The sequence below is a fragment of the Schistocerca nitens genome, chromosome 1 (genome assembly GCF_023898315.1).
Source record: "Schistocerca nitens isolate TAMUIC-IGC-003100 chromosome 1, iqSchNite1.1, whole genome shotgun sequence".
NCBI classification, from domain to species: Eukaryota; Metazoa; Arthropoda; class Insecta; order Orthoptera; family Acrididae; genus Schistocerca; species Schistocerca nitens.
This window is the reverse complement of record NC_064614.1, coordinates 721,393,844-721,682,201: the sequence shown is the minus strand read 5'-3', so window position 1 is coordinate 721,682,201 and position 288,358 is coordinate 721,393,844. Positions and strand designations below refer to the sequence as shown.

Genomic DNA, 288,358 nt, shown 5'->3' with positions numbered 1-288,358 from the left:
CCGTAAAGCCTGGTGTCAAGAACACAGTACACGGTCAGTGGAACAGTGGTGCCAAGTATCTTCACGGAGGAGTCCAGGTATAGTCTGAACAGTGATTTTCGCCGGGTTTTCATCTGGCGTGAACCAGGAACCAGATACTAGCCCCTTAATGTCCTTGAAAGGGACCTGTATGGAGGTCATGATTCGATGATGTGGGGTGGGATTATGACTGGTGCACGTACACCCCTGCATGTCTTTGACAGAGGAACCGTAACAGGTCAGGTGTATAGGGACGTCATTTTGTACTAGTATGTCTGCCTTTTCAGGGGTGAAGTGGGTCCCACCTTTCTCCTGGTGGATGATAACGCACGGCCCCACCGAGCTGCCATCGTGACGGAGTACCTTGAAACAGAAGATACCAGGCGAATGGAGTGACCTGCCTGTTCTCCAGACCTAAACCCCATCGAGCACATCTTGGATGCTCTCGGTCGACGTATCGCTGCACGTCTTCAAAACACTACGACACTTCAGGAGCTCCGACAGGCGCTGGTGCTAGGATGAGAGGCTATACCCCAGCAGCTGCTCGACAACCAGATCCAGAGAATGCCAACCCGTTGTTTGGCCTGTGTACGTTTGCATGGTGATCATATCCCATATTGGTGTCGGGGTACATGTGCAGGGAACATTGGCGTTTTGTAGCACATATGATTCGGGACGTATCTGTGTCGTGTGTGTTCCCTATGTGACTAAGCTATTAGCGCCAGTTTTGTGTAGTGCCACGTTGTGTGGCACCACATTCTACAGTTATTCTTAATTTATGAGCATGAGTGTAGATAGTCGTTTTACCCTCGTCCTATTTGCTAGTGGAACAAGAAAGGAAACGACTAGTAGTGGTACAGGGCACCTTTCGCCACACTCCGTACGGTGGCTTGTAGAGTATCCATGTAGAAGCAGATATAGGTGTAGACGAGGTGATATAGCCGGTGGCGAAAAATAAACTCGCACTGAAATAGAATATATACTCATAAACTAAAAGTTTGTGAGAACCCAGTTATTAGCGTGTTGGTCCAGCTCTGCAACGTGATACAGCAGCGATTCTACGGGACATGTAATCGACAAGTCCTTCATTAAGTTTCCGAAGATATGAGGCATCAGACGTTCAGTTACCCATCACACAATCCCAGCAAATTAAAATCGTTTGTGGTACAAACCGACAGCGTCCCACAAATATTCAACTGAGTATAAATCGGGCGAATCTGGTGGTTGGACATCAACGTGAGTTCAGTATCATGCTCTTCAAATCCACGTCTGGCCTTGCGACATGGACAGGTATGCTGATGCAAGATGCTGTTGCGATTAGGAGAAACAAGTATAAAGAGGGTAGATTGTCAACAATAATGTTCTAGACCACAGCGGTCATGGTGCCTTCGCTTACTACCACATCTCCTCCTGAAGTTGGTTCAAATGGCTCTGAGATCATCAGTCTCCTAGAACTTAGAACTAATTAAACCTAAGTAACCTAAGGACATCACACACATCCATGCCCGAGGCAGGATTCGAGCCTGCGACCGTAGCGGTCGCCCGGCTCCAGCCTAGAACCGCACGGCCACTCCGGCCGGCTCCTGCTGAAGTCCAAGCTAATGTTCCCCTTAGAATAACACTTCCTTCTTCACCGTGCATCCGTGCCGCGTTATGTATTACGATCAACTGGTCGCGAAGATGACCGTGTACCCGGACACGACCGTAGTTCTGGTGAAACAAGGAACTTGATTCAAACGACCAAGCCACACCTTCATATTAATCCACGTTCCCATCTCGATGATACCGTGCACACTATAATCTTAACTGATGAAATCGTTGGGAAACCACAGTGGCTACACAGAAGCTACAGAGCCAGTGTCGCGCCTGAACGGTGTGCTGCATCAGCAATGCACTCTGCTATCAGATATGTCACAGTCGCTGACAGTCCTGAGTTACAGAGTCGACTGGCTTACAATCTGTACACGATGAGATGAGCGTGGACTCCCGAAACCTCGTTGCTCACTCGCGATTTCGCCGCGCTTCAACTACTTTTCACCGCTCGCCGTGTCAGAAGGATGCTAAAAGTCGACCAGCTTCGTCGTTTCCGAGATGCCGACTGGTAACTATCCCCTCTTAGTCGAAGTCTGTTCTGTCACTCCATTTGCTTATTTGCGGTCAATATCGTCTCCAGAGCAGAACAATACCCACTTGCATTTTTCCGGTTATGTACGTCTCCTGCTGCGTCACCTCCCAGAAACGTCATCAGACGACATTCAATCTCGAGTTGGTCGGTACACACCAGCGTACACACTGTCTAATGAAAATTATTTGGGTACACCTACGAAAAACAGAACCACTTGATGTCACCAGACGCCATCCCGTCAATATAAAAGGAGCCAAGGGGCCTTGTGATATCACTAAAGAAGCAGCGACAGCAGAATGGGTCCATCAGCCCAGCTCGGTGACATAGAACGTAGACGAGTCATTGGAGGTCACCTGAGTAAAATGTTTGTGTGTTCGAGTACAATCATGCTTAATTACTTGTATGTGCATCTACTGCATTCGTCGCCACTTAATGTCAATACTGAACGTCATTTCCATGCCCGAAAAACACTTCGTATATTTTTAACGAAGATATTAATTTCCATCCACATTCATCCTTTAAAATCATATGCTTTTTTAAAAATCGACTTGTGCCGAAAGCCCGAAACCACGCGATCGCTAAGGTCGTAGGTTCGAATCCTGTCTAGGGCATGGATGTGTGTGATTTCCTTAGGTTAGCTAGCTTTAAGTAGTTTTAAGTTCTAAGGGGACTGATGACCTCAGATGTTAAGTCCCATAGTGCTCAGAGCCATTGAAACCATTTGTACCGACAGCCAATTTACTTCATTTTGTTAATTTTCCCCTGGTAAGTAGAATAAACATGTCAAAAAGCTCATCTTTAATCAACGACATTACTGTGAATATTGCCTGATCTAGAAGTTCCACTTGCTGTTCGTGGAGATACGTGTGTCTGATAGTGTCATGTATCCTGACTATATGATTGTTCCTGTTTATATCAGCATGCAGTCTGTGGCAGAAAACCCGTCATTCTACGTTATCAGCATAGTTCCCCTGGAACTCCTGGAAGCAATTCGCAAACTCTTACGGTTCTTCGTCACCTCTACTTCTGATGAGAACAGCAAAGTTCTGATAAACTCGTAAACATCCCACTTAAAAATTTTGTGACTATAGCTTTATCGCTTGATATTTATTTCACATATAAGTACTGTTCCGTTTTGTACTGTAACGCAGTTTTCAGTCTTAAAACTCTACTTCTAAGCTTTTATGTAGACAAAAAGTTATTATGTCTGCTGCTGTAAAAAAAAAAAAAAAACATTGCCTGTTTCTTCATGTATTAAATACTGTTCATTTTCACATTCATCTGTCTATATTTTAGATGTTACGTAGCCTACTTATATTTTCGGCTACTAGATGGTACGTTTGGTGTAATGTTCACCTGTCCGCAATGGTCACGTGAGCGCGTCAGTCTGTTGCTACCTGTGGCTTGAAATATCTGAGCTGCCCATAGTGGCTTGCTGCCATGTATTCTTTTCTAAAGTTTTTGTGACTAAAGCCTTTCTCACTTGATATTTACCTTTTTCGTGACATGTAAGTACTGTTTCTTTCTTACACTGTTAGTCAGTACTTACACTTCTATAAAATTGTTTCCCATAATCTTTGTACTTATGTTATAGGTCAATTTGAATCTTTAATTTTCTGATGAAGGCACACATAGAAGTGTCGAAACCAGGTCAAAAGACTTAACTTTTGCGACAGAGTGCTGTAATTGCTTTAACCATAATTCGTAAGCAATTGCATGTTTTCCTTATCCTGTGACTTTATATTTCTGTTCTTCCTCCACGCTCCGCGCACATGACGTAACACAGAACAGCGTCAATCCCAGAACGTCAGTTTCAGACTTTAAGGCATTATTGAACGACTCTTTTATCTCTCACGTTAAGAACTTAGCGGATATCTTACCAGTTCCTACTTTTGTGTAGTGAACACATGGATAGCGCTTGACTATCGTTCATATAGGAAATTTGTTGTAAGTTCTTATGGAACCAAACTGCTGAGGTCATCGGTCCCTAAGCCTGCACACTACTTAGTCTAACTTAAACTAACTTATGCTATGGACAACATATAGACTCATGCCCGGGGGAGGACTCGAACCTCCGACGTGGGGAGTCGCATGGACCGTGACAAGGCGCCTCAGACCCCACGGCTACCGCACGTGGCCCGTCGTTCATATTGGAATGAGAAAAGCACGTGGGAATCCTTGTATGTCGTCATCTAATATTAGCAATTAATGAACTCAGAATCTCAGATGTAATTATTCAATATTTTACTCTGTGCAGCGTTCATTACTCTTAATAGAATATCTGAACCTTTTAACCGTGGATGCAGTTCACTTGTCCTGTCTTGTGGTTTTTACTCGTAAATTAACACCCACGGACTACCATTCAAGATTTTTTATCGCACCCATGCCTTACCAATGATCCCACTGTTCTAGTGTCTGTCAGAGGTACACCATAGATTATACAGGTTGATGTTTTCCACCGTGTACAAAATCTAGTCATTAATCGATGGATGGATACGGAACCAAAAAGGTCTAATGAACTTATGTCGGGAATTGCATGGTTTCCGTAACAGAGACCATTTATTCAGTTATACTTAGTTACAGCCGGCCGAAGTGGCCGTGCGGTTAAAGGCGCTGCAGCCTGGAACCGCGAGACCGCTACGGTCGCAGGTTCGAATCCTGCCTCGGGCATGGATGTTTGTGATGTCATTAGGTTAGTTAGGTTTAACTAGTTCTAAGTTCTAGGGGACTAATGACCTCAGCAGTTGAGTCCCATAGTGCTCCGAACCATTTGAACCATTTGAACTTAGTTACAGAGACTGCAGTCTAAAATGCGCTATACTACGCAGCCTTAGTTACAGTATGCATGGTTTCGTCCTAGAGGGTGGCATTGTTGTTCATACGTCATGCTCTAGCGCCCTCTCCTGCCGTAGTAATTGGTACTGTTGTGTCCATTTCACTTCTCTTGCTGACTCGCCTTGTAGTGGGTGAGATACAGCGCTGTACACAATGGTTCCGTATTCGAGTAGAGAGCTTGCCGACAAGGTGTTTAACTACGGAAAGGCAAATGGCAACTGCCAGCGGGCAGCAAGGTTGTATCTGGAGTCCTCCCCACGCTGAAAACATATACAGCGTTCAATGTTTGCAATAGCGTTTCGCAGTTTGTCTGAGACAGGGTCGTTTCAGGAAGCAGGAAATCATTAAGGACGCACCCGAAATATTCAGACTCCAGACTTCAGGAAAATGTGATGAACACTGTGTAAGACGACTGCCGTGTCAGTACAAAGCAGTTGGCCCGCCAGTACAGTGTACGCCAGACGACGGTGTGGAACATTCTCCATGGCAATGGTTAGTACATTTATCACTGGCGTCGTGGGCAGAGCTTACTAGCGACAGGCTTTCCACATCGGGAGCAGGTTTATCATTGATTTCTTCACCAGGTAACCACTATTTCGGAATTTATGTCATCCACCCAATTCACAGATGAGGCCACGTTAAACGGGAGTGGTATCTTCAACATTCATAGCAGTCGTCTGTGGGGTGGTATGTAGAACACCCATGGTGTGGTGACAGCAAATCATCAGCATCAGTGCAACCGGAATGTGTAGGCCGTGGTAACTGGCGACAGTATTTTGGGACAAGTCTTCCTTACACGTCGCCTAACAGGGCGCAACTACTGGCAGTTCATGCGGGTCTCTTTGCCTCCCCTGCTGGAAAAGTGCCAGTGATGATTCCAAGGGTTATGTGACTGCTACATGATGGTGCTTAAGCCCACTTCGCTGTTAATGTCCAGATGGATCTCAATCTTGTCTTTCTTCGGCGATGGATTGGACGAGGGCTCCACTTGCATGGTCTGGTCGTTCAGCAGATCGCAACCCGTGCCGTTCCTTGTTATGGTGTCAAAATACTCGTGTAAGCAGTGCCCATTACAGATGTGCAAACACTGGAACAAAGTATTCATGGTGCTATACTAGAACAAATAAGCCCTCGGTCACGAATATTTGTGACCGAGGGCTTATTTGTTCTAATGTAATTCTGACACGGTCACTGAACCTTAGCAGCTATGTTCTAAGTTTTATTAATGGTGCCTTTGACAGTGTTCGGATGAAGCCTCACCGATGTGAACATGAGAGGCAGAACATGCTACGGCGCGTACAAGCGTGCATTGAGGCACATGGAAACTACTTTGAACGCATACTGCAATTGTGGCCGCATGGTACAGCGTGTTTTAGACTGCAGTCTCTGTAATAATGCACGATTTAATAAATGATCTCTAGCATGGAAACCGTAATTTTCCGAAAATAAGTACATTACACATGTTTTGTTCCGTAACCTCTCACTGACAATCCCTAGAGTTTTTACACGGCGGAAAAAAATCACCCTGCAATACTGCAATAATGTTTTGTTAATAGATAAATTCCTACAGTTCCGAATCAGCCACTGTGTTCAGAATTTTATCCATCACAACTTGGAATGAAATTTTATTTGCTTTATTTTTTGCTGTACCCTCCTTCTCTTCTTCTGATCTATATCTACATCTACATTTATACTCCGCAAGCCACCCAACGGTGTGTGGCGGAGGGCACTTTACGTGCCACTGTCATTACCTCTCTTTCCTGTTCCAGTCGCGTATGGTTCGCGGGAAGAACGACTGTCTGAAAGCCTCCGTGCGCGCTCTAATCTCTCTAATTTTACATTCGTGATCTCCTCGGGAGGTATAAGTAGGGGGAAGCAATATATTCGATACCTCATCCACAAACGCACCCTCTCGAAACCTGGCGAGCAAGCTACACCGCGATGCAGAGCGCCTCTCTTGCAGAGTCTGCCACTTGAGTTTGTTAAACATCTCCGTAACGCTATCACGGTTACCAAATAACCCTGTGACGAGACGCGCCGCTCTTCTTTGGATCTTCTCTACCTCCTCCGTCAACCCGATCTGTTAACCTTAAAACAAGAATATCATAATCATGTCCTACGTGAGTTGGGATAATTTTCAGCAGGCATGCTCCATCTTTACTTTCAAGCACTTTCATCTGTACTGGGCACACTCATGAGACCCTTTGTATGTTTACCTTCAGAGGTGAAATAGTGAGAATGACATAAATAATAACGTCTTACAGAAATGTAAGCAGCAACTTAAGATCCATTATTCTTGAAATAAAATCAGTGTTTCGACGTCTAACGTCCGCGCTCTCAGCTCTAAAAGTTGACAGAGGATAGTAAATTAAGTTCTCCCCAGTTATGCTGTAATTCGTGTGCCGCTGCTAAATGTTCTGACAACCACTTTTCTGTGGGCTCTTCATGATTACCAAGGCAGCACCTCAGCAATCAGTTTCCACCAACGTCCCCATCATTACCACCACATTGATGGTATCTCAGGTTGTTCTCACAACTGAGATTTTTGTCCGGGATGACACCGGAATACGTAAGTTTTTGGCTTCTTACTGGAAGCGTCACAACGTCAAACCTTCCCCGGATGTGCGTCACAAACACATCTCATATCTTTGTTGTAAACGAACGCTTTTTGATATTATCAACAATGAAACAAATTATTATTGCTTATAGTATAAATGTAAATCACTTGTGAACAACCCTACGAATACTACGAACAGAATAAAATAACACAATTTCGTGGCAAGTGATTTCCTCCATTGTCGTGCACTGTGTTCTTCTAAGTCTTCGGCTACGAACCCTCCTGTTTGGAGCAAAGGCACCACTGCCTTCCTAAGGTCGAAATTTTTGGATTTGTGGAATGCCTGGATACCATAACTTGAGGTCCTTTGTAATGTCGACATTAAAGTACTGAGGAGGTGAGGTTATAGCATGTGCGTGCTTTTCGTGGTTAGAGTGTGGTCTATTTATTGCACCTACAGAGGAACAGCTCGGTGACCCTGTCATAAAGTAGATTATTTGTTTGCGGACAACAACAGTCCTGAAATGAAATGAGAAGGAAGGTCACCCTTGGTCGTACTTTTGATGATTTATTAACAGCAAAATCGATTTTCGATCACTTAATGATCATCGTCAGTGCTGGAAGTTATAAATTTTCACAAAGCGATCAGTAATTAAAAAAAAACAAAGACCACAAAAACACCTGAATATAAACCAACTGTTGGTAAGAACATACCTTTAGCGTGCCAATTAAAGCTCGTAGGCACTGGTGACTAGATATTAGCAGTAACAGAAGCTATGAAACGATCACAATAACTGAAGCAGTCTATGGAGTCGCCAATCTATCCTGAAATGGGTTGAGATATCCAGATTCCCAACCTGAACCCAATGGAAAACTTTTGCGATGGGTTAGAAAGTACACTTCGCTCAGAGCTCCAGTGTCTAAGATCACTACCCTCTGTGGTTTCGGCTCTTGAGGAAGAATGGATTACCATTCCTCTCCTCCGACTTTTCAACACAATTCGAGGACAACTGAGGTATGAAATTTGTTGAACTGTGGCATGTAAACCGACCGTACGGAACGAAAAAGCAATGACAGCTGTCGTTCATCATAGAACGTTCAATACATGTGCGTGAATATTTATTTAGTTATTTATCCAGGCGAGAATAGCGCCATTTTACATCTAACCTGGCATTCTACGTATTTCACATCACGTTCATTACGGCAGAAACGTTATATGGCGTCCACAGCTACTGCGGAATTATACAATTTGGAATTACTATCACATAAATAGTAGAAAAAGTAGTGAGTATATTAAAGAAAAATACGCGTTTCATATCCATGAAAACTTGAACAACACGGTCAAATTACGAAAGAGAGATGTAACTGAGAGAAGAAGCAGAAATCGAAGCGACCGAAACGGTGGAACAGAATACGATAGAGCACAATTTATGAAGAGTGTGGGAAAGAATGTTCCATGAGTGGTTGAGAAATGGAACGAGAGGGAAGAGTAACGCGGAGAAAGAGAAAAATCTCATGTATAATTTCACAGAGAGAACTGTCCACACATGTGAAGATAGTGCAGGGTTCACAGTTGGTACTTGCATCCTTGGAAATTTTTGTTAGATGGGCATTCGGGCATGGTCTAAGATATGATTCTGTGACTAAGGCTCCGTGCGAAATGTTACTGACGTCAGAATCCGATGATGCCCCCATCATCAGAAACCGAAATGATAGGCACAGAGGCCGACCGAAGTGGCCGTGCGGTTAAAGGCGTTGCAGTCTGGAACCGCAAGACCGCTACGGTCGCAGGTTCGCATCCTGCCTCGGGCATGGATGTTTGTGATGTCCTTAGGTTAGTTAGGTTTAACTAGTTCTAAGTTCTAGGGGACTAATGACCTCAGCAGTTGAGTCCCATAGTGCTCAGAGACATTTTTTTTTTTTGATAGGCACAGAAAAAAGTCTAAGGCGACGGACAATGGACATATAAGGAAAACTGCAAAAAAGTGGTTACTTTAAGTTCGTCTGGAAAAGATGTTAGGATGTAAAAAGGGAACTGTTCCATCTTGCTATTGAGTGTAACGGGACATAAATCATGTGTTAGTGTGCAGTGTAGCAAGCTTCAGAAACGGTCATCAGCAACACCAAAGAAATTATTGATTGTTACTGTTTTATTGATGGGCGCAGCTAAGTTTCTAAATAACCGCCGAGTTCTTTTTCATTCAGCCGTGTTTACAATGTTTGCGACCCTCACTTAAGGGCACACAGAGTGTGATCGTTTAACACTGCTATTCAGAAGACGGGACACCGTACTCGCCTTCATTGAAACAGGAATCATTGAACCATCACTCCAGCCCGTGATTATTAGCAAGGAACCAACAACAGCACCACTTTTTTTCACTCTCTACTTGGTGTGCACAAACATCTTCTAGACGCTAGGCTCACACGATCTCTTTAGGAGTAACTTTGTCTCTGTCGTTCCAAAAAGCAAAGATGTGACACCGAAAGACAGACCACTCAGCATTGTTAGAAAATACATGTTGTCACAACGTCACCTAAAGCTGGCGAGTTATACTGGCGGTTACATTATTTGCTTTCCTTTTGTGTAGCTCCTTATCTTCTGAGGTTTTCCATTCAGTTCACATTCCATTCACTCGGTTGACATATTGTAAATGTTGCCACCCTCACAAACTTCGGCTTAATTTATTCACCGGCCATATTTGGTAACTGGTTCTGTTATACAGACATTCTTTGATTAATATACTCGCGGTGAGGCATCAGTGACAACTTCATCGCGAAGGAATATTCTCTATTAGGTCTCAGAAGGGGAGAGTGTGGCATACAGGCCACTCGATTAAGTAAGGACGTTACATATTCAAAATAAGGAGACAAGTATTTCAGCTTTTTACTGGACACTCCCGACTGTTTGAAAAAAAAGTTAGTCAAAGTTGATGATGGAAAATCATATTTTCAGCGTTATACGTAGGACTGAAAATAAACGTTTTGAGTAATATGGTGGGATGGAAATGAAGTCCCATGCTTCTTGACAGAGCGTAGGGGAACGATGCGGGAAACCCGCACCGACTTTCTTGGTGAGGTCCTATCGGATGTGGTTTCCCGTTGCCTTCCTCCGACCGTAATGTGGATGAAAGATGATGATGAAGACGACACAACACCCAGTCATCTCGGGGCAGGTAAAAATCCCTGACCCCGCCGGGAATCGCACACGGGACCCCGTGCTCGGGAAGCGAGAATGCTACCGTGAGACCACCAGCTACGGACAGTTATATGACACGGGGTCTAAAATTAACAACTTTCGACTCATTAATGTGTTTTGTGTAGCTTGGGTAATCGACACACGTGTTTAGCAGTGTTAAGTCGGTGGACGAGCTGTCCCGGTAAGATAGCTCAACATTTTCGGTAATAATAAAAATAACTGAAAAAACTGAGTGAAGTATTCAACGACGAGCCTGAAGAGGTATTTTGTGACGTTCGTCCAGATCAGTGACAACTAAAATAAGGAAAAAACTGTCGAAGTGATAAACTATCACACCTCTGTTCGTATTTAATTCTTCATCGTAGCGTTTTCTCATTCCACAAATTTTCCGTGTATTTGATAATATTCTGGAATTGAGATAGACTTCCTTCCTTTTTCGAAGTAAAACATCAAGAAGTGGAATAAATAGTCAGAGACGTATATACAAAGAGACTGCCCTAGTAACTGAACCGCAAATATTTCGGCAATGCAAAGCGGCATTGCTATGCGGTTGTGATAGAATGCATTCGTAGTCAGGGGCTCGTACTGTTCGCCAGTAAACAGATTGAAATAATACTTAGAATTTGTATTTTATTGTACGAACATACGCCATCTCAGATGCAATAGTACCTATTTATATTAAGAGACTAATAGTATGGTAAAGTAGTTTAGTGTCTAGGAATCCTGCTTATTCGGTTGGGTGGACAAACAATCAAACAACACGTATAAATGAGTTTTATTACAATTAATCAAATGCAGTACTTAACTTAGCCAACTACAAAGATGTGTCGCAAGCAAAGGGTGACATACCATATAATCAATCTTTGCTGAGGCTGCTGATTTCAGATAAAAGTCTGTTCTGAACTGCTGCTGTCAAAGTGGCTAACGTTAACATTGCTATCCAGGTCGCTAATCTTGAAGCTGTTGTAGAACTGAGCCGTCACCAGTCGGTGGCGGCCCTTATATTCTCCTCACATAGGGGCCGCTGCAGTCGCGTTGTCGCCCCGGAGGGACGTCCAGTCAGCGTGCGATTGGCTGACATCTTCTCAGAGCTTTCCCTTTTCTGTCCTTTCCGGCTGGTGTGCCGGCGCTCGACTTTACGCCGTAACCGTTAGAATGCGAGTGGTGTTTGTTGTAGAATTATAGTGCTAGTCGTTCACGAGATTTTGTATTTTAAAGTTTCCACAACGAAACTCGTTTTTGCCATTCGGCTTACAGTGTGCTTGTGTGTTCCTTCAATGTACTGCAAGATGCTAGTCAGTTGTGACAGTGCAATCGGTATGTTGTGAGTGAACGATGGGATTTACCGATGCAGAAGAAGCCGACATGGTCGTGATGTGTGGAGAGCATAGGAAGAACGCAGTTCGTTCTTGTGCGATTTATGCGGCAAGATATCCCCATACACGCCAATCATCTTGGCAACAGTTTATCAACCTCTTCATTCAGTTGCGTGAATGTGGGAGTGTAACAATTAGACAACAGAGCAGAAGGAAACTAGTCACGACAGAAGAGGTGGAAATTAATATTCTTACGTGTGTTGCAGCTGATCCGCGTGTTAGATCCCGTGCAATCGCATGAGGAAGTGGCATGAGCCAGGCAAAAGTCCTACGCATTCTCCATCGACACAGGTTCCATATCTATCGTATGGAAACGATTATGAGAATCGTCTTAATTTCTGTACATGGGCATTAAGACAGGGCCCTCTAGATGTGTTAAGTATCTTATGCAGTGATGAAGCCACATTTGTCAATCATAGGCGGGTAAACCACCGAAAAATGCGCTATTAGGGTGTTGTCAACCCCCGTTGGCTTCATCACGTGGAACGCCTGCGTCCATGCAGTATAAACCTGTGGTATGAGACAGCGAATCATCAGCTCACGGTTTTACGTAGGGGGATACCGAACGAGCGTAAATAACGCGGTCTCCTAACAGAGCACCCTCCATGGATACTAGAAAACATTTCTCTGAGCTACAAACATGATGGCTGTCCAGCCTATAGTGCACGAAGTACTACAGCGTGTCCACACAAATTATTTCCAGGTCGTTGGACTACATGCAGAAGGCCTGTACCTTCACCGGCCCCTTCCCCGTATTTGACGCTTCTAGTCTTTTTCTGTGATCAAAACTGAAAGATGCTGTCTGCAAGGACATACCAACAACACTGGATGATATGCAACGACTTATTACCAAAGCCTGCTCAGACATCTCTGCTGAAAAGGTGATGATGATTGTTTAACAAACCAAACCCCTAACTACCGATCCAATCTGTGAAAACCTCACATCAAAAGCACTTTCCATTTCCGCAACATTTACGGTGGAAATTTTAGATGATTCTCCCTGTATAATGTATTGACTATTATTTTCTTCGTGATACACGATACGCTAGATGGAACTTTCGCAGATGATGAACTTTAACCAGCCTGCACACTGAAAATGATACCAATGAAATATACCACTATTCATCAACCTTGGAAGTCTACTTTTCCGACACATGACTTAAAAACGATGTGATTTAATGCAGAGCAGAGCACTACAAGATAGGGTGTAATCCATAAAAATTCACGTGTTGGTCAAAGGCAGCTATTCACCCCTGTCTTTCAGGATATGCTTTTGTATGTTTGATACACATCTAAACTGATCTGTTCTTAGCAAAGTGATCAGACATATTTCCCACCAATAAAGTACCGGAAAACATGTGAACGTGGCGAGATTTCATTCGTTTGATGTGCATGGGTCGAGAAATATCCATGTTTTTCTTGTCTGTGTGACAACCTCACTGATTGCGAGAACGCTGAGCAATAGACTATCACTTAGGGTACTATGTATCACGATAAAAATAACTGTCAGTATATTATAAATACTTAATTCATTATTAATCATCCCCCCCACCCCCGATGTTTTACTTAAAAAAAAAGGGCGTTGAAATTTATTCCGGTTATCAGAATATTATCAGACACACCATATATACAATGAAGAAAATACCATGACCAACAATCGCACACGGAGGAGTGATTTTATAATCTGTTGCCTTGACCTCTCGCCTGAAGACATCGCTCTGCTAAATACGATCCAAGCTACAGCTTGACAACACAAAAAAGTTAATAATTCTAACATTATTGTCTTGGAACCCCATATTATAATCGTAAAATGTTTCTTTCTTGGCGATCTTTCGACGTATAACGTTGACAATACAATTTTCCTTCGTCATCTTTGACACTGATTTTTTTCTAAAATTTGGGAGTGTCTAGAAGACCCGAAACACCAGTCTCTTCGATTTCCATACAGAACGTCCTTGGAAACTTCATGAGAAACAGTGAACCACATGTCATAACCTCCCCTATATCAGTTTACATATAATCTAAAGTAACAATCGACTGATACCTACTAGAGGGCATCATTTGGTCGATGCTGTCGATGATGCGGCGTAGCTGCGGAAATTAAATTTGTCTCAGCATCATTATATAATTTGTCATTGCAGCTATTTTGTGAGGCATGTGTGGGACAAAGTAGTAAATTTCACGGAATATACTCTCTTGGATTTGCATAGCAAACATCTCCATGCTACCCAACTTCCCCCTCGTTTAGTATCTACTACACGAAATGTGCCATCTAAACGATAGCCTGCATGTCGCTCATCATTGGGTTTTGTCTGTCCCTTCTATTAATGTGAGGTGGTAAGTGTTGCAGGGTGACGCGCTATACTAAATAATCGATCGAAAAAGGTGTTTTGTAAGCCACTTGTTTCGCAGATGAATTACATTTCCCTAAAATTCATCCAAAGAATCGGTTTCCATATTTCAATGATTTGCTTTTAGTCATTCCACTTTAGGTAGCTCTGTATGGTTAACTATGGGTATTTTAAAATCCCGAAATCATTTAAGTCACAGCTGAATGGTACTGAAGAAGAATAGTACTGCAGTTTGGATCTAACTGAAGCGAGTCTGAAGGGGTCAGACAGTACACAACAAATCACACTCCATCAACAAAACATCTATAGTAAAACACTTCGAAGAAATTGGAGATGATATGAAGAGAAGCTCCCTAAACTTAACCGCCACTATCTCCCTATTCCACGCAGCATACACAATGAGGTGACGAAAGTCATGGGATAGTGATACGCATATAGAAACATGGTGATAATATAGCGTACATAAGAAATTAAATGTAGTGCATTGGTGGGGATGACATTTGTACTCAGGCGATTCATGTAGAAAGATGTCCGACGTGATTGTAGCAGCACGACGGGAATTAATAGAATTTTAACGCGGAATGATAGTTGGAGCAAGACTCATGGGACAATCCATTTCGGAAATCGTTAAGAAATTCAGTATTCAGAGGTACATAGCGTCAAGAGTGTGCAGAGAATACCAAATTTCAGGCATCACCTCTCACCACGGACAACGCGGTGGCTGACCGCATTCACATAACGAGCGAGAGCAGTGGTTATTCCGTAGAGTTATCAGTTTTGACAGGCAAGTGGTATTGAGTCAAATAACGGCAGATATCAGTGTGGGACGTACGACGAATACATCCGCTAGGACAGTGCGGCGAAATTTTACGTTTGTGGGTTATGGCAGCAGACAATCGACTCGAGTGCCTTTGCTAACAGCACGACATCGCCTGCAGCGCCTCTCCTGGACTCGTGGCCATGTAGGTTGGACCACAGATGACTGAGAAGTCGCGGTATGGTCAGACGAGTCCCGATTTCAGTTGGTAAGGGCTGATCAGTAAATTCCTAGTATGGCGCAACCCCAGACGCAGTATGTCGACAAAGCAGTGTGCAAATCTGTGGTGCTTCCACGATGCTGTGCACTGTATTTACATGGGATGGTGTGGGAGCTCTGGTCCCAGCGAACCGATCATTGACTCTAAATAGTTCTGCTGGCTACTTGGAGATCGTTTGCAGCCATTCAGCGATGGAATTTTTGTGGATGACAATACACCAAGTTATCGGGCAACAATGCACGACTGTTTGAAGAATGTTCTGGGCAATGCGAGCGAATGATTTCCCAGATCGCCTGACATGATTCCCGTCGAATCGAGAGGTCATTTTGTGCACAAAATCCATAATCGGCAACACTTCCGCAGTTATGGACGGCTATAGAGACAGGGTGGCTCAGTATTTTTGAAGGGGCCATCCTACGATTTGTTGAGATGCTGAACTACGCCGGGCAAAAGGTCTGACACCATATTAGGCAGTATCACATGACTTTTCCAGCCTCACTGTACATTTAACTGTCAGAACTAATAATAACACGCCACATTTTAAGATACTGTGATAGAGGTTAGGATTCCAGGTGTGGGTTGTAAGTACATGCCATGAAATTACCCAGTTTAACCCTGTTGTTCTGTTCAGATCTATGCAGTGAGCCTCTTCTAAGAGGCGTCAGGCATATTTTCTCAGGAGTTTTGTCAGATATTTTTAATTTCGTTTTAGAAATGTACAACTGAGTCGGCGCAAATAAATGCTGCTGATACAGTCAATCACGCGACACCCGGAGTCGACAGAAACCGTCGGGTGCTTCCTGTTATAACCAACATGCTCTTCAAAGCGGAAATTTGTATGTCCATTCTATAGAGCGGCCCCTGTTTAGTCTAGTGCGATGTTCGGTTTATCGATATGCATTAACAGGCACAGTAACTAACGGGGAATAAACGGTACTCGAGCTGCGACTGACCTGCACTGCTCCATGTGGGATCATTCAGCACCAGGCACAGCAGCGTTCAAGAACCGGTTATTCTTCGTGTTTTTGTGTCCCTGTTAATGTATATCGAAAACCGAACGTCACACTGGACTAACATGGGAGCTCTCTATCGAAGAGGCATGGAAATTCCTCTTTGAAAATCAATTTATTTATAACAGGAAGCAAATTGACGGTTTCCGTCAACATTGTGTGTTGCATGATATATGATGACCAGTATTTGTTTGGTTTTACTCCAGCAGAAACGAAATTGCAAACATATTTCGAAACACAAGAGAGCATGAGCCTGACAACTCTTAGGAGAGACACCCTGCATGTTCTGAAATGGTCATAAATTTCTGTTCTCATTATTTAAATACCAAGACATGTTTATAAATTTGGGTGACTTTGCAACAAAATGCCCAAGCAGCACGTCTATGAATATGTTTAAAAAACTTCAGCTGGTTTGATATAAACCTCAGTGGTGACATACACGTTTGGATGTTAATGACCCACTGTAAATACCATTACCCTGTTTTTTTAAATTCATGTACACTTCATTGTAATAATGATATTTATTGTTCAAGTTTACTCTGAAAAATCAAAAAAGTCTCTTTGTCCCCAACAGCGTCCTTGTTTCGTGTTTTCTGCAGGAAACTGTTTAGCACTTCTCACTTATCTGAAACTTTATTGATTCTGCTCGCTCCGTATTGTCACACCAAGCCAGTTAGATCGCTGAATGATGTACAGTTGGAAGTATTAGTAAATTTAGCAGATGAGGGAACCATTTCAGAATTTGAAGATGATGTTAGTAATACACCCGAAAGGAAGTGTTCTGATGAAAATGGCTACAGTCCATAGCATGTACAAGTTTGTGTACAGGCTTCTTTAAATGGGAGTACATAAAGGCAAGAACCACAAGCACAGTGAAATGAGTGGCTAATCTGATAAGAAGCAAAATAAAATTTTGGGTTGCAATTCATGGTAGGTACTGTAGAGGTGGTTGATCAGGTAAAATGTTCATATACATGCCAACTACAAACCAATAAATAGCTCATGGTAGTGTTGTAGAATATTCTTTATGCTACTGCTTGTAATACATATTCTTGAGAATTTGGTTAACTATTTGAAATGCAAGATAACTGAACATCAGGAAACTATACTTTGAGGAACTTGGAAAGTCGCTAGCAGTAGAACACATTGCATCGAGTTCACTTTTCTTATGATCAGAAGATTCATTGAGAATGGTTACGGGCATCCAGAACCCTGAAGGTGGGTTAAGTGTGTCAGAATCGGTAACACCAAGAATACCAACTGAAGGTGCACGCTGTAAATTCTGTACAACAAGCAATGACAATAAAACAAACATACTGTATGGAAAATGTAGTGAACATGTTAGTGAAACATATTCCACATATTTGTGACCAAATGGCAATATGTAAGAACAGAAGTTAAAAATGAAATGTTAGTGCTTTCAAAAATAATTGTCTGTTGCGAACTATTGTTTCACATTTATATGTGCAAAATTTACGTGTCTACTTGCGTCAATGCTGTAGCGAAGTAAAAAAAAAATAAAGAAAATGAAAGCAATAAAATTCTGTGCAAGAAAAATGTCTTATTAAAAGCTGCCTGTTGTAGCAAATATACCCTATGTGCTTATTTAAAATAAGAAATTTTCTTAACTGTATTTCTGTGTATCATTTTCAGTATTGTTGTAAGATCTTTTGAAATAAGTTTCTATTATTTTAAATACTATTATTTCAAACAACACACTGGAATATAACAATATTATCAACTAGACGAATAATGTGTGTTTGTAGAAGATTTTCACGGTATTTTAATGTCTTGCGATATTGATGCTAACAGTAGATTTGTATAGTAAAAATGAATAGAGCAATAGTGTTAACGACTATATGTTTCAAAATACAATACATAGACTTGTATACTAGTACACATGTAAGTCTTTCTCAGTTTTCTTATATTTTCTGTTGCACTTTCCTTATTTACAGTATTTGTTTCACGTTGCAGCTGTTATCGCAGAGACAGTTTTTTGACTTTGGCGCATTTATATGTCTTTAGCACTGTAAGCTGAACGTGAAATATTTGATGTTGGTGTACTGGTTGACATTTTTAGCACATTCACCACAGTTTTAGACAGTTAACTTTAACGTTCTTAGATATGTTTTCAACTCATTAATCATAGTTTACCGTGTCAAAATAAGTCCAGCAGCTTGAACGGCTGTATTACACAAGAAAAGGTATTTGCAGGTTGCCTGAGAAATATTACACAAATAAATTATACATACACACACACACACACACACACACACACACACATATATCTGTTTACTAAGATAAGTGTGTCATATTCTTCCACATGTACAAATTTTCACCATACATCATCACTTATATACACTCCTGGAAATGGAAAAAAGAACACATTGACACCGGTGTGTCAGACCCACCATACTTGCTCCGGACACTGCGAGAGGGCTGTACAAGCAATGATCACACGCACGGCACAGCGGACACACCAGGAACCGCGGTGTTGGCCGTCGAATGGCGCTAGCTGCGCAGCATTTGTGCACCGCCGCCGTCAGTGTCAGCCAGTTTGCCGTGGCATACTGGCATACGGAGCTCCATCGCAGTCTTTAACACTGGTAGCATGCCGCGACAGCGTGGACGTGAACCGTATGTGCAGTTGACGGACTTTGAGCGAGGGCGTATAGTGGGCATGCGGGAGGCCGGGTGGACGTACCGCCGAGTCGCTCAACACGTGGGTCTCCACAGTACATCGATGTTGTCGCCAGTGGTCGGCGGAAGGTGCACGTGCCCGTCGACCTGGGACCGGACCGCAGTGACGCACGGATGCACGCCAAGACCGTAGGATCCTACGCAGTGCCGTAGGGGACCGCACCGCCACTTCCCAGCAAATTAGGGACCATGTTGCTCCTGGGGTATCGGCGAGGACCATTCGCAACCGTCTCCATGAAGCTGGGCTACGGTCCCGCACACCGTTAGGCCGTCTTCCGCTCACGCCCCAACATCGTGCAGCCCGCCTCCAGTGGTGTCGCGACAGGCGTGAATGGAGGGACGAATGGAGACGTGTCGTCTTCAGCGATGAGAGTCGCTTCTGCCTTGGTGCCAATGATGGTCGTATGCGTGTTTGGCGCCGTGCAGGTGAGCGCCACAATCAGGACTGCATACGACCGAGGCACACAGGGCCAACACCCGGCATCATGGTGTGGGGAGCGATCTCCTACACTGGCCGTACACCACTGGTGATCGTCGAGGGGACACAGAATAGAGCACGGTACATCCAAACCGTCATCGAACCCATCGTTCTACCATTCCTAGACCGGCAAGGGAACTTGCTGTTCCAACAGGACAATGCACGTCCGCATGTATCCCGTGCCACCCAACGTGCTCTAGAAGGTGTAAGTCAACTACCCTGGCCAGCAAGATCTCCGGATCTGTTCCCCATTGAGCATGTTTGGGACTGGATGAATCGTCGTCTCACGCGGTCTGCACGTCCAGCACGAACGCTGGTCCAACGGAGGCGCCAGGTGGAAATGGCATGGCAAGCCGTTCCACAGGACTACATCCAGCATCTCTACGATCGTCTCCATGGGAGAATAGCAGCCTGCATTGCTGCGAAAGGTGGATATACACTGTACTAGTGCCGACATTGTGCATGCTCTGTTGCCTGTGTCTATGTGCCTGTGGTTCTGTCAGTGTGATCATGTGATGTATCTGATCCCAGGAATGTGTCAATAAAGTTTCCCCTTCCTGGGACAATGAATTCACGGTGTTCTTATTTCAATTTCCAGGAGTGTACATAACCTCTATCTCTCAAGTGAATAGTTTTGATACGAAGGGCTCCAATTCCATTTGAACAACTGACCTGCCCAACATCATGTGGCAACAGATTTATTCTCAGGTGTGATACTATATGCACCTCCTGTCTTCAAAATTATATACTGACTTGCTGCACCATATGCCGACTGGGAGAGGAGCATTGCCAGCATCACCGTGTGGGCATTGTAAGCAGTACTAACCATGACAGCCATTGAGACAAAACACAGCTCATCATTATCCTGCCTTTGAGTGGCACCTGTCACGGTGCCGTATGAGTACATTTTCGAACAAAGGCCTAAAAACTCCTCAATCAGCGTCCCATTCGCCTTCTCATTCATTAGACCGATAACCTTGTTGATTGGCGGCATGATGCCATAAGAATTATTGGCCACATATCCAGATATGTCGAATGTGTCGGTGAGCACCTAATTATTCCATTTGGGCCTCAACCCTTCGTCCAGCAGATGAAGCTGTCTGTACCCATATGAAGTAACTTAGCATCTGTGAAATGAGTTGTCGCAAACTCGTACATATGCAGTGTTGATACGTAAGTGGTGCATATGCAATGTGTATAGATCGAATACAGATATCCAAGCATACACATGTTTCACGAACTCTGCCATCAACTTGGTAATCTCGAAAGCTGCGGACAGTTTATAGAAGATGACCGGCTTAATATTCGACTTGGAGATATAATACCTAACGCCATAAGCCTCTACCAACGGGTGACTGACTACATTCTGCGGTGGTTTCTAATACACTTCATAGTTTTGACGAAAACTACAACAGCTTTAAGTTCATAAAAATCTTTCTTAAACGAACACGTCGCGGAAGTCCTCTTTTTGGCATTTATAACAATGTATTCCTACAAACAGGGACACTGCTGGACGGATATAACAGGGGTGAGTCTGATCACTTTCAGCCCCAACTTGCGACATTGCTGCAGCTTACGATTGTCTATTTTATATCTTGTTTCCCCCTCTAGTATTGTGAACACTTCAGTAACAGGGTTATTCTTATCAAAATCGACGGCAGACCAACACCGACAACGACAGTTCAGGTATACATGCCGACGTCGCAAGCTGAAGATGAAGAGATAGAGCAGGTATATGAGGATATTGAAAGGGTAAAACAATAGCCAAAGGGAGATGAAAATCTAGTAGTCATGGGGGACCGGAATGCAGTTGTAGGGAAGGAGTAGAAGAAAGCTTACAGGGGACTTAACTTCTGAGGTCATCAGTCCCCTAGAACTTAGAACTACTTAAACCTAACTAACCTAAGGAGAGCACACACATCCATGCCCGAGGCAGGATTCGAACCTACGACCGTAGCAGTCGCGAGGTTCCAGACTGTACCGCTTAGAGTCGCTCGGCCACCTCGGCCGGCTTTTACCGGGTTCCTGATATTCACTTTATACTTGTGAAATAGTCGTACGGGAAAATCTGCATTTCAACGCTCTCTCGTAGATGCTGTGTCCCACGCAGTTCAGAAATTGAGGGAGATTTCCTTCCAGTATATTCTTAAATTGTGAGAGATAGATATAATAAGCTTTCAGTTCTTAATTTTTGAGATTACAGATCGAAAATAATTTTAAGTAGGAGAAGTATACCATAGAACTACTGAAGGCCCTAATATAATCTTTATTTGAAATGCGGATGTCGTTAGCCATCGGTGATATAAAAATACAAAAGCTAGAATACGTTGATTATTTTTCATTTCATTGTTGTATGGGTTAATATTTAGGGGCAATTTCTCATGCCAGTAAAAGTCCAAAAGCATGTGATACGAATTATGTATGGTGTGAACTCAAGAACGTTCTGCAGAGGCCTGTTTGAGAAATTGGGTATGCTAACTACTGCTTCCCAGCATACTTTTTGCATAATGAGATTTGAAATTACAATATATGTCGTTTTAGAATCAAAGGCTCTTTTCATCCAATCAATATTACCAATAAGAATAATCTTCGTCAAGACTTCAAGTCACTTACTTTGGTCCACAGAGGCACCCATTTCTGAGGAACACACATTTTTAGTAAATTTCGAGAGCAATAAAAGTTTAACTACTAATGCCATTAAGTTTGTTTGGAGCTTGAAGGATTTATTCCCGATCAGCTCCTTCGACTCCATTAGAGAATTTGTCAATAAAACGTACAGATGTGTTTCATATCAAATAATGCGACCATTACGTGAAATCTGATTTCCACAGTAATTCTAAGGAGTATTACGGTCAAAGTAAACAGCTGTTGTCGAACGATTGTTCTAATCCATGATGTGTGACTACAATAACCCAAGAATTATCGTGTGCACCTCATTGTACTGAATATCTAGTTCGTTATTACCTTTCACGTGACAATACGTTGAAGATTTTTGTGACGAATTTCATTTCAATGGGGACATTTTAACTTGGGATCTGTATAATGTATAATAGCATATCTTCCTTTCTTTGTAAATATTTATTGTGTTTTCTTCTTTTCTGACACGTTCTGCATTCTTGTTGATATCTTCATTAAAGAGCTATTGGAACCAAATACACGTCTAACAAAATCTACTTACTTTACCTTCAGTGTACTATCCAGAAGGAAATCCCATAAAAAAGGAGCGAAACTATGGAAAGCATGCCTACGCCCTTGCCTTTAGGTGAAACTAATTGAAGATTCTTCTAGCTGCTGGACTGGGTCTATTGACTGATGATATTTATGTCGACTGCGCCAGAGCTTGTTATTGAACTGCTACATAAGTTGTTCTGCACACGATCTTCAACTTACAGCCTGAGCATTAATGCAGTTCCAGATGTTACGAGATCTTTCACGCTTGTTTAAATTGTAACGTACCAGTCTTTGTAAGATGTAGTGACCCTTCAGAAGCCAACTCTAAAAGAAAAGTAATTAAGTAAAAACCGTGCAGTTCATAAGCTGAAAAGAAAGAAAACATACCGTAATTAATGCAATGAAAAGACGTACATTGAATTTTGGAGGACACCCACCTCAGCAGGTTGTGGTTAATTGGCAGAAATTACTCTGAAGTTTTGCATGCGGCAATTATCACCATTTGCGTTACACTCCCGTGTAATTGGCTCCCCGCTAACCAATTCAGGGAAGCGGATGTCGTGATGCCCCGTGGGGATGACGTTCGCAGGGGGGCTCTCGCAGTGGAACAACGGGGCCTTAATGACGGCCGCGTGCTGTATACGGTAGGCGACCTGCGCTGTTTGCCTTCGCCACCTGCGCTGCAGGGGAGCGAGCAGGGACGGCCAATAAGGGGCACTCCGTGCACACCTGCCAGCGCCCCTACACGGCCTGTGTCAACACTGTACGCCTCTCGCACTCTCTGCAACAGGCAGGCATTTGCGCCCAGCAGCGTCCAGCACTGGTGTTACAGCCATCCAGCTGCTAGGAGCTGGCGGCGCGCAATTACTCTAGCGAAGTTTTCTAGAAATGCATGTATCAATAACTTTGCAGCACATACAGTAATCCAATAAACAGCGGGAAAGTGAGCAGTATATCTTTCAGCAGGATTAGTAAACAGTAGAGCAGGGCTTAACAACTGGCCGGTTTTGAGCGCGAGTACTCGCGTCTGCTCAGGCATGTGCTCGCGAGCAGGTGCAAGGTCGCGGAGTAGGGAAGGAGGGGAGGGAGGGGAAATGCGCGCGCACGTTTGAATAGGGCCGCAGCATGCCTATTGAATTCGCACCGACTGTGTAACGTTTAAAGTACTACGATCAGCTCTAACAGTCACTTCGCTGGTTAAGAATCATGTCAAGTCGCCGTTGTGTAACCCTAACCATGCTTTCGCAGAGCAACCCCCATTGGGAGGAATTGTATCTGTTTAGAGAAAAATATGGAGTTGCAAAATGTTTAGTATGTCACAAAACGCCAAATTCTTTTAGGAACTTTAATTTGCAGCGACATTATATGTCGTACCACGCGAAAGACTACGGAAGTGGAAAATGTGATGGACCAGATCGTGCACAGGAAGTTATTAAACTTAAAGGAAGCTATCTGAAGAAGATCTGGACGACGAAGAAAAATCAACTGAGGCAGCTCTCAGAGCGAGTTACAAAATTGCTTTGCTTTTAGCAAAATCCAAGCGCCCCTTCACTGATGGCGATTTCATAAAAGAATGTTTGGTAGCTGCAACGGAACCTTTGTGTCCATCTCAAGTTGAACAAGTTTCTGGATGTGCTATTATCTAACATGACCATTATGCGTCGCATACAGGACATGGCAGACGACGTCCAGAGCCAGCTTGCAAATATCTGTAAAGATTTTATGGCGTATTCTCTAGCTCTGGACGAAAGTGTTGATAACACTGGAACAGACAGCTTGCCATATTTATTAGAGGTGTTAATAGAGATCTTCAGGTGAGGGAGGAGCTCCTCGATGTAGTAGCCATGAAGAACACTGCAACTGGAGGTGATATTTTAAGTAGTGTTGAAGAAAGTGTTGAAAATATAGGATTGTCGTGGAATTCTTTAGTTTCAGTGTCTACAGACGGTGCACCAGCGATGACAGGGAAAAATCAGGTTTCGTTGCACTGTTGAAGGAGAAAATGCAAAAACTGACCGTGCCGAATGATATAAGGGGCGTTCACTGTGTGGTCCACCAGGAAAACTTATGTGCAAAGAGTATCACTCTAAAAAATTTGATGAGTGTTGTTGTTCCGTACAACCAATTATATAAGGAAGCATGGGCTACAACACAGACAATTTAAAAGCTTTCTTGAGGATGTAGAAAGCCAGTATGGTAGCCTGCCTTATTACAGCGAGGTCCGCTGGCTTAGTCGTGGCGAATTATTAAATCGATTTTTTTGCCTATTAGATGAGATAAATATGTTCATGGAAATAAATAACATGTGTGTTCCTGAATTGAAAGAGCCCTCATGGAAATGTGATCTCGCGTTTTTAGCAGATTTAACTAGCCATCTGAATGCTAGTGTGAATGTAGTGAAACCATCACTACAAGGTCAAGATCTGCTAATTACTCATTTCATAGATAGAATACGAGCTTTTAAAATGAAATTGACTCTTTGGGTGAGTCAGCTGGAAACAGGACATCCAGCTCATTTTCCTAAATTACCATCCATGCAAGATGTTCACAAAAACTGTGAACGTTATTCACATAGTTTAGTTGCCCTGAAGGAAGAATTTGATCAACGCTTTCAAGATCTGACAGCACTAGACAGTGATTTTGATCTGTTCTCCTCTCCATATTCAGCGAATATTGAAGAGATTCGTCCTGAGCTACAACTATAAATTATTGACCTGCAGTGTGACAGAGAATACAGAGACAAATTTCAGAACAAGAAAAACATTTTGGAATTCTGCAGACACTTCCTTCAGCATAGATTTCCTCGTTTGCACAAACTGGCGGCTACAATAATATCAATGTTCGGTTCCACGTAAGTTTGTGAACAACTGTTCCCTGCAATGAAATGTAACAAGACGCGCCTGAGAAACGCATTTTCTGATCGAAATTTAAACTGCACGCTGCGCCTACAATGCACAAGAACAATTACTCCGAACATAAACGCAATTGTAAAGGGCAAAAAGTACAAGATAACCGAGAATCCCACACTTCAGTGACACCTTTTATTGTGTAACAATTCACAAATTAATACAAATGTAGAGGCATACACTAGGCTAATCAAATTATCTGGCACGTGTACATTCTCCTTTATTTGTTTCATTTGTCGCAGTATAATTCGTGAGTGATATCCCCGCAGGTGGCCGCGGATTTACATTGACTGGCGGCAGCTGTTTTGTGCCTCACATGACTCTCCCCACTCTCCGCTCTGGTCCGGTAGTGGGGGTAGCGTGCTCGCGCTGCTCCGTGTTCGCGCCTTGCTGCTCACAGCTTGCTCCGCGAGCACGTAAGTTGTGAAGCCCTGCAGTAGAGACTAAAGCCGTCCTCACGTGGGAAGTGTTTCTCATCGCGAAACACTCCAGAAATGCTGTCCGTCGTCGTTGCTGCACGCCTTGAAACGATTTACTGTATCTCACTGGAAGTGCTTCTCACCGTGGATTGCGACCACTGTGATATCCAGCGAGTTCCCGCCTGCACCTGGCGCATAAGTCACACAGATTCTATATGAAAACGGATACGGCGAAAATAACTGCCTTAACTCTTTTAGTGATTGTGGAGGAAAGAAAAAATCGTCAAGAAGATTACGGACTCGTCTGTGGTTTGTACAGCGACCTCCTGGCAGACGAACACTACGTTGTACTCTACAAATAAATCAGATTCATACGAACAGAAGTTTCTCGATGAATCAAATGAATCTCTATCTCATTTTTTGATTTAAATTATAATGTATTTTATTCGTTAACTCATATGAATCTCTGTCTCATTTTCGGTTTTAAATTGTTATGTATTTCTTTAGATACATTTCAAAATACAGATTCGTTTCGTAATTTCAGGGCAGCGGATGTGGTGATGCCCCGTGGGGATGAAGTTCGCAGGGGCGGCTCTCGCAGTGGAACAACGGGGCCTTGGAAAATTGTGAATTGTAAATTTGTGGTAAGAACTATGGGACCAAACTGCTGAGGTCATCGGTCCCTAGGCTTACTCACTGCTTAATCTAACTTAAACTAACTTACGCTAAGGACAACACGCACACCCATGTCCGAGGGAGGACTCGAACCTCCGGCGGAAGGCACCGCGCAATCTGTGACATTGCGTCTCAAAACACGCGACCACTCCGCGTGACGTTAAGGGAATAAGTACTGTTTTAACACCTTAATGTAAACCCATTTCAGTATGTTACATGTTTCTTCTGTGCATCTAACAGTCTTCCCACAAACACGCTATTTAACCACCTGATATTTTCTGCACAATCGCAACTGCTCCACTAAGTGAACTATACGAGTCACTGAAAAGACTTTCATGCACCCACGTGTCCAGGTTTCAGTATCTGACCACCTGTCCCTGGGAAAATAAACATTAATACCTTGCTCGTGGCACCCATACTTGGAGGTATTAACAAACCTAAGAACATACTACTCCTAATACCATAATTATTGGTCTACAAATGAAGTAAATACTGATGTTATGTTGTTGAGCATCCTGTCCTCAGTCAGCGTTAAAAGTATATCCTCTTATACCCTTAACACCCTGCATGTTAGCTGCCAATGCTAATACAGGAGATGTTACTGGCCGTACTAAAAGATGATGCAGGAGTTGTCCGGCCAGACTGAGGCTTGAATACGTCTGAAGAAAGTATACGCTAATGGAATCTGAGTGCAGCAGAACACAGCCGATAAAATCTGGTAGAGCCGCTGAGGAAAGATTTAATGATGACAGAAGAGTTGGAAACCATACGCGAAACGGCAATAGCAGACTATCGCTCGGTGGTAGATTCAGAGGAAGATGTATTACCGAAGAAGAGGCAATGGTGTCACTTATTCTGATGTCGTACGCGTCGCATGTGGGCATAATAAACTGGATGAGCCGGATCCAGTAAACAATTAACACTGCGTACCGCAACGTAAGCGACGTGAGGAAAATCGATATTGACCCCTGATGATGTCCAACTCCAGAAACACGACCACAGGTGCTGAGAATTCGAGAAACGGAACCAAGAGACAAACCAGTCGATGCTTTATCTTGTGGGGGGTTGGAAGTGTTGCTGAAGAAGCTGTGCAGTCATTTATAGTTGTGGATTTTGACATAAGCTAAGATATTCTTTTAGATTCTGGAATTCCTGCTAATGCGATATCACAAAAACTGTATAAAACATATGATCTGTGTGAGTGCAGGGAATCGATAACATGTCTGTGATTGTGCCTAGGTTAGACATATGTTTTATGTAAGAAAGTCTAGCATAGACTCGCAATTACGTCTTTATCATCCTTGTCCAGAGGAGGCAACCGCCTTTTGTTTACTTATGCGAAGACCTTACTCTTCCTGAGGCGGTCATGCTTTGGGGCAAGTGCGGACAATGTATAGGCTGAATGTTGGACTTATCACTCACTGTTGCGACCGAGCAGGAGGTTTTACTCGGCGTCGTGTTTCTGGTGCATGTGCTGCATTCCTGGCGTGTCTCTTTGCTTGAGAATCAGAACAAGCCATTAAGAGCTATAATAAAAGAGTACAGTGAGTATAGGTCCTTAATTGGCTTCAATTAGCCTAATAAGAGTCACTTTCAAGTTAAATCCCACTCCCTTCCCTCTCACCATATCAGGCCATTGCAAAAAGCATGACCAGTATATGGCAACGCATGATGGCAGACAGTAGGTGGTGCTGAAGTTAATTATCTCCATCACTTCCTCCCTCCCCACACCCCCTCGATACATCTTTCTAATTGTCAGGCATTTATGCTCGGTACGCCATAGTTTGAACATACGATGATTTATTAATGGTTTATAGTCCCCAGAATGATTGTTTCCCTTCAGACAAATGGTCAGAAATTTAATGCTGGGCCGGCCGGGGTGGCCGAGCGGTTCTAGGCGCTACAGTCTGGAACCGCGTGACCGCTACGATCGCAGGTTCGAATCCTGTCTCGGCCATGGATGTTTGTGATGTCTTTAGGTTAGTTAGGTTTAAGTAGTTCTAAGTTGTAGGGGACTGATGACCTCAGCAGTTAAGTCCAATAGTGCTCAGAGCCATTTTTTGAATTTAATTCTGGGCTTGGCTCATTCTGCTTTTGCTTGGAGAAAGGCCAGGGGCGTGGGAGGCTATGAGCTCAGTCTACACTGTTGGAAAATTTTCTACAAAAAAGTAGAAAAAAAGTAAAATCTTGCTAAATAATAATCACACAATGTGAGCTTGAACAGGGTTCATTTTCTTTATTCTTCACCTCTTGTCCCTACTGCTCCAAGTTTAACCCTTCCAGACCTTAGCTTTTCCGTAGGAAAGACAATTTTTCTTTGTATGCACTTAAGTGATTTTTTAGCTACTTTAGATGCAAGATTTATACAAAAGTATGTATCCATTTTGTAAACATGCTTTGCACACTTGGATTCATTTTACAAACTAAAATATCTAATTACCAAGTATTTTCTATTGTAATAAATGGTAAAATGATCATTCAGTAATTACCATGCAAAATAACTGCAACAGTATTCAGTAATTAATATTCAAAATAACTATAATAGTATTCAATTATACAGTGGAATATATCGAACCTGTTATGATGACGACGAACGAATCGTCGGCAGTGTTGACTGGTGGCCAATGCTAAATAGAAACATATAAATCACAGCAGGTTTGTCAGTAACGTCGATAAGGTGCTGGATGCATGGTCTTGATATGCAACGACTTATATATATATATATATATATATATATATATATATATATATATATATATATATATATATATATATATACCAACTACTTCTAATTATGTTAGTCGTTGCAGATCAAGACCATGCATCCAGCACCTTATCGACGTTACTAACTAACTGGTTGTACAGGATTCTTCTTGGCTGCATACATTATACACAGATAGCTACATACCCTTCCCCATGAACCATGGACCTTGCCGTTGGTGGGGAGGCTTGCGTGCCTCAGCGATACAGATGGCCGTACCGCAGGTGCAACCACAATGGAGGGGTTTCTGTTGAGATGCCAGACAAACGTGTGGTTCCTGAAGAGGGGCAGCAGCCTTTTCAGTAGTTGCAGGGGCAACAGTCTGGATGATTGACTGACCTGGCCTTGCAACATTAACCATAACGGCCTTGCTGTGCTGGTACAGCGAACGGCTGAAAGCAAGGAGAAACTACAGACGTAATTTTTCCCGAGGGCATGCAGCTTTACTGTATGGATAAATGATGATGGCGTCCTCTTGGGTAAAATATTCCGGAGGTAAAATAGTCCCCCATTCGGATATCCGGGCGGGGACTACTCAAGAGGACGTCGTTATCACGAAAAAGAAAACTCGCGTTCTACTTATCGGAGCGTGGAATGTCAGATCCCTTAACCGGGCAGGTAGATTAGAAAATTTGAAAAGGGAAATGGATAGGTTAAGTTAGATATAGTGGAAATTAGTGAAGTTCGGTGGCAGCAGGAACAAGATTTTTGGTCACGTGAATACAGGGTTATAAACACAAAATCAAATAGGTGTAATGCAGGAGTAGGTATAATAATGAATAAAAAAATAGGAGTGCGGGTAAGCTACTACAAGCAGCATAGTGGACGCATTATTGTAGCCAAGATAGACACGAAGCCCACGCCTACTACAGTAGTACAAGTTTATATGCCAACTAGCTCTGCAGATGATGAAGAAATTGAAGAAATGTATGATGAAATAAAAGAAATTATTCAGGTAGTGAAGGGAGACGAAAATTTAATAATCATGGGTGACCGGAATTCGAGAGTAGGAAAAGGGAGAGAAGGAAACATAGTAGGTGATTATGGGTTGGGGCTAAGAAATGAAAGAGGAAGCCGCCTGGTAGAGCTTTGCACAGAGCTTAACTTAATCATAGCTAACAATTGGTTCAAGAATCATGAAAGAAGGTTGTATACATGGAAGAATCCCGGCGATACTAAAAGGCATGAGATAGATTATATAATGGTAGGACAGAGATTTAGGAACCAGGTTTTAAATTGTAAGACATTTCCAGGGGCAGATGTCGACTCAGACCACAATCTATTGGTTATGAACTGTAGATTAAAACTGAAGAAACTGTAAAAAAGCGGGAATTTAAGGAGATGGGACCTGGATAAACTGAAAGAACCAGAGGTTGTAGAGAGTTTCAGGGAGAGCGTAAGGGAACAATTGACAGGAATGGGGGAAAGAAGTACAGTAGAAGAAGAATGGGTACCTCTGAGGGATGAAATAGTGACGGCAGCAGAGGATCAAGTAGATAAATAGACGACGGCTAGTAGAACTCCTTGGGTAACGGAAGAAATACTGAACTTGATTGATGAAAGGAGAATATATAAAAATGCAGTAAATGAAGCAGGCAAAAAGGAATACAGACGTCTCAAAAATGAGGTCGACAGGAAGTGCAAAATGGCTAAGCAGGGTTGGCTAGAGGACAAATGTAAGGATGTAGAGGCTTATCTCACTAGGCGTAAGATAGATACTGCCTACAGGAAAATTAAAGAGACCTTTGGAGAAAAGAGAACAACTTGTATGAATATCAAGAGCTCAGATGGCAACCCAGTTTTAAGCAAAGAAGGGAAAGCAGAGAGGTGGAAGTATTAAATAGAGGGTCTATACAAGAGCGATGTACTTAAGGACAATATTATGGAAATGGAAGAGGATGTAGATGGAGATGAAATTGGAGATACGATACTGCGTGAAGAGTTTGACAGAGCACTGAAAGACCTGAGTCGAAACAAGGCCCCGGGAGTAGACAAAATTCCATTAGAACTACTGATGGCCTTGGGAGAGCCAGTCCTGACAAAACTCTACCATCTGGTGATCAAGATGTATGAGACAGGCGAAATACCCTCAGACTTCAAGAAGAATATAATAATTCCAATCCCAAAGAAAGCAGGTGTTGACAGATGTGAAAATTACCGAACTATCAGTTTAATAAGTCACAGCTGCAAAATACTAACGCGAATTCTTTACAGACGAATGGAAAAACTTTGGATTCCGTAGAAATATTGGAACACGTTAGGCAATACTGACCCTACGACTTATCTTAGAAGCTAGATTAAGGATAGGCAAACCTACGTTTCTAGCATTTGCAGACTAAGAGAAAGCTGTTCACAATTTTGACTGGAATACTCTCTTTCAAATTCTAAAGGTGGCAGGGGTAAAATACAGGGAGCGAAAGGCTATTTACAATTTGTACAGAAACCAGATGGCAGTTATAAGAGTCGAGGGGTATGAAAGGGAAGCAGTGGTTGGGAAGGGAGTGAGACAGGGTTGTAGAGTCTCCCCGATGTTATTCAATCTGTATATTGAGCAAGCAGTAAAGGAAACAAAAGAAAAATTCGGAGTAGGAATTAAAATCCATGGAGAAGAAATAAAAACCTTGAGGTTCGCAGATGACATTGTAATTCAATCAGAGACAGCAAAGGACTTGGAAGAGCAGTTGAACGGAATGGACAGTATCGTGAAAGGAGGATGTAAGATGAACATCAACAAAACCAAAACGAGGATAATGGAATGTAGTCGAATTAAATCTGGTGATGCTGAGGGAATTAGATTGCAGTAAAGGAGTTTTGCTATTTGGGGAGCAAAACAACTGATGATGGTCGAAGTAGAGAGGATATAAAATGTAGACTGGCAATGGCAAGGAAAGCGTTTCTGAAGAAGAGAAATTTGTTAACATCGAGTATAGATTTAAGTGTCCGGAAGTCGTTTCTGAAAGTATTTGTATGGAGTGTCGCCATGTATGGAAGTGAAACATGTACGATAAATAGTTTGGACAAGAAGAGAATAGAAGCTTTTGAAATGTGGTGCTACAGAAGAATGCTGAAGATTAAATGGGTAGATCACATATCTAATGAGGTACTGAATAGAAATGGAGAGAAGAAGAATTTGTGGCACAACTTGACTAGACGAAGGGGTCGGTTGGTAGGCATATTCTGAGGCATCAAGGGATATCACCAATTTAGTATTGGAGGGTAGTGTAGAGGGTAAAAATCGAAGAGGGAGACCAAGAGATGAATACACTAAGCAGATTCAGAAGGATGTGGGTTGCAGTAAGTACTGGGAGATGAAGAAGCTTGCACATGATAGGGTAGCATGGAGAGCTGCATCAAACTAGTCTCAGGACTGAAGACCACAACAACAACAGCTACATACGTTACTAAGCGCCTTGTTAGAGGTTGCTTCTTATCAGCTGAAGGCTATGCTGCTTTACTACTTGAGATCCCGAGCAATAGTGGGCGAGAGCTTGCTACAAACTTGATAAAAGCCGCGGAGCGGCGTTAGCGGCGCTGGTCGCGACTCGCGGGTCCAACGATAATAATACGGACCGCGGTTGAAAACTGCAACCCCTAAGAAGTGTGTTATCGAACGTTGATACCACAGAACCGACCACATATGTGCATTCATGTGGTCAGAGGACGCCACACAGAGTCACATTTGACTTGCTGATATTTTGATTGTAATGCTTGACAGCTGGCAGCACTTGCGCATGATGGAAAAGTTCAACATTCTAAAATGTGTACATCAGGTTTCCATTCGGAAAAAATACCTTTGTTGCAGCTAAGACATAGTAAACTTTAATGTACACAATTTTAGCCAGATGATCTGAAAGGGTTATAATGGCTTTAACAGCGCTCTAGCCACTGAACACATAATCATCACATCACTCTGTTTATCCAGTCGGTAGTGACAGGAAAATGAGGATAGGATCAATGATCATTTTATTAAAAGAGCAGTTGTAGATAGCATGTGCTACCCGTCTCGTGAGATCACCCACACGAGGGGATGTCTCAGTACTCCTTGCACTGCCCTGTTGATAGGTACCATTCAAATACCGGACAGTCCAAAGTGAGGCACGCTGAGACCCTTTCATTACTGTCTGCTTCCCTTAAAATGATGCAGGGGGAGATCATTCATCCAAATTTCCATCGTTATCCAGTTAACACACATGTATTATGTCCCCGAATTACACAGAGGAAAATTCATTTGGCAAGCAACTGAGGAATCGGTCTTAAGAACATTTGCGAGAGGAGAGATGCAAAATCATTGAAAATGGTTAAATCAACCTCATCAGCCATTTCTGGTGGAGGGGACGTAATGCAGACCTGTGGGCTCTTCACAGCTGTGATCCACATATCCAGAATCCGCCAGTGGCCACCTCCTTCCCCATATGAGTGAAGTAGGCATGTGTCACTAGCATCCACTTGAAAATCAGATAGGAAAGTATCTTCACGATTAAGTGGCACTGTGGGAAGTCATTTTTCATACCATAAACTTCAGCAACGCAATTAGGGAGCGGCACTCCCACCAATATTTAATTATTATTAGGGCGTTCCTAGAGCAGCAGTGCCTATTAAGCAACTCCAACCATCATCCAATTACAAGCAGCATGCCTCGTGACAAATTATTGTGCAGAACACCATAACTTCCGAGACTTTATGTGTCCAGACTTGTTGAGGGCGCTTAATCTCTTAAAAAATCATTAAGAGCCTCCATATTTCGACCACTTGCAGACATCAAATTGCAGAAACTGCACACCCTGACTCCCTACCTGTCGAGCATCCCTCAGATTCCTCGAGATTAGAGCCGTTCATCAAGGACCCTCACAAACATACAAGTGTTCACTCCAGTCCTGGACCGTTTACTTTTACCTAAACAATGAAACACACCCACAGCCAGTCGACTGCAGAATATAGTGTCAGGGAAAGTAGGAAGCAACGTTACTTACAATCCATCTTGATTGCAAAATGTTTATTCATAGGACCGGTTTCCGTTCATCTAGAACCGTCTTCAGATCTGATATTTTTGTTAAAGAAATAACCCGTCCAAATACAGCAACTTTCACATGCTGCGTCACAAATTGATTGCAAGATGTGACGCAAGATGTGAAAATTGCTTTATTTGGGCGGGTTACTCCTGTAACCGAAATATCAGATCTGAATATGGTTCTAGAAGAACCGAAACCGGTCCTATGAATAAACATTTTGCAATCAAGACTGATTATAAGTAACGTTGTAAAATCACTGATTGCGGCTATCCGATCAGACATTATGTCTGTTTTTACAAAGTAAGAAGCCTTGTCTGGCTGACGACACTACAGGCAAGCTTCTTGAAGACATTGTATGTACTTGTGCCTGGTTACTGTTGCACAGGGACGGGATCTATTGACTCTCATGTCACAGTACATGACAGTTTTCCTATCGCAGCTATACGGAATTGATACGATGTGCATGTTAATGGAAATTATTTGTGAGAAAATGCCACCCATACTATACCCGAGTACGTAGGATCAGATTCCTGTCCATCAAACAAAGTAATTTTGGTGATTTACTGACGCCATTCTTTACTCGGAGTTCGAGTTGGGCGGGGAGAGGGGGCGCTGTATGACAGCAGTGGTCGATGATTAATTATGTAAGTGTTAATCTGCATAGTGGTGCTTCTACAATGTGTGTCGTCACGAGTTGCGGGTATTTGAATATCCGCACCGCCTCGTCGGTACTTGCTGTGGCGCGGCGGGCGAGAGCGGTGCGAGTGTGGCGCCATCTGCTGGCAGCCGCTCCGTGCCGGCCACCTCGCGACCTCTCTTGTGATCCAGCCGTTCGTCTGCAAAGGCTGAAGAGTCGGGTCGCCCTCCTTCAGCACACCGCACGCCGCACCGGTGCGTTCACCTTTTGGTCGGTGCCAGTGTTACTGCTGCTACCGCTCAACTTAGTTATGTGTCTACAAGTGGTTAAGAAAGACTTCCTGCTGGTATCGAATTCACTGGGCGCTGCTGAAAGACTCAGCCATGTATTTAGCTCATAATTCAGTGTTACATATTTCGTGATTTCAGGTGGTGAATTCTGAAAATCATTTATATCTGTACTAGTTGGGGCGTTCAATTCATGTAGTTATACAGTCAACTGACAACTTTTCAAAGTTGTGTGCCACCATTAGCATCATTGCCATTTATTATGTCAACGTCCGCCCCGATGGATGAGTGGTCAGCGTGACCGATTGCTGTCACGAGCCCGGGTTCGTTTCCCGGCTGTGTCGGGGATTTTCTCCGTTCAGGGACTGGATGTTGTGCTGTCTTCATCATCATTTCATCCCCAACCGGCGCGCAGGTCGCCCAATGTGGCGTCGAAAGTAATAAGGCGTGCACCAAGGCGGCCGGACCTGCGCGCAAGGGTCCTGCCGGCCAATGACGCCAAACGCTAATTTCCATTTCCATTGTGTCAATGGCTATACTAACTATTTCTCTTACGGAAGATCTTGGGATTTTAAAACGTTTGCTGTGTTTAAAATTGTAATACATAAAAGTTGTTCAAAAGAATGTCATTCCGCTTCTACCTAACCCTTCAACTCACTAGCTCTGTTACACTTTGGTAGGAGATTTGGGTGTGGTGAAGTCGGTGTGATATCAGAGAAATACCTGTTAGAGTTGTATATGGGTTGTTTCCAATTTAACTGGTATTACTAGGGTAAGATAATTATTATCCGCAAAGTACTTATAAAATTTTATTGTACTCAAATAGGAAACTTACAAGAACATCATATTTCGACATAGTCTCCTTGCGTTTCAACGCACTTGGTCCATCGTTGTACAAGCTTCCTGATGCCCTCATAAAAGAAGGTTCTCGGTTGAGCTGCGAGCCAGGACTGCACCGCTTCATTCACTGCTACGTCCGAGGCAAATCGATGGCCCATAATGCCCATTTGAGTGGACCAAACAAGTGATGGCCCAGTACTTCAAATTTGAAGTAACCGAGCGGTTCTAGGCGCTACAGTCTGGAACCGCGCGACCACTACGGTCGCAGGTTCGAATCCTTCCTCGGTCATGGATGTTTGTGATGTCCTTAGGTTACTTAGGTTTAAGCAGTTCTACGTTCTACGGGACTGATGACCTCAGAAGTTAAGTCCCATAAGACTCAGAGCCATTTGAACTTCAAATTTGAGTTTCTGGAGCGTTTCAGGAGTGTGGGCAGCAGTATGCGGACGGGCGTTGTCATGCAACAACACAACACATTTTGACAGCAATCCTCGGCATTTGCTTCGAATTGCAGGCTTTAGCCTCGCAGGAAGCATCTTGTAACTGTACTGTCATATCGCTGGTTTAATTGTGGAGTACTTTTGCGGGCAGCCGCGTCTAGGGAGTCGAGCGCAGGACGCGGGACTGTTATGTTGTGTAGTGTGTAGCTCTGAATGTGAGAGGCATTGTTAGCATGGAAGTTGAAGTGTTGCTACAAGTGCTATTACAGTAAAGTGATAAAATAAGTAAATAATTCAGGGGAAAGTGCGTTAGGATATAATTTAAAAATGAGCTGTGCTGCTGATAACGTATTTGTGTATCCTCTCGTTGCGTGTCGTACCGTACAGTATCAGTCATCCGCGCCGTGTTCGTTCTCCCACAATGAACTGATGTGAATCAGGAGAAATTAGTTACCATAAAAGAGTGCAATCAAGTGCCAGTGATTTGTAGCGAGCGTGGGAACGTGCGTTCGGTCATCGCGTTTCCGCATTATCAACAATCAGCCGCCGCGCGGGATTAGCCGAACGATCTGAGGCGCTGCAGTCATGGACTGTGCGGCTGGTCCCGGTGGAGGTTCGAGTCCTCCCTCGGGCAGGGTTGTGTGTGTTTGTCCTTAGGATAATGTAGCTTAAGTAGAGTGCAAGCTTAGGGACTGATGACCTTATCACTTAAGTCCCATAAGATTTCACACACATTTGAACATTTTGAACAATCAGCCGCACCGCGACGGTTAGGCGTACTCTCGTACAAGTGAGAACTGAGAACTGAAAAACTACCTTTACGAACAGTGTGAAAATATCATTACCAGTGTCAAGGAGAACTGGTACCAAATATCTGTGTATGCGTGACGAGCGTAAGAACATTTGTGCGATCATTCGGCTTCCGCATCATCAACAATCACCCGCGTCGTGTTGATTAGGCGTACGCTCGTTCGAATGATATTGTGGACTGTTAATCATCCATTAATAGGGATAACACTTCTGAATTAGAATGTAAACAGTGCAATCTGCGATTTTCCTTTAATCGTCTCAGAATATAGTTATTCATACCTGATGTTGAACAGTGTTGTGTTTTAACGGTGAGTGGCTCCCCTAAACCCGTTGCATAATTCGATAGACAACTTCAGGCAAGCCAGCAGCAGTGTGGAGCAGAACAATACGACCGCCACAGGTACGTGGTGTTGACAGGGCGCACGGTCACAAAACGACAACAGTTTAAAAAGTACCACGCCACCCATTCGTACTCCCTGGCGTGTTACAATCTCACTGTAACGTACACTGTTTATTGTTGTGCCCCTTTCCCCATAATGTTCCAGTACTGTACCTTGTGCATCCCAATAAACCGTAAGCATCATTTTTCCTGGAGACGGTTGGGTCCTGTCTTTTTTTTTTTTTGCATGGCGAATTTGGATGTTACCATTCCATACGCTGCCGTTTATTCTCCGGCTCGTGATGATGGATCCCTGTATCGTCACCAGTAATGAACCTGTCTAAGAAATTGTTCCCTTTGTTATCATAGCGATCGAAATGTTTTTCTGGAGATGTCCAAGCGCGTTTGTTTATGCAACTGTGTGAGTGGTTTTGGGACCCATCTTGCGTATACTTTATGAAACCCAAGTCTGTAGTGGATGATTTCGTAGGCAGAACTGTGACTAACAGTTAATCGTCTGTCCAAGAGAATCATTCACGTCAACGCTCAATGGTTTCTTCATTTGTGGTGGTAAACGATCGTCCGGCTCCTTCATCGTGCGTAACACTTGTGCGACTATTTCGGAATTTTTCAATCAATTCGTAGACACTCCGTTGTGGTAAAACACTGTTTCTGTACTGTACCAAAAGTCTTCGATGAATTTTGGCCCCTAATACGCCTTCCGACAACAAGAAACGGATCACTGAACGTTGCTTTTCTTTGGTGCAAAAAGACAGCGGAGCAGCTATGATCAAAAGCACGTTAACGATAACGAAACTAGCCTAGCAGCTGGAAAATGGCAAAGATATAACAACAAATAAGCAAAGCATGCCTCATCAACTTAAAACGACAGTACTACCAAAATAAACAAAAATGTAGCTAAATTTCGGATAATAATTGACTTACCCTAGTACATGTCGTAGTTTTGTTTCAGTATGACTACCAGTAGTGAGGTGTTCGGGGTGTCGGAACTGCGGAAGGAGTAGTTAGTCTACGAGCTATAAAAGTCGGGGGGGGGGGGGGGGGTTAGCGCGGCATCTGCGTGACGTTTGTCGTCCCGTGACGCCGCTGGACTTGCAGGAAGCATGGGTGTTTCCAGCATTAAACTAGCATTACCGGAATTAGAATGAATAATTTCGTTGTTTGAGGTTAGTGAGCCGTCTCTATCGCAAGTTAACAGAATAAAAGCTAGGGTTACACATTATTTTCGAATGGCGCAGGGTATGGGTGCGCTGTGTGAACAGCCCGACGAATTGCTGGTATATTCAGCGGATGTTAGCTAGTGTAGGGACGTTGTGTCATGATAGTTGTGTCACCCAGTTGTAGAGCGAGTATCTCGTGCGGTCCCCTTCTACAGTAATGTACGATTTGTTTGTCAAGTTACCCAACCCGTTAGACGGGCTATTGTGAGGAGCTGGGGTTCCGACATTGGATTCTACTGAAGAGGCACTGAGAGCATTAAAATTTTTGTTAGGATTGCGGGATAGGGGGGAGGTTTTTGGATTAAGGGCTGAGTCAGTTGGCGATTAGAATAGGCGTTGATAGATTCAGTGCGTCATCAACTCTCATTCACCGCATTTCGTGAGCTAATTTGTAGTAATTATTTCAGCATCCCCGCCCAACATGAGTTTGTCGGGAAAAGCTATCTTGCGGAGCAGTTTTCTGATGAACCATTAGAGAAAAATGTCAAATTGATGAAAGATAGTGCTAGAAGTTTTTCTTTGAGATACAGTGAAGGGAAATACGTGAAAGTATTTTACAGGAATGCCAGCGAATAACCACTCCAGGGATTTGTTTTGCAAGCAGCCACGCAACTTTCGGTAATTAAAAGAGTTAATGTATCGTTTGCAAGCTGTAGCGCATGCTGATCAGGCAGGGGAAGAAGGATTTACCTTGTGGCTAGGAATGCTAAATTGTAAGACTTGGCGGCGATCGGCGTCATCTGCAGTAAAGTGCTTTAGGTGCAAGCAAAGTGGATGTACATTGAGGGATCGTGCAGCACGAAGGAGTTTTAAAGACGGTTGACACTAATTCAAGTTGGGGACGTGAACAAGCGGCTTTTGTAAAAGAATTTTGGTGATCCTGGGGCGCGAGTGCCTTTTGCCTGTATGTCCATGACTACTCTTTGTGCTCTTTATGGTACCGGAAGGCCTTCCACCTCGATCAAGGGTCAGTGGGTGCTAACACATCAGAAGCATTGTAGATTACCCGCAGTATCAGATGGAATTGAGTCCTGTCAGTTAGACATTTCCGAGAAAATGCAAATTTTGCGGACAACTAAGGTTAAGATTCGGGTTGGTGATTTAATGTGGAGGTTTCCACTAAGGGTGGCCCGCAACCCTCGAGCGCCGGCTATCGTATTTTATTTCTAACGATGAATTGGTTCCACAGTGGAGATATTTGTCTTCCAAATATAACGGGCAGCTTGTAACATTATGTGAAGAATGTAGTGACATTCTCACTGGTAGGTTAGTGAAATGAGAGAAGCAAAGTATAAGTCGAGTTGATGACTAACATTCCAATGAGACAGCCACTACACACGTTGTCTCCACGCCGAATGCAAGCGTTATGGGCCAGAACTGGGGTTATGCCAAGTGAAGGAGTTATTAGGCCATCAAAATCCCCATACTCTTCTCCAATGTTCGTGGTGCCCCAGCCGCATTGCAGGATGCATCCAGTTGTTCACTGCCAGATCTTTAGCAAAAAAGTATTCCTACAAACTGTACTCCTTCCTGAATTGCATTCGTGATTCCCATGGTTTCAAATGCCAAGTTCTTTACGACCTTTGACTTAAACCAAACCTTTTACCAAATTCCTGTGTCCGAAGAGTCAAAACAAGTCTCAGCGTTCGCTATTGATGGGCACTTTACGAGTTTAGAGTTCCCTTCGGACCGTCCTTAGGGACAGCAGTCCGGTCGGCTATCCTGGATAGTGTGTTCTTTGCTCTTAAATTTGTTTGTTTCATTATCTTGATGACTCAGTAATTTTTAGTGAGAATTTCTAGGAGAATGTTGGTCATTTTAAAGAAGTGCTCAACCGTGAGCGAAGGGCGGGTTTTACGGTCAACTCATCGACGGTAATATTTGCTAAGCCTGAAATATCCTTCATGGCCATACTGTTTCTCAGCAGGGGGCTAGGATTCATCAGTCGCACTGAGGCGATCCATTCATGTTCCACACCTAAAAAGTCAAAGCGGCGTCTCGTTTTATCAGAATGCTTAGTTATTTCCGAAAATTTGTGTCACATTTTGCCTAACTAGCGGCAACATTAAATGATCTCCGAAAGAAAGGAAGAAATAGCGAGTAGTGTCCTTCCAAACAAGCGTATTCTGAGACCTTAAAGCTGGCTCTAGCTATCACCCCTGTGTTAGCTACAGCTGATTTCAGAAAAGAATTTATTGTCCACAAAGACGGTTTCGGCCCTCCTTCTGCAGGAAGAAAAGTCTGGGACACGCTCTGTAGCTTATGCTTCACATAGTCTACGACTGTTGCTGTTGTTGTGGTCTTCAGTCCAGAAACTGGTTTGATGCAGCTCTCCATGCTTCTCTATCCTGTGCAAGGTTCTTCATCCCCCAGTACCTACTGCAACCTACATCCTTCTGAATCTGTATTCATCTCTTGGTCCCCCTCTGCGATTTTTACCCTCTACACTGCCCTCCAATACTAAATTGGTGATATCCCTTGATGCCCTCAGAATATGCCCTACCAACCGACCCTTCTTCTAGTCAAGTTGTGCCACAAATTCTTCTTCTCTCCATTTCTATTCAGTACCTCCTCATTAGATATGTGATGCACCCATTTAATCTTCAGCATTCTTCTGTAGCACCACATTTCGAAAGCTTCTATTCTCTTCTTGTCCAAACTATTTATCGTCCACGTTTCACTTCCATACATAGCTACACTCAATACAAATACTTTCACAAACGACATCCTGACACTTAAATCTTTACTCGAGGTTAACAAATTTCTCTTCTTCAGAAACGCTTTCCTTCCCATTGCCAGTGTACATTTAATATCCTCTCTGCTTCGACCATCATCAGTTACTTTGCTCCCAAAATTGCAAAACACCTTTACTGCTTTAAGTGTCTCATTTCCTAATCTAATTCCTGCAGCATCACCCGAGTTAAATCGACTACATTCCATTATCCTCGTTTAGCTTGTGTTGATGTTCATCTTATATCCTCCTTCCAAGACACAGTCCATTGCGTTCAACTGCTCTTCCAAGTCCTTTGCTGTCTCTAACAGAATTACAATGTCATCGGCGAACCGTAAAGTTTTTATTTCTTCTCCATTTTAATACCTACTCTGAATTTTTCTTTTGTTTCTTTTCCAGCTTGCTCAATATACAGATTGAATAACATCGGAGATGGGCTACAACCCTGCCTTACTCCCTCCCCAACCACTGCTTCCCTTTCATGTCCCTCGACTCTTATAACTGGCATCTGGTTTCTGAACTAATTGTAAATTGCCTTTCGGTCCCTGTATTTTACCCCTGCCACCTACAGAATTTGAAACAGAGTCTGTCACTGTTACAGGGTAAATGTTCAGTATACTAACTAGAGGCACTAGCAGTTTTGCTCGCCTTTGAAGAGTTTAATTAAATTTGGAACGCGTACCACTGTTGCTAGAATCTGATAATAATGCTCGCAGTAGGGCGTTCGCAAGAGTAGGGTGAATTGCTAGTTAGGCGGTACGTATTTCTGTATTTCAATTTACGGTCAGACATATCCGTGGTTCGGAAAAAGTTGTGGTCAATGGTATGATTGGAATGTTTGAGTACGATTCCAATGATCAAGTGGATGATGAAGAAACTCGATGGGGGGAAGTTACTCCGACTCCGGAGTCGCTGGTTAATCAAAGTTGCGCCATTCTTAGTGGGCTTCTGCTTCTTTTTAAGGACATTTCCGTGCATCAGGATGGAATACCAGGCATAACTAGCATTAAGGAAAGGATAAGAAAAGGAGAAAGCGTCAGTCCGTATTGCTTAAAGCGAAATGTATTTTGTTGCATCGGCCGCGGGAAACGAGGTGAGAAAGTTCGGTTGCTGGGTGACCCGGTTTCCTTAGTCTTTAAGTATTATCATGAATCTCCGGTGGGAGGTCATTTTGGAGTGTTCAAAACGCTCATGAAGATTAGGGAAAACTTTATTTGGAAACGCATGGGTAAACAAATCAAAGAGATGGTGTTAGGTTGTAAAACCTGTGACATCAGTAAACCAACCTCGAAGACGAGACAATGCTTTTTGTCGTCCGATGTTGCCAATGAGTGGAAAAGTTAGTTGTCGATAGCTGTTCATTACATGGGACCTCTCCCACATTCCAGTGAGGGCAACCGGTTTGTCATAATTTGTGTTGATGTGTTCACGCGCTTCTGCCGGTTGTTTCCCACTCCAAACATTATCACCCAGTCTGTAAAGGGTTTGCAGGTTATTTTGGGTACTTTTGGGTCTTGTCGCATACCGGTTTCTCATAACACTACGTTCTTTCAATCTGCCGCATTCCGTAATTTTTGATTCGAAATAGGGATGGCTCATAGTACATATACGCCCAATTTTCCGAATCCTTGCCAGCAGTTGAAGCATTCTTCTGTTGCTTGAGGGGAGGGCGATGGGAGTGAGCACAACGTTCATGGTTGCTAGATTTTATGAGAGTGACATATATCTGCTAAAGACCAATGTATAGCTTTGCACGTGGTTCAGTTTGTAGACTCTTGTCCATGTAACCTTCTTTACTTCGAGTCTGAAATGCCTTTACACATAAGTCCCCATTTAGTACATGGAAGTGATAATTAACGAAGGAGAGGAACAATGACGCTTTCATATAATGCAGCAGATAAATTTCCAGGCAAGATTTTGAATGGAAACAATTTTTAACTATAAATCTTTAGGGAATTACCTGATATGAACTTATGGCATACATAGTACGAATGGTTGATGGATGGCTAATAATACCACGAAAGAGTTGTGTGGTTGGTTGGTTGGTTTGGGGAAGGAGACCAGACAGCGTGGTCATCGGTCTCATCGGATTAGGGAAGGATGGGGAAGGAAGTCGGTCGTGCCCTTTCAGAGGAACCATCCCGGCATTTGCCTGGAGTGATTTAGGGAAATCACGGAAAACCTAAATCAGGATGGCCGGACGTGGGATTGAACCGTCGTCCTCCAGAATGCGAGTCCAGTGTCTAACCACTGCGCCACCTCGCTCGAGTTGTGTGGATAAGTGACTGCATAACCCACCACATTGTGATACGATAGACTGTCCCATATTTTTTTAACTGTCTGAAATGCGGGAGAGGACAGGATGGGGTCGACCATGGAAGTGGCAGGTAATTAAGCCAATTAAGAGCTATAAACTGGGCTCCGTACTAACTGCCAAACCACTTGCACTCACTGGTCTACATTATTATAACACTTTACTCTTTCCCCAAGTGCATCTTTTCAATATTTGTGCGTCACTTCATTTTGAGAATTCCAAAGCATGACTCCACTGCACATTGTGGATGGAAGAGATCTTGGAATGTGAAAATGTTTGGCGAATGGGCTGACCTGCCCATTACTCCGACTTAACCCCATCAAGAACAAGTGGGATGCGTTGTAGAGACGTACTGCAGCATCCGCAGAAGCGCAAACGAGTATGCAGCAGTTTACAACTATGCTGAAGAAGGAATGAAATGCCCTAACACAAGAACTTACCATACTTGTTGCCAGCATGGGAGCACGTTGTAGAGCATTCATTCCCCTCCATGGGGATTAATCACTGCCTTTTGTAATGTCTAGGAGACCATTATGTTATTTCCATGCAATTATTTATTGAATGAAAGTGTCATATTTGTTACTCTCATGGCGTATTTCTTTGTTACATTTTGTGATATGCTGCAGCAGTTCTTTCTAAGTAGTTCCTGGTTTCATTAAGATATTTCAAAAGGTCTCTTTCACCCTAAATATTTGTTCACCAGTTATTAAATCATAAATAAATATTTGTATACATAAGTCGCCTTCTTCTGCCACATACTCATCCCCCTCAAGCAAAGAATAACTCGTAAACACCAAGCCATTTTGAAACAGATTATGAAACGAAGGTCAAGTTAAGTATTTCATGATAGATGTGATGTTGGGTTCTGTTCCTGTATATTTTCCACGATTAATATGTTGGAAAGACTGTCATGCTTCTCATGAGTAACGTATTATTTATATTTGTAGAGCGCATTTAAAAAGAAAGTGATCTGTCTTCAGATCAGTGTATATGTCGCACATTTTCTTATTATGTGTTTAGAAATATGACTTCAAATTTTCTCCATATCTTTTCAGCACAGACTTTACGTCTCCATTCAACATAAATGACACCAGGGAGCACAATAATTACGGCCAATTAACTAATGAATATGCAATATGTCAAGCAAAAACTAAAATGCTGCTAACATGGCTACGTAAGCTTTTCTCAGTGTCAGCAGATGTTAGCAGCAATTTTTCCAGCTTGAACGATTATGTGGAACTGCGTACTCCCATTAAATATTATCTCTCACCACAACTAAACATGCATCTTTCCAAATTTGTAGACAAGCGCTTGCTGAAAATAGTCTGACATACTGAAGCGAAATTAATGTTAGATTAAAACCAATTCATATTATTTACTGGTTTGAGGTGACAATAATAATTGAAAAATACACTCTGTTATCTCTACACTTCAAAGACCAGAATATTCAATTAATTATACCTGACGTTATACTCATACTGGGGCAGCTACAATATCTGTAGACAATCTTCTACGTGTTACTGTAATTAATAGTGTCGTTGACACCAAAGTTTAATAGCGTTGCCAATTGTCTACCCTTGATTCACCTTCTACTGTCTGGCAACAAACATTAGGTACGTTATCAGACATCGGCAAACCGTTTAAATGACTTTTTTTTCAGACGAAGTTTGTGCTGGTATATTTGGAGCCACACTTCTGGTGTCTCCATTGAAACGGGGTCCAAAAGATGTCTTAGTGGCATTACCTTGTAATCTTGATAACACTCTGCTTACAGGGAATGTACAGACAAAAGTATTAAGGGTATTCTTTATTCTGAATCACGTTTTTAGTAGAAGAGAGGATACTCTACACTTGCAGAGCTCGTACTAACGAAATTTTCTTTTTTTTAGTCTTGTTAGTCATAGTTAGTCACCATATACTTAACGTCTACACGTATCAAATATAACAGGTAATACCATATACTTAGTTGCTTTGCCTTATGAAGGAAATTATCTGATATAGCAGTAATTTGTGAAATCTGTGGTGGACTGTGAAAGTATTCCATGAAAAATGTAATTATATGTTTTGCTTGTGCTGTAATATTCAGCTGATTAATTCCTTGCATTCTTTCTGTACGTGAACGATATTAACTGAAATGCTAAAAATGAATGAATAAATTATTCATTCATGGAACGTGTGTACTTAATAAAAGTAATGGGATCTGTCCCTCTAAGAGCAAAAAACAAATATATACTTCAAAAAGCTAGTTGCTTCTAAAAGTAATCGATACATCCTAGACCATATTCGAAATGAGTTTTTATTGATCCACAAAGGTCTCATTCACCCTAAATATTTGTTCACCAGTTATTAAATCATAAATAAATATTTGTATACATACGTCGCCTTCTTCTGCCAAATACTCATCCCCCTCAAGCAAAGAATCACTCGTAAAAACACCAAGCCATCTTGAAACAGATTTAAATAGTAAATGGGATCGTTAAAAAAAGTAGTAAGTGATGCTCAACACCTGGAAACGATGTTACAGCTGAAGACAACTTGCATAAAACTCCGACTACATATCTGCATTGGTAAACTGTGTACGTATCTGCATTGGTAAACTGTGACAGTGACAAATAAAAACGTGGGCGCTTCAGGTAGGGCCATTGGCAAAAAGGGCCTGCAACTTTATCGTTACAAATTTTCTATTATGGAAAATATCGGTTGGTTGTTTCTAAATTAGTCTGTCGACATTTTTAGCTTGTTACAGCTTCTGAAGTTCCAATTTCAGCACCTACATCTACAGCTTCATTGATGCTCTGCATATCACACTTATGTGCCTGATAAACGGTAAACTGAACCATCTGTTAGTATGAACTCAATGAACATATGTCAGTCTATATCAAAAAATAGTAATTTTTGCGATTCTTTGTGCACAATTAATTTTTATTATTGATTTATTTTATTTTAACTACTATGTTTGTAGGTGTAAGCTATAGTCTGCAATAAGAGATTAGTTGCTGAATTTATACAAATCCTATGCATAGATACTCAGGTTCAAAAGACCTCGGGAACCTTAAATTCCTGCTTATCAAAATGTGGAGACGCATGAGAGAAAATACTAATACGAACAAAATTTTCCTGCAAGGAAAAGTGCATTAATGATAAATGAGAAAATCCCGTTGTTGATTCGTATGGCCTAATCAACTCGTACGTTTCGTAATGTATGAAATAATGCGAAAATTCCAACTCAGCTACAAACATACATTCAGAGAAATAAACAGTACACTTGGTACATATGTATTCAACATTTGTGCGAAAAAGAAATAATAATGAGCTCATAAAGTATACACCTTCAAAGGAAATTAAGAAGATTATCATCTTACACAGCAATGACCTATTTGAATTACGAATGATTCAATGAATGTGTTACATGTTTTTATAACGAAAGTCATACAGAATTAAAATATAGAAGGAGATGTCTTTGAAAGAAAGTAAACCTTCATCTGTTAATGTAGTTAGTTATGAGATAAGCATTTTTCCAAACTAAGTAACGTACATCTATGTAACTTAATGTACACAAAACTGTTTATGGAATTTGTTCTTGCAATGTGACATCAGACACATTGTAAGTTTACATACAGTACAGGGCGTAGATTTTGGCAGAAATTGGGATACAATGGGGGACAAGCAGGCGCCACTGGAACACATCACTGAAACAAAATAATTAACAATAGACTTTGTATAAGTGAAAGTAGACCGTCATGTGGAATCTATGTAAGAAGACACCAAAATTCGACATTAATGTACCTATATTCCGATCTGTTCCAGGCGCAATTTGTGCCACGTATAAGAGATATGTAGAACCTTTTACTACATTTTCAATGTTAAGGATTGAGAACATGAATGACTTCATGCAGCGATCGGTAGTCGTTTCTAGAAGAAGAGTGAGCTATACTGATCATTCATTGTCCTCAATAAACAGGTAAATCGAGAGATAAACAGATGGACAAGTACTTGTATTTCAAATACGCGATTAAATCTGATCGTTAAATATTATTGGACATGTAATATCCTCACTACTTTAATTTTACTTTCATTTTTAGAGCTGTCTATAATAATAATAATACATCATTTATCGTCTAGAAAATATATGTCTGCCATTTTCAGTACGTTCTTAACTTTGATAATTCTTTCATAATTTTCTGTTCAATATCATAAAAATATTTTAGAAGTAATTTAGGGTTTCCATGTGACTAATTGTATGTGACCAGGATACAACAAAAGGAATTGTATGTATCTGGATGTGTCTTCCTTCCGTAACTGAAAAGTAATTCATTTGAAAATATCTTAAATAGTTTTATCAGATTGTAGTACATTTGTATTCATACGTTTCCAATAATAAGTTCACAAGATCTGTTCATAAGATTTGTACCTCATACAGTCTCAGAGTCCAAATGTCCTCATCTTGCTTCAAAATACGGATGAACATTTCAGACTATTAAATGTGTCCTTATTTCATATATTGTCTAATGTTGTTAAATCGTTTTAGATGCCTCCACGATATGATCAAGCTTCTCTGTCATGAGGAAACCTGTTACCTAAATCAATTCGTTAAAGGTTCCTCACTGAAAGTATACCAATTGAACTGGTTCAAATGATTGGGCAGACCACGGAACTGGTGACATCGTACATATTCATCTGACGTGATTGATATCGGCAGGTGCATCTCAGACATTATGGTATAAAACTGTTCTAACCTATCCTGCGTAATATACTTCAGACTTTTTTCACCAATGTCACGTCTAGAAGAAGCTATGTAGGTCTTCGCCAGCAGGTAATTTCTATTGCAAACCAGAAATGACAGATCGTTTCCTCTTTGTTCGCCTCCTCCTAATTCATATAAGTAAATGGGTTTCTCGAGGTTAATTACAATCCAATTTAATATGTTTTTGCTGTGAATAAAACAGTTTTGTTCTTATCTGTGTCCTCCAGCATAAAATGACTGCTCTTCTACAAAACACTTTAAACTTTTTAAAAAGTTTTATAACTTTTATTTGTATATAATTCCAACATCTTGTTCGTGTGAGGACCAGGAAAACGTGAGCAGATGCAGAGTATGCTATGTCTTTTTCCCGCTCGGCCTCTTACCTGCTCCGCTGTTCTGCTCTCTCCCATATCCACAGACAGTGGAGTGTGGTGACCCTTCAGATAGCCGAAGCACTGAATATTTTGATTCATTAAAATTTTAAATGACTAGAAACTGAAGTCACAACTGTTAATAAATCAAACTGACATGATACTAGAATAATTACACACAGAAAATATTTATAATACTACAAGCAAACTTTTATAAAGTATTATTAGTTTCTAGCTTTAAACTCATCCTTGACACTTCAGTGTACCACCTTTGCAAGATCCATGGAGTTGAAATTCTATTCTTCCCTCGTGAGACGGAAATTTGGTGGCCACTTCCTAAAAGGAAAGTTTCATCCTTCTGAATTCTAGCCGCAATTGGAATAATTCCTAGCTGAGACAATCTCTCTTTGCCATTAAAATTTCGGGACAATCTTTTCAATCTATTAAGAAATAAAGACGACCTTTCTACTGAGAAGGCCTCACAGGAATGCTGTACTGTATTAATATTAACATAGTAAACTGCTGACAGCTTTTGTTTAGCTCTGAATTAGTGTTCATCAGTTCTGCAGGTACACTCATGGTTTTGTATATAAGCTCTTCATTACTGTACGCTAGTGAGTTACTTTTCAATGAAATGGAGTTGTAGAACTTTGTAGATGCATCTAAGAGGTTTTGGAAGCAGTTTCCTGGGAACTAGTTACTTTATAGTTTTAGTTTAGAATAACTTTGAAATATTAAACCCCCGGTGACTATCAGTGTTAACGAACACTTCACAGTAGCTACATTTATGGTTGATATTCTCGCTGTTCGAAACTTACACTAGTTGAGAGACAGTTTCCTGGAAAACTTGATATGTCGCCACTTAGAGAGGCTGCAGAGCGGTGAGTTTCTTTTAAATTTCTGTTTTCACTACTAAATTCTACTTGCTTTGTTTTGAAAGATGCAACACGTAAGTGACGCTAAATATTTTTTCGAATGTATTCAAGAAAAAAGAAATAGATAGGATAACTTCTAACGTGCCTAAAGCTACTAATTGGTGCAGGAATATCTGAATCAATTTCCTGTGTATGATAGGGAACAGCACCAAACACATCAAAAAGTTAGCTTCTGCTCCTAACTTTGTAGAGTGAGAGCAAGAGATGAATACATGAAGCAGGCTCAAAAGGATGTACATTGCAGTCATTATTCGGGCTAGTACAGGATAAGGTATCATAGAGGAGAATCGAAGCAGTCTTCAGACTGAGAACCACAACAATAAGAACAATAACAACAACAGAACTAGTTGTATACCAAAACAACAGACTCGCTGAATATTGTTTATTATTGTAACATAGGCTCTGCCTTTAACAAAGTTATGGCATAGAGTTAAGTATATGCACATTATACCACATAAGTGGCTACCTAGAAATTTTAAGCATACCTTCACAACTAGCTTGTAATTCTCTTTGAAGTGTCAAAAGCTCATTTTGCATATCAGGAGGAAAAGTTCAGTGAATATATATATATGACCTTCCCATAAAATGTAGATCTCGTCTCCTAAAAGAATCGTTTCCTTAAATCATGTTAAAGAATAAAATGTCAGATAATACTAAACATATGATTGAGTAGCACTATAAACGAATTACGAATAGTCCTATGATCACAAACGTTTCTATATGTGAATTGTACCTATGAGTGGAAACTATGATTCGTTTACAGCATGTGACATGTGCTACATGTACTACCAAGACACATTTGGTGTAGAAATGTAGATTTGATGTGCACATAAATGTTCTTACCATCAAAAAGATCAACAACAAATGGTTGATGAAGAATAAGTGTACATTTTTCGGTTCTATATAGTAGGATGGGGCACTTAACACTTCGCTCTTGGATGATTATCCAGTGGCAAAAATATTTGATATTCCTTTATTTAGTATCACAGGTACAAATTCATCATCTGTTTCGTTTGCTAAACATAATAGTGCACATAATAACCGATGAGTTATAGCGACAAAGATACAAAGTCACAGTCGTTGTTTCCTAGAAAAATATCATTGCTATTAGCAAATATATATATATTATTCTTTTAATTTCTGTTAGATATCTATAATTCAGGCATAAAATTTTCGCAGTTTCATTCTCATACAGCTTGTAGTTCCTTTTGATCGGGAGTATGTTATAAAAGTGATGTTTCCATGATATCAAGGATACACAGATCGATATTCACAATCCCACAGTGGCTATTATCTAACTGGCATGCTGTGGGCAGCATTCGTGTGTCGCAGGCTGCCAAAGAGCCAGGAGAAGTAGTCTGTGGTGGCCACGGGCAGCAGGTTTATCAGGGGTAGGAACCACCCTAGCGTCAGCAACATCCACTGGGCGGCCCGTCCAGGGGCTCCACTACGCTGCATTGCCGCTGGAAGGTCACCTGAGGGAATCAAAGTTTCAAATAGATTACAAAACAGATAATTTCAATATAAATGATGCACATGGAGGTGACACCAAAAGTAAGCATCGTCGAGGAAAAGAAGCGATATTCGGTTGCCTGACATTCGAAGAATATAAGATGAGGGAGACACGAACGGAAAGAAATGTGTCTAGTGTCGCCAACAGAAAGCACTAAAGTGAGGGCATGCATTATGTAATGTTACAAAAGGGTTGTCATAGTAGCTGGACAATGCAACAATAAAATTAATGTGTTTGAAACACAGCACAGGAGTATTACCGTGGTAGATCGATGTCCGCATTGTGGATTTTACAACTTGCTAATTTATGTGGTGAACGGGTCTGCTGATGATAAGAATGTAGCAGCTTCATAGTAAGAGTCCATACCATGAGAGTACATTGTTGTCAGTCGCAGACTAATATTTTCCTTTGATAGTTATTTACATATCCTACCTTCTCCCCCTGCAGATGATCGGGTTTGCCGGCCGCGGTGGTCTCGCGGTTCTAGGCGCGCAGTCCGGAACCGTGCAACTGCTACGGTCGCAGGTTCGAATCCTGCCTCGGGCATGGATGTTTGTGATGTCCTTAGGTTAGTTAGGTTTAAGTAGTTCTAAGTTCTATGGGACTAATGACCACTGCAGTTGAGTCCCATAGTGCTCAGAGCCATTTGAACCATTTGAACCATGATCGGGTTTGCTAGCAGTGGTCACATTCCCGATATTCAGCAGCTAATTTTAATGAAACAGTTTGCATTTAAATGATATGATTATTAAGGTAAAATTGCACATGAAAGTGTTTATGCAATGACGATGGCGGTGTTATGCTTATTCCAAATGATGTAGAGAACGTTGTGATAAGGGCTCCTGGTAATGGTGGGTAAATATTGAGATGTTGGAGGTATTGTGCAGGATGTTTTGTGGAAGCGATTGACTTCTTTGCGGGAAGGAATGTTCAGTGACTCTGACCCAGTGATGTAACCATCAATGCTGATGGTTAAGAAGAAGGTGACCCGAGTATTACAAAGCCAAATTTATTGTAGAATAACACTGACAGTCAATGACGAGAGCCCTTGAATCTTCCTTTCACGATAAATGTATTATATACGCATTTGATAACACTGTTGAGTAGTCAAACGAACCAGCTTGTAGAGATTCATTATAAGGTTTACAGCTGAAAACTGCCAACACATTGTAGACGGCGGGACATGTACCCTGTAGTAACAGGACTAACGTAAGACTGTGTTCACTCTTCACACATTGAAGTGAATAATTGCTGAACTAATGCCAAATGGCTCTCTATCCAGTTTCACAACTGGCACACATGTTTTTTGCGTGCGTATAAACAAATTGGAGACGTACTTCCGTACGAACATTAACAAATGGGAATCTTATTAAAAAAAAACACCCTTGCAGGAGGCATCGGAGGTAGATCATGTTTCCAGTTTGGTACAGTTGTTAAGGTAAAGCAGCTAAGTGGTAGCATAATGCCATGAAGGAAAAGAGCAACGAATTGAAACCACTTTTATCTTCAAAAGGAACAGAACTTGTTGACGAGGGTGAGGAGCCATCAGTCGATATATTATTACTTTCAAGTTAAAGATACGTCGTACGCAGTGTTTTGTGCAATGTAATACGGCAGCCTTATATACATCCTTACCACTATCAGACATGGCAACCATAACTCTAGCCTTAGACCTCATTTCGCTTTGGAACAATGAGAGATGTGTCACTACTCTTTACCCTGCATATGTAGTTTTTCGGATGACTGCATATCTACCAGAACATGAATGATTAAGAGACACAAGGACTACTCATAAGTCATTCAGTGACCCGAGACTAGAGACGGGGTACCAAAACATAGCCAGTGTTTGGTTAATAGGCCCGGAACCTCCTCCCTCCATACTTGCACGTAAGCACACATTATTTTTTGGAAGCGTTATCCCGTTTGCCATGAATGAACATCTGAGTTTCCAACATGACAGAGCTCGAGTTCAGTTTGCGGTTCTTACTCAACACCTGCTGTTTATGTACCCTGACATACGAACAGTAGGGTTTCGTGGCTACGTTGCTGTTCTGAAGTGTCTCATCATGTCTTCTGGCAGGTTTGATTCGGCTCGTCACAAATTCCTGTCATGTGACAACTTCTTGCAACCTACCTCTTCAGTTATCTGCTCGATGTGTTCAAGTCTCTGTCTCCCTCTATAGTTTCTACACTTTACAGCTCCATCTGGTACTATGGAAGTTATTCCGTGATGTCTTAACAAAATGTTACGTCATCCTGTTCCTTCTTCTTGTCAGTGTTTTTATGTATTTCCTTCCTCGCCGATTCTCCACAGAATCTCCTTATTGATTACCTTATCAGTCTACCTAATTTTCAACATTCCTATGTAGTACCACATCTGAAATGCTTTGATTCTCTTATTTTCCGTTTTTCCCAAAGGCCGTTTCAGTACCGTACAATGCTGTGCTCCAAACGTACATCCTCAGAAATTTCTTGCTCCGTCGTTCATGGGTCATTTTGCTGCCTAGGTAGCAGAATTCCTTAACTTCGTCTACTTTGTGATCGCCAATCATGACGTTAAGGTTCTCGCCTTTGTCATTTCTGCTACTTGCCATTATGTTCATGTTACTTCGATTTACTCTCAGTTCATATTCGGTAATCATCAGACTGTTTATTGCATTAAGCAGATCCTGCAGTACTTCCTCCCTTTCTATGAGTACAGCAGAGTCATCGGCGAATCTTATCATTAATATATTTTCACGTTGAGTTTTAATTCCACTCTTTAACCTTTCTTCATTTTCGTCATTGCTTCTTTGTTCTATAGATTGAACAATAGGGGCGAAAAACTACGTTCCTGTCTCATACCCTTTTTAATCTGAGCCCCTCATTCGTGGTCTTCCTCTCTTATTGTTTACTCTTGGTCCTTGTACATGCTGTACATATGCCGTCGTTTCCTATAGTTTACTCTTATTTTTCTCAGAATTTCGAACATCTTGTACCGTTTGATACTGTCGGACGCTTTTTCCTGGTCGGCAAATCCCAAGTATGTGTCTCTTTCTTTGGTCATATTTCAGTTATCAGCGTCAATGTAGGAATCCCCTCTGTGGCTCTTTATTTCCTAGGTTACGTGTAAAGTCTTGTGTACAGAACAGTTGTTGAGGTTGAGGAAGAGACGTTGTCAAGAATTACGGATTCCACGACCATTTTTTAACAACAGCAGGACTGTATGAACGGATACGAACGAGCACTGTGTAACGATGTCATACGTGCAAAGAAGCAAGTACAAAGCACATTTGGAAAGATTAATGACTGTAGCACCTGTTGAAAGCTTTGGAAAGCAACAAAACCGTTGCAAAACTGTGGTTGATAGGCTTCTTATCTTAGAACAACATAAAAATTTCCAAATTTCACATTTTCTCTCATGGCTTTCGATTACGTCGTTTTCTCACTTGGTCTTTCTCTCTGAATAATTTCACAGCCAATTCGGCTAGCCTAGAGCGTTAGAAATCTTTAACGGTTAACATGTTTTCTTACTCCTTGCCAACGATGTAAATGTATTCCATCCCACTACTTCAGACCTCTCGATCTATGATTACAGATATGTGGAGACGTCCTACAAATGATCGAAGTTAAAGGGATCCCTACCCTGTGTTGTTTCAAAACATCTTCCTCTGGCTGGTACATATTACCGTAATGTGTTCATTTCAATTGTGGCCATAGTAGGAGTTACATCCACCACTTACGAGTCCTGATGACCGTACGAAGCCGATCGACAGTGTGCTATATCCTACTAATGGCGTTCTGTGTATGTGGTGTGGCAGCTCATAGGATACACACATCGCCCTCCGATCTTCGCTCTTTTCCAGATTTGTCGAGATTGTACCTCATTTTGACCTCACGAGCCGGTATGCATCCCATTCCAGTGCTCCACCCAAGGAGAAACCAGTGACAGCACCAGAAACTGTACCCCGGAGTTCCACATCGGAGTGAGACTCGCACAGCGCCCAACTGTGGAGATGGACCATCATAACAGCAGAATAAGAATTAATATTACGAAATGCTTTTCTAAGCTCTGGCGTCTAGCGGCAGCAGTATAGGCTGGCGGTGGCTTAACAGTGTTTATAGCACGGCCCGTCCTACGGCTTCAGTCGCCACGGTTGAGAGAATTGCCTGCAGCAGGGGCTTCGGTTGAGATTGTTCCGAAGGCTGATGTGTGGCTTCGGCGCCGCCTCAAAGTTAAGCGGTACTCAACACTGTCTGTTGTTCGGTGCGAGAAAACATAACGCCTCCCACTTACTTCACAAAAACCGATACAGCTCACATAATCAAATCGATTACGCCAGAAACAGATACCTACAGTCTCTCTGATAAGTTTACTTGGATCAATGTACTGTGTCAGTTCTCAAAAGGAGTAACGAAAAAATAAAAGTAGGGAACTCTGAGTAATACCATCAAAAATTTTTAGCACGCTACATTCAGTAATGGCTAAGCAACCGCATGGGTACCGGGGAGGAGTGAATGTAAAACATCTTTCCGCTTCTCCCGATTTTCATTTTATCTTAAATCACTTCTGAGCTGGACGACTCGAGCATACTGGGAGCGGAGCACCACGGGGCAGAGAGATATTACAGGCCCTGTCCTCTCCTTTACATCTTGGGTTATGTTGTCACTGTTGCGTGATTCCATCTTTCCGGTAGAGAATTATAGCAACTGAAGCTCAACTGCAGTGCAAAGTTGAGAACATTTCTGTGTCATTTCCTGTCTCGTGGATCTCTCGTATTGATTTGAATCCTTGGTCTGCTCGCGTCTACCGCTAATTCACACTCAAAATTGAAGCAACCTCATTTTAGGAGTATTGTCATATGGGCGTGTTCTAGTTGTAAACATTCTAAGAATATTGTTGATTAATCAACTATGTAAATAAATTTTTAGATCGTTAGGGCCAAAATCAAAGCACCTGCTTAACTGGCACAAATGGCTCTGGACACTATGCGACTTAACTTCTGAGGTCATCTGTCGCTTAGAACTTAGAAATAATTAAACCTAATTAACCTAAGGACATCACACACATCCATGCCCGAGGCAGGATAAGAACCTGCGGCCGTAGCGGTCGCTCGGTTCCAGACTGTAGCGCCTAGAACCGCACGGCCACTCCGGCCGGGGCACCTGCTCAATTGTTTTAGTCATTTGTATATAGTTTTGTTTAGGAAAGTTGGCTAGCCAAACCTTAAAGGATCTGTGTTCTTACCCTTAATCTGTTCCTCAGCTGGTTAGAAGTAATGAGAGTTCTGATGGGAACTGTATGGACATTTTTACTATGTAAGTAAAGCTTCACTTGAGTGTATTTACCTAGTCATATTCAAATTTCAAGTTTTATGGGCATTGTTCCGTTTAAAGAAATTTATTTGTTATTTGTCCAAGTGATCTGGCCTTGTAAGGCAGTCTCCTGTATTACTGTGATGGTGATTTTACAATGCTTTTGATTTTAATACAATATGTAGCAATTACAACGGATTACTATTTTGATTTTGCTGTGTCACTACCATTACACATGTCAACTTCCTTGGATGATACGGACTATTGCTCAAAAGGTAAAGGAGAACATCTATCTACAACGCACTTAAAACATAACAACTGGTCAGTTTGTATTATTTGATTAACATTTTGATGTATTTGCCACGAATTCAACAAGTTACAAGCTCGAGGTAGTGAGTAACCTCTATATGACCATGAAATGTTTTCGCAGTTGCGAATGTGGGCTACTATTAGCTGTGTAATGGAATGGCCACAACAAATATTTGTGCTCTCCCGGGACTGGATTCCGGATTTCCCGCTGATTGCGAAATGTCGTCGTACCATTTAGCTATCCAGGCACGACTCACGATCAGGTCCAAACTTCCATACGTCGTAAATCATTTGTCTACATCCCGTACTCGTACATCCATTATGTATATTCCGGTACATGGGAGACATTTTACTTTAATGTTGTTGTCATTCCATTACATAGGTGATGGTAGCACATATTCGCAACTGCGAAAACATTCCATGTGTTTCATGACGGCTGTAGTGACCACAGTACCTATTCCTTTGGATATGATCGCATGTCCGAAGGAACTTCATATCGTAATTCGGAATAGCACAGGCACTGAAACATGGCGTCTTTATGATCATTGCTGCATAGCTACTACTGTCCGTGTTCTCAAAACCAGAGAGTGTATCCATCACGCAGAAACGCTTTTCATGAATACTCTTCAGATAATAAAAGCGCGTTTAAATAAATTTCTAAAAAGTGCTGGTACGTATAGTTTCCACCGAAGATAATTATAGTATACAGAAATATCAAGTGTTTGGCGTTAATTGGACCGTATACGCCTTGATCAGCAGTAACTTTTTTTCTTTCTGAGTTATCAGTCGTCTGAAAAACAATATTATGATAATGATAGACTGCTACTAACCGTACAGAGTAGAAGATTACGAAGCACGCGAGCTTTCGGCCAAAAGGCCCTCTTGTAACGTGGGGGATCTCAACCAAAGGCTTCGTCGCCTCTGTGACAGCCTTGGCTACAGAATTCTGGACCTGTGTTATCGATGGGAATTTGTAGGACTCCCCTTGATAGGTCAGGGGTGCTGTACACAAAAGAAGCAGCTACTCGGGTAGCAAGAAATTTGTGGGGTGCAATAGGTGGTTTTTTAGGCTACGTGGTAGTTTGAGGTACTATCATGGACACTCGACAGTCGATACTGATATAAGGAAAACTGAGAGCGTTCAGAGTAAAGACAATTTGATCAGTAAACTGTCGAAGTACTCCTAGTAACGTTCCCGTTTTTACTGCCCTCAGGAATGTTCTGAACCTCGTACTATTCTTGGGATCTGAGGTATTTACTGACTCTTGGAATGTTCAATGGACAGACAGGTTAGACGCCGTAGGACGCGGAGCGTCCATTGCAGCCGAGAAAAATATTTTCTCTACTGAGGTTGAAATTAAGTGTGATAGAGAAGTTATCGGGTCTCACATAACAGTTCTAGATGAAACCAAGTTAATTTATGGGTTTTTGCCGACAGACTGACTTCACTGTGACAGTTTTGTAGTCATTCGAAGAAAGTCTATGGTCAGCTCTGGATTAATTCCCAGCTCATGCAGTACTAGTTAACCTACGGAGTAGAGATTGGGACGTGTATGTATTTATGCGGGGTGTAGACTTAGTCTTGTGAAGTACTCCTGAACACGTTTTCCGAAACTGCCTTGAGCAGCTAGTTCGGCAGCCAACACGAAATGGAAATATGTAGGAACCTGTAGCTACAAGCCGGCTGTGGCGGCCGAGCGGTTCTAGGCGCTTCAGTCCGGAACCGCGCGACTGCTACGGCCGCAGGTTCGAATCCTGCCTCGGGCATGTCCTTATGTTTAAGTAGCTCTAAGTTCTGGGGGACTGATGACCTCAGACGTTAAGTGCTCCAATGCTCAGAGCCATTTTGTAGCTACAAATAGGCCGGTGTTTGTCTGTGGCGTCAATACGGAGATGGGGGTTAGTGATCACGATGTCATTGTAGCGATAATAGTTACGAAAATTAATAAATCAGTCAAGAGCGCAAGGATAGTGTCTCTACTAGAAAGAACAGATAATCAGTTGTTAGAATGTTACTTACACAATGAACTGCAATCATTTAGTTCCAGAATAATTGCCATAAAGGAATTACGGGTGAAGTTTAAACGCATCAAAATCGTGTTCTGCACAAGTATGCGGCTAGCGGATTGAGGACGGAAAAGACCAATCGTGGTTTAACAACGAGATTCGAAAGATGTTGAAGAAACAGAGGCTGTAGCACCCTCAGTTCAAAAGAGTACTGCAAATGACGACAAAGAAAGATTAGTAGAGATTCGTTACAAGGTCTCTGCGCAGTGCACACAATACCTGCCACCGTCATACCTTCGCTAAAGATCTGGCGCAGAACCCGGAAAATATTATGTTCCCACGTCAAACCGCTAAGCGGGTCTATTGCTTCCATCCAGTCGCTCATTGATCAGTATGGCTTGGTAGGAGAGGACAGCAATAGGAAAATCAAAGTTTTAAAATCCACTTTAAAAAAATCGTTCACGCAGGAGAACGGTACAAACGTAGCCTCGTTTGACCATCGCAATGAAACCCGTAAGGATGACATAGTAATAAATATTCCTGCCTTAGAAAAACAACTGAAAGAATTGAAAATGAGTAAGTCGCCAGGTCCGGATGGAGTCCCTATTCGGTTTTACAAATAGTACTTCACGTCATTGGCTCCTCACTTGAATTGCATTGGCCCGAATCTCTGACAAGCGCAAACTGTCAGGTGACTGGAAAAAACTACACATAACTCCTGTATATAAAAGAACAGGTCGGAAAAATTACACACCAATACCCTTAACAACGGTTTACTGCTGAATTCTAGAGCATATTCTGAGGTCGAATACAATAAATTCCCTAGAGACCGAAAAGCTGATATCCACGAATCAGAGCGGCTTTAGAAAGCATTGAAAGTTAGAAGGCCGGCTTGTTCTTTTCTCACATGATACAATGAGAATTATGTCGACGAAGGCTGATTACATATTTCTAGATTTCCGAACAGGAGTCGGCAACGTACCCCACTGCAGAACGTTAACGAAAGTACGTCGATATGGAGTAGGCTACCAGCTATGTGACTAGCTCGAAAACTTCTTCAGTATAAGAGTCCATTATGGTGTCCCCGACGGTGAGTGTTCATCGGAGACAGAGATAATATCAGGAGAGCCCCAGTGAAGTGTGACACAAGCGTTACTATTTTCTGTATACATAAACTATACGCCGAACAGGGTGGGGCAGCAGTTTTCGGTTGTTCAATGTTTATGCTGTCGTATACAGGAAGGTGTAAGACAAGAGACTGTAGGTTGATACAAGATAACCTAGACAAAATTTGTGGTTGGTGTGATGAATTGCAATTGGGCCTTAGTTTAGAAAAATGTAAGTTAAAGCGGATGAGTTGGAAAAACAAATGTTATGTTCGGATATAACATTAGTTTCGTTCTACTTAACAGTGTCATGTCGTTTAAATATCTCGGCGTAACGTTGCAAAGCGATATGAAATGGAACGAACATGTGAGGACTGTAATAGGGAAGGCTAATGGTCAACTTGAGCTTATTGGAAGAATTTTAGGAAAGCGTGATTAATCGATAAATTGGTCTGCATGTAGGACGGCCTGAAAGGAGACATCGAAGCAATCTAGAGCCTAGCTGCTAGATTTTACCGGTGGGTTCGATCAGCATGCAAGTGTAACGGATATGCTTCGGGACCTCAAGTGGCAATCCCTGGCGGGAAGAAGGCATTCATTTCGAAGATCACTAATGAGAATATTTACAGATTGGGCATTTGAAGATGACTGCATACTGCATACTGCACATTTCGGGCAGCGACCACGAAGGTGAGATACGAAAAATTGCATATAGTCAGTCGGTTTTTCCTTGCTCTGTCTGCGAGTGGAATAGGGCAGGAAACGACCAACTGTCGTACAGGATAACCTCCGCCACGCACCGTACGTGTATGTATGTAGATGCAGATGCAGATGTAAGAACATCACACACTCATACAAGCACAACTAACAGACACATGACAACTGTGTCTGGTCTGGTCACCACTCACCCACCCACCCGTCAAGAACAAAACACACTCACACACACACGACCACTGTCTCTGGCCACAAAGGCCTCGACGGCCAGAGCCAGCGATCTTGCGTGTGTGAGTTGTTTTTTCGTGGATGTGTGTGTGGTGGCCATGTGTTTGTTTGTTTTGCTTGAGCCTTTTAGCGTGTCTGCGACACAACATCTCTTCTAAGTGATAAGTAGCATGAAATTGTGATTATTCCATGCTGGATTTTCATTCTTTGATTCAATCTTCTGAATGATTTCATGCGATCCGCCACCATTCCTCTCCTTCCGTCTCAGAGTAGCACTTGGATCCCACGTTCTTAATTATTTGCTGATTGCATTCCAACCTCTCTCTTCCTCTACAGTTTTTGCCCTCTCACACCTCTCCATAACCACGGAGGTTATTCGCGATGTTTCATTTGTAGGGCGTTCAACTGCGCGGTCATCAGCGCCCGACGGTATTCTCGGATGCTTTAAAACATTTTCAGTCACTTCTGCTCGGCAGTATCTTCCGCGCGTTCCTTTCTGCACCTATTCTTCGGAGAGCCACCTCATTCCTTAGCAGGTCACCTAATTTCCTACGTTCCTCTGTAGCAGCACATCTCAAACCCTTCAATTCTCTTCTAGTTTCCTGTCCATGATTTACTATCATTACATTGGGTGCCTTAAAAGTACGTTCTCAGCAATTGTTCCTCAAATTATGGCCTATGTTTGATGTAAGTAAATTTCTCTTGGCCAGGAATGAGCTATTTACCAGTGATTGTTTCCTTTTACTGTTGTCACACGAGCATGTGCGTTGTAAAATTTACAACATGGTAATTTTTCAGTAAAAACTTGTCTTAAACAAACTATTGTATTTATTGAAGAAAGCAGTTCATGTTCCCCATCTTCAACATTTATACCAAAAGGTTTTGCTCTTTTAGTTCTTTAAATAAAAGTTGAGCCAGTTTTTCTGACACATGTTCACTTTCATAACACCTTTCACAGACAATTTGTTTGCGAATTAATTCCGGCTGTGTTCATAAAAATGAAAAAGTAGGCAACGGCTGTCTCCTTGTAATTTCTGAAATGGAGTATCACATTTCAGCTACAGTGTCAATTTCACCTTTTGTCACGTTGTACCCAATTATGATATCAGGTTTGTGTGTTTTCTCATATGCTATTGCCATGTCATCCATAGCAGACAAAAGAGTGATAGAAAAGTTTTTACAAGGAACATATGAAACTAAGGTCTTACCCCCTGAAATCCTAACATTGCACTTTCAATTTCTTTTGTTTTCTTTGGAATTCCGGAATAATTTCAGGTCTGTTAGCTAAAAAGTGCATATTGTTCCAGAAAAGAAAATGACCATAATGTTCATACTTAGACGGATGGAAGTATTACAAATACGTTAATTGTGTTACGGAAGGTGCTGAGTCCAGGAAATAAACTTAATTGTTCTTCCAATATAGATATTTTGGTGATATTTCGCTGGATGCCTGCGTGTGGTAAGCGTGGGTTAAAAAAAAAAAAAAAAAATATTTTTCTCATTGAAATATGAGCTTACTTGATGTAAATCACCTTCAAGATGAAAGTTACGAGTATGAACCACACACCAAGGATCTCGTCTCTTTGTAACTTTCAATTTCTGAAGGAAACTTCGTCGCGTTGGTTTGAATTTCTTTAAAGGCAGATAATGGATTGAGCAGGGATATTCCCAAAACTGCAGAAACTTCTAGTAACTTTTCCTGTCAGTAGCAGATAATTTCATTATCAGGCTTTCCCTACTAGACAGTCTACAGTTCCCAAGGAAAGCCTTCCAAAACAAGTTTCAGAAAACTCAGATCCACACTACATCTCCAAAAAGTTTTCAGTTTTCCCAACTCCTAAGAAATAAATGTTCGTGGGAGTATAATGAAGTCAGTGAAACGTTGTTGGGATACATTTGATAACGTATTTTTCCACTTGTGTAAGAAATATTTACCCACTGCTAATTTCCATAAGCACACTTGAGTCAAGCCACATCACACAAAGGAGAAAAAACGTTGCTACAGAATTACTGACCACCTCACAACTCCCAGTATTTTGTAGTATTTTAGAGAAAATCATGTGCAATAGACTTTTAAACATTGATGTTTAGTGCAGGAAAACATACACAGAAGCAAACATTTTGGTTTTCAAACAGGAATATCAACTGACCAGACTGTATTTATCTTGACAAAAGCCAAGCCCCCACATCACAAAAAGGAGAGGAAACGTTGTAGACCACCTAAGTATTTTATAGCATCTTAGAGAAGAAGAAATAAATAAACTTCTAAACACTGACAACTAGTACTGCAAAACATATATAGATGCAAAGTATTCGGATTTTACAAGGAAATATCATCCTAAAATATTGAATTTATCTTGACAGATGACGTGAAGTAAGCAGTATATCAGCAATGACTACCACTGGAAACTCTTTGTGACTTGGCTAAGAGTTTTGACTGTGAAAATGGGGAAAGTCTACTGCTACACGAAATAGTAGATACAGTAGGTTTATAGTTTATACCTTATCTCAATTTCAAAAAGCAATTTTTGCTAGTCTTTAACTTCAAAAGCCACTTAGAATTTGAATAAATCGTAGTGTACCGGTACGTCAAGGTTACGTTTCGGATTCTTAGTTACTTTATATATATATATATATATATATATATATATATACAACTTGCAACTTCAGAAACAGCCAGTTTCGTCCTTTGCTAATGATAAACGTATAAGTAAAAATACGCGATTACCTTACTGAAAAGGAGCTAATGATATATTTGAACCGTCCACAAATGGTTTGAGGCAAATGAAGTATCACTGAATTTTATCAAGGCTCAGCACATACATTTCAGTAGTTCTCATATAACTAAATAAGCTACACAAATAGGTTTTTAAAACAATGAAATACTAGAAGCACAAAATACTGATCTATTAGATCACAAATTACACTGAAAAACGCACTGCCTATACTTTCGCCTTAGTTCAGCTACGTTTGCATTGCGCAAATTACACAATTTGTAGTACATTTAGAAACGAAGTAACTAGTTGATTCTACATATTCCCACCCACTAATGAGCTGTGGAATTATTTTCTGAGAAAATGAACGGGGCAGTACTTAAGAAACTTACAAGTGTCTTTTAAGAAATACGTTTGTTACTCATTCTGCAGCATCCTACGTAGATGTCTTTAAAATCAGGATATTCTGACACACATGCAAAAACACAAACACACACACACACACACATACACACACACACACACACACACACACACACATACACAGCCGGCCGCTGTGCCCAAGCGGTTCTAGGCGCTTCTGTCCGGTACCGCGCGACTGCTACGGTCGCAGGTTCGAATCCTGCCTCGGGCATTGAAGTGTGTGATGCCCTTAGGTTGGTTAGGTTTAAGGAGTTCTAAGTTCTAGGGGACTGATGACCTTTGATGTGAAGTCCCATAGTGCTCAGAGCCTTTTGAAGCATTTTAACACACACACACATACACACACACACAAAACGTTGTAGCTATCAGTATCTTTTCTCAAAAAATGGTGATAAGCATGCAAATACTCTAAAAAAAAAGGGTGACAAGCATGAAGAGAAAAAAATCTTTACGAAGACGGGGGTTAAAATTACTATAGGAATATAGTCTATTGACATATGGTCTATTGGACTGCTCGTACTCCAATGAAGACCATCTTTACAGAAACTCTTCTATGCATTGTTTTAGATCATTTTATGAGGAGAATTAAGGCTGTAATGTGGGAACTGCAAGATATGTCACTGTATTGCACTTAAATTTATTATACATATTTGGCTTCTTCCCACATGCCAGAGACAATTCCCCGTGGGATCTATGGAATACGACTGATGTAACATACTCTGACGAACAGTGTGTTGAATTGGGTGAGTTTCGCGTCGGGTTTGTTTAGTCATAGCGAGAGGGTGAAACAAAGGCAAAAAAGAACCTTATGGTTGACATTACGGAGATGTATTTCATGGAAAGCTTCAATTTGTAAATAACGAGAGGCATTTTTCTAGAAGCGTAGTGACATAGTCCTTCCTCCAACTTAGCCCAGAGAGTGTAAAATTAGATACATTTTGGCATATAAGGTAACGGGAAGGGTGGGTGTAGGGTAATTTTTCCTTCAGCGGCACTCTCATTTGGGGTGTAAAGCTGTTAATGTAGATGAATATTGTGTTTCTACGTGGAATATCCTTTATTGGAAGATATTACGGTAACAACTTCGACTGAACGGATACCAGTAATATACAATATTCCTGCTTCTCGTTTTCTCTGTTGCCATCTCATCGTTTTCAATCCGCTGGAAACAATCCGATATTAGTCATCACTACAATTACACCGCTGTATTTATGTGTGCGTGGCCTTATCTTTCTGTCTAGGTTTGTTGTGTGAATTTGTTGCAGTAGTGTTCCTCTTATTTCGCCAATATACTGAAAATGTGACTTCTGTGGTTATTACCGTTATCGTAATACTGGACACAAGGAGGGAAATAAACAAAACTATTCTTCGTGAAAAAGAGTGCGACTGCCTTCTGACAGATAACAGTGCTGCTAGCTGATAAACGACGCAAATGCAAGCAGATTATACGAGTATATCAACTCAGCAGAAGCGTTAATAAATCTTATTTTCAGCAGGCAGAGAAAATATCTCTCTTCCAACGGGTACATTTCTACGTAATTTGCCTTGTTTCATTATACGCTCTTTGCTCTAAGCATTCTGAGAATCACAGAGATGGCAATCCAAGCCATAATGGCTCATACAGTTTGCTTTCGTGAAAAGAGCAAGGGTTCTGTGTACATTCTGGTTCCATTCTCATTCTTCCCCAGAAGACAAATGCTTGTATTCATCATTGTTTTTAAGCGTCCCGTGAAAACATTTTCCTGCTTGATTTGTTACCAAAGACGTGTTTAATAAATTCAGATATGATAACTCATTTTACCTGAAAAAACGCCATACGATGATGGCTCGAAGAAGATGATACATTCCTAACAGTGAGGATCTGATGGCAGCATGATTGTTTGATAATATTTTTACTTTGTGGGAAAGATGGCACACGAAGTTCTTTATTTGAATGAGGTATGTATGATCAGTGGCACAATTTTCGTAGACGTGAAGGAAGACAACCACATCTAATAATAAAACATTTTTATTGTAAGTTAGAAATCGGTAATGGTACTATTTAAATAAGTAAATAGCACTGAAATAATTTGTTAGTTGCCGTTATATTCTGTGTAAGAGTCAATGTATAAAAATGCAAAAAACACAGATTTGAAAAAAATTTATGCTTCGTACGTAGGACATACAGCGTTGTTATGTGCCAGTGACACTTGCATCGATCTAACACAAACCTAGAGGCACAATGCGAAATGGAGGAAAGCCAAATGAAAACCGTTTTAGCATTTGTCCTGTGAAAACAAAATCGCTCTGTTTTCATGTTTTCTATCTAGGGTGCTATAGTGGCAAAATTAACCGAACTGTGATTCAACGTCTTCTTCTGTCCTCTCCTATCCTATACCCCATAAATAATTTTGTGTTCTGTTTCCTTTCTTGAGATAAGAACAAAAAAGAAAAAAAAAACCTTTTCATAATGGATGAAGGGATTTTTTAAAAAAATAACGAGCTTATTCGTGTCTCGATGACTATTTTGCATAATTAAAAAAAATCATTTTAGATGCAGGCGCACTCCGCCTAAATGACTATCCTCTACATGCCTGCATTCTTACTGTATCGAACTGTATACCCCTTGAAAGCTAAATTCGACTCCTGGGTCTCTCAGTTTTAAACAACGAAAACTTTTTACAGATACTACGGTCTTCAAAATGGTTCAAATGGCTCTGAGCACTGTGGGACTTAACTTCTAAGGTCATCAGTCCCCTAGAACTTAGAACTACTTAAACCTAACTAACCTAAGGACATCACACACATCCATGCCCGAGGCAGGATTCGAACCTGCGACCGTAGCGGTCGCGCGGTTCCAGACTGTAGCGCGTAGAACCGCTCGGCCACCCCAGCCGGCCTACGGTCTTCACTACAGCAAACACAGAAAGAATAATACCACGTAATATCAGAAACTAGTTGGGATACTGCGTGTGGTTGAACTTCATGTTACCTCTAGTTACATACTGAGATAGTCGAGTAAAAAAATGAAAAGAAATTCATGTTCTATTTAAATTTAAGGAATAACAAGGACCATTGTATGCAAACAGTTCGCTGTTGGTTTTATAGTCTTTTTCTTGTGTACCTGCATTGCCAATATGTCTCCTCACGAATTATACTGACTCATTTGACTAAACGTATTTCCGAAACGATTTGCACTAGAAGTGTTTCGCGGTTACATAATGGACAGCCTATTCTACTTAGTGTTTTTTTTTTTTGTAGGATCTTAGATCGGAGTAGCACTTTCGGTAAACAGCCTTTATTTCTGTGCTTTTGGTTAGCCCAGCCAGCTTACGTTAAAGATATTTTTCTACAAGAATCAGGAATAAGCCATGAGTAAATTTTTGGTGTATGCAAATAGGGTAAAGATGACGTGTTTACTGAAACTGCATAGGTGGTATTAAAAACTCGCTTCAGTACAACACAGGATTCTGTAAATGGAGAAGTTCAGTGAACACACCACCGTTAGTGTTTCACAACACAAAACTGACATTTGCATTTATGGGGAAGTCAGGGTAGAAAATTTTGTCGATATGTAAAGAATTGTGGTGTTCGGTATTTTCTTTCACATCCCATTGCAACAGTGCACTGTTGACTTTGTAATGGTGCATCAATTGTGACTGAAGGTGCACCTATGAAGATACGTCTTGACCCAATTACGTATTTATATCGTATTGCCGTATGAATACACTAAAATTAGGGACCTATGGTGCTTGAAAGCAGTGATGGATGTAATTTCAGAATCGATTTATGAGTTTTCAGAACAATGCAATGAAAGTCTTTTATGAAGTGAACATGACAACGGTAGCAAAAAAGTAGAGCTATTGCAAAACATTTAACCAAAGGAGCTAGAAAAAGGAGAAAAAAAATTTATTGATAACACTGCTGATGAAGATAACCCTCTATATAAAAGATAACAATAAAATAGGAAATTTAACACAAACGTTTTAAATGTCTTTTCTTCAGTTTCTACATTTTTCGCTAAAAAGGTCCTTTCTTGCTCGAAGTATTCAACGTATTGCTTTGAAACATTTACAGGTTTCTCCCATGCAATCCACAAATCAATGGATGAACCGTCACTAGAACTCTTTCACCTGTATTCATTTTAAATAAATTTCACTTGTCAAAGTTGCAGCAAAATCTGAGGTTGTTGAGTAAAACAAATAATAGAACCCTTCGTGATAAAAGAAAATAATTTTTGATCTGCAGAAGACGAAACTGTATTTATTACCTGTTTCCGGGTTTTCATCAGAGTTTTTGTTTTATTTCATGCACATTATTACGACAACTCACCCAGGTGTGTTCTTCAGGTGTTCCGAGTTTTGCTATTATGTGCGCTCGCCGTCCTGACAATGAACAGCTGTTGGTATCTCGCTGCTATTTATAACTGAATGTGAGTTCGACGTCCGGAGCCCTTTACGTATCTTGATGATCTTTTTGTTTTTCTAAACCCAGTCTTTCAGCTATTTCCATCTGTGATCTATGTGATGGCCAGTGACATCATCACAAACTGAATGATTGACCCTAAATTGTGTTTAAATGGAAACCTCTGTCCCAAACGTTTTCCTAGAATTTTATTTCCAAAGACCCCTTAATTATGCTGCGAAAGGTACGTGGTCCTATCACCAATGTTAAATGTAAACCTCTGTCTCAGTCTATTAAGTTTTCCTAGACTTTTATTTCGAAAGACTCCTTAATTATGCTGTGAAAGTAACATAGTCCTAGCACTACGATAGTGAGCTGATCTTACTTCATTCAATGACTGAATTGGAGGCCTGGTACGGGGACATCTCTCCTCGACTGTTCTAATAGTTTCGCCAAGTAAGAATGCCGAAATTCGCATGGAATGTGGTACACTCGCACCACATCGGGTGAATCCGTGGTTAACAGACCATTAATGAAAGACACCTAGAGAGACTGAGCGAACTAGTGGTATTATATATAGTTAATATATGTTGATTGTTTATGTATGTAGCTATTTTGCCTTCGCAGGGCTACCTATTTCCGTTTTTTGAGTGTAAATTACTGTTCATTTATTTCAAAATCACGATTTCGGCGTTGTAGCCATTCTCAAGTACATGTTGAACTGAAAATTAAGAAATGTTACGTACAAAACAGTGCAAGGCGTAGGAACAAAACGTCATTACGTATCTGATAATATTACTTACGCGTTACAGAATACGACCATGCCTATGTGACATGTCATAGTTGGAAAAGCATATTCCGGGTCCTATAAACCACTGTTCGAATTACCGGATATGATAAATATCGAAGATAGATAATAAGGCTGACATTGCGCTAAGTGAGTAACCATTAACACACCCTACGGCGTATTTAACATCCAGTACATTGCTGTGACCTGCATTCATCACATCCTTGAATCAACTGACGTTAACACTTGTCAAAACAGTGGCGTTGATAGTCACAAAGCGGCACGACAGTGTGAGCCCCACGATCTTTAGATTACCAGAAGCACTACCAAGATATAGAAGGTGAATATTTATTGGGCTGAGTGCTTAAATATGCTCGTAATAGACACTCGTAACATCCTCTTATAGAATTACAATGTAATAATCCATATTCAGAGTGTAACTATAGCAACTTTTACTGTACAACAAAACTAATCTGAAAGTGACTTTCTAGATGCAATATTACAAAATCGTATTCACTAATTCCGGAGACTTCCTTAAAAGAAATCGCCCATATGCAGCAACATGAAAGATCTGTGTGAAGGGATGGCCATATCAAAAACATCAAGATATTGTCACACTTGAAAGATCCAGGCCAAGGCCCCGCTGAGTGACATTACTTACACGCTTCTGTCAGACGGAAGTGCCCACAGTAAAACGCTACTGCTCAGTAGAGAGAGACTTAAGAGAGCGGGAGTGGGGGGGGGGGGTGGTAGTGAAGAGAGAGGGATCAGTGGGTGCCAAGGAGGGTAGTTGTACGGAAGGTAAAGTGAGGAATGTAAGGGGGGGGAGGGCATGGCGGCAAGGGGTGTGGTTTTGGGGCGGAGGGAATGGAGAGGACGGTAGAGGGACAATGGGAATGTTTGGGGGGTGGATGGAGCAGATTTTGTGGCAGGGGGAAGGGGAGGGAGGGTTGAGGATGACAGACAGAGAAAAACTGGTAGATCAGCATACTGTATTTATGCCTAACCATAAACTTCACTATTAGATGAATTCCATTAAACTCATTTCTCAGAAAATTAAATATTCAGTCAATCAAAGACTATGAGGAGTTGACAAAAATTTAGAAATTACAGTATATTGTTGAAAGATCCTATATGATTTATAGTTGACTGGTGGAGTTTAGAAATTACAGTATATTACTGAAAGATCCTATACGACATATACTTCAATGGTTGAGGTACATAGCTCTGCGAAACAAGCATATAGTCACAAGTTTAATGGCGTGACTTCTTCTTACGAAAGAACGTTAGGGGTTTGGAACGGGGGGAATAAAGTTGGAGGAGGACAAGATGGCGAAGGATGAGGAGGCAAGGGTGAATGGGGGATAGAAATGGGTGAAAGAGGATACACTGGTTTTCTACACTACGTACTTGATCATACACTGCACTACTAAATAAAGATCCATTCAGTTTTATATTGACATGGTCTTAATAATTCCGTCAAGTGGTGTTTTGAAGCAAAACTAATTTGTTCCATGAATGGGGAGGCATATTGGAAGCATATACTATGTACATGATCCAGATTGGGGTAGTACATAAATATCCATTCGTATCCATTTAATTTCATATTTATGTCGTCTTAATAACGCAATCAAGTGGAGTTCTGAAGCATAAATAACATATTCCATAAACATTTTAAATTAGTGAAATTACATTTGAATACATTCATATTTCAAATGATAAATAACGTAGGTATTACATTTACTAGAGATATGCAAAAGACTGAAAATTAATATCAACATCAAATGATACTTTACACATTCTTGCATCATGGAGATACTAGATTGAGCATTGTGCAGAAGATGCTCCAAGAAATGGTGGAGTGCTGGACAATCTTAGAAATGGCTAAGTTACAGCTCTTTCAGATTCAACAGTAACTTTCAGTCAGATATTAACGCAGATCTGAATACATCTATGACCTCAGAAGAATGAGACACATCCAATGGAAAAACATTTTTAAAACATGAAATATTAACATTTCATAGTGATTAAATATTTACGCAACGAACCTCTGAATTAACAACTAGACAAATGTTGGGTGATAGTATTGCACTATAGCTGTCATCCTTGGAAGTTAAATAGCTGTATCTATTTTATTTACTGATTTTGACGTCTTTTATATCTGTTTCACTGTGTAAATGTTTTTTAAAACATCGTTTCCTCAAAAAGTACACAATGAACAAATAGTGCATGAATATGTCACATTTTGTGCTAGTGTAAAAATGACCAATCGCTTTTGCTAGTGGACACCACAACTGAAAAGAGACAAAACAGATGCTTCTGTCAGCACTGGTTTGCGTTAGGAGGAACAACTGAGCAGCAGTAACCGTTTGGCACTGTTGCAAGTAGTAAGACGACATTAATATGAATCTAATGAACATTCATGTTACACCGATATATATGGCTACTAATGTACCATTTTCTATCCATCCGCACTGAGTACAGTCATCTATTAGGAGTGTGTACCGAATATCACTGAGCAGGTTCTGGTTCTGGATATTTCAAGTATGACAGTTTGTATATTTTTTTGCGGAATGTCCGCCACGCCATTTTACATAGATTTAGATGTCGTTGCAGATTTAGCATTTCTTTCATGTAAGTCTCCAGGAATTACAACTTTTGAGATCAAATTTTTTTGTATATCTAAAATGGTTATATTTCCACTCTGAGCACGGAAAATTACGTTGTGCGGCTAAAAGAGTGTGTTACGAACAAGTATTATAAGCATTTACTAATCACTTAGCCAAATAAATGTCTACTTTCATTACCCTAGTAATGCCTCTGGCAATCCAAAGGCCGTGTGACTCACACAGTGTTTTCGCTTTGTTTCGATTTCCGCCACTGTTTTGACAAATGTTAACTTCAGAGTTGATAAATGGTTGCGATGAATGCAAGTTACAGAAATGTGTTGACTATTAAATACGATGTACTGTGTGTAAATAATTTTTTCACTGTGCACGATGTTAGCCATATTATGTGTCTTCTAGAAGGAGTGAGTCCTGGGTTTCCACAGCTGGTTTACAATAACAGATAGTTGTTTCTTCGAGGATGACACATTAGTAGACGGCACAGGTATATTGTGACATGTACGTAATGTTGTCAAATACGTAACGACTTCTGGTTTCCATGCCCTGTACCGTATGGTATGCGCACTTTAATTTCAGTTCTAGATTCACTTGAAAATGGCTATAAAGTAGATATCATGATAGTGTGAAACAAATGTAGAGTAATTTACAGATGATGTAACTTTCTTTCAAATATTTATGTAGGTATAATATGTCATCCGTCTCATTTCGGATTTACTAAGATACATTCCAATATTAATTACTACTCGTGCCACTGCTGGCTTCTCGTCAGAAGGAGGTTTGACAAGAAGGTTATATATTAGATCATGTGCAGCCAGACGCTAGAATCGTAGTGCTCGCGCACTGCCACCAGCAACGGAAAATTAACCTTTGACATTACCAGCCACTTGGGCTAGCAAAATGGCAGAAAAATCAACGTCTACCGTTGATCACGAGAGAAAAGTCTACAGTATATATATCCATAACTGTTTTCATTCACACTGCATGCGCATTCTCAGCGTATGAAGATATCCGAAGCTTACGCAAAAAGGTTTTGCCTCGTTCTTTACACCGGTTCTCGTCAAGTAACCTAAGCGACGTCATATTTGGGCAGTACGTACATGTATAACCGACTGTGTACTCCACGTGATGCTGGCTGCTCTCCCTCTGCCTTTACGACACAGCGGAGGTCTGGTGGCGTAAACTTCCTGATCAGACCTTGTGTCAATGTCCTGATTTAAATTCCAATCATCTGGACAGTGTCATGTGACGCTGCTGATGTTGATCCGTCCATCGGATGAGGACGTTGCACTCCGTGTATTCCTAAGTGCTGTTCGAGACAAGTAGGGTATGTGTTGGCCAACGGCATTGGCACAGTGATAACACCGGTTTCGTCAGATCATCGAAGACAAGCGCTGTCGGGCTGGGCTAGCACTTGGATACGTGAGCATCCGGTATGCTGAGCGCTGTTGGCAAGCGTGGTGCACTCAGCCCTTGTGAGGCAAATCGAGAAGCTGCTTGATAGAGAATTACCGGCTGCAGTCTCGTAAACTGACAAAACGGCCGGGAGAGCGGTGTGCTGACCACATGCCCCTGTATATCTGCATTCAGTGACGCCTTTTGGCTGAGGAAGCTACGGTGGTCGATCGGTACTGTTAGGCCTTCATTGCCTAGTCGAACGGAGTTTAATTTAGTTTTAGGCTATATGTCGGCATCGGGTTTCATTCTCCCCCTTCTCTCATCATCATTCAACACGTATATGGAATGACACTACACACATGCATTACAATCCCGTACATTTATCAGACGCAGTTAAACATTCAACTCCTACGCTTCACAAATGAAAGGTGCGTGCCCGAAAGACAGAAAAATCTTTCTAGATAGTTGGCTGAAACTATGTTTGAAATCTTCCAGCCAACAATTTCATACGACATTACTTTTTCACCTGTAAATTACGGTTTCCATTTTCTATGCTTGTAAATATTGTAAGACCTTATTTCCTCCATTTCCAGTGAGGAACCCGCCCTGCGGTTTGTAAGTTCCATTAATGTTCACCGATTTCATACGACTGTACTTTTTCACCTGTAAATTACGGTTTCCATTTTCTGTGCTTGTAAATATTGTAAGACCTTTTTTCCTCCATTTCCAGTGAGGAACCCGCCCTGCGGTTTGTAAGTTTCATTAATGTTCGCCGTGTATATAGATCCAGTTAAAATCACAGCAGCAGTACAGATTCAATTAAAATCATAGCTGTCGTTCGTCATGTACAATGGATATAATGAAGTTATATAAAATATCTATGTTCCACGCTCTTTAAGATATTGCGTCATGACTATTGGAAATTTTACAAGGGTAGGATTTAAGCCGCCGGTATTTGCGATGTTGCTGATATTCGATTTGTGGGCATAAGGCAGTGGTCCGTACATAATTCTCAGTCTAATGTTTTGTTTTGCATTGCTGTAACCTTAATCATAGACTTTAACGATTCAGAAAGCTGCTACGGACTCAAAAGAGTTCAGCAGGGCAAACTGTTTACCGGCATCCACGCAACAATCGGTTCTGACGTCATCAGACCGCTGTTTGAGGCCGCTGAGTTGCGCCGACGTATGCTGTGGAGGTTGTAGTAGGGAAGAGTTGGTGCTGTGGGTTTTATTTAGCAGTAGGGCCGACAACTTGACTAATTTCAGTGGTCCTTCATATCTATTGCAATTATTTTCTGCTTTTGAATTCCTCTGCACGTTCTAGCGTAGTAATCAGTAGAACCGGATGAAACTACAGTGTCAGAGAAACTAATTTGGAGATTCCTCTGTGCTAGTGTGTAATTGGCTACTGCTGATTTATTCTCATTACCCTGGTGACAAGTGCTCTTATGTTCCCTGAGGTGGATGTTAACTTTTCTTTCGTAGTTTTTATGTTCGCCTTGCCGCAACTGGTATGTATTTTACACAGGGTGTTCTATGACTTGTGGATTGGAGTGAGTACATAATGTTTTGAGCAGAAACCAAGGTCCAGAAACGTATCATTTACGGATGCAGCCATTTGAAAACGTGTAGATACGCAAAAGGACATTAAGGTGTGGGTGTGGGGCGGGGGGATGGGGGAGTGGGGGGTCATGGTTACGTCGGATCGGCTGACGTTATTTGACGTTTATTCTACCTCTCTCACTCGTTTAGTGCCTCATTCACATGCTGAGTGTTAGAGCGACATGGTTGAGTACACATTTGCACAATACACCGACTTTTTTTTCTGAATGGCGTAGCTGACGGTAATGGAAGAGCTGTTCTTAGCCTTTATCAATACCGGTCTCCCCAAACGTCCGACTCCATCGCCCACCTTTTTCAACAAAAATACGCAAAGTCTTCGAGAAAGTATACTTTCACCATCAGCAGCATCATGGTGCTACATGAAGTTGTCGCATACCCTAGCTGGAAGAGACCGTACTGCATCACGTTGAAGAGAATCGGTCAACGAATACACGAGCAACTTCTTTGGCTATTAATGAGTAGAATTGTAAAACAAGTGTTGTACTGCGTCACGCTTAACCAATTACTTATAAAAGTGGTGGCAGTACCAACACGTTTTCAGATGGTTGTGGCACGGGAGCGATACGTTTCCAGACATGGATTACACTTCAAAATATTATCTACTCACCCCCTTCAACAAGTTGTAGAAGTTTATAACAGGAATTTCCGAACACCCTCTATAGTCCCGCGGGGCAAGTGACGCGATTAGGGTCTTCGCAGTGCCCAAATATTGCCGGATCTCTCTTATTGGTTTAAACACCGAATCAATATCGTTTTTTCTGAGTCCTTTTCTGATGCGAACTGTGACATTTTTGCAATTGGTAGGGAAACTTTCCATTTAGTCGGTTCTTTTTCATTGGAAACTATAGATCTTCTAGGATGTGGCGCCCTATTTATCTCTTTGTCAGAGTAGCACATAATAATTTCACCAGACAAGAAGAAGTTAACATAACCCCTATAATAACCCCTATATAAAGCAAGCAGCTGCAGCTCTTCCCCACTGTAAGCTCCGTAGCACACTTCTACGCGACTCTGCGTTCTCTGGCAGTAGGCTGATTACGTCACGAACTGACTGTTGCGTGAATAAATCTAAATAGTTTGGCTTGCTGAGCTTGTTTTTGAGTCTGTAACACTTTTCTGAATTGTTAAGGCCTCTGATGAAGCCTCCAGCAGTGGAACACGAAACTTTACGTATCTGTCCATAAATCAGATATCAGTAACATTTCCCCTTGAAATTGAAATATAGTTTCCTCGTCTAGGACTGAGCCGGAACGACTTGAATGTTGGGACCAGCTAGAGTTAGCCGCAGCAGTGTGTGAGCGAGTCCGCGCGCGGCTCACCTTTGAGCACGTGCACCCGCACGCTGTCCGGCGGCACGTTGGAGGGCGCGCACGTGTAGAGGCCCGTGTCCTGCGCGGCCGCCTTCTGGATCAACAGCCGACTGCTCGTCACGGGGCCCTTCTCCGTCACCAGGCTCACCCCTCCACGCGGCGAGTCGAAGTTGATCACCTGCGGCGGGGCACAACACCAGACACACTGAGATTGGCCGTGCCCTCTGGGTAACACACAACAGAAGTGACAGAGTAATTGCTCCATATAAAATTTAGAACAGGCGCTGTCGCACAGTTAGTAAATACATAGTCTGCCTAAAAATGTGATGCACTCAGAACACATGGTCGAATGTCAATGTAACTTTGTATATATACACACCGTCAGCGAGTATGGAAAACGGCCACGAGACTGCACTAGTGCAGTTCGTGTTAGGTTGAGTTTCCAGCTGTGGTTGGGGTAAATAAGAGATGTGGAAAGAGTAAGACGTAGAGTGATCACCGTGAAGGACTTAGAGATGCTACGTACTTCTATGAAACAGCGTTATCAGCATCCGAAGAGTCTGAAAGGGGCCTCACTGCATATATACATTTGGCCAGATGGTCGAATCACATAATATCTAGATATTTGGGGCATTCGGATGAGATAGTGGTTCGTCGGTGGACTCCATTGCAACGAGAGGGGTGGGATACTCGTCTTCAAGGTTTCGGTCTGCTAAGTCTGACCAACACAAGGCAGGGTCAACGAACTGCCTCAAGCACATCGTAAGCCATTCAAATTTTCTCCTGCCATCTGAGAGCAAGTATACGAATTCCCTGCAACATTATGTGTCTTCGGGCACCATTGATCGGAGACAGCTGTCGTATTAGAGAACTGCCGTCTAATGAGTAGGCATCCGTTAACACCACAACACGGGCAGTTGTACAGAATTGGAAAACAGTACGGTACTCCATATTTAATATTGGTAAATAAGCTTATTTCGGCTTTATTGTTTGGCGCTGATAACCCCGCTGTTGTGCGCCCTAAAACACTAATAATCATAATCATCATCTTATTGTTTTCATCTGCACATGTCATTACGTTTTCGGCATCGTTCCGAAGCTATTCGATAATATGCTGACGCACGTATATTATAATAATGTTGTCATAATCTGACAGTCGTAGAAACTCAAGGTTGACAGCTATCCGCTTGCTGAAAGATCTTTACTTTGAGTAAGCAACTAGCTGTCAACCTTGAATTTCTACAACTGCCAGACAGTAGAAAGGTAGTGAAACACAGGTGCAACAGAATAATATCGAACAGCTTTAAAACGTTGCTGAAAATAATATTACAACTACAGACAATATTAATGGTTTACTCAAAGTTGACATATGTCCATCTAAAACGCCAGGACATAAAGCAATAAAGCCGAAATAAGATGATACAGCAAAACAAAATATCAAGCAGCATACCGTTTTCCAATTCTCTTCTTAATGTCCTACTCTGACATAATATAAGCTGCAGGTCCCGCAAAAACAAACGGTTGTGTTTTTGGTACTTTGACATGGAAGCATGGACTATTCGTGAATGGAATTTCATTCTGTGCAGCAATGAATCGCGGTTTTGCACTCACCTGAATCACAATCGCCGGCGAGTACGGCTGCGACGTGGGTAGAGGTCCTATTCTTCCAATATTTTACAGAGGCACAGGGGCATTACACCCGGCTACATGGTGTGGGGAGACACCGGATATGGCTTGAGATGACTGTTAGTAGTGACTGATGGGACTGTGGGGAACAACAGTACATCACAGATATCTCGCGTCCTCAACTCTTGCCTCACGTGCCAGATTAACCTGATGTTATAGGGAAGTACACGTCAACATATTCAGCGTTAGTCAATGAACTTTCTCCGGCATGTTGGGGGACCCTTGTGGCGAACCAAACCCCAAGATCTGTTTGCGATAGAACAGTAGTGGGATCAGCTCGGACGTCAACTCCGTGCCAATGAGAGTTTCCACGATATCATGCATCAGTTACAACAGTTGTGTACCAACTTGCCTCAGGACACACTCTTTACAATGGAAATGGTGCCTGCATACAGGCCTGAGTGGAGTGCAACGTCATACTGTTAAGTGGTTTCATATTGTCAAGCTTTTTGTAAATTAGGATCGGTATTGTAATACTGAAACAACAACAAGTACCATGTCAACTATCCTTTCCCTATCGGCGCTTCAGCTTTCTTGTTAGGTGGCATATTTAAAGAAGTTCCCTTTAATTTACACATACAGTTTTTGGACGTGCGCGGGGAGTTGAACGGATAGACACTGTCCTCAAAGGAGTATACAGGGTGTAAAGGGTATAAGGCGCCAAAATTATACAGATGGTGCATCTCGGTGTGCTTGGCAAAAAAGTCTAATGACATTTTCTTGTATCATGTACTTTATTTTTGTATTATTAAAACCTAATGTTCGTAGGATATATAGTATACGCATTTCTGTTTACGTAGTCAACCGACAGTGCACGGCGTACCGAGCTTATTGCCTACAATGACGGGGCGGCCAGAGAAAGGCAACGAGCCGACCAGAGGATCGAAATCGTTAGTCGTGTACAACGACGTGGTGTGATAATCAGGTGGTATCGAAAAAAGGAATGTAAACGGTTTTTGGGTTGTCAAGAATGTGTAATTCGCTTTACGTGAATTGAAGACAACCAGTGTTTCTAAACAAGTCGATAACGAAGGTCGTAGTAGTAATGACAAGCTAATATCAAACAAAATGTATTCCCATTACTACAAATTCAATAAATCACTAAGTAGATAGTTGTGCTTTAAGGGGAGCCGGAGGTGCCTATGCTGCCCATGTTAAAATCACTAAGTTTGAGGAACATTTATGAATAAACTACCAAATAGAAAAAATTGAATTATTTTTTACATATAGAGTGGTTTAGTATTGCAGTTGTGACAGAGGGATTTTGGAGTATCTTTTCTAGTTTCCTTCCAATTATTTTTTTTTATTAATGACCCAAACTTTTTTTAAAAAAAATGCTTTATAATTAAACTGAAATGAAACTACTGAACATATTGCCAAATGGCTGTGTTACAATGTAAGTTTGACCACTAGGAGTGCTGTAAAAAAATTTCATCTCTCTAGCTTGAGTGGATTTTGAGAAAATGTTCCTTATATTCGAAAAATTCTAATTTACGGGAAATGGCTATCAAAGTTTCTCAATACATTCCTGCACTATAGGATGGATTATCAGTGTTTTTATGCTTACAAACACCCTTTTAGGAACCACTTTCCCAATCAAATTGTTTACGCTCTCATTAGGATTCTGCGTCTTTCCGTGTAGACATTTGTGTAACAATTCTGGCTGTGCTAAGTCATGAAAAATTGGTTTTATTGCATTTATCACAGCTGCTGGCAAACCATGTTTGTGATCATAGTCCTTTTTTGCATTTTATTTGCACCAGGAATCTTTTGGTCACAGGCTGTGTTGATGGTATTCATTGGAAGAGGCAGTATGAAAGAACAATTCCCACACTGCTTTTCGCATGTCACTAACATTATTTTGCCTTATAGCTTACCCATAGTATCTCTGTAGACGTTCAATCACCTCATCAGTAAGCCTGCTTCTCCCCCCTATTGTCTTTCCATCACTGAGCTTACTTGAATCCAAATTTTGTTTGAGCCTTCGAAGCCGTGCACCCATACGCTTTTGCACATGCCCAATGCATTCCAACTTTTCAACTACAAAGTCATTTCCACATGGTTTCAGTTCCTCTATAGTCTTGAAACCTTTGGAGTCACCATCCCCAAGGTAGTATTTGTACCTAACGTTGTATCTGGGAACTGAACGTTCAAAAATTTGTTTCACTCCATCCACTTCCATTGCTCCACTTTATCCACTAAAATTTGCCTCAGAGGTTCCACTGTGGTCTCCTTTGATTTTATTTTTGCACCTACAATCTTTTGATAATATTGCAACATCTATCACTTTTGCACTATCACCACAAGTAGCAGTTACAACCCCATTCAGGGATTTATGACCCCTCTTTTGCCATGAACCATCTAATGCCACTACCAAATCCCTCTTAGCGCTTCATTTGCCACAGAAAACAATGTAACCAACCCTTGCACACTCGCTGTATGCGTAACATAAGGCGCTGTATGCGTAACAGGCCCAGAAAATCTCAAGCAGTTCGCCAGGAAGTCACGAGAGGGTGTTACATGCATTCAGCGGCCGCCCATTTCCTCTGCAGGCGTGGGGGAAAATGGTAATGACTCCACTTCTAGGGCGAGTAGAACAATAATTCAAAGTTTACATTAAAGAGGAATGTTCCAATTCATTTTCGGTAGCAAAAAAAAAAAATTGTAATTTTTTGGATGTGACCACCTCCGGCTCACCTTAATTACAATCAACTGTTTCACCTTTTCACGGCAATGCCATAACGAATACTAAATTCACATTCTTTTCCTTTTGTATAACAACATCGTAACGAAAAGAAAACCCATTAATTCGTTTCCTCTTACACCAATACTACAACAAATGTTCGAAATGACCACCATTCGCTGCTACACATGCTCCATTACGGCGAACCCAGTTTCGTCGCACTCGTTCACATACATGCACATTGGCCTTCATGGTATTGGCAGCATCTAAAATCTTCTGCGTCAATTAGTCCACATTATTTACTGGCTCAGCATTAACAAGTTCCTTCATATGGCCCCAAAAGTAAAAATCTAGTGGATTTAAATCAGGACTGCGTGCTGGCCATCGACGTGGACCCGAACGCCCGATCCATCGTCCTGGAAATCGACTATCCAAAAATCTGCGTACTCTGTGACCAATGTGGGGTGGAGCACCATCGTGGAGGAACCACATGTTTATGGCGTACGCCTAACGGAATGTCTTCTAACAACGTTGGTAACACTGTTTCCTCTAGAAACGTTCGGTAATAGTTACCAGTCAAACCTGTAAGTAAAACATAGGGCCCAATAATGTAATAGTCGAGCATACCCGCCCACACATTTACGGAAAATCGTCGCTGAAAATGTGTTGCCACTACGTGGCGAGGATTGTGTACACTCCACGTGTGCATGTTATGGAAATTAGTTATTCCGTCGCGAGTGAAACACGCTTCATCTGTGACGAGTATTTCGTTGATAAAATAATGCTGCGCACTGCGTAACAAAAACCACTCTGAGAATTCACGTCGTGGAGGGAAATCTTGTTCTTCCAATGCTTGTACGCGTTGAATGTGGTAAGGCCGCAGACGCTCCTCTTGCAAAGTGCGATGAACGACAGTGTGCGATATACCCACGTGGCGGGCGATGCTTCTAGTACTCTGAGAAGGATCCTCCTGCATGCGGTCCAGAATTCTTTCCTCAGCTTCCAATGTACGATCGGCGCGTTGTGGGCCTCTGCCTTCTGCGTGGGGCAGTAAAGAGCCAGTATCTCTCAATCTAAGGAAATTAAATACGTACTCGTCAGCTGTATTCTGTCATGATGTAACAAAAACGGAAAGCATATCAGAACAGAAGATACGTTTCGCATACGGACGAAATTTTACAAAAAAAAATGGTTCAAATGGCTCTGAGCACTATGGGACTCAACCGCTGAGGTCATTAGTCCCCTAGAACTTAGAACTAGTTTAACCTAACTAACCTAAGGACATCACAAACATCCATGCCCGAGGCAGGATTCGAACCTGCGACCGTAGCGGTCTTGCGGTTCCAGACTGCAGCGCCTTTAACCGCACGGCCACTTCGGCCGGCCGAAAATTTACAAAGGTGCAGGTAAAGTAGAGAATTTCAATGACAAAACCCTTTGATGCACAGCAGCAAATGTCTTTCGTGCAGGAAGTCGTCGTTGTGGGAAGCGTTCTCGATAAATTCGTACAGCTGCCCTCACCATAAATTAAATGCATATCGTATAGTTAAGCTATAGTAAATCTCATTTCCATCCTAACAGTTAACAGAGTTGCAATAACATCTGCACAGGTTACTCGCCTACTGTCGTCTCTCGGTGTATTACAATGACGCAGCCACTCAGGCCGCAGTTGCCTGTGTGTTTACGATTTACGCTCGCGATGTCAATACGCGCAGAGGGCAATAACAGGAACCGATTGCTTACGTACGTGCACGGCCAAGTATCTACTTTTCTCTGGGACAACCGTAGGAAATACGCAAACATGTTACTAGACTTTTTGTCAAGCATTGCGAGATGTGCCATCTGTTTAATTTTGGCGCCTTATACGGTTTACACCCTGTATAAGATGAACACAAAGAAAACCAAAACAAGGATAATGGAATGTAGAAGAATTAAATCAAGCGATCCTAAGGGAATCAGATTAGGAAACGAGAAACTTGAAGTAGTTGATGAGTTTTGCTATTTGGGCAGCGAAATAACTGCTAATGGCCGAATTAATGAGGATACAAAATGTAGACTGACAAAGACAAGGAAAGCATTTCTGAAGAAGAGAAATTTGTTAACATTGAATATAGATTAAGTGTTACAAAGTCCTTTTTGAAGATATTTGTCTCTAGTGTAGCCACGTGTAGAAGTGAAACTTGGACGATAAAAACTTTAGATAAAAAAGAATAAAAGTTTTCAAAATGTGGCGCTACAGAAGATTAAATGAGTCGATCACGTAACTAATTAAGTAGATTTGGATGGATTTGGGGCGACAAGAAATTTGTGGCACAACTTGACCAAAAGAAGCGATCGGTTGATAGGTCACATTATGAGACATCAAGGGATCACCAGTTTAGTGGCTCAAATGGCTCTGAGCACTATGGGACTCAACTGCTGTGGTCATTAGTCCCCTAGAACTTAGAACTACTTAAACCTAACTAACCTAAGGACATCACACACATCCATGCCCGAGGCAGGATTCGAACCTGCGACCGTAGCAGTCGCACGGTTCCGGACTACGCGCCTAGAACCGCGAGACCACCGCGGCCGGCACCAGTTTAGTGTTGGAGAGAAGTATATATGTTAGTGTGTGGGTGGGGGGGGGGGAGGGGGGATAGTGGGTAAAAATCAGATAGAGAGAAAGATATGAATACAGTTAGTAGTTTCAAAAAGATTTATGTTGTAATTGTTATTCGGAGATGAAGAGTACTTCACATGTTAGAGTAGCATGGAGAGCTGCATCCAAACAGTTTTCGGACTGAAGACCACATCGACAACAGAGTATGTTACTAACTATCCTTTATTTGCTACCAGTTTCGAACATTTAGACCAACTGCATGTAACAAAAAACGTCAGTAATGCAAGCAATAGACGATAAAATAGGTCGTTCACAGGTGAAAACAAAATATTGATATAGGTGCTCGTCTTCTATCCATATTTTAATTTTCCTACAGCCGCCATCATGTTCAAACGTGCTTCTACAATCTCGTGGAATATACCAAATTCCTTCAGAATCACTGGGATACCTATGTGATCCAGCCTGGTTCACATGGTATATGAAACAGGATAAATACAGGCTTCAAGAGGACTGTAATTAAACTTATGCCAGGAGTAACAATTATCGAACCATCATGATCATAAGTGGTGGTGGCAAATAAACTGGCTCAAATTATTCACAGAATAATATAAAAAGATATAGGGAGGGTAAGCTATACGGAGAGATGGGTCGCATACAATATGTACAACAGCCAAGAGGGAATGATAAGTGTGAACCACCAAGAACGAAGTGCTCGTATTAAAAAGGGTGTAAGACAAGAATGTAGCCTTTCACCCCAACTTTTCAATCTGTACATCGAGGAAGCAATGATGGAAACAAAAATAAGTTTCAGGAGTGGAATTAAAGTTCAAGGTGAAAGGATCTACATCTACAAGATTACTCTGCAATTCACATTTAAGTGCTTGGCAGAGGGTTCATCGAACCACAATCATACTATCTCTCTACCGTTCCACTCCCGAACAGCGCACGGGAAAAACGAACACCTAATCCTTTCTGTTCGAGCTCTGATTTCTCTTATTTTATTTCGATGATCATTCCTACCTATGTAGGTCGGGCTCAACAAAATATTTTCGCATTCGGAAGAGAAAGTTGGTGACTGAAATTTTGTAAATACATCTCGCCGCGACGAAAAACATCTTTGCTTTAATGACTTCCATCCCAACTCGCGTATCATATCTGCCACACTCTCTCCCCTATTACGTGATAATACAAGACGAGTTGCCCTTTTTTGCACCCTGTCGATGTCCTTCGTCAATCCCACCTGGTAAGGATCCCACACCGCGCAGCAGTATTCTAACAGAGGACGAACGAGTGTAGTGTAAGCTGTCTCTTTAGTGGACTTGTTGCATCTTCTAAGTGTCCTGCCAATGAAACGCAACCTTTGGCTCGCATTCCCCACAATATTATCTATGTGGTCTTTCCGACTGAAGTTGTTCGTTTAATACCCAGGTACTTAGTTGAATTGACAGCCTTGAGAATTGTACTACTTATCGAGTAATCGAATTCCAACGGATTTCTTTTGGAACTCATGTGGATCACCTCAGACGTTTCGTTATTTAGCGTCAACTGCCACCTGCCACACCATACAGCAATCTTTTCTAAATCGCTTTGCAACTGATACTGGTCTTCGGATGACCTTACTAGACGGTAAATTACAGCATCATCTGAGAACAACCTAAGAGAACTGCTCAGATTGTCACGCAGGTCATTTATATACATCAGGAACAGCAGAGGTCCCAGGACGCTTCCCTGGGGAACACCTGATATCACTTCAGTTTTACTCGATGATTTGCCGTCTATTATTACGAACTGCGACCTTCCTGGCAGGAAATCACGAATCCAGTCGCAAAACTGAGACGATACCCCATAGGCCCGCAGCTTGATTAGAAGTCGCTTGTGAGGAATGGTGTCAAAAGCTTTCCGGAAATCTAGAAATACGGAATCAACTTGAGATCCCCTGTCGATATCGGCCATTACTTCGTGCGAATACAGAGATAGCTGCGTTGCACAAGAATGATGTTTTCTGAAACCATGCTGATTACGTATCAATAGATCGTTCCCTTCGAGGTGATTCATAATGTTTGAATACAGTATATGCTCCAAAACCCTACTGCAAACCGACGTCAATGATATAGGTCTGTAGTTCTATGGATTACTCCTCCTACCCTTCTGAACCACTGGTGCGGCCTGCGCAATTTTCCAATCTGTAGGTACAGATCTATCGGTGAGCGAGCGATTGTATATGATTGCTAAGTAGGGAGCTATTGTATCAGCGTAATCTGAAAAGAACCTAATCGGTATACAATCTGGACCTGAAGACTTTCCCGTATCAAGCGATTTGAGTTGCTTCGGAACCCCTAAGGTATCCAGTTCTAAGAAACTCGTGCTAGCAGCTGTTCGTGTTTCAAATTTTGGAATATTCCATTCGTCTTCCCTGGGGAAGGAATTTCGGAAAACTGCGTTAAATTACTCCGCTTTAGCGGCACAGTCGTCGGTAACAGTACCATCGGCACTGCGCAGCGAAGGTATTGACTGCGTTTTGCCGCTTGTGTACTTTACATACGACCAGAATTTCTTCGGATTTTCTACCACATTTCGAGAAAATGTTTCGTTGTGGAACCTATTAAAGGCATCTTGTATAGAAGTCCGTGCCAAATTTCGCGCGTCTGTAAATTTTAGCCAATCTTCGGGATTTCGCGTTCTTCTGAACTTCGCATGCTTTTTCCGTTGCCTCTGCAACAGCGTTCGGATCTGTTTTGTGTACTATGGGGGATCTGTTCCATCTCTTACCTGTTTATGAGATATGAATCTCTCAATTGCTGTTACTACTATATCTTTGAATTTGAGCCACATCTCGTCTACATTTGCATAGTCAGTTCGGAAGGAATGGAGATTGTCTTTTGGGAAGGTTTCTAGTGACACTTTATCCACTTTTTTAAATAAAATTATTTTGCGTTTGGTTCAGGTGGATTTGGAAGAAACGGTATTGAGCCTAGCTACAACGACCTTGTGATCACTAATCCCTGTATCAGTCGTGATGCTCTCTATTAGCTCTGGATTGTTTGTGGCTAAGAGGTCAAGTGTGTTTTCGCAACCATTTACAATTCGCGTGAGTTCGTGGACTAACTGCTATAAATAATTTTCGGAGAAAGCATTTAGGACAATCTCGGAAGATGTTTTCTGCCTACCACCGGTTTTGAACAAGTATTTTTGCCAACACATCGAGGGAAGGTTGAAGTCCCCACCAACTATAACCGTATGAGTGGGGTATATATTTGTTACGAGACTCAAATTTTCTCTGAATTGTTCAGCAAATATATCATCGGAGTCTGGGGGTCGGTAGAAGAAACCAATTATTAACTTAGTTCGGCTGTCAAGTATAACCTCCACCCATACCAATTCGCTCGGAGTATCTACTTTGACTTCACTACAAGATAAATCACTACTGACAGACACAAACACTCCACCACCAATTCTGCCTAATCTATCTTTCCTGAACACCGTCTGCGTAAAAATTTCTGCAGAAGTTATTTCAGGCTTTAGCCAGCTTTCTGAACCTACAACGATTTCACCTTCTGTGCTTTCAGGGACTTTCCCAGCACAACGACAACAATTTACAACTACAATTCTGACTGTTCCTTGATCCAAGCACGTCCTGTATTTGACATGCACCCTTTGAGATTGCAGCCCACCCCGTACTCTCCCGAGGGCTTCTAATCTACAAAACCGCCAGCCCACGCCACACAGCCTCCGCTACCCGTGTAGCCGCCAGCTGAGTGTCAATGATAAGTTTCGCTGATGACATTGTTGTCCTTACTGAAAGTGAAGAAGAATTACATGATCTGCTGAACGGGATGAACAAATGAGTACACAATAGGGACTAAGAGTAAATCGAAGAAAGACGAAGGTAATTAGAAGTATTAGAAATGAGATCAGTGACAAACTTAACATCAGAATTTATGGTCACGAAGTAGATGAAGTTAAGGAATTCTGCTACCTAGGCAGTAAAATAACCACTGACGGACGGAGCCAGGAGGACATCAAAAGCAGTTTAGCTATGTCAAAAAAAAGCATTCCTGGCCAAGATAAGTCTACTAACATCAAATATCAGCCTTAATTTGAGGAAGAAATTTCACAGAATGTGCGTCTCGAGCACAACGTTGTATGGTAGTGAAACATGGATTGTGGGAAACCGGAACAGAAGAGAATCGAAGCATTTGAGATGTGATGCTACAAACGAATATTGAAAATTATGTGGACTGATAAGGTAAGGAATGAGAAGGCTCTGCGCAGAATCGGAGAGGAAAGGAATATGTGGAAAACACTGATAAGGAGATGAGACAGGTTGATAGGACATCTTCTAAGACATGAGGAAATGACTACCATACTACTAGAGGGCGCTATAGAGGGCAAAATCTGTAGAGGAAGAAAGAGATTGGAATACGTCCAGCGATTTGAGAATGTAGGTTGCAAGTACTACACTGAGATGAAGAGGTTGGCACAGGAGAGGAACCACAGCAGTTGAGTCCCATAGTGCTCAGAGCCATTTGAACCATTTTTTGAAGTTCTGAAGATAGTCGAATTATAAATACAGAGTGTGATAGGTTATCCACAACTAGTACAGAAACTAACTCGAGGGATGAGGGTCGACAGACATGAGACGGAAATGGTAGCTGAGAAAGGAGTGACAAAGGTTTGTATTCTATCCCCAATGTTCCTAAATCAATACATTCAGCAAATTGTAAGGATAACCAATGAGAAAGCTGGAAAAAATGTTAAAGTCCAGGGACAAGAAACAAACGCTTCTATCTTTGCCGAGGTCCTCATTCTGACAGAAACGAAGATGAACTTAGGATGTCAGTTCAATGGAACAGATGGTGTCTTAGAAAGACGATATACGATGAACAGAAGTAAAACAAGTGTACTCGGGTGGAATCGAATTAAGTCAAATGATATAAATAGAAATAATTTAGGAAGTGCTATTCTGAAACCAGTCAGTTTTTTGCGACTTGGACGGTAACTGAGGATCAGTGGAGAAGACTCGCCATGAAACGTTACTGTAAAAGCGAAACCGGGAAACATCGAATATACACTCATGAGCCAAAACATTGTGACCAACTGCTTAATAGCTTGTTTGCCCAACTTTGGAACAAAATACATCACTGATTTTGCACTTCAGGGTTCCGATAGTTTGTAGGTAAATTTGTATCATTATATGTCTACGCACAAGTAATAAAATTTGCATAAATCAACATGAGTTCACTATAATGCTCCTCAAACCACTGTAGCACGGTTCTCGCTCTGATGTACCGACAATTATACTGCTGGAAGTTGTCGGGGAGGACATCAAGTGGGAATGGACGCAGGTCGTTCGCTACTGTCTGCTTGTCGTAGATTACAGATCACGTATAAGCGCAGGAGAAAGTGTCCCGAGACACAATCAAGTTTCCATCAGCCTGCGTCCGTGGCGCGCTGCACGGTTCCAGTCGCCGTTCGCCTCGATGATGGCGTTTGTGGAGACGACCATCGACCTAGTGTTAACAAAACTGTGATTCATTCGAAGAGCCGACACATTTCCAATGATCGACGGTCGAATTCCTGTCGTCCCGTGCCCACTGCTTTACTCATTGACGATGTGGTTGGGTAAACGTGTGATCAGGTAGTAGTCGTATACTGCGGGGTTCCACGTTCAGCAATGTAAAATGAATGGCGAGCATGCCCCACTATTGTCATCTTTGGACAGAGATGCCACAGATCGTCGTCTGTTCTACATTACAGAATAGCCAAGCTCCGAACCCCACGTTCTGTGAATAATCATGGACGTCCAACCATTTGGCGCCTAGTGGTAGTTTCACTGTCCTACCTCGTTCTGTAGATGGTCACGACAGTAACACTGAACATTTGACCAGCTTTGATGACTCATTCACAACTCTGCGTAATAATAATCTGCCCTTTGTTAACGTCACTAACCTCAATGGATTTGCCCACTTGCAGCCGACTTCTTCGCTAAAGTGCTCCCACTTCGGTGTCTGCTCCGCTTACATACTTTTGTTACCGCGTCACGTGCCCGCAACCCCACCAGGCGACATCCAACGTTGCGGTGGGCAGTCATCGTAACGTTCTGGCAAATCAGTGCGCGTATTTGTAATCATTACACAGTATCTTCTGTTAGCAATTGCTGGTAGTATTACTTGTAAGCAACTGATACGGGGACGTTAAACAACAGAAGAAAAATGCAAGAAGCTCTTGAAATGTGGTCTACAGAAGAATGCTAAAGATTGGGTGGATATATAGATTAACTAACGAGATATTCAGAATGAGATTTTGACTCTGCTGCGGAGGGTGCGCTGGTATTGCTGTAACTTACTGAGGGAAGAGTAAATTTCTTGCACAATTAGACTAAAACAAGTTGGGGTTGGGTTGTTTGGGGAAGGAGGCCAGACAGCGAGGTCATCGGTCTCATCGGATTAGGGTAGGATGGGGAAGGAAGTCGGCCGTGCCCTTTCAAAGGAACCAGGAACCATCCCGGCATTTGCCTGCAGAGATTTAGGGAAATCACGGAAAACCTAAATCAGGATGGCCGGACGTGGGATTGAGCCGTCGTCCTCCCGAAAGCGAGTCCAGGGTCTAACCTCTGCGCCACCTCGCTCGGTTTCTAAAACAAGTGTTTGGTTGATAGGACACATCAGAGAATTCACGGACTGGTCAGTTTGGAATGGAAGGAAGTGTGGGGGATCAAAGCTGCAGAGGATTACCAACATAGGTTGAAGTAGATGAAGTAGTTACGTAGAGATGAAGAGGTTTGGGGAGTCGCATTTAACAAATCTTAAAAGTAAAGATGACTACAGCAACGACAAGAAAACGAAAGTGAACTCATGGAACATAGTTTCTGATTATTTTCAAGGATATTCTAGTACAAGGAAATCGTAGCAACTGGTGGCTTGTTGCACGTAACTGCATTTTGTTTCATGTCTTTTTCTTGTGTCTACACTGAAGACCCAAAGAAACTGGTACACCTGCCTAATACTTTGTAGGGCTCCTGCGAGCACACACAACTGCCGCAACACGACATGGCTTGTTCTCGACTAATGTCTGAAGTAGTGCTGGAAGGAATTAACACCATGAATCCTGCAGGGCTGTCCATAAATCTGTAAGACTGTGACGGGGTGCAGATCTCTTCTGAACAGAACGTTGCAAGGCATCCCAGATTTGCTCAATAATGTTAATACGGAAGTGTTTAAAATCAGAAGAGTGTTCCTGCAGCCACTCTGTAGCAATTCAGGACATATGGGGTGTCGCATTGTCCTGCTGGAATTAACTAAGTCCGCCTGAATCCACAATAGACATGAATAGATGCACGTGATCAGACAGGGTGCTTACGTACGTGTCACCTGTAAGAGTCCTATCTAGACGTATCAGAGGTCCCATATCACTCCAACAGCACACGTCCGACACCATTACAGAGTCTCCACCAACTTCAACAGTCCCCTGCTGACATGCAGGGTCCAGGGATTCATGAGTTTGTCTCCATACCCTTGCACGTTCATCCGTTCGATACAATTTGAAACGAGACTCGTTCGACCGGTCAACATGTTTCCAGTCATCAACAGTCCAATGTCGGTGATGACGGGCCCGGTGAGGCGTAAAGCTTTCTGTTGTGCAGTCATCAAGGGTACACCAGCGGGGCTTCGGCTCCCAAAGCCCATATAGGTGATGTTTCGTCGAATGATTCGCACGCTGACACTTGTTGGTGACCCAGCATTGAATAAATTTGAGGAAGGATTGCCCTTCTGTCACCTTGAACTATTCCCTTCAGTCGTCGTTGGTCCAGTTATTGCAGGATCCTTTTCCGGCCTCAGCGATGTCGGAGATTTCATGTTTTACAGGATTCCTGATACTCTTGGCACACTCATGAAATGGTCGTAGGGGAAAATCCCCACTTCATCGCTAACTCGGAGATGCTGCGTCCCACCGGTCGTGCGTCGACTATAACACTGCGTTCAAACTCACTCAGATACTGATAAGCTGCCATTGTAGCAGCAGTAACTGCGCCAAACACTTGTTGTGTTATATAGGCGTTGCCGACCGCAACACCGTATTCTACTTGTTTACATATTTCTGTTCTTGAATACGCACGGCTATAGAAGTTTCTTTGGCGCTTCAGTGTATATTACAATGAAAATATCTGAGCAACACTCTGAATCTCATGGAATGTGTCGTGTGTCAGACGCGTTTCTTCCTGTGGATATCAGTTCTTCGACGTCTTGTTTGCATTCTGCAGGATTAGTACTCGTTTTGAGTCTTGTTAGCATCTTCGGCACTTTTAGTTATATGTTACAATTCTTTGTAGTTTTTCGTTAATAGTTGCGGTACAATTTTTCGTAACCATGGTGATCTACATTTTGAACAATACCTGGAACGGAAGAGATCTGCTTTTGTAACGTACTGTATTCTATACTAATAGAACAGATTGAACACAATTTGATAAAACTGAACAAGATTCGTACGAGATGGGTTCATTACTCTGCATTTTTATTGCATTTTTGATGACAACTTACGATTTTTCACTGGTGCCGAAAATTTTCTCAAACCCATCGTAAGTGTGATAACAAACCGAATAAAACACGGGTCCCTTATATGAAAATAGAATTATCCATGAATAATTTCTGAAATTTTAATGAGGCTGTGTCGACTACCCAAACAAAATTACGGATAATGTTTAATATTGGCTTCTTATAATTTTTTATTACTACTGCCGCACGAATGATGATATATAGGCTGAAACACCACCTGACAATGTTTGATGATGACAAGAGAGACTTAAACTGCTGTAGTTGTTCATTAACAGCACATGGTTTTACATAAAACGCACGTCCATCAAAATTATTTCGTATTCATACACTATATGATCAAAAGTATTCTGACACCCCCCCAAAAAAAAGGTTTTTCGTATCAGGTGCATTGTGCTGCCACTTACTGCCAGGTACTCCATATCAGCGACCTCAGTAGCCGTTAGACATCATGAGAGAGCAGAATGGGACGCACTGCGGAACTCACGGACTTTGAACGTGGTCAGTTGATTGCGTGTCACGTGTGTCTAACGTCTGTACGCGAGATTTCCACACTCCTAAACATCCCTAAGTCCACTGTTTACGAAGTGGAAATGTAAAGGCATATACAGCACTAACGCGTACATGCCGACCTCGTCTGTTGCCTGACAGAGACCGCCGACAGCTGAAGAGAGTCGTAATGTCTAAGAGGGAGACATGTATCCAGACCATCACACAGGAAGCCCGCCCGGTTAGCCATGCGGTCGAACGCACAGTTTTCCGGATTGGGAAGGAGCGGCTGCTCCCCGGCACGAATCCACCCGGCGGTGATGTGTCGGGGTCCGGTGAGCCGGCCAGTCTGTGGATGGTTCTTAGGCGGTTTTCCATCTGCCTCGGCGAATATAGGCTGGTTCCCCTTATTCCGCCTCAGTTACACTATGTCGGCGATTGCTGAGCAAACAACTTCACCACGTTCGCGTACACCACCATTACTGTATCACGCGAACATAGGGGTTACACTCGTCTGGTGTGAGACGTTCCCTGAGGGGGACCACCGGGGGCCGAACCGCACAACAACCCTGAAAGAGTGGTTCGGTGTGGGGCAGATGAGGGGTTGACTGCGGTAGTCGTCGTGGGCTTGTGGACCACTGCGGCTGCGGTGGGGACGGAGCCTCTCCGTCGTTTCTAGGCCTCCGGTTAATGTACAATACAATCACACAGGAATCCCAAACTGCATCAGGATCCACTGAAAGTGCTATGAGAGTTAGGCGGAATGTGAGAAAAGTTTGATATCATGGTCGAGCAGCTGCTCATCAGCCAAACAGCACGCCGATAAATGCAAAAAGACGCCCAGCTCGGTGTAAGGAGCGTAAACACTGGACGATTGAGTAGTGGGAAAATGTAGTGTGGAGTGACGAATCATGGAACACAATGTGACGATCCGAATGCCCGGTGAACGTCATCTGCCAGCGCGTGTAGTGCCAACAGTACAATTCGCAGGCGGTGGTGTTATGGTGTGGTAGTGTTTTTCACGGAGGGGGCTTGCGCAACTTCTTGTTTTGCTTGACTCTATCATTGCATAGGCCCACATTGATGTTTTAAGCACCTTCTTGCTTCCCTCTGTTGAAGAACAATTCGGGGATGGCGATTGCGCGTTTCAACACTATCGAGTACCTGTTCATAATTCCTGGCCTGTGACGGAGTGGTTACACCACAATAAGATCGATGTAATGGACTGGTCTGCACAGAGTTCTGACCTGAATCCTATAGAACACATTTGGGATGTTTTGGAACGCCGACTTCGTGCCAGGCCTCACCGACCGACATCGATATCTGTCCTCAGTGCAGTACTCCGTGAAGAATGGTCTACCATTCCCAAGAAAACTCCCAGAACCTGACAACGTATGCCGGCGAGAGTGGAAGTTGTCATCAAGGCTAAGAGTGGACCAACACCATACTGAATTCCAGCGCTACCGATGGAAGGCGCCACGAACTGGTGAGTCATTTTCAGCCGAGTGTTCGGATACTTTTGATCACGTAGTGTATATGCTTTAAGAGCATAAGCAAGTAGCAGTTTACGCCCTCTGTTGTGATATTTTTGCTGAGCAATCTTTCATATACGACGCGTGTCTAAGTAAATGTAATCACTCGGGATATGTTGCAGTTTTCACTGAAAGCAAAAAGGAATATGTGCTTTTCAAAGCATGCGAAGCAATGGACACAACAATAGCACCACTAACATTTACTCTTGAAACCCTCTTGCACAAATCATTATGGTACTTCGTGGTCAGAGAGTAAAATAAATGAGAAATGGTAGGCAGTAAATCTATAATAAGAGTGTACCAAAAGTTTGATCCTGACTATAAATTGGTCACGAAATGTTTCTTTACAAAGAGGAGATCCTTTTTTGCATACGCGATGTATATAATTCATTTCAGAATACATGAGGTACAACTTTTAATGTTGTTCACCTATTGATATTTAGTTGCTGCTCATAAGACACGTATAATACTGCAGGCGTTTCATCCGAGCTAGTAGTCCGCTGCAGAGGTATATTCGACATCTTCGGTATACAAACGTAAGACCTGAATAACATAAGATATGCAACAGTATGGCTATTAGTGACATTTATTTACTTAGCTTCCATTGACTCTGGTTGCATTGCATGAAGTGCGTACACACGAAGCAATATCTCTATGATTGAACATAACAGCTTGTTGTGAATATTATGTATGAGGGCGCGTTGCGAATTAATGTCTCAAAATTTTCTTTGTGTGTTCTCAATATCGGTTGAGGCATTGTGTGTTATTCATATTAGTTGACCGACTTTCCCGGTGCGCTGACGCAAGCTGCAACCTTCTACCGCTACAGGACTCCGAGCTGTAGCGTGTAACATGGCGGCGTGTAACGTAACATAGTCGGTGAATGAGAAACAGCGTGCTGTAATAGAGATTCTAACCACAGAAGAATTCGTCCACACATGGAGCACCATCTCCTTGAGCCTGATAATGCCAGCTCACACACGAGCACTGTGACACCAACGAGAATCCGCCAACTTTCGTTCATTGTCATCGATTATCCTCACTAACGTCTCTGCTTGACCCCATCGGATATTCATTTGTTCCCAGTACTTAAAGAACACGTACGAGGACTTCACTTTCATAGTGGTGAATCAGAACCAGCAGAGGTGAGGCTGTGGCTCTACCAACAGCTTTAAACATTCTACAGTGATGATAAAAAGAAACTAGTCTCTCATTGGAAGATATGTATTCATAGTTAGGATGACTGTATAGCGAAATACATATGTAAACATGAAGAATAAGGATGCAGAATGTTAATATTATTTGATATATTGCAAAAAATTAAGAGTCTGCGCATAAAAAATTCGGAGGCATTACGTTTCAGCACACCGTAGTATTTGCTGTTTTGTTTTTTCAGTGGTTTCTGCTACACATGCTCCATGGTTCACAGAAATACGATCAAATACACAGGATTGCATTCCCAGAGCCAAATTGTGGTTTTTCATTTCAGAACAACAGAGTAAAACTGCCGAAATACGTCACCGAATAAATAAATATAATTTTTTATTCAATTGGTTATGCTCATCAACTGACGTCGTTAACGCATCATGTGTTGTTCCACACAAACTATTAAATTTAAATGTACCGCGCTTTTCAAATGTGATTCTCTTATACACAGACCTTCCATAAGATAGACACACTTGCGCTATTGTTGTCTCTGCTCCCACCGAAGTGAATGAAGATAAGTTGACCGTCTGTTCCTCGTAAGTTCTATAGAGCAATGGCCTTTAAACTACCTCACTCCTAACTAATTTCGTCTTGAATCATTCATTCAGCATGTGCTACTTTGCAGCCCTTATGCAGTTTTAAGTGACTTTCCATTTCTTGGTTTCTCCACAAACTAAACTATATGTTCATCTGTGTGTGACTTTTACGCCTCTCCTCTAACCTTACCAACGATGTCACTTACACCCTTGAACTATTTATTTGTTCAGTATATCCCCTTTTTTCCTAACTACACTGCTGGTCACCGTAAATGCAACACCCTGAAGGAAGCATCCGAATCAAGTGAAATTTACGCCATGGGTTTGCAGCGATGAGATATGCAACTGATTAGAATTTCAGCGCAGACGCACATCACGCGCGCCTGTGGCGCCACCTCATAGCGCCATTTAAGGCTTGGCGATTTCGACGAGTGTACGTCCGGCACGTGTGTTTACCTTGTGGTTGTTTCACAAGACGATCAGTTATGCCTCGTAGACAACAGCGAACATCTTTTGATCAAGTATCCGAGTTCCACAGAGGAAGGATAGTGGCTTACCGAGATTGTGGATTATCATACAGAGAAATCGCTAGTCGTGTTGGACGAAACCAAACAACTGTAATGCGGATATGTGACCGTTGGATGCAGGAGGGTACGACGGACCGACGTGGTCGATCGCATTCACCTCGGTGCACCACTGCACGTGCTTATAGGCAAATTGTGCGCATGTCAGTGACGGATCGCTCAGTGACATCCGGAACCATAGCACAACACATTGCGTCTGTAACGCATCATCCAGTGTCTGCGCGTACCATTCGACGCAGTTTACAGCAAAGTGGTCTGTCCGCAAGACGTCCATTGCTTCGTCTACCATTGACGCAGAACCACAGATGTCTCCGTCGCCAATGGTGTGATGACAGACGGATGTGGACGGCAGAATGGAATAACGTTGTCTTTACTGACGAGGCACGCTTCTGTCTGCAGCACCACGATGGTCGGATTCGAGTGTGGAGACACCGTGGAGAGAGGATGCTGGACAGCTGCATTATGCACCGCCACACTGGTCTTGCACCGGGTATTATGGTATGAGGCGGTATTGGATATTACTCTCGCACGCCTCTAGTACGCATTGCCGGTACTTTAAGTAGCCGGAGCTACATATCCGAGGTGCTGGAGCCAGTTGTCCTTCCTTACCTTCAGAGCTCGGCCACAGCCATATTTTAACAGGATAATGCGCGACCACACGTGGCACGCATTGTCCAAAGGTTCTTCGTCAATAACCAGATTGAATTGCTTCCCTGGCCGGCTCGCTCTCCGGATCTTTCGTCGATAGAAAACATGTGGTCCATGGTTGCTCAACGAGTGACCCAGATTACATCCCCAGCTGCCACACCAGATGATCTTTGGCAACGTGTGGAAGCTGCTTGGGCTGCTGTACCCCAGGAACACATCCAACGTCTCTTTGACTCAATGCCGAGACGTGTGGCAGCGGTGATCTCCAACAATGGCGGCCACTCTGGCTACTGATTCTGGCAGGAACCACATGTCACAGACGTCTGTAAACGTAATCATTTGATACTTGGTCAACATGTTATCTACAAAATAAATCTTGTTGTGCTACCTCTTGTCTTTCTTGGTGTTGCATTTACGGTGGCCAGCAGTGTATTATAATGTTTTTCCTCAGCTCAGGGTCCCAGTGTCAAAACATTTTTAATTCTTTTTATCCTATGGTTTTTCAGTATTTTCAAATCGTCCGTGTAGTTGTTTCAACAACAACTGCACACTTATCAAGTAATGATCTGATGAAAAGTTAGGCTTGTTAGGTAACGTATATGAAACATTGTAATTGTGGAATTATTTGAAAGCAATGTTATTCACTTAAAAAATGTTTGAAGGTGGAGAGGTACAGAGCTCTTTCACTAACAAAAAGTATGGCATGGGTCCTTTATTTTAACTGGCCTCTTACAGAGTTCAACTAGAAGTATTATTTCACTCTTCGATTAGACGAATCCAGTCTCTCAACGTAGCGAACACTTTAAACGTTAGCTTATTTTTGTGGAATGTAAATTTACTTTAGCAATTAAGAAATCACATTGATAATATACAGTGACAGTGAAAATCATAAAGTAATTTCCTCAAATGATTGCATCAGCACGTTGAAAGTAGAAACATGTCAAACACTCCATTATCACAGTTCTCACGTCTAAATCTTCTCCAAGAAATTTACTATGTGTATTATAAACTTCTTTTGTATCATCAGGCTTCCAAATGGTTTCATGAGGCCCTCCAAGAATCACGAATTTCTGTCCTGCTCTAACTTCTTCTACTTAGAGTAGCACTTAGACCTTCTGTCCTCAATTATTTGTTCGATGCAGCTCCTATGCAGCAGAATTACTCATCACTGTCTGTTTCGTAATCCTCAAATTTGACGTTAAGGTTTACGCAAATATCTTATCTGCTACACCTAATTATTTTCTTCTTCGGGTTACTCTCATTGGATCATTCCGTTCAGTATCTCCTGTAATTCGTTATTCTCACTGGGGTGAGCAATGTCATAACGTATCTTCTTAATGGTATACATTGATTCTAAATTTTAACCCCACTGTTGAATCTTTCTGTTATTTCAGTGATTATTTCTTCGATGTACAGAACGAACAGTAGTGATGAAAATCTACATTCATGTCTTACACCATTTTTAATCCGAGCACTTCCTCCGTGGCTTTCCATTCTTATTATTCCTTTTTGGTTTTGTACACACTGTACTTTGTCCGTCTTTTCCTATCTGTTACTCCTATTTTCCTCAGAACTTCGAATATTTTCACCAGTTTACAATTTCGAACGCTTCTTCTCTGAAGAAGATATCGAGAAGGAGGAGGAAAAACCGAAAAGCGTTGGAGTACTATATCTCCTTGATACTTAAATCATTAACGACAGCAGACGTTAGAAATATTCGAATGGTTAAGGACTCTAAATGGAGAATGGAGGTATCAGTTGTAGTCTTGAGGAATGAAGTTGGTTAGAATGAACCAATCAGCAAACACTAGAGGCAGGGTTTTGGTGAAGTAGGCATCCTATTCTGTCTCTCACAATCGTTACTATTTGTTTGTAGTTGCTGTATTGATAACAATTTATAATGTGGATGCTATTAGTTTTCATTATCTGTAAGAAGATAACATTTTTATTCATTTGATGGCTTTTTAGTGTTAATAATTTTTGTGGCTCTTCTCCATAGCTACCTCTATTGTTTATATATTTTTTTCTTTTCTTTAATCCCCGAAGTCCATTCACAATTACAGCTGAAAATGCTCCAAGTAAGTGTCACGAATTTCTTTTTTGTTTTGTGTATTGAGGTGGTTGTTTACTTAAAACGTACTCATATATCTGAATGTTTGCTTAGTTACTGCATTTTTTCTTTCAAAACCTGGCGAACTTCTATTGTCACCTGTTATGATAATTACCAAATAGCAAAATTTATTAACCTGCATTATAATTTTGTTTTCTATCTTAATCTCTGCCCTTATTTGACTGTTCTATTAATCTGTCACCATTACTTTAGTTTCGTTTGTGTTTATTTTCCGCTTGTCATTGTCCAAAGCATCATCAGAAAAATATTTGACATGTACTTGTCACAGCCTGCATCAGAAACAGAATACAATTTGTCTTGTGACCATTGATTTTGAAACCCTTGGTCTCACTTTTCATTGTTTGTTTCACGTATTGTGTAAACAAAGTTAAGAGGTGTGGAGGGAGAGAGAAGAAAACCTTGTCGTAAATCTCTTCTCATCGTAGGCTCTTTCTGTCACTGATATTTGTTTCTGTTCTATTTCTCTCTCTTTTTTTCTTTTTTAGTTTAAAGCTAATTTTATGTCTTACATTTCGGCAAATTTATTCAATTTTCCAACTAGCTCCTTCCAGTACAGTCTATCAAAGTGTCCTCTACGTCATTCAGTAGGGGATACTTTTTCCTGTTCACCTTAGTTCTTCTTCTGTGATCATCTGTGGCATCCCTTCCTACATCTAGACTGACCTTAAGTTAAATGTTGGTATAGATTTAGTCAATGTCTGACAATACAGATTAAAATTCTTGAGGTGCAGCTTAGTGATGCCAAGATTATATAATCTGAACAGTCCCTGGTATTTCTCCTCTTGGGTAAGGTAACTGTTTCATATTTTATCAACCCCACTGGTGACGTTGCTCCATCCCCACAGTAGAATAACCATGTAACATCAACATGATATAAAGCTGATCCCTCCATGAAACGAAAATAAGATTGATTTTGTTTGAACTTTTAACGAATTACGAGGGCAGTCCGTGGTGTCATACGCATATGTGGGAGTAAGAATGTGCCAGTACTTGAATTCTAACGATACCTACTGAGTTGTGAAACATTTCGCAGATTGTGGAACATTTATTGAATACTCGGCAACAGAAACCGTTTTATGAAACACTTCTATGATTCAATTTATAAAAGTGCTAATGAATTTTAATTTCCCTAAACACAGAGGATAGTCAGTGCTACATAAAACGAATTTCCAAATATTTTAAATTTAGTGCACTCACCGTGAAGTATCCAGATAAACGAAAAATATAATAGTAAAGTTGAATATAGAAGACCAACGGTTTTGTTTTCCAACGGTTTGTGGTAAGTTTTAAGTTTGTATGGGCGAGGTTTGGATGCAGAGAGAAACGTCGCCTGGAGGAAGTACAAACAATTTGGGGCACGAAAACTTCTGTTTCACTTTCCCTTAGCCATAACTTTAGGACGTGATAAACATCATCGTTTATTGTCTAATGATTTGCTCTTTGGAAACAACGAGTGGCCAGAAAAGGCATCCGTTACGGTATATAGGAGGCGGTATACGTGAAGCACGCGTACAAAGAAAAGTGAACCCATTCGCTTGACTTGTTTCGCAAAGAAAGCCTGTCTGGCCAATCCTACACCAGGCTTGTCTTCCACAGGTAAATATCACGTGCATTTTCTGACCAACATGTTCGATCTACATAACACAGCTCCACACTATACCTTTATACCGTTACCGTTTTGCAAGAGAATTAATTAGTTTCACGTTCCTCGGGCTTGACACTTCCGATCACAAGCAAGTGAGAAAAATTACACACAGCTTGTTCATTCATTTCCGAATCATATTTATTGGAACATCTGAGGACTGTATTTCGAAAAAATGGGTACTCAGAGTGGCAGAGTCAACGTGCTCTCCGCCCAACCACTGCAGCACAACCTGTTGAGATGGATGAAGTCACGAGGGAGGAGGTAGGCACTGCATTTATTCCATACACAGGCGCACTCTCGGGGAAAATAGCCCGCATTCTGAAGAAACACCGGGTCGGAACTGTGTTTTGTCCTCCGAATAAAACCCGTGCACTGGTGGGGAGCGCCAAAGATGACCTCGGTTTGAGGAAGGCCGGCGTGTACCAGATTCCGTGTCAATGTGGCAAGTCGTATATTGGTCAGACGATGCGTACCGTCGAGGATCGAAGCCGTGAACACCAGAGGCACACTCGACTGATGTATCCGAGCAAGTCGGCGGTCGCTGAACATTGTTTGTCGGAAAATCACGCTATGGAGTGTGACCGCACGAGGATTCTGGTACAGACGTCGAGATACTGGGACAGCGTTGTTAGAGAGGCCATCGAAATTCGCACCAATGACGACCTCATAAACCGTGACTGTGGCTATAATCTTAGCAAGGCTTGGGAACCAGCGATTGGGTTAATCAAGAGTAAATCGAGCAAACGTATAGTTGTGACGACCACGGTGGACAGAGCCATCACACCGACGTCATCTCAGACGCCGTCGCAATTTGTTCCACCGCGCGACCGTGGCGCGGGGCGCGGACGGCGGAGGGAGCGCGCCGCGGGCGGAGGGTATTTAAATCGGCCGCCACCGCGACCGAACCCAGTTCCCTCTGAGCAGCCATAGCGTACGGATCTCCGTGCCGGCACGTTCACAGGAGCTTAGTCCGTCAGTTCACCTGATGATGGCTACATGTATGATCGCCGAAATATTGTGTCCGTTGGACACTATAGACCGGCAGCACACCCGTGGACCTTTTGATTATCAAATACGCCGGGAGAAACTCAAGAATCACATCATACACCTTTACGGGGAGCACATCATACACCTTTACGGGGAGGAGATGTATCGCAGCATGAAGAAATTTGAAAAGTTGCGCCACCGTAGATGTCGTTTGCTAAGTACTCTTGCCTTTCTATAGAGATGTCGTTCCGAGAATGTTGATCCAAATTTTGCTAAGGTTATGCATCACATCGATTCTGCAGCAGCTAAGAGAATCAAGAAACGAGCCAGCCTCGCATTGGTACGTGAGAGAGTGCAATTCACCCGCCGGAGCCTTTATCTCACAGGAATTACTCAAACTACATTTGCAACTGGCTAGTAAGTTCACTTCTTTTTACTGGGATTGGATTGATGGTGTCACCTGGGTGTCAGCTGATTCCGCCCATAAGAAGGCTACGGGACGTCTAACAGCTAAGTTCTCACGTCTCCTTGACAAACCACATCTGCAGGTTCCGTGCAAGACTGTCATCAATGTGAGTGGCATGGTGTTGAGTGATGCTGCGGTCTCGGTTTTGCAGAAAGGTCTCAACTTCGCTCCCACCCCCAAGTTCACTCCGGTCGCAGAAATTGTTAGTGCTGTTGAACAGGTTGCAGCTCGACTTCCGCCAGAATCAGCCGAGGAAATACGTCGTGAAACTTGTCGTGCGTTGACGAAATCCAAGCCGATGAAGTCAAATATCAGAAGTAAAGAGAGGGCAGCCATTCGTGATCTGAGGGAGCGCTCTGAAATTGTTGTCTTACCGGCTGACAAAGGCAATGCTACAGTTGTTGTCTCCCATAAGGACTACACTGATAAGATGCAGAGCCTGCTAAATGACGATTCCTACCGGAAGATCAGCGTTGACCCTACAAAGAAGCTGGAGAACAAGACGAGGGCGCTTCTCAAGGACGCAGATTCACCGGGGGGTGAGGCTAAGAAATTGTAACCCCAAGGTCCGGTACCGCCTAGACTATATGGACTCCCGAAGGTTCACAAAGAGGGCGTACCATTACGCCCCATTGTCAGCAACATCAGGGCACCTACATATTTGTTGGCCAAATACCTGACGGGAATATTAAGTCCTTATGTGGGTAAATGCCCTCATCACATCCGTAATTCCGTGGATTTTGTTAAACGCCTTGATAGCTTCAGGTTGGATGAGTCAGATATCATGGTGAGTTTTGACGTCGTTTCCTTGTTTACGAGGGTACCCCTGCGAGAGTCACTAGAATTGATTAGTCAGAAGTTTGACGAGAAGGCCACTGAACTTTTTAGGCATGTCTTGACTTCCACGTACTTTCTTTTTAATGGAAAATACTACGAACAAACGGAGGGAGTCGCCCTGGGTAGCCCACTCTCACCGGTGGTAGCGAATTTGTACATGGAGAACTTCGAGGAGGAAGCCCTGTCGTCATCCGTATGGAAACCCACGTGCTTTTTCCGTTACGGGGACGACACGTTCGTCATCTGGCCACATGGTATGGATAAACTCCTTGACTTCCTTACACATCTAAACTCCATACACCCCAACATCAAATTCACTATGGAGACTGAAACGGAGGGTAAATTACCTTTCCTTGACGTCTTGGTCAAGAGAAGGGCTGACGGCACCCTAGGTCATGTGGTGTATCGGAAGACAACGCACACTGATCTGTATTTGCACGCAGACAGCTGCCACCACCCTTCACAGAGGAATTGGGTACTTAAAACTCTAGTACATAGGGCGCGCACTATCTCTGACGCAGAGAGTCTACCCCAGGATTGGAACATCTGAGAACTGTATTTCGAAAAAATGGGTACTCAGAGTGGCACATTCAACGTGCTCTCCGCCCAACCACTGCAGCACAACCTGTTGAGATGGATGAAGTCACGAGGGAGGAGGTAGGCACTGCATTTATTCCATACACAGGCGCACTCTCGGGGAAAATAGCCCGCATTCTGAAGAAACACCGGGTCGGAACTGTGTTTTGTCCTCCGAATAAAACCCGTGCACTGGTGGGGAGCGCCAAAGATGACCTCGGTCTGAGGAAGGCCGGCGTGTACCAGATTCCGTGTCAATGTGGCAAGTCGTATATTGGTCAGACGATGCGTACCGTCGAGGATCGATGCCGTGAACACAAGAGGCACACTCGACTGATGTATCCGAGCAAGTCGGCCGTCGCTGAACATTGTTTGTCGGAAAATCACGCTATGGAGTATGTCCGCACGAGGATTCTGGTACAGACGTCGAGATACTGGGACAGCGTTGTTAGAGAGGCCATCGAAATTCGCACCAATGACGACCTCATAAACCGTGACTGTGGCTATAATCTTAGCAAGGCTTGGGAACCAGCGATTGGGTTAATCAAGAGTAAATCGAGCAAACGTATAATTGTGACAACCACGGCGGACAGAGCCATCACACCGACGTCATCTCAGACGCCGTCGCAATCTGTTCCACCGCGCGACCATGGTGCGGGGCGTGGACGGCGGAGGGAGCGCGCGGTGAGGGGAGGGTATTTAAATCGGCCGCCGCCGCGACCGAACCCAGTTCCCTCTGAGCAGCCATAGCGTACGGATCTCCGTGCCGGCACGTTCACAGGAGCTCAGTCCGTCAGTTCACCTGATGATGGCGACATGTATGATCGACGAAATATTGTGCCTGTTGGACACTATAGACCGGCAGCACACCCGTGGATATTTTGCTCATATTTACATCGTTCGATATTGTGTACATATTATGTGCATGTTGTATATTCCAAGGAAATGAGCTCATAATATCCAAGATAGTATTATATCTCGGTTGAATAAGTGTAGGGCAACGTTGTCCGTCGGAGAACGAAAATCTCCTCCATGAAATTCGACACGGATTCTGCAATCAGAGATCTTCTGACACTCAGTTCGCTCTGATCCTTCACGAGACCCATAGTGCAGTAGACGACGTTGCCCAGGTTGATGCCGTGTTCCTTGACTTTAGGAAGACGTTTGACACAGTCCATCTGAGCCGTTTGGCGAAAAATACACTCCAGGAAATGGAAAAAAGAACACATTGACACCGGTGTGTCAGACCCACCATACTTGCTCCGGACACTGCGAGAGGGCTGTACAAGCAATGATCACACGCACGGCACAGCGGACACACCAAGAACCGCGGTGTTGGCCGTCGAATGGCGCTAGCTGCGCAGCATTTGTGCACCGCCGCCGTCAGTGACAGCCAGTTTGCCGTGGCATACGGAGCTCCATCGCAGTCTTTAACACTGGTAGCATGCCGCGACAGCGTGGACGTGAACCGTATGTGCAGTTGACGGACTTTGAGCGAGGGCGTATAGTGGGCATGCGGGAGGCCGGGTGGACGTACCGCCGAATTGCTCAACACGTGGGGCGTGAGGTCTCCACAGTACATCGATGTTGTCGCCAGTGGTGGCGGAAGGTGCACGTGCCCGTCGACCTGGGACCGGACCGCAGCGACGCACGGATGCACGCCAAGACCGTAGGATCCTACGCAGTGCCGTAGGGGACCGCACCGCCACTTCCCAGCAAATTAGGGACACTGTTGCTCCTGGGGTATCGGCGAGGACCATTCGCAACCGTCTCCATGAAGCTGGGCTACGGTCCCGCACACCGTTAGGCCGTCTTCCGCTCACGCCCCAACATCGTGCAGCCCGCCTCCAGTGGTGTCGCGACAGGCGTGAATGGAGGGACGAATGGAGACGTGTCGTCTTCAGCGATGAGAGTCGCTTCTGCCTTGGTGCCAATGATGGTCGTATGCGTGTTTGGCGCCGTGCAGGTGAGCGCCACAATCAGGACTGCATACGACCGAGGCACACAGGGCCAACACCCGGCATCATGGTGTGGGGAGCGATCTCCTACACTGGCCGTACACCACTGGTGATCGTCGAGGGGACACTGAATAGTGCACGGTACATCCAAACCGTCATCGAACCCATCGTTCTACCATTCCTAGACCGGCAAGGGAACTTGCTGTTCCAACAGGACAATGCACGTCCGCATGTATCCCGTGCCACCCAACGTGCTCTAGGAGGTGTAAGTCAACTACCCTGGCCAGAAAGATCTCCGGATCTGTCCCCCATTGAGCATGTTTGGTAGTGGATGAAGCGTCGTCTCACGCGGTCTGCACGTCCAGCACGAACGCTGGTCCAACTGAGGCGCCAGGTGGAAATGGCATGGCAAGCCGTTCCACAGGACTACATCCAGCATCTCTACGATCGTCTCCATGGGAGAATAGCAGCCTGCATTGCTGCGAAAGTTGGATATACACTGTACTATTGCCGACATTGTGCATGCTCTGTTGCCTGTGTCTATGTGCCTGTGGTTCTGTCAGTGTGATCATGTGATGTATCTGACCCCAGGAATGTGTCAATAAAGTTTCCCCTTCCTGGGACAATGAATTCTCGGTGTTCTTATTTCAATTTCCAGGAGTGTATATGAGTAGGAGAAGCAGACAGCAGACTGATATCCATAAGGTGAATCTTAGGGAAATGGGTCCCGGCGGAGTTTCGAGTCCTCCCTCGGGCATGGGTGTGTTTGTTTGTTCTTAGGATAATTTGGGTTAAGTAGTGTGTAAGGTTAGGGACTGATGACCCTAGCAGTTACGTCCCATAAGATTTCACACACATTTGGACATTTCTTTGGGAAATGTAACTCATGTACAAAGGAAGTGACTTACAATGCGCTTCCTCGACCGATTCTTGAATCCTGTTCGTCAATATGGGATCCAAACCAAGTAGGACAGATAGAAAAGATAGGGAAATTCCAACGAAGAACGGAGCGTTTTGTCACGGGATCGTTTAGTCGGCGTGAGATGCGGAGAAACTCCGGTGTTAGACGTTGCAGGCCAGGCGTTATGCATCACGGAGAGGTTCACTATTGAAATTTCAAGAGAGCACATTCAGGGCGGAATCGGACAAGTTATTATTTTCTCCCACATAAATTTCGCGAAGTAGCCAAGAAGGGAAAATTCGAGAAAGTGCAGCCAACACAGTGGCTACTGACAATAATTCTTCCCACGTGCCATTCACAAGTGGATCAAGGTAGGGGGAATCAATTACTGGTGGCAGAAACACTCTCTCCACACGCCGTTAGATGGCTAGCGGACTACGATGCAGATGGCAATTTTCGTGTTCCTACCATAATGTCAAGCATTTTTAACGACAGTGGTCATACTGTGCTAAAATATTTAAGTTTTTGATTGTATATCCTGAGTAAGGAAACTTTAATAGTATTGGCTTCATAAGAAACTATTACTTAATAACGCTCCATAAATGTTCACCATTGGTTATATAATACGCAGCACAAAGGATCTACCACTAATAAGTGGCAGGAGCCCACAGCATACAAAATAAACAGGCTATCTAAATCCTGGAAAAAACAAGGTCTTGAAAATTATATCTGTTGGACTTTGTAAAGCAGTAAGGCAAACTTGAACAACTGTGATGTTACACAGAAAATTCTGTATTTAAAGACAACTGCTCCCACCTGACCATTGTGTCGCCAGAGGACGCCCGTCGGAGGCTCCGGGGCGAACGAGACAAGGCAGGTCAGATTGATGGTGCTGCCCGCGTTGATGAACAAGTCCGGTTCCCCGACAATCTCCGTCAGCGGCTCTGGAAAGACCACAGCCTCAACAGACATGACCATGAGAGTTTGTTTTCATATAAAAGATGGATCCGCTGTAACATTTTGGCACCAGCTGTGAGGTACCGAGAAGCAGTAGTTTTGTTAAAAAAGAAAAATAAAAAATAATTCTATGTATTTATATTTAATGGTGTACAACGAAATTAAAAAGTATGTAGATAGATAATGCACAAAACGACATAACACGAAAAATCAGAACTGGTGAACAGAATCATTAAAGAATTACATAAGGAGAGCGGAAAACAAAGGACATTTAACTTTGGCAGGAGATAGAGTGGAGGAAGAAGAAACTAGCGAACGTCGTCAAAGATTCGAAAATATATCGCGAATTAGTTGATAAATGTGTGATCGGGTGATGCTGATGTGAGGAAGGACGTGCCGATGCTGCTATGCATAACTAAAGAGACGTTGCAATTTGCTTTCCTCCTTAGCTTATCGTTAAAAAATTGTTAATCATTTAATGAAGCACTAAATAACTTGAAATCTGGACATACGTATTTGCACATTTGCATCATATGAGGCACCAGTATCTTGATTTTTAACAGGCAGAGATGTATGATAGCACGAAAACCTCATCTCATTGTACGGCACAACAAATCGTACAACAGTTGTAAACCGAACCACTGACCGATGGCTTGAGAAAGAATGCGTCCTGCATGTCGTGTTTATAACAGCGCTGCACGGAACATTTTAGTTAGAGCGAGCAATGTCAGCAGACGTTTCACGTCTCATTTCCAAAGCTGTAAATCGAGGAAATTCCTGATCAACATATCTGTGGACTCTGGATTTGAAGAGCAGAGAACAATTTCTCAAACGGTGGCTTGCACCAATATACAAGCGCATTGGTCAGTAGATAGACGCTTGAAGGAGTGTGGTATCTTTGTGGCACCGCTAGGCGTTAGAGACTACTTGCAGATATCAGGCTTCAGGAACTTCATAGCATGTCAGCAGATGCAAGACAAGCACTTTTCAAGAACAGTCCTTGTAGCTGAATTAGTCTGTTTTACAGGGGAGGTTATAGTGAGTTCTCATAATATGAACCATTGGGCACAATACTGCTGCAGAGGCTAGACTTCAGTAGAAATACGATGAGTCATAAAATTTTTGAAGAACATTGTTTTCCACCAACGAAGTCTATTTCTGTGGAGAGAGTTCAGTGATTTCTCACAATATCAAAGAGTGACTGGAAGATAACTCAATTACGATTATATACCGTACGGTCTGGAAGTCTGTTTCGGTATTACTCCTCATTATCTTACATGTATTTCTTGAATGGCTCTTTGCTGTAATTATTAGATGAAATTAGTTTGGCTCATTGTATTAAACGTGGTTCGTCTCCCGCTCACCTCTCCACTACAGGGCCACGTAAGGTAAATAGTTACATTTATTTAAAATGGATTTATTGTGGAGGTATTGGGTTGACATCAGTAAGACCGGCCCATAACAACTGAGTTCTCTCTAAGAAGTCATCTAAAATCCCTAACGTACGAGAGCCATTTTGCTGAGGCAAAGGACAAAAGACCGATGACACTACGTGAAAGGAAACATAAATGATGAATGTTGTAGAGCAATAAATTCATGGCCGTCATTTTTAACATCAACAATGAAATGCCAAATCAGCATCAGGTCTTACGTTTATAGGCAATTTTCAGTTTTTTTTCTCCTACTCGTTTCGTGTAACTTAAGTTTCGATATTCGTATTTTGTACTTTAGTGAACGGACATGGAAACTAAATTTTTCGCAATTGACAGTATGTCCCTCATCAAGTAATTTTTTCTATCGATAATGATCTGAATTCTAGTATCAATCGAGATCATGGAGGACGCAATGCTGCCAGAATCTGTTATTGCGTTGTAAACACAGCAAAGTAGAGCTCTCACGCCAGACTTCGTCGTTGGATAGGACGGACTGTTGCAGGACAATGGCCGATCACATCCGCTGATTTGACTACTCTTCATTTTTTTCTGTGGGGAGCACTGAAAGATGCGGTCTATCATGAAGCACCCACTACACCAACTGATCTGCGCTATTATATACCCAGAGTACTTTCATCTGCTCGTCGATCACTCGAACGGCGATTGCAGATGTGCCCTGCAGTCGTTGGTAAACAATTTGAGCACATGCTTAAGTGAAAACTACGTGTCGTTAATTAATGTATTTATTTTGCTAATGACATGTCGTAATTCATTCTGAATAAAACGTTAAGTTTAACTTAAAGCGAATTCCGACTAATTAGAGTTTCGAATAGTATCTATAGAAGCATTTATTCATCTACAAGTGTTCAAGGGCCTCCAGACAAACACAGGTTAGGTTTTTTTCCGAATCTAAGAAACTTTGGCACAGTAGTTAATTTTCCGTGAATAGGGTTGTTCAATCACTAAGATGTATTAACCACTTCGACAAGTCAGCTGTAATGGAAGGGGTCGGGGAGGGGTGGGGATGGGGGTGAAGAGGAGGAGATACGGGGTTTAATGGAAAACTGCTTGACGTTACTGTAGCTGTTTTGGCAAAAACCTGGAAACGTACAGACATGTGAAATAATTTTCCTAACCCTTACAAGATGATGAGCTAGAATCTAGCATAAGCTGCGTATACGAAAGTCATAGACGACACTGTGTCTGTTTCTTATGGCAAATGAAGTCTTGACTACATCCACATCTACGTGAGCACTGCAAATCACACTTAAATGCTGGCAGAGGATTCACTAAAGCACTTTCCCATTAACTCTCTATTAGACCACTCCTGAACAGCGGGCGAGAAAAAGGAATACCTGTACCTTCCAGTACGAGCTCTGATTTCCCTTGTTTTGTTGTCGTTTCTCCCTACGTACGTCGACATCAATAGAATATTTTCACATTTCGAGGAGAAAGATAGTGACTGAAATTTCTTCAGAAGATCCTGCCGCAACGAGGACCGCTTTTGATTTAATGATGACCACCCAAAATCCTGTATCATGTCCGTGAAATTCTCTTCCCTACTTCTCGATGATACAAAACGTGCTGTCCTTCTTTGAACATTGTCAATGTTCCCCGTTAATCCTATCTCGTAAGGATCGAACATCATTCGGTATTACTCGAAAAGAGGAAGGATAAGCGGGTTGTAGGGAGTCACTTTAGCAGGTCTATTGCATCTTTTACGTGTCCTGCCAGTGAATCGCATTCTTTGGTTCACGTACCCCAGAACATTTTCTGTGAGTTATTTCCAATAAGAGCACTTCGTAACTGAAATTCCCAGGTATTGTCGAATTTAAGGCCTTTAAATTTGACTGACTTATAGTGTAATAGAAGTTTAACGGATGTCTTTCAGCACTCATTTGCATGACCTCACACTTTCCATTTTTATGTTCAATTGCCAGTTTTGGCACCACGCAGATACCTTATGTAAATCGTTAGCAATTGATCTCCTGATGACTTTACTAGACTAGACGACATCATCTGCACACAACCTAAGACGGCTGCTCAGATTTCCTCCCAAATCGTTTATATCGATAAGGGACAGCAGAGGGCCTATAGCTACACTGTGTGATCAGAAGTATCCCGACACCCCCAAAACCATACGTTTGTCATATTAGGTGCATTGTGCTGCCACCTACTGCCAGGTATTCCATATCAGCGACCTCAGTAGTCACTAGAAATAGTGAGAGAACAGAATGGGACGCTCCGCGGAACTCCCGGACTTCGAACGTGATCACGTGATTGGGTGTCACTTATGCCATACGTCTGTACCCGAGATTTCAACACTCCTAAACATCCCTAGGTCCACTGTTTCCGATGTGATAGTGAAGTGGAAACGTGGAGGGACACGTACAGCACAATACCGTACTGGCCGACCTCGTCTGTTGACTGACAGGGACCACCGACAATTGAAGAGGGTCGTAATGAGTAAGAGGCAGACCTCTATACAGACCATTACACAGGAATTCCCAACTGCATCAGGATCCACCGCAAGTACTATGACAGTGAGGCGGGAAGTGAGAAAACATGCATTTCATGATCGAGCGGCTGCTAATAAGCCACACATCACGCCGGTAAATGCCAAACGGCACCCCGCTTGGTGTAAGGAGCGTAAACATTGGACGATTGAAAAGTGGAAAAACGTTTTATGGAGTGACGAATCACGGTACACAATGTGGCGATCCGATGGCAGGTTGTGGGTATGGCGAATGCCCGATGAACATCTGCCAGCGCCTGTCGTGCCAACAGTAAAATTTGGAGGCGATGGTGCTATGGTGTGGTCGTGATTTTCATGAAAGGGCTTGCAGACTTTGTTGTTTTGCATGGCACTATCACAGCACAGGCCTGCGTTGATGTTTAAGCACCTTCTTGCTTCACACTGTTGAAGAGCAATTCGGTGATGGCAACTGCATCTTTCAACTCGATCTAGCAGCTGTTCGTAATGCACGGCCTGTAGCGAGGTGGTTACTCAATAAGATCCCTCTAATGGAGTGGCATGCACAGAGTCCTGACTGAATCTGTAGAACACCTTTGGGATGTTTTGGAACGCCGACTTCGTGTCAAGCCTCACCGATCGACCTCGATACCTCTCCTCAGTGCAGCACTCCGTGAACAATGGGCTACTGTTACCCAAGAAACAATCTAGCACCTGACTGAACAAATGCCTGCGAGGTTGGAAACTGTCATCAAGGCTAAGGCTGGGCCACCACCTTACTGAATTCCAGCATTACCGATGGAGGGCGCCACGAACTTGTAAGTCATTTTGAGCCAGGAGTTCGAATATTTTCGATCACATAGTGTACCTTGGGGACGCCAGAGATAACTCTTGTTTCACTCGACAACTGCCCGTCAATTACTAAGAACTGTGACCTCTCAGACAGGAAATCACGAATCCAGTCGCATAACGGATACAATATTCCGTAAGCACTCAATTTGATTGGGAGCGTCGAAAGCTCGCCCAAAACCTAGCAATACGAAATCAATTTGATATCCCATGTCGATAGTACTCTACACTTCGTATTAGTAAAGAGGTAGTTGTGTTTTAAAGAACTATGTTTCCTAAATCCTTGTGGACTATTCCTCAATAGACATCTTCGAGGTAATTAATATTGTTCGAACACAATATTTGTTCCTAAATCCAGCTGCATGATGACGTTAATAATATGACCCTGTAATTTAGTGAATTACTCCAGTTGATTTTCTTGAGTATTGGTAACACCTTTGCAACTTTTCAGTCTTTATGTAAGTCTATTTTGTCAAGCGAGCGGTTGCATGTGGTTGTTATGTATGAAGCTGCTGCATCAGCATTGTCTGAAAGGAACCTAACTGGTATACAAGCTAGACCAGAGACTTGATTTAATTAAGTGATTTAAGTTGCTCCACTACTTCGAGGATATCTATGAATAAGTCGCAGAAGTGATTCGAATTAAGGACCATTTACTTCGTGTTCATTGGTGAAGGAATTTCGGAAATATGTGTTCAGTAACTCTGTCTAGTAGCGCTGTCAACGATAGCGTTTCCATTATTATCTGCAGAGAAAGCATTGATTGTGTCTTGCCGCTTGCATATTTTATATACGAACAGAATCTCTGCAAGATTTCAAGATAAAAATTCGTTGTGGAAGCTATTATAAGCATCAAGTCAGATTAAACTTCGAGCTTCTGTAAAAGATTCCCAATTGTGAGGGTTTTGCGTTCGTTTAATTTTTGCATGCTTTCTTCATCGTTTCTGCAACAGCGTTCTGACCTATTTTGTGTACCATGAGGGATCTGCTCCATCTTTGTTAATTTATTTGGTATAAATCTCTCAACTGCTGTCGATAGTATTTCTGTGAATTCAAGCCATATCTGGTCTACAATTACATTGCTAATTTTTAAGGAGTGAAGACTGCCCCTCAGGAAAGCATCAAGGGAATTTTTATCCGCTTTTCCGAATACGCATATTTATCTTTTATTCTTCGTGGATTTGGGAGTTATGGTATTCATTATCGGTATTAAAACTCCGTGTTCACTAATCCCTGTACTCGCTTTTATGCTTATTAGCTCAGGATTATTTGTTGCAAGAGGTCAAGTGTGTTTCCGCAACCAGTTAAAATATTCGATTGGGCCTAGGTCGAGCGTGTTATCACGACGGTTTACTGTTCGAGCGGGATTATGAACAAATCGCTCGCAATAATTTACAGAGAATGCGTTTAACGCGATTTCAGATGATGTTTTATGTTTACAGGTGAGTTGGAACGCCTATCTCGAAAATGTTAAGTTTAGTGACTTGGCTCCCCTGTATTTCGGGAACTACTGTAGCCACTGACATGAAACTTTTACAGGACATTAAACTGTATGTTCTGAGTCTACTGAACTACAATAATTGCATTTCAGCCACTTCTTTGGGAAATACAATTTTTTAATTACGAGGTTAATATTGTGTGTACTTTTTAGGATGTTATTCTAAATAAATTTAATTATACGTAATATTATGTTCTTCTTTTAGTGCAGTGGACTCAGGATATGTATGTTATTACTCCCTGAAAATTCGAATACTCTACTCGAAGTGGTTTCTGAGATTTAGGGTGAAATACAACAGGAAATGTAAATTTTCAGGAACGGTTTGTAAAGTTTAAAAAGACTGTAACTCTCTTAATATGTGCTTAAATTTTTATTTTCGGTGACTCAGAAGCACCCCGCACCATACTGTATATCATTCTCTGGATCTTCTTCCAAGTGTTTTCTTCTTTTCCTGTTTTTTCTGGACTCCTTAGTGGCCAACTGTCCTGCATACTCGGCTTTATCAATGCAAACCTTGTCCATCCGTTCAAGCCGGCCGGGGTGGCCAAACGATTCTAGGCGCTACAGTCTGGAACCGCGTGACGACTACGGTCGCAGGTTCGAATCCTGCCTCGGGCATGGATGTGTGTGATGTCCTTAGGTTAGTTAGCTTTAAGTAGTTCTACTTTCTAGGGGACTGATGACCTCAGAAGTTAAGTCCAATAGTGCTCAGAGCCATTTGAACCATCCGTTCAAGTTCTCTGATGCAGTTTGTTCCAGCATTAATTCACATATGCAGTAACACTTTCACCCTACCAATGTTGCCATCTTGAAAAGCAATAAGAGCATCACTGACACCCCACCTCCCTTTAGTGTCTTTATAACAACAAAAACGTTTTTTGGTCAGCGAGTCCATATAACATTATTCAACGACTCATTGGGATTTTGAGTCTGGCCATGCAGACATTTCTTCATTAATTCAAGATTTTCCAGGTCTCTGTAAATAAGTTTTATGATATCCATGACTGCTGCTGGGATGGAATGTTGATAGCTGCATAATCTTCTTGAGTACTGGGCATTCTGGCAATTGCATCATGAATCAGGTCCGGGAGGGAAAAGGTGGTGTACTAATTTTTCATCAGTTTACAGTCTATGGATAAATGCAGCCCATACTGCCTGATTCATTTCCAACAAATCCTCAGTATTATTTCTAATGGCCATCCAATAATACAGCTGTTGTTAATCGATCATTTTGCCTGTCTGGGACTAGTGTAATTGGTTAATACAAACCATACAAAAATGCACAGAAGTATGCTTTTTAACACAAACCTACGTTTTTTTAAATGGAACACCGTTAGTTTTGTTGGTACATCTGAACATATAAACAAATGCGTAATCAGTGCCGTTTGTTGCGGTAATTGCAAATTTTATAATGAGATAAAAATCCAAATATGTGAAAAAAAAATTCCGCTCTAACTCCCCTTAAATATGTATTTTCGCCAACATATCGAGGGTAAATTAAACTCACCAACTACTATAATTGTAACAATTGGGCTAGTGTTTCAACAGACACATTAGACTCAAGTTTCCTTGGCAGCTTCCAGCAACTGTATCACCCGAGCTGGGAGGCTAGTAGGAAGATCCAATTATTATTTTATTCCGGATGCCAAGAATCATCTCTACCAACAGTATCTCACAGGAAATACTTACTTCAATTTCGCTACAAGATAAAATACGCCTAACAACAACAAACACGGCACCACCAGCTGTGTTTATATTATCCTTTCTGAATAACGTTAGGTCCTTTTAAAAAATTTCAGCTGAACTTCTCTGGCTTTAGCCAGCTTTCCAGTACCAATAATGATATGAGCATCAGTACTTTCTATTAGCGCTCGAAACCTTGGTATTTTCCCAGCACAGCTTCGACAATTTACAACTGTTGGACCGATCTACGTTTTTTCTTTGTTCGACACACATCCTTTGAGACTGCAGTCCTGTAACCTAAGAAACCGCTCGATCCACGCCACACGGCGCCCGCTACCCGTGTACGCGCCTCCTGCGTGTAATTTAGCGGAACCCGAAACGCATCCAGCTCCGGCGCAAGATGAGGAATTTACAACCGACACGGCCACATAACCGTCTGACAATAGGTTCTGTCGACTATGCTGCAAACTGTGAGCTCTGATTTCATCTCGCAAGCGAGAATGTCAGCCTATAGCACTTCAAGGAGCTGTTCGCAGCGAAACAGAATCTCTTTCGACCGGAAGTAACATACGCTACTGGTACTGCCATGAACCGCCACCTGCAGTTGGGTGCATCCTGTGCTCTTCATGGCATCCAGAGGGACTCATTCAGTCTCTGGAATGACTCCACAAGCTATGCACGCGGAGTGCATTCTGGTGGCTTTCTTTCCTTCGTTGGGAGCCACGACCCTAGGTGTCCCGACAACGCGCATAACATTAAAGCTACCAGCTACGAATAATAGTGTTCTCTGTGACTGCCCGGATTCTGCAGGCTAAGAGGATTACTCTGAAGCAGCACAAGCGACTACACCTGGATGAGGACGGGGTCAGCCACAGACAGCTCCTAGAATGTGTTCGCCAGCCTACTGCGCCCCGAGGTGGACCCCCCACTCACCCGTGGGTGAGTGGCCAACCTCAACGGGAGCAGTAACTGGGCAGGCCACCAGTGTAGATCGATCCGCGGACTCGTGGGTAGTGCTCGGCGCCTATTGAATCTCCATGGCCAGCCCACAACAGTGATGTCCATCCACTGCAGCCTCAAACTGTGTAACCGAAGCTAACACTTCCCGGAGTCGAGAGTGAAGCGAATCTCAATCATCATCCATACCACAGACGGTGGAAAACTACGCTACGCAGACAAACAAACGACTAAAAACATTTGATGCCTAACTCTACTGCAAACACTGCCAGAAATGCAAAAACTTTGTGTAGTAAATTAGATTAACAAGCAGTGATTCAAAGACTAATCTACCAAAGCACGCAGGCGAGACAAAATAATTAACTCCTGGTTATGTACTTCTAAATTCAGAAAATCTATTACTTTCAGACAACGAGAGACATATGTCTAGTAAGTATTAAGTTATCATCCAGAAACGCAAAAGCTAAACTACCGAAGGACACAGATGGGACTGAATAATTCGTTCCTAGTTACGAACTCGCGAAATGCCACAAAATCGATTACAACCCTGTTGCTGTTGTGTCTTGGCCGGCGACTGCCGTCTGACTGACAACATAGGCCAAAAAACAAACGGCTCTGAGCACTATGGGACTTAACTTCTGAGGTCATCAGTCTTCTAGAACTTAGAACTACTTAAACCTAACTAACCTAAGTACATCACACACATCCATGCCCGAGGCAGGATCCGAACATGCGACCGTAGCTGTCGCGCGGTTCCAGACTGTAGCGCCTAGAACCGCTCGGCCACCTCGGTCGGCAAACATAGGCCTGCCTTGCTGCATATAACGGAGTCTTGCACGAGAGCTCTACTTGATAGTTTTTACACTTCAGTAACCGACTCAGGCTTTATTGCTACGCAGTTTCAGTATATTTCTCGGATATTTTTGCGAAGCTTTCAAGGTCAAAATTAACAAGAGTTATATCACTGCAATTATCTTTCCAAGACGTACTGAATGCAGCTATGAAATGAATACGGTTCCATTAAAACAACGGTTCTATTTTTAATATTTCGATAAATGCCAGAGTTCAGCTCACTATCTACAAATATCGTCACGTGCTTCTCAGCATATGCAAACTACCAATTGCCAAAAACCTCGTTTCGATGTCTGCAACCATTCACAAAATATCAGTTATTTCGTCTTACGTGGTACATACATGAATATTGTTCGTTTTCAATTTAACTCCACCCACACTCAGCTAAACGCTAGATGCCTTAATATCACACTGGACTCGCATTCGGGAGGACGACGGTTCAATCCCGCGTCCGACCATCCTGATTTAGGTTTTCCGTGATTTCCCTAAATCACTCCAGGCAAATACCGGGATGGTTCCTTTGAAAGGGCACGGCCGACTTCCTTCCCCGTCCTTCCCTGATCCGACGAGACCGATGACCTCGCTGTCTGGTCTCCTCCCCCAAAACAATCCAATCCTTAATATCACTGCGGGAAAGAGGGAAACATAAGTTGACTATATAGTGGTACTCTCGTTGTATGTTTACATACTTCGGCTTATAAACAGTCTGTACCATACACTTTTGAAAGTTTCCCAACCTGCAGCCTGTTCTGGTGGCTTATTCAGTTGAACAAGAAAATTCGAAAACTGTCTTCAAGATTATCGATATTTTAATATTCAGTTCCAGATATGGGAACATGGGGAAATAATTTTGTGCTTACTGATACAGTCGGGTGGCAGTATTAAGGTACCGTGGCATTTCAGCGAGAATCATAGACGTTGCAACGCACTGCCACCGTGCCACCGTTCATTGCCGATGGTCATGCCCCGAATTCAGTCGTAATTGCAGATTTCGTGATGTTAACATTGGCATCTACATGGGTCGTCGCCTGCGGAAGTCCATCGTTAGAAGCGCTCGGCGCTCAGTCTGCCCAGCCTACGACGTCAGACTTCCGTAACTGGAGGTGGACGCCCAACCCCACCATATCCGGACGTTGTTTCATCTCGGTTTCGCTACATCATGAAGATACTGACAGGTGGTCCAGTTTCAGAAATGCTAGTGCCGAGTCTCCAAGCCGGCATCATCTGCCCACGGTCAGATTCAGATAGATCTCGCCTTCCCATTCTACACCCTACCAGCACTCTCACTGATGTTACATGCACCATGTGTTGTCTATTATTCGTTCCTCGACAGGTGACGCTGCTATCGCCCGTACGGGTTTATACTGATAGTACGTCAGTGGTCATAATCTTCTGGCTGGTCAGTGTAATTATCACCGTAACATACGCAACGAAAGCGTTACTTTCTTAAAACGTCAATACCGATAGTCACTAACGCAGAACCTGCAGTTCTCCATAGAAATGACCGAGCGAGGTGGCACAGTGGTCAGCACACCGGATTCGCTTTCGGGAGAATCACGGCCCAAGGTCATTCATACTTACGCTCTTCGTGATTTCCCTAAATCGCTTGTTCCCGGGTTCGATTCCCGGCGGGGTCAGGGATTTTCTCTGCCTCGTGATGACTGGGTGTTGTGTGATGTCCTTAGGTTAGTTAGGTTTAAATAGTTCTGAGATCTAGGGGGCTGATTAGATGTTAAGTCCCATAGTGCTCACAGCCATTTGAACCCTAAATCGCTTCACGCAAATTCCAGAATGGTTCCTTTGAAAAGGCACGGCCGATTTCCTTCTCCGTACTTCCGTAATCCGAGTTCAAGCTCCGTCGCTGACTATGCTGTCGACGGGGACGTTAAATTAATTTTCCTTCCTTCCTTCTACAGCAACTAAAGCTGTCATATGTTGGTTTTGTTTGTAGTCAGAGCACGCACGAATACCTTTTATATTAAAAGTATTTCTCTTTCCTACGTGGTCTGCCTCATGTTATTTGCAACAATCTATCAAGTATTAGGCAGTAAATTATGACTAAAATGCAAGAATTTGTGCAATAATCGTATTCGATCATGAAGCACTGATTGTCTCGTAGAGAACACTCTCGTACAGTGCACTACAAAATTACGGACAAGATGAAGATAATTAAGCAGCAAGTACAAACACAGAGCCGGCCGAAGTGGCCGTGCGGTTAAAGGCGCTGCAGTCTGGAACCGCAGGACCGCTACGGTCGCAGGTTCGAATCCTGCCTCGGGCATGGATGTTTGTGATGTCCTTAGGTTAGTTAGGTTTAACTAGTTCTAAGTTCTAGGGGACTAATGACCTCAGCAGTTGAGTCCCATAGTGCTCAGAGCCATTTGAACCATTTTACAAACACAGAAACTTTCCGAAGAATCGTGCACCGGTTTCGACTATCGCATTTGTTAACAAATCTCTTAGAAATTCAACTAGGAATCCAGTATATGAAGATTACAAATATTTAAACTATTTGCGAGGGTACGTTCAATCACGTTTACGAAGCAATTTTGAAGCGCAGTTTTACTGTTCTGCTAAGACATCCGGAGCAACATTCATGGGATTAGGAAGGAAAATAAACGTCAGGAAATCGTTAAAAATTAATTTTAAAACGAAGTTAGAGACAGGTTGCTGCAAATAATTGTAGTGTATAACACTCTAGCTTTTATTTATTAACTGCTCATTTTAAAGTGAAGTTGTATTTTATTACTGTGTCCATAAGTGGCTTGAGATAGATGTACGAAGTATTTTGATGTGTCACTTTTTGGCCTCATGCAGTACCATAAGAGGTATTTCAAAACCAAACACAAAATTTTAGATTTCTGAAAGCACTCCAAAGATCCATAAAAGTTACAAGTATATCTTAAACGCCGTCTAAAATGGATCTTCGATGTTCGCAAATAAAGGAATATGCGGTGACCTTGGCTCTAAAAATTTTTAACAAGTAAAATAGGGGGCCCCTTCTAATGTCTCAGCATGAGAAAACACAGTCGTATAGTTAATTAATTGTAGGCTTGTTGATTTACATTATGCTGTCCTTTTTTTTTATTGAAGGGTAATGTTCATTTGAATGTCAAGAATTCTGTACAGATGGCATTTGCTGAAAGATATAAGATTCTCCTTTATTTGTTGATTTGGTGTCACGTAATATTGTTTCTGCTTGTTATTAAGCTCAGTATGCTGATTAACTGGGCTGTATTACTAATAATAAATATTTGTTTGGAAGTATGTAATACCCAACAATCCCGACAATGCCACTCCCAAAATATTGCTGTACAAAAATGTAAGGATAGCTGTAGTATGCTGTAAATCATTCTACACCAAACAGTGAAAATCGGACCAAGAAACTGTGGATAATATTAGCATTTGGGTGTTCGGTGGCCCATACAAGCAAACTGTAGCTGTTCACCGTTGTGTATAAGCGAATTTCACTTCATCACTGAACACAATTACGATCATCAAACCTGCAACTAACACTCCGTGCGGAAAAATTCACACTTCTTTAAATCGTTTGGTCAAAGATTCTCTACCTCACTCAATTTACCTACGATGGTGAGATGGACGGGATGACCGATGGGAGGCGTGGTGCTGATCTGGCACTCGTAAATGCCAGAGTCCTTCTTCTGCGCGTAGCGGATGTGCAGCGTCCAGTCCTCCGTGTGCGGAGAGTGCAAGGCTTCGAAGCGTTGGTCGCTGGTGTACGTGTAGCGGCCGACCGTCAGCAAGTGGATGTCACGGTGTCGTACCCAGGACACCTGAAAACGCATCGAGTCTAATATAATCCGGCTCCAAAAAATACTAAAGTTTACTTCTCATAACACAATCACAGATTTGAATAAATAAATAACTGCGACAGCTGCCGTGAGAAGATTTATTGATCTCCTGTTGGTTCACAGAAAGTTTGGTGACTATGATGTCATCCTCATGTGCCAAGGAAGTAACCTAAAGAGACACAAAAAAAAACACTTTATTAACCTAAAAGGGTTAAAACGTATGACAAAACTTTAATTACATTACAAATACCAGAAGGAAGATCATGGACCTTTCAGACATAGAAGCCATCTTTCAATAAAACGTAGATCTCCGTTACAATCATTCTAATGATAGCGTAGATAACGCAACCATCAAAAAACTTCACAGCAGACTATATGTGAGATATAAGCTAGAACAAACTGGGATGTTAAGAAGCGGTCGCCCGGTTCCAGACTGTAGCGCCTAGAACCTCACGGCCACTCCGGCCGGCTACATAACACGATTCAATGTATAGAAATACAAAATGTTTATACATTGCTCCACGTTACCATTTTTCCGCTCAGCTGCATGGAAGTGTTTTAATTTTTATATTGCGATCAAGTTTCCGTAAAAAGCACGTCGTTATGTGGTGAGCGTTGCTGTTTTACGATTATGGATTTCCAGAGACACTTCCTGCTTAGGTATTTTTTTATGTTCGCGTCTGGATGTTTGCGTTGTCCTCATCGTCATTTTATCATCATAGACGTGGAAGTCACCGAAGTGTTCTCAAATAAAATTACTTGGACCAAGGTTCCGAACATCCCAACCGGCGTATCCCTGCCAATAAAGCCATACGTGCATTTCTTTTTATTACTGGTACGCGACGCAGACTTGGGTAACAGCTACAATACAATGGTTACACAGCCCTCAGCTTATTTAATCCATGCCAGTCCATACTTCCACATCCATAGTACTAGTACAAATACGAAAGTAGCTCCTTCTGTTACGTTTCCACGATTCTACCGCCCTTCGAAGATATTTGGTACGGAATAGCTACAACCATCAAGAAGACCATAGGCCACTTTAGAAAGTTGTAACCATGAGGGTATTGTTAACATTTTTATATATGGTACCACAAGAGTGGTATGCAGACGACGCCGGCGCGATGGTTGGCGGATCTTAGTGTCCGTTGATTACGTCGTTACAGTACATATCCAATGTTATTGTGGGCGTGGTTCATGACACCGAGTTTCGACACCATCTGGCACAGCCCTAAAACCGTATCTAAATAAAACTGCTACTGTCAGCCTCGCCAACGTAAATATGATTCAGAGCAGGGTTCTAAGAGAGCTCAGATTGCGGAAGTTACGTGCGGTTAAAGGCGCTGCAGTCTGGAACCGCAAGACCGCTACGGTCGCAGGTTCGAATCCTGCCTCGGGCATGGATGTTTGTGATGTCCTTAGGTTAGTTAGGTTTAACTAGTTCTAAGTTCTAGGGGACTAATGACCTCAGCAGTTGAGTCCCATAGTGCTCAGAGCCATTTGAACCATTGCGGAAGTTACTCGAATCCAATAAAACTCTGAGCAGTCCCATGTCCACCGGGGCTTCGATACAGAACGTCAGGCAGCCTCAAGAACCACAGTGACATTAGAACAGTCACAAACACCTCGCATTATGGCTGCTGAATGTCACGCGTCTATGGATAGATTCTAAGATCTCTGAAGACTTACAACGACGGCGTCATTTAAAAGCTGTACGACAAACAGTGAGTCGTACCTTTGCATGTGAGACGTGAGAGGCTTTTGGAGAGGCAGCATTTGATTACGATTTATTAACTGGCTATGTTAATCAGAAATGAGTCATCGCAGGATCAAAAATGAAGGAAATATAACTTATTTAAATGGAAATTGGAAACGTTTGGTATGTGTTCCTCTGGCGGTTCTAGGGGACTAATGACCTCAGCAGTTGAGTCCCATAGTGCTCAGAGCCATTTGAACCATTGCGGAAGTTACTCGAATCCAATAAAACTCTGAGCAGTCACATGTCCACCGGGGCTTCGATACAGAACGTCAGGCAGCCTCAAGAACCACAGTGACATTAGAACAGTCACAAACACCTCGCATTTTGGCTGCTGAATGTCACGCGTCTATGGATAGATTCTAAGATCTCTGAAGACTTACAACGACGGCGTCATTTAAAAGCTGTACGACAAACAGTGAGTGGTACCTTTGCATGTGAGACGTGAGAGGCTTTTGGAGAGGCAGCATTTGATTACGATTTATTAACTGGCTATGTTAATCAGAAATGAGTCATCGCAGGATCAAAAATGAAGGAAATATAACTTATTTAAATGGAAATTGGAAACGGTTGGTATGTGTTCCTCTGGCGGTAAAATCTCACATCAGTAGGTGGGCCAGAGAATCACGTAAAGAGTGTATTTCTGCACAAATGTAATGAATCGACGCATTTTTAAATATAATTGGAAAGTGTACGTACATTTTCACATTCGACACATAACAAAATAACAGAAACACATTCGTTACGTACCTATACACCGGAACTGTATACAATTTTATACATACGTCTCTCCACCATTATGCAGTGTGAGGCGAAATTTGCCCACTTGAGCTTCGCAGGGCGACTCCTCACATGCCAGAGATAAAAAATGTCGGTCCTAAAATTTCCTCTCGTGATTACATCCGGCAGAAAAAGGACAACACTGTAACCACATGTATGGTGACTACCTCTGTCAGTACATATTAGTCGTACTGTGCAGTTCGTTCAGTCTATGAAGTTTTTGGTTAGCATGCAGGAGGTCGAGGGTTCGATTCTGGGGTTGGGCGCATCCTTTTTATTTGCTAATTTCATTCTGACACTTTATTCTGTAATACGCACCAGTTCTTAGGTCACACATATCCTAAATTTAAAACATTTTACAACACTGAACATAACAAATACGTGGTTGGACAAATAAGATATAGAAAGTTGAAACAAATGACGTGTCATAAAACGGAATAACTAAAGAAACAATGTCAGTTTCCAAATGCTAAAGATGACAGCACAGTGCAATAACACAACATCTACTTGTCATTTATACTAGATGCAATAAGAGCGCACAGACGTCACACATTAGCAACCAGTGACTACAATAATGTCCATATTAATGACAGCATTACCTTCACAACAGAATACGTTGTCCTCGGAACAACAGATGCTCAAAGCAACCTCCCTCCAAATACGAACACTGCGCAACTCGCCGGATCATATAGCTCTGGTCCCTTCGCCCCAAAACTGCATCCACAGTAACAAGAGCAGCATGAACACGCCCTGCCAATTCTTCCACATTCGTCGGCGGAGAAGAGTACATGTGCTCCTTCAGGTGTCCACGAAGGAAGAAATCCAGGGGATTTAGGTCAGGTGAAAGCGGTGGCCATACAATTGGATCTCCGGGTCCAAACCATTTCCCTGTTAATGTTCTGTCCAAATACTGTCGCACATTAATTCCAGAGTGTGGAGGTGCACCATCACATTGGAACCATATTCTCTGCCGAATATGTGAATAGCAGCGCAGCAGGCAGATTGTTCGAGAGGAATGCATGCTACCTTCGTGCAGTCAACAGGTCAGGCAACAAGTAGGGCCCAACCAACTGTAGCCCAATATTCCGGCCCCGACGTTGATACCAAAGCGAACTCGGCATCCACGGTCGTGGGTGATGTGTGCGTTAACCTCACACCAATTGTGGGCATTGTGCATATTGAAGACACCCTCACGAGTGAATGCTGGTTCATCTGACCAAATGACGGTGTTCACAAAGTCATCATTGGCTTCCCGTTGTTGTTGGAACCATTCATAGAATTGCATTCTCTGATGGGGATTTGCAGGATGCAGGTGTTGAGAGAAAGCATAATGATAGGGGTGCAGCGCATGCTCGTGCAGCATGTTAACGACCATGCTTTGCAAGACACGCAGCCGGCTTGCTACGCTACGTGTACTTCGCTGAGGTTCTTGGTGTATGACCTCCAGAATAGCTTCCTCAGTAGCTGGGGTACAGCGAGTCCGTGGACGACCTCTGCAAGCGATGGTGGAAGGAGACAACCTGACTCCCGAAGGAGCAGCTCCAGATGACAAAACACATTTTTTTCTGGAAGGCGTCGACGAGGATATCTAGCACCATATTTACGAGCGGCAACACCAGCCCGGTTATCAGATGCACTAAGGACGAGAAGCATAGCCACATTTACGTCGTTTGTCCATGCCATATGTCTACCACACTGATTTCGTGATTTACAATGAGAAAATTCGACACGTGTACGCTTGTACATTGGAATCTGTCAAGGAAGCTTACTCTGCTCGCAACTAGTCCCTGTCTGGTTGACAGCGCAGACAGCATAAACACGCCGCCAGTCCTGTGCGCTGTTCCACCTAATGTACATCATCCTTCTGACAGATACTGTTCTGCATGATTCATCCCAACACCGCTAATTGTGAAATGTTCGGTTTCGAATTACACTGTTTTCCTAAAAGTAATACACGTGATGTTTCCACAATCCTATCGATAGAATAATAATAATAATGCATTGAGATACGTACTAAACAGCATGCGGTTACCAGACTCAATGTTGGAAGGCCTAATTAGTGTGACCATGGTGATAACACATGCTATTGTATCCGAGTTTGGACATTATTCACAAAGCACGTTGCTAGTCCTACTGGTAACGTAGGGCCCTAACGAAATGTAATGGGCCTGAACGAGGCAAGAATAATAGTTGGTACTGATCTTAAGGACCATTGGAGGAAGGTAAAAAGAAAACACGTTTCGCATCTAATAGATAAAGTGGTGTGAATAAATTCACGCCCACGATGTGAGAAGGGCTTCTCCAAAATCTGACCAGTTTTCCTTTTCTACGATTGTAGTGTGTAAGTGCAAATGTTTTCTAGAGGACCCGCTGCAATCGCTGTTGACGGTTAAGATGCCAGACACCGTACCACCCAGGACCGAACCCTAGACCTCCTGCATGCTTACCAAAAACCTTACACACTGCACCAATTGCATAGTACAAGTACGTGCTGACTTAGGTAGTCACCATACATGTGGTTACAGTGTTGCCAGATTGTCCATCTTTAACGTCCTTTTTCAGCCGGACGTACTCGCCAGATGAAATTTAGCGAGAGAGAGTTTTTTAATCGCTGGCATGGGAGGTGTCACTCTGCGAAGCCCGAGTGCCTGAAATCCGTTGCACCCTGTATACACAGACTTCTAGTAAAATTACTAGCTTACTTACTCTTTATCTCTCATCATAAAAAAGTACTGATATGTAAGCGAAGCAACGGCTAACAGCTAGTCAAATTATAATTGAATCCCGGTGATTTACAATGATGTCGTGATGTAAAATAATACCCAAGGGAAATTTATAAATCACTTTAAGAGCCCCTAATAAAAGAATAGTTTCCCATTTGAGTCCAACCAAAAGATCGAGGAAACATTCACGAAGAAAATAACTCAAAACTTTTCTCCATGCCTGTTACTGATAGTGCTGTTTTAGACGGTAATCACTCTCTCTCAAAATAAAGGTGGCTTCTGAAGAATGTCAAGTACCTCTAGAAAAGCTTTCCATTATTTACGGGCAAATTTCCTGTCAGTCCATTTACTTTCTTTGTGAGTTGAGGCAAATATCTGCTTCTCCTAGGGCATTCGTTTCCTTCCACGGAGGAAACCTACAGCGAACTATGTCGCACTGGCTACCTTCCACAAATGTTGTCTCAATCCTCTTCAGAGCGGCGCTAATCTCATTAGAAGCTGCTTGTGCACAGCGTGATTGTATTAAAGGGGACAAGGCATTCCGGAATTTTGTTTAGCAGCGAAGCAGCGTTGGCGTAGAGCTTAATCGCTTGAATCACTTAACTCTGAAGAATTTATGAAACACGATAACAATTCGATTTAATGTTTTAATTGTTACTGCTGGTTTTTGTCTTTCTATTGGTCTTAATTTCGTAATTTCCAGGGAATATATATTTCGAATGAAATCTCATAAATAAGAAACTTCTGTGAGTTTCTTCATATAGTTTCTAGAGGGAAGCGTTTTATTAAGGACAATCTTACAGAACTGCACTATAGTCACTATAAATTAGTTTGGATAAAGAATAATGATGGAGATCTCAAATTGTGCTATCTACACGTCTAAGTGCAAAGTGGAGAATAAATTTGTGTTACGTCTTCGAAAATTTGGCTGTCAGCTTTCTTACAGTTGTCAATCTGTGTGTATGTATGTATGTGTGTGTGTGTGTGTGTGTGTGTGTGTGTGTGAAGTGACCTCATTCCTCTGTGAGAGGGGAGAATTACCAGATACTTCAGAAGATAGTTTTTCCTTGATCGAATGAGATTACCTTTGACTCGTTCAACAACATACGTAGTGTGTTATATTTAAATTCTACTACATGTTCATCGTTGTTCTCACTGTATACACAAAAGAAATATTATCACCGACTTCTCTCTGCTGCTGTTTTTTATCTATGCTAAAACAAAGTGAAGAGATTAACTGCAACTTTCGAAACATACAATACCATATTCAGGTTTACGTACATCTGAATCTCGGAGTTACGTGTTCCATAGTTTCATACTGTTAAACATGAAAAATCAGAAAAAGAACTGCTGAAGCTGAAAATATAAGAAACACTCCGCTATTCCACATCCCGAGATGCAAGCGTGAACTTCACGTTGCTCATAAGTGCAATGTGATTGACGTACTTTGCTGCAACAAGTGTTCTAGTTATAGCTATTTACACAGTTATTAAGTGGACTAGAAACGAAACAGATGTTCATTCACACACATAAAAAAATAAGGAAAAGGTTGATTAGTTCTTGCTTTATTGATTTTTACTACATTATTAGAATGCCATTACTTGGTGGTGTAGAGATACTTCCATACTTGTTTCAAAGTTGTGCCAGTACTAGAATGGGCATAACGTTAACGTAAAACCCAATATCTCAGGTTCGGGTAAAGATAATTAACGGCTCATTAAGGATATGACAGAGGTAAATGGAGGTTGTACGTATTTGTGTGACTGGACATAAGCATTCTTTCCAGTCTAGTTATTAACAGCGTAAATAACAATAATTGCAGCGTTTGTTGCGTCGCACTACGTCAATTGCATTGCGATTACGAGCAAAGTGGGATTCACGCTTGGATCTCGGGATTTGCAACAGCGGCCTGATTCGTTTATTTCAAGCGTGAACTTCACGGGGTCCAGATGATCTACTTGGGTGCAACCAAAGCCACTCGTTTCGTGATTTTTAATTCTATTGATTACCTAAGATATAACACGGGGTATCCATTAAAAACATAAGTATGCGTTGAAAATAATGTTTGTATTCGTTTTAGATTGTCTCACAGGATTTACTTTCCTGAGCCTCTGACTTACATTCATACACCTGAAAGTCATTTTCCATTATCTATTGTTATTCCAGAGATATCGGCGCCGAAACGTGGGATGATTCGGACCAAATGAAACAAATGGCTCTGAGCACTATGGGAAATAACATCTGAGGTCAGCAGTCCCCTAGAACTTGGAAAAATGGGAATGAAGTCCCATGCTTCTTTACAGAGCGTAGGGGAACGATGCGGGAGACCCACACCGCCTTACTAGGCAAGGTCCTAATGGAGGTGGTTTGCCGTTGCCTCCGACCATAATGGGGATGAATGATGATGATGAAGACGACACAACAACACCCAGTCATCTCGAGGCAGGAAAAATCAATGACCCCGCCGGGAATCGAACCCGGGACCCTGTGCTCGGGAAGCGAGAACGCTACCGCGAGACCACGAGGGGCAGACCCCTAGAGCTGAGAATTACTTAAACTTAACTAACCCAAGGACAACCAACACATCCATACCCGAGGCAGGATTCGAATCTGCGACCGTAGCGGTCGCGCGGTTCCAGACTCTAGCGCCTAGAACCGCTCGGCCACCCCGACCGGCCCAAATGAAACACGCATGTTCTCAAACAGTAGCATCACTATACAGTAAAGCGCCCTCTGTCAGCAAGGCAGACGTGTTTTCTGGCGTGCAAACAATCTTGCATGTATGATCTTTCTCTGGGACTCGACAGCGGATTTTGCGGTCTTGGAGAATGAATAATTTACGGTTTCATCATTCCCCGTGTTCAGTTGGCGAGAAATATAGTGATCAAGCTGGAGAGGGCAGTCCCTGTACACAACGAAGAGTACATTGCATCCTCCGTATGTGGGCGTACTTTGCCCCGCTAAAAAAGAACACCCCCTCCCTGTCAAAAAATGGCGCTAGTACGGGGATAACAATCTTTCACTGTAGCGGCACTGGTTACTTTGCACTGCACAAACATCAAATGTGAACGCGATTTGTAACTGTTGGCCCTCCAATCCGTGAGCTGTGGGACTAGAGTTGTATGTTCTGAGCGAATGAAATAGGCTGTTCATTAGGTCTATGCCATACACAGGGGCGTTTTTGGTATTTTAAAATATTTCGATGACTAGCTCAGCGTTGTAACCATTAGTTTCAGTGAGTTTCTTCAGAACGACTAAATTCTAGGGTTCCGTACCTTAATCGGTAAAAACCGTACCTCTATAGGATCACCTTGTTGTCTGTGTGTCTATGCGACTATTAAGGGGGACGTAATGGATTTTTTTCTAAAAAATCGATTTTCCAAAAATATGATTTTCTTGCTCTACACAGTTTAGTCTATGTTGTGAGTGAATTTTATTGTGATAGCAGCTTTCGAAATGCGTTTAAATTGTTAAACTAATTAACTCTGCACTGGCGACCACTCCCACATTTTCCGACATTTCGAAAACTACTTGCTTCATAGGAATTTTTTTCTTTGTGGAGGTTATTTTCTTTCGATATCTTTGGCTGACATCTATATCTCTGGCTGACATCTATATCTTATACTAACACGTATCAGTAGGTGGAAGCTTGAATTCGCAAACCCTTACGTGGAAGTCAAGATTTATGCATGATGGGTGGTGGAAAAACTCTGTTTAGGAAACAAAGGTTTCGTGGAAATCATCTTACCAACAAGAAAGAGGAAGCTGTTCGCAATGAAGAAAATAAGCTCTCAGCTTCAGCATTGAAACTTGGGACAGGAGAACTGTACAGGTGCGTAAATGTTGTTGATGAGGATTCCATTGGATTCAGACTTATTGATTTAGAGCCTCTCTGCCAGGCTGTAAGGTTTTTATGTTCGTGTGTTAGCTGTAAAAATACCGAATGCATGATCGTGGTTGAAGAAAGAAAAATGGGAATATCTTGTTATTTTAAATTAATTTGTAATTCGTGTGACTATAGATTTTCATTTTCCTCATTCGAAAAAACTGACAGTGGTACCTATGAAAGCAATTTTAGGTTAACATAGCTCTGAGATGCCTTGGACAGGACAAGGAAGGAGGTAATTTATTGTGTGGTTTTCTGAACATGCCTCAACGTTGTGCAATGTTTGAAAAAATAAGTAAAGAAATGTGTTATGCTGTATGCGATACTGCCAAAGTTTCTATGATATCAGTGGAGGAAATGGTGGAAATAAACCAAAAATAAATCCTGTGGTAGATGTTCATGACAGTGAGTTTCCTACAAATGTTTCTGATCTGTGTGTGTCTGTAGATGGATCTGGATGAAAAGGCGTCATACATCTCTGTATGGAGTTGCGTCTGTTATTGGTATTAACCCAGGTAAAGTTTTAGATGGAGAAATTATATCTAAATACTGCCACTATTGTGCAACAAGGAAAATATCCTACAATGAAGAAAGTGACAAACTGTAGCAAGAAAAGCATGCAGTAGCGTGCTCTAAAAATTATAATTGCTGAAATGGGGGGATGGAGGCTGCTACAGTTGTGAGGATGTTCTCCAGATCTAAGGACGAGTGTGGTGTTAGATATACTACATACCTTGGGGACTCCTCTTCGTTCGAAGCTGAAACAGATAAACATCCGTACAATACAATAATAGAAAAGTTGGCATGTGTTGGCCACATCCAAAGGGGACTTGGTGGTAGGCTTGCTGAAAGAGAAGAAGGGTGAAGTACTTGAAGATGATAAACCAGTAGGAGGAAAAGGTAGGCTTACTCTGAAAGAAATTAATTCTCTTAACTTATTTTGTGGGAGAGCTATCAGAAAAAACACACATTATGTAGAGGCAATGGGGCGTGCTGTGTGGGCAACATTTTTCCACAAACTATCCACTGACCAAATTCAATCTGTGTCCGAAAGACGATTGGTGTAAGTTCAAGAACAGAAATGAGACGTATTCATATAAACACTCATTATCAGAAACTGTTAAGGATGCAATTACGCCCATATTCGCGTTTCTTGCACACCCTGATTTATTGAAGAAGTGTCTTTCCGGAAAGACACAAAATCCAAATGAAAACCCCAATAATTAATGTGGATTAGATGTTGAAAAAGGACATTCTGTGGACTTGAAGTACTCAAAAAAGGAGTGTATGATACAGTGGCAACACTGAAGTGCTGAAGAGCGTGGTATAGATCCTGGTGTGTTTACAACAAAGCATTTCACCCACCGACGAGAGCAGGCTGAAGAAAGGTAACAGATAAGTGTCTTACCTGCAAATACAGGCCAGACAGATACGAAGCCGAAAGAAGAGAAACCTTGAGGGACTATCAGTATGCAAGATTTTAAAATTGAGGTAAGCTTATTATATGTAGAAAATCTTTGAACTTCATTTTCTCTGTGTTACATATTTTACGTTATTGGAAACCTTTTCTCTAAAAGTGAATGCGCTAATTCTATGAATATTTCAAGAACTTTCGCCACGTGTTGCTGTGTGCCTTGAACTAAAAAATACGAGATCCTGCAACTACATTCTGATTTTTAGATGATTGTATGTAGAAAAGAAAGTTGATTTTTGGATGTGCAAAATTAAAAACTCTGTTAATGACAAATTTTGTACCATAAATTAGTAAATGTAGTTCAGTGGTCTTATAATATTCTCATGACACTACAATAATATTTTCAGATAAATTGTGTGATTAGAATTTGAGTTACAGCTTTTTATAAAAAAGACAATAAAATATTAAAAATTCAATTTCTGGTAAAATATTAAGCCTGCATATTTTATAGTATTTTCCCGTTACAACACAGATCTTTCGCTTTACACATGCTAAATTTTAGATATGTGCATTAATAAACATGTTTGTAATGGTTTATTTACATAAATGTTAACATTTTCCCTTACATCCTCCCTCCCCCTTAAAAACACTTTTCTCAGGAACGGGTGGATGTACCAAGTTGAAATCTATGTAACATATGGCGTTCTATAGCTCCTTGGCGGTGCCAAGCATTAAATACTATAAGTTTATCAAATAAAGAGATACGGTCATTTATGTCACATATTTTAATGTTCGTCAGGCCACTCATCAAAACCTATAGGGTCCTCCCCGTTGGCCTAGAAACATGAATATTTTGAAGAATGAAGGTTTCATAGCATAGCGAAAGGAAAAATACGAAAACTATTAATCTTTAATCATATCATACGAAGACATTTTTTTTTTCATTTCCTGTTTGTCTATTCGTCCATCTGTTAAGACTCCACTTTTCTGAGGAATGTCTAGACGAATGAAGATGAAATTTATGTCACGTGATAAGGTCTATAGGCCATTCGCGGTGTAATAGATACAACGTTCTATGTCGACGCAACCAAAAGATACTGCCATTTAGGTCACATATTTTGATAATCGCAAAATGACTCCTGAAAACATATAGACTAGTCCTGTTAACCTAGAATCATGAAATTTGGTAAGAACGAGGCATTCGCAGAACAACCGAACGAAAAAAAACGAAAAATTTAAATTTGTAGTTATACTGCACGAAACAATATTCCTTTTTTCGTCAAATCTCAAATTAAAACAATTCAGGCTGACTGGGTCCTAATAATGAAAGTCAAATGACTTCATTGTTCGTATGACGTGTTCCAGAATGTAATCATCGTCAGATATCCAGGAGCGATTACTGCACGTATATATGGTGTTTCCAGTTGTATGAGAAACAAACTTTCAAGGACCAGTCAGCCTAATTACAGAACTACTGATAATTGAAATAATGTTCACCCGTCTCCTGCATGACATTATCTCACATTTATGTTATAGAAATTTTTTAAAAAGTTTGGAAAATCTTGGAGCGCCTGGGACTGATACGTTGGCAGTATCAGTGTCGATAGTAGGCAAAAATGTTAGAGATTCTCGATTCCGGGAATGAATGAACTGCCTGTACACACAATTTTGTGCGGAACCCTCAGTGCGTGAGTCGTACTCGCACCTGATCAGTTTCTTTTCCTTTGTTGCTGAATCAAACATGACTTAAGCAACCAGTTGGTTAGGGAACAAAAATATGCTATTTTGTCTGTAATTGGATGCCATGGTGTAGAGTCTACGATGATGTGTGTACAAGTACGTTTCCTAATGTGGCTGAACGCGGCATGTAAACTGAAGAGCAGTATGATTTTGGAATTTTCTGTGAGGTCGTCGTACTTACAGTGAGGTTCCCCAGGTTCTTGACGCGGCACCTCAGGAGTGCTGGTTTCCCGACCAGCCCTGTTACGTTACCCGGCACGCTGGTGTCGAACTGAGGACCTGACGCCACCTTTGGAAGCTCTTGAAGGAAGTCCGCGAAGTAGCGATGGTTGCTCCTACTTCCTGCAAATCAGACATGTGTAGTTAAAAACCGGTATGTGCTTTTTTTTCGGAAGCAGTCTCTTTTTCTGTAAAACTGAACTTTCTGTAGAGAACTACAATTGACGTCACACACAATTAGAATGCAAGACAGGAAGACCCAAAGAACCAATACTTACTGTTATCATAAATGAGTGAAAAGCATCAAGCACAAAGATACACTTTGTCTTCGAATTCAGTGCTACTGATGCCTTTGGGAAGTTACACATCGATGGCGGCAGATATCAAACGTAACACGTTGAGCCGTGGTAAAAATTGCTGTTTTGAAGAGCGCGCCGCAGCGCGTAGTGTGAAGCAGTCGCCCTCCGTTTCTGGCGGTGGCGCCGCTGTGGCAATCGCAGCTTTGGTGTCTCCCTCCGTTGGGAAGGGTTGCCTGTTCACGTGAATTTCAGGGGCGCCAGTCGGTCAGTTGGTCAGCTGGGTCAGTGGGGGCAGTCAGTATCTGTCTGTCGTCCGGAGAGCTAGTATGTGTTAGGCCGCCAGTCTGCTCGAGCTTGTTCAGGCAGTTGTCGTTGGCGGTTGGATCTATCGGTTGGTCGGTCGCGCACTGAGACACAAGATGACTTGTCCGTCTTGAGCGTCGGCGCATGTGAGGTCGCCACGCCAGTCCAGTGGGCCGCGCCTTATAGCGAGGGGTAGTGACTTAGCGGCCGACACGAGAGCAACAGGAGTCAACCCAAGACATCGGTCTGGCCGGTGCGAGCTGCGACGCCGTGAGACGGGAGATCGGCGCGCCTTCATGCCTCCGTTGAAGCGGCTGGCAGCGGACGGTTCAAGAGAGGGTTTTGGGGGTGCTGCGCCAGGTCTTCGCCAGACATCGCAGTTTATTAGAAGTGAAGTGATTGGTGATATGTTGTGTGATTTACTCATGTTAAATTCTACTTGTTTTCTTGGTCAGTCTCTCGTCCACTGTTTGTTCGTCAGTCTCTCGTCCGAATTTGTTAGGCAGTTAGTGTCTGTCTGTCTGTCTGTCAGTCTGCCATACGTTAATAGCTGCCTCTGTCGGATTCGATGCTAACGAATTTATTGATTGAAGCGTAACGGCCGAATTCCTGAAATATGTTTTTATCTTTCTTATCATCTTGAGAGGCGGTATATGTGTAATGTAGAGCATGTTTGGCCAACCTTGTATATTTTATGTAGGACTGCATTTCATGGGTTTTTATTTAAATGGTCATTTTAGTATATAAAGTTGCCACCCATCCACCATCGGAGTTTTTTTTTTTTTAATCAAGTGGCACCTTCGGTGGCAAGTTGATCTTTTGATGTTAGTGTTTTGTACCATTTCCATCCCTCCAACGGGGCGCATAGTTTATGTCCTTGTGTGAGTTGTTAAAATATTTTTAGTTTAAAGTACTCTGGTGTGTTGCAGATTTACACCAATGTAGTCTTTCAGAGGTTGTTGTGAGCGGTCGCTACTACGGCCGTGTCAAAAGGGAGCGGCAAGGTTCTCAGCCGGAAAGCTGATACTGTCAAAAAATTGTTCTTTCTGCCTCTGAATAAACTGAAACTTGATATCTAGAGGGTGCTTTCTGATTATAATTTCAAATCTGTTTAAAAAATTAAAATAAAAAAAGGCTTTTAGGAATAAAATTTCCATTTGTTGAAAGAAATTTGATTTGATTTCATCAGTTACCCACTGGCAACTACATCGACGCTCACATAGTGTGATTAAATGTGTTAATGATCTTGATGAATCGCTAGTACATAAAATAAATTTTTAAGAATAGGTTTTGATAGTAATTCCCGGTTCACACCTATTCAACATATACATTAGATATCTCTTTATCAGCACATACAGAGGGCGATGTATATTCTTCTCGCAATTGTGTCGTCAGCAGACTACCATCATGAACACTATTGCAGTTTACCCTCACTACGGTAATCACTAATGGTGTGATTGATTACTTAGTGCAGATAATTGCGAGAACGACCGCGCTATCAGCTTAACACCTCACGCATCCGAGCTGCTGACAGGAATAATATACAGAAGAATGGAAAAGAAAATGGAGAACCTGTTAGACGACCATCAGTCTGGCTTTAGGAAAGGTAAAGCAACCAGAGAGGTAATTCGACGTTGCGGTTGACAATGGAACCAAAACTAAAGAAAAATCAAGACACGTTCATAGGAATCGTTGACCTGGATATAGCGTTCACCAGTGTAAAGTGGTGCAACACGTTCGAAATTCTGAGAGAAACAGGAGTAAGGTACAGGGAAATACAGAAAATAAACAATATATACAAGAACCGATAGGAAACCGTAAGACTGAAAGACGAAGAATGAAATGCACGAATTAATGCGTTTTTAAGACAGTATTGTTCGAACTATATATCGAAGAAGGAATGACGGAAATTAAAGGGTGCTTCACGAGTGGCTTAACCGTAAGGGAGAAATTATGGCGATACGATTTGCCGACGACATTGCTTTTGTCAGTGAAAGTGACGAAGAATTATAGGATGTATTGAATGGACTGAAATTTCTGCTGACTGCACAAGAATTGAGAGTAAACAGAAGAACGACAAAAGTAATGAGAAGTAGCAGAAATTAAAACATTGTGTACCCAAACATTGAAATTGGTTGATCACGTAGTAGACGAAGTTAAGAAATTCTGCTGCATTCGAAGCAAAGTAACAGATGCCGGACGAAGCCGGGAGGACGTTTAAACAGACTAGCGCAAGCAAAGAGGGCATTCCTGGCCAAGAGGTGTACTTTAGTCAAACTGGGGTCTTAATCTCAGGAAGGTGCTTCTGAGAATGTACGTTTGGGGCCCAGAACTGTATGATATAAATCATAGTCAATGTTAAAATCGGAACAGAAGAGAATGGAAGCTTTTGAGACATAGTGTTGCAGAAGAGTGTTGAAAATTAGATGGAGTGATAATGAGTAAAGAGGATGGAGGATTTTCGCAGAATCTGCGAAGAAAGAAACATAAGGAAAACAGTGACAACAAGAAGCGACAATATGGAATGTGGTAAGACATCAAGGAATAACCTCCAAGATACTAGAGGGGGCTGTAGAGAGTAAACACTGTAGGGAAACACAGATATTGGAATACACACGGAAAATGACTAAGATCGTTAGGTTCAAATGCTGTTCTGAAATCAGGAGGTTGGTTCAGCAGATAAAGTAGTGGCGGGACGAATCAAACCAGTCATTAGTCTGATCACTGGAAAGAAGTTCTCACTACAGCGTTCTGGCAATTGCAATCAGTGTCAGGTTAGCGACCTGCCGAAATGTGGGAGTGCTTCTTGCTCAACAGCTACGATAGTCCATGCAGAGCGATGGCTTACTATATAATAACAACAATTCTTTCCATTAATAATTTTCTTCTATCCTGCACACCTGTGTAAGAATATTGATTCATCAACTTGTGACCAGAATTATTCGGAGCATGCTTAGGATTTCATATAAGGAAAAACCCGGACAATCGCGAGTAGAACTCACCCACCGAAGTTTCCGTACAAACTTCCTAATGTACACTGTTTGACGTAAAACTCGACCGGCGGCCGGCCGCTGCAGAGGCTAAGTCCGTGCCGATCGCGACATGGGACATATAAACTGACCAGCTCGCTAATTCTCTAAGTTTGGCTTTCTGCACAATCTGGCAACACTGTAGAGTGCGGCACTTCCTAGAGGAAGTCTTGTCCGATGTTAGAGAAAACAGAGTCTGCTTACGCCCGTGGTCTAGCGGTAGCACGCGTTCTTTCGTCTGTATGGAGCGAGACCAGCTCGAGTAAAACATTTTGATAGCCTCTTATGTCTAATGGTGAAGACGCGAATTTAATGGTAGCGCAGATTCAATCTATTTCACTTTCTGACACACCGATAACAAAATTTTATACAGTAACCTTTTTGCGTCAGATTTCTCGCAGACTGTCCTCCTCTGGACGCTGTATGCGGTACAGCTCCGGGATCCACTTGCTGGCTACCACCAGTGGCCGTGGCGACAGCAGCGGCGCTGCACTCCCCCGTTCTTTATCGAAAGCTCCTGCTACCGCTCATCGCTTTTGATACGAGGGCTATCCACAAAGTACATTACGTTTTCGTTTGTGTCTGTTAGGGGCGGGGCTAGCGCGGCCATCTTGGTTTCATGGCATTCCGCCGCTCAGTCGGCGTCCTGCCGTGCTAGTGAGAGGTTCGTGCTGTACTCCATTGAATTACTGTGACAGTTTGAAATGTCAGCATTAATTGAAAAAGCCGCGAAGTGTGAAGTGCGTGCTGTAATAATGTTTCTGACAGCAAAAAACTGTACACATATAGAAATCTAACGGCAGCTTTGTGAAGTGTACGGGGACAACATAATCACTGAAGGTGGAGTGCGTCAATGGGTCATAAAATTTAAAAATGGCCGAACTAACGTTCACGACGAAGAGCGAAGTGGAAGACCCAGCATAGTGACTGCCGAACTTGTGGAAAAAGTCGATGCCGCGGTCCGTGAAAACCGTAATTTCACAAGAACGGAACGCTCTATGAGTTTTCCACAAATTTCACAAAGTTTGCTGCCCGAAATCATTACCGAAAAGCTTGGTTACCACAAGTTTTGTGCAAGATGGATATAAAAAATCTTGACAGAGATTCACAAGTCAGCGAATGGCTGCAGCGTTAACGTTTTTGGACGCTTACGAGAAAGATGGCGACTCATTACTCGATCGCATCGTTACTGGTGACGAAACATGGGTTAAGTATGTCAACTGCGAGACAAAATTGCAGTCAGTGCAGTGAGGGCACACAAATTCCCCCAAAAAACCCAAGAAATGCGTGGAGACAATGTCGGCAAGGAAGGTGATGGCGACTGTCTTTTGGGACAGAAAAGGTTTGATTTTTGTGGATTTCCTGGAAAGAGGCACTACAATAAACTCTCAAAGTTATTGGCAAACTCTGGACAACCTCAGAAGAGCAATACAAAACAAGCGCAGGGGAAATTTGGACTCAAAGATATTGCTGATTCACGACAACGCCCGGGCCCACACGGCAAATGCCACTCGTGAAGTACTCGAATCCTTTAAGTGGAAGTTGTTTCCTCATCCGCCGTACAGTCCCGACCTGGCACCGAGCGACTTCCACTTATTCCCAACAATGAAGAAGTGGTTGGCTATGCAGCGTTTTGATGACGACGCACAAAATGGCTCTGAGCACTATGGGACTTAACATCTATGGTCATCAGTCCCATAGAACTTAGAACTACTTAAACCTAACTAACCTAAGGACATCACACAACACCCAGTCATCACGAGGCATAGAAAATCCCTGACCCCGCCGGGAATCGAACCCGGGAACTCGGGCGTGGGAAGCGAGAACGCTACCGCACGACCACGAGCTGACGACGCACAGCTTCAAGAAGAGGTAACCATGTGGTTGAAGGCGCTGGCGTCCGAATTTTACGACGAAGGAATTTCCAAGCCCGTCCATCCCTAATATAAGTGCCTTAATTGAAATGGCAACTATGTAGAGAAGTAGTATTTAAGTGTGGCTTTCATCTGTATATAATTTAAAAAATTCCAATACTTTTTTTATTTTTAATTCCAAAACGTAACGTACTTTGTGGATAACCCTCGTAATTTAAAACGTTTTATTATTATTAAATGTTGCCAAACAGAAAATTTCTACGGTTTCACTCATGCTCGAAAGCAACGGAGAATTACTGTATTACATTGGTCGGCAAGAGCTGAGTATGGCCTAAAATTAATTTTATAGACTGGTACGAAGGTGATAGTTAAGGTCATCAGACTTAAACCAGAAAAATTATCGTTTTTGAGGTTTCAGAGAACGGAAAGGAATTGCTAATGCTGGTGTCGGGAAAACTCTAAAGTTAAATGCTATTGCAAAAATTTACAGTAGAGAAAGAATATTAATCAACATGTTCACTTCATAAACAAACTCCTTACATCTTACACCTATATGACGAACGAAGCTCAAATTCGTATCGTTTCCGAAACTAGTTCACAGTGATGCACCTTGGCGTTTGCAAAGCAGACATCCGTGATATTAACATAATTTACTAAGTCGAAATTGCACCAAGATTTTTGTGTAAAGGCATTCCTCCGATTTCGTATTAGGAATTTTTACTAGCAGTTTGCAATTCCATTTATTAAAATGGAATATAAAAAAGGTTGTGTTCAGCGGCTTTCACAGAGATTGAAAAGGGAACCTCTGAGCTAACGACACACTGGCCGTAACAAGTGGTCTATATTCTTTGCCATATTGCCTGAGCCTCAAAACGCAATAGGTGTTATTTATGTGAAGAACGCCGTTCTTGGACTCCAGAAATTAATTACACTTTCTAAGTGTCTCATCTTGGATTATATGGTATGAGTCTTCGGTGTGAAAAACCAATGCCAAGTGAATTTTCCGAGGTAATGCTGGGCTTCACCCGGAAGTAAATGCACTATCACAGTGTTGACAAATATTTGCTACGACGCTTCCTATTCTCAGCTCTCTTACGAGGCAGCTCTTCAGCATATCGTCCGACACGATTCTTCAGAGGGGAGACGTGAGGGCACATTTGGTTTTTATACGGCGTTCTCTCCTTATAGTTTCTCACGTCTCCTTCTGGACTATGTATACATTTGAGGCATTCAATCATCGTTAATCCAGAATGATACAAGTTTCAGTTACCCGCGTGGGAGAAGGCTGTTGACAACCGACATTATATCATTTCAACGTAGGAAATCAAAACGGATGATTTAGTGTTTCTCATTCAGCATAAAGCAAGTGAAATAATTTTCCGCAACGTTCATAATCATCTCAAACTACAGACGAAGTAAAAATACATCTTAAGCTTATTTGAATTGAATATAATGTGAGATATCAAACGCTTTGCACCTCGATGTCGAATAAGTCCACGTGCAATCTTTTGCAGCATACATATAGAATATCATGATTACCTCGAGAATGAAGGAATATGTTGGTAGGGAAGGAAGCAGAAAGAGACACAGTCAACAAATATTCGATTCCTCATGGTATTTGTCCGTAGCTCGTGGACTCGCGGTAGCGTTCCCGCTTCCCGAGCACGGTGTCCCGGGTTCGATTACCGACGGGGTCAGGGATTTTTCCGGCCTCGAGATGACTGGGTGTTATTGTGTCGTCTTCATAATCGTTTATCCCCATTACGGTCGGAGGAAGGCAATGGCAAACCACCTCCACTAGGACCTTGGCTAGTAAGGCGGAGCGGGTCTCCCGCGTCGCTCCCCTACGCTCTGTATGGGAATCATCGTCATCATCATCATCATCATCATCATCATCATCATGGTATTCATTTCATTTGAGATTTAAGAAGAGGTAAAGCGGGATATTACTTTCGCTAACACGAAAAATATGCGCAGATATGGATAATAAGGAAGTCTGCGTCATCATACGTGTCCTCCTTGAAATCTGTAAGCTCTATTATATACTAAGTAGATTGACCATTGCCGGCCGAAGTGGCCGTGCGGTTAAAGGCGCTGCAGTCTGGAACCGCAAGACCGCTACGGTCGCAGGTTCGAATCCTGCCTCGGGCATGGATGTTTGTGATGTCCTTAGGTTAGTTAGGTTTAACTAGTTCTAAGTTCTAGGGGACTAATGACCTCAGCAGTTGAGTCCCATAGTGCTCAGAACCATTTGAACCATTTTGAAGATTGACCATTGTTTCCATAATGTTACCCTCTCAGTTGGCACCTAAATGATCAATAGATTCCAAATGCATGTCTCTGAATGAAAGTAGTTGTTCGAACTTTTCCTGCATTGTATTTTGTTCTTTTTGTCTTGTAATTCATGAAGCAGACCAATGTGCCTCAAACCCCCTCCCCCCTCGAGGGTTAGGTCACAAAACAAAAACGTTTTTTATCCAATGGCATAATTTATTCAGACAGTATCAGCACAAAACTATCAAACGAAGTCTTCCATTTACAGTTGCAACACTCTAACCAGCAGCTGACCCAAGTGTGATCCACGGTCATGGTCTGAAATTAGCAGCTCTCTGCTACTGTGGCAAAGTCCGTACTACATTTTCCATCCCGCAGCACCAGTTTATCTCTTAACTCTGTGTTAAGTCAACGGGAGTAGTTGCCGAGTTGTGCCAGCGTATCTTTCCTCCCATTGTCAACTTTATGTAACTAACTATTCCAGTAGCGTTGATCACGAAGTGCCGAAGTAAATGTCTGTATTCTGCATGACGTAACATTCAGTATTCCCATATTTCATAGCCACTCTTCATGTGCATCGATACCAATAAGTTTTGTATTTCATAACCGGAACTATCTGCATTAACCGTCATCAGAGCACTGTCAGGGTCAGAATGCAGCAATGCCTTGGTAGCTACTTGGGGACCTGCTTGAGTCGTGTTCTAAGGAAAGCGTAGTTGTTGGTTCACATTATATTATTCTAGCTAGAAGTACCGAATTTTGCATTTTCTCTGCAAACATTCAGAACTAAATTCAGTAATAAAGTGCTAAGAAAATATTTGCATTGTGGCAACTCAACGATCAACCTATTTTTATAGATTTTTTTAACAGCCATTCTCGTTCTGCATTGTAATAAACTTCACTAATTATTTGCTCGATATTATTACGATTATTATTGTTATTCTCTCACTCGTAAGAGATTTCACATCCCTATTAGGTATCGATGCACATGAAGAGTGGCTATGAAAGATGCAGAATACGCCGCGCGGGATTAGCCGAGCGGTCTACGGGCGCTGCAATCATGGACTGTGCGGCTGGTCCCAGCGGAGGTTCGAGTCCTCCCTCGGGCATGGGTGTGTGTGTTTATCCTTAGGTTAGTTAGGTTTAAGTAGTTCTAAGTTCTAGGGGACTGATGACCTCAGATGTTAAGTCCCATAGTGCTCAGAGCCATTTGAACCATGGGCATTGATACTGCCCACAGTGTTGTATTCCAGGACTTGCTGCCAGCAGGCCCTTCTTCAGAAGTGGTCTTTTGTATTTTCGAATCGATGCTCAAATGAATTGATGCTCTACATCAAGTCAGAGCTTTATGGTTGTCTAACTGACGGTGTGACTAACACACGATATAACGCTTTAGGAAATCTCTAAGGTAGGAATCAATGAGAAAAGTTCGAAAACATTTCAGTGCGTCATCAAGGAATGGACTGAAATTAAAATTAGTGATGGTCGCAAGCGAAACGCTACCTAACGTGACTAGGTATTTTATCAATTTCACGCTGGAAATAATTTAGGTTACGTAGAGTGTAAGCTTAGGGACTGATGACCTTAGCAGTTAAGTCCGATAAGATTTCACACACATTTGAACATTTTTGCGGAATACACTCCTTTACTTCGGCACCTCGTGATCAACGCTACAGGAGAAGTGAGATATATGAAGTTAACAATGGGAGGACAGATACGCTGGCACAACTCTGCAACTACTCCCTTTGACTTAACAAAGTGTTACCAGATAAACTGGTGCTGCGGGATGGAAAATGTAGTACGGACTTTGCCACAGTAGCAGAGAGCTGCTAATTTCAGACCATGACCGTGGATCACACTTGGGTCAGCTGCTGGTTAGAGTGTTGCAACTGTAAATGGAAGACTTTGTTTGATAGTTTTGTGCTGATGCTGTCTGAATAAATTATGCCACTGGATAAAAAACGTTTTTGTTTTGTGACCTAACCCTCGATGGGGGAGGGGGTTTGAGGCACATTGGTCTGCTTCATGAATTACAAGACAAAAAGAACAAAATACAATGCAGGAAAAGTTCGAACAACTACTTTCATTCAGAGACATGCATTTGGAATCTATTGATCATTTAGATGCCAACTAAGAGGGTAACATTATGGAAACAATGGTCAATCTACTTAGTATATAATAGAGCTTACAGATTTCAAGGAGGACACGTATGATGACGCAGACTTCCTCATTATCCACATGTGCGGCATACCTTTCGTGTTATCGAAAGTAATATCCCGCTTTACCTCTTCTTAAATCACAGATGAAATGAATACCATGAGGAATCGAATATTTGTTGACTGTGTCTCTTTCTGCTTCTATCCCTGCCAACATAGTTCTTCATTCTCGAGGTAATCATGATATTCTATAAGTATGCTGCAGAAGATTGCACGTGAACACATTCGACATCGAGGTGCAAAGCGTTTGTTATCTCACATTATATTCAATTCAAATAAGCTTAAGATGCATTTTTACTTCGTCTGCAGTTTGAGATGATTATGAACGTTACGGAAATTTGTTTCACTTGCTTTATGCTGAATGAGAAACACTAAATCATCCGTTTTGATTTTCTACGTTGAAATGATATAATGTCGGTTGTCAACAGCCTTCTCCCACGCCGGTAGCTGAAACTTGTATCATTCTGGATTAACGATGATTGAATGCCTCAAATGTATACATAGTCGAGAAGGAGACGTGAGAAACTATAAGGAGAGAACGCCGTATAAAAACCAAACGTGCGCTCACGTCTCCCCTCTGAAGAACCGTATCGGACTATCACAAGCATATCGCTGAAGAGCTGCCTCGTAAGAGAGCTGAGAATAGGACGCTTCGTAGCAAATATTTGTCAACACTGTGATAGTGCATTTACTTCCGGGTGAAGTCCGGCATTACCTCGCTAAATTCACTTGGCATTGGTTTTTCACACCGAAGACGCATACGATATTATCCACTGTAAGACGAGACACTTAGAAAGTATATTTAATTTCTGGACCCCAAGAACGACGTTCGTCACATAAGTAACATCTGTTTGTGTGTTTAATGTTGCGCTGTGAGGCTCAGGCAACATGGCAAAGACTATAGTCGGTGTGTTGCCGCGAGTGTGTCGTTAGCCCAGTGGTTCCCTTATGCGTTGCGATGATAGTGCTATATGAGATGGCAGTTCCTGTCTCGGAGAAAGCCGCAGTGCACAACCTTTTTATATTCCATTTTAATTAATGGAGTTGCAAACTTTCTTACACGAAATCTGAGGAATGCGTTTACACACAAATCTTCGTGCAGTTTCGACTTAGTAAATTATGTTAATATCACGGATGTCTATTTTGCAAATGCCAAGGTGCTTACTGTAAACTAGTTTCGGAAAAGTTTCAAACCGACTGTGAACGATACGAATTTGAGCTTTGTTCGTCATATAGGTCTAACATGTCAGGAGGTTGTTTATGAAGTGAACATGTTGATTAATATACTTCCACTCCTCTAAATTGTTGCAATAGCATTTAACTGTAGAGTTGTCTTGTGACAGCCAGAGCGAGAGCACCAGCAGCAGCGAGTACTGTTTGTATAAAGCGTTTATTTTGCATTTTGTTTACGACCTTCCACTAAGGGAGGGATTCTATTTGTGTACTATAGCACCAGCAGCAGCGAGTACTGTTTGTATAAAGCGTTTATTTTGCATTTTGTTTACGACCTTCCACTAAGGAAGGGATTCTATTTGTGTTTATCTGCTCTGCATAGAAACTAACAGTTCTTGATCGTTAGGAGAGAAATTTATTTTGTACTTATTTGCTGCGCTTAGCTTTTAAATAGTTTTTCTGGGGAAACCTAGCGTAGTTTTCGCGTCTCGTATTTCAGTGAGTGTTTCTTGATTATCAGAGTAGCTCATCAGAAGATTATCTTGGGAATTTGTCACCGTATAGAGTAGGGTAAACATAGTCATGTGTAGGGACTGTGGTTGTTGTGAGCGGACGCAAGGAGAATTGGCCACTCTTCGGGGGCAGGTGGAGGCTCTGTGTGTTAGGCTCATCGATCTCGAGGCGCAGGCGTCGGCTCGTAGTGGCGTTGGGGCAACTGTGGTGAGACCTATGCCTACTTCGGTGGCCTTGGAATCACATGGAACCCCTGATGTCGCTGCGTCTTCCGGCAGTGAGCATCTTACCGGTCAGCCATCACTCCAGGGTGAATGGCGGACAGTGGTGGGCTCGCGCGTGCCTGGCCGAAAGGCGAAGGTGGGATCTGGCCGCGTGGCAGCTGCCTTACCCCTTTCCAACAGGTACGGGGTGCTTCCTAGTGGTGATGACATCGTTTCCGAGCCACCACAGGATGCCTCGCCTGTTGGGCCAGTGGCCGATTCTCCGGCAAGGTCCCGACAGTCACAGAGGGCGGGCCTATTAGTTATAGGGAGCTCCAACGTTAGGCGGGTTATGGAGCCCCTCAGGAAAATAGCGGGTAGGTCGGGGAAGAATGCCAGTGTGCACTCGGTGTGCTTGCCGGGGGGTCTCGTCCGTAATGTGGAGGAGGCCCTTCCGGCAGCTATTGAACGCACTGGGTGTGACCGGCTGCAGATAGTAGCACATGTCGGAACGAATGACGCCTGCCGCTTGGGTTCTGAGGCCATCCTTGGTTCCTTCCGGCGGCTGGCTGATTTGGTGAAGACAACCAGCATCGCACGCGGAGTGCAAGCTGAGCTTAATATCTGCAGCATAGTGCCCAGAGTCGATCGCGGTCCTCTGGTTTGGAGCCGTGTGGAGGGTCTAAACCAGAGGCTCAGACGACTCTGCGACTATAATGGTTGCAAATTCATCGACCTCCGTTATTGGGTGGAGAACTGTAGGGCCCCCCTAGACAGGTCAGGCGTGCACTACACACCGGAAGCAGCTACTAGGGTAGCAGAGTACGTGTGGCGTGCACACGGGGGTTTTTTAGGTTAGAGGGACCCCCCCCCCCCTTGGGCGAAACGATAAAATACCTGACGGCTTACCAGAGAGAACATTATCATCGTTGATAAAGAACGTCCGTCCTCAGAGACCAAAAACAGGAAAAGTTAACGTAATATTGGTAAACTGCAGGAGTATCCAGGGCAAGGTTCCTGAATTAGTATCTCTTATTGAAGGAAATAATGCGCATATAGTATTAGGAACGGAAAGTTGGTTAAAACCGGAAGTGAACAGTAACGAAATCCTAGACACAGAATGGAATATATACCGCAAGGATAGGATAAACGCCAATGGTGGAGGAGTATTTATAGCAGTAAAGAATTCAATAATATCCAGTGAAGTTATTAGCGAATGCGAATGTGAAATAATCTGGGTTAAGTTAAGTATCAAAGGTGGGTCAGATATGATAGTCGGATGCTTCTATAGACCACGTGCATCAGCAACCGTAGTAGTTGAGCGCCTCAGAGAGAACCTGCAGAACGTCGTGAAGAAGTTTCGTGATCATACTATTGTAATAGGGGGAGACTTCAATCTACCAGGTATAGAATGGGATAGTCACACAATCAGAACTGGAGCCAGGGACAGAGACTCTTGTGACATTATCCTGACTGCCTTATCCGAGAATTACTTCGAGCAGATAGTTAGAGAACTAACTCGTGAAGCTAACGTTTTAGACCTCATAGCAACAAATAGACCGGAACTTTTCGACTCCGTGAATGTAGAAGAGGGTATCAGTGATCATAAGTCAGTGGTTGCATCAATGACTACAAGTGTAATAAGAAATGCCAAGAAAGGAAGGAAAATATATTTGCTTAACAAGAGTGATAGGGCACAAATCGCAGAATATCTGAGTGACCACCATCAAACGTTCATTTCTGAGGAAGAGGATGTGGAACAAAAATGGAAAAAATTCAGAAACATCGTCCAGTACGCCTTAGATAAGTTCGTACCGACTAAGGTCCAAAGCGAGGGGAAAGATCCACCGTGGTATAACAATCATGTACGAAAGGTACTACGGAAACAAAGAAAGCTTCATCATAAGTTTAAGAGTAGTCGAATCATAGCTGATAAGGAAAAGCTGAACGAAGCGAAAAAGAGCGCAAAGAGAGCAATGAGAAAAGCATTCAACGAATTCGAACATAAAACATTGGCAAACAATCTAAACAAGAACCCTAAAAAGTTTTGGTCATATGTAAAATCGGTAAGCGGATCTAAATCCCCTATTCAGTCACTCGTTGACCACGATGGCACCGAAACAGAGGACGACCGAAGAAAGGCAGAAATACTGAATTCAGTGTTCCGAAACTGTTTCACTGCGGAAAATCGTAACACGGTCCCTGACTTCAGCCGTCGCACGGACGCCAAAATGGAAAATATTGAAATAAACGATATCGGAATTGAAAAACAACTGCTATCACTTACTAGCGGAAAAGCATCCGGACCAGACGAGATACCCTTAAGATTCTACAGTGATTATGCTAAAGAACTTGCCCCCTTTCTATCAGCAATTTATCGTAGATCTCTGGAAGAACGTAAAGTACCTAGCGACTGGAAGAAAGCGCAGGTCGTTCCCATTTTCAAGAAGGGTCATAAATCAGAAGCGAATAATTATAGGCCTATTTCGCTTACGTCAATCTGTTGTAGAATAATGGAACATGTTTTGTGCTCTCGTATTATGACGTTCTTAGATAATACAAATCTCCTTCATCATAACCAACATGGATTCCGCAAACAGAGATCATGTGAAACTCAGCTCGCCCTATTTGCCCAAGAAATTCACAGTGCCGTAGACACTGGCGAGCAGATTGATGCCGTATTCCTGGACTTCAGGAAGGCATTTGATACGGTTCCGCACTTACGTTTAGTGAAAAAAAATACGAGCTTACGGAATATCGGACCAGGTTTGTGATTGGATTCAGGATTTCCTAGAAGAAAGAACACAACATGTCATTCTTAACGGTTCAAAATCTGCAGATGTAGAGGTAATTTCGGGAGTACCGCAAGGAAGCGTGATAGGACCTTTATTGTTTACAATATACATAAATGACTTAGTTGACAACATCGGTAGCTCCGTGAGGCTATTTGCAGATGACACGGTTGTCTACAAGAAAGTAGCAACATCAGAAGACTCGTACGTACTCCAGGAAGACCTGCAGAGGATTAGTGAATGGTGCGACAGCTGGCAGCTTTCCCTAAACGTAGATAAATGTAATATAATGCGCATACATAGGGGCAGAAATCCATTCCAGTACGATTATGCCATAGGTGGTAAATCACTGGAAGCGGTAACGACCGTAAAATACTTAGGAGTTACTATCCGGAGCGATCTGAAGTGGAATGATCACATAAAACAAATAGTGGGAAAAGCAGGCGCCAGGTTGAGATTCATAGGAAGAATTCTAAGAAAATGTGACTCATCGACGAAAGAAGTAGCTTACAAATCGCTTGTTCGTCCGATTCTTGAGTATTGCTCATCAGTATGGGACCCTTACCAGGTTGGATTAATAGAAGAGATAGACATGATCCAGCGAAAAGCAGCGCGATTCGTCATGGGGACATTTAGTCAGCGCGAGAGCGTTACGGAGATGCTGAACAAGCTCCAGTGGCGGACACTTCAAGAAAGGCGTTACGCAATACGGAGAGGTTTATTATCGAAATTACGAGAGAGCACATTCCGGGAAGAGATGGGCAACATATTACTACCGCCCACATATATCTCGCGTAATGATCACAACGAAAAGATCCGAGAAATTAGAGCAAATACGGAGACTTACAAGCAGTCGTTCTTCCCACGCACAATTCGTGAATGGAACAGGGAAGGGGGGATCAGATAGTGGTACAATAAGTACCCTCCGCCACACACCGTAAGGTGGCTCGCGGAGTATAGATGTAGATGTAGACACCGGCGTTAGCAATTCCTTTCCGTTCTCTGAAACTTCAAAAAGAATAACTCTTTCTGGTTTCAATCTGATGACGTTAACTATCACTTCAGATCAACGTTATATGCTTCATGAATCCATACATCGAACTCGAAATATGCAGTGTTCCTGCACTGCTGCAGAGCATGCGTTGCAAGGTATTCACATAGTTTATCGCGTAGAGTTACCACAAGGAATAAAACAGGAACTGTAATACAATTCACACCAAAGACGCTCACTCTGCCTTGACGAAAATATTCGAATATTGGCCAAAAGTTGCACAAATAATTCATCGAATGTAGTGTGTTGGTTCAATTTCGTCCCAGTCTATAAAATTAATTTCGGGACAGACTCAGCTCTTGCCGATTAATGTAATACAGAACCTCAGTTGCTTTAGAGCATGAATGGAAATCGCAGAAATTTCCTGTTGAGCAACATTTAATAATAATAAAGCGTTTTAAATTATCAAAAGCGATGAGCGGTAGCAGGCGCTTTCGATAAAGAACGGGGGAGTGCAGCGCCGCTGCTGTCGCCACGGCCACTGCTTGTAGCCAGCAAGTGGATCCCGGAGCTGTACCGCATACGGCGTCCCGAGGAGGACAGTCTGCGAAAAATCTGACGCAAAATGGTTACTGTATAAAATTTTGTTATCGTTGTGTCAGAAAGTGAAATAGATTGAATCTGCGCTACCATTACCATTCACGTCTTCACCTTTAAGACAGAAGAGGCTATAAAAATGTGTAACTCCACATGGCCTCGATCCACAGACATTGTAGAGAGAAAGAACGCATGCTACCACCTTTTTTTAAAATCTCATTTTGTTCGTTTTTTTGTTCGTTGTATCTGCTCTGGGCGGACGTCGAAAGACACCGATTTTAGTTCGTTGTTGATCCATTAACTCAGTTTTTTTATTACAGAGGGCAGCTAGCCCTCTGACCGAACACCCTGAGCTACCGTGCCGGCACCACTAGACCACGGGCGTACACAGACTACGTTTTCTCTAACACCGTACAAGACTTCCTCCAGGAAGTGCCGCAGTCTACAGTATTGCCAGATTGTGCAGATAGCCGGACTTACAGAATTGGCGAGTTGGTCATTTTATTTGTCCCATGTCGCGATCGGCACGGACTTGGCCTCTGAAGCGGCCGGCCGCCGGTCAAGTTTTATCTCAAAGAATTGTACATAGACAGTTCATGCATCCCGGGAATCGAGAATGTAAACGACTTTTTGCGTGTTATCGCTGTCTATACAGGCAAGACATCAAAATATCCTACCTAAATGGCTGTAGCTTTTGGTTGTTGACGTAGAAGTTTAAATTTATTGCAGCGCAAAGGAACCGTAGACTTTGAAACGTGACATAAATTTCATCCTCATATGTCTAGCCGTTGCTGAAAATAATGGGTGTTAACAAGACGGACATATATATTATTAGATATACAATGAGAAAAAATTATTTTTCTCGTGTGGTTTTATTGCATATTGAAAATTGTAAAATTTTTTTGGCCTTACTTGTACCGCGAAATCCTGCTTCTTGAGCAATTTCATGATTCTAGGTCAACTAGGAGTACCGCATAGAATCTGATGTGTGGACTTCCGAGTATCAAATTATGCGACATCAATGGCAATATCTTTCGACAGCGTCGATTTAAGAGGTTAAATATCAAAGAGACTGTAGAGCTTCGTATGTCACAAAAATTTCAACTTAGTATGTCTATCCGTTTGAGACAGGAAGGGATTTTAACCGACAATCACATACACAGACAGATTACAAATGTAGTAGTAGTAGTGGTGGTAGTAGTAATAGTAGCTTTATTATTCTGTAGATCTCTTTTTACAAGAATATAAGACATGTGCTCCCTGCCGCCGTTGGATAAGCAGCTGCAGCAGCAAGTCGTATACTCCTAGCTCACTCATTTGTTACATAGTTTAATTCTTAATTTCTTTGCGTGTTTTTGGATACTTGCATTGATTAATTCATAAATTTCGGGCGTATTATAGTATTTGAGAGTTGTAGCATCGCGTTTTAGTACCTGAATAGTGTAAATCCGCGTAGTCGTTTGTCTTCTGTTTTTGTTTTGAACGGCCAGTGTCGGTTGGTCACAGTCAGTGTGCTCCTTGCCACCGTTGGATAAGCAGCTGCAGCAGCAAGTCGTATACTCCTAGCTCACTCATTTGTTACATAGTTTAAATCTTAATATCTTTGCGTGTTTTTGGTACTTGCATTGTTTAATTCATAAATTTCGGGCGTATTATAGTATTTGAGAGTTGTAGCATCGCGTTTTAGTACCTGAATAGTGTAAATTCGCGTAGTCGTTTGTCTTCTGTTTTTGTTTTGAACGGCCAGTGTCGGTTGGTCACAGTCAGTGTGCTCCTTGCCGCCGTTGGATAAGCAGCTGCAGCAGCAAGTCGTATACTCCTAGCTCACTCATTTGTTACATAGTTTAATTCTTAATTTCTTTGCGTGTTTTTGGTACTTGCATTGTTTAATTCATAAATTTCGGGCGTATTATAGTATTTGAGAGTTGTAGCATCGCGTTTTAGTACCTGAATAGTGTAAAATTGCGTAGTCTCCTTCCGCCGCCGAGCAGTGTGTCAGCAGTGCGCAAGTAGCAGCATTACTGCATTTACTAGGCAATCTTGTATTTTAATAACCGTTTAAATTTTGTCGATTTGTTTGCGCTCTCTGTAGATTAGTTCAGACGTTCTTTGCACAACAGTTTTTAGCATGGATAGGGACTGCAACTGCTGTGTTCGGATGCAGGCTGAGTTGGCATCACTTCGCTCCCAGCTTCAGGCAGTGTTGGCTTCGGTCACACAGCTTGAGGCTGTTGCCAATGGGCAACACTGTGGGGGTCCGGATGGGGGTTTGTCGGGGACGGCCAGCTCGTCCCACGCATCCCCCGATCGGACTAAGACTGTGGTTGCCCGGGATACTGCCCGCATTGAGGCTGATCCCTCACCTGTGGTAGAGTGGGAGGTCGTCTGAAGGTGTGGCAGGGGGCGAAAGACATTCCAGAGGGCTGAACGGAAGGCCTCTCCAGTTTGTCTGACGAGCCGGTTTCAGGCTCTGTCTCAGACTGATACTGATCTTCGGCCTGACATGGCTGCTTGTCCTGTTCCAGAGGTTGCCCCTCAGTCTGCAAGCTCCGGGCGGTCGCAGAGGGTGGGCTTATTGGTAATTGGGAGCTCCCACGTCAGGCGCGTAATGGGGACCCTTAGGGAAATGGCAGCAAGAGAGGGGAAGAAAACCAATGTGCACTCCGTGTGCATACCAGGGGGAGTCATTCCAGATGTGGAAAGGGTCCTTCCAGATGCCATGAAGGGTACAGGGTGCACCCATCTGCAGGTGGTCGCTCATGTCGGCACCAATGATGTGTGTCGCTATGGATCGGAGGAAATCCTCTCTGGCTTCCGGCGGCTATCTGATTTGGTGAAGACTGCCAGTCTCGCTAGCGGGATGAAAGCAGAGCTCACCATCTGCAGCATCATCGACAGGACTGACTGCGGACCTTTGGTACAGAGCCGAGTGGAGGGTCTGAATCAGAGGCTGAGACGGTTCTGCGACCATGTGGACTGCAGATTCCTCGACTTGCGCCATAGGGTGGTGGGGTTTCGGGTTCCGCTGGATAGGTCAGGAGTCCACTACACGCAACAAGCGGCTACACGGGTAGCAGGGGTTGTGTGGCGTGGGCTGGGCGGTGTTTTAGGTTAGATGGCCTTGGGCAAGTACAGAAAGGGCAACAGCCTCAACGAGTGCGGGACAAAGTCAGGACATGCGGGGACCAAGCAGCAATCGGTATTGTAATTGTCAACTGTCGAAGCTGCGTTGGTAAAGTACCGGAACTTCAAGCGCTGATAGAAAGCATCGAAGCTGAAATCGTTATAGGTACAGAAAGCTGACTGAAGCCAGAGATAAATTCTGCCGAAATTTTTACAAAGGTACAGACGGTGTTTAGAAAGGATAGATTGCATGCAACCGGTGGTGGAGTGTTCGTCGCTGTTAGTAGTAGTTTATCCTGTAGTGAAGTAGAAGTGTATGGTTCCTGTGAATTATTATGGGTGGAGGTTACGCTCAACAACCGAGCTAGGTTAATAATTGTCTCCTTTTACCGACCTCTCGGCTCAGCAGCATTAGTGGCAGAACAACTGAGAGAAAATTTGGAATACATTTCACATAAATTTTCTCAGCATGTTATAGTCTTAGGTGGAGATTTCAATTTACCAGATGTAGACTGGGACACTCAGATGTTTACGACGGGTGGTAGGGACAGAGCATCGAGTGAAATTATACTGAGTGCACTATCCGAAAATTACCTCGAACAATTAAACAGAGAACCGACTCGTGGAGATAACATCTGGGACCTACTGATAACAAACAGACCCGAACTTTTCGACTCTGTATGTGCAGAAGAGGGAATCAGTGATCATAAGGCCGTTGCAGCATCCCTGAATATGGAAGTTAATAGGAATATAAAAAAAGGGAGGAAGGTTTATCTGTTTAGCAAGAGTAATAGAAGGCAGATTTCAGACTACCTAACAGTCCAAAACGAAAATTTCTGTTCCGACACTGACAATGTTGAGAGTTTATGGAAAAAGTTCAAGGCAATCGTAAAATGCGTTTTAGACAGGTACCTGCCGAGTAAAACTGTGAGGTACGGGAAAAACCTACCGTGGTACAACAACAAAGTTAGGAAACTACTGTGAAAGCAAAGAAAGCTTCACTTCAAGTTTAAACGCAGCCAAAACCTCTCAGACAAACAGAAGCTAAACGATGTCAAAGCGTAAGGAGGGCTACGCGTGAAGCGTTCAGTGAATTCGAAAGTAAAATTCTATGTACCGACTTTACAGAAAATCCTAGGAAGTTCTGGTCTTACGTTAAATCAGTAAGTGGCTCGAAACAGCATATCCAGACACTCCGGGATGATGATGGCATTGAAACAGAGGATGACACGCGTAAAGGTGAAATACTAAACACATTTTTCCAAAGCTGTTTCACAGAGGAAGACCGCACTGCAGTTCCTTCTCTAAATCCTCGCACAAACGAAAAAATGGCTGACGTCGAAATAAGTGTCCAAGGAATAGAAAAGCAACTGGAATCACTCAACAGAGGAAAGTCCTCTGGACCTGACGGGATACCAATTCGATTCTACACAGAGTACGCGAAAGAACTTGCCCCCGTTCTAACAGCCGTGTACTGCAAGTCTCTAGAGGAACGGAGGGTTCCAAATGATTGGAAAAGAGCACATGTAGTCCCAGTCTTCAAGAAGGGTCGTCGAGCAGATGCGCAAAACTATAGACTTATATCTCTGACATCGATCTGTTGTAGAATTTTAGAACATGTTTTTTGCTGGAGTATCATGTCGTTTTTGGAAACCCAGAATCTACTATGTAGGAATCAACATGGATTCCGGAAACAGCGATCGTGTGAGACCCAAGTCGCTTTACTTGTTCATGAGACCCAGAAAATATTAGATACAGGCTCCCAGGTAGATGCTATTTTTCTTGACTTCCGGAAGGCGTGCGATACAGTTCCGCACTGTCGCTTGATAAACAAAGTAAGAGCCTACGGAATATCAGACCAGCTGTGTGGCTGGATTGAAGAGTTTTTAGCAAACAGAACACAGCATGTTGTTATCAATGGAGAGACGTTTACAGACGTTAAGGTAACCTCTGGCGTGCCACAGGGGAGTGTTACGGGACCATTGCTTTTCACAATATATATAAATGACCTAGTAGATAGTGTCGGTAGTTCCATACGGCTATTCGCGGATGATGCTGTAGTATACAGAGAAGTTGCAGCATTAGAAATTTGTAGCGAAATGCAGGAAGATCTGCAGCGGATAGGCACTTGGTGCAGGGAGTGGCAACTGTCCCTTAACATAGACAAATGTAATGTATTGCGAATACATAGAAAGAAGGATCCTTTATTGTATGATTATATGATAGCGGAGCAAACACTGGTAGCAGTTACTTCTGTAAAATATCTGGGAGTATGCGTGCGGAACGATTTGAAGTGGAATGATCATATAAAATTAATTGTTGGTAAGGCGGGTACCAGGTTGAGATTCATTGGGAGAGTGCTTAGAAAATGTAGTCCATCAACAAAGGAGGTGGCTTACAAAACACTCGTTCGATCTATACTTGAGTATTGCTCATCAGTGTGGGATCCGTACCAGATCGGGTTGACGGAGGAGATAGAGAGGATCCAAAGAAGAGCGGCGCGTTTCGTCACAGGGTTATTTGGTAACCGTGATAGCGTTACGGAGATGTTTAATAAACTCGAGTGGCAGACTCTGCAAGAGAGGCGCTCTGCATCGCGGTGTAGCTTGCTCGCCAGGTTCCGAGAGGGTGCGTTTCTGGATGAGGTATCAAATATATTGCTTCCCCCTACTTATACCTCCCGAGGAGATCACGAATGTAAAATTAGAGAGATTAGAGCGCGCATGGAGGCTTTCAGACAGTCGTTCTTCCCGCGAACCATGCGCGACTGGAACAGGAAAGGGAGGTAATGACAGTGGCACGTAAAGTGCCCTCCGCCACACACCGTTGTGTGGCTTGCGGAGTATAAATGTAGATGTAGATGTCAAAGTATTTACAAGTTTAAACCAATTTAAAATAAACTAATTTGTATACACATACACTTACAGACTTCTAATTAGAGACAATCATTAGATTTGCTCCTGGTGTACAATACTTTTTTTCACAAATAACTTATTACATGATGTAATGCCACACCGTTCACTCGTATCTCACTGCCAGTCACTGCACACGTTACACACACATTATTTCGTAACACTTCACTCACTGCACACACACACACACACACACACACACACACACACACACACACTCACACACGCACACATACACAACCACACACACACACACACACACACACACACATACTGGTGATTTAAGGGCCATTTTCTGCACCGCAACTCCCCATTTGCTATCCTGGAAACCTGAGTCAGTATCCCTCAATAATGAATGATATGTTGAGCTCAGAAAGAGGAAGAGGTGTTAGTATTGTGCCGTGTGTAGCTTGGGAGTGGGTTTTTCTAGAATAGGAACGAAGAAGGAATGGAAGATAGTGTGAAGTTGTTATGTGGAATGTTGGATGTTTTATAATCAATATTATAATTTATTTGTATAATTTTTTAAACCGAATCCCTGCTCTGTGTTGTCTAAGTAATACTTCAGTGTGTAAAATGAATTGCGTAACAGGAACTTTTTAGTTGCCTTTTTAAGTAAGTGTAATTTTGAAATATCTTTAATCTCTTTTGGAAATGTATTGTACAGTTTTCTTCTTGGTAGAATACGCTGTTTTGCGTGTTATGTTTATTTTTTTCTTGGTAAATGTAAGTTGAGTTTAGCTCTTCTTCCATGGTCATGAACAAAGCTGTTTTTGTAGTAATTACCACTGTTATTTTTGATGTGTACAACTGACTGGTAAATGTATTCACACGGAGCAGTTAAAATCGCCACTGTATTGAACAGACCCTTACAATGAGCTCGACTACTATTTTTGGTTATTATTCTTATAGCTCTTTTCTGGAGTTTGAAAATTGTGTTCATATTTTGTGCATTTGTTCCCCAAAAAAGAGTTCTATAGCTAAGAATTGAGTGTACATATGAATAGTATGTAACTGAAAGACACTGCATGTTACACACTGATGATAGGACTCTAAGGGCGTAACATGCTGATGACATTCTGTTTGCAAGTACCTATGTGCGTGCACACCACTTCATCTGGGAATCAATATTCATTCCTAGAAATTTTGCATTTGTTACACAGTCTATAAAGGTACCATCTACATTTAATATAACATTGTCATTTTCCCTCTTCAAACTGAAATTCATGGCATTAGTTTTTTTTATGTTCAATGTCACGTTATTGCTTACTGACCAATCGTAAACTTCCTTGAGAGTTTCATTTGCTTTCTCTCCAGGGAGTTAACTTGTTTTCTCGGTGACTATAATATTTCTGTGATCAGTGAAGAGAATTTATCACCATGAGTATCACTACAGGGAAAGTCATTGATGTACAGCAGGAATAGTATTGGTCCTAATATGCTACAAATGGTGCAAATGACGCTGAGCACCATGGGACAACACATGAGGTCATCAGTCCCCTAGAACTTAGAACTACTTAAACCTAACTAACCTACGGACATCACACACATCCATGCCCGAGGCAAGATTCTAACCTGTGACCGTAGGAGTCGCTCGGTTTCGGACTGAAGCGCCTAGAACCGCTCGACCACCGCGGCCGGCATTTCACGCCACTTCGGTGACGTGCATCAATGGGGATTAAATGATTATGATTAGGACAACAGAACAGCCAGTCCCTGAGCGGAGAAAATCTCCGACCCAGCCGGAATCGAACCCAGGCCACAGAAACTGGTATAGCCGTGCGTATTCAAATACAGAAATATGTAAACAGGTAGAATACGGTGTTGTGGTCGGCTACGCCTATACAACACAACAAGTGTCTGGCCCAGTTACTGCTGCTACAATGGCCGCTTATCGATATTTAAATGAGCTTGAACGTAGTGTTATAGTCGGCGCACGAGCGGTGGTACGCAGCATCTCCATGGTAGCGATGAAGTGGGGATTTTCTCCTACGACCGTTTCATGAGTGTACCGTGAGTATCAGGAATCCGGCAAAACATCAATTCTCCGACATCGCTGCGGCCGGAGAAGGATCCTGCAATAACTGAACCAACGACAACTGATGGGAATATTTTAGGGTGACAGAAGGGCAATCCTTCCTCAAATTTATTCAATGCTGGGTCATCAATAAGTGTCAGCGTGCGAACCATTCTATGAGACATCACCGATATGGGCTTTGGGAGCCGAAGGACCACTCGTCTACCCTTGATGACTGCACAACAAATAGCTTTACCCCTCACCTGGCCCCGTCAGCACCGACATTGGACTGTTGATGACTGGAAACATGTTGCCCAGTTGATGGGATTTTTTTCGTCAGTGTATTTTTATTTTAGCTGAATTTTGGAAATAAAATTCTAATATGTTAGGAAAATAGGTATCATACCCACATCAACCGAGTCCTCCCACTCGCTTATTCCGTAACAAAACATTAATGGATGATGGAGGAGAAGCATGAATGTATCAATTTTAGGTAGTGGTCCCTAGTACAGAACAAGAAGAAATCGGTTTAGGTGAGACCAGATGAACGTGCTGGTCACGAAACAAGGTCTCCTCCGTCTTTGGACTTTTCAGCGAATGTATTATCCACATGTTCACGAACGCTCAGTCCAAGGAGAGGCGGGGGTCCATCATATTGGAACCACATCCACTGACGAATAACAAGAGCGACACTGCAGTGACGTCGCTGTCGAGGAGCATGATGCTATGTTCCTTCGGACAGGCAAGCGTGTTTGAAGGAACAGGCACTGCGGGCATGTCAGTCTTTTTGGAACACATGGACTGTATTCACAGTTGCGAATATTGACAACCATCAACTCTGTAATGGAATAGCGATAATTACAAATTGTGCCGGATCGGGATTAGAACTCGAATTTCCTGCTCATTACGAGCTGTCGAGTTTACATTAGGCTATAAGAGCGCGATTGAAGGCTAGATCTAAATGTCCATAGATTGTGAACCGTATGTCTAAAATCTGCAGTCGTACATCCATTATGTGTATTCCCATACAGGGGAGACATTTTAATTGTAAAGCTCTTGTCCGGTGTCGGCGGAACACATGGTTGATAACTTATAAAATCTTTGGTCTGGGAGTGAAATGTAGTTGAGGTAGCCTAATGGTAAGGTACAAAATTTCATTGTCGCCAGTTCCATTAAATAGCTGGGTTACCGATAGTCGCATCTGCAGCCGGCCGCGGTGGTCTAGCGGTTCTAGGCGCTCAGTCCGGAACCGCGAGACTGATACGGTCGCAGGTTCGAATCCTGCCTCGGGCTTGGATGTGTGTGATGTCCTTAGGTTAGTTGGGTTTAAGTAGTTCTAAGTTCTAGGGGACTGATGGCCACAGATGTTAAGTCCCATAGTGCTCAGAGCCATTTGAACCATTTTTGAGTCGCATCTGCGAATACGTTTCATGAATAACAGGTGGGACTGTTGACCCTACAATCTCAACAACAGTAGTACCGATACATGTATTCCATTCTGAGAGATGTCTGAAAGCTTTTCGCTTATAACTTCCGACTCTGTAGTTTCTTGACCAGGGCCCCCTACCGCAGACTCATACATTTAGACATCATCAAAAATGGCTCTGAGCACTATGCGACTTCTGAGGTCATCAGTCACCTAGAACTTAGAACTAATTAAACCTAACCAACCTAAGGACATCACATGCCCGAGGCAGGATTCGAACCTGCGACCGTAGCGGTCGCTCGGTTCCAGACTGTAGCGCCTAGAACCGCACGGCCACTCCGGCCGGCGCCTAGCCATCATCCGTGAAAGTTTGTAACGCCTGCACAATCACCCGCTACACGAATAGCGTGCCCTCAGTTTATTAATATCTCACTTTCGCATTTGACGCATGCTTTGGTCCTCACAGTAAGTAATTTCATTACACTTCCTCTGTTCCTTGTGCATCCTCCCACGCACAAAACATCGATAACAGTCACGTGTATAGCACAGTCCACACAAATGATCTGATTCAGTTTTTCCTTTTTTAGTAATCAGGACAAAATTTTATCCGTTTTGTACGTAGTCTCTGATTCTGCAGCTTAAATTTGCATTTTTGTGATGACTACTGGTTCTTTATTATATTTTAGATGTCCTGTTTTTTGTCTTGCCAATCTTCTGTTGTCTTCTGATTTGATCTCCTCACCTTTGCTTATAATTTCATGATCGGTGTCTCTGCGTAAAAGTATAATTCTCCACTGCGCAAAAAAAAAAAAAAAAAAAAAAAAATGGTTTAAATGGCTCTGAGCACTATTGGACTTAACGTCTGAGGTCATCAGTCCCCTAGAACTTAGAACTACTTAAACCTAACTAACCTAAGGACATCACACATCCATGCCCGAGGCAGGATTCGAACCAGCGACGTAGAGGTCGCGCGGTTCCAGACTGTAGCGCGTAGAAACCCTTGGCCACTCCGGCCGGCTCGCTGCGCAAAGCCGTTATGATAACCTACAGTTTACGTCTCCTTTCCGCTCGACTCTAAAGTCTAAAACTGCTTCCCCAGTCTCAGTACTGTATTTCTCTTCTTCACATTACAACTTCCGATTATTACTACAAGGAAAACTACCCTCCTTTTTCTAAATATCACTCTCTTCCGTCAATAATCCAAAGGTCTGGTCCGTCTGCCATGGAGCCGAGTCTCCGTTTCAACAAACGTCACGTCAGTACCTTAATATCTTTTCTCACCATTTCACTGTCCCGTTGTTACTACAAGGCAAACTTTTCTTTTCACAGAATATGACTTATTTTTCCACAAATATTTTGACATTGTTACAGTTCTGCCTCATACCACCAAGTGCCCCTCTTCATTTCTCACTTCTCTGTTAGTCCTTTAACTACGATCGGGCCTCAGAGGCTCGTCTGTGATCCTTATATTTTCTCTATTGGTAACTATATGCTTTACCATAACGAAATTTTAGGGCATTCTCAAATTTGTTTTCGAGTAATTGTTTAAAGAAGTAATTATGAAATTTAACCTATATATTTGAAATTGTGACTGGACTCAGGCTAGGAGATGGGTTGTCCCCTGCGCTGTTCAACTTTGCTGTAGTGGAGACAGTACGCGAGACCTTCCAAGAGAACGAAGGTATTGAAATCCAAGGAAATATACTGGCATACTTAGCCTATACAGGTGACATCTGTTTACTATCTAGGTCGGAAGAGGAGTTGGAGCAAATGACGAAAGCACTAAAGGAGGCTGCCAGCAAATATGGGCTAACATAAACGAAGCCAAGACAGAGTACCTCGTTATGACACGTTGTCATTGTCAGTCTGCTGGTCATTTACAATCACTGCAGGTTGGGAACCAGTCCTACAAGAGAATGCATGAATTCAAGTACCTTGGGCCACTTTTCACTGAGAACTCGTCATGTGAAGCAGAGATCAATACCAGAATACAAGCAGTAAACCGATCTTCCCACAGCCTAGCACATCTGCTTCGGTCCAGATATCTCTCCAGACAGTTCAAGATTCGACTGTACAAAACCCTGATTCAGCCTATTGTTCTATATTGCTGTGAGACATGGAGTATCCGGGAACAGGACTTCCATAAGCTCCTTGATTTTGATAGAAAAGTGCTTCGGAAGATCTTCGGTCCAGTTCTGTATGCAGATACAGAGGAATGGAGGATCAGATACAACCAAGAGCTTGAGGAAGTATACCAGCAGCCCAACGTAGCAGGAACTGTCAAAGCCAAACGAATGCAGTGGCCGGCCATGTGGCCCGAGTGAAGGATCACAGATGGCCTCGGAAGCCTACAGGAAAGAGACCCCCAGGGAGACCCAAGGAGCGTTGGAGGGATGGCCTCCATGAAGATTTAAGTCAAGTGTCAATAGATGTGGACGGATGGCGGACAGCATCAATGGACAGAATACAGTGGAGGAGGAAACTTGTAGAAGCGTGCGGTCCACTGGACATGATCACATCGTAGTAGAAGTAGTAAGCTATAACTTTGTGCTAAAGTGTTTATTCATGTTTATGCCTGTACGAGCTTCACAAGCTCTTCGGTCAGTAGCCACTTTTAAACAACAGCGTCTGTTCCGTCTTTTGCTATTGTTGACTCGCGTTTTTATTTTTCCAAAGTCCTCCTTGTGATAAGCACTTATTTATATCGGGGAATTATTTCTTTACATTTGTCTATTCTACAAATGGAAAATGTTAGAGAGAAGAGGACTATCTGATGGGAAGCTAAGGGAATTAGTGGAGCTGCGAAGACATGGGCTGCATATGGAGAAATCCATTGAGATAAGCGAATTTGACAAACTGCAGATTATTAATATAGATTAAGCTCGTGAAGGAGTATCTAGAAACGGCGAAGCTGATCGAATGTTCTCGTGCTATTGTCGTGAGCAGCTACGGAAAGAGTTAGAAGGCCAGTGGAACTACTATGCGCTAAGTGATTGGGCGTCCACGGCTCTTCACAGAACATGGAGCTGGCCGATGTGGCCGTGCGGTTCTAGGCGCTTCAGTCTGGATCCGTGTGACCGCTACGGTCGCAGGTTCGAATCAAGCTTCGGGCATGGATGTGTGTGATGTCCTTAGGTTAGTTAGGTTTAAGTAGTTCTAAGTTCTAGGGGATTGATGACCACAGATGTTACGTCCCATAGTGCTCAGAGCCATTTGAACGATTTTTTTTTTAACAGAGCATGGATCTCGCCAGCATACCAGCAGTACATGTACACATGTTGCTCAGCGGCATTGTCAGTTACGACTGCAGAGGGTACGGGACCATCTGGAATCAACGTTCGATCATTGGAAACGTGACGGCTCTTCGGGTGAATGACATTTCTGCTACGCTAGGTCGATGGTCATCTCCGTAAACGACGTCAGCATTGTGAACGGGACTCAGAACGCGCAACAGTATTATGCTGTGGGGGACATTTTCCTGCGCTTGCTTGGGATCTTTGGAAGCAATCGAAAACACGTAGACAGGTGCGAACCACTTGCATATCTTCACGCCATATGTATTGCCCCACGGCGATGTCATCTTTTAGACACAACCGAGCTACAGTGGTTGAAGGAACGATATAATGAACTCACGTTGATGTCCCGGCGACATGTAAATCCTGCGGCACCCATCTGGGTCACTATAAGGCGTCATCAGCGCGTACGCAGATCGGTGGCCCGTTATGTACGCGAATTACATGACGCATGCGTAGACGTCTAATTGGCACGTACCTCTACAAAACCACCAACAAACTGTAGGATACCTGGTACGCAGAATCAGTGATGTATTTCGTTCCAAAGATGGACTAACAAGGCATAAATCAGATTGTCATAGTGTTTTGGTTCTTCAGTGTGATTACACTACTGGCCATTAAAATTGCTACACCAAGAAGAAATGCAGATGATAAAGGGGTATTCATTGGAAAAATATATTATACTAGAACTGGCATGTGATTACATTCTCACGCAATTTGGGTGCATAGATTCTGAGAAATCAGTACCCAGAACCTCTGGCCGTAATAACGGCCTTGATACGCCTGGGCATTGAGACAAACAGAGCTTGGATGGCGTGTACAGGTACAGCTGCCCATGCAGCTTCAACACGATACCACAGTTCATCAACAGTAGTGACTGGCGTATTGTGATGAGCCAATTGTTCGGCCACCATTGATTAGACGATTTCAATTTGTGAGAGATCTGGAGAATGTGTGGCCAGGGCAGCAGTCGTACATTATCTGTATCCAGAAAATCCCGTACAGGACCTGCAACAGGCGGTCCTCCATTATCCTGCTGAAATGTAGGGTTTCGCAGGGATCGAATGAAGGATAGAGCCACGGGTCTTAACACATCTGCAATGTAACGTCCATTGTTCAAAGTGCCGCCAATGCGATCAAGACGTAACCGAAACGTGTAACCAATGGCACCCAATATCATCACGCCACGTGATACGCTTCCAATGTGCGTTCACCGTGATCTCGCGAAACACGGATGCGACCATCATGATGCTGTAATCAGAACCTGGATTCATCGGAAAAAAATGACGTTTTGCCAATCGTGCACCCAGGGTCGTCGTTGAGTACACCATCGCAGGCGCTCCTGTCTGTGATGCAGCGTCAAGAATAACTGCAGCCATGGTCTCCGAGCTGGTAGTCCATGCTGCTGCAAATGTCGCCGAACTGTTCGTGCAGATGGTTGTTGTCTTGCAAACGTGCCCATCAGTTGACTCAGTGATCGAGATGTGGCTGCACGATCCGTTACGGCCATGCGGATATGATGCCTGTCATCTCGACTGCTAGCGATACGAGGCCGTTGGGATCCAGCACGGCGTTCCGTATTACCTTCCTGAACCCACAGATTCCACATTCTGCTAACAAAATGGTTCAAATGGCTCTGAGCACTATGGGACTCAACATCTTAGGTCATAAGTCCCCTAGAACTTAGAACTACTTAAACCTAACTAACCTAAGGACATCACACACACCCATACCCGAGGCAGGATTCGAACCTGCGACCGTAGCAGTCCCGCGGTTCCGGACTGCAGCGCCAGAACCGCTAGACCACCGCGGCCGGCCTTCTGCTAACAGTCATTGGATCTCGATCAACGCGAGCAGCAATGTCGCGATACGATAAACCGGGAATCGCGATAGGCTACAATCGGACCTTTATCCATGTTGGAAACGTGATGCTACTCATTTTTCCTCCTTACACGAGACATCACAACAACGTTACACCAGGCAACGCCGCTCAACTGCTGTTTGTGTATGAGAAATCGGATCGGAAACTTTCCTCATGTTAGCACGCTGTAGGTGTCGCCACCGGCGCCAATCTTGTGAGAATGCTCTGAAAAGCTAATAATTTGCATACCACAGCATCTTCTTCCTGTCGGTTAAATTTCGAGTCTGTAGCACGTCATCTTCGTGGTGTAGCAATTTTAATGGCCAGTAGTGTAATTAAAAAGCCACTAGTAAAATTTAAACTTTAAATGAATACTATTATTTACTTATGCTTCAAAGGTGGTTCACGTCACAGATAGGTAAAATTCTATCGGTTTATGTCAGTTTAGGCAACAAAATTGAGAGGCCCAGCTGGTAGGTACCGTTATACAGATTTTCTGGTAAATAGACGGTTAATGAAATACATACAAAGAGGACATTGCTCTAGACCACAGCATTGTCCTTTTCATATAAATTATATGCAGACAAAGTTGTGCTGAACGTAACATACTTACAGAATATATGTGTTTGTTTGCATTTAGATAATAAAAAAAACTATTGTGCAAATTATACGAACTCATCCTAACTTGCATAAATCCTGTAATTACGCCGCGTTAGTTTGTGGCGGAGGACATGTGTGACGACGAATGCGTCTGGGCCCCACGTTCCCATGCCACTCTCACATTACAATACCCCAGGAATATGAATACCGCACTGCTCGCCCAGCTGTTCAAATTGCGGTACCCACAAGGACGCCTCTTTCTAACTCCGTGAATTGCTGATTACGCTCTCATACGTGGCATCCCCACGCTCTTTGCTGTGATGAGTTACGCTGTTCACACCCCTTATTTACCCTACCACTTCTGGTATCAACACTAAATACGACAAACACTAATGCGTTATTGTGGTCATCCTAACCGTGACTGAGAATTACAGTTCTAATCATATATATACCCGCCGATGAGGTGTACGTGTTCGAAGTTCACATTGGCATGTGATCATATTTCCTGGGTGTTTCCCTATTTTTGTCAGGCAGACCTTATAGCTGTTCAAATAGATATAAAATTATTTTACAAATAGAAAATATTCAATTTTGAGTACTGTCTTCGATGATATTTACGTCATTCAGTCTTCTTGTATAAAATCCTGAAATAGCTTTCGGTTCCTCCTGTTTAGGGACAACTTTATAGGGAAAACTTCAAGATCTATAAAGTTAACAAAGTTATCTGTTTTGGAAGTTGAGTGTATTTTACACATATAGTATGAAACATACCGTTGAAGAAATAAAATAAACGGAAAGAAAATTGTGTTTTAACGCGCCATGTAAATCTTATCTTCAAGGGCGTTCCAGGAATCCTAAATGCATACGCAATTGCGTATGCCATATTTCGCTGATATTAGCATCAGCGCACCTGACAGTCAAAGTCCATAATGGGAATCACGACATCCAGCCAAGTGCCAAGTGCAAGGGAAAAAGGGATGGGGGAGCGAGAAGGAGGGAATCATTTCTTTTCAGTATCAGCACTGCATTTCCTTGCCAACAATAGAGAGGTTACCATCATCATATCCAGACACGTGGCCAAGGGCATGAGGGGGTGTAAGGTGGTCGATGGACCGCCTGAGCCCTTTCTCAGCAGCTGAATGCAGCAATGTAGCTAAATTGTTGAAAATTTGGTTATTTATGTTATAATTACTGACTTCCACTAAATTAAGACCTGGCTCACCAGCCAAGTCCGTAAATTTCATTTGAGGCTGTATGTCATTCCCCATGGGATATTGCAACAAGTAGACAGGAAATTCGTAATAATTCATACCCAACTTTTGCTTCGAAAAAATAAATAACAAAAAAAATTCATACACATTGAAAATGAGTTTTACCTTACTTACTATAGTATATCATAATGCCCTAAAACATAAAATAAAATCCTAGTCCTATTTGACGACCCACTTACTCGTGTCCCCAGCAGATGGCTGTCAACAGTAGAAGGCTGAACAGTAAAACGAGCGAAGTTCGATGTGTGAACTACGATTACTACCACCAGTACATTGCTGCACCGTTAAAGAACGCAAAAAAGTCATAAAGTCGTAAGTTAATTATTTTCAACATCTATGAAGCGATAATATTCTGCAATATTTACAAAATACGTCACGAGCGCGAAAATTGCGATGTCTACATTTACTATGTATGACTCAAGTAAGATTAACTACGAGGAAAAAAACACTGTAAGGCTCAAATAAATTAATGTGTCGTCACGTACGTCTCCAGTGTAAAAGTCCAAGTTAACTTCCACACATACACATTTGCACCAAATTAGTCCCAAACATTCTAGTGTATGTACTCCAATGTTATGTTTCTATACCTAGTAAGAGTTAATATTTTAGAAGAAATCGACGTCGCAAAAATTAGCTGAACTGGATTATAACTGCATAAAGAGACGTATTAGCTAAAATGCTACTCTAGCAGACAAACATGCAAGCTAACTCACGTACGGAATGTTAGCAATTAATTCTACTCTCGATGTAATCCTCAATACACTCTTAAAATAAATATTTCCTCATTTAAATTGTTCACATGCACCAGTTTAGGAGCAAAGACCATGAATCATGTTACTCAGCGTAAAAAATATAATCGATTATACTAACAATTATTGCTGTTATTACATATGACACTGAATGGTATGAAAGTAACACCAGTTTGGAATCGAAGCTATGATTCCAAGACTTTCTAAAAGCATTATAGACTGTATTTCCTGTATATCCCCCACATCTACGATGTTACAACATTCCAAAATGTCTGAAAAACCGTCAACAACGTATTGATTGGCTAGGACCTGGTTCAAGTTAACAACAATGGAAAAAAAACGCTGTAAGACACAAATCAGCATAAATGAAGTCGCAGTATTAAAAAATGCGCCAGAGTGTGTAATATTTACATTGCAGTAGTAGCGAACTACATGATGTTTGTATTCAGCCAGCGCATTTGCGTCTCTGGGGAACTACTGGTTGTGAAAATAAAATCTGTAACCAACCACACCACCATGAACACATGTACAACACAGTTGCCGTATTGTGGAAGGAGGAGTAACGTGCTCTTGCTACCCAATATCACAGTGGTGAAGGATATGGACTGCATATAAACGCATGATGAAAGACGGTAATGGTGAGAATTGTGACATTTCCAAAGACGATGTGAGTCGGTATCTGAGAAATAAATAAAAATGCCTGCCATATATTTGAAATGTCTCACTCTTTGCAACCACAAATTAAATGTTGTCGCATCCAAGTTGTCTGAGTAGCTCATTGAAGTACATGTATATAATAACAGAAGGAAAATTGTTACGAAAACTCGATTTCCCACGTCTTCCAAGCATAATGAACCATCAAGATACACCTAACGCAAGACATTGTGTGAACACCCTCCATTGCTATAAATGCTAAACATATGCTGTAGCACATAATAAAAGGATGTTATTCTGTTATACGCACATGTATGCAGGTATACAGATGGAACTACTTGTGTTCTAAGATTTAGTGGGTCAAACTGAAAATGTCGTTGCAGTTTCCAACAGCCTTGATGCTACTACAGCAAAAATAAACTCTTAGTACCAAATCCGCAACAACATCGTTCATATTTGGAGCTCAAATAAGTAAAGCTTACACTAAATGACTGTAAATATCACGAGGCCTGCTACTAGCAAGTTACAGTGCCACAGCGAGGCACTGCTGGTTTGCAGAGAAGGTGACATAAACGTCGTAATAGATGGAAAATAGAGAGGAAATAATGGGGTTAGAGCAGCAGTTATCCGGAGAATGTTCCTGTTGCCTCGCAAGCCTGATAGTTGGGTATAGTCGGAGTACGCTATTCTCAACAGTCATGGCAGCCGCTTCATCTCTACGGCCGGCCGGTGTGACCGAGAGGTTCTAGGCGCTACAGTCTGAAACCACGCGACCGCTACGGTCGCAGGTTAGAATCCTGCCTCGGCCATGATGTGTGTGATGTGCTTAGGTTAGTTAGGTTTAAGTAGTTCTAAGCTCTAGGGGACTGATGACCTCAGATGTTAAGTCCCATAGTGCTCAGAGCCATTTGAGCCATCTCTACGTCCAGCGTCCTGCCTCTCTCCCCTTTGTTATAAACAGCTTTCCTACTAGACAACGATGCGCTATTTCGGGGAGGAGGGGGGGGGGGAGGAATGTGCTGAGGTTGCGAGAGGATCGATAATAGGCGCCGAATCAAGCGCGTCTATCACGTGAGAGGCCTAAGAGAGACTTGCAAGCAACACGCCGCCATTGCCCTCTCGACTGCCAGTATTGAGACTGCAGCCGTGGAGTGGAGGGCCCAGTCGCAGATCGCATTCACTCTGTACCCTGGTCAGTCACAGTCAGCCCAGTCGCAGTTGGAGTTAGAGCTGCACACAGAGTCATAGTCACATTCTCTAACTCAGTCAGTACCTAGCGTCTAGAGTAGTGTACATACTGGGACTTGTATTTCACCAGCAGTGAGGCTAATGTGGACTATTAGGGAAGAGCTTGTACTACAACAACTTGATTAAAGATAAGTGGTACGCTGTTCTGGTTAATAAAGAACCCTGCTAATACATGACTGCAGTTGCGTTTTAGGAAGAGGATATCGGCCACTAAACAACCTTCTCTCCCTGGCTTCCCGCAGTAAAAGACACTACCGTGGCAATGACGAACCAAAATCAGGAGACCTGATCAGAGCACCAATAAATCCACTAAATTCTGTCATCAAATGAGTATCCAATTTGCTTATCCAGAAGTTATGCACAAAGAAGAATTACAAACTAATTCTGGTATTGTGATTGAAATCTTACTAGGAATTGTGTGAGCTAAAGTATAACAGACAGCATTTTAACACCTGAAATACACCAAGAGCTAACAGATATATACTACTGGCCATTAAAATTTCTACACCACGAAGATCACGTGCTACAGACGCGAAATTTAACCGACAGGAAGAAGATGCTGTGATATGCAAGTGATTAGCTTTTCAGAGCATTCACAAAAGGTTGGCGCCGGTGGCGACACCTACAACGTGCTGACATGAGGAAAGTTTCCGATCGATTTCTCATACAGAAACAGCTGTTGACCGGCGTTGCTTGGTGAAACGTTGTTGCGATGCCTCGTGTAAGGAGGTGAAATGCGTACCATCACGTTTCCAACTTTGATAAAGGTCGGATTGTAGCCTATCGCGATAGCGGTTTATCGTATCGCGACATTACTGCTCGCGTTAGTCGAGATCCAATGACTGTTGGCAGAATATAGGATCGGTGGGTTCAGGAGGGTAATACGGAACGCCGTGTTGGATCACAACGGCCTCGTATCACTAGCAGTCGAGATGACAGGCATCTTATCCGCATGGCTGCAACGGACCGTGCAACCACGTCTCGATCCCTGAGTCAACAGATGGGGACGTTTGCATGACATCAACCATCTGCACGAACAGTTCGACGACGTTTGCAGCAGCATGGACAATCAGCTCGGAGACCATGGCTGCGGTTACGCTTTACGCTGCATCATAGACAGGATCGCCTGCGATGGTGTACTCAACGACGAACCTGGGTGCACGAATGGCAAAACGTCATTTTTCGGATGAATCGATGTTCTGTGTACAGCATCATGATGGTCTCATCCGTGTTTGGCGACATCGTGGTGAATGCACATTGGAATCGTGTATTTGTCATCGCCATACTGGCGTATCACCCGGCGTGATGGTATGGGGTGCCATTGGTTACACGTGTCGGTCACCTCTTGTTCGCATTGACGGCACTTTGAACAGTGGACGTTACATTTCAGATGTGTTACGACCTGTGGCTCTACCCTTCATTCGATCCCTGCGAATCCCTACATTTCAGCAGGATACTGCACGACCGCTTGTTGCGTGTATTCGGGCCTTTCTGGATACAGAAAATCTTCGACTGCTGCCCTGGCCAGCACATTCTCCAGATATCTCACCAACTGATAACGTCTGGTCAATGGTGGCCGAGCAACTGGCTCGTCACAAAACACCAGTCACTACTCTTGATGAACTGTGGTATCGTGTTGAAGCTGCATGGGCAGCTGTACCTGTGCACGCCATTCAAGCTCTGTTGGACTCAATGTCCAGGCGTATCAAGGCCGGTATTACGGCCAGAGGTGGTTGTTCTGAGTACTGAATTCTCAGGATCTATGCATCCAAATGCGTGAAAATGTAATTACATGTCAGTTCTAGTATAATATATTTGTCCAATGAATACCCCTTTATCATCTGCATATCTTCTTGATGTAGCAATTTTAATGGCCAGTAATGTAGTTTGACAACACATGTCTGTCTTCAGGAAGAAAACAGGTCTCATTGGAGGTTACACCTAACAGATGCAAATTAAGCTCCATGGAACCTTTTGTTATGTCATATCTGATTCCATGGAAGAACAAGGACGCTGCACGAAAGGAAACAGAACGCCTGTGGCAGTAGAAAATAACTGAGCCATCTAAATCACCGTACTGCAGCTCTTTACTCGCGGTGTTGAAGGCAGGTGATAGCGTACAACTTGTCTTAGACCCTATATTCGTAAATAAAATAATAATCCCAGCCAGGGTGAGAATTTGAATTTAGAGGAACAATTGTTGGCTTTTCATAACGTCAAATATCTGACGCATCCCCTTAAAGTCTTCATTCAGGCGAATGGTCGTCCATCCTGAGTGTTGGAAATATGCTGTCTTTATATGATGTGGGAGAGTTATAAATTCAATGTCCTACCTTTTGGGCTAAGTGTCAGTGCGAGATTATTCATTGAGGCAGTTGACATCGTTCTCAGACTGTAGCTATTGTGTAAAGTAATGGTATCGGTATATATGGATGACATCTTTCTTGCTACTGAAACAAGGGCAGAGAATCTTGTATTATTAGAGAAAAATAGGTTCTCACAATATGGTGTTACCATAAACCTGCAGAATTCCAAATCTGATAGGCAGGAAATCACCTTTCTTGGACATACCATCTTTCAATCAGGAATACTTCCAGATAATGGCAAACTAGACGCATTACGTAATTTTCCATCACCTCATACCAAGCGTCAGCTAAAAGCTGTTATGGGTTTAATATCCTTTTTTCGTGTATTTGTACCAAATCAACCTTTAAATAGTGACAAATTTCTAAGCTTACTGCGGAAAGATTGCAGTTGGTTCTGGTCGAAAGCGTAGGAGAAAGACTTTGTCACCTTTAAGAATGCATTAGTCAATGCGCAGCTCTTATCACATCCAGACATGAGTAATGATTCTTGTCTCATTACAGATGCTTCCTCTCATGGCTTAATAGCTTTCCTGTTTCCAAGTTAAGACAATAAGAGACCCTGGAAAAATTTTCCCCATACGGTGTGCCAGCTGCACACTTACCGAGTGCGAATGGGGGTATACCAGAATGAAAATAGAAGGCTTAGCGGTGGTGTGTGCGTTTAAAAAATTCGAGTGTTACTTATGGGGCAAACATATGCATGTGTACCGTGATCATCTAGCGCTTTCGTTCTTGCCTACTTGTATATTGCTGCACGGTTGTGTTACTTACTGCAGGAACTAAGCTTTAAAATCCAACATATAAAACCGAGCGAAGTGGTGCAGTGGCTAGCACACTGGACTCGTATTCGGGAGAATGACCTTTCAATCCCCGTCCTTCCCTAATCTGATGAGACCGACGACCTAGCTGTCTGGTCTTCCCCAAACAACCCTACCCAACCCCTCCAACATATAAAAGGCGAGCAAACTTCAGTAGCCGACGATCAATCATACCTAACGCAAACGCTGACTGAATTTATTGAGATGCCTGACCAAACTTCAGATTTTAGAGTTATGCTGATACACGATGATACATACAGTCCTTACCACTTAAGAATGTGTGAGAGTATGGAAGCACAGCAAAATAACTATACGAGATGGAAAACCATTAAACAGAAACTACGAGGGTTGGAACTAATAGTGGCAACACTTTATTTACAGCTTCTACAAAATAGATACGTGTTTCAAAGTTTTAGTGAACCTCGAAGTAGTCACCAGAATTGTTTACAACCCGTTGCCAGCGATGTGGAAGTCATAGGATACTCTTAGCAGTGCCAGTTGCGTTGACAGTTCGTGCAGCGCGGTCTATTGCCCGACGAATTTGTAGTAGTTCTGAAGCAAATGCCGTGAAGTGTTTCCTACAGTTTGGAAATGGAGTTGAACGGACAAGGGCTTAAGTCAGGGGAGGGCAGTAGGTGGTACAGCACTTAGCAGCCACGTCACTCGTACAAATCAGTAACAGCCAGCACTGTACGTGCATGAGCACTGTCCAGCAAAATGATGGTCAGGTCCTGTGCTACCACTCTCAGCTAAGAGCCAAAGTTTTCTTCCTCTGCTCTCGATCCAAAATCAGTAATATACGCAGACTAGTAGTACCAGCCCGCAGAGCAACAAAGAGAGCATCAGCGTTTGGTAATACTCCAATATGTCTACTATCGTTCCAGACAGTCTAGTCTCTGCGTGTATAGTCAATGACAGTGCAATTCAGTACAAAAAATTCTTTATTGTTCTAAAACGGACGGGAACATATTTTCCAACACAGAGGCCATCAATGGCAAAATTTACTGTTTTAAAGAAAATCCTTACAGAACGACGGAAGCTGTTTCACATTTCTTTTTTAATCTGATATTTATTAATAATACAGTCGAATTCGGGGACGTTCAGAAGAGAGAGACAGGAAACCATCGTTGTGGCTAAAAACGATTCCAAGTAAACTGAAAAGCTTTTGTATGTCCAGAAATAAAGTTTTACTCAAATTACGCTCCAATAAATTCTCCTGGTCACTCTTTCCTCTGTCCAGATTCCTTTTTATATCCGGCGTATTGATTTTTCTGAAAATAACACCCATCAGAGGCTTGTCTCTGTAGCATAAAGTAATAACCTCGCAGGATTGTTGATTCATTTTCCATAGGTGCAGAACAAAAGTATGTACTTTTGTGGGCACTCTCTGTTTCTGCCCGTCCTACAGAAATGCGTCCTAAAAGGATGGCTGAACATCACTTGAAGATTCACTCTCTATTTAGTATTAAAAGGCTATATCGATGTTAAGCTGCTCCACGGAAAGAGAAAGGTAATACGATTATTTCCGTTTAATTAAAAGCCATTCTAATCCTACCTGTCTTCGCAAGCGATTCTGAATGGACGTTTTCCAAAGCTACAAACATTAGTAACGAGTTTGTGGAAATACAAACAATGAGTAAACATTATGAAAGAAGTAGTTTTCCATGTTATGTGATTCTCTACGAAACTGAAAACGATACAGACAGCTTCCGTTTCGAACCAATCCCATTGTAAATGAATTTCCGTTAAGTTACATAAACAAGGTGTCTTTACCGCCTTTCTACATATGAAACACCACACCATATTAATAAAATGACATTAAGAAACGCGCAGGTATGTTATCAGTAACTTTAGAAAACCTCGCTCTTGCCAATTAGCATTAGTTTCATACATGCTTCTGTTATATCACTTTTCAAGATCTGAGACGTAATTGAAACTTCACATTCATTCTTAGCAAAGAAATTCAGAAGTGCATTTATAGCATCCACAAAGTCTTTAGTGTCAAAATCATATAATCGTTTATTGTTACTACTGTTGTGTCCCCAATACGAAGACCGGTTTGACGCAACTCTCCACACTATCATGTGCAACCCTCTTCAACACTGCATAGTTACTGCAACTCATACCCATTTGAACCTTCTGTATTAAAACCTTGAACGCCGTCTATCGTTTTCCCTACTCACTTTCTTCCATTTCCAAATTAATAACAGCTCATTAAGTATCCTATCAGCTGATTCCCGCATTTATACAGGATGTGCAGAAATCTCTTTCTTTTAGAAATTGATTAATAGCCCCTCATTACTCATTCTATCTGCCCATCCAATTTTCAACCTTATTTCGTTGCATCACCTTTCAAAAACTTCTGTTCACACCTTGACTGAACTGCTTTCATGCACGTTTCACATCTGTCAATGCTACACCCCAAACACATTTATGTTCTATGTTAACCAGTTTTTTTTTTTTTTTCAGGAATGATTTTCTTGCTGTTCCCTGTCTTCACGTTTATCCTCTGTACTTAAGTGATCATCAGTTATTTTGCTGCACAAACAGCAGAGATATTTTTAGTGTCCCATTTAATGAGGTAAATCTGTCAGCACCACTTGACTTCATTCAGCTTCATACAATTACTCTCGTTTTTCTTTTGTTGATATTAACTTTGTAACCTCTTTTCAAGACAGTACCCATTCCCTTCAACTGTTCTTGCTAATCCTTTGCCATCTCTGACCGAATAACAATGACACTGGCAAACTGCGAAATTTTCATTTCTTATGCCTGAATTTTAATTATCTTTCCTAAATTGTCCTTAGTTTTCTTCAATGCTTGCTCAGTTCAAAGACTGAATAACATCGGAGTGTTTCATCTAACATTGTCACGTGGTTTCTCTAAATGTGCGTACGCTATACACCTGCGTGCACCATTCTTCTATCTTCTAACATGAGCCATACTTTCAATAAGGCCTCGTATGTCACCTCGTTTCTCCTGAATCCAAACTGCGCGAGATTGGCCGAGCGGTCTGGGGCGCTGCAGTCATAGACTGTGCGGCCGGTCCCGGCAGAGGTTCGAGTCCTCCCTCGGGTATGCTTGTGTGTGTTTGTCCTTAGGATAATTTAGGTTAAGTAGTGTGTCAGCTTAGGGACTGATGACCTTAGCAGTTAAGTCCCATAAGATTTCACACACATTTGAACTTTTTTGTTTAATCCAAAATGACTTTCTTCAGGGCCAACATACCGCTTTTTTCGCATTCTATAAATAATTATTATCAGTATTTTTCAATCATAATTTATTAAAGAGACCTTTACACTGATACCTGTCACCACCTTTCTTCTTTTAATAGAAATTATTATTTTCTCCTTGAAGTATGATGCTATTTGATGTACGTTATATACCTTACGCAAAGGATCAAAAAGTTTTGTCATAGCTGGTTCTTCCTAGTACCTAAATGGGGAACTCTGAAGTAGGGAATTAACAGTCGGAAATAAATCTTGATATTCTGACGCAAATAGTTTACATCCTAAGGCATCGACGCGCGAGCCGCCGAAGTGGCGACAGATAAGAAGATAATTCACCAAAGGGACTGGTTAACAGCATTGCTGGTTCTAAGGATATTACAAAAAAATTGTGAGTGCACGAGTGGTGGTTCATGGACTTGCTACATTACCTCCAAGTCTCTTCAGTTGTGATTGTGCCCGCACAGTCGCAACCGATGGCTCCTGCCCATCTCTACAAGGATTACAGTGGGTCTGCACCTTTGATGGCCCATTGCTACCAAAATTTCTACAAGGACTACTGTGGGTCTGCACCTTTGGTGGACCATTACTACCATAACCTCTACAAGGAGTACTGTGGGTCTGCTCTGTGGTGACTTACCAATTCTACCAATACTCTTTAAGATTTCGTCTGACTCTACTGTGGGACTGCCCTGTTGTGGCCCATTACCAGTCTTCATGTCTTCACGTCCAGAGCCAGCACTGTGTTTCCATTGGGAGAACAACCCTACGTATTCGAAACTGTATGGTGGTCCACTACTAACGTGTATATTTTCTTTAGCTACTCAGCCTCTGTGCATAAAACTGTCATAGACTTCTCTTCTGATGAATGATTAGGACTGTATTTACGGACTGTGAGGAGAATTTTTGCTTTATGACCAACAGTATATTACTAATTGTGTGCATTTGATATATTTGACATTGTTAATACAAAAAATTTTAAGAACTTTGTCTTGGCCACTGCCCAAAACACTTTGTAAAATTATTTGAGGGGAGCAAGGGGGCTATGAAAGTAGCCTGTTTACATGTTTCAATGTTGGCAGCGCTATACTCTGCATTAATATCACTGACAGCGCTCTGCGCCGTCCTTAAGAGACTCTCTCACTTGAAGGACTCGCAGTTACAAGTTAACAGTTAGCAGTGTTAGTGGTGAGCAGTGTTAGTACGAGCGGATGGTTTGGACGTGTGTCCGTCATGGAGATTTAGTGTCGGTAGGAAATGGAACGTTAAAAGATGATTGATGTATCTGATAATGCTTGGATCATGGAATTATTACCGATTATATACTGGTTGGAACTGGATGTCACATGATTAAGGTAAAATCTGCTAAATACATTGTTTGTTCGGCAACGAAATCTTTCCTTTGCTAACATCATGCCTATTAGTAGTTAGAGCCTACAGTAGTTAGAATCTTTTTATATAGCTGACTGTTGCTGCTCGCTGTATTTACTGTAGTTCCTGTAATGAAGATTTTCTGTGAGGTAAGTGACATGAAATGTATGAGTTATTTTTAGGATTTCTTCTAATTCAGGGCCATTCCTTTGGGTTGATTATTTGCAGTCAGATTTCGTTGCATTTGTATATTGTGGTTAATAAATAAAACGAATAAGTTTGAGTTGTATTTGTCAGAGAAACTTTTGTAGGTCAGTGCTGAAATGATAAAATAGCAAAGAGACTGTACGTCCAGTTGCTCTCAGAAGATAAGTTTCAAAAGACTTACACAAGGTGTCCGGTCTAATCGACGCGAGGCCTTCACTAGATGTCATTTCATTTCTTCTTATAGCTACTGTTCAATGTGACAATTGCCTGTCTTACTATATGAATTACAACTGTGTAAAAACAAAAAAAAATCCGCACTGCTTGGAATACACCTGTCTGATATAAGGTCGCGGTTGTTATCTGCATCTTACAATTACTGGGTACTCCACAATGGGTCATCAACGCCATTACCATGAAGAGGAATTTGATATCTACTCATGGATAACGGCCTCATCTAGTCAGTTTCAAGCGTTGACGTCTTTATCTGAACAATTACAGGTTACGGCACCACGTTTTATACAGAAACCCCCAGTGTCCGCCAACGGGCAGCGCATCTAGCATAGAAAGACGAAGATGATGAAGAGTATCAGAAGGAGAAAGGCTACTTATCTAACATCATAACCGGCAACAATTTAGTAGCAAATGAAGCAAAGGAATTCTCCTGTCTGTGGATCTGTATTAAACTAGATGGTCAAAGAAAAGAAGAAATCTGTAGAACTAGTCAGGCACGGGTGGAGAAAACTTTCTTCAATACAAGACCTGCAGTAGTATTAGGTACGGGTATGGTAATACTGAAGGAATTTCTGAGAGTGTCCGAAGAAGCGTTGCATGGTAATTTGGAATAACACAGGCGCTGCAATAACATATTTAGCTGCTGACACCAGGCAAGAGACTGTCAAGTAACATGTCTCCCTGTACGGGGATATAGGTAATCGATTAACGAGAGCAAGTTGTAGACATGTGGTCACGACATATGGAAGTTTGGATAAGACCATGAGTTGTACTGGGGTAGCCCAATGGTAAGATGACCACTCGAAATAAGCGGGAGATCCATGTTCGAGATGCTGGCTGGCACAAATTTTCACTGGCATTTCATTACACGAGGTGAGATTAGAAAGTTTTAAGAGTGGATCCTCTACTGCTTACTGGTTTGGCGGGCAGGTACACGAAGGGTTGGGAGTGAGTCATTGCCTTGTCCTTGAATGCTCTGTGACAGGAAACTGCGTTTCCTTTCTTCAGTTGGTTGTGGCAGCTGGTTGAGTGCGGGTCTGTTAGGGCTTGTTGTCTGATTCTGTTAGCGTGAAAATGGACGTAAAATCGGAGCAACGAGATTGTGTGAAATTTTATTTTAAAAACGGGGAAATAAGCTTCTGAGACTTATGAACTAGTAAAAAAGGCTGTTGGAGATAATTGTAGGAGCCAGTGAAATGTTTTGGTCTGGTTCAAGAGATTTAAAAATGGCCACGAATCATTTGAAAATGAACCACGGTCGGGCCGTCCTTCCACCTCAAAAACGAATGAAAATGTTGTGAACGTTCGCGACTTAGTGCGCTCTGATCATTGACATACAATTAGGGAGACGGCTGAGGAACTTAATTTAAGTTTCTACGAATTTCAGTAAGTTTTAACTTAAGATCTGAACAGGTGTCGAGTGTCCGCAAAATTCATCCCGAAAGTGTTGTAAAGTGATCAGACACAATCCCGACTTGAAGTGAGCCAAGAACTGGTTAATTGTACTAAAAAGGACCCAGCTTTGTTAAATAGGGTAATTAAAAGTGACAAATCGTGGGTTATGGATATGATCCTGAACGGAAGTGTAGTCTTTGCAGTTCCAGGTTCACCTCGACCGAAAAAACCACGATAGTGTTGGTCGAAGGTAAAGACAAATGTTGGTGATTTTTTTCGATTCTACCGGTATTGTGGATCATGTCTTTACCCCTGGAGGACGGACAATCAACCAGGAATACTAAAAATGTGTTCTTGAGCGTTTGTGCGAAAAGGTGCGGAAGAAAAGGCCACATTGTGGAAAGTAAGGAGTTGACTGCTACACCGTGACAATGCTCCCGCTCATGGTGCCTTCTCCATCGTTGTATTTTTGATCAAATTCTAAATTCCTGTGCTTCCACAACCGACATATTCTCCTGATTTGGCCCCTGCGGACTTCCACCTGTTTCCTAAACTGAACTTTTCACAGAAAGGGAAGTGATTTGACTCTATTGAAGACATCGAGGCCAATACGGAGAGCGTCCTTAACACAGTTAAGGAAAAGTTTTTCCAGGTATGTTTTCAAAAGTGGAAACACCGTCGGAGTCGCTGTGTTCAGTCAGAAGGGAACTATTTTTAAGTAGATGCATCACAGTAGCAAGTAAGTACCACCATTGTACAATTACGAGCCCATTCTTAAAACTTTCCAATTACACCTCATACAAATAATGGTTGTCCCGATTCGGTAACAGCGAATACATTTCATGCATCGAATGAGAGTGTCCGTACGTTCTAACGTCGCAGTCAAAGCTGTCAGCGGCCGGCCGGCACGCATAGCATAGCACAGCATGGTTTCGACATGAACTGTGTGTTAACGGAAACGCGGAGAAGAAGTAAATGGAACATTTGCAATGGTATACTACCGAGGAATGTTACAAATATTGTGGAGAGATAAATTGCGAAATATCTGATGCGCAGTTCGGATACAGACACAACTGTTTCTGACCTCCTACGTACATTGTGGTAGATATCTGCTTCACTTACTCTAGTTTCATAAAGTTCCAATAGGTGGATGCACTGTATGTAGCCTTCAAGATGGCGCCCGAAACGGAGGTATGTTCAGAGCAGAGAGCTATCTTTCTTTTTTCTTTTCTTGGCAAAAAACCAGATCATGTTAGATATTCAGGGAGCTTGCAGAATGTCTATGGAGACCTGACGGTGAAGAAAGGTACAGTGAGTCGTTGGGCAAAGCGTAGCTGTTATCATCGCAACATCGCCGCGCTAACCTATCCGATCTCCTGCGTGCATTCAGTTATACGGCTGATGGTTGTCCAAATTCACAACTGAGAATACGTTTCATATATTTCATAACGACTGAAGTCATTTGCATCGTAATTCGGAATAACACAGGCACTGCTCCATCGTATTTATCCGCCGACATTCGGCCAGCTACTTTTAAGTAAAATGTCTTCCCTATTGGGGGATATCCATAATGAATGTACGAGTACAGCTTGTAGACAGATCGTTGACGACTTAAGGAAGTTTGGGTCTGACTTTGAGTCGTGCTCTGCTAGCAAAACGGTACGGCGACCGCTCGCGATAAGCGGTAAATCCGAGTACGTGTCCCGGTCCGGCTCAGATTTTCATTGCCGTCATTCTGTTATACAGCTGATGCTTGTCAATATTGGCAACTGTGAATACATTTCATGGTTACAGTCGCTGCACCGGCAGCGTATGTCGGAATAACACAGGTAATGCAATATCATATCGTATTCTCAATCGAGGTCATCGACGGTTTGGAATCAAATACCACGCCTCACAACAGGTCGTCTCTGTTGGTAGTGCTGACAGACTGGCCCTGCAGACGGGTTAATTAAGGTCTGTGCCCAGATCTCACTCCTTCTGGGTTCCATCTGTTCGGCCCAGTCAAGTATGCACTCCACGGAAAGCAGTGTGTGATGATGTGGAGAGGATACTGATGCAGCAAGGCATCGACTGCGACGTCGACCAGTGGAGTGGCACCACGTAGACATTGAAGCCCCCGAAGTAAGGTAGGGCAAGGCCGTCGGAATGAACGGAGATTATGGTGATAAATATGATTTTATAGCCAAAGAGTGGGTAACACTAAGCTATATTGGAATCCTAAATAAAACAAAACTGCTTTCAGAAAATCTTGGGAAAAAAATAACTGCGTTGGTTATTGAATGCCCCTCGTACGGATATCACCTCCCCCCCCCCCCATGAACCATGGACCTTGCCGTTGGTGGGGAGGCTTGCGTGCCTCAGCGATACAGATAGTCGTACCGTAGGTACAACCACAACGGAGGGGTATCTGTTGAGAGGCCAGACAAACATGTGGTTCCTGAAGAGGGGCAGCAGCCTTTTCAGTAGTTGCAAGGGCAACAGTCTGGATGGTTGACTGATCTGGCCTTGTAACAATAACCAAAACAGCCTTGCTGTGCTGGTACTGCGAACGGCTGAAAGCAAGGGGAAACTACGGCCGTAATTTTTCCCGAGGGCATGCAGCTTTACTGTATGATTAAATGATGATGGCGTCCTCTTGGGTAAAATATTCAGGAGGTAAAATAGTCCCCCATTCGGATCTCCGGGTGGGGACTACTCCAGAGGATGTCGTTATCAGGAGAAAGAAAACTGGTGTTCTACGGATCGGAGCGTGGAATGTCAGGTCCCTTAATCGGGCAGGTAGGTTAGAAAATTTGAAAAGGGAAATGGATAGGTTAAAGTTAGATATAGTGGGAATTAGTGTTCGGTGGCAGGAGGAACAAGACTTCTGGTCAGGTGACTACAGGGTTATAAACACAAAGTCAAATAGGGGTAATGCAGGAGTAGGTTTAATAATGAATAGGAAAATAAGAACGCGGGTAAGCTACTACAAACAGCTTAGTGAACGCATTATTGTGGCCAAGATAGATACGAAGCCCACACCTACTACAGTAGTACAAGTTTATATGCCAACTAGCTCTGCAGATGACGAAGAAATTGAAGAAAATGTATGATGAAATAAAAGAAATTATTCAGATAGTGAAGGGAGACGAAAATTTAATAGTCATGGGTGACTGGAATTCGAGTGTAGGAAAAGGGAGAGAAGGAAACGTAGTAGGTGAATATGGATTGGGGCTTTGAAATGAAAGAGGAAGCCGCCTGGTAGAATTTTGCACAGAGCACAACTTAATCATAGCTAACACTTGGTTTAAGAATCATGATAGAAGGTTGTATACATGGAAGAACCCTGGAGATACTAAAAGGTATCAGATATATTATATAATGGTAAGACAGAGATTTAGGAACCAGGTTATAAATTGTAAGACATTTCCAGGGGCAGATGTGAACTCTGACCACAATCTATTGGTTATGACCTGTAGATTAAAACTGAAGAAACTGCAAAAAGGTGGGAATTTAAGGAGATGGGACCTGGATAAACTGAAAGAATCAGAGGTTGTACAGAGTTTCAGGGAGAGCATAAGGGAACAATTGACAGGAATGGGGGAAAGAAATACAGCAGAAAAAGAATGGGTAGCTTTGAGAGATGAAGTAGTGAAGGCTGCAGAGGATAAAGTGGGTAAAAAGACGAGGACTAGTAGAAATCCTTGGGTAACAGAAGAAATATTGAATTTAATTGATGAAAGGAGAAAATATAAAAATGCAGTAAATGAAGCAGGCGAAAAGGAAAACAAACATCTCAAAAATGAGATCGACAGGAAGTGCAAAATGGCTAAGCAGGGATGGCTAGAGGACAAATGTAAGGATGTAGAGGCTTATCTCACTAGGGGTAAGATAGATACTGCCTACAGGAAAATTAAAGAGAACCACTTGTATGAACATCAAGAGCTCAGATGGAAACTCAGTTCTAAGCAAAGAAGGGAAAGCAGAAAGGTGGAAGGAGTATACAGAGGGTCTATACAAGGGCGATGTACTTGAGGACAATATTATGGAAAGGTAAGAGGATGCAGATGAAGATGAAATGGGAGATATGATACTGCGTGAAGAGTTTGACAGAGCACTGAAAGACCTGAGTCGAAACAAGGCCCCCGGAGTAGACAACATTCCATTGGAACTACTGACGGCCTTGGGAGAGCCAGTCCTGACAAAACTCTACCATCTGGTGAGCAAGATGTATGAAACAGGCGAAATACCCTTAGACTTCAAGAAGAATATAATAATTCCAATCCCAAAGAAAGCAGGTGTTGACAGATGTGAGAATTACCGAACAATCATTTTAATAAGCCACAGCTGCAAAATACTAACACGAATTGTGTTGACTGGAATACTCTCTTTCAAATTCTAAAGGTGGCAGGGGTAAAATACAGGGAGCGAAAGGCTATTTACAATTTGTACAGAAACCAGATGGCAGTTATAAGAGTCGAGGGACATGAAAGGGAAGCAGTGGTTGGGAAGGGAGTAAGGCAGGGTTGTAGCCTCTCTCCGATGTTATTCAACCTGTATATTGAGCAAGCAGTAAAGGAAACAAAAGAAAAATTCGGAATAGGTATTAAAATCCATGGAGAAGAAATAAAAACCTTGAGGTTCGCCGATGACATTGTAATTCTGTCAGAGACAGGAAAAGACTTGGAAGAGCAGTTGAACGGAATGGATGGTGTCTTGAAGGGAGGATGTAAGTTGAACATCAACAAAAGCAAAACAAGGATAATGGAATGTAGTCGAATTAAGTCAGGTGATGTTGAGGGTATTAGATTAGGAAATGAGACACTTAAAGTAGTAAAGGAGTTTTGCTATTTGGGGAGCAAAATAACTGATGATGGTAGAAGTAGAGAGGATATAAAATGTAGACTGGCAATGGCAAGGAAAGCGTTTCTGAAGAAGAGAAATTTGTTAACATCGAATATCGATTTAAGTGTCAGGAAGTCATTTCTGAAAGTATTTGTATGGAGTGTAGCCGTGTATGGAAGTGAAACATGGACGGTAAATAGTTTGGACAAGAAGAGAATAGAAGCTTTCGAAATGTGGTGCTACAGAAGAATGCTGAAGATTATATGGGTAGATAACATAACTAATGAGGAGGTACTGAATAGGATTGGGGAGGAGTTTGTGGCACAACTTGACCAGAAGAAGGGATCGGTTTGGTAGGACATGTTCTGAGGCATCAAGGGATCACCAATTTAGTATTGGAGGGCAGCGTGGAGGGTAAAAATCGTAGGGGGAGACCAAGAGATGAATACACTAAGCAGATTCAGAAGGATGTAGGTTGCAGTAGGTACTGGGAGATGAAGAAGCTTGCACAGGATAGAGTAGCATGGAGAGCTGCATCAAACCAGTCTCAGGACTGAAGACCACAACAACAACGGATATCACAATCAGTCATACTGTAAAGACCTGTAGTGCTGTGCAACTGGTAGTCTAAAACTCTTTATACAGTGACCATTACCAAAACTGACAATTGCAGGGACGTTTTCCTGACAGGAAATGGAGGAAAAAGGTAATATGAACATTTGTCCGGAAATTCATCGTTGCCACGAAGGATGGCGTTGACGAATCTCAGTTCCTCCGACCACGTGCCATATCTTCCTTGCGTGTTATAGGCGATAGGAATAGTAGCTGTTGTCATCGGGATACATGTAAAAGTACTTTATATATGAAGATGGTATCTGTTCATTCGGACATGTCTGATAGTTCAGATACCGTCTTCATATACAGGGTGGTCCATTGATAGTGACCGGGCCGAATATCTCACGAAATAAGTATAAAACGAAAAAAATTCAAAGAACGAAACTCGTCTAACTTGAAGGGGGAAACCAGATGGCGCTATGGTTGGCCTGCTATAGGGCGCTGCCAAATGTCATCCGGAGATCAACTGCGTTTTTTTTTAATAGGAACCCCCATTTATAATTACATATTCGTGTAGTACGTAAAGAACTATGAACGTTTTAGTTGGACCACTTTTATCGCTTTGTGATAGATGGCGCTGTAATAGTCACAAACGTATAAGTACGTGGAATCACGCAACATTCCGCCAGTGCGAACGGTATTTGCTTCGTGATACATTACCCGTGTTAAAATGGACCGTTTACCAATTGTGGAAAAGGTCGATATCACGTTGATGTGTGGCTATTGTGATCAAAATGCCCAACTGGCGTGTGCTATGTATGGTGCTCGGTACCCTGGACGACATCATCCAAGTGTCCGGACCATTCGCCGGATAGTTACATTATTTAAGGAAACAGGAAGTGTTCAGCCACGTCTGAAACGTCAATCACGACCTGGAACAAATGATGATGCCTGAGTAGGTGTTTTAGCTGCTGTCAATTGAACCCGTACCATATTTCTCTGCACCAGGAGTTGAATAGTGACGACTCTGAACGTCGTGTACAGTTCTGCCACTGGGCACAAGAGAAATTACGGAACGATAACAGATTTTCTGCACTCGTTCTATTTAGCGACGAAGCGTCATTCACCAACAGCGGTAACGTAAACTGGCATAATATGCACTATTGGGCACCGGAAAATCCACGATGGCTGCGGCAAGTGGTACACCAGCGAACTTGGCGGGTTAAACTATGGTGCAGCATTATGGGAGGAAGGATAATTGGCCCCCATTATATCGATGGCAATCTAGATAGTGCAATGTATGCTGATTTACTTCGTAATGTTCTACCGATGTTACTACAAGATGTTTCACTGCGTGACAGAAAGGCAATGTACTTCCAACATGACGGATGTCTGGCACACAGCTCGCGTACGGTTGAAGCGGTATTGAACACCATATTTCATGACAAGTGGGTTGGTCGTCGAAGCACCATATCATGGCCCGCACATACACCGAACCTGACGTCCCCGTATTTCTTTCTGTGGGGAAAGTAGAATCATATTTGCTATCGTGATCCACCGACAACGCCTGGCAACATGCGTCAGCGCATTGTCAATGCATGTGCGAACATTGCGGAAGGTGAACTACTCGCTGTGGAGAGGAATCTCGTTACACGTATTGCTAAATGCATTGAGGTTGACGGACATCATTTAGAGCATTCATTGCATTAATGTGGTATTTACAGGTAATCACGCTCTACAGCAAGCGTTTTCAGAAATGATAAGTTCACAAAGGTACATGTATCAACCGAAATAAAATTTTCAAACGTACCTACGTCCTGTCTATTACCAAATGTTCGTCTAAAATTGTGAGCCATATGTTTGTGACTACTACAGCACCATCTATCACAAAGCGAAAATAATGGTCCAACAAAAACATTCATATTTCTTTACGTACTACACGAATATGTAAAAAAATGGGGGTTCCTATACAAAAAAACTTAGTTTATATCCGTTTGATCTACGGCAGCGCCATCTAGCGGGCCAACCATAGTGCCATCTGGTTTCCCCCTTCACGCTAGACAAATTTCCTTCTTTGTAGTTTTTTCGTTTGACGCTTTGAGAAATTGGGCCCGGTCACGATCAGTGGACCACCCCGTATATGTAATTAAGGTTCACCGACCATTTGACCTCGTTCTTCTGTGCCGATGCACAAACAGTGACCAAACTCTTACGGAAATCGGCAGTGAAGCTGCGAGTAATGAGTATAATGGTCAGAGGCACTATGAATATAGTGTGGGGCAATAAGTTGTGGATGTGGGTCTCACGGGAGGCGTGCCAGAGATAAGTCCCTGCAGTCGCATTGTTCCTCTGTGCCCTCGGTGGCTCAGATGGATATAGCGTTTGCCATGTAATCAGGAGATCCCGGGTTCGAGTCACGGTCGGGGAACACATTTTCAACTGTCCACGTTGACTTATATCAACGCCTGTAAGCAGCTAGGGGTCGTCATTTCATTGTAATTGTACACCATGTTGACAGGACACTTGCCTAGAGTTTCTACTAGTAAATACCAGATTTCAGCTATCAGTCGTCCTGTTAAATTTTATTGGCAGGACTAGATTTCAGCTAGAAACAAGCCATTCTCTATGCACTCTCATTTTTGATCAATGCATGTAATGCCTGTTGGTCACCCTTTATCCACAGTTCATTGAGGCAGGTTATTACTGCTCAGAGCCTATGAACGGGTATATCCAAAACGGCGAACCTAGTCAATTGTTTACGTGCTATCGTCGCGAGCATCCACAGAAAGAGGTAGAAGGATAGTGAAACTACCACTAGGCGCTAAATGGTTGCACGTCAACGACTGTCGATGGTGATCTGTGACATCTCTGCCGAAAGACGACAATGCTGGTGCACACAAAAGTGTTGCGGTTCACACCGTTCATCGTACATTGTTGATCATGGAGATTCGTAGCACGTCTCCGCTACGTGTTCCCAGTACGACCCAACGACACTTTCAATTACGATTACAGCGGGCACAAGAAGATCGTGATTTGACAGCTAGTCAATTGGAACGTGTCGCCTCTACGATTGAATCATACTTTTGCTACACTAGGTGGCTGGTCGTCGCCACAAACGCCGTCATTGAAGTGAACAGCGGCTCGAAACGTGCATCGCGCCGCGGACGCAGGCTGATGGGAGCAGTGTTCTTCATCTACACTTATACTCCGTAAGCCACCCAACGGTGTGTTGCTCAGGGCACTTTACGTGACACTGTCATTACCTCCCTTTTGTGTTATGCAGTGGGACATTCTCCTGCCCTTGCATGAGACCTACGGTAGTAATCGAAGACACGCTGTGTGACGGTACAAACCCCCGTTACTAGATGAATATTTCTCGTATGCAAGGATTGCTTTGTGGAGAGCGAGCGCGCTACATGGTGCGCGATTCGCGGAAGCGCGTGGAGCGCCCGTGCTAGATTTGCAACGGTCCGTGGGTTGGTCTCTGCCGCCGGGCGCCCACGTGGGCCGCACCTTAGGGCATTGTTTGATTTTAAGTGCATACCGCGAAAACTATGTAACTTACGGTGAAGAACGATGCGGCAGTGGATTGTGGTCAGCAATATGCACATTCTGGAAGTTCGATCTTAATTTCAAGTCACGAGACACAAAAGTTACAGTAATCTCAAAACCGTTTAATATCACGAAAACTGAAAGATTAATAAAAATAGTAAATAACAACTTATAAGGATAAGCGAGCACTCATTAAAAACGTTTCGTCATAACGGATCCTGTGCCGCAGTCATATGGTAAGATTCTTAAATAATTAAGCCGGTAAAGAGCAATAAACAAAGTTTGAGGGAAAATTGTATATAAAATTCAATAGAAAATTAGTGACGTAATGAAGGCACTATATAATATTTTGGGTGGCATCAGACGTTCAAAAATGGTTCAAATAGCTCTGAGCACTATGGGACTTAACTTCGGAGGTCATCAGTCCTCTAGAACTTACAACTACTTAAAGCTAACTAACCTAAGGACACCACACACACCCATGCCCAAGACAGGATTCGAACCTGCGACCGTAGCAGTGGCGCGGTTCCAGACTGTAGCGCCTAGAACCACTCACCCACCACGGCCTGCGCATCACACGTATTTTAAACTAGTTAAGTTATACTATACACTTAACTTGCAATAGTTTTCATTGTTTGCAAATTATTATTAACTTTTATCGCCCATCATTAGTTAATTAATATAGATATGAAGATTTTGAGCAGCAAAATGTGTAGATCGCTATAGATTACGTCTAAAGACGGTGCTATATGCAGTTCTATGTTAAAACTTGTCATTACAGGTGTAAACAAACAAATTTGCGCTAAGTGGCGAAACTTTGCAAAAACTAAAATTTGATTTACGGGCGATAGGATTATCCTAGAAATTAATGTAAAATGGTAAATAAGGTGTACTTTTTAGTGTGGTTCCGATGGTGTACTTATCTCTGCCGAGGGATGTATGTATCAAAATTTGTAACCTTAACTGGTGAAACTTCCTGGCAGATTAAAACTGTGTGCCCGACCGAGACTCGAACTCGGGACCTTTGCCTATCGCGGGCAAGTGCACTACCCTCTGAGCTACCGAAGCACGACTCACGCCCGGTCCTCACAGCTTTACTTCTGTCAGTATCTCGTCTCGTACCTTCCAAACTTTACAGAAGCTCTCCTGCGAACCTTGCAGAACTAGCACTCCTGAAAGAAAGGATACTGCGGAGACATGGCTTAGCCACAGCCTGGGGGGGGGGGGGGGGGGTGTCGTGCTTCGGTAGCTCAGATGGTAGAGCACTTGCCCGCGAAAGGCAAAGGTCCCGAGTTCGAGTCTCGGTCGGGCACACAGTTTTAATCTGCCAGGAAGTTTCATATCAGCGCACACTCCGCTGCAGAGTGAAAATCTCATTCTGGCTTAACTGGTGAGATTGCTACTTGCATAACGAAGGGGGTGCACATCCGAGCCTATGTAAGCGAGCGGCCATCTTGTCTAGGGGTCAGTCGTTGGTCAGTCATTCGTCAGTCGTTTTGGAGGGGGGGGGGGGGGGGGGGGTTGGCGAGCGAACCTCACATGTGGATGGCCCATGTGGTGGTTTGAGTAAGAATTTTTCGCGCCGATCTATTTAGACAAAGACTATTTTTTAATGGTGCAAGTGTGCAAACTTATATTTGGTGAACTGGAAGTGCTACGATTATTTGTGTGAGTACGATTTACGAGATATAAATCGTCGTAAGTGAACATGTGGCGAACTGTGATTTCGCGCCAAAACTGTTAGAACAAAGAAGACAGTAGGACTTGTGGTTCTGTTCGAAGTGACTGAGTAATTTTCGTTTATAGCAGCCAACATAACTGCTATTGGGGGCTCGGAGTCAAATTATTATTAAAGTAAAACAGTCAACCATCTCACCAGTGCTAATCACATTGTGTGAACGAAAAGGACAACGCCAATAAATAGTGATTGAACTGTATCGTGAAAAACTGATTTTGCTATAATAATCGCCTAATTTTTGTTCCCTAGGATAAACTGTACTCATGAATATTAATTCAATAACTATAACTAATGCGCGGGTGTGGAACAGTGCACTAATGCACCAAGGTTGGGAATCATCCCTTGAGACTTACGTGAGAGCCAAAATTTGCAATAACATTTCGAGAACCACCTGCATCCTTTCATGTTTGGTGTCTTCCCTCACGCCGATTCATCTTCCAGCTGTATAATTATGCGTATCTGGGAGCCGGAACCGTACTACAGTGGTCTGAGGAGCATTGTAGTGAACCCACGGTGATGTCTAGGCGACAAAATTCGCCTGATGTAAACCCTACAGAGCCCCATCTGGGTCGCTAGTGGACGCCATCATTGCGTACGAAAATCAGCGTCCCATTATTTACGCAAACTAGATGACGTGCGTAGACATCTAATGCCAGATACCTACACAAACGTACCAACAAACAGTCGAATTCCTGATACCCAGAATCAGTGATGCATTTCGTTCCAAAGAAGGACAAAGGAGCCAATAAGCAGGTGGTCTTAATCCTTTGGTTGATCAGTGTATTAAAATCAATGGTCGTCATCCAGTTTCGCTCAAGACCCATAGAGACACGGGTGTTGGAACTTCGGGCTGCATATGAACCGATCCTATCACAAAAAGGTATGTAATGCACCCCTAATAGACTAGGTACAGTAATGGCCCGATATATTTGCCACCGGCTTCCAAGTACTGTTCGTTAACAGTCAACACCATTCGAAACACTTCGTATCGACTATGCTTTGTTCCAGATTATTGCTACCATCAACGACGCCAAAGTTGCAACACTGCAATTTCCTTGACAAAATGTTGATTTCTTGTCTGTGAGCGGAGAAATTGTACTTATTTGTAACTGCGTTATACAATATGAGACAGGTTCACAAATGTTTACTAAACGCTTCGAATGTTATTTTCCTTCTACTCATTGCATTGTATTACAACAGCTTTAATTTATTTTCATATTACTTGGTACAAACGTATTCCGAATTTCACGATGATCGTCTCTGTAACTTGTGTTCACGAATCATTGTTTCTTCTGAGTCAAAATTTGTACCATAACAGCTGATGAGTAAGAGAGTTGTCAGTATTGGAAAACAAATGATACAATTCTCTCTCTCTCATAATCTCTGACACCGCAATGGTCGCGCTCTTTACTCATCTGTCCCTGACGTAAGCGGAAAACTTTACTTAGGTCATGGCCAAATCCACCAATGTCAGTTAAAATTAAGCATATCTTAAAATATTACTGTCTCTGTAAGTATTTCTGTGTGATACTGAACAAGAAAACTACTCTCTTTAAGATCTTAACGTCAGTTAACGATTCTGGATTCGGCCGTTCACTGCTACATGTAATTATCATGACTCGTCTGAGGACCCCGGGCCGCACGAATACCGCAGTTTGATGCCCACTAACCGAACGTCGTCTCCCTGTTTACTAATAACCACTTCATATACAAGTATTCTACCTCCCATTTCAGTGTTTATTTCAATCGGAGAGCTCCATTATTCACGTATTTCTGTGTCTGTTTAATTGAGTCTTTAGTCTACTGGTATTAAGTAGAGATGTGCTGCTCCCTTGCCTTCTTAACCTATTATCACGCCTAACTCCACTCCGACTGTGAACACAGGGTGGAATGATCCCCTGCGGTAGGAGACGAATTGGATACTTCAGGCACGGTCACATCAGGGAATAAGGCAGTGGATGCTCGTTTACAGTCACGCAGCAGTGAGGTTTCACTTTTCTCAAAGACCCTATTACTTCGATGATGATGCTAACGCTACCGTACCACCAGGGATATTAAGCTATATAACCAAACCGTTTACAAAGTAGAAAGTAATTTGAAACGTGGACAGTTTTAATCTTATTTTAATAACCAATTGCCGTCTTCCTCAGACACTGGCTCTAAAATTACCCTACCGTACACACAAAGATATTATCCAGAAGGAGAACCTTAGTACAAGATGGATGAGGGTAGTTGACACCTGCTACAGAACCTATGAGTAGTTGGGTTTTAACTGTAAGAAGCAGTAGAGTAATTAAAAGTAGGGGATTTTTTAATATAATCCATTATGGAGTCGAGGTAGCAGTTGTCGTTATATTGGTTATCACTGTTAGCATTCAACCGCGATTCTTATACATATATTTTAACAACGCGTTTCAAGAGACAATGCTCTCATCATCAGGTTGTAAAGTCTATGTCATGAAATTAAACGGACTAAAAGACAAAATACTATCACAAATAGTTGGGAAGTCCATAGAGTAAAACAGAATTAAAAGTATATTGGACTGTGGGTCCTCGTCTTACATTGAAGTTGTTGACACAAGTCAATGGCCGTCCCATAGCTACCAGATATGCTGTCGCACTGCGCCGGCTCGGGAGCTGTTGTAGACTGACGTGTCTAGGTGTTGTGGCGTCGTTACAGCCGTGTGCTTGACGGTAACGCTATGCTATTGGGCGCCTGATTTCCTTCTTGCATTGGTCTGACATCGTTAGCCCCTCGCTACTTCGTCAGTGACATCTTTATCTTCAAGGTCATTGATAAAAATTTCCTTAAATACGGTAAAATTTCAACGCAAGAGACAATTGAATTCATTGAACTCCTACAGCTCATTACAAGTTTTAATTATTTTACGTTTAATAACAAATTTTATATTCAGGACGATGGGTTAGCCATGGGGTCCAGTATTTCAGGAACTATGGCAGACATTTTTATCAATGACCTTGAAGATAAAGTTCTAAATTCTGACGATAACATTATGGATAAAATCGTTTATTACAAACGTTATGTAGACGACACTCTGTTACTTGTCGATGGTTCCCGTGAAGACATTGAGGAAATAGTAAAAAAGTTCAACGGCGCACATAATAAAATAGAATTTACCGTGGAGTATGAAACTGATAATTGTTTACAGTTCCTGGACCTGAATATAAAAAGCAGGGCAACAAACACGCGTTCTCCGTTTAGAGAAAACAAACTACGACTGATGCAGTGATCCCGAATGATTCATGCCATCCGCAGGCTTATAAAGAAGCTGCTTTCCGTAGTCTCGTGCATAGGGCAGTCAATATACCTATGAGTGAAAAAGATAGGGAGACTGAAATTAATACCGTTAAGAGAATAGCGATGAATAACGGTTACAGAATAGATATGGTTAAAAAACAGTTACGGAAAAGTAATAAGGGCAAAAAGAATAAACCTGATGGAGAGAAAGTGAAAATTATCACGATGCCATACTACGGAAAAGTCTCACAAAAGATAGCAATTATTTTTAAGACATACGATGTCAAAATAGCTTTTCAGACTAATAACCTAGTGAGGTATAGCCTTAAGCACGATATTGGCGAGAAGAAAAATAAGTTTGAAAGATCGGGAGTTTATAAGATTCAGTGCAGAACTTGTGATGCAAAATATATAGGGCAGACAGGAAGATCATTCGCGATCCGGTATAAAGAACATAAAGATGCATTCAGGTTAGTAAATTATGACAAATCAGCTGTTGCGAACCATATATATGAAACAGGCCATCCCTTTAATAGCATAGAAGACAACGTAGAAATATTGCATGTAGAAAAGAAAGGGAGGAAACTTGATTTACTAGAGGAATTCGAGATAGCTATCCATGAAAAGAAACAAAGCAATATTCTAAATGCACAAGATAATTTTAAAGAAATGAGATTTTTTAGCGGGTTTTTAGAATTATGTTAGGGCAGGTATGCGACTTGAAACTTGTAGCATGTCACTGTCGGAGTTGCGAGAGGCTAACGATGTCAGACCAATGCAAGAAGGAAATCAGGCGCCCAATAGCATAGCGTTACCGTCAAGCACACGTCTGTAACCACGCCACAACACGTAGACACGTCAGTCCACAACAGCTCCCGAGCCGGCGCAGTGCGACAGCATATCTGGTAGCTATGGGACGGCCATTGACTTGTGTCAACAACTTCAATGTAAGACGAGGACCCACAGTCCAATATACTTTTAATTCTGTTTTACTCTATGGACTTCCCAACTATTTGTGATGGTATTTTGTCTTTTTAGTCCGTTTAATTTCATGACATAGACTTTACAACCTGATGATGAGAGCATTGTCTCTTGAAACGCGTTGTTAAAATATATGTATAAGAATCGTGGTTGAATGCCAACAGTGACAACCAAAAGTAGGGGAGACGAAAGTGATAATGGAGAATACGTACAAGAAGAAGGCCTAAGACAATGCCAACCGATTCGGCTCATATTTTGCAGTTCATGTATGCACAACCTAAAATGAAGGACTAAGATATTTTATCTCACTACCCATTGTACTTGAGAAAACCACTGCTAAAGTTCATTGCGCGCAGTAGACTCAAAATTGACGATGTCGATGAGAACTGAAATCTGAGAATGTTTCCTAGAAATTTAACGACTTCCGCTTTTGTGCCCGCAAGGTAAACGCTGCTTAACGAAAGCGCCGCTGGTGTAGAGACTAAGGCACCTGGGTTAAGAAGAAAGAACCTGTTTCGGTTCTCAGATGCATTTCGCAAGTTTCTGTTATTCATTGATGTTTTTTCTGTATCAAAATTGGTAGGTACAGGAGGATTAGTAATGAAAGTAAATCAGTAAAAAGTAGGCAAATAAACTCATCAAACGACTTAGATTCGTAAAGAATTAGGGTTTTAAGTCTCGTCGTTTGGCAACAGTTCCAACTAACTACTGCGTCTTGTAGAAGAGGTAAATCGTTTAACCGAATCGTTGTAAAATTTTACCTCACTTGCTTCAAATGCAGGAAAATGACAAATTCAGTTTACAAAACATATCTCGAGAACGATTTATAACCATTGGTTGCTGATACGTTTTGACTCACTTTGGATTGAAGGATTGGACGGCAAATATAGCGTGTTTAAATATGACGAGCATCTCGCGGCTTGCACACCAAAGTAATACCGCCAAACAGTACGCATGTGTGTCAACTTTGTGATTTTTACTTTTATCGCCAAGCTAAAAAATTTATTTTGAGGTTTCAGGATTACATTGTGCTTCTGGGAACCCAACTCAAACTGAGTAATCACGCGATTATAACAACGATGCATAGCGTAATTCATGATCAATTTTCAGAATCGATTTTTCGGGTGAAGTTGTCATACGCGTAGAACGCATCAAAATTAAGTACCGAAAAAGAAATACTTTTGAATGTACACCAAGTCTGTTTCCTTGTGAAATGTAGAACGAATCATATGTCAGAGTATAATGCTTTACCATTGTTATCGTAGTAGATACATGGATTTACAAGGATTCGAACAAGATAGAAAAATATTGAAGACAGGTTCAAACTAGTCAGAAGACTGATTGATTAAACAGGGTTAGTTCTTCACATGATTTTGTCACCATTGAGCTCTCTGGTTAGGTTGATACGTACTTTAACACACTCGCGGAATTATCCAACGCACTTTAAAACTTTTGCGCTGTTCCTCCCTATCTGTTCCTTTACCAAACCATGTTTCAAAGCCTTTAGTTTGGTTTAATATCGTTATGAATTGGTTTTAATTAGTGTCGGAAGACGACATGGGAAATGTATACTAGATGTAAAAGCGAATTTATGAGTTGTAGCCATGCCTTTATGTTTCACATAGTACCACTACTGTCCTTGGCTACTGATTTCCTGGTGTATACCTCTTTTTTACTTTCATATAAGATACACGGCAGTATTAACAAGTTTTCCAGTCTCATTTTGACGTGACGTTTATCTAATTACTCTTACAACGTGAAGACAGTTAATAACAGGAACCAACTGAAATAACAAAATAAATATAGACAGCTGCCATTCAGGCATTTCTTTAAACGTGTAACAGCTGTTGGCAATCGCCGACAAAAAGTAACATTCTGTAAATTTCTTCAGCAGGATTCAAGGCACAAAGAACTGGCCATCTTAAATTTGGAATACAGCAATAACTACAAATATATGGTTGTAATTCAGTTGTCTTTCATAGGTTTTGTTTAGTTATTTTCCACCAAAGGTTTGGTGATCTTACAGTTTCCATCCATTACACAATCGTCACTCTATTTAGGCTTAAAGTAGTTCCATCTTGAGGGTCATTGATAACTGGACAGCGATTTCAGTTTCCTACGGAGTTACCTTAAGAAAATGAGACGATATGAGTAGAAAAAGCTTGCCGTATTACGATCAAGAACGTTATCGGCTATTGCCGTTCGTTAGCGACGGCTTCTGGAATGTTCTTTCTTGCCTCTGCCTCCAAATGCTCACTTCCCAAACGATCTGCACTTTCGCCGGCAGACTCTTAACGTACCATACGGAAGGATTAACATCTCACTTCTCACTCTAGCCGCAAATGGCACAAGTCGCTGTGGAAGTGTGGAGAACTGTAGAGTAGTGGTGGGTGACGACGAGGTCATTAGAGATGCATCATTGATTTGAACAGTTCAACAACGTAGAAGGAAATCTTTAGTGACATTTCAAAGGAACCGCCCTCGCATTCACCTCAATCGTTTAATGCAAAAGTACAGAAACATAAATCATAATGGCAGGACTACGGTTTTAACCACAGTTCTCAGTAATGCTGGTCCAGTTCATTAATCGCTGCGCCACCTCGCACAGAATTCCAAATAAAGAAACAGCGAACTGTAAAGTACTGTTGGAAGGAAATTAACACCACTGGAACCACTTCAAGTGGTGAACCGAGTGTACAGCTATGAATGTACGACGGTTACACAAAAGTACAGAAACGCCACGAAAAATGCATGCTTAAACATAAATGCGTATGAAACTTCCTGGCAGATTAAAACTGTGTGCCCGACCGAGACTCGAACTCGGGACCTTCGCCTTTCGCGGGCAAGTGCTCTACCAACTGAGCTACCGAAGCACGACTCACGCCCGGTACTCACAGCTTTACTTCCGCCAGTACCTCGTCTCCTACCCTCCAAACTTTACAGAAGCTCTCCAGTTTTAATCTCCCAGGAAGTTTCATATCAGCGCACACTCCGCTGCAGAGTGAAAATCTCATTCTGGAAACATCCCCCAGGCTGTGGCTAAGCCATGTCTCCGCAATATCCTTTCTTTCAGGAGTGCTAGTTCTGCAAGGTTCGCAGGAGAGTGAAAATCTCATTCTATAAATGCGTATGCTGGACAAGACTATAGGTTTCGCTGTAGTATTTGACCCCTAACGCTACCTTAATGTCCTCAATACATAACACTAATTAGTTTTAGTCAGAACAGTGTTGTATGTACTAGGATATTACCATATGGATTCACACATTGGAAATACATTTTGACGTCAGCTGTACAATTTATTAGCGGCACACGAAAATTTGTGCTGAACGGGGACTCCAACCTGGATTTACAAGTTACCGAGAGCGCTCGCCGTATCCACTTCGGCTATATGTGCACGCCTCCTCCACAAGCCAAAACACCGTATGTCATATCCTCCTTGTCCTCTACGCTCGCAGGTGGTTATTCCCGCACAGAGACGGACACATTTTTGTTACAGGTCTGTTAAGGACATTTTACTATAACATAATACAGTATACATTGTGAGTCACTAACTATTACCACCAAGAATAGCTCCGAAAGTACAATAGCAGCTGAAACGTTTGTGGGACAAAAGTTGTATGGGACAACGGGGGCCATAATATGATTTTGGGTTTTTTGTTGCTAGGTGGGGTCGCTTCAGAGATATGAAGGTAAACTTTTTTTTGTGTTTTTTCTTTTACATTGGATGCTATAGTTTGGTACTTATTTTCTGATAGCGGCTATCGAGACGAATCCAATGTTGTGTAACAATAAGGTCTTTGAAGGTAAACGAAGGTCACAAAGGTGGCATGAACGTCCATTTACAGAACGTGTTAGAAGTGATGACTATTGGTATCAATGCAATGCTGCAATCTTCTTATCATGGATTGAGTGGTATTCCTTATCACATCGGCACTTTTATCGAAGCATATGCATTGACAATTATCTCTCGCTTAACTTCACGTGTAGATAGAATGTCTTTATGAACAATGTCTTTTACGAATCTCCACAAGAAAAAATCCAGAGGAACGAGCCGGCCACGACACATCTCCGCCGCCCCCACACCAATGACTTGGAAATTGTCACTGCACATCATTTCTCGCCATCAGCTAAAAATTGCCGGTACCCATCGTGTTGATACCACATTCTGTTCCTTGTTCCAAAAGGTATTTCTTCCAATTAGAGACTCAATGTTTCTTGCAGGGATGTGGTGCACTGCCTACTATTAAGATTTCCTTCGCTGAAATAGGGGCCTATAATTCTGTCGTCCTGAATCCCACACCATACATTCAGTGACCCCGGGGTTTGGTGTGCAAATTGCCGTAGCCAAAATGGATTTTCAGTTTTCCAATAACGCAAGTTATTCAAATTAGCATTTCCATTGTTCTTGAATGCAGCCTCGTCAGTAAATAAAATCAAATTAATAAATGTGTCATCCCTCTGAATCTGAAGTTGAGCCCATCGGCAGAATCCAATGAGACTGATATGATATGGACGATATTTATGTCGATGAAGAACACGAACAACGCTACTCTGGCTCATGCGAGATTCCCCTGTGATTTGACGTGAACTAACACAAGTATCTCGAACCACAGTGGCGACAGTACTAATTGCCGTTTCCTCGTTAGTAACTTTCCTTTGCCATATATGTTTCAGATGCGTTAAAGGTCCAGTTGTTCTCAATTTATAATAAATCTATTTAAATATAGGACATGTACGTGTCAACATTGAGATTATAAGTCTCTAGCTCTCACTGAGTTTCGTTGGCATTCTACGAAAATGAGAAGCACATCGACTTGTTCTTCGAAGGAATACATCAGCCACATTCGCTTAATTCGACGATATTAATCTTACCGCTCCTATTTGTGATCTATTGCGAAACCATCGAATGGTGTTTACATGTCAATGGCACGTTAGATGGATACACCGTATTGGGTGAATATTTACTATTTGCACGATATATGAAAGAGAATTGTCAGAGCACTTGCTTCGGTAAGTACTGAAGTGATAAGGAATACTACTCAATCCATGATAAGAAGAATGCAGCACTGCATTTATACCAATGGTCATCACTTCGAACACCTTCTGTAAATGGATGTTCATGACACCATTTTGACCTTCGTTGACCGTCAAAGACCTTACTGTTAAACATCATTGGATTGGTCTCGATAGCTACAATCAGAAAATAAGTACCAAACCATAGCATCCTACTTAAAAAAACAAAGAGGACTCTGTGAAGCGACCCCACCTAGGAGCAAAAAACCTACGTCATAATATGGCCCCCGTTGTCCCATGTGCTATAGTACCTTCGGAGTTATTCTTCGTGGCAATAGTTAGTGACTCACTCTGTATAAATGCAGACATTGTGAAAGTCAGGGACATTATGTCGGAACTAGATGATTTCGAGCGTGGACAACTTGTAGGTGCTTGTAGAGTGGACACTACAATAAACGTGGTACTCGTGGTGTTCGGCGTTTCAAGAGGCACCACACGGGAGATATGTTGTTGTTATTGTGGTCTTCAGTCCTGAGATTGGTTTGATGCAGCTCTCCATGCTACTCTATCCTGTGCAAGCTTCTTCATCACCCAGTACCTACTGCAGCCTACATCCATCTGAATCTGCTTAGTGTATTCATCTCTTGGTCTCCCTCTACGATTTTTACCCTCCACAGTGCCCTCCAATGCTAAATTTGTGATCCCTTGATGCCTCAAAACATGTCCTACCAACCGATCCCTTCTTCTAGTCAAGTTGTGCCACAAACTTCTCTTCTGCCCAATCCTATTCAATACCTCCTCATTAGTTACGTGATCTACCCACCATATCTTCAGCATTCTTCTGTAGCACCACATTTCGAAAGCTTCTATTCTCTTCTTGTCCAAACTAGTTATCGCCCATGTTTCACTTCCATACATGGCTACACTCCATACAAATACTTTCAGAAACGACTTCCTGACACTTAAATCTATACCCAATGTTAAGAAATTTCTCTTCTTCAGAAACGATTTCCTTGCCATTGCCAGTCTACATTTTATATCCTCTCTACTTCGACCATCATCAGTTATTTTACTCCCTAAATAGCAAAACTCCTTTACTACTTTAAGTGTCTCATTTCCTAATCTAATCCCCTCAGCATCACCCGATTTAATTTGACTACATTCCATTATCCTCGTTTTGCTTTTGTTGATGTTCATCTTATATCCTCCTTTCAAGACACTGTCCATTCCGTTCAACTGCTCTTCCAAGTCCTTTGCTGTCTCTGACAGAATTACAATGTCATCGGCGAACCTCAAAGTTTTTCTTTCTTCTCCATGAACTTTATTACCTACTCCGAATTTTTCTTTTGTTTCCTTTACTGCTTGCTCAATATACAGATTGAATAACATCGGGGAGAGGCTACAACCCTGTCTCACTCCCTTCCCAACCACTGCTTCCCTTTCATGCCCCTCGACTCTTATAACTGCCATCTGGTTTCTGTACAAATTGTAAATAGCCTTTCGCTCCCCGTATTTTACCCCTGCCACCTTCAGAATTTGAAAGAGAGTATTCCAGTTAACGTTGTCAAAAGCTTTCTCTAAGTCTACAAATGCTAGAAACGTAGGTTCGCCTTTTCTTAATCTTTCTTCTAAGATAAGTCGTAAGGTTAGTATTGCCTCACGTGTTCCAACATTTCTACGGAATCCCAACTGATCTTCCCCGAGGTCCGCTTCTACTAGTTTTTCCATTCGTCTATAAAGAATTCGCGTTAGTATTTTGCAGCTGTGACTTATTAAACTGATAGTTCGGTAATTTTCACATCTGTCAACACCTGCTTTCTTTGAGATTGGAATTATTATATTCTTCTTGAAGGCTGAGGGTATTTCGCCTGTCTCATACATCTTGCTCACCAGATGGTAGAGTTTTGTCATTACTGGCTCTCCCAGGGCCATCAGTAGTTCTAATGGAATGTTGTCTACTCCCGGGGCCTTGTTTCGACTCAGATCTTTCAGTGCTCTGTCAAACTCTTCACGCAGTATCTTATCTCCCATTTCGTCTTCGTCTACATCCTCTTCCATTTCCATAATATTGTCCTCGAGTACATCGCCCTTGTATAAACCTTCTATATACTCCTTCCACCTTTCTGCCTTCCCTTCTTTGCTTAGAACTGGGTTGCCATCTGAGCTCTTGATATTCATACAAGTGGTTCTCTTCTCTCCAAAGGTCTCTTTAATTTTCCTGTAGGCAGTATCTATCTTACCCCTAGTGAGACAAGCCTCTGCATCCTTACATTTGTCCTCTAGCCATCCCTGCTTAGCCATTTTGCACTTCCTGTCGATCTCATTTTTGAGACGTTTGTATTCCTTTTTGCCTGCTTCATTTACTGCATTTTTATATTTTCTCCTTTCATCAATTAAATTCAATATTTCTTCTGTTACCCAAGGATTTCTACTAGCCCTCACCTTTTTACCTACTTGATCGTCTGCTGCCTTCACTACCTCATCCCTCAGAGCTACCCATTCCTCTTCTACTGTACTTCTTTCCCCCATTCCTGTCAATTGTTCCCTTATGCTCTCCCTGAAACTCTCTACAACCTCCGGTTCTTTCAGTTTATCCAGATCCCATCTCCTTAAATTCCCACCTTTTTGCAGTTTCTTCAGTTTCAATCTGCAGTTCATATCCAATAGATTGTGGTCAGAATCCACATCTGCCCCTGGAAATGTCTTACAATTTAAAACCTGGTTCCTAAATCTCTGTCTTACCATTATATAATCTATCTGATACCTTTTAGTATCTCCAGGATTCTTCCAGGTATACAACCTTCTTTTATGATTCTTGAACCAAGTGTTAGCTATGATTAAGTTATTCTCTGTGCAAAATTCTACAAGGCGGCTTCCTCTTCCATTTCTTCCCCCCAATCCATATTCACCTACTACGTTTCCTTCTCTCCCTTTTCCTACACTCGAATTCCAGTCACCCATGACTATTAAATTTTCGTCTTCCTTCACTACCTGAATAATCTCTTTTATCTCGTCATACATTTCATCAATTTCTTCATCATCTGCAGAGCTAGTTGGCATATAAACTTGTACTACTGTAGTAGGCATGGGCTTTGTGTCTATCTTGGCCACAATAATGCGTTCACTATGCTGCTTGCAGTAGCTAACCCGCACTCCTATTTTTTTATTCATTATGAAACCTACTCCTGCATTACCCCTATTTGATTTTGTATTTATAACCCTGTATTCACCTGACCAAAAGTCTTGTTCCTCCTGCCACCGAACTTCACTAATTCCCACTATATCTAACTTTAACCTATCCATTTCCCTTTTTAAATTTTCTAACCTACCTGCCCGATTAAGGGATCTGACATTCCACGCTCCGATCCGTAGAACGCCAGTTTTCTTTCTCCTGATAATGACGTCCTCTTGAGTAGTTCCCGCCCGGAGATCTGAATGGGGGACTATTTTACCTCCGGAATATTTTACCCAAGAGGACACCATCATCATTTAATCATACAATAAAGCTGCATGTCCTCGGCAAAAATTACGGCTGTAGTTTCCCCTTGCTTTCAGCCGTTCGCAGTACCAGCACAGCAAGGCCGTTTTGGTTAATGTTACAAGGCCAGATCAGTCAATCATCAAGACTGTTGCCCCTGCAACTACTGAAAAGGCTGCTGCCCCTCTTCAGGAACCACATGTTTGTCTGGCCTCTCAACAGATACCCCTCCGTTGTGGTTGCACCTACGGTACGGCCATCTGTATCGCTGAGGCACGCAAGCCTCCCCACCGACGGCAAGGTCCATGGTTCGTTGGGGGTACCGGAGATATATACCACATAAAGGTAAGCGGAGAAACATCATCCGTTAAGCCGTAATGCCGATAAAAGAGTGTGTGTTGAGTGATCGCGACAGACGGCCATTGATGAGAACTGTGACGAGAAATTAGAGGACGGCAGCTGCAAAAGCAACTGCAAAACTCAATTTCGCACTCGTGAACTCCGTCAAAACAGAACCAAGGGAAACCCATTAGAAGGGATTTCCAAAACCACTTATCAGTGACGCAAAGTCTCGTAACTGGAAAAAGTCGTGCTGCAACGATAAAACCTGGCCTATGGACAGTATTTTTTTTTTTTTTACATTTTATTCACTGCCATTTGTACATAGCCTGCCACCTATTTTCTAAGACCGGTGGTGTTTTTATAATATTAAACTGTTCACAGACAATACAGAAACTTGTTTGATATCTCCTTACTGTAACGAAGTTTAACAATCTTGCAACTCTGAATACTTGTAAACATAAACTACATACGAACGCAAATACTTAATATTAACAATTAATATATTAAGAGGACAGGTAATTATCAAGATAGAAATGGGTTTAGATTTACAGAATGCCACCGCCGGTGGCGTCCAGGAAGGAGTGCCTCAGAAAGAGATTTCACTCCTACTCCGGCAGCCTCCACCAAATCTCCTACTACTCGCTAAGCCAGGGCGCGTGCATCAGCAATACTTTCAATCTCTCGCCATCGGATGATGTGATTCCACATCTACGTTAGATTAATTTATATAGCAGCATGTGCTGTCCTCTATTTCTACGTTTCTCTTACAATCTACACTGAAGCGCCAAAGAAACTGGTATAGGCATGCGCATTGAAACACATATATTTGTAAACAGGCAGAGTATGGCGCTGCGGCCAGCAACGAGTGTACAAGAAAAAAAGTGTGTGGCGCAGTTGTTAGATCGGTTACTGCTGCTACAATGGCACGGCGTAAAGAAAAAAAATTGGCTCTGAGCACTATGGGACTTAACTTCTAAGGTCATCAGTCCCCTAGAACTTAGAACTACTTAAACCTAACTAACCTAAGGACATCACACACATCCATGCCCAAGGCAGGAGTCGAACCTGCGATCGTAGCGGTCGCCCGGTTCCAGACTGTAGCGCCTAGAACCGCTCGGCCACACCGGCCGGCACGGCGTAAAGATTTAAGTGAGTTTGGACGTGGTGTTATAGACGACGCATGAGCGATGGGACACAGCACCTCCAAGATAGCGATGAAGTGGATATTTTCCCGTTTGACCATTTCGCGAGTGTACCAAAAATATCAGAAATCCGGTTAAATATAAAATCTCCGACATCGCTGGGGCCGGAAAAAGATCCTGCAAAAACTGGACCAACGAAACCGAAGACAATCACTCAACGTGACAGAAGTGCAACCCTTCCGCAAAGTGCTGCTGATTTCAATGCTGGGCCATCAAAGAGCGTCTGCGTGCGAACAATTCAACGAAACATAATCGATATGGGCTTTCGGAGCCGAAGATCCACTCGTGTATCCTCGATGACAGCACGACACCAAGCTTTACTCCTGGCCTGGGCCCGTCAGCACCGACATAGAGTATTGATGACTGGAAACATGTTGCCCGGTCGGACGAGTCTCGTTCTAATTGTATCGAACGGATGAACGTGCAAGGGTATGGAGACAACCTCATGAATCCATGGACTCTGCATGTCAGCAGGGGACTGTTCAAGCTGGTGGAGGTTCTGTAATGTGTGCAGCGTGTTCAGTTGGAGTGATAAGGGGCCCCTGATAAGTCTAGATAGTACTCGGACAGGTGACGTACGTAAGCATCCTGTCTGATCACCTGCACCCATTCATGTCCATTGTGCATTCCGACGGACTTGGGCAATTCCAGCAGGGTAATGCGACAACCACGCGTCCAGAATTGCTGAAGAGTGGGGCCAGGAACACTATTCTGAATTTAAACACATCTGCTGGCGACCAACCTCCCAAGACATGGATAATATTTAGCATATCTGGGATGCCTTACTGTTCATAAGAGATCTCCACCCTCCCGTATTCTTATGGATTTATGGACAGCCCTGCGTGATTCATGTTGTCAGTTCCCTCCAGCACTACTTCATCCATTAGTCACGCCCATGCCACGTCGTGTTGCGCCACTTCTGCGTGCTCCATGGGGCTATAAATGATATTAAGCAGGGTACCAGCTTCTTTGGCTGTTCAGTATGATATTAATGTCTTATGCCCACTCGTTTTCGGTACACTTCTGAGCCGTGGCGCCACTGAGTTAGTATGCTGTTCTGTCTCGCGCCACTGGCTCAGGTGTAGTAGGGGAGAGTGCCTGATTATCGGATACTTTTCTTTATGATTGTATTTGTAGTACTTTATTTCACGCTATGTTAAAATAAAATACACTTTCGCCTATGACAAGCATCCCAATACAATATATCTTACCAAGGTTTTCATTACTGATATTATTTTGGTCACAAATTGTACATTACCTGATTTATGAGCATTTCAGTCTTTGTAAATTCGGGTTCCTATTATCGGATAGGTCAGGATTAAGTACAATTCGATACAAGAAGAAACATTCTTTATCTTTTAAGTACTTTTAATAGATAACATACAAACCCTTACTTACACAACATAAATACGTCATTCATTTGTTTACCGTGCATTACTTGCTTAATTTATTGCAGTGATCACTTATAAATGTTTTCCATCCCTTGTTGGCAATGCCAGAACACAATTCTTGCTCCCAACGAAGACATATTGTGCAGTGGATCTACTCTTCGCCACTTGTCTCTAATTTGTAAGTGTGATTGCAATATAGGCACTCATCACTCGCACTGTCTCTTCTGATGAGGAGGAAGATGAGTAACGCTGCTTTTTGTTTCCATTTTTCCGTTTTGTTGGAGGCGTTCTTGATACAGCAGCTGCTGACCTTTTCGAAAACGAACTTTCTGACAGGACTCTGGCTGATTTTGAGTTTGATGGACCTGGTTTAGGCCTAGGCTTATTGTCGCACCTTGTAATTGCAACTTCTCTTCAAGCGATTTCTTGAAAGGCGTATTAGTGATTGTAGCGGCCTTACAAGTGGGACGGTTTGTTTGGCTGACTGTAGGAGGTAGACGCACATGGAAAGGCAAACCAATTTCTTTCGTTTGGCTGTGCTCCAGAAGTTCAGGATCATTGTCAGGATTATTTTCGTGCCCATCGCCCAATTGGATAGAGTCCAGTTCTGAAAAAAAAACCTGTTAAAGGGGACTAAGCATCATTTTTTGAAGCCACTCATTGCATTTTCAAGATTTGCGCCCTTGGTATACGCCTTCCCCATCAGTTTCCCGACTTGATATGTTGCAACTGCCCTAAAGGGATGGTGAGACAAACAGTACTCCATTTCTTGGCTGCAATATGATTAGAATGGTCCCATGAAGGGTACATGTATTGGCTGGAGTTAGTGTGTTGTCTGTGGTGGTAGACACACGATTATTACAGTATGTTTCAAATGGCTCTAAGCATTATGGGACTTAACATTTGAGGTCATCAGTCCCATAGACTTAGAACTACTTAACTGACCTAAGGACATTATGCAGATCCATGAGCGAGGCAAATTCTAACCTGCGACAGTAGCACAGCGCGGTTCCGGACTCCACCATGTTTCTGAGCTAGTTCAATCACGTCGATGTGGGTGAAGTGCCCGTCCGATATCAATATAACTGGGCTGTCGGTAGATAGTTTTGTAAACTTTAAGAAATGCCTGAACCATTCTGTAGAAATATGGAGCTGAATCCATCCTGAGGGCTGACAGCTTGCAATTGATCCTGAAGGACAACCGTTCAACAATTCCGCTTTCCCATTTACAAAAATGTTCAAATGTGTGTGAAATCTTATGAGACTTACCTGCTAAGGTCATCAGTCCCTAAGCTTATACACTACTTAACCTGAATTATCCTAAGGACAAACACACACACCCATGCCCGAGGGAGGACTCGAACCTCGGCCGCGACCAGCCACACAGTCCACGACTGCAGCGCCTCAGACCGCTTGGCTAATCCCACGCGGCTTTCCCATTTTCACTCGGAAAGACAATCAGCGGCGGAACAAACATGTCAGCTGCACTCACGCAAGTTAACAGTGTCATCAGGGTTTCCTCTTTCTTATGTTGACAATCCTCCTACCTGTTTTGCCCATGAAACTAATAAATTTTTTTCGTCGATTTTGAACAACGGTTATTCCCGTTTCACATAGGTTAATCACTTCGGCAGGATTGAAACCGATCTTCTCTAGCTCAGGTTCCAGGAGGTCGAAATAGGAATCAATGTTTTTCTTTGAAAAACCTTTAGCTCTAGCCAAAGAAACGGACTCTCGTCTTCTTAAACTAAGACTGGGATGACGCTTTATAAAATTTCTGACCCATTTTCCCCCGCTGCTCCTTCTGAAAGCGCGAACGGATTATCGATGTAATTTCTCGCTGCTAATCGGAAAGCAAGATGCCTTACGTTACATGACCGTGACCCGAAATACCTACTTTCCATTACCTTACAATAAAGTACCAATCCTTCTTCCAAGTCATTTCCTAACACAAAAGATTTTCCTGCTTTTTTGTTAATGAAATGTCAACATTTTCAATTTTGTTCTTTGCATAGTCTTCTATGGTTGATTTGGGAAAATGATAGATTTTTGCTGCTTTCAAATACAAATATTTCTCCTCTCTAACGGCGTTTAGTGCTTCTAACAATGCTTGCGGGTCCCATTGTTTAGTTTTCTTGACTGCTTTCGACAATGACATCTACAAAAGAAACATAACGTATGTAAAAAAAAAAAAAGCTAAGCCAACTATGGGATATCCGATAGTTAGAACCCTCCCACTATCCGATGAAGGAATCCGTGCTTGAAAGGAAAGACTAGCATATAGTTCGCATCTCGTGGTCGTGCGGTAGCGTTCTCGCTTCCCACGCCCGGGTTCCCGGGTTCGATTCCCGGCGGGGTCAGGGATTTTCTCTGCCTCGTGATGACTGGGTGTTGTGTGCTGTTCTTAGGTTACTTAGGTTTAAGTAGTTCTAAGTTCTAGGGGACTGATGACCATAGATGTTAAGTCCCATAGTGCTTACAAGGGAACCTCCCCATCGCACCCCCCTCAGATTTAGTTATACGTTGGCACAGTGGATAGGCCTTGAAAAACTGAACACAGATGAATCGAGAAAACAGGAAGAAGTTGTGTGGAACTATGAAAAAATAAGCAAAATATACAAACTGAGTAGTCCATGTGCAAGATAGGCAACATCAAGGACAATGTGAGCTGAGGAGCGCTGTGGTCCAGTGGTTAGCGTGAGCAGCTGTGGAACGAGAGGTCCTTGGTTCAAGTCTTCCCTCAAGTGAAAACTTTTTTTTTTTAATTTTCAGTTTATGTGACAAAATTCTTATGTTTTCATCACTTTTTTGGGAGTGATTATCACATCCACAAGAAAACCTAAATCGGGCAAGGTAGAAGAATCTTTTTACCCATTCGCCAAGTGTACAAGTTAGGTGGGTCGACAACATATTCCTGTCATGTGACGCACATGCTGTCAACAGTGTCGTATAGAAAATATCAGACGTGTTTTCCCGTGGAGGAATCGGTTGACCTATGACCTTGCGATCAAATGTTTTCGGTTCCCATTGGAGAGGCACGTCCTTTCGTCTACTAATCTCACGGTTTTGCGGTGCGGTCGCAAAACACAGACACTAAACTTATTGCAGTGAACAGAGACGTCAATGAACGAACGGACAGATCATAACTTTGCGAAAATAAAGAAAGTAAAATTTTCAGCTGAGGGAAGACTTGAACCAAGGACCTCCCGTTCTGTTGCTACTCACGCTAACCACGGGACCACGGCGCTCCTGAGCTCACATTGTCCTTGATGTTGCCTATCTTGCGCATGGACTACTCAGTTTGTATATTTTACTAATTTTTTTCACGGTTCCACACAACTTCTTCCTGTTTTCTCGATTGATCTGTGTTCAGTTTTTCAAGGCCTATCTACTGTGCCAACTTATAAATAAATCTGAGGGGGGTGTGACGGGGAGGTTCCCTTGTTAGAGCCATTTGAACCATTTGAACTAGCATATAACAAAGACCAATATTTGGCATTTAACAAACATACTCGACCCCCAAGTCGCCCAAGTGGCGTTAAAACGAAGGACTTACACCCGTCGAACCGTCTACCAGACGGGAGGTCCTAGTCACACGACAATAAACACATTATTTCGAACTATTGTTCAGAAGTTGAAAATAAAAGCTTTCCCACTATATATAACATAAAACCGCATACACTTCCATTTAGTCGATGTCTGCGCGTATAGTGAACTCTACAGAATAATATCCAAAATCCGAATTCACTCAGGTAACCACTTCACCAGAAAGCACGCTTCGTACTGCGACAGTACTCAAAATGGCTCTCGGCGGACCATTACTTAACAGTTCCTGCCACCACCGACAGCGTGCAGTCGTTATTTGATTAGAAACCGTAGTATCCGATAAGTGGGAACTACACGATTATGGGGCAGTTTCCGCTATCGATTGTCCCTGTTGCAGCCCCACCGACAATATCCACGAAGAAGAGTTGGTATCTGTGGGTTGTGTCCTTAGAAGGTCTTTGCTTGTCGATATATATACGGGGTTCGCTGGCCCGACAGTGATGCACGAAGTTTGGGGATTGGTGGTTGCATCGCGCCAGAGGTGTTTACGAGGTCCGAGCGGCAGAAGCCACGAGCTGCGCAAGGAAGGCCTGCGCAGAGCGAAGATACCGGAGTACTTCACCGATGTCAAGATCGACTATAAGCAGCAGGCCGACATCCCGTCGGTTGGTGAGCAACATTCGTGTCGGACGACCGCTCGTGGCCTGGCTGCCATCTTCGACCATGCTTTCAACGACACCAGTTACTAACCGCTGCGAAGCACAATGGATCCATGGAACTGCTTGCTCATAAAGGGGAGTAACATCCTGTAATCCTCGTGGTGATTTGTTTCACTCTGGATCTGGCCAACTTATTATTTTCTGCTTTGTACCCAACACGAAGTGTAGGGGGTAGCTTATTTGATTCATAATTAATACGTCTTCGGTCCCGGGTTCGAATCCCGCCGCTCCTTAAATTTTAATTAATAATCAGCACTGACGGCCGAAGAATTCCGGCATACGAAGTCACCCTCGTTCTGCCAACTGCCTTGTCAAAGAGGGTGGAGGAGTGGAGAGAGGTTCAGGGCACTCTCTTGTCCTAGGTGTGGGAAACTGCCCTAAAGGCGGAAGAGTCAGCAATGATCAATGACATGAGGATGCAGAAGGCGATGGAAACCACTGCATTAAAGACACGTAACGTGTTTCCACAGGACATGTGGCCTGTAACTGAATAAGTGTCATGACTATCCCTCCGTTGGAAAAAGATTCCGTAACACTATCCCATTCGGATCTCTAGGAGGGGACGGCCAAGGGGTAGGTTGCCACGAGAAAAAGATTGAATAATCAACGGAAGGATAACGTTCTACGTGTCGGGCGTGGAATGTCAGAAGCTTGAAAGCCTCGAAAGGGAAAGGCTAAGGTTGAATCTAGACGTAGTAGGGGTCAGTGAAGTGGCAAGAAGACAAGGATTTTTGGTCAGATGAGTATAGGGTAATAGCAACAGCAGCAGAAAATAGTGTAACAGGAGTAGGATACGTTAGAAATAGGGAGGTAGAGAAGAGAGTGTGTTAATGTGAACAGTTCAGTGTCAAGGTCGTTCTTATCAGAATCGACAGCAAACCAACACCCATAACGATAGTTCAGGTATACATGCCGACGTCGCAAGACAAAGTTGAAGAGATGGAGAAAGGATATGAAGATATTGAAAGGGTAATACAGTATGTCAAGGGGGATGAAAATCTAATAGTAATGGGGAACTAGACTGCAGCTGTAGAGGAAGGAGTAGAACTAGAAGTTACGGGAGAATATGAGCTTGGGACAAAGAATGAGAGAGGAGAAAGACTATTTGAGTTCTGTATCATTTTTCAACTAGTCATAGCGAATACTCCGTTCAAGAATCACAAGAAAAGGAAGTATACTAGGAAAAGGCCGAGTGATACGGAAAAATTTCAGTTATATTACATCACGGTCCGACAGAGGCTCCGAAATCAGATACTGGATGTAATGTGTACCCAGGAGCAGATATAGACTCAGATCACAAGATGGTAGTGATGAAGAGTAGGCTGAAGTTAAGATTTAGTCAGGAAGATTCAGAATATGAGCTTGGGACAAAGAATGAGAGAGGAGAAAGACTATTTGAGTTCTGTATCATTTTTCAACTAGTCATAGCGAATACTCCGTTCAAGAATCACAAGAAAAGGAAGTATACTAGGAAAAGGCCGAGTGATACGGAAAGATTTCAGTTATATTACATCACGGTCCGACAGAGGCTCCGAAATCAGATACTGGATGTAATGTGTACCCAGGAGCAGATATATACTCAGATCACAAGATGGTAGTGATGAAGAGTAGGCTGAAGTTAAGATTTAGTCAGGAAGATTCAATACGCAAAGAAGTGGGATACCGATGAACTAGGGAATGACGAGATACTGTATAAGTTCTATACGTCTATAGATAAAGCAATAAGGAATACTTCAGCTATCAGTCGTCCTTTTCAAATTTTATTGGCAGATCTAGATTTCAGCTAGATACTTGCCATTCTCAATGCACTATCATTTTTCATGATTCAATGAACTATGGGTGAAGCCCGACCAACAGGCATTGATAAAAAATGACAGTGCATTGACAATGGCTAGTTTATCGCTGAAATCTAGATCTGCCAATAAAATTTAAAAATTAGGATTGATAGCTGGAATCTTTTATTTACAAGTCAATATAGCATTAGCTGTGTGCAACAGCCTTCTGAATGGAAGGTAACCTGACCAATAAGCAATAGCTCAGTAGACAGTACAGTTGAAGAAGAATGGACACCTCTAAAAAAAGGCCATTAGAGGAGTTGGGAAGGAACACATACGCACTGCGAATAAACCAAGGGTAACAGAAGAAATACACTCCTGGAAATGGAAAAAAGAACACATTGACACCGGTGTGTCAGACCCACCATACTTGCTCCGGACACTGCGAGAGGGCTGTACAAGCAATGATCACACGCACGGCACAGCGGACACACCAGGAACCGCGGTGTTGGCCGTCGAATGGCGCTAGCTGTGCAGCATTTGTGCACCGCCGCCGTCAGTGTCAGCCAGTTTGCCGTGGCATACGGAGCTCCATCGCAGTCTTTAACACTGGTAGCATGCCGCGACAGCGTGGACGTGAACCGTATGTGCAGTTGACGGACTTTGAGCGAGGGCGTATAGTGGGCATGCGGGAGGCCGGGTGGACGTACCGCCGAATTGCTCAACATGTGGGGCGTGAGGTCTCCACAGTACATCGATGTTGTCGCCAGTGGTCGGCGGAAGGTGCACGTGCCCGTCGACCTGGGACCGGACCGCAGCGACGCACGGATGCACGCCAAGACCGTAGGATCCTACACAGTGCCGTAGGGGACCGCACCGCCACTTCCCAGCAAATTAGGGACACTGTTGCTCCTGGGGTATCGGCGAGGACCATTCGCAACCGTCTCCATGAAGCTGGGCTACGGTCCCGCACACCGTTAGGCCGTCTTCCGCTCACGCCCCAACATCGTGCAGCCCGCCTCCAGTGGTGTCGCGACAGGCGTGAATGGAGGGACGAATGGAGACGTGTCGTCTTCAGCGATGAGAGTCGCTTCTGCCTTGGTGCCAATGATGGTCGTATGCATGTTTGGCGCCGTGCAGGTGAGCGCCACAATCAGGACTGCATACGACCGAGGCACACAGGGCCAACACCCGGCATCATGGTGTGGGGAGCGATCTCCTACACTGGCCGTACACCACTGGTGATCGTCGAGGGGACACTGAATAGTGCACGGTACATCCAAACCGTCATCGAACCCATCGTTCTACCATTCCTAGACCGGCAAGGGAACTTGCTGTTCCAACAGGACAATGCACGTCCGCATGTATCCCGTGCCACCCAACGTGCTCTAGAAGGTGTAAGTCAACTACCCTGGCCAGCAAGATCTCCGGATCTGTCCCCCATTGAGCATGTTTGGGACTGGATGAAGCGTCGTCTGACGCGGTCTGCACGTCCAGCACGAACGCTGGTCCAACTGAGGCGCCAGGTGGAAATGGCATGGCAAGCCGTTCCACAGGACTACATCCAGCATCTCTACGATCGTCTCCTTGGGAGAATAGCAGCCTGCATTGCTGCGAAAGGTGGATATACACTGTACTAGTGCCGACATTGTGCATGCTCTGTTGCCTGTGTCTATGTGCCTGTGGTTCTGTCAGTGTGATCATGTGATGTATCTGACCCCAGGAATGTGTCAATAAAGTTTCCCCTTCCTGGGACAATGAATTCACGGTGTTCTTATTTCAATTTCCAGGAGTGTACTTTAGTTGGTGGATGAAAGGAGGAAGTACAAAGAAGTTCCGGGAAACTCAGGAAAACAGAAATACAAGTCCCTGAGGAATGAAATAAATAGGAAGTGCAAGGAAGCTAAGACGATATAGCTGCAGCAGAAAAGTAAAGATATCGAAAAAGAAATGATTGTTGGAAGGACAGACTCACCATACAGGAAAGTCGAAACAACCTTCGGTGACACTGGAAAGTGCGATGGTGATAACATTAAGAGTGCAACGGGTATTCCACTGTTAAATGCAGAGGAGAGAGCGGATAGGTAGAAAGAATACATTGAAAGCCTCTATGAGGGGAAATATTTGTCTGATGTGATAGAAGAAGAAACAGGTGTCGATTTAGAATAGATAGAGGATCCAATATTAGAATCAGAATTTAAAAGAGCTTTGGAGGAATTAAGATCAAATAAAGCACAAAGGATAGTTAACATTCCATCTGGCTTGCGGAAAAGCATCATCCACACAATTCCGAAGACGGCAAGAGCTGACAAGTGCGAGAATTATCGCAGAATCTGTTTAACAGCTCAAGCATCCACGTTGCTTACAAGAATAATATACAGAAGAATGGGAAACAAAACTGAGAATGCGCTAGATGGCGATCAATTTGGCTTTAGGAAAGGTAAAGACATGATAGAGGCAATTCTGACGTTGCAGGTAATAATGGAAGGAAGACTAAAGAAAAATCAGGACACGTTCATAGGATTTTTCGACCTGGAAAAAGCGTTCTACAACGTGAAATGTTGCAAGATGTTCGAAACTTCCCCGACCCTCAGCGTTTTACTCGTTCGGCTCTTTCGTCGTAAATATAGACAGCATTATTGTACTATCACACTAGTTGTCGTTTCAGATTTGTCCCGCTGTTATATTGCATTTCCTTTCTTGATTGTACCCTATCATTAATGTTCTACTTAATCAGCCCTTGGTCCTAAATACAGCTGGAACAATTGTACGAGGGCTGTCCAGAAAGTAAGTTACGATCGGTCGCGAAACGGATACCACAGTGAAAACCAGAAACATTTTATTTGCTAGGTACACCTTCCACCTACTTCTCTACATAGTCGCCGCTCCAACTTTCGAGTTTTGCCCTAGTGTTGTATCAACATTCCAATATCCTCGTCATAGAAAGCTGGCGCCTGTGCTTTCGGCTAGGTCTGCAGCTCGTTGTCTGTCGAAATATTTTCTCTTCATGGCCAGCGGTGTTTGTGAGCAGAAATGAGACTCAGGGGGAGCCATTTACGGACTGAATTGTGGGTGATCAAACACTTGTCATCGGAAACGCTGCAGGAGCGTCTTCATTGCCCCTGCAGTGTGCGGCCGAGAATTGGCTTGAAGAAGGACCTGCTCGACAGTTGTGTTAAGTGGGCTGCATGACACAGGCGAAATCTCTAACCGGGCCGTCATGCTTGGTGGGAGACGCTATTCCGTACGCATCTTTACGTGCTCACTGTTCACTCAAAACTGAAAAGAACGTCGCAATAAGATTGACGGGCATACTAGAGACACTGACCAACACATATGTGCGAAGCTTTACCGGATTTTCCCAGTGATTTCCGTTTCGCGACCGATCGTAACTTACTTTCTGGACAGCCCTCGTACTAAGACACAGGTTGCCGTTAAACAAGATAGGCACCTTGCGGTTAGATTTATCTGTTAACCCGTTCAATTCTTTTATTGTAATTGCATTTCTCAGTCATTAACTGTAATCTGAACAACCTGTTGTACTAAGCTGTTCGTTTCCGTGTGTGAAAGACCGGATCGTTATTGGTGTATTTTAGCTGAATGCTGTGGTTCCGTCGAGTGAATTCTCTTGTAATAAGTGTTGACAAGTGATGTTTTAAGACGTCGTTTCAGAACGGTCTTAATCAATTTAACGTTGAAAATATTAACAGCTAACTGTCACCAGGGCTTTAGTCAATATAAAATTGTCAGAAGGGACGGGTTGGGATCCAGTCGCATCTTGGTTGTTGATTGAAATTAAGAGGTCGGTTGCTTTGAAGTAAGCCTTATTATTGACATATTGATTGCTAATCGGTTTAACCTTCAAGTACAGGTGCGCATTTTAACCCCGAACCTTTCAACATGTAGCTTCAGATTTAAAGTTCAGTCATCTGTTTTGAGTAACTGAATCACTGTTGTCATCAGTGGTACTTATATAGTTTTCATGTGTTGCAGAAGGGCATTTAACAAGGCAGAGTGTGTCCAGCGGCGCGCGGTATTAGTCGAGCGGTCTCAGGCGCTGCCGCCATCGACTGTGCGGCTGGTCCCGGCGGAGGTTCGAGTCCTCCCTTGGGCATGGATGTGTGTGTTTGTCCTTAGGATAATTTAGGTTAAGTAGTGTGTAAGTTTAGGGACTGATGACCTTAGCAGTTAAGTCCCATAAGATTTCACTCAGATTTGAACATTTTTGAGTGTGTCCAGCGCGGTAGTAAACACCGCTGTTTCACCCGATAACGGGCGGGCTGCAGGTCAGGCCGTCTTGTAAACATTGTCATATTGCTTGCTGTTTAACAATACAGCACTTCAGATTTCTTTTGCAAACATTAACAGCTTATTCAGCTTAAGGCTTAAGGTCAAAAGAATTTTTCAAATATGTACATTTTGTTAAAGAAAATGTTATGGTTAAATGTTCCGATTATCTGTAAAATACAGTTTATGTATTGTTAAATATACAGGTTGTTTGAAAAGAAAGTTATATTGGTGGGTTCTTCCTTCCACGTTTTCCTTAATTCTATTAAAAGCCAGGTATAAACATCAACGACTAAACGCTTTGTCCTTATTATACGTTTGCCTGTCTTCGCCTGTAGCCCTGTCTGATCTGCTATCGCTACTTCTGTCATCTGTCTTGCTAGTATTGGAGTTATTTGTTGCCTGCGCTCGTTGCTGCCTCTATTCTCGTCGTTGCCAGTAGTCTTTATGCAGCGTTCTGGATACTTCGTCTGTACAGTCGTTGAGATGGGCCAAGAAATTCTGATCTCTGAGTGATGATGTTATGTCGTTGTGTGTGCGCGCTAGTCGTCTTTCCCATGACCAACGTAGTACAAAATTGTGTTCCGTGGTCGCTCCACTCCACAGGCCCCATCAGCTTCCTGACTTAGAATTACACGCAGCAGATGAGTGGGATATGGCCAATGGCCGGTTAGAAAGTGAACCATGCCCCGGCTGGGAGTAACACGTTTCATCCTCTGTTAGGACACATTGCATATAATCTATGGGGCTTTTCACGGTCCCCCTCTCTTTGCTAAGAATTCACTCCTCAGGTTTCGAGCTCACTCAAGATCTCTGCTTCCTCCCATGAGCGGTATCTGTGGCTGGTCTACCCGTTTTCTGCCAATATGTCGACGCACGATACTTCATAATTATGTCTATCGGGCTTATCCATCGCACCATGCATAGTGCTTCCACTGACGACTTGCCGGAAGCCCGCGATAGCCGCAGTAGCAAACTCCTGTGTTCGCACCTTACCATCGAGGTTCTGCCACGGTACTGTGTCGATGTGGGCACACGCTGGCAACAAATCTCGACTTGGACATTGCGCGGTGGTATGATGTTATATGGCCGTGGGTAAGCTATAGTTTACTGTGTTGTTCGTGGCAAGTTAAGGCAGTAACTTGCATGCCCTTTCTGTAGCTAATTTTATCTGTTGGTTATTGTTCAATTTCTGGCCTAGAAATATGCTCAAGTGTCTTGCAACCATGATCATTTTATGCGTTTTTTATCTAGTGAAACTCTAAGGATTTTGAACATAGTGTAGATAGTCTTAATTGCCACAACGTTGAGTTTACTTGTACAACAACAATTCCTCATGGTTTGCAACGGAACGAAGTCAGGAGGTCGGATAGATCCTGTTGCACATTGTTTCCAACTTCTGGCCCAGTTTACTTCTCAGGAGTGGACTGTGGCTGGGCTTCGGTGATGATTTGGCCACACGCAGTGCCCTATTTTGTTGGCTCCAAGGGTACTGTGCAAGATGGCATTACTGTCACTGATTATGTAACCAGTTTGGCTGATGAGGCCGATGCCATTGTACAATATTTGTTCCCCAGTGGCGATGCTGTGTTCCAAGACGACAATGCCTCTGTTCACTCAGAACAGATCGTCCAAGATTGGTTTTGTGAGCACGAGGATGAATGGTCCGATTTCCCCTGGCCGCCATACTCACCTTATCCGAATGTCACTGAACTCCTTTTAATGGCTGGAATGTAAAGAAGCGATGTGGCTTTATTAATGCGTCATAAGCTAAAACGTATTGACATGAAATTGTATCAATATAGGACGCAGACCTGAGAGACTATTAAAATGAAGTTTACGGTGTCTATCGAGCAACAACTGTAAGTGAATGTGTTTCCAACAGCGAGTAAGTCGCTAGCTGCGATAACAACTCCTACTAGAGCTTCATTACTAGGGGATCCTAGGTTATCTCTGATGCGCTGTATGTAACGAGAAGACTTACTTACTACTTTACTTATGTTTACACCTAAAGGTGTAAAAGTGTTCAGTTGGATGACAAACGGTTTTCTCTGGATAAATGCAGGACTTTGAACAAGGTAAAATACTTTTCTTCCAGAAAATCTACCAACATAGTTATTGCTACGGATAGACAGCATTTAGACAGCTGTAATCCTTGAAAAATGATCATGGGTTTGAGCCTGCTTGTGGTGAGGTTTTGTTTATGGAATAATTTACTCTGTTAAAGTCGTAACACCGACTATGAACTTTCTCCTTTCACATGGAGAGCGCTACACTGCACGGTAGTCTCCAGTCAAAAGTTTCCTACTGAATCCTTTTTCGAGTTTCAGCATCAGAACAAATATCAGCTGCAGCGGCGTGGAGCATGCAGAATTCTACCTCAACCATATTGTTAGTATTTTCATCTCTACGAGATACCGAGCAGCGTATCAAACAAAGATAAACCCATATCAAAAATGGTTCAAATGGCTCTGAGCACTATGGGACTCAACTGCTTTGGTTATCAGTCCCCTAGAACTTAGAACTACTTAAACCTAACTAACCTAAGGACATCACACACATCCATGCCCGAGGCAGGATTCGAACCTGCGACCGTAGCAGTCCCACGGTTCCGGACTGCGCGCCTAGAACCGCGAGACCACCGCGGCCGGCAAACCCATATCGAAGCAGATCTTTTCTTTAAATATTTTTTTTTCAGTTCACTACAGGAACGTGGAAAGATCTATTACACAGACTGTAATGAACTGCAGCTTAGTTATCTCAGTCAGCATTTAGTGAACTTCAGAGACTTAGGCTTGACCAAAGTAGTATGTTAGGGTACTAAATTTCGGTAGCCATGTAACTAATTACCAGAATTATATCAAGTAAATGAAATATCGCCGTTTCACTATCAAAATAGTTACCGTATCTAGTAGTCTACTTTCGAGAGAAGGTTGCGCTATTACTATACACCTCCTCCTTGCTACGTGAACTGGGCACTGTCTTGCAGGCAGAGTGGTATTAGATTCCCTTGAAAACCATACACTATCTGAATTTATATCTATTCCGAGACATCTGGATGCTGCTATCAGGCTTGGTAGTTAGTTGTGATTTTTGTGTTTCCATATGCCGTAACAGACTAACTGGTCTATGAAGGCAGGGCTCACGACTTCTTTTGCCAGAATCTTTAAACGTAGGGAAGTTAAGTGGCTCCACTTCCCATTGTTCTGCTCCTTAAATAATTATTTTTTTCTTTGCTGGATTCACATATTTTGGTAAGCTTTATTACTAAATTTAAAGCCGCACATGATTAGCTGAGCGGTCTAAGGCGCTGCAATTATGGACTGTGCGGCTGGTCACGGCGGAGGTTCGAGTTATCCCTCGGGCGTGGGTGTTTGTGTTTGCCCTTAGGATAATTTAGGTTAAGTAGTGTGTAAGCTTAGGGACTGATGACCTTCGCAGTTAATTCCCATAAGATTTCACACACATTTGAACATTTTGCCGGCCGGAGTGGCCGAGCGGTTCTAGGCGCTTCAGTCTGGAACCGCGCGATCGATACGGTCGTAGGTTCGACTCCTGCCTCGTGCATTGATGTGTGTGTCGTCCTTAGATTAGTTAGGTTTAAGTAGTTCTAAATTCTAGGGGACTGATGACCTCAGATGTTAAGTCCCATAGTGCTCAGAGCCATTTAAATTTAAGGTTTTCAGAGAGCTGACGATAAGAATATAATCAGTTCTAGTAGGAATATATATTCTAAGTTTACGATTCCGTAAAACCGTGTGATCTGAAAAATTTTACACGTTAATAACGTTTCGTCTGTAGATTAACACTCCTTATTTGAAACATCTCATTCTCGCCTTTCAGATAAACATTTTAATTTTTCCAAAATATGATATTTCAAAAATTATTCCTATACAAAATCATGGTAGCTAGTATATTCAAAAGTCATAAACCTTTAGAAATGCCAGTGGTATAATTTTGTCGCCTCAACTTTCCTGTTTCCAAAAATATAATTTTCATGAAAATAACACACTACTTAAAAACTGTTTCAATTATACAATTTAACAAGCATAAATATGGCATGCAAGTAAGTAGTGGGTCAAGTGTCAAAACTCTAATTTAGAGATAATCATCAAAATGTGTACAGCAGTTGTACAAAATCGGATAAAAGTTACGTGTCGCCGCTTAACATTCTAGTATGCGATGTTGCGGAACGTCTGTGAGACTAAAATTGAGTGCTGGCCCGGGTCTGGAAATTCTGAAAGTAAGACAAAGGTACAGGTAGATGTGAGGTTAGGTCATGTGTCACGTCCTTATTGCTCAGCCGGTAAGCACACTTTTAGCGAAATGCTATGTTCCAAGTTGGAGTTTCGGTCCCGGCGCACAGTTTTAACCTTCCAGAAAGTTTCACTTTGCACATTCCACTGGAGAATGAAAGCTTCATTGCAGAAATAATTCTCTGGTATACAGCTAATCAGTTTCTTCGCAACATTCTTTCATCTCTGAGTATTAATTCCTCAACTCAAGCTCGTGTGAAGCTTAGAAAAGATTGGAAGAGGCGATGGCGAGAGTGAAGTGCGTTATCCCTGGAAATCTCAATCAGTGAGTGCATTCCTGTGGCTTGGAAACTTCCTATAAACCGTTTTCAGTTCTTATCCAGCAAATGTAACATGGTGGTGCAAGTTGAGCAAGGTGGAGCAGGCCTGGCTGGTGACCCTTCTGTTATGTATGGTCATGGTAGGTCTCTGAACGCGTCGGAAAACGCAGTATCAGAAGAATCACTTTTAAGATACGTTTATTCAGTAATTTCGTAATTCAGACGGCATCTCCCATTCTCTTCTAGGTGCTGGGGGCGGACCCTCGAGATTGTCTCCTGCTGTGGACCTCTGGGAGGATGTGGGAGTGCACTGTCCCTCCCGCAGCTTCTCTCGCCTTCCCACACCGCACTGTGGAGTTGCCGGGTTCCGCGACGCCCGACGCTAATGCCCTACCAGGCATTTCATGTAGCCGTTTAGTTGGTTGTTGTGATTATTGCACTGCTGCACATCACGGCATCGTGATGTTCGCCGATCCTGAGTGGCCCTCCTGTAAGCTGGTGGCGGGTCTGACGCTGAACGATAGAGCAGGTCGCGCCGCAGCTCGGTCTTGGGGTGACAGCATCCTAAGTGGCAGTTCGCTTTCCATTCTCGAAGATGCCTCCTGTCAGTTCACGAAGATGCAGTCATTCTCGTCTAATAGTGTAGCGGAGACATATCGCAGAAGTGGAATAGTTCTGCACAAACTGTTAGCTAACCTAATCAGAGAATTGAGTGCAAACGAGGTAGACGCAATCGATCCATATGTTGAGTTTATTAAGGTTGGGGAAGGGATTTGCTTTTAGACGTCATTCGCTATGATGGAATCGTTCTCCTTTATTCCTTACCGTCGGCATCTCTCCGACGGCTATGTTTGCCTAACAATTCGTTTTGATATGTTAGCCCCCTTGACAAACCCACAGTGAGTGAAATTGCTAAGCGAATCGTGGTTCTTGGATGACGTTACGGCGGAGCAACGGTGCTCATATGACTCTGCCTTTGTCGCACGCTTCCTGCTGGCTCACTCACACTCACACACACTGCTTTATTGAGCTTGCTGGTCCTGCCGGACTGGCCGCCAAGCGCACTCGCTTACAAAACATGTCGCGGTTGTTGGCAAACTCGCCTCACTAAAAAAATGGCTCAGAGCACTACGGGACTTAACTTCTGAGGTCATCAGTCCCATAGAACTTAGAACTACTTAAGCCTAACTAATTTAAGGGCATCATACACACTCATGCCCGAGGCAGGATTCGAACCTGCGGCCGTAGCGGTAGCGCGGTTCCACACTGTAGCGCCTAGAACCACTAGGCCACAAAGGCTGGCTCCAACTGGATTGTTCTGCTGTTGAACAGTAGTATTAATTGGAATCAAATATCAATAGCACGGGCATTCCTGTTGTTATTTTTGATTACCATGATCGATTTCGGTCACCAAAGCTACTGTATAATGGGATGAGGCATATGTAAAAGAAAGTAACAAAAAAAAAAAAAACAAGCACGGTAAACTGAATAATGTCGTGAAACAACTCATCCACAATTTAGGAAAATAGTATACGAAACACGCATGCCTATGATCGCGGGAGTGCTGATGACACACGTGAGGTAGAAGTGCTTAAACAGGGAGGAAGAGCTTACAGGGAGCGTCTTGTAGAGGGCAAAAGGAAGCAAATATGCATCTTCGACTACTACTTCATGTACACTGAAGTGCCAAAGAATCTGGAATAGGCTTGCGTATTCAAATATAGAGATATGTAAACAGACAGAATACGGTGCTGCGGTCGGCAACACCTATAAAACACAAGAATGGTCTGGCGCTGTTGTTAGATCGGTTATTGATGCTACACCGGCAGATTATCAAGTTTCATGTGAGTTTGAACGTGATGTTGTAAGCGGCGCACGGGCGATGGGACACAACATCTCCAAGGAAGCGCTGAAGTGGGGATTTTCCAGTACGACCACTTCACAATTATATCGTGAATATCCAAAATCCACTAAAATATCAAAATTCCGACTTCCTTCCGGTCGCAAAAGATCCTGCAAGAACGGGGCAAGAGACTACTGAAGATAATTGGTCAACGAGACAGATGTGCAACCCTTCTTAAATTCCCGCAGATTTCAATGCTAGGCCATGAACAAGTGTCAGCGTGCGAACCATTCAATGAAACATCATCGATATGGGCTTTCGGAGCCGAAGGCCCGTCGTGTACCCTTGATGATTGCACGACACGCCGCGCTGTTTAGCCGCGTGTTGTGAAGCGCCTTGCCACCGTTCGCGCGGCTCTCCCCGTCGGAGGTTTGAGTCCTCCTTCAGGCATGGGTGTGTGTGTTGTCCTTAACGTAAGTTAGATTAAGTGACGTGTAAGCCTAGGGACTGATGACCTCAGCAGTTTCGTCCCAAAGGAAGTTACCGCAAATTTCCGAAAAAAAAAACTGCCTGACACGAAGCTTTACGCCTTTATGCGGTCTCCTTTACAAATGAACCACACTTTCCCAAGACTCTCTCAATAAACCGAAGTCGTTCATTTGTCTTACCTACCAAAATTCTCTCATGCTCGTACTATTTTATATCGTCTTGTAATGCTTTAAAAAGTAAAGCAAAATACAGAAGTGGATTTATGTAGACACATGAGACAAAGAGACGTAAATTAGTATTGTTAAAATGAAAAGGAAGAGACAACATAAGTCGCTGAGATCCGAAGAAGAAAGAAGGATACAGCGTGGAAAAAGCGGTAACAAACAAATGGAATCACCAACTGCGTCTCTACACGCAAGCCAGATGTTTGCACGACGTGAAGCCTGATGTTCTGAGCGTGGCCTATTGCTTACGATGAATGAGGCACACGTATCGTATGACGACGCTACGTTAATTTACACTGTTACACATCGAACATATTCTGAAAAGCATCTACAGTCCGATTAAAACTACTTGTTGGTTGATATCTGTCACTTGCTGTATGGTTTGCCGGCTGAGCCATGGAGGTAATGGTGGCAGGGCTATCTTTGGTTAGGCACTATCGATTCCCTCTGGCAGAAGTTTGTCTTTTGAGTCTGGGCCGGCTCAGGACATAGCGGGCAGTACGGAATGGAAAGGGACTACAACGTTGGGCACGGCACGCGGAAGTGCGTGTATTAGCAAGACGTTGGAGAGACGACAGCGAGCACAGTATGCCCGAGTACGTGCGGCAGTTAGCGCTTGATCGTACTGGGGTGAGTAAAAGCGGGCCGGCGCTGTGGCTTCTTGGAAACCTCGTGAAGCTATGCATGTGCTTGCTTCCGTGAAGGAACACGCTGTTACTATCAGACTAAGCAGCGTCTGGTGTCTTCGCCACACCGATCCAGCAGCTGGCTTCAAGTTACGTAATTTTAGTCCTACCAACGATTAGTGAAATATAATGATGATTGCTCTTGAGGCAGCAAAGCGTTGCAAGGACTCTGATGTGATATTTCATGCCTCTTATTAAGTGTGTTCATCACTCCTTAATAGTATTGTTCTTACTTCAGCTGGCAAGTGTCTAAAACATTGATACGTGTACGCAGCCTTACTGAACGATCTCTCTTCAGTGTCTAAAGATTGCCGTGTGGTACCTTACAGGCCCACATAAGGTGCTCCATGTGATGCTTGGGCTTTAATGAGCCAGTTCCGTTTGCATCATTCGTGTACGTGGTTCTGCTTAAAGGAATGAAAGCAGTTTTATTATTGTCAATTGTATCAAAGTAGTTTTCTGTATAAGTTTGAGTATTAAGGTGAAGGAAGGGTTGTTTGGTTCCCTGTTGTCGCTTCTGATTTATGTTTCAGAGAGCGTAAGCAGTGGGCCACCGCAGTGCAGAGCCTCCCCTTTTAAATTACTAGCGGGCTTACGGTCCGTAGACTTCGCCTGAGCTCGCGTGTGCTGTATGGTTTCGATTCCGCTCTTCTGAACGGGGCGGAAGTACAAACAGAGTCCATATCTTAATTCGGAGATACGTACTCAGTCGCCTCCACCGTTCGTGGCCAAGTCGCGGCCTCACGATCTCGGGCCTCAGTTGTTGTACAAGATGCAGTTTTCTAAAACTTGTGGTGGCTCTGCAAGGTTGCCCGGGTTAAATGATTTAAATATTTGTCTTAAGAATTTTGAGGTATTTCTAGAAGAATGTGTCTTAATTTTAATTGAAACCGTTTTCTAAAATTGAGGTGCAATTCAGCCTTAGTGGCGTATGTCAATTTTGATGGGGAAATAACTGGGTTATAATTGATCAAACTGTCTATAACCTTCTAAAGTTGTTTGGTAATATCTCGACCGGGAGGAGTGGTTTTCAATCTATGTGGAAATAATAATCGATTTCTTCGTTATTTGATGTAAAGTTTATTTTAAATGATTTACTTGGCTGGACTGTCGGTTTTTAAAAAATGTTATCGAAGGGATTAATTTATTTTTGGTTTTATAAGAAGCCGTTTGTACAGTTTGACTCAGTGGCGTTTCTTAAAGAAATTATTATCTGATTTGTGATTGAAATTCTCTTAATGATTTATCTATGATACAAATAAATATGTTGAAATAAAATGGTCACTGTATGAGTCAGTTGCTTCCACTTCCTTTATAGTAAAGGTTAAGGAATTTGAAGTTCAAAAAGAAATAACGTACCACCGGCTATTGCTTGGTTATAGGCGACACACATGAACAATGGAACACTTTCTAAGTTTTGTTGTTTAACATTGTAAGAGGCTACCATGAGGCATGACGGGAACGGGGGATGCTCTGAAGAAATCTAATTTTAAGTAATCAATGACTGAACTGCGGCGGACCATGCGTTTTGTAGGCCTGATTGTAGACTCGCGTCCTAACCTAACCACAAGTAAGTGAAGTGCAACGTATCCCAGAAAACGGTGGCCAGCAGTGTGCCGTACAAGTATTAATCACGCTCGCTCTTTTCGTGGCGATTAATGTTAACCTCCACGAGGAAGTTTCAAGATGGAAAAATTTCACTATGAGCTGTAAAAGCTAACTGAAATTCCTTGCTGTCATTATTTACATCAAACTGTCCTTACGCTGGCTGCACGGGCTGCGGCATTTCCAGCAGATGAGCAATCCTAGTTAATGGTGACAGGCGCCGCATGCAGATTCAAAACTAAAAAATAGTAATAAAAGTTTCCCGAGCGTCCAGCCGCGTCAAGTGGTTTAAAACCAACGAACTTCAGGCCGAGTACTCTTCGACAATCGTGAAGTGGTGACTGTCTTCTGGTTGCTACTGCCATCCTTATATAGCCCTGCTGCCTTGTGTGACGTCAGTGGTACCCGCTCACGCACCATATATGGTAGTGTTTGCGTTGTATTTAGAAGGCTAACTTATTAAGTTATCTAGGCTTCCTATTACGCTACCGTGAAGAGAAGGATATTCCAAGTTTTGGCTACGTGAGACACCATATTAACACTGCTGCTGCCAAGAGAATACTTCGTCGTGCCAGCTTCGCCCTGTTGCGAGAGCGGATACATCATACTGGAAAGCAGTTGGATACAAACGGACGCTAGGTAATGGCCGTCCAATTCCGGTTGTCGGAGTCACTCTCAGCTTTCGAGTGGGAATGGATTGATGCAGCCACAGTAGCACAACAAATGACATCACAAAGGACAATCGCCGGAAGGCAGAAATGGAAATTCGGCCGGCTTTCACAGCAACAGCAGAGCAGAGCGGAAAACAACAGAACGTTATGAAAATGACGACAAGAAACATCAACGTGGGTGCAATGTCGGCTCTGAGGAAGGGACTTCATTATGCACCATCGTCGCTGAGTATCTCTTTTGCTGACATAATAAGTGGCGTGGAACAAGCAGTTCACAAGATGCCCAGTGAAACTGCAGAAGAAATTCGCCGAGAGCTGCATTCTTTATAAATCCAAGCCGCCGATTTCTAACATGACAAGAGCTGAGCGTAATAGTCTTTGTGAACTCCGCAACGATACACCCCTCGTAGTCCTGCCAGCTGACAAGGAGATGCAGCCGTCGTTATGGAACGAGCCGACTTTAACGTGAAGATTCGGTCGATGCTGTCAAAGGACCCAAGTTCAAGAATAATGAGGATTGGTTGGTTGGTTGGTTTTGGGGAAGGAGACCAGACAGCGTGGTCATCGGTCTCATCGGATTAGGGAAGGATGGGGAAGGAAGTCGGCCGTGCCCTTTCAGAGGAACCATCCCGGCATTTGCCTGGAGTGATTTAGGGAAATCACATAATGAGGAAGACATCGGAGCTTCTCAAGAGGTCTTCGCTAGAAGAGAATGTAATCAAAAATCGCTTCTCTCGGGCATCTCGACCAACTACAATGTATCGCCTTCCAACGCAGGTCGGTGTGGCCGAGCGCTTCTAGGCGCTTCAGTCTGGAACCGCGCGACCGCTACGGTCGCACGTTCCCACCCTGCCTCGGGCGTGGATGTGTGTGATGTCCTTAGGTCAAATGGTTCAAATGGCTCTGAGCACTATGGGACTTAACATCTATGGTCATCAGTCCACTAGAACTTAGAACTACTTAAACCTAACTAACCTAAGGACAGCACACAACACCCAGCCATCACGAGACAGAGAAAATCCCTGACCCCGCCGGGAATGGAACCCGGGAACCCGGGCGTGGGAAGCGAGAACGCTACCGCACGACCACGAGATGCGGGCCCTTAGGTCAGTTAGGTTTAATTAATTCTAAGTTCTAAGGGACTGATGACCTCAGATGTTAAGTCCCATAGTGCTCAGAGCCATTTGAACCTTTTCTTATATGGCCATCCAAAGATTCACAAGGAGAACATTCCTCTACGCCCCATCATAAGTACCATTGGATCGCCGACTTACAAACTCGCGAAACATCTGTGCAAACTCCTTACTCCGCACGCTGGTCATTGTGTGCACCACATCAAGAATACAGCCGACTTCATCAGTAGAATTAAATGCCTGCTTCATGGAGAATGGGTTATTATGGTCAGCTTTCAAAAAATGGTTCCAATGACTCTGAGCACTATGGGACCTAACATCTGTGGTCATCAGTCCCTTAGAACTTAGAACTACTTAAACGTAACTAACCTAAGGACATCACACATATCCATGCCCGAGGCAGAATTCGAAACTGCGACCGTAGCAGTCGCGCGGTTCCGGACTGAAGTGCCAAGAACCGCTCGCCCACCGCGGCCAGCATGGTCAGCTTTGGTGTACATTGTTCACGTGCGTTCCCATTAAAGACTGTGCAGATCATCTCTCCCAGTTATTTTACGACAGTGCTGTGATTTATTCAAGTATAGTCTGACGTCATCGTATTTCTTGTATGATGGAGAATATTTCAATCAGACGAACGGCGCTGCAATGCGAATTCCATTAACTCCAGTTGAAGACAATCTGTTCATGGAGTAATTTGAAAACATCACCTTGGACACGGCTCCTGAAAAGCCTAGTTGCTTTTGTAGTTACGATGTTCGCTGTCTGGTCTCACTGACGTGAAAAGCTGGGAGAATTCTTGGACCACATCAACAACAGCCATGACAACATCAAGTTCACGATAGACATAGAGACAGATGGTGCCTTGCCGTTCCTTGATCTTCTCGTCCACCGCAAAGCAAATGGATGTCGCAGCTACATTGTTTATCGGAAACCCACCCTCTTACCCACACAGATCGATATTGAACGCTAACAGCTGTTACCATCCGTAGCAGAAACATTTTGTTGTGAGAGCCTTAGAGCATCGAGCCGAAACCTCCTCAGATTCTGAAAAGTTGCTGAAGGAACTGAGTCGCTTAGGAAAAGTATTCAAGGAAAAGGGCTACAACAACCGCCCGATTTCGGAAGCTATCTTTCATAAAATACGTAAGCATAAAGACTCTGAGGAGGACTCGAATAAGTTCTGTGCCTCAATAACAGGAAACATAAGCCGGCTCATAAAGAGGCTCAAATGGTTCAAATTGCTCCGAGCACTATGGGACTTAACATCTGAGGTCATCAATCCCTTAGAACTTAGTACTACTTAAACCTAACGACATCACACACATCCATGCCCGAGGCAGGATTCGAACCTGCGACTGTAGCGGTCGCACGGTTCCATACTAAAGCGCCTAGAACCGCTCGGCTACACCGGCCCCTAAAGAGGCATAAAATCGATTCTGTCTTCAGGGTTCCAGCAAAAAATCGACAACTCTTGAGGCCTGTGAAAGATCATGTAGCCCTCATAGCGCCAGGAGTATACAAAATAGCATGTGAGTGTGGACAGTACTATAACGGACAGACTGTGCGTAACATTGAACTTCGCTGTGTAGGTGTAGAACACGAGAGATATTTTCGTCTACGGTACCCAGAGAAATCAGCGGTAGCACAGCATGCATTAGAAAACGGTCACCGTATTGCATTCGACATACACTCCTGGAAATGGAAAAAAGAACACATTGACACCGGTGTGTCAGACCCACCATACTTGCTCCGGACACTGCGAGAGGGCTGTACAAGCAATGATCACACGCACGGCACAGCGGACACACCAGGAACCGCGGTGTTGGCCGTCGAATGGCGCTAGCTGCGCAGCATTTGTGCACCGCCGCCGTCAGTGTCAGCCAGTTTGCCGTGGCATACGGAGCTCCATCGCAGTCTTTAACACTGGTAGCATGCCGCGACAGCGTGGACGTGAACCGTATGTGCAGTTGACGGACTTTGAGCGAGGGCGTATAGTGGGCATGCGGGAGGCCGGGTGGACGTACCGCCGAATTGCTCAACACGTGGGGCGTGAGGTCTCCACAGTACATCGATGTTGTCGCCAGTGGTCGGCGGAAGGTGCACGTGCCCGTCGACCTGGGACCGGACCGCAGCGACGCACGGATGCACGCCAAGACCGTAGGATCCTACGCAGTGCCGTAGGGGACCGCACCGTCACTTCCCAGCAAATTAGGGACACTGTTGCTCCTGGGGTATCGGCGAGGACCATTCGCAACCGTCTCCATGAAGCTGGGCTACGGTCCCGCACACCGTTAGGCCGTCTTCCGCTCACGCCCCAACATCGTGCAGCCCGCCTCCAGTGGTGTCGCACAGGCGTGAATGGAGGGACGAATGGAGACGTGTCGTCTTCAGCGATGAGAGTCGCTTCTGCCTTGGTGCCAATGATGGTCGTATGCGTGTTTGGCGCCGTGCAGGTGAGCGCCACAATCAGGACTGCATACGACCGAGGCACACAGGGCCAACACCCGGCATCATGGTGTAGGGAGCGATCTCCTACACTGGCCGTACACCACTGGTGATCGTCGAGGGGACACTGAATAGTGCACGGTACATCCAAACCGTCATCGAACCCATCGTTCTACCATTCCTAGACCGGCAAGAGAACTTGCTGTTCCAACAGGACAATGCACGTCCGCATGTATCCCGTGCCACCCAACGTGCTCTAGAAGGTGTAAGTCAACTACCCTGGCCAGCAAGATCTCCGGATCTGTCCCCCATTGAGCATGTTTGGGACTGGATGAAGCGTCGTCTGACGCGGTCTGCACGTCCAGCACGAACGCTGGTCCAACTGAGGCGCCAGGTGGAAATGGCATGGCAAGCCGTTCCACAGGACTACATCCAGCATCTCTACGATCGTCCCCATGGGAGAATAGCAGCCTGCATTGCTGCGAAAGATGGATATACACTGTATTAGTGCCGACATTGTGCATGCTCTGTTGCCTGTGTCTATGTGCCTGTGGTTCTGTCAGTGTGATCATGTGATGTATCTGACCCCAGGAATGTGTCAATAAAGTTTCCCCTTCCTGGGACAATGAATTCACGGTGTTCTTATTTCAATTTCCTGGAGTGTACATTATCAGAAGAACCAACAGTTTTTGGGATAGCATAATAAAAGAAGTGATTAAAATAAAAATTTGTGACAACACGGCCAGTAAAGACGGCGGCATGCAGCTAAGCACAGCGTGGGCCCCGACCATCGGAAGGTTGAAAACGTGGCGGCCACAAAACGCAAACATTATAATTATGGTGCCGGAGCGGGTACCAGTGACATCACGAAACGCAGCGCGGCTATATAAGGGCGGCAGCAGCAACCAGAAGACAGTTACAACTTGACAATGGCCGAGGAGTACTCGGGCGAAAGGTCGTTGATTTTAAACCACGGAAGCCAGACAAACATTTATTACTACATATCGCCGTGAAAAAAATAATGATAGGAAGAAAAATTAGAGCAAATAAACATGTGAATACGACGATAAAAGGTATTGAAAATAACAAAAATTACCTTTAAAACAAATTTTTGAATAAAACTTATAATCAAAGTCATTTTGATAACATTTAGAAATAAAAAATTTCTAAGCATGTGATGAGATTCGATTGCACGTCTATCTACACGTCAGGAATTCGCTTTAATCACTATTCCTTGCCTCTATCGTGCGCTATTCTGTGTATTTATAACCTTCTGGAATCAGTCTATCGTGCGTAATATTGTGTATTGAAACGTCCCCTTAGAAAATTAATTAATTACTGTGCTGATAAACCTCTTACATTATTTGATTTTCAAACAGCTGAGCAGAACTGAACGCACTCAGACATTTCGCTCTTTACCTATTCTGATCAACACTAAACTGACACACAATATTTTTAGCGCAACGCAATCTGGCTTTCAATAATCCCTACAAAAGAATGGCCCTGACTAACATTAAACTATACCTTTCACAAATCACTTACCTCACAAAAATGTTCGTTACTCAAGCTACTGCAATACAGCGAGCGCCACTACTGCCAGATAACTAAAAGATTCAAACTACTGAAGGCACTAACTACTGATAGGCATAGTTAGTAAATGAAAGATTTTGATAGGGAACAAACAATGTATTTACCTCAATAGTGGTCAAAGGTCATAATGTATATAGCAGTTCATGACATCCAGTCTTACAAATTTCAAAACTCGCCATCTCTCTCCCCACATCCACCACTGCTGGCGGCTCATCTCCAACTGTGCAACGCTACACGCTGCTAACAGCCAACTGCCAAACACCACAATAGAAGTATTGCAACAATGCAGACCAGCCACAGGCTTCACACAGCACAGTCAGTGATTTTCATATAGAGCGCTACATGGCGTTACCATCATAGAAACCTCAACAGCCTACTTACATAGCCCCCATGCTCCCCGCAAAAAATTTTACAAATTGTTTTGGGCAGTGGCCAATACATATTTGTTAAACTTTTTTCACAATTACAATAACAAAGAAATCAAATGCACACACTTATTGATACAATGTTGGTCAAAAGCTAAAATTTTCTCACAGTCCATAAAGACAGTCCTGATCATTCATCACAGTAAAATTTCTGTGTCTTTTTTTTTTTTCAAAGTGTGAGCAGTAAAAGAAAATTCACACAGAACTAGTGAATTTCCATGCAGTCTTGAAGAAGTAGTGTGGTCTTTCCAACGGAAAGATAATGCTGACTCTTGACATGCAGACAGGTAATGGGCCACAACAGAGCAAACCCACCGCAGAGTCAGTCGAAGTTTTGAAGAATATTGGTAGGTAGGTCATCACAGATCAGACCCACTGTAGTCCTGGTAGAGATTACGGTATTGGTGGGCCACCAGAGGTGCAGACACACTGCAGTCCTTCTAGAGATAATGGTATTGGAGGGCCATCAAAGATGTAGACCCACTGTACTCCTTGTAGAGAGGGCCAGCAGCCATCTGTTGCGACTGTGCAGGTGCACAATCACCATCGAAGAGTGTTGCGGAGAATATAGCAAGTCCATAAACCACCGCTTGTGCACTCACAAAGTTTTTGGAATTGTCCTTAGAACCAGCAATGCTCAGTGTTACAGGAATTATGAAATAAGCTAATATATAAAATAATGAGAATAGTTTTCGAAACATTTATTTCACACATGAGCATTGAAACAGAACAGAATTAACAATGTCTAAACATCTTTACGAAGAAAATAACATAGTATTTGAAAAATTCTGCAACATAAATCTTATTAGCTAAACACATAAAGACAGGAAAAACACAAATATACAAGAGCACACAAACACATAGAGGGATGACACAAAAGGAAAGGATAGGGTTTGTTTTACTGCAGTATTTTGCATGGAGATCTCCCTTCGTTCATCATTATTCCCAAAAGTCCTATCTAAGCCTGCTTTCTGTATTCTGTTCACATCCTCTTTCAAAAATAGTATTTCTCCACTGTACACTACCTTTTTTTGGCCACACCATTTTCTTATAGCTTCTCAATGCATTTCTTCCAATCATCATAGCTAGTTTCTTATATAGTCTACCCCCTATTAAGCTAACTTAAGTCTACTGAGCTCAGATATATATATACCAAGGGATGAGGCAATGCAGCAGCTCATAACAAATTAACAAAAACAGCAATGACAAACATTCAAATTGGCAAAGCAAGCAGCATAAATTAGCAAAGCAAATGCAATATTACAACTAATATAAGGCAATGCGCAGCAAACAAGAAAAATAAATCTGTAGTAAAACTGGCTTAACAGAGTAATACAAAGTCAAATTCAGTAACATTATGCCTGGCAAACAGCAGCAGAAAATGCAATAACTTATATCTAAACATGACAAAGCTCAAGCAGAAAAAATATTACAGTAAAAATGGCCATGTTTAATACCTATGTCACATCTTAATACTATGGTGATGCATTAACTTACACTACTAATTAAGTTCCCCAGTTATTGACAAAAATTATGTATGCAATTCCTGTGAAGGGAAATGTCTTTTTGTGCTCCCTCGTTTTTTTTAAGTAGATTATGAAGTTATTATTTACTGGATCTGTAGGCATAAAATATTTATATTAGTACATCTATAAAATTTTATTTTAACCAATGCTGCAGTGCAGCTAGAAACTAGATATTAAACAAAATGAGCAATCTCTCAACTGCAAAGACAATAGATGTAAAATGTTTCTCAACATTTCATTAGGCATTTTAGTAAATATCATAAATTTAGAGCTCCACAGTGTAATCATATGTTTTCAAGATTGAGCATGTCGTATTTGCAATGCTTTCGGCAAAGAAATGTCAATAGCGAGGATAATGGTCTCTTTTTCTTTTTTCTCCACCTAATGGCTTTCTTTTGTCAGACGACTATCTCTCAGCTGGGCGCCCAAAACGCATTACGTCAAGGTCACTTACCTTTCTTACTGAAATATTTACGACAGCAGTTTCCGCTACAGTGACAGTCTCATATAAAAATATTTTCACAGGATGAGAATTTGCTTTACAAATGTGTAGAAACAAAATCTTATTAATATAACAGTGTCCAAAAAAATTTCATCGGCATTGTAATACATTCACGCATTTACATACATTTCATCACTCTTAAAGTACGATTCTTGGTTTCCAACATCCTTTTCACAAGTCAGAATCCCTAACCACTACTCATTATTCCTTACCTTATTACACATATACATATTCGTCGACACTTCTTCAATATTTCATCTCAATAAATATGTAGCATAATCAAATTCCTCATATAGCATCAGTTATTGATCATAAACATACCGCAACAGCGTAATACACATCGTCATTATAACATCATAAAACCTCAGCCAAATCTCAAAATCGTCGCAGCTTCCTCCAATAATTTCAAAACCTAAAAAAAATTCTCTGCTCATTTCAATAGTGTCATCTACCGCAAACGTACTTTAAAAACCATAATCCCATACCAAATACATCATTCAAAGCTCTCATAGCATCACAATGGTTCCGAAAAAATATGAACAGTTCACAAAGTACAGACAAAATACAATTTCATAAGTACGAAGTTATCCAACTGTGTAAATGCGTAAACATGTGTAACTGATGTAGTAAAAAAAAATGTTTGTCTCTCTGTTAAATGATCAGATAGCCGTGTAATTTGTGTGTTAGAGAAATATGGTAACGATGTGTAAAGTTGTATAAGCAAATACCACATTAGCTAGGGTTCCTTGTGCTTGCCAGACACATGGTTCAGAAAGTAAGCGTGTACCCCCATGAGGATTAATGTAATTATACCCTCAGGTGTTACAGATTACAGCAATGGAATGAAATGTATCACGGAAAACCTTTGTATCATTGTACTACAAATATCTTTAAAAATAAATGATTTAAGTGCAAAATTAATCACTCAAATACGTGTCCTGTAGCGCTAAATGTGCGTCTTGCTGTAAGATAATCTCTGTGGAAGTGCCGTAGTTATTGTCCTCCGAAAGCCTAGTTCTGCATAAGCCAATGTACCTACCTCATGATAAACAAAAGTGAAATGCTTTGCGTATAGATATCGTAGTTATTACGCACCTTACCTTGATCAAGAAAGTACTATAATGTAACGTATTGTTGTGCTACGGAAAAGGCTGTCTCATTGTAGCTATACCACAAAAGTTACTACTAAAACATGGTTTACTTTCCAGAATAATACAGAAAAACTGTGCAGATATAAATCAGATACACCGCAAAAGCAACATTGTAAATTGTCACTCATTAATAGCGTCATGATAAAATCGTGTAACTGTCACATAAACTAACCACTGTGTCATCTGGTATCTCACAGAAAGTACTTTAAATCCAGAATGTATTTTCAAGTAAACCAAAATGTTGCATTAAAATATCATTAGCAGTACTGGTAAATGTTCTAAGTATGTGAGCCTTATAGTTGTTACGTAATCGTGCAACTAACAAGCAAGAATGTACACACACAATAGCACTGTGACGTCTGTTCACTATAACAATGCTTTCGTAATTTCTGTTTCAATAAGTTCTCTTGGTTCTAGACTGGATATTTAACTTCAAACATTGTTGCATATTAACAGATTCTAAGTCTGACAAAGCATACTAGTAATGTAAAGTGATAAGTTTTATAGCAAAGACGAAGTTAAAAAGCAGATTATCTCTCAAAAATGGTTTTACATGTGAAATGTGGTGTAACCCTTTGCTCTTCCTATTACGCAGAGTTTCAACTTTAACGCAATTATCATGTGGTATACGTCGGTAAAGAATACTGGAATTTTTCTCAAGGTTAGCGTCTATGTTATTTTTCTCTGAGCCAGCAGGCACACGTGGCTGCCTGCGGTGCGAGTCATTGTCTGTTTCATTGTTGGCGCGCGTCGTTATTGGGATTTGGAGACCTAACTTCTACAAATTCACCTTGTCGAGAGGGCTCTGCTCTGTTTGAATCCCGCCAGTTCTGATGCAATTCAGGTCTGTCGTTACGATCATATCGTCTGTCGTCATGTCGGTAGATTCCGTAGTTTCTTTCTTGTCGGTCATGTGGTGGAGAATTTCTCCCTGAATCGTAAGTGCGCGCTGGACCGTTGCATCTGAAGTTATTCTGTCTCCCTTGATAATAATTATTTTGGTTCCCATATTGTCTATTTCTCTGATTGTCTCTCTGATAGTCATTACCGCAGAGAGGTGACCTTTCCCTGTAGTTATTACTAGTCTGCCAACGGTTGTCATACGGGTGGTGTCTGTTTTGGCCACGATTTACATTGTAAGAATAGCCTAGTCGTGTCCAGTTATTATTTCTGTCATTGAGGAATTGTGACGGATGTGACCTGTAATTGTTGTGCTTCTGTTCTCGCGTTCCGCGATTGTCAGTGTCAATTTGTAATTCTTGTAAGAGTCCCTGAAAAGCTTCAATGTCTTCTTTGCAACGTCCTGCCAAAATAATATGTCGTAAATGTTCAGGTAATTTGATTAAACAAATGCGGATGAGTTCTGAGGGGCTGTATGTGTTTGACAGGTACTGATTCTTGTGCAACATATCTTCAAAATATTTCACAAGACTGGAAAATTCCGATTATTCGAAATGTATCATCATTATGATGCTATGTTTTACTCGGTCTTGTGTAGCTTGAGACCAATATGCTGAGAGGAAGGCATGATAAAACTCTCCTTTACTGTGACAATCGTGAATGACCGATCGCATTCTTACAACTGGTTCATTCTCTAAATAGCCACACATAAATTCTAATCTGTGCTGCTATGACCAGTTGGGAGGAAAACAATGAGAGAATTGATGAAGCCATGCTCGTGGATGAATGTCGTTGTCAGAATTCTTAAATGTTTTGAATTTACGTGTAGTAATGAACAGCTTATAGACAAAATCATCGTGTCGGCGAGTCGTACATCGCTCATTGTTACTTCGTTTCGGCGGTTCAATCTCAAAAGTCAATGCGCCTTGCCAATTTCTTTCATAATTTCCGAAGTGTCCTATGTTATTATTTTGTGGTTGCTCCGTATTTCTATGTCCCTCTTCCCGTACTGGAGCGCGAGTGTCCTCTAAAATATGTAATTCTTGTATTACTTGTTCAAACTGATCTAGTACTTCCCGGATTTCTCTTTTGTACTGTGTATTGATTTGATTTTGTTCCAATGTGTCTAACTTTCGAAGATTTTGTTCTATTGTGTCTAACTCTTGAAGCTTTTGCTGTGTTTGTCCCATTTGTTGTATTAATTGTAATAACAATGCACTGGTGTCTGAAACATGTTCGTCAGTGCTTTTCGGCAGTGAATTTGCACCGGCAACATTCACATTTTGACAAGCAGAAAATGTGTCTTGACTTATTTGAGAAAACGGTGAGGGCCCAAAACCTGAATCTACAGTATTTGCGAGATTGTGCCCTGTCATTTCGGATTCCTGAGGCGAGCTATTGCCGACCGATCGATCGATAATGCTTCCCTGTTCACTAATTGTTTCACTGTCTACGCCATTATTTGCAGCCCACTCCATTGCCTTATGCACAATTACCAAATTACTACTTTGAACATTAGTTAATTCATTACACGGTGGCGCTAACACACTGCTTTCGTCTTCAATGTCATTTCTCAGTTTACTTTGGAGCCTAGTATTACGTTTTTCACACGCCATTATTGTCACAATATTTCACACGACAACACAGAAACGCACAATTTGCAGAGCAAAATAAGAAAACACATTAACATAACATTGAAAATAATATCTAATTAATTGCAAGCGCAGCTGCGAAATACTTGGTGCAAGTCTACATGGATGCCACAACTGTTTTACTGTACAACCACGGGAGACTGCAACTACAAAGGAGATTCTCTCTACAATTACGCGCTAGCAATAAACAAAATCTACACTAATTACACAAACTACAAGAAAATATCAGAAGATTCCAGTGAGGTATCCTCGGCTAAGGGTCGACATATAAACGTCCCCTTAGAAAAATTAATTTAATTACTGTGCTGATAAACCTCTTACATTATTTGATTTTCAAACAGCTGAGCAGAACTTAACGCACTCAGACATTTCGCTCTTTACCTATGCTGATCAACACTAAATTGACACACAATATTTTTATCGCAACGCAATCTGAATTTCAATAATCCCTACAAAAGAATGGCCCTGACTAACATTAAACTATACCTTTCACAAATCACTTACCTCACAAAAATCTTCGTTACTCAAGCTACTGCAATACAGCGAGCGCCACTACTGCCAGCTAGATAAAAGAGTCAAACTACTGAAGACACTAACTACTGACAGGCATAGTTAGCAAATGAAAGATTTTGATGGAGAACAAACAATGTATTTACCTCAACAGTGTTCAAAAGTCATAATATATATAGCAGTTCATGAGATCCAGTCTTACAAATTTCAAAACTCCGCCATCTCTCACCCCACATCCACCACTGCTGGCGGCTCATCTCCAACTGTGTAACGCTACACGCTGCTAACAGCCAACTGCCCAACACTACAATAGCAGTATTGCAACAATGCAGACCAGCCACAGACTTCACAAAGCACAGTCAGTGATTTTCATATAGAGCGCTACATGGCGTTACCATCATAGAAACCTCAACAGCCTACTTACAGTATTTATAACTTTCTGGAATCAGTCACAACGATGATTTGTGTCTTCAAAAATTCCGTCCTCGTGTATGAAGCTTACCTAACGATGGCCAATCTCTGTGATGATAACAATGGTATACTTGACGCCAAATAGCGTCTTGTGCGAAATGATCGCTTAGCGTTTGGTCAACCCTATGTATCAAAGGTGTGTTCCTCATTAGCATCGTATTGTGTCTGTTATCATGCCTGATGAAACGCGAAATAAAATTGGCAGGTCTAGGAATAGGGATCCAAACTTCCAAATCCATCAAGAAAGAAAGTCGTACAAAGAACTGAAAGTAAAGTGACGTTTTATTGTGCCAGTTGGAAAGGCGAACTGCTCTGTCGTGACGTTGATCGCTTTGATTGGACAGATTGCTTAAAGTGCTACCTTATAACTAGTGGGAGAAAAGGAAGCTGAATTTGGCGCGTGTGGTGCTTTTTAAAACCGTGCTGATCTGTGCTAATTCGTGGACAGAAGCCTTTCTCTCCTAATGAATTTTCGTAACAGCGCAGACTCCGTTGCAGAGCGAAATGTTGTAAGAGGTCCGAGCAGATGTAATTTCGATGTATTGCTCACGCACTGACTGCGATATGCAAGGTATAAGAGAATCTCGGGCCAGAGAGCAGTGTTGACTGCAGTAGGAACTGTGTAGCTGTAGCAGTAAGTTGTTGCTTGTCTGGAGTCTGCTCTGGTCTGGTCTGGTGTATCGTGTTGGTTGGCCCGGTCGTGGTGCAGCGATGCCGGAGCCTGAGTATTATTGTATAAGGTAAAAAGCAGCCTCGCGCATACGTAGTAATGTTATCTCAAGTCCCATGTAAATGTTTTAAAAATCTCGTAATAATAATCTTCCTCATAAAAAGTAACTTTTAACAACCATTCATTTCAATTTAAAGAATTTACTAATTTCTCCCATCCATGATCATCCCGATTGTTGCAAAAGAAAAAAATCAGTTGCTTCCCTTCATAAATGACAGATCTATTGGCCAGCATTGCACAGGGCTGTGCCAGATAAACTTATTGTAAGAGCAGATATACATGCGTTATCCGGCGACTTCATTGAGGTAAGAATTTTTCTCTTTTTTATTCGGAATGACCTTTTAGGGCCATGACGCAGCACTGCTGACGTCCAAAATTTACCAGGTTAAATTCACAGTCAATTATTGAAAAGTTATAAGTGAGCGACAATTTAATTGAGAGCTTAGTAACATTGTATTATTACCAGGTTACTGAATTTTTTTTTGTTGGGACGTTACACTGAATGTGAACGACATAATTATATTTTTTTTTTACTGTTGAGAAGTTCAGAAATTTTTCTGTTTTGAGGTTACACTAAATTAGAATCATATTCATATTATTTATTTTATTTTGTGGGGAGGTTACAATGTCATTCTAGATCCACAGATGAAAGTAGAGACATTGCATATTGGAGACACAAAATTGTTTTACCATGTTTGTACGGCGTTTCCTAATCCCTAAACTGCTGCTGAGTAAGGGTGAAAATTTTAGCGAACGAGCAATAATAAAGCAGAATTTCCAAACACTCATAGCCTTAGCCGATAGACTACAGCGCTTCACAAGCGATCCAGTGACAAATTACCGATCTTGTGATTGGATAGGTTAATGTCAAGCGATCTCTCTGTGAGTGCTCTGAGGCCATTTGAACTGTAGAGATCTTCCAGTGTCGCGTTCCAAAGTGATCTGGTATACTCACAGAATAAAATGTTCCCAGAGTTTCATAACACATTATTCGTTATCTGAGTAAGTATATATGTTAGTGTGTATATTGTAAGTGGTACATTTACGCTCTTTACACGCTGGAAAAATACTAACAATACGTTATCATTTGTAGTTATTCTTAACATTGGGTTTTTTACGAGTCAGTTGTTACAGTACAACCAGTACCAGACAGGAGCTTACCTTCCAAATGTCTCTATAATACGTGTACAATCGGTAGTCTAGCATGCTCTCTCAATTGCTGACGTCAATCTGTGATACTTCAGTGGGAGCCTGCTTTATCGAGAGTCGGACCATATTTTACTCGGACTGCAGCGCAGTCGCTTATTTACAGTCGCACACTTATGAGATCGCGAGTTGTTGCACGAACTTCAGGCCTTTTACTTTTTTTTTTTTTTTTTTTTGTATCATAAGTCTATTGACAGATTTGACCCGGCCCGCCCAGAGTTCTTCGCTTCATCTCGTAGTAGCCCTTGTAGCCTTCGTCCTCAATTATTCCTTGGATGTATTCCAATCTCTGACTTCCTCTACAGTTTGTATTCTCTACAGTTCCCTCTTCTACCATGAAAGTTATTCCGTGATGTCTTAACAGATGTCCCACGATCCTGTCTTCTTCTTGTCAGAGTTTTCGAAATATTCCTTTCTTTTCCGATTCTCCTCAGGAACTCCTCATTCCTCACATTATCAGTTCGTCTAATTTTCAGCGTTCCTCTACAACACCTCAAACGCTTCGATTCTCTTGTTTTCTGGTTTTCCCACAGTCAGTGTTTCACTACCATACAAAGCCTTGTTTCAGAAGTACATTGAAAGAGAAATTTCTTTCTCAAATCAAGGCCTATGTTTGACGCTAGAAGACTACTCTTGATCAGGAATGCCAAAGCTAGTCCGCTTTGTATGTTCTCCTAGCTTTGACCGTCAGGGATTATTTTACTGCCTAAGTAGCAGAAATCCTTAACTTCATCTACTTCGTGATCATCAATTTTGATGTTAAATTTCTCGCTCTTCGCATCTCTCCTACTTCTCATTACCTTCGTCTTTCTGTTATTTGGTCTCAATTCATTTTAGATACTCGTTAGGCCTCTCATTCCGTTCGGAAAGTCCTGTAGTTCTTCACATTCACTCAGGACAGCAACGTCATCAGCGAATCTTATCATTAGTATCCTCTCCCCTCAAATTTAATTCCCCTCTTGAACTATTTTGCTGGCTATTATGAGAAAATTTCCTAAAGAAGATTGGTGTTCGGAAAGCCTTTCGCTCCTAGCTAGAATTCTATCTCTACCGTAGTTTACTGTAGGTTATCAAAGACAAGCGTAGACAACTGCAGTATTCCTAGTAGCTTGGTCAGTTAAGCGTTCCTGTCGGATGTTGAGGATCATTTACGTATGCGGTCAGTGTCTTACTAGATTCCCCAAAACACCGGTAGCGCTAAATCGTCTACAGACTGACTAAGGCCATATAAAGGCCACATAAACTACGGAATATTTCTTTCTGCCCAACTATCATCCTGTCTGTTACTTAGAATCGAACAGTACTTACAACAAAATTTAATTGATCAATGTAGAATTCAGGAGTCATACAAAAATGGTTGATTTGTAAAGTGGAGGAAAGGGATGTTATAGTAGAAATAATGGAAACGGTATAGAGTTATGATATAGCGCTATAAAACGCAATTTTCTCAACAAAAAGGTACAATAATAAAAACCGTAGTACAAAAATATATCGAACATGGCCTCAATACTTCGTCGAACTTAAGCAAACACGTTTCTGTTAATCATAGACATTGACATTTATCAATAATAAAAGGAAAATCTTGCCTTTGATCATGACAAAGTGGATTTTTCTTGAGTGCAAGGTAACAATTTTTATGTATTTTTTATGTTTGTGCATGTAAACTGTTCTTGTAAAACAGGTATTTGCTTTGGTTACAGAAAAGCGCAGCAGTTCCGTGATCAACTAATTTTTGTTGGCTTTAAAATGTGGTTTGTGAGTCATAACGATATAAAATACACAACTAAACACAAAAAAGTTTTATCTCTTACACATTCATTTATGTGTGAATCCGTATCAATGCTAGCGGTCCTACCGGTAAACTTAACATTTACTACGTCATATATGTAGAGCACAAAAACCACCAAACCGTAGTTTGGTAGAGCGCAGCGCTACTCCTAGCGAGGGGATTAAAATACCGATATCTCTGCAGCTGATTGGACACTACAACGTCTGTCCGAGCATCGTAGAAGCTACAGGTCTTGTACCTGTTTCATTTGTAGTACTTCTACAATAATTACCTACTTGCATGTAATTTTGCCTCTGTTTCGTTCCTTTTTAATGACGAACGTCATTCCCTTTTGGCTCTTGTGCGTGTTATATACTACTCGGCTCTGCCTATATCTTGCCTCTGTTATCCTGAGCATTTCAAACATGATGCGAGATGTTCAAAATACTAAGGAAAATAGAGGTAAGCCATAGGGAGAGGGGGTAATATACGTGCACAAGAGACAAGAGGGAGTAATAGGAGTAGAAGACCAAAACGAAGTGCTCGCGTTAAAAAAGGTGTAAGAAAAGGATGTAGATTTTCACCCTTTCTGTTCAGTCTGTACATTGAAGAACTAGTAATGGATCTAAAAGTTTTCAAGAGTGGAATTACAATTGAAGCTGAAAGGATATTAGTGATAAGATTCGTCGAAGACATTACTATCCTCAGTGAAACTGAATTACAGCATTTCCTGTATGTAATGAACAATCTAATGGGTACAGAATATTTGACTGAGAGTAAAGCGAAGAAGGACAAACATCACGGTGATGCTAAAGAAGTAGATGAAGTTAAGGTATTCTGCTACCTAGGCAGCATAATAACCAAAGACGGATGGAGCAAGAAGGTCATCAAAAACACGCTAGCACTGGCAAAAATGGCGCTTCTGTCCAGGATTACTAGTATCAAACATAGGCCTTAATTAGAGGGAAAAATTTCTGAGAATTTACGTTTGGACCACTGTATTTTATGACACTTCAACATGGACTGTGTGAAAACGGGAACATAAGTGAATCGAGGCTTTTGAAATGTGTTGCTACACACGAATTTTGAGAATTAGTTCGACTGATAAGGAATGTGGACGTTCTGCCCTCAATGAGAGAGGAAAGGAAACGTGGAAAACTCTGACAAGAAAAACGGACAGAATGGTAGGACATATATTAAGACTTCAGGGTTTGACTTCCATGGTACTAGATGGAACCGCAGAGGGTAGAATATGTGATGGACAACAGAGACTGGAATACTTAACAGAAAATAACTGAGGGTGTAGGTTCCAAGTGTTACTCTAAGATGAAGAGATTGGCGCCTGAGAGGAATTCGTGGCGAGCCGCATCAAACCAGTCGGAAGACTGATGAAAAAAAAAACGCGTTATTTTTGCCTTGTATTGTTGAAGAATGCTACATTTATGTTTCTGTGTTGGGTATAATGGCGAAAAATACCACTGTCATCTGTTTATTAGCAAAGGATGTAGCCGAAAACCCGAGAAAATTCTGGTCCGAAGTTAAATCGATAATCTGCTGGAGGGTTCTACCCAGTTACTCCTTGCCCAGTCTGTTGTGGCCATTCAGTATAGCGAGAAGACAACTGAAGATTTAAATTTGCCGTTTAAGAAATCATTGAAGATGCATGATCGTACAAACATACCATCGTCTAACCACTGCACAGACTTCCGTATGGAGGACATCGTAACAGGCATCTCTGGCGTAAAGAAGCAATTCGATGAGTTGAAAGCTATTAAGTCTCCCGCTCTGGATGGAATCCCAAGCCGGCCGGAGTGGCCGTGCGCTTCTGTGCGCTACAGTCTGGAACCGCGAGACCGCTACGGTCGCAGGTTCGAATCCTGCCATCGGGCATGGATGTGTGTGATGTCCTTAGGTTAGTTAGGTTTACGTAGTTCTAAGTTGTAGGGGACTGATGACCTCAGCAGTTGAGTCCCATAGTGCTCAGAGCCATTTGAACCATTTGGAATCCCAAATTTGGTTTTGCGAAGAGTACTCTTACTTAACTTGCTTCAAAATTAGAAGCAATATACGTAACATCTGTTTGCTATAGAATTCGTGTTCTTGATTCCAATATACACTGAAACTCCATTAGAAGCAGAAGCGCCTGTCGACGAATCAGCACCGTTTTAGACAGCATCGCTCGTGCAAAACTCAGCTTACCCTTCTCTCATGTGATATCTTCCGAACTAAGGTCGAATGGCAACTAGCTGAGTACATATTCCTAGATTTCTGAAAAGCGCTAGACGCGGTACATCACTGCAGAATGTTAAGGAAGGTACACAGACATATGGAATAGCTTCCCAGACATCGAAATGGCTCGAAGACTTCATGAGTAATAGAACCCAGTATGTCGTCCTCGACAGCGAGGGTGCTTAAGAGACAAGGTTGTCCTCAGGAATGTTGCAGGGAAGTATGATATGGCTGCTACTGTTCTCCACATACATAAATAATCTGACGGCAGGTTGTGTATCAATCTGTGGGCGTTTGCAGATGATGCTGCAGTGCACGGAAAGGTGTTGTCGTTGAGTGATGTAGGAGGATACAAGATAAGATAAAATTTCTAATTCGTGTTATGAATGACAGTTCAAATGTATAAATATATAAGTTAATGCAGAAGGGTTGGAGGTAGAATCTCGTAGTGTTTGAATGCAGCAATGCTAGTGGGCTACTTGATACAATGAGGTCAATTAAATATCTAGGCGTAACTGATATGTGGCGCCGTTGGCGCCAGTCGCTTCTCTATATTGATTTAAGGTCTTTGGGATCGACTCTGTGTCGCGTAGCCGCGGTTTTCCTCTTTGGTCGCTTTTCCGCTATTTAAGTGCACGACACTATGGGGAGAAGGCTGGTTTTGGTCGGATGGTTACCGTTCCGGTGTGCAGTCTGCTTGTCGGCGGTCGCTCTTCGCTCATGCTCTGCCTCTTTCTGTCATGTGGGCTGTGGGGCTGCCGAGGAGACGTGCGAGCGGTCGGCGAGTGTGTACTGCGTCTAGTGAAAGTGCGATGGTCTCGCCTATGCCGGTAAACGATGTGAACATGTGAAAGTGGCTTTGGAATGTAACAGCCTGCAGTCGGATACGCTACAGAACCAAACAGAGGGAATTATTCTGGTACTTACAGTCCTGCTGTACATATGTACTGAATTTCATGCTGTTTGCAGTTAACGAATGTCCCAGTGTTTGGACGCGCATGTTATCCGTTTCGTATTTACCACTTGTGCACAACTTATTGAACAGTGGTTACCTGTGCGAATGTGGTTTCCCTGTTTTGCATGCACTTTAGATAAAGGCAAGGTCTGTACATCGAAGTGCATGGCTGTGCACTCCAAAATAACCACAGGTTCGATTATCTGGCTCCCTGCTGGTATTCAGGTAATGTGTTCAGAGGTAAACAAGCAGGGGCTTGATGAAAAATTTATTGTCTGCTAGAGTCCTGTCGTATTGTAATTATTGAGGTATTTTTTGGGTAGTCTCAATATAAGTTTCTGGAATATGTATAATAAAATTGGTCGGCTCTGAGGTTATGTTAAGAGTTAAGTTACGTGTGCGTGATTTGCTACTATGACTAACTTCTTATATATATGACTATATTATCTCTCCCTGCTATGGCAGTAATAATCGTGTCTGCACAATTACTAATGAGAAAGTAGTGCAGATATTTAAAGTGCTTAATACTGAATATGAGAGGCTTGCCGGTCCCTCGTGGTCGTATTCCTGTTTAGAAATTTTTCTAATGTTTTAAGGATTGTTACTCTGGATACTGCCCAGTTGCTGTGTGGTTTTATGTTGTTGTTTCGGTGGTACAATCAGCGGTGCGCGTCGTCCATTGTAGTTAGTCGTTCAACTGGGGGACGACACCTTGGCGGCGACGTGTTTGAATTGTATCCGATAGCGCGGTCGCTGTATTTATCAGTAGACTTCAGTTTGTAGGGAAGCAGCCTACTCACGCCGTATAAAATTCACATCAATCTTTCCATTGTGTAACAGCCTAGTCCGCTGTAACTAGCTCTGACGTCATAAATGTTGCGTAATACTAAATCAATATGTGTTGAATATCAGTTCAATAACTTTAACCATTTTCGAAATTTGGACGTTTTTCTGTGAAAATCATTGGCACGACAGAAAAGAGCTAGAAACTTAAAAATTTATATTTAGATACCTTTTACATAATAATTTACTAGAAACAATATTCTGGATTTCACAAACGAAAATTTTAGTTGAAATTCATGATTTTCAGGTTTTTGTCTTAGAAATTAAGGAAGCAAGATAGATCAAGTAGGTGAATAAATACCGCTAGGATATTTAAATTTAAGTAGAAGGGAGATCCGCTATAATAATAAAGATGTGAGAAGTTTCACCAGAACAACTATAAAACTATAGCGATAGCGTGTCTCCAAAGGGCAAGTTCAGAGCTCGTCTACTACGCGTAGTGTAATTAAATTAATTCTCTCGCCCAAAATAATTGACTTAGCCTCATCAGACTTTTATTGTGATTACTTACCTCTGTGCTGATTGCACGTTTAAATTTAGAGCTTCATCGGCCATCTGCAAAGGAAGCAATGATTTATTCGATAACTTAAAGTGGTGCATTACTAGCCCAGCAGCTAGTCGGGAGAGCGGATTTGATCAGGCGTTCCCTTAGCCGTCTGCACCGCGGCTTTATATATAAGAACACTGCGCGAAAGAAGACCCCAGTTCTCTCCAGGCGCTGATTAGCGCACCACCTGTGCCAGGAGTCGCGTCGCGTCGGTATCATTGCTATAAACAGCCTCTGATGCTGTAATAAGTTACTCGGGATACGCGTAACCATGAAATCATTTTCGAGTGAAGTGTTAATTCTGGGATGACTTTAATGATCTATCTTCAGTTTGCGTATGTCGTATTTTCACGTGCCGCCGCGAGACAGACATTATCATCAAATTATGGCGAGCATTCATTTAAACATTTAATTTGAACAGTTATAGTTGCATCAGCGCATTAGACTCTGAACTGCTGTGGTAGTTGGAGTGTGTGGATTCTTTTTGGTCTGTGACTTTCAGAATATAGTGAACATTTGAGAGAGAATGGTTTTTGATTATGAATCCCAGACAATCTCCTAATTCCTCAGAGCTAAAAGCTGTAGCTATAAGTGTATTTCTCAGATGAAGTGGGCACTAGGAAGTCTAATTACAGGCTTCACGTTTTGCTAATCTCTTTCTGGTTGCCAATATTGTAGTTAGAGAGCCATTGTTGAGAACGGCAAACAACAGCATTAAATAAATAAATAATAGGAACATTTAATGACAATTATTTCCACCCGCCGGCCCACAAGTTCTTCGGTGAATTTAAGTTGAGTATTTTATTATTTGTCCCTGGTGACGCCGAGGAGTTCGTCTTTCCTTCAGCTTTCCGCTTTCATTCAGGCTCGATCTGAGTTGTAATTTCTGCACACCTCTGATGTCACTGAAATTTCGTAACACCTAAAAGACGCCATTCATTGTACTGGGTTTTTAATATATTATTCAGAAACGGAAATTGTGAGTTGTTTATACTTTTATATCTTAAAAGGTGTCCTAATTCTGTGCACGTTTTTCTCAGTAAACCATATTTTATATGGATCTTAAAATTTATGTAAAGAGGGTTTTAAATTATTTATTGATTGGGGTGGGCTTTGGCACCCGTAGACATTTTGCCTGTTTTGTAATGTTTCAAATTCCTGTGCAATTATGTAAATTATTCAGCAGTTTGCTGTTGTCACGCAATTGTTGAATAAAATCTTTTGGAAATTACTAGCCAGAGTTAGTGTTTGATTCGTAAGTAGTGCCTTGCCTTTATTGAGTAGAGTTATCCTTCAGCGTGTGTCCCACGTCTCAGTAACGTTACAAAATCATACAGAACGGAACGAGCATGTAAGGACTATAGCGGGGAAGGCGAATGGTCAACTTCCGCTTCTTCGGAGAGTTTTAGGAAAGTGTGTCTGTAAAGAAGACGTCATCTAGAACACTAGTGCGACCCTTCTTGCGTACTGCTAGAGTGTCTGGGATCGACATCAGGTCGGATAAAAGGAAGACATCGAAGGAGTTGAAAGGCGGTATGCTAGATTTTTTATCGGTAGGTTCCATCAACACGCAAGTATAATGGAGATGCTTTGGTAGCTCAAATGGAAGCGGGAAGGAAGGCGATATTCATTTCAAGGAACGCTATTGGTAAAATTTTAGAAAACCGGAATTTGAAGCTCACTGCAGAACAATTCTGCTTCCACCTATGTACATTTAGCTTAACGTTCACAAACATAAGAGATCTTAAGGCTCATACGAAGCCATGTAGACAGTCATTTTTCCCTGCTCCTATTTGCGAATAGAGCAGGAAGGGAAATGACTAGTCGTGGTACGTATCGTACGGTAGCTTCAGGAGTATATAAGTTGATGTGGGTTATCAAAAATCCAAAGATAAAGTACTACTAAATGTGGCCATACTGGACGATTTTGTATTACAATAAAGGATGACAGCCAAAAACAGTTGCAGGATAGAAATTTTTTTATTAAAATTCTTGACCAAGGTTTCGGTACATATAAATATACCTTCATCAGTTTGTATTACATTTGTAATGACAGGTTGAGTACTCACTTAACTAACTTTATTTTTCTAAATTATCATATACAACGTAACAGTTAAATTCCTGTAAATAATAGAAAATTAATTAGTTAATTGATTTCACGTTTTGGTACCCTCTTGAAACCTGTGCGTTGGCAGTTATGCTTTACTGCGTTGTAGTAAATTCGTTGTGTCAGTTTTAAAACTACAGATGTGCTTTTGACATTGTTAGCGACGTTACTGGTATAGCCTCAGACAGTAAAGTTGGTTTAAACGAAAATTAGCGCCACTGTGTGTCAGCGCATTTTAATTGTTAATGTGTAAGCACATATTTAAGCACTCTGAGTCAACACTATAGTATTACACGGAACTAAACATTTATGGAAACATGGAGACTATTGGTCATTCATTTCGAAAACTTTGTTCTTGGAGCGCCCGTTGCGTCCCAATTAATGTTTACACCGCAGGTGTTTCAAATATTCTACATAAAAATATAATTCGAACAACAGCTGACGTGTTAACACCATAATACTGTTAGACTGGTGACTGTATTAGTGGCTATAATTTAGCTTTCCTGTTCTGTGTTATCCTTTTCAGTTTCAGTTACGTGCAACTGCACTGTCTTATCTGAACTTCTCCGTTTGCATATTGTTAGTGTGGCTCAAGTTAAAAATGCTTTACACTCTGTCCTTGGTATGGTTGTCATACCACGGAAACTGAAGCCTACTGGACATGTAAACACATGGTCAGCATCAAAGTCCATCGCATTTGGATCGTAGCAATAGGTTGTTTGCATATACTCAACGAAGATTCTCCTAAAAAGTGTAACGCCAGAATATCTATTTTTACCGAGAGTCGGACTGATTCACTGACCCGTGGTGTAGGGGTAGAGTTTGTGTCTTGTGAATAAAACGACCAAGCACCTGAACTATGAAGCTACCGACGAAATCCTAACTTACGTAAGCTGTATCTTACACGGTACTTCCAGCAATCGAAATGGAGAAGACAAGTCTACAATTAAGTGCCTATGGGTACGGATCATACAGTTTATATTGTGATTACACTCTCATCTGTAAGCCACAAACATAACGTTAGTTACAGAGGACTAGTTTTACGGCGATAAGCGGCATGGAGTAATGCTGTAAATTTACCCCTTTGCAGCGGTAGGAGTTTAAAAGCTTTCGTTTGTGGAAACAAATGTTTTGTTGGTAGTGCGCTGTTATGGATTCACGAAGTTACACACAACCGCTGCACAAACAACAGCTCCAAGTCAACTATCAATTATTTCACTGTCAGCACACAGCGCTCTGAATTGCGTAACTGTATCAACATGGGCACTATTTGATTGTCATACGCATCGCGGTTTTAATTTGCCAGCGGTTATTACTGGTCGTTAGGTATTCTATCGTTACCCATGCAGGTTTTGCAGAATTTTAGCCTTCAAAGCATGGTCAACGGTATGATTCAAGACGGAATTTAATTAATGAAATGTGCATTTTAGTGAGAAGAATGATGGTGGATACCCAAAAACGATTATGTCACACAACATACATATTTGTGGTCAGAGGACTGATGGTGGAGTATTAGATTATCTGTCTAATTTCCGATTCGATTCACAGTCTTCTAGCATGAAGAATAGGTTACCTGTATACTGCTTTTTGATGAATAAATTGTAATGGAACGTGACAGAATTTACTGAAGCTGCAACAAGTAGTATGCAAGGAACATACTGCAGATGTACACAAACAGTGTCATAATTCCCAGGTATATCTAAAAGACTTGCTACTTGACGACTACGGTCGAAACCTTGCAGGAAACTGCTCATTACAGGTGATGATGAATACAGTTCATACGTGCATCTAACATCAAATTTAACATGTAATGAATGTAGCCAGTGTAATACAGATGTGATTATACAAGTAGTCTTATTTTTAGTTTTTGGCATATGTTCCGTTCCGAAACAGGATTTGTAGACGAACTGAACTTTACTGTAAACATTTAGTAAGCAATAGTCGCTGTCCCTCGGTGACATTACGGAAAGTAATCCGAAAATAAAGTAGCAATGAAGACATCGATCATTATTTGATAAAAGCACGTTAGAATCTTGATCCTATAAGAGTAATACAGCAGATCGTCTGTCACCACACTATATGCGTTAACACAGAAGCAGAAACAGTATGATTGCACCCTCAGTGCACCAAAAAGGGGCCTGTTCTGGACTTCTGTCGCTGAGAAAATCTAGACAGGTCACTGCTGTGAGACACTCAGCTTGTGAAATTTGAAAACGACGCTAATTAGGTGGCCGGAAAGATCGCAGAAAGCAGATGGCACGGCTGCAAGTAACGTGGGCTAAACTGTGCCAGAAATGGAAGTTAGAATCATACCAACACTTTCACCCCGGAGCTGTGAATTGTTTCTCGCTGGGGAGCTGTGCGTACAGTCATTCATTCCTTTATCTGGCTTCACTGCCTTTTCTATTTCTCGTCGTGGGGCGGCCGCTATTTCCGAATGCTCTTGGCTGCTACTTTGATATATTGACCTTTTGTTTAGAAAATGCTGTAAGACCGTTCCTTTAAAACGACAAGAGATCACATAAACGAATTTTACACTAATTCAATCACAAATTGCCGGCCGCGGTGGTCTCGCGGTTCTAGGCGCGCAGTCCGGAACCGTGGGACTGCTACGGTCGCAGGTTCGAATCCTGCCTCGGGCATGGATGTGTGTGATGTCCTTAGGTTAGTTAGGTTTAAGTAGTTCTAAGTTCTAGGGGACTGATAACCACAGCAGTTGAGTCCCATAGTGCTCAGAGCCATTTGAACCAATCACAAATTCCTCAGAAAGATCTCGAGGAGCCACTCAAAATTGTATTCACACCTGTTTGTAGCGCCTGACTGATAGGTAATACATAGTAAGTTAGTGTATGGCTCGCAGCACAATTGGTAAAGTAGATCGTGATCCGCCGGTGGTACACGTCGACCGATGGGAAGCTCTAGCATGATTCACCGGTGGTACACGGAGACCGATGAAGCGATCTAGTTTCAGCCACCCTTGGTACACGCCGATGTGAAAGTGTTCAGCAACGTCGCACACAGTCGGTCCACTAAATCAGAGGCCAGGTATTTCAGAAACGACTTACGAGGCTTCAATAACGACATAAGAAGTGCCGATTAGCGATATAAACAACAGGCGCTCCACAGAGCATTGTTACCCTCTGACTTCTGGCATTAGTATACCGATTATGAAAATGAGGGGATATGATATGTGTATAGTGTTGCTGTGTGCGCAGTTTGTAAATGTGTGCCAGTTGCTGAAGAGTTATGTGAAGGTCATCTTTAGACTTCTGTGGATGGTTCAAATGGCTCTGAGCACAGTGGGACTCAACTTCTGAGGTCATTAGTCCCCTAGAACTTAGAACTAGTTAAAACTAACTAACCTAAGGACATCACACATATCCATGACCGAGGCAGGATTCGAACCTGCGACCGTAGCGGTCTCGCGGTTCCAGACCTCAGCGCCTAGAACCGCACGGCCACTTCGGCCGGCTATTCTGTGGATTTGGGAATTCCTGGTCTGATGAATTTTAAGAGATCTTGGGGCGAAAACGTTGTTTTTATGTAGGATCTGAAGTAGTTGGTAAATTTATGGTTGCCATAAATGTCGCCTAATGTGTGAGCTCAGATAATCACGAGAAGCATTCGTACAACAGTTAATAGTATGTTTGCAGTGTTTGTAGTGGTTTCAAATGTGCGTCGGGCATCAGCGTCTTCAGACTTTTGAACCACACCAGACGGTCGAAAGTATGATAACTCACCAATACGTCAATTTTGCTTTGTCTGACAGTGCATCACACTCGAAGAGCTGTAACTTGACCTATCTGGTCATGCTTCATCTGCTATTTACTCTCTTGTTTAAGGTAAATCCAAGGTACCACGTGTATCACCAAGGTACCAAGTCGTATCATGCCAAGGCTGTGTGACCTGCTGGGAGCTGGCGGCTGGGGAGTTCGAGTTCAGTAGGGAACAGAATTGCTTGATTTTTGTTAGGCTTAATTTTAACCTTGCTGATATTACACCACTGGGGGCTTTTGTACAGAAATCTCCGGAGTGACCTAACAATCAAGTTCAGGTTATGGCAGCGCTTGAACAACGTAATGTCACTCGCGTACAGACCACTTCCCGTTTCGCCTGCTTGGATATGTCGTTGGCGTAGGTAGAGTAACTGACCTCGAGTTTCTTTATTTTTATTTCAGTTCCTCATGAAAGGGTGGGGGTGGAGGTAGTGGATAAAAACCGCTCTTCAATCAAAGGTTTTATTTATTTAATAGAAGTTTTTTACATATGTATAAGAAGTAGATGAAAATGAATGGTTTTTAAAATTTACTTCGGCACACAACTTTTCTGATTTTTTTAGGTAACTGTATAACTTATGATAATACTGCTAGAATGATGATGCTGGTAGTGCACGAAAAATGACCATGTTCAGGATAAATTGAAGAGAACGAATATGGGACTTTGAGGACCTTCATGGCGATGGATAAGGAATGAAGATGCATGGAAGGTGAGAAATGGGTGTAGGGGTGCAGCAGGGAACCTTGATTCGTAATTAACGAGCAGGAAACTGTGTGACGCGATTGGATTCAGCCGCGCGGACTGGACGTGCGGTTTGAGGCGACATGTCACGGATTGCGCGACCCCTCCTGCTGAAGGTTCGAGTCCTGCCTCGGGCATGGGTGTATGTTGTTCTTAGCGTATGTTAGATTTAGTTTAAGTACTGTGTAAGTCTAGGGAACGATGACCTCCCTTAGCAATTCACACACATTTCAACATTTGACTGGATTCTGCGGTTAGTGTTTTGGACCCGAAGGTGCTTCAAGAGTGGGAGGTGTAGGAAGTAAATGAGTTGGTATAAAATGCTTGGAGGGGAAGGTAGGTACGTGCGGAAAGAGGGGGAGTGCTGGTCTTCCCTGGATTACAGCGACTTAAGGACCAATCCAGTCGCTGAGCCCTGTAATTATTTTCCTGGTACGGTGAAGAAGCATTCCCATTGTGACGTGTTTGGTGTTTCCTCAGGAGTTGTGGAAACTGATAGCGGCGTTAGAAGCCAAAATTGATATTTCCGCCACTCTCTGGGTTTCCATATCACTGGAGTGGCGAGATATTACACAGCCTGACAAACAAAGTAAAGCACCCATAAGTCATCATCGGATTCAATGTAACTCCGTATACATAGGTACCATCAACAGGTATGTTCATCATCAGAGTTTCAATTCATTGTGCCTGGATAGTACGGTCACAAGATAATTAGATTTGTTCGTGCTTAGTGCAGGCAAAGGCAAATAACGGGCGTTAAAAACATCAGTCTTTGAGCGATGACCGTCAGCGACACTGAGGTACCATATAGTCGCATGAGACAGCATGGCCTGCAACTAACAGCTTGAAAGGGGCCTCACTGAGGGTCTCCATTTGACCGGATTGTCGAACTTCTACATTTATACTCCGCTAGCCACCAACAGGTGTGTGGCGGAGGGCACAATTCGCGTCACAGTCATATCCCCCCCTCTGTTCCACTCGCGGATCGCGCGAGGGATAAACGACTGTCTGAACGCCTCAGTACTAGCTCTTATTTCCCTTATATTTGAATCGTGATCATTGCTCGATTTGAAAGTTGGTGGTAATAATATATGCTCTTCATCCTCAGTGAAGATCGGATTTCGGAATTTAGTGAGCAGCCCCTTCTGTTTAGCGCGCCGTCTACTGCAAGTGTGTCCCACTTCAAACTTTGTATGAGATTTGTAACGTTCTCGCGATGGCTAAATGTACCAGTCACGAATCTTGCCGCTCTTCTTTGGACCTTCTCAGTCTCTTGATTCAGATCCAACTGATAAGGGTCCCATACAGATGAGCAATCCTCCAAGACTGGACGAACTAACGTATTATAAGCTATTTCCTTTGCTAAAGGACTGCATCGCTTCAGGATTCTACCAATAAACCGCAATCTAGAGTTCGCCTTACCCGTTACTTGTGTAATCTGATCATTCCATTTGAGATGATTTCCAATAGTCACACCCAGATACTTGACGGACGTTACCGCTTCCAAAGACTGAGCATTTATTTTGTACTGGTTATGCGCAGTGGGTTACACTTACTAATATTGAGAGATAACTGCCAGTCATTACATCACGCTTTTATTTTATGCAAATCCTCATTGATTTGTTCACAACTTTCGTGTGATACGACTTTCCTGTAGACAACAGCATCACCGGCAAACAGTCTAAGGCCGCTGTCAATACCATCAGCCAGATCGTTTATGTAAATCGTAAAAAGCAGAGAGCCTATTACGCTGCCTTGGGGACCACCTGAATTTACGGTTGTTTCAGTTGAAGTCACCCCGTTCAGGACGACATACTGCTCCATGTCTGTTAGAAAACTTTCTATCTAACCACCAATGTCATCGGATAGACCGTAAGCGCGCACTTTTTGTAGCAACTATGCGGAACTGAGTCGAACGCCTATCGAAAGTCGAGAAATATGGCATCAACCTGGAAGCTGGCATCTAGAGCCTGTTGTATATCATGCACAAAGAGGGCCAGCTGAGCCTCGCATGACCGCTGTTTACTAAAACCGTCCTGGTTTCTGCAGATGAGCTTCTCAGAGTCTAGAAAGGTCCTTATGTCTGAACACAAAATATGTTCCATGATTCTAAAACAAATCGATGTTAGTGAAATTGGCCGGTAATTATGAGCATCCGATTTTCTACCCTTTTTATAGATTGATATAACCTGGGCCTTCTTCCAGTCCCAGTGGAACTTTCCGCCGTTCCAATGACCTCTGATAGATGACGGATAAGAATGGCGCTATCTTTCTAGCTTAGCCAACATAAAATCTTACGTGGATACCGTCTGGGCCAGACGCCTTCCTGGCGTCTAAGGATCCTAACTGTTTTATAACCATGCAGTATCCTGATTTGCGGACCATTTAGATACGGCAGCGGGAATATGTTGGACTGCATTCCAAAATGAGGGCAGGTTCTGGTCGACCACGCCTGATCTCCAAAAGGAAGTATCGCCGTGTTGTCCACGAAGCAAGCGTAAATCCTTCACGTCTGCGCCTGCCGTCCGAGAACAAGTAGTGGACTCGCTGCAACATTCTGTGTCATCTGGCATCATCAGCCAGTGACTACAAGGAACCAGACCAGGCAATTACCGACCCTCACGACGGCTACTATTAAATTCATGACCACCAAAAACATGAAGTGTGGTCAGAGTCGATAACTTGGAAATAACGCCTAACGCCAGACAATCCCTGCAGGGACACCAGTGCTACAAATGGTAAACAAATTCCACAACACGTATTAATACCATGACACGAAAGTCTGCAGTTAAAGTGCTGCCATGAGCAGGTGGGGGGAATGTATGGCGGCAACGTGAGTGAGGTCCATTCTTCAAATGTTTTGGAAAGTTTGGACAGTTACAGCGATGTTACTCTGTGCGTCATGGTATAGGGTGGACATGGCTGGCAGCTACTGAGGGAACAGTGACCGCACAACCATGTGTCATGGTCATCCTGCTTCCTACGTGTTACCTCTCATGTGTAACAGTATCACGGTTCCATTTTTATTTGGGTAAAACTCGTCTACAGAGGCACTTATGTCAGTGAACCGCCTGCGTGATGTTGAGGAACTCCTATGCTAAGCGAAGTCCGCTGATTTGTCCGTGATAGAACATGTGGGACGTCAACTCGGATGTTTTGCAACCATTTTCCTGGATATCACCGACCAGCGAGAACAGTTTTGGGCGAGCTTGTCTTTCATGCAGTGGCTTTGTAACTTGATTCCCAAGCACTATCAGGCCAGAGTGGATGCAGCGTCATATTGACAAGTTAGCTCATAGTGCCAAGTTCTTTTCAAATTACATTCGATGTCGTTATAGCTAAAATAACACCACGTATCCTCCCAACCTGTGAAGTTCCATTCCGTTTTCTCTCCCCTCATGGGTTCCTCATTTATTTATTTATTCACTTGCTAAACAGTGAAAATGGACATATTAAGTCAGATCTAATTTCTTACAAACCATTCGTGCGGAAAGTAGCATCCCATCTCTCAATTTAGCCCTCATATCGGACTTTGGGTGTTGTATCTCTACTATTATGAACCTTACCTACGTCTCGGAACCGATACCGAAAACATTATTCTTCTCTCATTCGAGAGTCTTTGTCGGATGATAGTTTAATCTGAACCAACGCGATACTCTATCAGCGAACATGACTTACCTTTGAATCGCGTGCCTATTGCAACCGGTAGTAACGTGTTATCCTACACAGGTACCACACTGAACGTTAGCGAGGAAAGTTTTAATTGACGTCTGCTTTTCTTTGTCTCATTTAACTCTTGTAGACGTTACATTGGTAAATTAGTACACATATTCGTTAATTCTCTAGGAAGTGAATGTTTTTCTCTCAGAACTTAAATAGTTGTATTTTCTGTTAGCTTTAGGCATGATTCAACCGGTGAATGAATCAGTGTCTGTGATCTTAATCCAGGGCCAGATGCATTGCGTACGAATTTGTATGGAGTGTATAGAAGAACTATGATGGCGCTGTACTTTCACGCTAGACAGATGATACAGATTCGACACTCATGATAAATTTCTTGTATGTGAACGTTCAATTATGAACATTCAGCTATGTAATAACGGGGGGAATGAGTGACTGAGTAAAATATAAAAGAAAATACAAACTTTGTAATTTTTCGGTGCTCGTATGCAGAACACATTGTTTTATATGGCAGATTACCTTGGAGCTAATAATTATGAGTAAATTTTTTAACTACGTAGACACATCTCATGAAATACGAGAGTTGGATTAATATAACAATTGGCCTTAAGATATACGAATAGTGATTTCTGGTGTATTTTCAATATAGTCGAAGAATCTATCATAGAGCTGAGTAGAGGGTACCTTTAATTATACGTGGCTTTACGCTCAATACGCTTACAAAATGTCGTGTCCGAATGATTCTCGATGCAGTATCTTTATCAGTCCGTAAACATACTGCACCGGTGGGCGAAGTGGACGCATGGGCAGTGAATGTTTAACACGATTTTCGTTACACGTTACTCACATCATTACAGACAATCTGTAAGATTAATTAATGTTTCTTACCATTTTCAAAAGATTGGAAGCTACGATTTCCATCACACTCACTTACTTCTGATTCAAGCACCACGTAATCTTGAATGGCAATATTGATTGAAACGTCATACAAATGAATTTAGTGAAATTCATCAAACAGCTGCTTCCCCGAGGCGCTATATCTGTTAGACAGTTACCACTCTTATGCCTGTAGTGGTTATATCGGTGTCCTAAGCAGAGGTGACACATTACTCAATGAAATTTCTTTCATTCATCACATCAAAAAAAATGTTCAAATGTGTGTGAAATGTTATGGGACTTAACTGCTAAGGTCATCAGTCCCTAAGCTTACACACTACTTAACCTAAATTATCCTAAGGACCAACACACACACCCATGCCCGAGGGAGGACTCGAACCTCCGCCGGGACCATCCGCACAGTCCAGGACTGCAGCGCCTTAGACCGCACGGCAACATCACATCATCGTTTGAAGACACAAAGCAGACGAAAGTTATACTTCAGAGTACTGCAGTGTCTTCAATATGCAAATAGTGTAACAAGAGGCAGACTAATTGAAGAACCTAGATAACCCCGTACTTATAAAGGGTGTATCATAAATAATGGCCTAAACACACACACAGCTGAAAGTACACGATACTGGAAGCAAAAATGTCTCAGTAAACATAGGGTCCAAAATGCATTCCTTAAGAGCTGCCAGCAATTTTTCATCTTCGATACTGTGAAACAGATCTCTTTCACTGCTAGTTCTTTGCTTTCCATATTTTGGGAACCGGTAGTATGGACCAAAATAAGAAAGAAATGTCCAGCAAACGTGTTCTCTAAAACGTATGCATTAAAAGTTACGAGCACATGATCATCAGAAGAGTTGTGTTTCAAAGTAGGAAAGGTGAACAAGTGCTCATAGCTCTTAAGGAATACCGGTATATTTTATAGCATATGTTTACTGGACTTCTTTTTCTTGTTTTGGTCCATACTACCACTTTTCAAGATACGGAAAGCAAAGAACTTGCTGTAGAAGAGAATAGTTTCACAGTATCGAAGATGAAAAATTGCTTGTAGCTCTTAAGGTATGCATTTTCGACCCTATGTTAACTCAAACTTTTTTGCTTCTAGTATCGTGAGCTTTCAATTGTGTCAGTTTGCGCCATTAATTATGATACACCCTGTATAGGGATTTCAATTTTCTCTCTCTCTCTCTCTCTCTCTCTCTCTCTCTAATGTGCATACGTCTCTTTCGTCCTTTGTGTCTATGTTAAACACACACTTACAAACGTGCGTGCAAACACAAACACACAGGAGTGTATGCGCGTTTGAAGCGACACAAGTCTGACGCGGAGAGGCTGCATGAACCTATGAACATTTAAGATGTAATATGTAAGTTTGACTGGAATACTCTCTTTCAAATTCTAAAGGTGGTATGGGTAAAATACAGGAAGGTTCTTTTCAATTTGCACAGAAACCAGATGGCATTTGTAATAGTCGACGGGCGCTAAAGGGAAGCTGTATTTGAGAAGGGATTGAGACAGCGTTGTAGTCTATACCCGATGTCGTTCCTGTATTGAGCAAGCAGTAAATGAAACGAAAGGCAAATTTCGTGTAGGAATTAAAGTACAAGGAGAAGAAATAAAGTCTCTGAGGTTTGCCGATGACACTGTAGTTCTGTCAAAGACAGCAGAGGACATAGTAGAGTAGCTGTACGGAATGGACAGTGTATTTAAAGGAGCATAAAAAATGAACATATTCAAAAGCAAAATGAGGGTAACGGAATGTAGTCGAATTAAATCAGATAATGCTGAGGGAATTAGTTTAGAGAATGAGACATTTAAAGTAACTGATGAGTTTAGGTATCTGGGCAGCCAAACAACTGATGAAGGCAGAAGTAGGGAGAAAATAAAATGTAGACTGTTAACATCGAGTATAGATTTAAGTGTCAGAAATACCTTTCTGAAAGTATTTGTGTGGATTGCAGCCATGTATGGAAGCGATGAATGGACGATAAACAGTTTAGACAAGAACAGAATAGAAGCTTTCGAAATGTGGTGCTACAGAAGAATGCTGAAGATTAGGTGTTTAGATCACGTAACTAATGAGGAGGTACTAAAAAGAATTGGTGAGAAGAGAAATTTGTGGCACAACCTGGCCAGAAGAAGGGATCGCTTGGTAGGACACATTCTGAGGCGTCAAGGGATCACCAGTTTAGTATCGGAGTGAAGCGTGGAGGGTAAAAATCGTGGAGGGAGATCAAGAGCTGAATACACTAAGCAGATTGAGAAGGACGTAGTTACTCGGAGATGAAGATGCTCATACAGGGTAGAGTAGCATTGAGAGCTGCATCAAACCAGTCTTTGGACTGAAGACTACAACAACAACGTAAGTTTATGTCGCTTTAATTTCAGACACACATAAAACTGTTGAAGAAGCACTGAAACAGCTTATATAGAGGAATGAATTGTTCTACAGTTGATCAACTCAGTGGAGTTTAGTTCCTTTCACATCTCGGAACTACAAACCTTTTATTCAGTTTCGAACACACAATTTTCTATAAAGGGGAACATCTGCTCTGTTATTAATAATAGCGTACCTTGAGAACCTCTATCGCTTCTCCCTTCTATTCCAGTCTCGTATTGTTCGTGGAAAGAAGGATTGTCGGTATGCCTCTGTGTGGGCTCTAATCTCTCTGATTTTATCCTCATTGGCTCTTCGCGAGATATACGAAGGAGGAAGCAATATACTGCTTCACTCCTCGGCGAAGGTATGTTCTCGGAACTTCAACAAAAGCCCGTACCGAGCTACTGAGCGTCTCTCCTTCAGAGTCTTCCACTGGAGTTTATCTATCATCTCCGTAACACTTTCGCGATTACTAAATGATCCTGTAACGAAGCGCGCTGCTCTCCGTTGGATCTTCTCTATCTCTTCTATCAACCCTATCTGGTACGGATCCCACACTGCTGAGCAGTATTCGAGCAGTGGGCGAACAAGCGTACTGTAACCTACTTCCTTTGTTTTCGGATTGCATTTCCTTAGGATTCTTCCAATGAATCTCAGTCTGGCATCTGCTTTACCGACGATCAACTTCATATGATCATTCCATTTTCAATCACTCCTAATGCGTACTCCCAGATAATTTATGGAATTGACTGCTTCCAGTTGCTGACCTGCTATATTGTAACAAAATGATATGGGATCTTTCTTTCTATGTATTCGCAGCACATTACACTTGTCTACATTGAGATTCAATTGCCATTCAGTGCATCATGCGTCAATTCGCTGCAGATCCTCCTGCATTTCAGTACAATTTTCCATTGTTACAACCTCTCGATATACCACAGCATCATCCGCAAAAAGCCTCAGTGAACTTCCGATGTCATCCACTAGGTCATTTGTGTATATTGTGAATAGCAACGGTCCTATGACACTCCCCTGCGGCACATCTGAAATCACTCTTTCTTCGGAAGACTTCTCTCCATTGAGAATGACATGCTGCTTTCTGTTATCTAGGAACTCTTCTATCCAATCACACAATTGGTCTGATAGTCCATATGCTCTTACTTTGTTTATTAAACGACTGTGGGGAACTGTGTCGAACGCCTTGCGGAAGTCCACAAACATGGTATCTACCTGGGAAACCGTGTCTATGGCCCTCTGAGTCTCGTGGATGAATAGCGCGAGCTGAGTTTCACACGATCGTCTTTTTCGAAACCCATGCTGATTGCTACAGAGTAGATTTCTAGTTTCCAGAAAAGTCATTATACTCGAACGTAATACGTGTTCCAAAATTCTACAACTGATCGAAGTTAGAGATATAGGTCTATAGTTATGCACATCTGTTCGACGTCCCTTCTTGAAAACGGGGATGACCTGTGCCCTTTTCCAATCCTTTGGAAAGCTACGCTCTTCTAGAGACCTACGGTACACCGCTGCAAGAAGGGGGGCAAGTACCTTCGCGTACTCTGTGTAAAATCGAACTGGTATCCCATCAAGTTTTGCGGCCTTTTCTCTTTTGAGCGATTTTAATTGTTTCTATATCCCTCTGCCGTCTATTGCGATATCTACCATTCTGGCATCTGTGCGAAAATCTAGAGAAGGAACTACAGTGCAGTCATCTTCTGTGAAAATAAAGGTCGACTCTTCCACATTGAACTTAACACTTATATGAGATCAAAATATGCTGTACTGTTATGTTCTTTAATGATGTATTCTGTATCTTTGTAATTGTATTCTTATGTTATAAAATTGTAATGGACACCAGTTCATCAGATGAAGTAACTTGCAAGTTACATTTCACTGCACACGTTTCTGTTGGTCATAGTATATGGACAATATGTGAGAAGTAGGGACTGATAGTGTTTGCACGTGTGTTAATAATTCAGAAAGGGACTGGATAACAGCATTGCTGGTTCTAAGGACAATTCAAAAACTTTGTGTGTGCTCAAGTGGTGGTTTATGGACTTGCTATATTATATGCAAGACTCTTCAATGGTGATTGTGCACCTGCACAGTCACAACAGATGGCTGTTGGTCATCTCTACAAGGACTACAGTGGGTCTGCACCTCTGGTGGCCCACCAATACCGTAATCTCTACCAGGACTACAGTGGGTCTACTCTGTGATGACCTGCCTACCAATATTCTTCAAAACTTCTAATGACTCTGCTGTGGGTTTGCTCTGTTGTGACCCATTACTTGTAGGCATGTCGAGAGTCAGCACTGTCTTTCCGTTGGAAGGAACCCAACTACTTCTTCAAGACTGCATGGAAATCCACTACTTCCGTGTGTATATTCTTTTACTGGTCAGACTTTGAGAAAAACACTGCAATTTTACTGTGATGAATGATCAGGACTGTCTTCATGGACTGTGAGAAAATTTTAGCTTATGACCAACATTGTATCAATAAGTGTGTGCATTTGATATCTTTGTTAATGTAATTATGAAAAATTTTATCAAATCATTATTGGCCACTGCCCAAAACAATTTGTAAATTTTTTGTGGGGAGCATGGGGGCTATGTAAGTAGGCTGTTTTTTTTTCTTATTGGCAACGTTACGTAGCGCTCTGTATGAAAATCACTGACTGTGATGTGTGCAGTCTGTGGCTAGTTTGCATTGTTGTCTGCCATTGTAGCGTTGGGCAGCTGGATGTTAACAGCGCGTAGCGTTGCGCAGTTGGAGGTGAGCCGACAGCAGTGGTGGATGTGGGCAGAGAAATGGCGGAGTTTTGAAATTTGTAAGACCGGATGTCATGAACTGCTATGCATATTATGATTTTTCCACACTATTAAGGTAAATACATTGTTTGTTCTCTATTAAAATCTTTCATTTGCTAACTATGCTTATCAGTAGTTAGTGCCTTCCGTAGTTTGAATCTTTTATTTAGCTGGCAGTAGTGGCGCTCGCTGTATTGCAGTAGTTCGAGTAACGAAGATTTTTGTGGGGTAAGTGATTTGTGAAAGGTATAGGTTAATGTTAGTCAGGGCCATTCTTTTGTAGGGATTATTGAAAGTCAGATTGCGTTGCGCTAAAAATATTGTGTGTCAGTTTAAGCACAGTCTTGTATAATTTTTCTAAGAGGACGTTTCAAGGCTTCAGACAAATCCTCGAACTCGACGCAGTTGATTCAGGATTCACTTCAGGTGTTCCGTTGTCCGTCTTCTTCAAGTAACTCAGTTCCGCGAGGTTTGTAATTTAGTTCATCACTGAAGCCTGGAGACCGAAATGATAATGTGGAGAAGATTTGGTACTCTGGGGATCATCTCAGGTCTCCTACGTGCCAGTGAAGGTCTGAATAATTTTATTGGCTTCTCCTAAGGGTACCTATGAGACGTTATTTGTTGGCAGCGATTATCAGTTCATTTTACTGGAGCACACGGTCAGTATGGGACACCTCTTCAGAGCTTTGTAAGACGGTAGTGATTGAATGTCAGAATTTACCACAATTAATCTATCCTTCCATTGAGATCAGTATTCTCGCCGTAAAGTAACAATTCGCGTTCAGGGCAAGCATGAAATCACATTTCGACTCATGTGGATCGGCTACGCTCAAGACTGTTTGTTCCTCGCACAACAGAAGACGTGGCAAAAAATTAGATGAGAAAGAGGTACCCGTAAAATAAAGTCTTTAAGTTATAAAGGCATCGTAAAAAGCTTAGTGACAAATTTATTTATAGGAACCACATGTTCAGATACATTTTGTTGTAAATAGCCATCACGAAAAACAAAACAAAAAAATATTTTTCTTATGGTGCAATTAGTTTAACTTTGAGATCGTAATCTGGTAGATGATACCTTTGGGGATATACGGCATGAAAGATTTTCAAAGTCGTACCGGACAATGACAACAAGATAGGAAACAGTTATAGAGTAATATAGATGAAACCTTTTATCAGGTTGTGACGGTTAATTATAACAAAACATCCTTTGCGAAAGCTGTGAAACACAATTTTAAAAAGCTTACATGTTAAAATGTTTCAAAGCAATAAAAATTCACACTATAGGTTACATTCCCACAATGAATGTGAACTATTAACTCATTTTTGTCCACTCTACTAAGGCTAGAATCTGTCGCACATACTTCCTGTTACAGTGGTTAAAGGCAATTCATTGTCTTGTACCATAAAGTCTCCGTATCACATAATCAGAACACAAATTTCATCACACTGGTTGCCCCATTTACACTGCCGTTTGTCGAAAGTGCAGCACCGAGGAGGAAATACCCGAATAGCGGCACTTTTGGTGGAAGTGCGACGGATGTGCAAGCAATATGTGATACGTTTTGCAGCGAAATGGTGTACACGTAGACCGAGCAGAGCCCTCTCGTGTCGGTCCGACAGGGTCGCTTTTGCGCCTACTGTAGTCGGTGCAGAGCTGTCACACAACTTGGAAACAATACAGTGAGTTCCAGTATGCCTCGTCGACGTCAAAGGGAGCGATATCGGCATGTTAGTTCGCTCGAACTGGGCAGAATGATCGGTCTCCGGGAAACGGGGTTGTCATACCGCGACATTTCAGCTCGCATAGAGCATGCTGGTACGACAGTGATGCGTGTGTGGAAGCAATGGATAGAGGAAGGACGTACGCAGCGACGAGAGGGAAGTGGACCACGGAATTTGACCACAGCACGGGCTGACCGTCATCTTGTCCACATGGCCATTACGGACCGTAAAGCGTCATTCACAGTGTTGGCTCGTTGCTGGAGCACTGCAACGGAGATGAACTTGTTTGCATCGACGGTTCGTCGCCGTCTGCTGCCGGTGGGACTGGTTGCACGCATGCCATTACATCGGCTTCCATTGTCCAGATGGACAAGGAGCTCCTGAACACTGTCACTGGGGTGCTGAGTGGCAACATGGAATCTTCTCGGATGAGTCCCGATTCAACGTGTCCTATAGTGATGGCCGCATACGTGTCCGGCGGTATCGTTGTGAGCGCAACCTGGAGGGCTGCATTGTGGAGCGGCATAGCGGGCAAACACCAGGTGTGATGGTTTGGGGCGTCGTTGTTTACAACAACCGATCTCGCCTCGTATATATTGCGGGCACTATGAACAGCAGCCGGTACCTAACGGTGGTTGTGGAGCCTGAGGTACTCCCCCCCCCCCCCCTGCTTCAGGCATCTCCACAGGCTACGTTTCAACAGAAAATGCCCGGTCACATGTTGCGAGGAGTGTACAGGCGTTTTTCGAAGAGTCACAGGTATTATTGCTCCCCTGGCCTCCACGCTCGCCAGACATGTCGCCCATCGACCATGTCTGGGACATGGTTGGTCGGCACATGGTGCGTCACGGTCCTCCAGTAACTCGTGCCACGGATTTGTGGGCTCGGCTACAAACTGTGTGGAGGGAAATCCGTCAGGAACTTATTCAGAACCTTATTGATTCAATGCCACGGCGTATACAAGTTCTAAATTCAGTGCACGTTGCCTCACGACATACTGAATAGTAGGGCTCAAAGGACATGAACAGATTTGATAAGGTAATTATTTGTTACTTGTCATGTACCTAACATATGGTATACTTTAATTTAATTAATGCGTTTCCCTCTTGGTGTTGCAATTTCCGCAAAGGTAGTGTATTAATGAATTAACATTGTGAATCCATTTCAGTGCAACGAAGAGTCATGGATGGGAAGCAAAACCATCAGGTGACTGTCGTTACTTGTACGAAGAGCACATATGAAATTTGTCAAGTACCAACTTCTTCTACAAAGAAAGTCAATGGAGGACAAATAGCCACCTGCATAGCCAAACGTAGCGTTACGATGCTCAACTGTAGCGAAGACTATTCACACTCTCTGGGATAACACACGCTGCAGACACAGTGTTGCAAACATGCTAGTAGTAGCCAACGGCTGGGAAACGTACTCAAGAAAAATGCTTAGTTGAATGTTTGCAATAAAATTCACCGATGTTAAAATATCTTACTGTCTCCCCAGCTTGATATAGGTGTTACTACACACCGAGCGTAGCCTAAACTTAAGAAAGAATACATTTACATACAAAGGTAGTGGGCTGACGGAGTGAGTAAGGCCATAAAAATCCTCTGTTATCAACACACTAAAACTCAAAAACCTTGATATTATATGAAATCGTCCTCTCTCCATTAATTTTACATGTTATTTCCTACCATGAAAAGCACCTGTTGTGTCTGAAACTATCTTTTATTTACTAACAGTAATTTTTCAGAATCAAATTCCAACAGTATCAACGAAGCCAATAATGACACTGAAAATATAGTTATCGGCCACTGCTGACACTGTTCTAATGTATCTTTTAATACACAAACCAGTGGTCTATATTAATTTTCTGGTTATAGGGGTCGTCCTTTGTACTTTGGCAACAACATGCAGTTCAGTAGGCTAATAGGGTGCTGTAAAGTGAGTAAAAGTTCCAAACACTACTGTACCAGATTGACATCACAAATGTGGTGCATGTATATGAAGCTGTGTGACCTACTTCTGCGGAGCAAATTTAGACAAGCACACTCAGAAGTGAGAGACACGTAAAAGATGTGACCGGAAGTAGTGCAAGTAAATCCTCGCAGAACTAGAGATCGAAACCAACTCAGTTATACACTACGCGGGAAGCCTCTGTATTGGTTCTTACACCATCGATGAACAATCAGACCGAGCTAACGAACATAATACAAGATCAGTACAGAATTAATTACAGTTCAGCACACACTGAAATCCACCTTCGCAAGAGGTACATGCCACATAGAGATTTATTAAAATTTCAAATGCATGTCATTTACCCTCTGACGGCGGCTACATGCAAAACACACATCCTACCAGTTGTTACTAGTTGTGAGAGTGGGAACATTTTACATAAAGCGAAGTTTTACTAAGAAATTTCTAAATCTTGTGTTCCATTACAGACCACGAAAAAATTACTATCTCCCAAACACATATCGTGTAGTAATCTTGGTAGTAAGATCAGAAAAATCTGGGCTTATAGAGAAGTGTACAGAATGTGGTCCTACCAACGCACCATCTACTAGTAGAACACGAACAAATTAACATGACACTGTTAAAAAAGTTACCACCAATCACACTCTGTACAGTAGCTTGTGTGGCACTTACTTAGATCCAAACAATGTTTGTCAGGATTCACCAACATCGAATGACTCGCTTCATACAGCTAATACCGCAAGCAACATTGTAAGCGTAAATCGCAGTACATACAGTGCTGTAACCAGTTTCGTAACGCATCAACAACGAACGGTGAGGGGAGAAAGGTGGCACTCATAATTAGCAATCTGTTGTCGTCCTCATGCCTACAGTTGTCTGACAGCCTACAGTGAGAGCGGATACAATCTCTCGATGACTTGCAATTGTGTATGTTACTGATTGTTTTTCAGAGACATGTTTCTAAATGAAATAACTCTTTAAAAACATTCCTTACAATAAGTCCTTTCCGAGCACTAATCCAAATGGATAAGAGGTATGCGAAAGTTGCTTATCTAGGACAGCTTGGACGGCATACACACCATAAAACATAACTCACCACTGAGCAGGAAAGGAAGCAACAGTAGCTGCAACGTCAGCAGTAGCAGTTTAAAATGGTCCATGGTTCGATGTATCATCACCAACCCATTGTCACCATATCTGTTCTTCAAATATTCACCAAAAAAACGAATTTGATAAGAGCAACATTATTTTCATCACTGTACCACGGAAACGGAGCAAATGAAATCGGAATAATATCGTTCCCACTCACATTGATGATATACACTAAGTGAATGGTAGAAAGTAAAAGTCAGTGCTCAGAATGTAGTGTATGAACTGACGGAGCTAAAAACAATGGTGTTGGAATTTTCCCTCGTCAATCACGTACGGCACCCCTGAGCCTGTCGCGGTGACGTGGTTAGGTGCGAGTATCTGCGCGCGGCTGAACACCTGCTGTTGCCACCGGTTGCCAGGAGGCCTCCGCAGCCAACACTGACGCCGGCCGCACTCCAGTAACAGCCGCCGTCCCGCTACCGACCTGCCCCCTGTCGGCGCCACCACCAAGCGTCGCAGACAGCCCTCTCCCCGCAACGCTCGCTCCACGCCTGGGCGCGTTGAAATGCTTCACACCTCGCACCTCGCGGCATCTCGCCTGTTTGACGTGGCGGTATCCGGCTTATCGATCTTCTCGAGACATAGAATTAGACAGAACCTCTTGAGAATTCCCCACACCCAAATGACCATCTAATTGCAGGAAGCCTCAGTAACAGCCCTGCAGCCATTAATGACGCATCATTCTGGACATTTTTTGTACATCTTTCTCATTACTATTGCTACTGAAAGGACCCAACGCATAAGAAATCGCCAGGTTTCCGTTAAAAACATCCAGGTTTCTGTATGTTTATTCACTTAAAACAAACACCACCAAATTCGCTACGAAATGGGTAAAATCCTATGTGTTTTAGCTTCGCTCCTGTAAAGCCCCGACTGTTTAAAAGATTCGAACTCTCATTTATAAAACAACTTAAATGTGTTAAATTTGTGAAATTAGGCATCTAAGCGAGAAAAAGCTTAGAAAATGTTTGAAATTATGCTTAAAGCTTGTTTGGAGTCGCTGAGGACTCTCATTATAAAGCACTGGAAGAATATAGTCTGAGTACCTGATCTGATCCGTTAGAAATGATTTGTGAAAGCCTGCGTAACTTTTCTGCTACCGGTAATGATTTTCTTTTATTTATACTTCACACGACGCGTTTGAGGAAAGGATTCCCATTTTCAAGTGCGTTTTTGATAACGCACTTTTCTCGTAATGTTTTCCATGACTGTGGTTGTGCATTACTCTGTTGCCTTACCCCCAAAAAAAAAAAAAAAAAAAAACTGTGACACCTTTCTCATAGTGTGACACGCCAACGGTGGAGTTGGGCAAAATTTTGGTGAAGTACCAATGTGACATCATTAACTCATCTTACCCGTCATATCAACTTTTTAGCTGTGGCCTTTTTTTAGCTTGTGTTGACATCTTGTAGTCTGAAGCGCCGGCGAGCGGAAGAATGACGTTGCAGGGCGCCACGCGTTTCAACCATTAGAGGGGAAGATCGTATGCACCTTTGGCCCTAATTTCAGTTGGAGGGAATTATGGATTTTCGAAAAAGTGATACTTCAATTCTGTTTCACTCAACAATTGTCTGGTCAACGTGCACATTTGTGATTCGTCCGATGTGAATTCTGACGTAGAATGCAAGTTTTTTCCAAAGAAGAATAGGTTTGTCTCATGCTAGCCAATCGATTGAGTTACTAAGGTGATACTTTCGGTCAGTGTATGAATGAGACTTTAACTAAAATTTGTTGGCTCAATCAGCATTTCTTGGCAATTCTTTTTCTCGTTCAACCAAAACCTTTATACCTCTTGAAGCGTTTTAAATGGCCTTGATTTTCTAAATTCATCAACGGAGACCAAAACTGAATTTATTTCGAGAGCTTACGGAAGTGTTAACGGAGAAAAGAACTGAATTCTGTGCACTGCACGTTCAGTAAATATACGCTTGCACTCCAGTACTATTTATTGCAGATGACGTTCTCTGGTACGAATGTTACATTTACAATAATTGCAGCTGAGTGGAGTAGTGAGAACACTTTAAAATATGCGCAGAAAAATTTTCAGCGGGCAGGGGTCCATGCTGCAATGAGCTACGTTCATCTTTACTTTTGTAGGGATCATTTAATGCTTCAAAATGGTGTACATGTGGGTTCTTTCATCTTTACGGCATTAAATATTGCCAGGTGCTTTCTCTTTCATTCTTCTGGATTAGTCAGATGGCAGTAACTCCGATTTCTTTGGACTGAACAGATTTACGTAGTTGTGATTGATGTGCAATGAGAAAGCACACTTCGATAGATTTCTATTGTTCCATTATGTAACTTTCGTGCTGAAAAAGTAATTTCTATTTCACGTTCATTAAATATTCAGATATAGTATGGAAAACACGAAGTACCAGGAAATTTCTAACACTTTTGCAAATCATTTGATATGAGAGTCTACATGGCTTATGACTGTTTACAAGTTACACTACTGGCCATCATAATGCAACGCCAGGAAGAATAGCAACGAATTTGTGCTTATTGTGCTCACATAGTAACCTAGTCAGAAGACATAATTAATTTGAAGGTGTACGGGGTACGAGACTTTACACACAATGCTGCCACCTGTGGCACTATCGATGGCCCTAACCAGGCTGCGAATCGAGTCGATTGGATTTAGACTAGGAATAAAGATGTCATAAAGATACGTCATTTCGTGCTACTTCAATTCTGCGCCAGACTTCATAAATGCTATTGACTGGGGAGAGGTGGTCCGTCAGGTTCTCGACAACTCGTGAGTAGAGAGACAACCTTCGTATAAGGGCACGCTGTATTGTTGCCAAATTTATTCAAAATGGCGTCGATGACGTCATCCAAGATGGTAGTATGTGGACTTGGCATCAGCGCATGACGTCATCCAAGATGGCGGATTTTGGCGGGAAAATAGGCCAATTGTGCTACGTCCACTAACCTAACCACCACAAAAAACGACAGGAATTTTGAATGTTGGCGGGAAAATAGACCAATTGTGCGATGTCCACTAATCTAAGCCTCCAGAAGAATGAAATGGCGCGAAGTTTGAATTCCAACAGGATAATGCATGCAAAACCTTACTTTTCTTTATTATTATTATTCATTATTATTGATTATCATTTATTATTATTTATCATCTTTATTATTATTTATCATCATTTATTATTATTTATCATCATTTATTATTATTTATCATCATTTATTATTATCTATCATCATCTATTATTATTTATTATGATGGACCTGCCTCCACTAGAAAATTCCCTCCAAATTCAAATCCCAACACGATAATGGCTGCAAAACCTTACTTTTGTTTATTATTCATTATCATTTATTAACATTCATTATCATTCACTGTCATTTATTATCATTCACCTTCATTTATTTTTATTCATTATTATTTCTTATTTATTATTATAGGTCTACGTCCACTAGAAAATTGCGCCAAATTCCAACACGATAATGTCGCAAAAACTGTACTTCTATTTATTATTATCATTTATTATTTATTGAAGATCTCCGATTGTCTCGACGAGAAAGCCATTTTCCTTACATCCATAACAAAAATCTATCACAAGTTCAAAGCCCAACACCATAATCGATCACACGTATGAACTTTCTCCGTCACTTATCTTTGTTCACTGGTAGCCTATCAGAATCGCGTCAGATAATAAACTGCCCTTATAGTTAGTGGATTTAGCACAATTGGCCTATTTTCCCGCCAAAATTTGCCATCTTGGATGACGTCATGCGCTGTTGCCAAGTCTAGATGCCGCCATCTTGGATGACGTCATCACCGCCATCTCGAATAAATTTGGGAACAATGCAGCGTGCCCTTGTATGAAGTTTGTCCCTCTACTCCCATGTTCAGATCTTTTCGGTAGGTCTGTGATCTGAAGAATGTGAAGACAGTGCGAAAGTCCAACACACTGTGTAGCGACGATGGTCAGGGAATCTCGATCAACATGTCGTCCTGTGTCATATTGCTGAAAGTTGACGTCGCCGAGACCTCAAAGATAACGCAGAGTCGCCGGTCTTAACACGTTATAAATTTAACAGTGCTGTTCAGATTACAGGTTACGCAACCCGGACGTAATCGTCTTGCCTACGTAACCATCCCAAACCAATGCTCACGCTGCTCGGCCCTCATGAATATTAGGAATGCTGTCCGTTAATGTTCCTTCACCTAGGGACATCGAACGTTGTATACGTCTATCCTGATGCTGTCACGGTTCCACTCACGTGTGCAGAGTTGTGATTGGGCGCACAACTTTCAGCGCGCCTTTCTCTGCTCCTGCCTCAAAGGAAGTCGCAGCAATGGTAGCAGTTTAACAGTCTATGGTACTTCTGACGTCATCGCCTTGTCCACATCGTTGCCTGACTCGCTGCAAACAAGCCTGTCAGCTAGTCAATGCTCTCAGCCTCTAGTAACACGTAGCGGCCTACACGATGTATGGGTGTTGGCTACGGCACTTTCGAACACGCTGAGTCCATATGTCGACGACAGTCGTGGGATCCCGAACATGTAAATCGGGAAACGAAATAACACAGTCTCGACCCACATACTGCTACACGTTTCTCCATGTTACACCATACATAACACGATCTTCTCACACACATGATATTTCTGAATGAAAAGCCTATAGTGTATTCTGCCCTTAATTAATGATAGTAGATGGTGTTACTCCTAACTACCTTGTATAGTTGCACTTAATATTCACCAAGCAGTACTCTTCATGCCAATGTGCTTTATGTTCCACACCGCTCTTATGGAGTTTCAACTCTAGTGTTTAGATTCAACTCTAGTGTTTAGATGCGGCGTCCAGTATTTCCTTTTGATTAAGGCATTTCAAAGGATCAGTTGGCTATACAAGGTGACCACAAAGAAATGCCTCATTTTCATTTCGCTCCCAAACAGGCAGTTGACCCTAAATAAAAGTTTGAGTTCATCCACATGAGTGCGGAAAGGAATCCGTTAAACTTCGGTTACGCGATAAACTAGTCAAATCTAAAGGCCATAAATTCAACTAAATACGTAGGAATTACAATTACGAAGAACTTAAATTTGAAGGAACACACAGAAAATGTTTTCGGGGAGGCTAACCAAAGACGGCGTTTTATTGGCAGGACACTTTGAAAACGTAACAGATCTACTTAGGAGACTCCCAGCACTACGCTTGTCTGTCCTCTTTTAGAATACTGCTGCGCAGTGTGGAATGCTTATCAGACAGGATGGACGGAGTACATAGAGAAAGTTCAAAGAAGGGTAGCACGTTTTGTATAATCGCGAAATATGGGAGAGAGTGTCACTGAAATGATATAGGATTTGGGCTGGACATCATTAATGTAAAGGCGTTTTTCGTTGCGAGGGAACCTTCTCACGAAATTCCAATCACGATCTTTCTCCCCTGAATGTGAAAATATTTTTTGAACACCGACCCACATAGAGAGGAACGATCACCAGGATAAAATAAGGGAAATCAGAGCTCATTTAGAAAGATATAGCTGTTCGTTCTTTTCGCGCGCTATACGAATTTGGAATAATAGAGGACTGTGAAGGAGATTCGATGAACCCTCTGCCAGGCACTTAAACGTGATTTGCAGAGTATCCATGTAGAGTAACGCAAAACCTGAAATGAATTTATTTCCTCATCAATCAAATAAGTTGTTCTTCACGTAGGATCAGAGAAAAGATTTCAGTGATATGATGTCAGGATAACGTCTGAGATAGTTCATGGACCCACGTTGCCCGATCCAGCACCCTGGAAATGTTCGGTTCAGGATTGTCAGAGAGTCTAACGAGCAGTGCGTCATCCTTGTGACAGCCATTTTAGCGATTTAGAACTGTCTTAATTGTTTAGTAATGTGTGAGGCAACAACATACTTCACTTCTGAGCTGTCTCATACCTCTTCCAAGGTACCATCTGGATTCTGTGACCCCAGATGCCACCGATATACTTATTCACAGATCCAGAGACATTAAATGTGGTGTCATCAGAAAACATTACAGTTGAGAAGAAAATTAGGTTTCATTCGATTCAACAGTTAAGCAGTTCACATGCAAATCCATATCGCCGTTGCTTGTTGAGAGAGTTCTAATGTGCTGGATCAAATAAATTGATAACAAATTCTATTAATTTGTTTAACAGTAAGTTCAGAGCTCCTTCCCTTCCAGTCACTCATGCACGAGCATTTATCGTCGCAAAGCATCACATCCATGGCCCCGAGTGGTCGCAGTGGTCGCCATAAGGCCACAGGCCCAAAGACGTTTCGATAGAGCGACAGGTATCGATAAAGGCAACTGCATGGCTGACTGGTCATCAAAATTTGTGACCTCCAGAATATGCAGATTTTATGAACATAAATCCAACAGCTTTTTGATGACATTATGAATTGGTTCATCTGACATCTGAAGTTCCCGTGAAGACTGACGAGTCGATTTGCGTAGACTTCGTTGGAATATTTGAGCATGTTCTTCAGAGAGACGCTGAATTCTTGCATGCCGCATCACTGTCCAGAAAATGCCTATGCCGTGCTCTTATCCCCTTTGCGTCTGGTGCTACTTTCTGGTAAGAAGAACGAAGTTCTCTTTGCAAAACTACAGTGGCTGTATGCGATAAAGCAGAGAGTGTGCCTTCTCGTACAGTGACACTAATTTCGCTTGGACGGAAAACAAAGAAACGCACAAACCTTGACTAAAATTAGATAACGACGTTAGGTCCTTCTGCACCTAATGGACGGATCAGCTTCACATAAAGATTTACTGACTCTAAACACCCTTAAACAATAGGGCATTTCGGGGTGAACACAGTGTATACGGCAAGATAGAGATAATATTCAATCACATTCAAAGTGCTTGAGGACTGCTGGGTTCTGTGACCCCCAAATGTCAACGATGTGCTTATTCACAGATCCGAAGATATGAAATGTGGTCTCAGCAGAAAACATCACGCTTGACAAGAAAGTATGAATCCAGTTGATTCACTTAGGAATTTCACATTCAAACAGATATCGCCATTGCTTGTTGAAAAAGTATTGCAGCAACACTCATAAGTAGATTGGCTGTATTATTCCCACAAATATCAGATGTACACCGAGACCTACAGTTACGTCTAAATGCGGAACCAATAAATCTAAAGGCAGCTATCGAGAATCTCAATGCCTGAATGTGCGCTATCAAAACGGGCGTAGGATATAGGGTTAAAGCTCAATCCATCCAAAATGTAGGTGGTACTGCTTGGTCATTCTAGGCTCATTTGCACGAAATATGGAATCTCTACCATCTGTATCCCTAAATGGGAGAAATGTGAACTTCTCTTCATCACCAAAGATTCTACGAGTAATAATACATGAAAATCTAAATTATAATAAGCACGTATAGCATTCTGGGAGCAGCCATCAATATCTGTCCATGCCCAACAAAAATATAAAGAAGCTCTTCCCTCCTGACCTGAAAATAGGAACTTGCATAAACCATTATACTTTCAATTATTGATTACAGCGATGTTGTCCCGCAGGATCTTTATCAGGAAAGCACAGACGCCTCTATCTCGTAGGAATGTCTGTGTTCACTGTATCTCTTATGTTCGACTTTTTGATTGCGTCTCACCACAACACAGCTATACTGGCTGAGTGCAGACAAGTGAATAGAATTCTGTGCCCTCTATCTTCTCTACTGCTTTATCAACGTACGCTATCTTCCATATCCCTACTCGCCCTTAACTATCTTGTCTGAGAAACATGGCAGAAACACCCGTTCCCATCAGAACAAAATACCTCCTGTCCCACGCTTTTCCTTCTCAGTCCTGAAAAACCGAAACTGAATGACCTCCTGCATTGTATTACACAACTAAATAACATCTACAGCTTTGGAATACAGTTAATGGCATACTCACTAAAGCAACAATAATTATAACCATTGTAGTGTACGCACTTGTTGCTCCTCTATGTCATTCATTCCAGCAAAATTTTGATTTCCTAGTATTCTTAGCTAGTGCAGTCTTTTTAAATTTCTTTTCCCCGGAAGACACTGTATCAAAAAACACATTTTCTGTACACATAAATTCTTTTTGTATCTGCCGCTGTCAGTATTACTATTATTATCATTGTTTTCATCATTATTATTATTGTTATTATTATAATTATTAATAACATCAGCAGCAATAGCAGAAGTGCTGCCAGTATTAATTTAGTTTGTATTACTTACCCACATTGTCATTTTAATGCCATTTTTCACATTAAAATTGCTAATTCTTAGGTAACTATAAAGTACTAAAGGTACTATATGTGTAAACCCCTGGTCCACTCTAAGGGAGGGTCTGATGGCCGTAATCAGATCACGTTAAAATATAAATTTAAAAAAAATTTTAAAAAATGCTATATGAAGGTATTAACGTTATTTCTACAGCCCACTGCCTACAATCTCTAAACCGGTTATCATTGCTAGTTACTAGGAGATCTTCAGTTTAAATTTGTCTTTGGAGCATGGGGTTGAGGCCTTGTTGTTATTGTTGTGATCTTCAGTCCAGAGACTGGTTTGATGCAGCTCTCCATGCTACTCTATCCTGTGCAATACTCTGCATCTCCCAGTACCTACTGCAGCCTACATCCGTCTGAATCTGTTTAGTTTATTCATCTCTTGGTCCCCCTCTACGACTTTTACCCTCCACGCTGCCCTCAAATACTAAATTGTTGATCCCTTGATGCCACAGAATATGTCCTACCAAGCGATCGCTTCTTCTAGTCAAGCTGTGCCACAAACTCCTCTTCTCCCCAATTCTATTCAATACCTCCTCATTAAATATGTGATCTACTCATCTAAACTTCAGCATTCTTCTGTAACATCACATTTCGAAAGCTTCTATTCTCTTCTTGTCCAAACTGTTTATCGCTCACGTTTCATTTCCTTACATGGCTACACTCTTTACAAATACTTTCAGAAACGACTTCCTAACACTTAAATCTATACTCGATGTTAACAAATTTCTCTTGTTCAGAAACGCTTACATTTTATATCCTCTCTACTTCGACCATCATCATTTATTTTGCTCCCAAAACAGCAAAACTCATTTACTACTTTATGTGTCTCATTTCCTAATCCAATTCCTTCAGCATCATCCGATTTAATTCGACTACATTCCACTATAATCGTTTTGCTTTTGTTGATGTTCATCTTATATCCTCCTTTCAAGACGTTGTCCATTCCGTTCAGCTACTCTTCCAGGTCCTTTGCTGTCTCTGAGAGAATTACAATGTCATCGGCGAACCTCAAAGTTTTTATTTCTTCTCCATGGATTTTAATTCCTACTCCGAATTTTTCTTTTGTTTCCTTTACTCCTTGCTTGAATAAAGTCAAGTATAGTCTACAACACTGTCTCACTCCCTTCCCAACCTCTGCTTCCCTTTCATGCCCCACGATTCGTGTAACTGCAATCTGGTTTCTGTACAAATTATAAATAGCCTTTCGCTCCCTGTATTTTACCCCTGCCACATTCAGAATTTGAAAGAGAGTTTTCCAGTCAACATTGTCAAAAGCTTCCTCTAAGTCTACAAATGCTAGAATCGTAGATTTACCATTCCTTAATCTATTTTCTAAGATAAGTCGTAGGGTCCGTATTGCCTCACGTGTTCCAACATTTCTACGGAACCCAAACTGATCTTCCCTGAGGTCGGTTTCTTCCAGTTTTTCTCTTCGTCTATAATGAATTCGTGTTAGTATTTTGCAGCCGTGGCTTATTGAACTGATAATCTGGTAATTTTCACATCTGTCAACACAAGCTTTCTTTGGGATTGGAATTATTATATTCATCTTGAAGTCTGAAGGTATTTCGCCTGTCTCATACATCTTGCTCACCAGATGGTAGAGTATTGTCAGGATTGGCTCTCCTAAGGCTGTCAATAGTTCTAATGGAATGTTATCTACTACTGGGGCCTTGTTTCGACTTAGATCTTTCAGTGCTCTGTCAAATTCTTCACGCAGCATCAAATCTCCCATTTCATCTACATCCTCTTCCATTTCCATAATATTGTCCTCAAGAACACCGCCCTTGCATAGACTATATACTACTTCCATCTCTCTGCTTTCCGTTCTTTGCTTGGAACTGGGTTTCCATCTGGGCCCTTGATATTCATGCAAGTGGTCCTCTTTTCTCCAAAGGTCTCTTTAATTTTCCTGTAGGCAGTATCTATCTTACTCCTATATCCTTACATTTGTCCTCAAGCCATCCCTGCTTAGCCATTTTGCACTTCCTGTCGATCTCATTTCTTAGGTGTTTGTATTCCTTTTTGCCTGCTTCATTTACCGCACTTTTATATTTTCTCCTTCGTCAATTATATTCAATATCTCTTCTGTTACCCAAGCATTTCTACTAGCCCAAGTCTTTTTCCTGCCTGATCCTCTGCTGCAATCACTATTGCATCTCTCAACGCTACTCATTCTTCTTCTACTGCATGTCTTTCTCCCATTCTTGTCAATCGTTCCCTAATACTCTCCCTGAAACTCTCTACAACCTCTGGTTCTGTCAGTTTATACAGATCATGTCTCCTTAAATTCCCACCTTTTTGCAGTTTCTTCAGTTTTAATCTGCAGTTCATAACCAATAAATTGCGGTTAGAGTACACATCTGCCCCTGGAAATGTTTTATAATTTAAAACCTGCTTCCTAAATCTCTGTCTGACCATTATATAATATATTTGAAGCCTTCCAGCATCTCCAGGCTTCTTCCATGTATACAACCTGCTTTCATGATTCTTGAACCAAGTGTCTGCTATGATTAAGGAAAGGAAACGTAATAGTTAAATATGGAATGGGGTAAATAATGAAAGAGGTAGCCGCCAGGTAGAATTTTGCACAGAAAAGAATCTAAAAGAAGTGTAATTCATCCATGGAAGTAGTGGTTTACAGAACATTCGTTCGAACGGTTCTGCAGTATTACTTACTAGTCTAGGACTCTTACCGGTTTAAACTAATGAAACGTATGGACCATATGAAGGGAAGAGCGGCGCGGAGAGGTGCTCGTGCCTAATAGCGTCACTGTCAGAATGTCAGTGGGGTGCCGCGTAACGTGTGTGTAAACAAGGGAAAATTCCAGCATCATCCTATTTTCTTCCGCCCGGCTACTTGTTGTTTACGTCACGGGCAGTCAATGAATTTTTTACACTGTGGACCTAATGCGGAGCACCGTTGTGAGTGAGAACGTAGATCTTTCCGTTAAGGTTACTTCGTTTCCTTGGCACAGCTATGAAAATCTCGTTGTTCCCATGAAATTGATGGTTAAGGTGAGGATTTGAAGAACATATATTGTGACAATGCGCTGGTACTACACAGACCACCAAGGAACACGTGAGAGAGCTTTCGCTGCTGCCGTTGCTGCTTTTCCGGCTAGCAGCAGTTATGATCTAGGGTATCTAGGCCCTCCATGCAGTTCTAGATAAGTAACATTCGTATCAGAGATGTCCGATCTAGTGCCCGGAAATGACTGAGGGAAAGGAATGAGGTCTGCAGTGTTATTCCATTTAGCGACATTGCTGCTACAAACATACAAGTGGTGCAATAATATCTAATATTATGTCGATAAGTTGAAAGACGACGAGAGATCGTAACAGATTTCTTCCAACACTGTCAGAGAACTGTTGCCGTGAAGGCGACAGTAGAAGTTCACACTGAGCCCTACTTTCCTCTACTGCACATTTCTCGGAATGTTTTGTTACGAAACCAATTACAACGTGTCAGTGTATTACAAATTACTTTAACTTGCGTCATAATGTGACGCAGGAGGCCTGCGACCATCAAGTGAATACTGAGCTCTGTCAACACCTTTTGGTCGTTAGTAATCGGCGAGATAACTTTTCGGAGACGTTCAACAAACTCCAGTGGCAGACTGTACAAGAGAGGCTTTTTCCAAAATTCTATGATTACAGGAAAAGTTGGGCTACATCTTTCGTCCTTCCACATAGGTCTCGTGAAATGGCCCACGACATAAAGCAAAGAAATCAGAGCTCATACGAAGGTGTACAAACTAATATCCTACTTCCAATAGGCTACACAGTTCGTGAGTGAAGCTGAGATTCATTATGGAGATAAAACCGCTTCAGCTGTAAGCACTTTATTTGTAATCAAGACCGGTTTTGTAGCATTTTAGCTGCATCACCAAGTACCCTTAAATTTAGTCAAGTGCTGATCAGAAAAGAGAATGGACTTACCTATCGTTCATGACTACGAAGTCTTCTGCATGAAGCATAGATATTGGGAAAAAGATAGTGATATTAGATGTACCCTCTACCACACACCGTAAAGTTGCCGACGTAGGACAAATACCGGTGCGGATGTATAAATATCCAGCCAGTCAGCAGAACTGCATCAGCCGTTAACTTCTGTTGCTAATTAGATTACGTATTGCCTTTATTATTGCTGTCTTCTATTCCCTCTATTGCTCTATCTAGAATGAATAAAAGAACAAAAGTGGTGATAATTCATATACCCCCCCCCCCCCCCCACTCCCACAAATGCTAATCCTATGTTGAAACGATTGATTTCTGATGCATTAATCACAATATATTCGTTTATTCCATTTCACAGGTATTATGGTCTTTTTCATTAATCTCTTTCTTAGTTAGGGGCGAAGACTAAGTGTAGGTCCTCAGATAACCTACTGGTTTACTCTACTATTACTGAAGAAATGGGCAGGCCTGTTGAGATGCATCAACACGTTCGCCTATTCTGAACTATTGTCCAGGGCTCTTTCGTTTACTACTCCATTTTTTGTATGTGTTATTTTGGTAGACTATTCTCGAGAGTACAGCATATTGATTGCCTATCATCACATTCTATGTCCTTTGGTTGTATGATTTTCAGTGCAAATCTGCTATAGCGAACCGTATTCTAGTATTTTGCGAGTGAACGTCAGGATACCATTACTTCCTCTAGTGTTGACTCTAACGAGTTACGTTCAGACATTCTGGATGTGAGCCGTGGCTGATGTCTGGGTGGGAAAGCCGTCTATTTATTATTTATGGTGCCATATTCATGTGATTTAATAGTTTGACGGATATTTCAATGCGCGTCAGTTGCACCAGTACCGCTTTCACAAATGAAACACATGCCATCAGTAAAAAAGTTGAAAGCGTCATTATAATCAATAGATATGTGATAGAGAAGCTGAAAATCTGCAATGACAATGTCAGAAAGGTTGTCGATCACATTCCCGGCCACGCATTGAGATTTCTGGACAGAAGTATCTGTTACATAGACAAATGTATTCTGTGAATGTGTAAGTAAAGGCCTTTGTACTGGCTGATCAAGTTTATTTCTAATCTTACAGCCACTGCTTCTTTGACAAGAGGAAAATCAAAGGCTGTCGATGGAGCTAGTGTTTCATTGGTTTCGTATTGCACAGAAAGACAAGTGACAATATAGGGTAATGTACGTTGGCAGCACAGCATATTATGGTGTGAAGCTTGGACTGTGGGAGAACCGAAATAGAAAAGATTCGAAGCATTTGAGATGTGATCCTACAGACGAATGCTGGAAATTAGGTGGACTGGAGGATGTTCTGCACAGAATCGGAGAGGAAAGGAATATGTGGAAGACACAGACAAGGAGACGGGACAGGATAATAGAACATCTGTTAAGACACAAAGAAGTGACTTCCATGGTATTGGAAGGAGCTGTAGAGAAATTATTCCTGGCATAAAAGCCACGTCAGCGCAGCAATTATTGTAGCAACTTGAGCTAACAACAATAAACAACAGATATACATTCGAACAGTCAATTTTGAGCTGGCAGTGGACGTGCAACAATAAAACAACATCTCTAAATCAGGTATTCAAAACGGTCTGTATATTCCAGTATGGCGGACAAGTTAGGTTGCTACTCCGTTGCACGGGGAACCTCCAGACACGTCTTCGCAGGCCTCGGGGCTCAGTTTGAATCGGGGATCATCACTGCAGACAATTCTACTCCAGACAATTCTACTCCAGTGAATGGGATTTCAGGTTGAAGATATTTCTGGAGATGCCGCGGATAGCGATGGAATGCCAACTTTACTTCCATCAGTCAACGCTCCAACAGCCATCGTGATGGTTGGAATGCCGTTTCTTTTCATAGCAGAATCCATGCGCGGCACCCTTACAGCACAGCGGTACTTAGACAATTTTCTAGATCTCTTTTGTCGCTACTCATGGCAAGCCATCCTGTGTTTCCATTCAAACAATACAACGCCAGTCTTCACACGGAGAGAGTTTCTTCTGTTTGTCATCGTACTTACCGAAACCTGCCTTGGCCAAGAACGTCGTCGGTTCTCGCCCCAAATGAACTTTGTAGCATTATGGGTCGGGCCAACCCTAATTATCTCTCTCGATTTTGACGATCTAAAGCACCAACTGGACAGAATTCGGCACGATATTCCTCAGGAGAATATACAACAACGCTATAAATCACTGTCAAGTAGAAATACTGCTAGCTTAAGGGTCAAACGTGGACCAACGCGTTGCTGACTTGCTCTATTTGTGAACCCCTTTTTCTTGAATAAATCACCTATTTTTCTGAATTTGTCATTTATTTGTCTGTACATGTGCGTCATATCTGCCGAATTTTGTCTAATTAGGATAATTCGTTCGTTATGGGTCACATTTTTCTTATTTTCTTAGTATTTGAGTGTATTTATTAACCCAGTCTCTAACCTTTTTCGGCTGACGTAGTATTATTCCTGCCAGAAAACTGAATGCACGTATGAACTAATAACTTATCATCCTGAATTATAAACTCTCTATATCTTCCAAATAATTAATTATTTATATGTGCTTTTTGTTTTCTATAGTTTCATTGTAAAATTGTTTTTTTCTTTAAATCCCACTGTTTGCCTATTTTCACTTTATCTCGTTTCATACAGCTCGACACACCCGTCTATCCTGTGCAAGCTTCTTCATCTCCGAATAATTGCTGTGACCTACATCCATTTGAGGCTGCTTACAGTAATCATCCTTTCGTCTCTCTGTAGAGATTTTACCGCAACATTTATCATCAGCACCAAACTGACAATTTCTTGACGCCTGAGGTCATCCATTGTTTTGGTCAGGTTGAAGCATAAATTTCTTTTCTCCCCAGTTCGACTCGTCGTTAGTTTCGCAGTATACCCATCAAATCTTGAAAGTTCTTCAAACCATTTACGTTCTACATTTCACTTGTAAAAGGCTTCACTTCAGACAAATACCTTCTGAACTGACTTTCTATCACTTCAGTTTATAACTGAAAATATCAAATTCCTCTTTTCCAGATAAACTTCCCTTTCTATAGCTAGTGTGCTTTTTTTGCTATCTCTGCTTGAGGCATTATCATATATTTTGATGCCCAACTAGCTCAGCTTATCGACTACAATTTCTAATGTAATCCTCTCAGCATAACCTGATTAATTCGGCTATTTTGATTTTTTTGCACTTGTTTCCCATTTTCTAATGTTAATCCTGTAATGTGCAAGGAAGACGCTATCCATTCCTTTCAACTCCTCTTCCTAGTCCTTTACTGTATCAGGCAGAACAGAAGTGTCTTCAGCAAGTTTTTATTTCTTCCCATTCCTTCTCAAACTATTCTTCGGTTCCATTTACTAACTGCTCAATTTACTCGAGGATAAGCTGTCCCCTACACGTCTAAACTACTGCTTTGCTTTCATGTCTTTCATTTATTATAACTGCAGTCTAGTTTTTGTATGTTGTCCGTGCTACTTTGAGAATTTCACAATGTAATCCAGTAAACACTGTCAAAAATATCTTGAAGTCAACAAATGGCTATAAACATAGTTTTTTTTTTTTTCTTTAACGTGTCATCTAATTGGTACGGTCAGTATTGTCTCGCGTGTACCTACAATTCTGTGGCAGCAACACTAAACTCCCGCGAAGCTCACTTATACCAATTTTTTCAATATTCTGTAAATAATTCGAGTTAGTACTATGCAAGCACACCTTACTAAACTTATAGTCTGGTAATATTCACACACGTGAGCCCTTGCCTTCTTATGAGTACGTATCATTACATTCTACTCAAATTCTAAATGTATTTGTCCTATATTGTCTGTTTTGCACACCATAATTTTCCCATGGCTGGCTCTACAAAGGTTCTCAGTAGTTGTGTCAGAATGTCATCTACCCCAGGGTGCTTGTTTTGACATGCGGTGTTGTGTCAAATTTTTCTCACAGTATGATATCAACCCCTGTATTAATTTTCTTTGTTTTCACTTTAAATAAAATTCTGTTCAACTTAATTTCCCTTCTTGAGATTCTAACGTTTGCTTTTGTTTACTTTGTAGTTCTCTTTAATCTTCCTATGGTATACTTTGGCACGACTCAAGAATTCTCCTCACCCTGAAAAGGATAGTTAGCCAGATATGCAATATCAGTTCTCGAACTTTATGTTGCCTGTATTCAGTCGTGTCGAATGGCTCAAATGGCTCTACGCAGTATGGGACTTAACATCTGAGGTCATCAGTCCCCTAGACACTACTACTTAAACCTAAATAACATAAGGACATCACACACAGCCGTACCCGAGGCACGATTCAAGCCTGCGACCGTAGCAGCAGCGTGGTTTCGGACTGAAGCGCCTAGAATCGCTCGGTCACAGCGGCCGGCTCGTGTAGCAATTGTAACTATGCTACATATATATATATTCCATAATGCAGTTTGTATTTGAAAATATTGACTTATTCTGAAACAACTCTAACAGTCTTTCAGTAAACACTACACCGAAAGAAAGATCTGCATTCTGATAACACTTCCTTGAGTAATTTACAGATATGTGTGCACTATTCTATTCTCAAGAGAAGAGGCCGCGAGGGGTAGCCGCGCCGTCTCTGGCGCGTTGCCACAGTTTCGACCTCTGCCCCCTTCGGAGGTTCGAGTCCTTCGGCGGGCATGCGTGTTGTCCTTAGCGCAAGTTAGTTTAAGAAGAGTGTAAGACTAGGGACCGATGACCTAAGCAGTTTGGTTCCATTTGAACTTGCTACAAATTTCCAAATTTCCAATTTCTCAAAAAATGAGGCTTCGAAATGCTCACAATAACCACCCCTTTGCGCAGCCTTATCACGAAGGTTTGACTTAAATAATTTAAAGTATCAGTTTCTTTGAAACCATTCTTATGGATGTTTGTTGTTATAAATTATAAACGTTTTAACCGGTATTCGTCAAACCAGGAATGTTTATCTTAATTCCATTAATAAGGGGGGCCGGAACGATGAAAATGACAAAAATTAACGTTTTTTGTTTTTTTTTTCATTTGAAAATTTTGCGTATTTGACGAATTTTGCTCGTACCTGTTCTACGTATTTGGTTTGTGGATATCAAAATGCCCCGTTTGAGCAATCGAGTGTTTAGGAAAAGGCACAATGAGTGGAAGAGGGAATCGTTTGTTGTTTCCAAGGGAGATGCTGCTCAGACTGCTTCACCAACTACTCTAAATGTGTGTGATAGAACTTCTTCCAGCAAGAAACTTTGTGACAGCAAAGAAAAATTTGAAAACGGTGAAAGTGACAGTAATGATATGAATGAAATAATTAACATTTCCTTGCTCACTAATATTTTGAAACATAAAGTATTATTCCAAGAGTGCAAAGAAATAGGAGTCGATTTGAAAATAGCTTTACACTTGGTTTGGCATGTAAAATGTTATTGAAGTGTAACAAATTTGCTGCAGAAGTTTCGTTTTCTAATTCGAACAGTATTCCTCGTAGTGGTAATACTGGAGAGAAGGTGTATTATATAAATATTATGCTTGTGTATGGCTTGCGTTGCTTTGGCAATGGCAGTACTGCAGAGACAATGTTATATGGAATTACGAACTAGCCAGAACCACCAACCAAGTTTGGATTTTATAACCAATTGGCGGAATCTCCTGCTGAAGATATTGCTCAAGCAACAGCGAAGAAAGCAGTTGAAGAAGCTGAGACAGATTATGGAAAAGATAGAGATTTAACTTTGCTTTTGATGGATCATGGCAACGTAGAGGTCATAAATCTCTAAATGGAGTTGTGATAGCTACAGTGAAGACAGTTGCAAAGTAATTGATGTTGCTATTCTCTCAAAACATTGTAGATGTAAGGGCAATACCAAGGACGAACATACTGAAAGTTGTGAAGCAAATTTTCACGGCACGAGAGGAGCGATGGAAGTAGAGGGAGTGAAAGCAATTTTTTCTAGATCGCGCTAACTATGCAGGAGATGGCGATTCTAAGGGATATAAAACTGTAGAGGAACTCAAACTTTATGGCAATGAATTTCACATTAAAAAACCGGAGTGCATTGGACATGTGCAGAAGCGCATGGGGGGCTCACTTGCACAAACTAAATCAGACACTAGGATCCCACTAGCTTAGTACTGGTAAGACCCTTGGAGGAATAGGAGGACTGACAGATGAAACAATTGATAGATTACAGAGGTATTATGAGTTGCAATTAGGCAAAATACAAGAAGCATTGGGCATATGAGGAGAGCATTACTTTTTCATACTACATCAACAAATGAGCACCCACAGGTGATGGCCCATGGTGTAAGTACCAATCAGGAAAGGAATATGTCTATAAAAACAGTTTACCAAATGCTGTAATTGATGTCACGTGACTGTTGGTACAAAAAATATAAATATTGTGGTGTCACCGCCAGACACCACACTTGCTAGGTGGTAACTTTAAATCGGCCGCGGTCCATTAGTACATGTCGGACCCGCGTGTCGCCACTGTCAGTGATCGCAGACCGAGCGCCACCACACGGCAGGTCTCGAGAGACTTACGAGCACTCGCCCCAGTTGTACGACGACTTTGCTAGCGACTACACTGACGAAGCCTTTCTCTCATTTGCCGAAAGATAGTTAGAATAGCCTTCAGCTAAGTCCATGGCTACGACCTAGCAAGGCGCCATTAACCATTTCAAGATAGAGTCTCACTTGTATCATCAAGAATGCTGTATACAAATGATGGAATAAAGTTAAGTATTCTAGCAGCTACATACTTTTCTTTATAGCATTCATTACGAATCCTGTTTCAGACCTCTCTCTAGCCTACGTGAGATTAACGCGTGCCCTTTCGGCTTCCTCGCCTGGTGTCTCGACTGTCTTGTCTAGACACAACATATTTATATTGTGAAATCGTATCGATAGTACTGTAAGATTTATCACAGCCAAGTTTATTGGAAAAGTGCTTACATGGGAAAACACAAAATCCAAATTAAAGTGTAAATACTTTAATTTGGTTTAGGATTCCCAAAAGAGTGTTTGTACAGATGAAACATTGCATTTTGAAGTGTATGATGGTGGCAACATACAATGAAGTAAACATTATCAAATGTGATGTGCTGAAACGTTTAGGTTTCCAACCAGGACAGAACACCATTTCCACAATGCGCGTAATTGATGAAGAAAGACTAAGAGGTGCAGGAAGAAGAGACAAAAGCCTACAACATGCAGCAAAAGGGAAGAAAAGATCAGTGAAAAGGAAATTAGAAAAAGAAGAGGATGCTGATAATCCATCATAAGGGGCAGGAATGTATTAAAAAACTTTGGAAGCCATTTCCCGTGACTTTAAAATTTTCATCTTTGAGGAACATTTTCGCAAAAACTGGTAACAGTATATCAATGAAATTTATACACAATATTGTTTACTTCTTTTCCTTCATTTTTATAACAAATCGTAAAAAATATTATATAGTTCAAGAATTATAGAAGAAAAAGTGCAAAATTTTAGAGAAAAAATAAGAGTCTGTTTAAAAATTTGTAAAACGAAAACCAATAAATATTTTTAACATGGCATTATAACTTGGTAGAGAAATTTTCACTGAACATGTAGTCCAAATTTCAGAGCAATATGTTTAATGGTTTTAGAAAAGATGTTCCTTCTATTTGCTAAAATTATCATGGAGGAGATGGATTGTTCCAGCTCCCCGTAACTAAACGATCTGCCCTGCAATATTCTCAATGAACAAACATAACTAAAAGTAGAAGACTTTGACAAAATTTCGGTCTAATTATCTGCACTCAGTTCTGTTAGATCCGAATTGTGTTCTGTACGATTGCGCTATCATGCAAACTACAATGTTTTGGTATCAATTTAGATCCCATCCATTGTGTCCTACATCAACATGTTTCATGCTAACGTATGTAACCTCCATAATAAACGTGTTTGTATTGTTACCTTGCTGTTTTGTTTTTTTGTGTTTTTTTTACATTTCATAGCCTATAATTCCTGCGAGAATTTTAAATGCTAATGCGCTACTTCATGTTTTTACATTTTTTCAGCCCCAAGGTATTTCATTTCATGTTTTCATTTTTATATCATTATAATTTTTATTGCACTGAACGAAATGAAGTGTCACTTATTTCATATGAATGTACTCGCCGAGGGCGGTTTCATACACAATGTGTAGGTTCATGATACTGGAAGAGATATCTCTCTCAACTGTCGAAAAGGTTTTTCAAATAACAGTCATATTGGATCAGATGGTACGTGCTGTGCTGTTAACAACCACGAGTAGCTAAACACACATGCCTATAGACACATACTGTACAGTATAGAAATATTTATATCATGTACAACAAGGTGTACATATTAACCTCTCAATGTTTCTTGCTTTACCTTACACCTACTGTTATCTGTATACTGGCATCAGTTATCTATGAGGCCTAACAAGTTCATTTCGCATACATTTGATATCTGGTGTATGTTCTCGATAATGTTATGTGCTGCAGTTGTGAACACTTTGTCTTACGACAGAGGCGTATGTAGAACTCCACACATTCTTCAACCTTATGTGGTAAAATTCTAGTTTTGAGATTGAACGTTATATAAGTCACATACCGATATTGTACCGAATATATTTTCGTGAAATGTGTTTTGACAGTTGTACTATCGATGCTCACGTGTGCTACTGATTTGCA

At 42.3% G+C, this 288,358-nt stretch overlaps 1 protein-coding gene across 1 annotated transcript; it reads right to left on the bottom strand.

Annotated features, from left to right (window-relative positions):
• Positions 1-51,254: 51,254 nt before the first annotated feature.
• On the bottom strand, positions 51,255-267,824 carry LOC126236878 (zwei Ig domain protein zig-8-like). The gene is made up of 6 exons (XM_049946506.1): positions 267,394-267,824; positions 133,800-133,960; positions 121,091-121,301; positions 107,622-107,749; positions 76,799-76,967; positions 51,255-51,828 (listed from the first exon to the last, which is right to left on the bottom strand). Exons 1-6 carry the CDS (start codon positions 267,470-267,472, stop codon positions 51,644-51,646), a joined length of 933 nt encoding a protein of 310 aa, XP_049802463.1. The 5' UTR covers positions 267,473-267,824; the 3' UTR covers positions 51,255-51,643.
• Positions 267,825-288,358: the final 20,534 nt, after the last annotated feature.

Bases quoted from the DNA above. Each gene is read 5' to 3' on its own strand.
- LOC126236878 (XM_049946506.1), bottom strand. From the start codon at position 267,472: ATGATACATCGAACCATGGACCATTTTAAACTGCTACTGCTGACGTTG. The intron at 107,750-121,090 runs GTAAATTGAGTG...TGGTCTTTCCAG, and splicing joins CGTCCATCTCACCATCGTAG to AGCCGCTGACGGAGATTGTC. The intron at 51,829-76,798 runs GTGAGCCGCGCG...TGATTCCCTCAG, and splicing joins GCGGGTGCACGTGCTCAAAG to GTGACCTTCCAGCGGCAATG.